Source organism: Monomorium pharaonis, chromosome 10 (assembly GCF_013373865.1).
Source record: "Monomorium pharaonis isolate MP-MQ-018 chromosome 10, ASM1337386v2, whole genome shotgun sequence".
NCBI lineage: Eukaryota > Metazoa > Arthropoda > Insecta > Hymenoptera > Formicidae > Monomorium > Monomorium pharaonis.
The window spans coordinates 8,258,543-8,509,000 of record NC_050476.1 but is presented as its reverse complement, the minus strand read 5'-3'; the positions used below and the strand labels follow the sequence as shown (position 1 = coordinate 8,509,000).

At 31.8% G+C, this 250,458-nt stretch overlaps 8 protein-coding genes and 1 long non-coding RNA gene across 15 annotated transcripts in view; 4 read left to right on the top strand and 5 right to left on the bottom strand.

Annotated features, from left to right (window-relative positions):
* The window catches only part of LOC105840132 (pyrokinin-1 receptor), a 69,756-nt gene extending 47,957 nt beyond the window's left edge, over positions 1-21,799 (bottom strand). Inside the window, exon 1 of the mRNA XM_012686925.3 lies at positions 19,975-21,799. Within this exon, the coding sequence (XP_012542379.1) occupies positions 19,975-20,812 (838 nt within the window). The 5' untranslated portion in view covers positions 20,813-21,799. The remainder of the gene's footprint in view (positions 1-19,974) is intronic.
* Positions 21,800-26,721: 4,922 nt separating this feature from the next.
* Positions 26,722-27,817, bottom strand: LOC105828265. Its single transcript, XM_012666512.2, has 2 exons — positions 27,683-27,817; positions 26,722-27,585 (listed from the first exon to the last, which is right to left on the bottom strand). The coding sequence occupies exons 1-2, from the start codon at positions 27,815-27,817 to the stop codon at positions 26,722-26,724; spliced, it is 999 nt and encodes a 332-aa protein (XP_012521966.2).
* A 272-nt stretch (positions 27,818-28,089) lies between these two features.
* On the bottom strand, positions 28,090-30,663 carry LOC105830757. Its single transcript, XM_036293176.1, has 4 exons — positions 29,925-30,663; positions 28,880-29,113; positions 28,469-28,811; positions 28,090-28,399 (listed from the first exon to the last, which is right to left on the bottom strand). Exons 1-4 carry the CDS (start codon positions 30,661-30,663, stop codon positions 28,090-28,092), a joined length of 1,626 nt encoding a protein of 541 aa, XP_036149069.1.
* Positions 30,664-45,041: 14,378 nt separating this feature from the next.
* LOC105833238 (neutral ceramidase) lies at positions 45,042-114,331 on the bottom strand. 5 transcript variants are annotated; one of them, XM_036292743.1, is made up of 16 exons: positions 114,169-114,331; positions 113,892-114,042; positions 109,413-109,589; positions 108,484-108,627; positions 106,572-106,748; positions 106,339-106,466; positions 103,258-103,456; positions 98,751-98,957; positions 59,717-59,839; positions 58,716-58,910; positions 53,810-54,037; positions 52,610-52,705; positions 52,171-52,341; positions 47,647-47,762; positions 46,702-46,870; positions 45,042-45,320 (listed from the first exon to the last, which is right to left on the bottom strand). In XM_036292743.1, exons 3-16 carry the CDS (start codon positions 109,557-109,559, stop codon positions 45,276-45,278), a joined length of 2,145 nt encoding a protein of 714 aa, XP_036148636.1. In that variant the 5' UTR covers positions 109,560-109,589; positions 113,892-114,042; positions 114,169-114,331; the 3' UTR covers positions 45,042-45,275. The 5 variants fall into 5 exon arrangements, with proteins under 5 accessions (XP_036148636.1, XP_036148637.1, XP_036148634.1 ...); XM_036292744.1 differs by lacking the exon at positions 113,892-114,042; XM_036292741.1 differs by lacking the exons at positions 113,892-114,042; positions 114,169-114,331 and adding an exon at positions 113,149-113,238.
* Positions 90,155-94,649, top strand: LOC105833239 (cuticle protein 19). Of its 2 annotated transcripts, none has more exons than XM_012674816.3 (3): positions 90,155-90,243; positions 91,701-91,967; positions 93,814-94,649. In XM_012674816.3, exons 1-3 carry the CDS (start codon positions 90,235-90,237, stop codon positions 94,093-94,095), a joined length of 558 nt encoding a protein of 185 aa, XP_012530270.1. In that variant the 5' UTR covers positions 90,155-90,234; the 3' UTR covers positions 94,096-94,649. The 2 variants fall into 2 exon arrangements, with proteins under 2 accessions (XP_012530270.1, XP_012530269.1); XM_012674815.2 differs by having other exon boundaries at positions 90,220-90,243; positions 91,668-91,967.
* Positions 114,332-114,387: 56 nt separating the features above from the next.
* On the top strand, positions 114,388-116,568 carry LOC114255321. Its single transcript, XR_003626606.2, has 2 exons — positions 114,388-114,464; positions 114,604-116,568. It is a non-coding gene; the product is annotated as an uncharacterized LOC114255321 (long non-coding RNA).
* An 8,841-nt stretch (positions 116,569-125,409) lies between these two features.
* On the top strand, positions 125,410-166,450 carry LOC105836312 (serine protease nudel). Its single transcript, XM_036293175.1, has 23 exons — positions 125,410-126,616; positions 126,751-127,872; positions 140,636-141,265; positions 141,480-141,689; positions 142,357-142,520; positions 142,764-142,960; positions 144,156-144,632; positions 145,876-146,174; positions 147,125-147,269; positions 148,353-148,492; positions 148,582-148,833; positions 148,917-149,067; positions 154,048-154,217; positions 154,279-154,395; positions 154,841-155,027; positions 157,083-157,418; positions 158,329-158,517; positions 158,597-158,744; positions 160,369-160,534; positions 160,658-160,837; positions 162,619-162,856; positions 164,198-164,311; positions 165,995-166,450. Exons 1-23 carry the CDS (start codon positions 126,430-126,432, stop codon positions 166,290-166,292), a joined length of 6,117 nt encoding a protein of 2,038 aa, XP_036149068.1. The 5' UTR covers positions 125,410-126,429; the 3' UTR covers positions 166,293-166,450.
* Positions 166,451-204,162: 37,712 nt separating this feature from the next.
* On the top strand, positions 204,163-246,521 carry LOC105834095 (sushi, von Willebrand factor type A, EGF and pentraxin domain-containing protein 1). The gene is made up of 36 exons (XM_012676326.3): positions 204,163-207,765; positions 211,604-211,637; positions 220,193-220,274; positions 221,467-221,633; positions 224,011-224,151; positions 224,293-224,522; positions 224,874-225,227; positions 225,767-226,141; positions 226,242-226,410; positions 227,147-227,509; positions 228,227-228,409; positions 228,850-229,026; positions 229,120-229,322; positions 229,424-230,047; positions 230,273-230,396; positions 231,128-232,450; positions 232,720-233,172; positions 233,277-233,494; positions 233,761-234,013; positions 234,100-234,941; positions 235,088-235,971; positions 236,045-236,292; positions 236,775-236,906; positions 236,988-237,153; positions 237,259-237,510; positions 237,635-238,176; positions 238,273-238,485; positions 238,574-238,729; positions 240,092-240,215; positions 241,078-241,140; positions 241,995-242,185; positions 242,874-243,511; positions 244,318-244,667; positions 244,847-245,049; positions 245,509-245,625; positions 245,955-246,521. The coding sequence occupies exons 1-36, from the start codon at positions 207,655-207,657 to the stop codon at positions 245,984-245,986; spliced, it is 10,737 nt and encodes a 3,578-aa protein (XP_012531780.2). The 5' UTR covers positions 204,163-207,654; the 3' UTR covers positions 245,987-246,521.
* On the bottom strand, positions 245,632-249,058 carry LOC105834097. 2 transcript variants are annotated; one of them, XM_028193631.2, is made up of 4 exons: positions 248,571-249,058; positions 248,429-248,486; positions 248,252-248,314; positions 245,632-248,176 (listed from the first exon to the last, which is right to left on the bottom strand). In XM_028193631.2, the coding sequence occupies exon 4, from the start codon at positions 247,086-247,088 to the stop codon at positions 246,138-246,140; it is 951 nt and encodes a 316-aa protein (XP_028049432.2). In that variant the 5' UTR covers positions 247,089-248,176; positions 248,252-248,314; positions 248,429-248,486; positions 248,571-249,058; the 3' UTR covers positions 245,632-246,137. The 2 variants fall into 2 exon arrangements, with proteins under 2 accessions (XP_028049432.2, XP_036149226.1); XM_036293333.1 differs by having other exon boundaries at positions 247,908-248,176; positions 248,571-248,801.
* Positions 249,059-250,458: the final 1,400 nt, after the last annotated feature.

Genomic DNA, 250,458 nt, shown 5'->3' with positions numbered 1-250,458 from the left:
TGCCATATTTCCCGTCATCGTATTGGAAGAAAGTAGATTTAGAAACTATTTCCATATGTCTTCTACTCAATTTGAAAATTTATTATGACATTGCTCGATGCTGCTTGACGCTTGAAGTTGGTATGATCTAACTTCTTCCTCTTTACACTAGCGTCAAAGTGACGTCACGTGACGACGCTCAACGCTGACGTTTCATGAATTTGCACCTTAAGGAGACATCTTCCATAGGGTGCGTTCGGAAAGACACTATTAGCGCTATCAGCATCAGTCTATCCTTGCCCAGTGAACACAGTAATATAGTAGCAATGTAACAGCAATGTAACCGAATATAACAGGTTACATTACTCTGAAATTACACTTAACTTACATGTAAGTTACAATTTCCGACTCAGCAATATAACATGTTATATAACATGTTATCTAACCGTCACGCAACAGTTACAAAGAAAAATAAAATAAAATAAAAATTTCACTTTTTTAAATTATTTTGTCAACAACACATACTAAATTTAGGATAAATTTTTATTAACTGATTAAATTTAAATTATGTTATTTTTTATTTTATTCTTACTTGCCTCTGCTAGGTTTGAACCCGGGACCTTAGGATGACGAAACTTGTACTCTACCTGCTACGCCAATTTGACTCATCGATATGGGTACTTGTTATTGTCTACATATACCTATATGTCATAAACTGACGCAACTATATTATTTTTTATAAAAGCAATTAAATTTTGCAAAATATATTAAAATTAAATAGCATTAATTTATTTACTTATTAATTTCATTGTTAAATTTATCTTTTTCCATAACCTTAATAATTTGATGGAAATTGCGATCTATTTAGCACTAATATATCTTTGAAGCGTTCAAATGATTAATTAGATGGTTAACTATATAAATCATAATTTTAAGAAAAATTGAATAGTATACATTTATTACTCTGTTTTTGTTCAGTACATGATGAATTTAGATTTTGTGCATTTTTTGTGCGCAGTAATTGTAGACAAACCGTTATTTTTGAAAACATTTATATCTATCTATTTTATTTTTTTTTATTATTAAATTGATCTGTCATTCAGGATGTTAATTATAATGTTGTCTGATTTCTAAGTCAACTACGACGCATCGTTCCGTAATAACATTGATACGAGCGTGTTATGTTATGCTTATACAATTTTTGTTAAATAATTGTAACGCCAAAACGATGTATAACAGCTATATCACTTGCGTATAACAAATGTTACGTAACAGGTTATTTCCATGTCATATAGCACCTACATGTCACAAGAATAACAATGTTAAATTACATGTAACTTCCATGTTATATTGCCGCTATAAAATGTGTTCACTAGGTGTTCTACTTTTAATGAGTAATGAAGATAGATTGATGCTGATAGCACTAATAGCGTCTTCCCGAACGCACCCATAGTGTCATATATGTAATAAGACTTTGCTAGTTGGACTCGGAAGAGGATGAAAACATTACGGTGCGACTTGATGTACCTTGACAGTTTTGCACACGTACAAAAGTTGCTCCCGGTACCGCGCGTCTCGCACGTGCCTACTAACCATGTGCCACGCTTGCGCACAACGACGCAGGTACATGATTTTCACTAGAGTTCCTATAAGGAGAGTTGTGCCAATACCGCTCTCGATTGTGATTGGCTCCGCCATTTTCCGTTAAACTTCCGGTAGTTTCAGCATAATTTGGCAATTTTGGTATAGTTATCATCACTGCATTAACATCAGTATTTTGTGTATCCATATATAAAGCTAAGTGTTTATATTGAAGGTATTTTAATTATACTATTAAAATTGCAATATAATTGTAAATAAAATTAATGTGTTTGAAAATGCTGTGGAATAAAAAAAGGATATATTTATAAATGTAATCTCAAAAATGCTAAAGTTTTTCAGCATTTTTAATTAAGGTTACATTTACAAATATATCCTTCCTTTATTCCAAAGCATTTTCAATCACATTTATTTTATTTACAATTATATATCTATTTGTACAAATATATATATATATGTATATATATGTACCCAGCAAACACAAAGTTACATGTAACGTGCTTGTTAGTTGTAATTTCCCACTGAATAATATAATTGCAATATAACACACGTGTTATATTACAATTACATTGTTGAGTGGGAAATTACAACTAACAGGTACGTTACATGTAACTTGGTGTTTGGTGGGTAATATCTTGTATTAATGTTAAAAATAAAAAATGTCGAATTGTGTAGCTTTTGGATGCTATAATACATAAAAAAAAGGTGCAATAATGTATATGTTTCCACAAGCTTTAGAACGTCGAAAAATATGGATAGAAAATGAAATAAGACTAAAATAAGACTTGAATAAGACTTGAAATTTGCCGCCTTTACATGCTATGAAACGGAAAATGGCGTGCAAATTTCAAACTCGTGTGTAATCAACAAAAAACATCGTATCGACATGTATTTTTTTTTAATTGCTTAGAAAAGAATGAACTTTAAGAATCTAGATTAATATTAGCCAGATTTTAACGAGAAACTTGTGAAAAATGATAACAAACTTTTACTTTTTTTAATTAAAAAAGACATGTTTGGTTTTCATGCGATACAAAAGGTTCGCACTTAACAAATCAAACTTTCGCCTAGGGATTCTCAAAGTAGAGTCTTTGCCCTTTAATTTAAAAAAAAGTACGTGTAATTTGGATGATTTTTCGCAAAGTTGCATTACTTTGAAGATTGCCTAAAAATCGGTCAAAATTTTTGTCTCGTTTTTTTTTGCGCCAGTGTATATATCTTTGGAAAGTCTGAAAAAATAGAAAAAACAAAAAAACTTGTCAAAGTGGGACCTGATCTTTGTATTTAATCTCCTAACGTCATAATAATTTATAAAATTGCCTTTTTAAAGTATACATCAAAACTCAATTTTTAGTCATTTTCAACGGAAATTCCAATTTCATGCTTATAATTAATAATTAGCAAAGAGCATAAAGGCAGTTGTTTTAAACAGTAAAAAAAAAAGACGTAGAACGTAAATTTCAAAAACAAAACAAATGATATAATCGAAATAGAAGTAATTTTTCTCAATTGTTCAGTATACAATATTATTAAATAAATCCATATGTCTTTAGAAAGTCTAAAAAAATTTTAAAAAACGCAAATAAAGTTATCAGTGCGGGACCTGATCTTTGTGTTTAATCTCCTAACGTCATTATAACTTATAAAATTGCCTTCTTAAGAAGATGCTAAACTGCCCATCAAACTTGATTGAGGTCGATAATGCAGAGTCATTATTTATCCTTGTTCATGAAAAAATTTGCTTTAAAATACAAGTTATATAGCTTATACTTACAAATAAATGGTGTCTCGCAGTTTGGAATAGAAGGAATAAGACTATATTTGTCAAATTACGTTTACAAGCCGTAAAAAAACATATTTATGTGATCAAAAATTTTATTCATTTAAGCGCTTTTATTTTTAAAATATCTTTTTTGTACGGCTTGTAATCGTAATTTGACGATTGTATAATCTTATTCCTCAATCTATTCCGAATCCGGGAACACTATTCATTTGTACGTATAAGCTACATAACTTGTATTTTGAAGCAAATATTTTTATGAACAAATAAACTTTAAAAAATTTTTTGCATTTTTGGCCTTTATCTAATCGTCCCTGGGTTTATTTGTGTACGTACTTTAAAAGTGTAAAAGGATTATCAATTCTGTAAATTCAATTCAAAATTAAGTGATTAAACAGAATGTCGGTAAAACACACGGCTTTAGCATCCTCTTAAGAGAGTTTCTCTGCTCAGGCCCGGCACAAAAAGTGGCCCAACCTCGCCCAACTAAAAAAAAACTCAACTATTTTGTTGCCCTTTTTTGCTATATCTAAAGTTAATAACAGTAAATATGAGAAAAAGTTTGCTTATAAAGTACTACCTTTATTACTGAAATTATTTTTTTTAATTGAGAATAAACATTCTTCATTATCATACCACCCTTAGATAACTAAATACAATAATTTTAAATATTCCGCGTTGCCACGTACATTTACCATACTCATGTGCTGTACTGTTTCGATTATTGTAGACTTTTTTAATCCTATCAATTATTTTATTCAAACGAGCAAGTGCATCGTTTCAAAAGTTTAACAGTACTTTTCTGGGTAGCTAAGATCGTTGTAAAATTTTACTAATATCTGTTTATCACTTTTACTAATACAGCGATAAAAACCGAAAAATCATAAATAATCGTCGATTCCTATAAGAGCCTATAGAATATAATATTTAATATCTAAATAACTAGCCAGCTTCTGAAATTTTGACAGTCAATTTATAGCACTAATTTGAACTTCTCTACAAAGTTTCATAAAAATCTGTTTATTCTTATTTAACAGTGGAACTCTCTTAAAGTATACATCCGGAGTATTTTGAATAATTCTCAACGGAAATTCCAGTTTCATGTTTATTCAATATTTAATAAATAGCCAAGAGCGCGAAGGCCGCCGTTTCAAACAATTTCCTTAAAAAAAATTCCTACTGTCTATTCTAATTACTCAACCAAATGGATTCAGACGTAAATAAAAAACTCTAGTAAATAAACAGTACTATAGGTACAATAGGATTTATTAACAAAGTCACTCATCGTGCAGCCAAGAATAAGTCAATTAGAAAGATATAATTCACAAAATAAAAAACAATAAATTAAAATGTATGTAAAAAATAATTGGTAAAACAGAAACAATTGTCAAACAGTAAAAGAATTATTATAAATAAAAAATAACACAATGAAGATATGAATATTAAATATGTTAACAATTAAAACGTAGAAAGTATCACAGTCATAACATAAAATTTTATGTAACCTATAAAATATATATATATATATATATATATATGTCCGAAGAACTTCTGCTTGTAACATAATTGGTAGAACTATGGGTAACAAACTTGTACCAATAGGAATTGTGTCACATAAATATTTACTGAGTTGTTTAAATAGAACGAAATAATGCTTTATAATTTTCTTCTCTCCTCTGCTGTACAGAAACACAACCGCACATTCCGCTATCATAGACCGACTACACGGTGTATTTTGTCTATAATTTTGATTGGGATAATGTAGAAATGTAAAGAGAAATTTACAAAAGTTGACTTCTAAAATGTTACACATTAAAAAACAAAAACAAAGTCTGAATTTTTAAACAAACATAGAATTTTTTAACCATGCCTATATTTCTATTATTAATGAATCATAATCCTTCCCTCTTCGTTGTTTACATTGTTTGACTTTGTTGGCTTATCTTAGCGACAACAGAGATCACTTACGTTTTTACCACAACTGTTAACATCTTTAGTTTTTATATCATTACCAAATTACTTTTAATTTATGATAATTTTTTACCGTTTGACAACTTTTTTGTTTTAATTATTATATACGACGCAATTTATTTTTTTGTTGACTTTGTTGATTCATATCTTTTTAATTGACTTATATGTTGAAACTGTTGTTAACAGGAATATGATTGTACTGCAGTACGATAAGTATCCGATCTTTGTTGGAAATTCTATTATACAATAGTATATTTATTTGCTGTTGCATTATTTTATCGCTTTGCTTACTCATCTATCAGACTAACTGGAATGGACGGGAATTTTTATTTCTATATAAAGCAAGTCATTATTTAAGACGGTCTTTGTGCTTTTATTAATCGCGCTAATTATAAATATTGAGTAAGTACAATTCTGGAATTTCCGTTGAGAATGATTTAAATGAGTCGAAGCATATCCAGATGTAATACATAATTCTCGAGAAAACAATTTTATAAATTATGATTTTATGACTTTAAGAGGTCAAATAAAGATTGCGTATCAAGTTTCACACTGACTTGCATAATTCTTTTTTGTGCCTTTTTTAACTCTAGAAAACAAATGCGAAGTGCATTATCACCTCAAACGACATTTTAACTACGCTCGTCTTCTTATACTTTTTATATTACTATTTGCTTTAAATAAGTATTTTTCAATATTTCTCTGACAAAACCAAGTTTATACACATCATTTCTATATAAAAAACTAAGAAAATGTACTACTGAAAATCCACTACTTAATTATTAATTTATTGCAGAAAGGATTAAAATACCTGAAAAATTTTGGATAACGTTTTACCCTGCTTTTGTCTTTAAAGATAGGCAAATTTAACATTGTCTTTTAGAATTAACCATTATAAGTTTTAATTTAATAATTTCTGTTTCTTTGCGAAGTCTATTAGAATAACTTCGGTATACACTGCTCAAGAGAAACTTAATTTATTAAATATTATTTATTATATTTGAACTAATTACCAATAAATACTCTATCACGTACTGTAAAAAAGATTCAAAATATAAAATATTAATTTTTTTATACATATATGATACAAAAACTTTCAGAAATTCTTGCATTTCTATCATATATTCAATATAAATAAATATACGGCTTATAAATTTTACAAATAATGTTTATAAATAAGAAAATGAATCGATACAATAATTTATAAAATTTAAGAAATATATTAGGTCATAAGTATAATAAACAAATATAAAAATCATTCTTTTGCATATTCATAATAATTATTCTTGCATTAAAGTTTTTACATCTTTATATATATGTTGATAGTGCACATTTAAGGTTAATTTATATATATCCGTAGTATATCAGTGCCATGTCAGTGCTGTATTAATATCAAGTGATCTGCTTGATAAAAAAAATTACATTATAGACATAATATTCTATTTGCATCCAAATCCACGACTTGATCCTAAAAAAGTGATTTGTTTAATACTGGATAAACCACAGATAAATACTGACTGTTGTAATCCATTCGTGAAAAAATAAAAATATCGTTGACAATGAACACAATATCACTGAACTGAGCCAATCACGGTATTGTGCCGGATATGTGTAAACATGTCCATTCAAAACAAAGGAACAGTATTTATTATCATGAATCTAAGCGGATACGGCACTGATACGTTACGGATATGTGTAAATGGATTTTTATTCTCCTCTAACGCTTTTACGTTAATCTAAAAATAAAAAAATAAATATTATAGATAAACGACAAATGCATTAAAAATATACTCAAAAAACAGTATACGTAAATATATATAAAGTTACGAACAAGTTACTCTTACTTTTTTTTCTAAATTCTGCGCCGTAAATCCCCGCGCGATGTACAGTATGTGCTGAAGTTACCCTACTTAAGGTAGGTAAAATAGCATCAATAAGTTAAACATTAAACCATTGATACGAATACATATCTCGACCCAGACAGCACACAACATTTTAAAAATGTATTAAAAATGTACGTAGTAAACGTTCCATACACATTTAAAATATTCAATAGAATATTTTAAAGAAATCCCGTGTCCCTTTTCTGGATACCTACAAAATGTCCATTTTAAATACTAAACGGATCAAAATTGGGCCTATTTCAATTATTTAAAAAAGATAGGTGTAGATAAAATGTTTTAATGCAACTTAAAGTTAAATTGTTAGCAATTTATTAATTAAACGAAATATACTAACAAATTAATAAAACCATTTTGTAACGTTTAGTAAATGTTAAAGTTCTGTATCAATATTACAATGTCATCATGCAGATATTAATTTATTACTATATTTTGTGCAATTAATAAATTGCTAACAAATTAACTTTAAATTTTATTAAAAACAAACACTCTAAAATCTACAACTATCTTTTAAAAAATTTTTTTCAATATAGGTCTAATTTGATGTGAAATTCAAATCAAATGAAATGTTTAATTCTTGAATATACAACTTATATTTTAAAAGCAATTTTTAATTCTTAAACGACCATATTAATAAAACAAATGATTGAAAAAACTCATGTCATCATTGTTTCATTATCAACTACAAGAATGTGCAATAAAAATTAGGGATTCTGTTTAAAAAATTTCAGATAATTTTAATACAATCTTTATATTACTATTTAAGGGTAAAAGGCGCATCTGTCTTTTTTGTTTATTCTTTATCTCGCTCTATCAAGGCAACAGAGAAATGATACACCACATTAACAATATCTAGATTAATTCTTAACGAAATGTTTTTCTCAAGCGTGCTATCATCTTTATTACATGTTTTAAAAAATTTACAATTATTTTACATAAAAATTTTTTTAAACAATTTTTTTCAAACGCGTGTAAAATAAAGATCTTTAAAATGTCTAAATATAAATATATATTGAACATTCAATAATATATGTCTTTAAAACATTTGTATTACGTCTATGGACATTTGGACAAAATAAAGACCAAAATCGGTCGTCCATTAGATGTTGTGTGCTGTTTGGAGAAGAGAGTTTATGGACACAATGTCGCTCGTTTAAAAGTGTAAAGGAAAATCATCAATGTTAGCACACTACTTTGTTTTTGGTTTTACATTTCTTAAACAAAATCTAAAAATAGAACTTTGAAAACATAGATACAAACTAGAAAGTGTTTTTTATCAGATGATATAGTATAGTATATTTTGTAATACTCATAATATTGTTTCATATTTTGTAATTTTTACAACATAATCCAGAAAGACCGTTTGAAAAAATAAGCTCCAAAACTGCACAGTAGGTATAATCACAAAATGTACCTCGCAATGGCTCTGTAAATTAACAATAAATTAAGCGATTTCATAAATATAAGCAGATATTACTTTGTGCCAAAATTTTTAAAATTCACTTGTACAGTTGAAAGGTTAGTATTATCTTTTTTTTGCCGATGTCCAGAGACAAATCGTCTGAACTACCACTTTGTTTTTTAATATTTTTTTAAATTCATCCGATCATATTTTTTTATATACTTGACGTCGCAACGCTACCGCGTCAGTTGACAAAAACTAAAAATAAAAGTTTGAAAACAAATACAAACTAGAAAATGTTTCCTGTCAGATAATATAGTATTTTTTAAAATAATTTTGTGTTTTTGCAGGGTTGAGTAAGTTAATATATTTTTTTAACTAAATTAAGTTAAATGGATTATAAAATTAATTCGGTTAAGTTAAAAGTTACATAAATAAAATACTAATTCAGTTAAAATTACGTCAAGATTAATTTAACTTAAGATAAAATAAAAGTTAATTTTAAGAAGCTTTATTTATAGTAAATTAAAAAGCTATATAATTTATTTAATTCAGATTACGAGATAATTATGCACAATAAGGGCAACTCACTGATTTCAATGACCTTGATATATGTAGTCAAGGTCATTATTCTGAACAACTTTTCTCTATACATGTTAGTGTCGCTCGGCCTTAGTTTTTGAGTTATACACAAAAATTTATTAACAAAAAAAGTTTAATAAATACGATACGACACTTCTCCGCTGTGGTCACACACACACATACACACGAAGCCTTTGGCCTTTCTCCTGTACCCAGCCCGTCAATAGGAGTGCTTTAAGTAAAAGTGTGCAAAAGTACGATGCGTATTTTGTTGAAAACTATGTCAGTTAAGCCATAATTTATCATCAACAAAGTACACATCGTACTTTTGCGCACTTCTACTCAGGACACCGCTATCGACGGATGGGTGCGGGAGGAGGGCCGAAGGTATCCCCCGTGCGCGCGCGCGCGTATGTATGTGTGTGTGTGTGACCACAGCTCACATTTTGTTTAAAGCGGTTTCAGTATCTAATGCACATATACAGCATATTGAACGCGCTTGGCATAAAACACGTGCAAATATTCCTCGTTACAGCATTCAAAAAGAACATTATGTAGGATATTTAGCAGAATTTCTATTTCGACGTTGTTATAATTTTCATGAACGTATTGATGCTTTCTGTGATATTATGGCAACTATGTATACATTCTCTGAAAAATAAAAATGATAAAAATTATATTCTTTTATTATTGTAAATGTTTTAGTTTTGTTTTGTGTGGAAATTCGTGAAAGTTAGGTGGAATAGAGAACATGTGAGAGAGGGAAGGGCTCCACCCCTTCCCTTGCACCCCTTCTCCATTATTTTTCTTAACATTAACCCAACCAATTTTAAGTCGCTATTTGACCACAATTTCAAATCTGACATCGCAACTTAACCTAATCTAACCCTATTAGGGCGATGTCAGATTTGAAATTGTGGCCAAATAACGACTTAAAATTGGTTGGATTAGAGTTAGGGAAAATTACAGGGAGGGAGTTCCGCCTCTCCCCCGCCCACGCGTTCTCACTTGTGGCCAAGAACTATCCCCTGTTCATGCTCATGTTACTGCATAATTACCAATAAATTTTTGTGTATAACTCAAAACTAAAGTCGAATAGCGGTAAAATGTATAGGGAAAAATTGTTCAAAATAATGACCTTGATAACATATATCAAGGTCATTGAAATCGGTGAGGTCATGACCTTATTGTGCATAATTACCTTAGTTATATGAAATAACAAAAAAATATTGTTTTTATGTAGGAATACGTACATTTTTATTTTATAATTATTTTCTTTCACCTAGATAAAATTTTTAATTAAAGAAAAAGTTAATAAGTTAAAGTTTACACGTTTTAAAAATAACTTGTTAAAGTTAAAAATTGAATTATTTAAAATTAACTAAATTAAATTAAATGTTGTTAACTCTTTAACTTTATTATTAACTTTCAACTTTTCAACTTTTTACTATTCAACACTAGTATTTTGTAATAATTAATGTTTTCGCAACCCGAAAAGAGCATCTAAGACACTAGACTACATAATTGAGCTAAACAGTAATAACAGAATTCACGACTCTGGGAATTCAGATACAGTCTCATAATAAAGGAATTACACATACACACACACACATATAATTATAAGAGAATTTGATTTATTGTGTTATACTGTGTTCTTTTATAACTGCAGTTTACTCGACGCTTCGAATTATTTCATTGACCAATCGAAACAAAGAATTTTATGAATTAACCAATCAAAAAACGCTTTAAAGTGTTTGTAGCATCAAATGGACCTTTCCCTATTATCTCTTGCTGAACATCATTTACTTTATGCCGGATGTTTCAGATTTACGTATACAGTTATTATTATAGTGTTATTTTTTGTCCATTTATATATTTTACTTTGATTTGCTGTTTTCCTAATAGCAATAAATACATTGTTTTCATTATTCTTTTGGAATATGACATAACCGCGCCATAATATTGATGTTATCTGATATTTATTTTGACGCTACGAATCTATGGTTTATACACGAAGGTAGCTTAAGATGCGGTCGACTTTACTGACCTGACGCTACAAACGCTTTGAAGCGTTTGATTAACCAATTAGAAAAAAGTTTTATAAATTCACCAATCAAAGATTGGGTAATTATTCAGTTTAGGGAAGGCAGCTTCTATGACCTTGATCTTGACATATGTTATCAAGGTCACCCTCTTGAGTGACCTTCAAAAGATTTTAGCCGTCGCTCATGATTCGTTAAAAAGTTATTAACAATAAAAGTTTTATAAATACGACACATAATTATTCAGTATAGGAGTATATCAGATGGGTTTATAACTTTTCACGTGTAGCAAGGTCCACCCCCTTTCTGCTTACAGAGCGAAACCACGCTTGTACTTTACCACAAGGGTTTGCGACTTTAGATTGGAAATTGTGGCCAAATAGCGACTTTAAAATGTTTGGGTTAGGTTAAGAAAAAATACGGGGTAAAGCGTGGACGTTGTTTCGCTCTATAAACAGGGAAGGACGTGGACCTCGCTGTACATGAAAAGTTGCAACCCCATCTGATATACTCCTATATCAGATCCTGAATAATTATGTATCGTATTTATGAAACTTTTTTGTTAATAACTTTTTAGCGAATCACAAACGATGGCTAAAATCTTTTGACATATGTTATCAAAGTCACTCAGAAGGGTGACCTTGATAACATATGTCAAGGTCAAGGTCATCGGAGCTGCCTCCCCTAAACTGAATAATTATCTTTTTATAAAATTACGTAACATTATTAAGAATATACTCATTATTATTTAAACTATGCAATTTGCAAAAGAATGTCGTGTAAATTTTATTCCCGCTTTTATATAAATAATAATAATAATTATTCTCTTCAGCAGTACAAAATTGCCAAGAAGGGGACTTGATTTACAAAGCTTTTCTAATCACTCATCCCTCCATCCATCTACACTACTAAATGTCCTAAGGTGTAAATACTATTCTATCTAATATCACATGTGCTCCCTAAATCATCTCCTAAGCGTGTAACCGACTGGACTGTACACTAACATCTGTTTAATTTAATATTCCCGCTTTTATAAATTTTGTTTTTAACAAATTTTAATATATAGAAAAAGCTATGAACGTATAAATTGTAAGGTTTTATGTTTTTAATTATCTAAGAAAATAATGTTTTTATCAGTATTTGTACATACAGTATAACGTTTAGTTTTTGTAAAATAAATATTGTTTTAAAAGATCTATTAGCAATTTTCCTGTGTGTGTGTGTGTAATACACATACATACATACATAATAAATAATAATAAGTAATGAGTATGAAAAAAAGTATGAGTTCCAATTCTCTCAGACACGATCTTTTATTAAACTTTTAAGAGAGCGAATGTCTACTGTCCTATATTTAACTCCGAAACATGTGTAATAAAAGTCGGATAAGCAAACAGTATTTTTTCTAGATGTATCGCGTTACATCAAACTCATAAAGAAAAGCATAAACTCAATAGATTTTTGACGGTCGATTAATTTATACATATATATGTTACTGCTTAAAAGTTTCAAGCATTTCTAAACTTTAAAGAGAAAATTTAATCAATTTTATTTACTAACATTGTAAATATTACAAATAAAAGTTTATATTGTTTCAATCGTAAATTTTATTTAAATAATATAAGTACATACAAAAATAAAAATAAATATTTACAAGAAAGGAATTGTATTTTCAAAGAATATCCCATAGTTTTGACTATTAGTGCAGAATACTTTTTTGCGCTTACATTATTAAACAAATAATTTTGATTTAAAAAGTAAAATTGAGTGACAATTAATTGTCCAATATGTAGTATTAATCGCGGGAAAATAACCGACGGTGCATCGAGTTTATACATTCAATACTGAAATATACTATCTGTTGAGATCTATTTGTCCAGAGAAATAACATGCAACATCGTAAATATATACGTAACGTACACACATGCATTTATGTGTTGCGCGAAATAAGTTCGGCCGATGTTTGTCCATCTATAGCATGACTATCAAAACATATAACAAAGCGATCATCCATGCACTCGTGTTTTTATTTTTCTTTTTTTAATGCATTGGTAGTCAGCGCACGTAACAATTTATATTATCGATTTGTGTCAAATTAAGAAAACAATTTGAAAAACAGATGAAAATTTTTAATTGATTTCAGTTAATATATTATGCTTACACAGATGGAAAAAAAATAACGCGCTACAAACCTGTTTGACAAAAAATTGAAAATATAATACACATACATACATAATAAATAATAAAAAGTATAAGTATGAAAAAAAGTATGATTTCCAGCTCTCTCAGACACGATCTTCATCAAACTTTTAAGAGAGCAAAAAAATGTCTACTGTCCTATATTTAACTCCCGAAACTTCAAAGTTAAAAAGATTAAAAATTTGTTTTGCATTTTTTCCATGCATCATAGACATTAAGCATTCATGTGTTCCACTTTGTTAAATATTAGTTTACACGTGTAATGAGAAAAGACAGGCCAAGTCGCAATTTATTGGGGTTTCTTTTTCACAACATTTTACTTACAATCCTAGATTAATAAAATGACTTTAAGATCAATATAATAAAAGTCGTCATTTTGTAATTCTGAAACTGAATACTAAAAAGTGTGTGTTTTAGTCCACGATTACTTCAAAACGTCTAATAGAATAATCAGGATAAAGGAATACACATTTTAAAGCATTGATAACGTCAAACAGACCGCAGACACACTGTGTCTTTAATATTTGATTTTGGAAACAAAATGATTTTCAAAACCTATGAGAGTGAAAAAGTATTATAATTAAAAAAAATATAGGTTTGAATATAACAAATAAATATGTAACATTAAAAAAAAGAAATAATAGCAATATTAATTTACTTTAAATTGAAACTTCATAAAATATAATAAAATACAAAGTCGCCTCTCTGATTAATCCAAAACTAATTTTGCTGTTGTGCTCTAGAGTTTTAAGATTCACTCAATTTCAACGTTATTCAGATCTGTTTATCCAAATAGAGAAGAGAAAGCGGTTATGGATTAGATGTGGGTTTATGAAATTATCAATATTTTATATACTTGAGTTCTGGGGAGAACTGTCCTAATTACTTCTTTACATAATGTTTAGACGTTGTAACATGGCTACTGATCATTAGTATTTGTTTTGTTGTCATAAAAGCTGCATTTCAATATTGCAAGTAACCGAAAGTTCTATATGTGTCTATTCTTTATCTTATTTTGAGATATATATCGGGTGTTAATTTTTTAACATTAGTGTAATTTGAAGGGATTAAATATAACTTTTAAATAACGTAATTGAATTTAATGTTTGACGTAATGTGTGGATACATTTGACGTGTAAATTATACTGCGTTCAGGGTTATAGATAATTATACTTTTGCAATTGCCACAAGTTTGAATCCCATAATCTCTTTCCTCGTAATATTTTTTATAATATTTTACGATACTTAGCTAATTTAATATTGTTTGTTATAATACTTTTATAGTACTTCTATAATACGCAAAGTCGCAAAAGCCAAAGATTTTTATATTTTTGAATTTTTTGTATGATACTATGTACAAGATAATACTTTTGTGATATTGATATGTAAGATCCGCCAAAGAGCATTAATTTTTTATTTTTTAGAAATAAAAATAATTTTGAGAATATTCGTTGATAATGTTTCATATCCCCCTACAGGTTCCAATCGCAATCTTTTTTCCCTTTTCAGTAAATTATTAAATATGTTCGTTATGTATATCTAAAGAATCTCTGCTTATAACGTGATTGGTAGAACTTTATACTAACATTGACAAGAATTATGTTACACATATATATTTGCTGAGTTCTTCAAATAAAACAAAATGGTGGTTCATAATCTCCTTCACTCCTCTAATAAATATCATGCCTTAACTTATTCAAATGCTATAGATTATTTGAATTTTCAAAAATAACCAAACAGTAAAAATGTCGAATCCAGTTCCGGATTCCAAATTTGCAGCAAATTTAGATTCAAAATTGAAATTGAGTTTGAGTTTGAGAAAAAAAATATAGAGGCAATTATAAAAGTGATAATAATATCAATTTTTATACGTAGAATTAATAAAACACAAATAATTAGAATAAATATATTTCATAGTTATCGTAACTAAAGTTCTTTAGTAAGAAAAACTAAAAAAAATGATATTCTATATATTGAAACTCTTGGATTTAAATCTATATCTGGATTTAAAATATAAGAATATAAGAATAAAAAAATTCCTATAGTTTTGAATCAAAATTTGCTTTAAAAAAGTAGTGATAGCAATTATGAAAGTGATAGAGACATCCAAGAGTTTTTATATGCACAATATCATTCTTTTATTTTTTGCTACTAAAGAGTTTTAATTATAATAGCTATGAAATTTATTTGACTATTTACCTTAATTGTATAAAATTTGATATAAACTTTTAACTTAAAATTACAACAAAAGACAGCTTATGTGTATTACTTTCGTTAGGCAAAAAAATTAATTACAATAAAATGCAATAAAAATTATAATAAAAAGAGGAAGCTATAAAATAGCTCGTTTGGAATTATTGATCTAACTGCTGTCGAGAATAATATTTAATCAAGAAATATCTTAGAAATCATTGAATACATCAATCTTTTCTCTACTTTCCAGATATAGATCTAATTTTAAATTTAGATTTGGATCCAAATTCAAATCCGAAATCAAGTAATTCTGATATCGAGATTATCCGAATAATCCAAATAACGCATTTTCGAGTCTTTCAATCAAAACCTATTGCAAATATTCAAATGGTTAAATGATCGTAACGCAATGAGTTATGTGTCTGTGCCGGAAATCCGGGCTCAAACCCTGATCGGAATCATCTGATTTTTATTTGATCGTTATCTCTCGAAAGGTAATGACAAAAATTAGAGAGTAAAAGGAAATCACTGAACTTTGCTTAGTAAAATCCCTCTAATTAGACCGTTGAGAACCGGTATTAAACTGTAGGTCAATGTAAATTGTAGAAAACGTACACCGCAGAAGTATTTTGAGTAATCGCCTACGATCGTTACGGTCGTGACACTATAAGAAGAAAAATATGTATTTAGAACCTATATGACGCAGTGTTTTTGTTTTACATTGCGAGTGTGATTAGAAATCGGACACACATTTGGCCAAATGTGAAGATAATTAAGTACAGAATAATGTTATTCGTTATGGAAACTTTAATATCAATTTGCCTTCGAAGAATAAAAAATGGTAACACGCATATCTTGATTTTGTGCCAATGCGTATTTCATATCGTAAACAGCTGTCGTCATAGAAATTGTACGTTGACAGTTTGACAACTGAAGATTGATAACGATGCGAGTAATTTTATTAAGGTAGAATTTGATACTGATTGATTTATGCAATAATATGCGCCGTTTTATTTACTGTTTCCTTGGTAAACATTCCGCTGCGCACTTCAGGTCTCATATCCGGAGTAACATTCGCAATTTTGATTAGATTTGAGTCTTGAATTTTTTAAAAGTAATTAAGATTTATGAGTTAACATTTAAATTTCACATTTTAATTGGTAATTGTCACTTGTAAAGTAGCAAAAAAACTTAAGAAACGAACCTAGCTACTTATAAAGCAAAAAAAAAGGAATTAGTTGCGCAATGAAAAGTAATATTAGCTGGAAATTAAGAATGATCGCTATGTTTACACGTGCATGCATTACGACCTTGAATTAGAACTCTACTTGCTAACAATTAACTATAATTACTAAAACCTGTGCAACTATTGCAACCTTGATATTTTTATGCTTTAGGACTTTAATTCCAATTAACTTTCAAATGTACAATTAAAATTTTTTATTATTTTCTATAGTAATACAATCACGTTTACAATTAATTTATTTACGTAACGTTATTACAAAAATAGAGAAACTTGAAAATGTTACACCATTAAAAAAACACATACACACACAAATGCAAAAATATATAAATTAATAAAAATTAAAAATAAGTGACATATATGTAGTATATAGAAGAAAGTCGTCAATATTGGCATAAACTTTCTAAAGCGGCATTTTCTTATTTCTCGGAAGCTAAACATTGCACTCTATTAAATATTGATAAAATATGATCTTGGATATTATAAAAATAAAAATTTATACTTCATACATTTATAGTCTTCTTCTAGAAATCTTTTATATAAAAAAACATAAACATATAAAAAATATAAACATAAACATTTTTATACAAAAAATCTGACCTAATCTAACCTTTACATATAATGACGCTATGTCTTGCGAAATGCGAAATGGCATAAAGTATGTGTATAATCAACAAAAAGTATTTTATATTAAAGTAAAACTTATAGCCACCATAATATACATTATTTGTAATTATTTAATACAGATAACTCATATTAAAAAAAATTACTACGTCAGTTTTGGAACCTAATTCTCAGACGTTTATTTTTTACATTTATGTTCCAAAAACATTAATTGCGATAAAATATGGAACAGTGTTATAAAAACTGCTATATTATCTAAAAACACGTTTTTTTTAAGACATTTACATTTGTGTTTTCAAAGTTTTATTTTTAGTTTTTATTTAATTATGAAATACTATTCAAAAACGAAGTAGTATGACAGTATTAGTGACTTATATTTATATTATATTTTTATTTATATTTTCATTAATATATGTATATGAGCCTTATATGTATAACTTAACAGGAAATATAGACTAGTTATTTCTAAATAAATTAAATTTAAAAATAAATATATTTGTATTTTAACAATATAATTTTTTAAATGTTATTTTTTCAATGAAACGAACTGCATTTTACGGAAATAAAACAATGATTAAACAGCGCGAACATAGCGAGTGCATTGTTATGTTTTCTGATATTGTCATGGATAATCTTCTTTTATACATTGTGTTACATAGAAATCGAGTATGCCCCAGGATTTTTCATATCAATTCTGCGATATTTGTTACAATCTCGAACAATTCTGAACAGAGTTTAATATTTGTCTAAATTTTTCAGTTAAAATTTTTACGGTAATTAATATAAGTATATTTAAAACATTAACTAAAGCACGATCGTAACTAAAAATTTTTGCACGTAACTTTCAGCGGTGATATTTCGGATAAAATAAAATTTGTGCTTTAAAGTATATATGTTATTTTTTAACTGTAATTTACTTAATTATATTTAAATTCATACACACTATAGAGCTTATTGGTACTTTTAAATTAAATTTTAAATTAAGTTTCTTTACTTTCAAATTTTTTTAAATTTTTATTAGGTATTATAGGAATATTCCTGTTTTTCACACATAAGTTCGTATTTATTTATTAATTTTTTTAAACAAAGTCACAGTTTTAATAAACGGTATTATTATATAGCATATTGACATTTCACATGCATCATGAAATAATAATGCATATTTATGAGAGCAATCGTGTGAACACATTATAGCATTGCGACGGCAACAGTGTGATAATTATTCGCGGTTTACTGAATCACCCAATGTATTTGCACGTTAAAAACACAATGATTCATGAAACGATTGACGCCTAAAGCTGTTACGTTTTCCTTATATAAAACATTAAGTGATTTACTTTTATTTTTATTTAAATTCGTAGTCGCCTTTACAGACGCTGTCTCAAAAAATATGATGACATGTTAATGATACCAAAAGTGTGTTTTTATGTCCGTTAATGTCAATCCACAATATACGTATTTTTTACGTGATTTTAATATCATCCTAATTACGCTTTAGTATTACATCTGTAAATTGTCTCAAATATACCATATATAGTAACGTAATTTGTATGACATAAATTACATCATAACTTATTCCTTATATATAATTACATATAAAAAAACTATTATATATAAAAGATTTCTTATATTTAATTATATTTATCAATATATACATTTAATACGTTATAATTCAAACAAGTAATAGAAAAACTATTCCGCATATGTAAAATAAAAACTGTAATTTTATGCTTACATTTATAAAAGATATTTCTTTTCCATATCTTTTTGATAATTTTATTAAACTAGTCTTTTTCATAGTGTATCCATTATTATCAAGTGTTTATTGATAATATGAGTACCATAACGAGTATCAGTTTTTGATTATAATAGTCAAGCAATATTGCTTGTAATTTTGGTTTGAATATTGGATAAGTCCAGATCGTTAGATATGAATATGGCTTGAAAAGAATGGCTATTAGAGAACACTGTAAATTTTGGGGGGTAATTTTGTTGTGTGTATTCTGAAATGTGTACTGGTAATCAATAAAATTTATTTTACTTATAATATTATATATTTTATCAAAAATAACACCTTTCAGATTTAAACGATACTATTGATATGTGACATATCGATATTATTTTTACGTTTTATTGACGTTACATTTTTGATCATAAATAACGTAATTAACGACAAAAGACTCACAATCGACGTCATTATGTTTGCTGAAGTTACAGTACTGAAATAGTGTCATATTTTAAGCAATATAATGATTTATGTTTCATTATATATTAATCTTTCTTGAGTAGAGTTTTTAAGAAAGTTTTCGAGAAAAAAACTACAAAATTTTATAAATAAATTTCTAAAGAGAGTTATTTATCTGTGATTATTTATCTCAATTATTTTGACACTCAAAGTTTTTAATATTAATAAAAGGGCGAAACACTAAATATTTCTCCTCAGCCTGTCAAAAACTCACCCAGCATCTTCAATACTCTCCTGGACGATCTGCCAGGATAATGTCTGCAGTTTCTCATCGATTCGGTTCTACCCGGGACAGTCATGTTCGATTTTCTGAGCTTGAGGCCGATCAGCACGTACAGAAATGTGATCAGGCACATCGGTATCACGAAGAATAGGAACGTGGACAGCTCAAACGAGTGACTGACGATGGTTCTTTTGACGGTGCACATCACCATGTCGGGATGTTCGTTGTGCCGGACCACGCCGAACTGCAGGGCTTGAGGTAGCGCGAACAACAATGCCACCAGCCATATAATCAAGATAAGTTTAATCGCGCGGGACAGATTCGACAGGGTCTGCGAGAGGAACGGATGGCAGATCGCCACGTATCTCTCAACAGTGAAAGCGGCGATGGTGAGTACCGACGCATTCGTGGAGGTTTCCGAAGCGAGGCCGCGCAGCACACAGAAACCCTCGCCGAAGATATAGGGGTACTTGCACCAGACCAGGTACATTTCCGCCGGTAGGCCTGACACCAGTAGCAACAGGTCAGATACGGCCAAGCTGAAGAGATAATAGTTCGTGGCAGTATGCATAGACTTGTTGCGCGCAATCACAATGCACGTGCTAACGTTACCAACGATGCCCGTGATGAAAATTGCCGCGTAAATTATGGTCACCGGTATCACTACGTATAAGGAATCCCTATACGAACTCGGTGACATATCGGAGAACTCCAGGATATCCGCGTACGTGTCATTGTAGTAATGCTCCGAGGACGACGCCAGGGTATCATCGTAGTTAGCTTTCAAGTAAGTGCCGTTTGACAGGATGGACACCACCGTTAGGGCCATCACGATCCTAATCACTTGATATGCGCGTAATCGGGAAATCCTTTAATCTTTAGCATTCTGAATCACTTTCAATAATTAATTAACGATCCCTTAACGATTCATAGTAAAATTAGTATGTTCTTTCGTTTTTGACATTTGCCGTGGATTGGTCCGATTCAAGTTGTGATCTGCTACCCGCATCGTTAATATCTTCTTCTTCTTCTTCTTCTTCTTTACTTTTCTTTAAGTTTTGTGATATGTCGCAAATAAATTGATCTCTCGTATAAAAAATGGGAAAGAGAGAAACTAATGCCTATTTAACTTAATTTGGAAATTTTAGTTTAAAAAAATCTGCTAAAATTACGTATAGTAGATCTTATTCTTGTGTACTAAAGTGACAGGTCCTTCTTTCATTCCCGAATTAATGCGGATGCTCGCTTGAAACGGAGCAATAACTCGTTATCATTTATTTTATTACTGAAGCATAACAACTTTGAGATCACAAACTTCACGAAATGTCTCACAAAGTAAATCGAAGACGAAACTATTGTCAAATTCTTGTTTTTTATTAAGTGTCAAATTGTGTTTATCCTTTTTTATTTTTATGTCAACAAAATGCTGTTTATTTAGTTTCCTTGTGTATATCGGAAATTGAGAGCACGTGTGATGGAGGTTTCACTCAGGTCAATCTCGTGACAGTCTTGTCCGCGGTTTGTTTTTCTTCGAGCGTACGTTCGCGCAAAGTTCGATACCGCCGCTACGGACGCCGGTCGAATCACGACTGCCGACGCGTCGAAGAACGCCGGCCGTCTGTCTATCCCGCAGGTTCGGCGCTGGCGCGTCGATATCTCTCTCTCGACGCCTCAACTTTGCCAGGATTCCCCGTTTCTATATAGTTTTTCGCACTGACGAATCGTAAACGATGATAATTTTTTGTGAACTCCTCGTCCTTTTTTTTACACCCGAATCTTTGAGTTATATATTTGCTTCTCAAATAAGCACGTTTAAACTTTACGGTATTTATTTATAGTTAAAATGGCACACGAGCTTTTGCGATTTTGTCCTATTCCTCTCTAAGATTAAATTATATTTATATATTTTTGTAGCAGAGAGAGAGAGAGAGAGAGAGAGAGAGAGAGAGAGAGAGAGAGAAAGAGAGAGAAAAGATGATTTTCTCAGGTTTTGCTTGGCAATTTGATTGCAAATATTTTTTATCACGCTATACACTTATACATTTATGTTAAAAGTGGGAAAAATTATATTTATTTATTGCCGATATTCTTTAAATTTCAGTTTAAATAAGATCATTAATTAAAAATAATATAACATAATTTCAATGTTATGACTGTAAACAAAGCTCGCCAATACTGACAAAAAACTTCCAAATTGGCATTTCCTTATTTTTTGGGAACATAGCACTGTATTAATACTAAATAAAAAAATTTGCTCTGCTAATTAATTAAAAATTTATAAACCATACATTTATACAGCTTTTTCTATATAAAATCTGCTAAATAAATGTTTCAAAAGAGAGAATAAAATTTGGATAATTTTTGCTTAGTTGCAAGTTTAAACAATAGTGAGTATATTATTGGTAAAATTAGAATTTATTATTTTATATGTTTGTATTCTAGTTTCCAACAACTGATTTGTTTATATTTTTCTTTTTTGTATTTTTCTCGCAATGCGATATGGAATGTAAAGTTGTAGAGCGTAAACCGATGCTGTTACTGAGCATAAATCATAGATGTGTTGTCTGTTTTTATTTTTAATACAACTTTTTGTATTCTTTTCAAGATAACTTTATCTTAAAACAATTATTTCTTAAATCAATTGTTATATTTATTTTCATATATTTTTTATAATTTTCATGTATTTTTTATAATTTTCATATATTCTTTATAATTTTTATAGAAAATATTTAAAAAATATATTTATTTTTTGTTTTAAAGCATTTATTCAACAAATTTTATCTATAAAAAAGCAATAAATATATAAATTATGGATTTCTAAATGTTCAAACTATGAATTTTTTAATCAATCAGACACTACGGACACGCGCTTTGCACGCGCTATTTAACTTTTTATTTTTTACTTTTTGAAAATAAATTACAACGATAATTGTGTGGATAACCATCTATACAAATTTGACAGCTGCCAAAATTCAATCGCAAAAAGTTATTCTCACACACGAAGTAAGCGCAGCGAGAGATCCAATTAGCATTGCGGAAAAGAGACTTCATTACATAAATAAATAGGAGGAGAGCTGCGTTCCGTTTCACGCATGATGCGCATAATGCATTGTTTATCTTTAATGTTTGTTTGATGTTAAACAAAGATGAACGATTCATTATGCGCATCATATGTGAAACGGAACGCAACCTAGCATGCAGCACAAGCTTTGCGCGCGCCTGTATTAACTGTCAATTTACAATTCTTGCAACGCAAAGTGAGTCAAGCGAAAGAATCAGCTTCAGAAACCAATCAGCATCGCGGAAAATCGGCAACAAAACCGCTCGATTACGAACAAACTTCTCCCTTTTTTATTGTGGATAGGAGAGATTAACAGACTACATTTTATACGGAATTAATATAGTGCAACGTTTTCAAAAAATATCTTTGTAAAATAAATTTTCAAAAGATTTATATTTATAATAGTTATAGAAAAAAGTTGTCAATGCCAAGATAAATCTCCGAAAACGATACTCCCTTATTTTTTAACATTGCACTCTATTGTGTCAAACATTGCACTCTATTATACTGGTAATTTGTTAAAGTAATTAAAGAAATACTAATTTTATAATTTATAATTTATATATCCATGATTTATTTCTATATAAAATTAACTAAAAACTCGGCAAATATAAAAAAATATTCCTACAATTTTCTTTTTCTGCGTAAATTGGAAAATTTAAACAGTAATAAGTATATTATTGATAACATTAAATCATTTTACATATTTGTAGTGACAAACTATTTTATATCTTTTTCTTTCTTACTTTTTTTATAATGCAATTTTAAACATAAAATTTGAGAAGGCAGAATAATTGGCACATTTGACTCTCTCTCTCTCTCTCTCTCTCTCTCTCTCTCTCTCTCTCTCTCTCTCTCTCTCTCTCTCTCTCTCTCTCTCTCTCTCTCTCTCTCTCTCTCTCTCTCTCTCTCTCAATAAATAGATCATAAGATGGTAAATATTATTCTGAATAAAAAACATAGAATATGTGATTTACCTATTAAGTCAGTAAACTAATTTAATTCTTATATCTCAATACATATTGTATTTTGCAGAAAAGTATAAAATATTTTTATGAATCAACTTAAAAATGTTTTACATTGAAGTGACAGATTTCTAGAAATTCTTATACACATATATTAATTATTATAAGATGATTCATGTGAAAAGAAAAGACAGGAAAAATGTAGTATTAATATCTACAATATCGGGAAGGCATTTCTTACAATAAATACTCATTTTTGTTTATCTATATCAAAAAAATTCATTTATTACAAAATTTTAAACAATATTATAGAAATTGCTATATTATCTGATAGAAGAGACCTTTTAGTTTATGTTTTTAAAGTTTTATTTTTAGTTAGTTTTTATTTAAGATATAACTCAAAAAAGTAAAATAGTATGTCACAGGATATCGGCGACTTTTTAAATCAATATTTTAACATTATTAGATGAATATGACTCTTAATTCTAATTTTTTTTAATTTAAATATTAATATATATAATATTATATATATTTATGAAATAATTTCCAAATTTATTTTTTAGATACTTCAACGTCTTGTATGTTTAAAAATATTCGAAAATAATTATTGTGTCAAACAGTGTATAGAATATTGTACGTGTGTGTGTGTGTGTGTGTGTGTGTGGATAATTTTGAAGAATGTGTTTAAAATATCTGTTGCGTATAGGTGTTTAAATAAAGGACTGTATTACACAATTACTGGATTTTACTTCAGCTTTATTGCCTTGCACAAAGACGCACGCTCGTTGTATGGTGTCTATCGCCATCTTGTCTCTTTTTTTTCTTCCGTCCGTTGATTGGCGCGAGCGCCACAGCGCAAACACTGCCCCCCGCGCGTAATATAACAATACGATTAAACCGCAGAGTGCCAGAAACAAACGCAAATAAAGTGGCATTCTTAACATACCCCACGACATTGAAAGGTACTTTCAATAAAATAAAAAATGGAAATAAAATCAATGGCTTTAACTATCTAACTGCGGTTGAACCAAGCTTATTCCTACATAACATCGGACATTTTATGTATATGCATTTTTTTTTCCATAATGTGAAAGAAATATCTTGTATGTTAAATGTATATACATCTCATATACATGATTCGAATATACATTATGGTATATAACGCGTATATCCATTAATGTATTTGAAATGTATATAGAGCGTACAATGTTAAATGTATATATGTACATCTCATATACATGATTAGAATATACATTATAATATATATTATAATATATTATAATATATATCCATTAATGTATTTGGAATATATATACAGCATCCAATGTTAAATATATATACATCTCATATACATTATTCAAATATACATTATGTTATATAATGTGTATATCCATTAATGTATTTGAAATGTATATACAGCGTACAATATTAAATGTATATACATCTCATATACACAATTCAAATATACATTATGGTATATAATATGTATATCCATTAATGTATCTAGTATGTATATACAGCGCACAATGTTAAATGTATGTACATTTCATATGCAAGATATTTTTCCTTTATAACGTGAACTTGCACGCCCACGCGTAAGGAGTAATTCTTGCAATCACCGCTAGGCGATGCAACTTAGCCCTTTCTCCGGAGTCAAGTGATTCTCTCTTGCATATATAAGTCACTTGCGGAGGTCACTAGCAACTCCGAAATCAGACCTCGAATCTCATTTTTATTAGCTACCGTGCCTCGAGTATGGTACCGCACGCAACACACAATCTCTCACAAATTTGTATCATGTATATTGTATGTACATGTTATATATGTATACTATAGACATATGTATAATATTATGCATGTATTACCTATTATGCATATATATATACATAATATATACATTGTATATCAAATTGTTTTGTGGGATATATTTAGGTACACGCCCGGTTTTATTTGCATATACATTTCACGTTCTTTGTATGTATATTGCATCAAGTATATACATAGAACATATATACAATGTACATACTATCTAATGTGTGTACAAATGTATATATATATATAATATATACATATTACATATAACAATGTATATACAGAATATACATACATACATTATACATATCATATACATATGTATATACTATGAATCTTCTATGTACATTAATCCGGTTTCATTTGCACATACATTTCACATCCAACATTACATTAAGAAAGTATATACCTGGAATATGTAATATACATAAATGTATGTACAATGTATGTACTAAGTATATTTTTATGTTTTGTGGGTCATCGCCTGAATCTGTTCTGTGAAAAAATTATAACTTAATATCAAGACTTACGCGAACAAGGGAGCCTCACTAATAAGGCAATATATATATAATAATAAGGCAAATAACTTATAGCCTAACGTTGTAATGAATGATATCAGTGTGACAAACGCAGCTAAATTAATATTTACGAGGCTGTCTATTCTATTGGTAATGGGCAAAGCTTCGTGGTTGCAATATGAGTTGTCCCAGTCGATGTCTTGACGGTAGCAACCCTGGGCATGTTGTCCTTTCCTGGATGGGTTGCTATGACACGTCCGAGTCTTTATTTAAGCAAAGGAAGATTATCCTCCATGATGAGTACCATCGTACCCTTGGCGATGGAATTTACAAATTTTGCTTTGATCGTACGTTGTTGTAGCTCAGAAATGTATTCTTTGCTCTACCTCTTCCAAAAATGCTGTTGGAGCTTCTGGATTAGCTGCCACCTAGACAACTTGGATGCTGGTACTTCCGTTAGCGTAGGATCCGCTGGAGATGTAAGTGGACGACCAACAAGAAAGTGAGCGGGAGTGATAGAAACATGATCGTTGGGATCTGATGACATTGGCGTTAAGGGACAAGAATTTAACACCGCCTCGATTTGGACTAATAATGTGTAAAACTCTTCATACGTCAAAATTGCGTTGCCAGCTACTCGCTTTAAGTGGTGTTTTGTGGACTTTACCTCGGCCTTCCAAACGCCACCAAAGTGCGGCGAGTGGACGGGTATAAAATGCCAATTAATGCTAATTTTATTCGCTGTTTTTTCGATAAATGCAGCGTTATTCGTTAATGATCGAGCCAATTTTTTTAATTCTCTGTTTGCTCCGATAAAATTTGTTCCATTATCGGAGTATATGTGTGCAGGTGTACCACGTCTAACTAAAAAGCGTCTAAAAGCGGCAATGAATGTCTCTGAGGTCAGATTGGATACTAATTCCAGGTGAAGTGCCTTAGTTGCGAAACAAATGAACAAACACACGAATGCCTTGCTTGTCTTGCTGCCTCTCCCTTTTCTATCCTTTACCAGGAGAGGGCCAGCATAGTCGACTCCCGTGTTATGGAAGGGCATGGTTTGAGATACACGTGCCTTAGGTAATTCTCCCATCAAAGTTTTCGAGTGCGTGGGATTGCTTCTAAAACATTTAACGCATTTGTGTATTATCTTGCGAGCTAGATTTCTGCCTCCAATCAGCCAGAATTGTTCGCGAATTGAGCTCAGAAGTAGTTGTGGTCTTGCATGCAACAAGCTTAGATACTCACCCTTGAAAAGTAGCCTTGTAAATTGGTGATCTGAGGACAAAACTATGGGGTGCCTTTTATCCGAGAAGAAATCTCGAGTTCCTCAATCTCCTATCTACACGTATGAGATTTTCCTTGTCAATGAAGGCAGGCATTGAGTGCTGCCAACTTTCCTCGTGTGATGGAACCACCTTGCTGGAGTGTTTGTTTCTCCGTCGGAAAGGATTGCCTTTGGGCCAGCCTTGCGAGTTCATGTAACGAATTCTTTAGTTCAATTGTGCTTAGACTTACTGACTCAAATCTACCTTGTCGTTTGCACCTATTTGTGTAACGCTTACAGTATGCTATTATTTGAATTAGGTGTTTAAGGCTATTACTAATTTTGAAAATAAATGATTTAGCTGGCTGAGCGTGTTTAACTGCGCAAACTGTGCGTCTCATTTCCATTGTGGGAACCTCTGGTGGGTGTGATAGGCCACTCGTTTTCTGACTTAAACAAAAATGGCAGACCATACCACCAAACTTCTCATTGTTGCAATTGTTTAGGGAATACACCCCTCGAGAGTAGATCGGCTGGGTTTTCCTCTGTTGGTACATGTCTCCAGTCACGAATGTCTGTCAGCTCTTGTATCTCTGCTATACGATTCGCTACAAATACTCGCAGTTTGCTTGGTTGCGTTTGTATCCAGTTGAGTACTATTGTAGAGTGGCTCCAATATGTAATCTTGTCGAATGATATATTCAAAAATCTTGTCACCTTATTTACCAATCGTGCAAGTGTGAGCGCTGCACAGAGCTCCAGACAAGGGATTGTTTGATGCTTGAGTGGTGCTACTCTTGTTTTTGAGCATAGCAATCGTACTTACTGTTTGTGCTGATAAATTACTGAGCAAATATATATGCACGCTCCATATGGCCCTTGTGCTGCGTCCGCAAAGCCGTGTAGTTCGATTCTGGTGTAGCTCTTGCAGATTACATGTCTAGGAATCTCAATCTGATTGAGACTATTTAGCTGATTGCGAAACGATGTCCACGTAAAATGCAAGTCAGCTGGAATTGCTTCGTCCCAGGACAGCTTGTGCATCCACAATTTCTGTAGTAGAATCTTGGCTTGCACTAAACATGGACTCAGAAGTCCTAACGGGTTAAATATCCGAGTCACTTCGGACAGTATCTGTCTTTTGGATACCTTTGAGGAAGGTAATTCCTTTATGCTGTAAAGTAATGCCTCCTGCCGAGCTTGCCATACTAATCCGAGAATTTCGTTTGCAGACCAAACTTGAAGCTTATTCTGTTGAGATTTTGATCCTCTATACATATGTCCTCTATGATTGCAGCTTTGTTCGCAATCCATTTTCGGAGCTTGAACCCTGCTGAGTTTAAAACGTGGGAGGTCCTTTGCATTAGCTGTCTAGCTTTCTCTATCGAGTCCGCACCTGTCAAGAGATCGTCTACGTAGAAATCTTGCCGAATAATTCTTGCTATGTCGGGCCATTGTTGCTCGGTTTCCCTTGCCAATTCCAATATACACTTCATTGCTAGATAAGCCGCTGAGGGAGCGTCCCAGATTCGCACAGTAATAAACGAACACAGCAGGCTGAGTGAAACGGACACAGTAACAAACGGACATAGACCAAACGGACACAGTAATAAACGGACACAGTAACAAACGGACACAGACCAAATGCGCACAGAGCAAAACGGACACAGTGCGAAACGGACACAGTAACAAACGGACACAGACCAAATGCGCACAGAGTGAAACGGACACAGTGCAAAACAGACACAGACCAAATGCGCACGGACCAAATGCACACGGATCAAATGCGCACACTGCACATGCGCACACTGCACGTGCGCACGGACCAAATGCAATCTATGTACATTGCAAGCAGAGTAAAGTCCACATAGGTTAGCGATTTGGACGGGGTGGGTGCGGGAGGGGGGCCGAAGGGCCCCCTTGCACCCCCCCGTGTGTGTGTGTGTATGTATGTGTGTGTGTGTGTGTGTGTGTGTGTGTGTGTGTGTGTGTGTGTGTGTGTGTGTGTGTGTGTGTGTGTCTGTGCGTGCAAAGCATTCACTGCATCACATGGGTTTGCGATTTTCCGTGTATGCATTTGGTCCGTGCGCATGTGCAGTGTGCGCATTTGGTCTGTGTCCGTTTCGCTCTGTGCAGTGTGCGCATTTGGTCTGTGTCGGTTTGTTACTGTGTCCGTTTCGCACTGTGTCCGTTTGTTATTGTGTCCGTTTCGCACTGTGTCCGTTTATTACTGTGTCCGTTTGGTCTGTGTCCGTTTGTTACTGTGTCCGTTTTACTCAGCTTGCTGTGTCCGTTTATTACTGTGCGCATCTGGGACTCACTCGCCGCTGAGGCAATGCCATACGTGATTGTATTTAGTTCAAACATCTCTATGGGGTTCTTAGGATCTTTACGCCATAGTATCCTTTGCAATGAACGTTGTTTGGGTGCGATAAGTACTTGTCTGTACATTTTCTCAATGTCTGATGCTACGACGTATGCGTGACTTCTGAATCTAATGAGTATTGAAAACAAATCCTCCTGTAACGTCGATCCGACCATTTGAATGTGGTTCAATAAAATGCCGTTGTCTGTGGTCGCCGATGCATCAAAGACAACTTTAGTCGAGCTGTCGTTCTTGATGACCACATGATGCGGCATATAGTAAGATGTTACTGCGTTTGAAATATTGCTCACCTTAGTCATGTGATGTAGCGCTTCTTCAAGGAAGGCCGTGTATTGTTCCTTAAGTGCTGGATTCCTGTGCAATTTGCCTTCCAGGCTGATTAACCGCCTTAATGTCTTGTTATGTGATTCACCTAGGACGCTCGGATTTTCTTTTAACGGGATGCTGATCATGAATCTGCCGCCTTCAACGCGCTTGCATGACTGCGAGAAGTGACGTTCGCACTGTCTCTCTTCCTGAGAGAGTGGCCTTTGATTCAAATATTCTTCCAGTTTCCAGAATTTGACTACTTGTTCTTCGATGTTTGTGGATCTGCTTAAATGGCAGTGAGTTGGCGATGCAGAACCACCTGTTAATGGACCTGCGGCTATCCATCCTAGTCTCGTCTTCTGCATTGTTAGTTACGTTTTATCAAGCTTGATCTGGCCTATACAGAGAAAATTCCAGAACCAGTCAACTCCTATGAAGATGTCAACCTTCGTGGGCACATGAAAATTAGGATTCGCCAATTTAATATTTGAGGGAATCTAAAGATCTTGCACGTTTATTCTGTTGTTAGGTAAATTGCCTGTTATTTCTGGTATAACAAGACACGACAACTGAAATTCATAACTTCCGTGACAGGCTGCAATCTTTATTTGAGACTTGTGCTTTACTTGACAGGACGTGCCGTTGACAGCTTCAAGATTTATGATCATCTTGTCTTTATTGAGCTGTAATTCTTTGCATAACCTATTCGTAATTAAACTGGATTGTGATTCTGAATCTAGTATTGCTCGAGCCTTATGCTTCCTGCCTTAAGTATCTTCTACGAGTACTACTGCTGTTGACAAGATAACGTGGTGGTCACTTATCTTATTGTGTAAATAAAGAATCGAAGCGGAGGGCTTCTTGTCTTCTTCAGCGCTTTCTGTCGACTCGAAGGTGGCCTTTTCGAAGTGCAGCAATGTGTTGTGCTTGGCAGCGCATTTTTGACAGATGCCGGCCTTGCAATTTTTGATGAAATGACATGGTTTCATATAGTTGAAACACAACTTAGCTGTTTTTAAGACTTCTGTTCGCTTCTGTGGAGTAAATTGTAAGAACTTAGGACAACTTGATAAATGATGCGCTTCTTTATATACCACACACTCCTGTTTTTGAACAAACAACGCCTTTGATTTTACATGATCTGATTGCTTTGATTTGTATGTACCTTTTTTGTTTAACTCTAATGTTTCCAACAGATTCGCCTTCGAACTCAAAAACCCTTTAAATTCTTCTAATGTTGGAATATCCTTATCGACTCGTTCCTTTTTCCATTCTCTGGCCGTGGTACTATCAAGTTTGCTCGATGCCAAGAATATCAGTAAGGAATCCTAATATTCTGTCCTAATGCGTTTAATGCTCGCAGGTGTTTGATTAGTGAATCAAGGATATTGCGCAATTGAACTACTGATTCTTCTTTCATTGAACTTATGCTAAAGATGGCCTTTATGTAATTGTAAGTTAACAAGCTTTTATTGTCAAAGCGCTTACAAATGGTTTCCCAAGGGATAACATAGTTAGCAGCGATAACATAGTTAGCAGCTCGAGTGACTCAATGATTTGCGAGCCCTCTAAAGCCTTTAAATAATGGAATCTTTGTATCGGATCTATTGTCTCATTGCCATGTATGAGTGATTCAAACGTATTTCGAAAGATGAAGCCGAGCTATTGCTCTGCGCCATCTTTAAATTTCGGCAATTCAATTATGGGTAGTTTGACACCCGGTGTTTTGAAAATGATATTTTGATTGCTTTGTTGCGGCAAATTAGGAATGAACTTGGCATCGTCGTTTATTGCCGTATCGAAGGGATGTTGAGCTCTGCCGCGAGCAAGTAAACCTTCTGCTTGCGCTACCACATTAAAATAGTCGTTCTCAAAGGTTTTTCGGTATTGAGTTGTGTCCCTTTTCTCATTTGTGAGCTCGTCGATATTTGCTTGTACTTCATCGTAATTCCGGTACACCTCCCGAATGACTGTGAGACGCTCTCGAAGGTCTAAACTGCGTGTTTCGTCTAATGCTTGTGTTGCATCTGGAAGACTATGTGTAATTTTAGTAACATGTGTTTTGAATGCTGTAATCCTAGCCTTGTACTGACACCGACGAGGTAGATTTGGGAGGGGGGGGGGGGCAAAGACCCCCTTGCACCCCCGTGTGTGTGTGTGTGAGAGTGTGCGTGCGTGCGTGCGTGCGTGTGTGTGTGTGTGTGGTTACACAAAGAAGTGTCTACGCTTCGTACTGTTCCACATGGATTTGCGACTTTTCATGCAAAGCGAGGTCTACCTACTTTTTTCTTTATTTTTAATATGGTATATCTCAAAAATTAAAGCAGTTAGCTATAATAAGATCTATCCCAGCAAACACAAAGTTACATGTAACGTGCTTGTTAGTTGTAATTTCTCACTCAATAATATAATTGCAATATAACACACGTGTTATATTACAATTACATTGTTGAGTGGGAAATTACAATTAACAGGTACGTTACATGTAACTTGATGTTTGGTGGAATACAATTTTTTGTTGAGCATAAAAAATACATCAAAAACTATTGCCAAATCAAGGCGCCAAGTTATTGGAATCGTGCCTTCAAAGTGTATGAGCGCAATAATATCAGGTGTGCAATGTGCGTGTGCGCAATATTGTCATGTATGCAATGTGTATAAGCGTATACACGCAATATTAATATGATGTGTGCAATGTGCATGAGCGTAATAATATCATGTGTGCAATGTGTATGTGCGCAATAATGTCATGTGTGCAATCCAAATGTGTGCAATAGTGACACATGTGCAATGTATATGAGCAAAATAATATCATGTGTGCAATATGTCTGCGCGCAATATTGTCGTGTGTGCAATGTGTATGGGCGCAATAATGTCATGTGTGCAATCCTACTCTTAATTATTTTCATGTGTGCAAACGAAGCTGTAGGCAATCGAGATTGTAGGCAATCGGGAATGTAAGCAATTGAGCAGCTCTGCTAAATTTGTGTGCAAACGAAGCTGTAGGCAATTGGGATTGTAAGCAAACGAAGCCTTCGCCAATGGTAGAATCAAAATGTCAAACTGTATATCTATCTGTCTGTATATCTAATATTATATCTGTAAAAGCAATAACCTACTTGAAAGATTTGATTGTAATTTGTTGAGCTATTTTAAAGAAAATTATTATCTTACAGTAGCGCAGATTATCAAGGTTTTCCTTTAAAATCTTGTATTCTTCAAATCAAACATAATTAACGATATTTTTATCATAAGTCCTGATACGTAAGTTATGATATATCTCCAATGTACAATTTCTTACGTTTTTACGTCGCAAATTCTTCTGATATTTTTCTTCTATTGTTGCACAAATTTTTAGATATAAGTGTTTAATTTTAAAGTAACGCGAAGAACAATCAATATGTAAAACTAATACAAAACAATCTAAGAATATAGCCACCTTACCTAGACAAAATTGATTTATAATTTAGAAATTTATATATAAATTACAAAAATATCATATGCAGTTACCTAATCAATTACGAACCATTGGCAATCACGTGCGTTTCCGTACACGTGCCGCATACTGCGCGCGCGCGCCTCATTATATAATTTGAAACTGCATAAACTCGCATTGAATTAAACCGCGTACAAAACGAGATTAACGCGTAAAAAAGTGTGTATTATTCTGCAAACAGGATAGAAATATTAATCATCTAATCTATAATCTAAAATTATTTTAATATTCTCGAACGTTTTATCGAAGTCAACTAATCGTCCGAATTAATCAAGGCACACATTTGCGTTAACGTACAATTTATCTTTTAGATTAATTTTAAAGCAATAATGAGATTATTCAAGATCGTTATTATTACGCACTAAAATAAATAATCATTCTTCTCACTTGTTCCAATAATAATGTCACGGGATTTGAATTGATTCACATTCGAGGACGATAACGTTATCGAAATAGGGTAAAGTGCCACGTCATTTGCCGCCACTCTCCCAAATTTCGATGGCCTTCGAGACCACGAACGAAAGCTGTAGTGGACATCGTAAGGCCCATGAATGTAACATGATTACTTTCATCAATTAGATTTGATGAAATACAGTCCCCCCACAATCCTGTCAATTTGCTTTGTATTACTGTACGTTTCTTTTGTTCCTACTTTTATGTCGTGTGATGTTGCGAATTATTATTTACTACAACGATTCCTATTTTATACTAGTTCCTATCAATATGGATTAACTTTAATGTTATTTTAACTTACTTATTTGTTTTCTATTTCTAAGAATTGCACAAAGATAAGTCGGGAAAAAATGTTTTATATAAAAACATATATAAATATATATAAAATATGTCCATATATGTTTATATTAGTTTCCTTTTTGTTGTAAAATTTCTGGTCGATATAAAAAAATAATAGTCACACTAAAAAGATAAAAACTAATTTAAAAAATAATTTTTGCTTTTTTTAAAAAAGCTAAGTATGAAAAATTGTTCATATATGATCATATAAGTATATTCCAAAAATATATAATTATATGTAGATAATCTGTTTATTCTTATCTTTTTTAAAAAAAGCAATGCGAAAATTATTTTTTTTAATTAGTTTCTATTTTTTCAGTATGACTATTGGTTTTTTATATTAAACAAAAATTTTACAACAGAAAGGAAACTAATATATAATAATAAAAAATTAATATATAAACATAGTTTATATATATTTATGTATGTTTTTACATGAAACATTTTTTCCCGGGAAAGATTCCACGATTTAAGTTAATTTACATTATTAATCCCCATGATTAAGAATAGACATTAATATGTCAATTGCTTACGTCAACAGCATTTATAAAGATGTACCAAAACTGTTTTGTCAGAAATTACCTTTTTTATCAGTGCTTCTAAGCGTGGTCAAATATTAATCGATAATAACGTAATGTGTATGTGTATGTTCAATTGACAATTCACAACTGTGTCAATTGATTATTTAGACAAACTGTGAAACCCACATCTCATTTGATTAATGTACTTTAGCCGCACAAAGTGTGCAGTCAACCATTTGTATCCCTTTATTGTATCCTAAAAGCGACATAAGATCTCTCTCTCTCTCTCTCTCTCTCTCTCTCTCTCTCTCTCTCTCTCTCTCTCTCTCTCTCTCTCTCTCTCTCTCTCTCTCTCTCTCTCTCTCTCTCTCTCTCTCTCTCTCTCTCTCTCTCTCTCTCTCTCTCTCTCTCTCTCTCTCTCTCTCTTGTTCTCTTTTGCTCTTATTTATTATTAGAAGATGTTATATTGTAAATGGATATTATGTGATGTTAAATATCAGTTACGCTGAATCTATGAAATGAAATCTGATAAAGAGAAACAAAATAATACATTTTTGAAAGACCACATATAAATCTATGTATATTAAGTGTCATCAAAATAAGAAATTAGAGAATTCATTTTTTACAAACTTACATTAAAATGTTCTCGCTTTTATGTTCCAAAAAATTAATTATTATTTTTGAAGTATTTCTTATTCGTTTAAACTTTAAAAGGGAAGAAGAGAGAGGGAAGAGAGAGAGAAAGAGAGGGAGCAACAGTAGATTAAATTTAACTTTGCAAAACAATTTATCTAATTTTATTCCAATTAAATCAAAATTTTAAAGAAATTTTTATATTTTTTTCTCTCGTTTGATCTACAATTAAATAAAAATTTTAACTCTAACTTTGATTTTTAAAAATTTCTTTAAAAAACAAAATTAAATTTTTTTCAAGTTTTTTGCAAAAATTAATTTTTTAATTTGATTGTAGAGAAAACGACATGAGAATTGCATGTGCATAAATTAAGATTTTTTTACTTTTTTGCTCCAAATTATTCAATTAAATTCTGCATCTTAACCCTGGTAGAACAAGATAGGAAATAATTGAAAATATTTTGCGTATGAATTGTTGTATGAATTGTTTCCTATTGGTCCTATTGGTCCAATATTGTAAAGTAGACGCTTGGTTTTATTTACCCAATAGTGGTTCAATAATATTGGACCAATATTAAGAAACAATATTTATCCAATTCCAGAACAACAAATCTAATTTAAAAATTTGAAAAAATTTGTACTTTTCCGTGGAAATACTTAAATTGACAAATCTAGTGTCGCTTAATTTTACGATAATCTTGTGTAAGCGTGATCACCCAAATCTAGTTATACGTATTCATCCATTGTTTAATTTCTATAATCAGAAAAACGGTTACCCATCCATTTGCCAGCCGTCGCCAATGACGCTTTACCTCGAAGTTCCTACGCAAACTAACATCCTGATGACCACTTGATGCTTATGAATACATATTTGTTATAGATGAATTCAATAGATATTATCAGAGAGATAAATAACATATATAGTTAAACTATATTTATATAAGTACGAAAAAAACACGCACGCATGCACACCACACACACGCGCGCGCGCGCACACGCACGCACGCACACACGCAGCTAATCTGCAAGTCGCTATAGTCTTGTCTAATGCATTTCCAAACTATAAATGTAAATTATTTACACGTACTGGTATGTGATATTGGCAATATATTAACATTTATTTTATATTTAATATTAAAATGCAATTGATGTACAATATTGGCAGTATATTTGTATTTATTGAATGACCAATATTAAAATTATATTGGGAAATCTTGATCATTACTGTCCAACATAAACCAACATTAAAATGCAATTAATGTACAATATTGGCAGTATATTTGCATATATTTTGTGACTAATATTGGCGCCACATTAGGAAAAGATTGACTAATGCATTCCCAAGAAAACCAATATTTAACGAATATTTGCCAATATTCCGCCAATGTATTGTGCTACTAGGGTATTGTAATATTGGTAATATATTTTGACTTATTCACTAGCCAATATTGGTGCTTTTATGAGGACAACAATATTGGCAATGTATTTGGAAATATTCATTAGCTAATATGGTGTCACCATGTGTACTGTAATATTGGTAATATATTTTGACTTATTCACTAGCCAATATTGGTGTCTTCATGGAAACAGCAATATTGGCAGTCCATTTGCAGTTATTTACTAGCCAATATGGGTGTTATCATGTGTACTGCAATATTGATAATATATTTTGACTTATTCACTAACCAATATGGGTGTCATCATGTTCACTGCAATATTGGCAGTATATATGAAATTATTTAGTAGCCAATATTGGTATCATTATGGATACAATATTGGTAGTGCATTAACATTTTATTAATAACCAATATTATTTTTACATTGAACAATATCGGCCAAGATTTTCCCAATATATTTAACCAACGTTGACCAATGCATTGCCAATATACTGTGCTACAAGGGAAATTATAACAATAGTGAACCTATAATCTTTTTGACATATCTCTATACAGATTTTCAAATAATTTTTAGAAAATGTCTTTTATTATTGTTACTTATTATTTAACAAAAATTGTAAAGAATGTTCAAATGTTAAAAAATGTGCCAAGTTTTAAAAACTTATAGACAGTCATAAATTTAAAAAAATTAATTTTTTTGAAAAATTTTAATCTATAATTAGAACATCTTAGAAATGTTTTCTGAAAGTTTTAAATCTGTCAATATTTACGATAATATAGATCTTTACGTTTCCGTCTATTTGACCTTGCGGAGAGCGCTCTATGAAAAAAAACTGACGCAATTAATGCGTACTAACAAAACATCGTTTACGTTGATAATTCTGTATTATTTTCTTATCTTATAAAATAAATCGTAATAAAATAACACAAAAAATAAGATCATTAAAAAATGCAAATTAAAATATGCACATTAAGGCATAAGGCTTAAAAAACATAAACAAAGTTTTAACCCAAAAATGGCACTTGAAACTTTAAACGCGTTTGTCTCATAAACTGTATTTTTTAAGTTGGTGTTCACGATATCTCAAAAATTATTGCACCAATCTTAACAATTTTGCACATTTTAAATATAAAAAACTTGTCCTGAAACGAAGGATTTTATCTTTTAATAACAAATAAAAAATAGTCAATTTTTAAAGTAAAAATTGGAATTTTGACTATAAATTGCCACCATTTTGTGAAAATGTCATATTTTTCAAAATCCTTTATCCAAGGACAAGAGAAAACAATGTACTAACAAAATCTGTTTGGTTTTTTGATTTTATATAACCTTGGCATGACTTAAAGTGAACACCGCAAGATAATTGATTTTGGAAGCGTCCCCGATATGCTACTGTTTTATACTTATTTTTTGACATTTTTTTCATAAAAAAATTATTACACATTTTACAAATGTCACTCTTTCATATGTAAGGGTTTTCAAATAACAATAAATATAATTCTTTGTTTCGCCAGTAAATATTCAAAAAAATAAGTTTTTCATAAAACGACCCAACTAGCTATACTTTATTATCTCACGACGTTTCGACCTGGAATTTAGGCCCTTCTCAAATGACAATCTACAAGCAATTCTATGATAAAGACAACGGACGACATAATAATAAATTAATTACAAATTGGCAAAACCAACGTTTTCGGGACGCTACATAAACTTTTTATCAAATCATCCATTAAAATACAAACTAAATTTCATAGACACTCTTGTCGACCAAGCAGTCTCTTTGTCGGACAGAAAATTTTATGTTGAAAACATAAAAATCGTCAGGAACATATTACATAACAATAATTATCTAAAAAACATCATTAACACACAAATAAAGAAAAGACTAAGAGAACTTAGGAACCGACAGGAAACACCAGACAACAATAGTATTTGATGTAAAAAAACACATATCAATCCTATTTTTTCAGGTTTATGTGAAAATATACGCACTATTTTAAACAAAATCAGTTTAGACGTTCTATACACGATACCAAAAAAGCTAGATACACTTATAAGAAAAGGGAAGGACCTGTTGGGAATTGAAAAAGGCACAGAATTAGTTCACAAAATAAATTGCAATAAATGTAACGCATCATATGTAGGACAAACCAAAAGGCATTTAGAGAAAAGAATATAAGAACACATAAACGATATTAAAAAACATAAAAGTAATCACTCGGTAGTAAGTAGACACTGATCATTCCACAACCATAAATTCAATTGGTCAACACCGGAAATTCTATATAAAAAAAGACATATAAGGAAAAGGGAGATTGCAGAAATGTGTTTTATTAAAAAATATAAGGCTACTATAAATATGAAAAAAGACACAGAAAATTTTAATCTGATTTATAACAGAGTTATTAAATACACATAGCTTGTTTGTTTGTTCTCTAAGTTTTTATCAGTTTATGTTACATGATTTTTATTTGATATGTGATCAGTTGTGTTTTTGCGTTTCTAAAGACCAGAAGTATATAATGTGCTAGATCGATTTTGTTTAAAATAGTGCGTATATTTTCACATAAATCTGAAACAAATAGGATTGGTATGGTGTGGGATATGTGTTTTTTGACATCAAACCCTATTGTGTCTGTATTGTTGTCTAATGTTTCCTGTCGGTTCTTGAATTCTCTTAGGCTTTTCTTTATTTGTTTGTTAATGATGTTTTTTAGATAATTGTTGTTATGTAATATGTTTCTGACGATTTTTATGTTTTTAACATAAAATCTTTTGTCCGTCTATTTAAAATTTATATTTATACTATGGCTATCTCAATTATTATTTATTAATTTATATTGTAACACTCCATTTGCAAAGAAATTTCTCCTCGATTGACACGTCTTATTAATTTTACCAACTTAACACAGGTTTTATTATACATAATAATTTCACTTTCTATTTATTGTAAACGTCGTCCGTTATCTTTATCATAGAACTGCTTGTAGATTGTCACTTGAGAAAGGCTTAAATTCCAGTTGAGTTGTTTTACAAAAAACTTGTTTTCAAATAAGTTCATTCAGTTTTTAAAAAAATTCAAAAAATCTTTTTTAGCTCTTCTGACTGTCCATAAGCCCTCATAGTGTATAACTTTTATTTATTTTTTTTTTTCAAAATAAATTTTAAAAAGATACGAAACTGGTGCAGAAAGCAAGAATATTCTTTTAAAATTTGAATTGAAGTTGTAAACGAAATCAATTATTATTTTTAAAGATATCTTTTAAATCACTTTTTACTGTGAAAGAAAAAATATTTTTTCCTATAATTTCTATTATTCGAAAGAATTCTGCGAAACATGAAAACAATGAATGTAAATTTATTATGCAATTTATACGTATTATGCGGCCAAATAAGTAAGAATTGATCAAAATCAAAGTGATCATAATTGTTTCAAATTTAAAAAAAACCGTCATATAATAGAAATACGTTTTATTCTTCTGCATGACACATGTTTATGAGTAAAAGAGACATTTAAAAATATTGCAAAAATATTTTTCATTTCTATGCACATCAATATAAAATAATATCTATGTTATATTTCAAAAATAGCACAAGAAGAGATACATTTATAGAACGCATTACATTGCTAGGGAATTATTCCGACGGTATTTCGCATTTTGCGCCTCCAACATTTGCATGCAGAATTATCCTTGATACCGGAGATTGCAAGAAAATGTCATTATTATTTCAGTGCTTCAATAACGCGAAACACTTTGCTTTCTCTGTAGTAGAAACAGGCGTCCAGATTCCTGCACAAATTGTCATACTCGAAATACCGATAATAAATGACATACAGTGTTGTAAATAATAAATTACTGAAGTTCATTAAAAATATCACATCATTAGCAAGTACATATCATGACTAATCGATTGACATGATATCAATAACGTTCGACGAACCGTAACTTTCTCAACTCAATATACCATGTAAACGTGACAATCGTAATTAAAGACGGTAATAAACCGCGAATATAGGTACTGTCTAGCATCCAATTATTGCAGATTAAATTTAATTATAGAAATTATGTTATGTTCAGAGATCAAAATATTAAATATGTCTTTTTCTCTCTTCTAATAAAAACATATTGTTTATATAATAATTAAAGAAGATAATATTCCATTTTTCTCTCTTTAATGTAAAGATATAAATATCTTAAGAAAGCATATCACGATCCGCGCTATCGATTACGGAATATCGCCTATGTGATAAAGAGAATATGTGAAGCATATGCCGATATGTGATACAAATATAATATGTCTCAAAAGCAAGCGATATCCACCGACATGAAATTTTCCCAGATTAATACGTAGAATTATGCCAGTAATATAATACCAGCAGAATAATACAATGTACTAATTGCAATGCATATGATCACATGTAAATCCAGCATTCAGTATTCTTCTTCCAATGCCAAACATATCCTCTCATTAGCCTCTTTTATTAAAAACCTTGCATGGCCTTTATTATTTTATTTCTCTCTGTAATTTTATTAAATGAGAGATTTAAAAAAAATAGCGATTTTGGTCCCTAAAAAAACTTGTAAAATTATTGTGTGGATCCTCAAATGACAGGAAATAACAATTGACAGTCCGAGCAGTAATGGAAAACGTTGATAAAAAGGTTTAAAATATAATTAAAACGACATTAACCATGTATTAAATTAATAATTAAAAAGTCAATATTTTAACCAGAATTGTGACTACATTCTTCATCATAGATTGCGGATTACTTTAGCACTATCTGGAAGCTCCATGTAGAGGTACAAGTCCGACTAGCACCTTTTGGCAGAGATAATGATACCACAATTTGTCAATTCTGTATTTAGTGACTCCAAACTGCCTCTGTCGTATGTGCCAATAATTATATATTTTGTGTTGCATTCTAATCTCTATTTAAATATACGATACATTCATTCTTTTTAGATTTTTTTACTTAGATTATTTTCATAATTGTGTGTGTGCGTGCGCACGCGCGTGTGTGTGATATAAAATAAGAAATTACACTTTATTGGCACTTTTAGCAGATTTTAATATTATTAATTCTTTTCAATTAAAATATCCATTGAAGAATTGAATAGAGATTGAGATATTTTCTTCGAATAAAGTTTTACCAAATAACTACAAAAATATTACAACGTGAGAGTAATATTTCACAATACGTTAACCTATCTTACACGAAAATATATGCCCAGTAATAGAATTAATTCTGTTTAAGTTTTTCAAATAGTACATTGTAAATGCGGAAAATTAGTTATTGCCCATGAATGCGAGAAGTGGACGCTTGAACCAAAAACGAATACATTTTATCCGCATGAGCGGTTAATAGCCAAATCATACGAATTGCATATATTATTTTTTGTTACAAGTATGTAGAAAGTGACGGAAGAAAAAGCAACTTTAAAGAGAATGCGGATTTGCGAGGTGCCCCGCTCTCCACAATTAAAAAAAACTTTAATTTTAAAATAGATAAAAAAATTTATATTTAGTAATATTTACATTTTGTTGTATATATTTAAGTACTTTTCTTTTGACTTTTGGCAAATAGTCTTGCAATTTGCAATTTGGACGATTTCTAAAGTGAATTCGCTGTCACTGTCAAATATTATAATGATATTCGAATTTTTAATTGATACTCATCTTGGAATTTTATTACTAACACTAATCGTATTACCATGTGTCGATTTCTTTTATACGACCTTGATATGACGCGATCTTTGAATGACATAAATTGACAAGTTAACTAAGGTTAGATTCACGAAAATAACGAAGCATCGGTAATTCTACAGACGTTTATATACGTTTGATTTAACAAGATATTTTTTTACATTATGGAAAAAATGGATATACATAGAATGTCCGATGTTATGTGAGTGACTTCTATAATATGATAACACTTTGTTACAAGAAATTGATTTTCTTAATCGATTTATGTTAGTGACTAATTTTGATATTTTTGCTATGCACCTTTTTTCTAGAGTTTTCACAATAGAATCTCGGAAATCGCGAAAGATATCAATCTCAAAGAAACTTCCAATATTCTTATTTTGTAGATTTTTTCTTTTAGAATACGTTGTTTAAGATGCATCGTTCTTCTTTCAGAGTATGGCGCAAAACCTTACTAATATAATTGTTTATGGATACAGTCATTATCATCGACTTAATTTAAGTTTCAGTGTTTGTGTATAGAATATATATGTATCCCGTTGAAATAAAAAAATTAGAATTTTTCTGTATAAAAATGTATATGCTATCTCATGTAATGATAATACGGTCATCTGATAGTACATGTAATCATAGTTAATTATAGCCATTGAATTCTAATGGAATATTAATTTGAAATAATTACAGATTAGTAAAAGATATTGTTGATAAAATTATTTTTTAAAAACCTGATTTTTGTTGCTTGCAATTCAATTCAAGTTTGTCGTCTGTCATATATTGATATACCAACCCTTTTTTCAGAAATGTAACTTTTAATAAAAATCCGATAAATAGGCACCAAGAGCAAACTTCATCGTAGAAATTACAATTTGTCATTATTGTTAAGATCAGTTTCAAATATTAAAATAACATCATTCATATTAAGAAATAATATTGCATAATATTTGATAGCTTATTCCTTTCTATTTTTAACAAATTTTTGTTGTTGTTTCAATAAATGCCCACAATCCCTTCTCTGCGTTAAAAAAAATACCAACCAAAATCTATAAAATTCGTTAGAACAAAAAGTTAGAATAAAAACATAGTTTTTTTCATAAGTATAACACATTTTTGTTCCATAAGAAACAAATACGCTTCTGTTTAATTTTATGTAAATTTCCATACATTTACTATACGTTCTTGACGTAAGCTCTACTTTTACAGCAATTAAATATGCATTTCTTAAGAAATAAGTTGCTTTTTGCAAATAGCACAGTTATGTCGTAAATTGTCTTTGTTATTATTACTGCTACATTGTAAGTTTAAACACTAGACGAATTAGCCTGAATTTTTCTATGTAGCATTTCGCATAATATATACTATATCATTCTTCAGTAGTATGACAAATTATCAAGAATACTCTATGCCTTGAAATCTCTATTTTTAAAACCAACATTAAATTATACATACATAACCAACATGCGCATTACAGATATACATAGAAAGAAATACTTAGAGTTGAATTGAACTGTAATACTATTGATAATGACTCATTTACAATTGTGCGCAGTCTATTTTCAAGTAATCATTAAAAGCAATATTTAGACATAAATATTTTTTTCCAATATAACCCAAGTGGGAATTGAATATCGAGGTATGGACCAAGATTTGAAATGTAGTATTATAGGATTACAATGTCATAACAGTAATGATAAGTTGCCACTACGGTATAAGTCTTCTAAAGCGGTACCTCTTTATTTTTCAGAAATTAAACATTTCATTGTATTAATACGGATAAAAACAAGATCAGGCTTCAGGCCTGCCAAAACTCAATTCGCAAGCCAAACATGCTTCCACCTCTCCGCCGTCTCGATAAAGTGAAATGGAGAATAAACAAACAGGATAAGCGTTCTAACGTCTTTTTTGTTTAATCACCGTCTCATCGAGACAGCGGAGAGGTGGAAGCATGTTCGACTCGCAAGTTGAGTTTGAAGAGACCTGTACTAAATCATTAAAGAAACAAAAACCCATTAAACATCGTTGCTTTTTTCTATGTATGTGACATTTTATGTGATATTATGTGATATTTTCTACAATAATAACATTTTAGTCAAATTCGGAAATAATATAAATAATGGAAATAATATTTTGTTTTATTATTGTAAATTTTATTATTATAATAAACAATATCATCGGACAGTATTAATTAAACAACCACGTATTTATGAGGAGAGAAAATTGTTTATTTTATGTACAAGCTTGTGTGTAATGAACGCGAGAATCTTTCAAACAGAAAGTCATTCTGTTTACACACTCGTTAAATTGTAATTTAATGGATTATCTATTTACACATATATGTCGATTTTACAACTGAATCAATTCAATTGTAAAATAAGCGTAATAATTTCCTTGACTATGAAAGCACGTAAGAAAGGACAAAAAAGATATCAAGTCATCATCCATAGTAACGTTGACGGATGTTAAGTGCAGGAACTTTCAACTGTAATCATAAAATAAATACAATTAAATATTACGCAGTACATTGTGATTTAATAGAATAATCGATATAATGATAAGAGCCATTTTACTCGGCATTAGGTAGACGTCTAAGTGACTCGACATCTATCTACGACATCAATCTAATATTTATATCCGGATATTAAATAAATTCTTATTAGTATTAATGTTTGAAATGCTTTTCATTATACTTAATATTAAAGAAAAGGATGCGTATATATAAAATAGACTTATTTATATTTTTATAGTGATATAAAAACAATACTTTTTTGTAGTTTTAAGCTTTGACTTCAATCTTTAAAAATGATTAATTTGTCAGAAAAGTATTTAAAAAATCAGTAAATTTATCATAAAGCTATTAAATATAAATACCGTAAATTTTTATCGTTGAGCTTTACGAACGTATCAATCTAAATAATAAACATATAATTTCGCTTTTTCCGGAGTAACATGGAAATGCTTTTATCTCTAATAGTTCTCTAATAGTTTATGTTTTGCTTGATAAAAAAATTTTAAAAATTATTAATACTTAAAACAAAATCATTATTGATAGAAAGTATTTTAAGCCTTAACTACAATACCTGAGAGTATTGTGTGTGTTTTGTTTATTACATTTTATTACATCTTTAAAAAACTGGATTTCTTCTTTTTTACGTATTATATTTTTCTATGTATAAAATATATAAATTTTTATTTGTTAAATATATTTTATTAACGTAGTATTTTATAAGAATAACATATTATATATACAGTATTTAATCACTAGAAACTGTAAAATTCACGCAAAATTATTTTTAAACAAAATACTCTTTAATCAAATTAAGTGTTTTCATTTATTAATTGATGTCACATATCAGTTTTTACATAATATTATTTATTTCACTGTAGTTTTACTACAATGATATAGTACAATAATATAATACACTTTCATTGATGTATTCACATTTTCATTAATATATTCCCATCTTATGTGCATAATAAATTCATAAAAATTTAAATTTTAATATTTTCCTGACAAATATTAAAATTTTTTAAACATTAAAATCAAATTAAGCAGCTCAAAAACTACAAAAAATATTATTGCTTGCACTCCAGGTCCTAAAATAGTCTATTTTATCAATTTTTTTTAATTATAATATTTAAATATATAATACTAAATACTTAAGATATATGTAATAAAATAAAATTTAAGATTTATAATAATTTTTGTGGAAAAGTCCGTATAGATACATGTTCCATATTACTGAAATGTTTGCTTCATTAAAATACAGAATTGCATAGTGTTTATACTTTGTCTGTCGTTCTTTAATATATGAATATAATGGTAAATAAATGTATCAGTGGCACCTTACGTCGAAACTTACGTGAAAATGATTGGTGACACCATAGTAAGGATACACGCCACCAAGGACATAGCGATAATAACCATTATGTCGGATGCGATATTCGCCTGGTTTAACGTCCTGAGGGATTTCCCACGTAATGGTCACCTGACTCGACCCCAGTATCATAGAAGTTCGCCTCCATTGAAATCTAAAAGCGCACATATATCCCATTGCGATTTATTATGCTATAAAGAATAAAAATAAGGTACGGCTAAAAGAAACAGCATTACGGCGTTTCGTATTTCAAATTGCACCACTTATACAATTGTATATGTTTCAGAATTAATGTTCTTAATTATTTAGAAAATTAAAATGAAAAAAAAATAGATTTTTTTTTGTTGTGATAATGTTCTTGATTTTTCGGAAAAATCAAAACTGAGGAAAATCCTTCTTTTTTTTTCGAAAAATACAGATATGTAATAATGACAACGGACTTTATCAATGAATTACTTACAAGAAAACTTTGCAAATCCAAAAATTCAGATTTTAATGAAACTTGGCACACAAATATGAAGGGGGTAAATATATTAATTTTAAAACTTTTAATTAAAAATAAAGAGACTTTTTTTTAATATATCTCATAAATTAAACAAAATATTAAAAAATGTTTTATAAAAAAATTTTACTGTAAAAAATATTTTCAAAAAAATTTCAAATTATTTTTTGTCGCAACTAAAAATTTCTAAATTCATGTACAATATTTACCCTCTCCACATTTACGTCACGTTTTATTTGAAATCTGAATTTACGGGTTTGCTAGGTTTCCTTATTAGTTATTAGAGAAAAATTCTGAATCTTAAAATCACCTACGTAGACAATAAATATGACGTTAGCTTAAAAGAAAAAAAAAGATTTAAAGAAGCGTAGCAAGAAAGTACAAAAAAACTGTTTTTTCTTTCCTAAAATTTTATTTAATACACGTACTTAGTCTCCCAATCAGCATCTGTGGCGACCGGTATCCATACTTCATCATCCTCTAATCGCTCCACCGTCAGGAACGTACTATCGGCCATTAAATTGTTACGGGGATGACCGGCGACCTGCAACAGAAATAACGGCATTACCCTGTACAACTGTGCAAATCTTTCTTTCCCTCGATTCATTATTCTTGCGCTTCAATTGTAATCGAACGCGCAAGGTATTTGCATCAATCTATTCGAAGATAAACGAGAATCTCGAGCTGTTTCCACCTTAAAATACGCTCTCTCTATTTGGAACGGAATTGCAATGCGACGACGTGTTTTCCATACCGCAACTGATACCAGAAAGCATGCTGCGTTCGTGCGCTAAGAGAAGTTTTTCCAGGCGATCAATACACAGCCGAGAGCAGCTAAAGCGGTTCTAAAGCGGCTCTCGGCCTCGCGCGTTAAGTTACGGACTATGATTCATTTGTACCGGTGCTTTCACGATGCATCCCGCGCCTCCGCCACCGGAAATTATAGCCCGAAGGTAATTTATGATTACTTAATCCGTTCGCACCGCGTCACCGAAGGCAACCTATTTTCCGAGAGCGTTACGCGAGCGCGCGGGAAAACGTCGCCGCTGCTTTTTATTGCGTGACTCAATCGCGATAAAAATTGTGGATCTGCCACGATTAACGCCGAGCGACGAGTTCCGCCCATCGAAAGATCGACGCGATGATCATTCTTGCTTTCATTCATTAGAATCAATGGAAAGCGTGTGTGCTAGAGAAATTTCTTGAAAAAAAAAACTCAACACACATTAAAATAAAGCAGATGCCACGCTGTTCATTATGTTTTAAAGTAAATATGTATGCTTGTAAATCTGTATACAGATATGCGCAAAAGTAATTAATTTAGCAAACACGGTCGATCAGCTAATATTCGTACGCAATGTACAATTAATAACTTCATTAATAATCTGTGCCTTTTATAGTAATTACTGCAATGACGTTATTTATTTTCAATTAAATTAACCGACTAATTACATTTAGCATTTGCGCAATTCTGGTTAATTTATAGCCGGAATCATAAAACAATATAAAATTGAAGTCACTTAACGTATACTCATTTATGTTGTTGTTATTTATTCATGTATAGTTATTTATTCATGTTATATAAGCCATTGTGGCCTTCGCAAGGGAAGAACGGAAGGAAGAAAAGGGGACGGATGAGCGAACAAGAAATAGCCGTGTAAGGCTCTTTTGTTCGAATTTTCGCCGTGATGTCTTAGCCACGTCAAGTTCGTAATATCGTCGTGTCGGACAGTGATTTCGTTTCCGTTACACGGAAAATTCCATCGAAGGACCATTTAGGAATTATGATTAACTTCGAAGTTCTATCTTTCTTATAGGAAAGTGATTTAACAATACGTAACGCGATCAATTTTTCCAGGCAGTAACATTAACGACACAATAGGCGAAAATATATAGACGCTGAATTTACTGAGAAATCAATTGTGTATCGTGATTCCACGAGTTTAGTCTGTATATTATTGCGAATTCACAAAGTGTTTCCTGTTGTCGCAGCAGGCGGCCTTGATCAGCGATGTTAGTCCGATTCGCAATGGGTTATGCCGCATTATTGCAGTGTTTACAGACAGCCGGTATACACAGCATAGTAATCGCTCCATTTCGCAGCAACCACCGTTCAATGGCTCGTGAAGCGAACGGCACACCGTTATACGCAAAATGGAATTGCACGTGTTTTGCTTAAGTTACCGACCCCTTTCACTCCGTCCTATCCAAATTCAATTATCGTTGCATTGCGCGTAATGTTTCCGTGTGACGCTGATATGGGTTTCATTCAATTTGCGGCATCATCAGTTGCTTTATTATTTGGAGAACGGATGATGATTTTACGAGAAAAATCCATACGATGAGACATTTTAGCTTACGCGAAGAGAAAATACTCTTACAATTAAAGTTTATTCTCAAAACGATAGGTGGGAGAACATAAACTCCGAGAAATTTTACTACACGTTTAGTAAAATTTTGTAAAATTTTAACACAATTAAACTAAACTATTTTAGACTACGTGTTGGTTTTATTATAAAATACCTTGTTTGAATTTTATTAAATTTTATTTTAATTATAATAATTGTTTATAATGTTGTTCCACAACTGTCATCATTTTGAGGGTGAATTCTAAGAGAAAATTCTCTCCGTGTGAAACACGAAAAAGTGTAACTTTTGAAGATTAAAAAAATGCTGTTGTATGTATGCTTCTACACATCTACTTGCACATATTTAGTAAACCATACCAAATCTACAAATTTTGATATAGCTATACACACACACACACACACACACACACACACACACACACATATATGTGTGTGTGTATATATATATATATATATATATATATATATATATATATACGCACATATATTATATATATTGGTTTATATGTTTCATAAATTTAAAAATAAAAGCGTTTTTTTTAGTCGGTAGTACTTTTCGAGTTATATAGAGCTTGAAAATTATAATACCGCCGACATTATCATTACTCAAGGTTTATCGCGGGGAGATTGCACGGTCGGTTATAACTTGAAAAATATTTAATGAAAAGATACTTAATTATAGTGTTGTAAGAACTCCCAAAGTAAGCTACAAGAATATGTAATGAAAAAATAAAAAGTTTTAATTTAAGAAGAATTTAAGATAATTTTCACGGGATCTTTTTAAACTTCAAATATCCAAGGTCAGACCAATGGCACAATTTTATGTCCTCCTTGAAACCATGAAACTTTTGTAAGAACCATTTTTTGTCTAAGACCTCGTAATTTTTAGTTTTCGTTTATTAATTTTCCAATTATTTATTATGTTATTATTTATTCGAAATATACACGATAAAACAATTTTATTATAAAAACATATACAACTCTGGGAAAAATAATTCTCCCAAAATACAGTTATAACTCATTTTGGGTCCTACAATTAAGTAATAAAATTATGCGGATTGCTCTGAAGTAAAAATAATTTTTGCAGAATTGAATATCGACGGAACTAATTGAAAGATTTAATTAGTATAATTTAAAAATCTTTGAAATATATGGAATAGCTAACTGCAATTTTTAGTTAATAGGGTAATTTCAAAAAATAAACATAAAATTACAGTTACGAATAATCAAAATAATTTGATAATTAATCATGGGGCCCCAAAGTAAATTATAACCGTATTTTGAGAAAACTATTTTTCCCAGAGAAATACTTACATATGAAATGTGTTCATATTTATATATACTGATGTTTTTCTTTTATAAAATTTTTGTTTGGTATAAAAAATTAATAGTTATACTGAAAAAATAGAAACTATTTAAAAAGATAATTTTCGATTTGTTTTTTACAAAAAATTCTTTGATAAAATGCGAAAAAATTGCCCATATATAATCATATCGCTACGCTTTCACTTGGCGCAAGACACTACCGTGTCTAGCGATGTATTTTTGATTTATAAAATATATATATATATATATATATATAATTATACATGGACATTTTATTTTATTTTATGATTATTATTTATTTTATATCAAATAGAAATATAAACAGAAAAAACCTATTATAAACATGTATGGACATATTTTGTATATATTTATATATAAACAATTTTTTACCGGGTATATATTTACTTTTAATAACTATAAAACTTGACATAGTTATCTTTTGTATATGTCTAATAACGCAATGACATTTATAATGATTAACATACACTTGATGAAGATTGATGGAAGATGGAAGAAGAAAAAAATTGATGAAAATGTGCACTCAGAAAGATCCAAATAATATGTACGTAATTTAGTTTAATATACATTCAATAGGTCATACAAAAACAAGACTCAGATGAACAACTTTCGAATTTAATTATTATTTTCGGTCTTCTCTTACGTAATTTACTTAATTAGTTAACCCTCCGTCTGTACACTGACCTCAAAAGGGAACAAGCGAAATTTTCCACTTATGTAGCCACAAAACTGATGATAGGCAAAACTTGGCTCTCCTCCTTAAAGAAACTTAGTAATAATAGGTACTCATACCCAAAAGGACGCTTTGATCCGACACTTGTTGTTAAAACGGCAGCATGTACAACTTTTCAAGTGTTCCAAAAAGGCCCAGTGCACAGACCGTGTTAGTATTTTGTGACAGTAAGAAATATTTGATTTTTGTATTTTTCTTAATTATTTTGTTATTTTATATTATATTTGCAATACCTATTTGTCTTAGAACATTTTATTTTAATTAAGTTGGAACTTTACATAGCATAAAAACTAATAAACATTCAGCCATACCAAAACTTAAATTCAACATGTTTACTAAATATGTTGAAGTAGATGTATAAAGTCGTAAAGAATTTGTGCGGCAATTTTCATTAAAAAGAATTTCTAAATATAGAGATTACTTTTCGCGCTCTAGAATACTCACCTTAAAACACTTTTTTCGAAACGACATAAATCATTGGTAGAGATACCAAGGGAGATACTCACAAAAATCGCCGTAACCGTGTCACCGGGCGACGCGACTTTCGGCGGCTGCTGGATGACATCCCCGAAATTGCGTCCCCATCGCGGAGTGTCGTAGAGCACGGGCGGTACAAGAGTGATCAAGTTACTTTGTAGCAACTTCGGAGCGGGTGGTCCTGGTGAAACAGGTTTACTCTGCAATAATGATAAAACGTAACGTGCGATCTCGATATAAATCCTGTACATGATTAAGTATCGGTGACTCCGCGATGACGTGCAAAAGATAAATGATATAAAGTTTCCCGTGAAAATAATAATGGATTACTAAGCCGAGAAATATTTTCCCTATTGGACTAATCCCATCTTGCTAGTAGAGAAAAAGATCTTCTCGAATTCGAAATTGATTATTTTCTCGCATACTTTACATTTACACATACCGAACACGTATGTTTTATTTACTCACTTGTATGGCCGCCTGTACTAGTTCTTGATATTGCTTCAAGTATATTGTAAGCGTATGCGGGCCGTAAATTGTCGACGCGCCTTCGTATCTCTGTATCTGAAAGTTAATAATTCAGCGAATATTATGCATTATGCATCGGGGGATGTTTTAGAAAAAAAATGGATAAGGTGCAAAGATACTCTTTAGATCTCATTTATATTTCGATGATTTTACGTGCTACTTATCTCGCTACTAAGTAAAAAATTTATCATAAAACTACATGTATGAGACAAACGAATTTTGTGTCAGTAGAAAAGTTGCTAAAAAATACTATCGTCTTAATTCGTATTTTATCACAAAGTTTTACATTTGTATATTTAGTATAAGCAATATTAAGTAAAAAATATAATAAAAATGAATAATATGGATAATATAAGTAATATGAATAATAGACGAAAATTTAACAAATCACGCATCTTATGCGTATTAATAATATTTTTCAAAAATCAGGAATACATGATTGACGTTAATTCCTAATTCTTAATTTATATAGTTGGAAATAATGTAATCATACAATTTTATACTTATATTAAATTATTGTATTTTAGAAAAAAAGCTTTTTATTGTACAACATTTTGTATACATCATGTTTTTCAAATTGTATACCACTACTAATTTATTACGATATAAAATTTAAGATTAATAAGCAATAATAGTAAAACTAATAGTTGATATAAATAAAAATATTAATTGCAAATAAATATAAACTGGTTTTGTTTCGTCATTTTTATTTTTTTATTTATTAATTATTAATTATTTATTTAAAGTATGAATATCAGTTAATAATTTTTTACATTTTCAATTTACATTTTTAGGAAACCCATATGTACGATTTAGGCGACAAGTTAACGATATACTTTTCAATATGTTACTAAAGGACTTATAATAAATTAATTTGTTTCTAGAAAGATTAAACATTGCAGTAATATCTGAAACATCAAGCCTGTAATTCACTTTATGCTCCAATATTTCACGTAAAAATCTTACGTAAAAATCAGTAAATCAAATGGGAAATAAAAAATAACTTAAATAGTATGCATTCGGCAACTTTTTCCTATTATAAATCGAGGTAGTTGATCGGACACGTTCTGTGGAAACCTCAAAGTGGATCCTCGAGCGAATATTTAAGTTTAGTAGTAATAATGAACACAGTTAATTTACTTGATATTCCTCAGGCGTTGTTATGTAATCGCTGTAAGTATTGCAGAGCCCTGCAACTATTACAGACGTTTCGTCGGATGCATCGTTCATGACTTTCTTGATAGCCTCTCGCAATCTTCTTCCGGACATTGTCGTGAATTCACCAGGCACGCCGGCGATGACGACGTTCCCGATTACGGCTACTTGTGTCGAGACGATTTTCGGCTGCCATTGATAGGGGAGTTTCATCTGAAATCAGTGATTCGTCCGACGATTTAATGCGATAACTGTCGAAACGTAATAATTTTAAAACGTTAAATTACTGCTGTGCTGCATATCATGCAGTACTGACATTTTCATCTTCTTTCCATACAAATTGCGACTCATTACTTATCTAAACACGATAATTTACATTGAGTCTTATTGTCGATATTTCTTTGTACATAATATCTATAAGAAGAATCTAACGCACAATAAAATCTTTTTAATCATATATCATAATTGCATTCTAATGGCAACATTAATTGTATAATGTGTAGATTCAAGATTGCAATGCAAAGTGAGAAAAAAGTACTTGTAGTGTTGCTTTAAAAAAATAATTTAAAATTATTTAGATAAAGATAAGATAAATTATATGTAAACATATATATCTTAGATAAGATAAAGATAATTTAATTTGAAATTTACTTAAACAAAAGATAAGATTATTTTATATAATGATGTTTTATATAATTTTAAAATAATATTGCTGTTAAGTAAAACAATTTAGGACATGAAGACATTATATTGATACTTTTCACACACACACACACACACACACACACACACACACACACACACACACACACACACACGCACGCACGCACGCACGCACGCACGCACGCACGCACGCACGCACGCACGCGCACACACACACACACACACACACACACACACACACACACACACACACACACACATATATATACATAAAACATACAATGCATATATAAGACAGTAAAGTGTAAAGTAAGATAGAAAAGGATACCATGTAAAATCAGTGAAAATTAAAATAGTTATAACTCAGCAACCGTTTAGTGGATGCGTTTTCAATTTTTTGCAGTACATTAGGGAAACTAAAAGAACAATTTCACAAATTTTTAGCAACTTTGTACCATTTTAAACTTTAGTCCGATACATCCTTAACTGCCCAAGGGATAAATTTGGAAATAATGTGAAATATTATTTTACGACTCAAGTAGACAGTTGTTCTAACTTGATAAAAAAACAACCCTATGTGTGTTAAAACTGCAGTCATTTATTTGTATTGAGTAGTAAGGTATTCTTTTTAATCTGTTTTGAAATTTTTATCTTTTTTTTAATGACAAAAGTTTTGAAAGTTATTTATCAATCTGGCGATATTATAGTATGTACTTATAAGATTGCAAAACATATATTGCTCTCCCAAACAGCACAATATCTAAAATTGGGACATAAGACTTCTAAAAATTGTTTTTAAATATTTTTTTAATAATATGTTTAAACAATATTTTTTAAATGTCTTATGTTCCTATTTTGGACATTGTACTGTCTAAACTTTTACTCATTCAATAAAATTATATTTATTGAAAAACGAGACGAGATACAGCTAGTGAGACAATTTTAGGTCTGAGACCCACTAACTATAGCACGAGTTCCTATATTTCCCCTACTACTCGCGTCAAGCGCGTGCTAGCATTAGAGCATACTAGTGCTATATAAAATAGATAAATGTTTTGTACATAAGTGTTTAGGATACATTTTACATTTTTTACAAAATCAAAATATTTTACCAAAAAAATAAAAAAAATAAAAAAGAAAAGTGTCTCACTGTAGTTCGCGCGCTCTCACCTATTCGCAATTTTATTTATAGATCTTAATTTCTTAAAAATAAAATTTTTTTATAATTTAATTTAACAAAAAATATTTCTCTTTTGATTTAGATCAATATGCAGATAAAAAATCAAAAATATAAAAAAATATATAAAGAAAATATATAACTTACATTATGTAACTAATAAAATGTTTTGTAAAAGTTTCCGAACCATTTATAGTTTTAAGGCAACTTTTACATTGCGCTACTATTTTCTAATTTATGTAAACTGTTGTTATCGTCTCAAAAAATTTTTCTGTTAAAATAAATAATAACGTAAAAGTTAAGGCTAACGACAATACATCATACTCGTTGTTCACATTAAATAATTTTAAAAAATTAGCTTTTTTTATCTAATTTATAAATGGAGACACTCTAATAATTAAGATAATTAAGACAACTTAAAGCTGTTTGTTATCTAAGTAATTATCTAGACAATTTTATATAGATAACAATAAATACTATTTGTGACTATGATTACATGTTAAAATAATTATGCTTAAACGGTTTATACTTATTATTATTATTGTTACAATATTATTAATCCTACCATCATACCGGGGTAGTTTTGTACTCCAGCGCGAATTTGCATATATCTCTTAATTTTGCATATGAAGGAATCAAGTCGAGACACCCGATCATAATTCAATTTAAACTCTTACGAATAGAAAGGGTATCAGAACGTTATTAGCTTCTAAGCAATATAAATGTAAAGTGGAAATAGGGTACTTTTATACCCCAGTCTTACGTTTGTATATACATTTCGTTCGAATACCGCCGCAAAATACTGTTTTTGTTCGACATAAAGAATGGACTAAGTATCGCGATAGATAAACGTGCACTTGCTTTAAGAAAACCATCTTATCCCGGTTTTAGATCTATCGTTTACCTTTCTAAAAATGTTTTGTTTTTTAAAAAATGGCAAAGATACGATAGATTTTTTACTCATTTTTGCGATTTTTTCAAACTTTATTTTATTTAAATTAATTGTTAAGTATAATGTTAATTAATATTATTGAGAATTATACTATCGTCTTCATCATAGAAAAACGAAAAGATTAGCACAATATTGATTTCAGTATATCTATTCAATGCAGAACGCTTCAGAAAAGATGGGGTACATTTATAACCCAGTGTGACGTTTATAAAAAAATAAGTTTACATTTCTAGATTTAATAATGACATACAATGTATTACACTAATAAAACATGAATGCATCATAATTAAACCAATTGATAATAATACAATTGATAGTTAGTATTCAAAAATATTAGGCAATTAAATAGTTTGGAGAGTTTGAGTTTTCAGAACATCAAATAGTTTGAATTGAATGTTTTCCAAACTTTTCAAACTAAAAGTATGTTTGTACTATTTAACGGGGGACCCCACCCTTGAGGGTTCAAAAAAATCGAAAATTTTTTATTGCTTTAATCATTAGTTTGAACCATTAAGAATGCAAGAAAAAAGTTCCGGAAGCGAAATTCAAAGTCAAAGTGATCGGAAAAGTAAATTTTCCGAAGCAAAAATCAAGTACGACGCAGCACGCACGAAGAAGGGAGGAAAAAGTCCCACGGAGAAGACAAAAGAGAGTAGGTCATTATTAGTGATCAGAAAAAAAGCTGATGAGGCTGATGAGTTGGCAGAAGGTCAGTTTTATAGTGCAAGCATCGCAAATTAATGATAAGATGAAAATTCATGCTGTGACACAGTATAATGTTTCAAAAACTTTAAACGCGTTTTTCTCGAAACTGCATTTTCCGAAACGGTGTGCAAGATAACTCAAAAAGTTTTCATCTGATTGACTTCAAATTTTAACGGAATATCCTTAGCAACATTCTCTATCGACTCACGTAGAATTTCTTGCAAAATATTTATTTTTATCGACAATTGAAAATAATTCTTTTCCGAAAAAATAAAAACTTTTTTTCAAACCATCGCGAATTCAAGAGAAATCAATATTTTTAAAAAATCTCTACATGACCCGATAACTATAACATAGATGGTGTCATTTTTTTACATGTACCTAGATTAAACTGTTTTGCCGAAATCATGCACATCGCTTGAGCCTGTTTTATGAAAAATGTTCCCGTAATTGGAGCAAAAAGATGCCATTCTGTGGTTCAAAGAAAATTAAAAAAATTTTTTTACATTAGAAAAGAAGCGTAATAAAATCCTTAAATTGTATTGGATAGTTTCTTATTCATTTTTCCCTCAAAAATTTACAAACTTAGAATTGATTTTTAGGTTTCAAGAATGGGATCCCCCTTACTTTACATTCACAGATCCAAAAGATCAAAATTACTATAAATAAAATTTAAATTTTCTTCATGTTATTGTAAAAAAAAGTTAATAAAAAATAAGTTTTTTGTTTCTAATGCATACTGCTTTTCTAATCTTCTTTACTATTCAAAACTGTCTAAACATATGACATAATAATTTAACATTACAGATCGATCACTACTCAAACTGTTCAAACTATTCTGAATAACTGAATGCTTAGTTTTTTTTACTTCGAACTAATAGAACAAATCAAACATACAATATGTTTAAATCTCTTGTCTACATCCTATTAATATACAAAATAATTACATTTTATAATATTTTTCGGTTACTAACTATATTTATAATAATATTGCAACCAGTTTTGTGTTATCATATTATTATCATAACAATATTATAATAACAATAATAATTTATATAAATAAAACATGTGCGTGTTGGATGCGTGCGTGCGTGCGTGCGTGCGTGCGTGCGTGCGTGCGTGCGTGCGTGCGTGCGTGCGTGCATGCGTGCGTGCGTGCGTGTGTGTGTGTGTGTGTGTGTGTGTGTGTGTGTGTGTGTGTGTGTGTGTGTGTGTGTGTGTGTGTGTGTGTGTGTGTGTGTGTGTGTAAAACAATAATTATTTTAACATTTTATTATACTTAGCAAAAATGGAAATTGACGTATAATTGAAATTAATTTGATAGGTCATTTCTTTTTAAATAGTCATATATATTAAATACTTTTTTCTCAGTGCACTTCAAAAGATTGACTCACCCGTCCGGTAGCTAATAAAATAGGTTTTGGACTTTGACAGCGAATATCGTTTTCCGTGGGAGTAGCCAAAAAGTTTCGTACAGCATTCCAAAAGGGATTTGACGTCGTTGTTCCCTGCTCGAAAACAAACGAGCCAGGTCCATCAGTTGTACCAGCTGCGAAGCTATAGCCCATTGCAGGTACACAGCCGTGCACCTAATAAAAAAATCCAAATAAATCCTTCCTTTGTCGAAAACTTGTGATACGTCAAACGTTATAAGTTCTTTTTTTTAAATTTTGGAAAAAGAGATCTTGTTTTCTTAGCATATAATGTTGGGAAAAAATATTGGGAATATTGAAATAAATTTAAAAAGTTCTAAAATGTCATACAGTATTAAATTAGCTAGTAATTGATTACTAATTTTAAGTATTAATTAAAAGCAATGATGTTAGTACTTCTAATACTTAAAATAAGTAATAATTACTGGCCAATTTAATACTGCCCAGCATTTTTATGAGAAATAATTAAAAAGTAATTAAACTGTAAAAAAATTTTTAATTAAATTTTAATTAACAATTAAATTGTGCTAAAGTAAACTGAAACTTTAAAATGTTATAAATCCAAATAAAAACAAGGCCTTTTTTTTGCACACCGTATTACACTCCATAGATATTAACATGTGATAGAACACAGCACTTATAATTTGTTTACACAATAAAATACTTGCACAATTTTTAAACTTACAACATTTTGTGATACGTTTTATGCTAGCGCCACACTATGCGCGTATTCGCGATTCGTAATTCATAATTCGCGATTTATCTGACCACTCGACCAGCGAATCAATGCGAATGACGAATCGCGCATGATGAATCAACGAATTTTTTCACCACACTATTCATGAACGTCAGATAAATCGCGAATTACGAATTACGAATTGTACGAATCGCGAATACGCGCATAGTGTAGCGCTAGCATTATTTGTTCTCAGGATTACAATCAAATGCTAATCGTTATTTACCTCTTCAAATTTGCCCGTGGTTTCGTTATAGAATTCTGTGGACTGTTCTGGCATATCCACGTATTGATGAACCGCTCGCACTGGCCCAATCACTTCCACTGATTCGTCACTTTGCCACAATCTCTGCAAGACAAAGGGAATTTTACATGAGCGTAATACTTCATAATGGAACAATAGAAATTATCATACGTACATTTAAAGTAATTTTAATTCTATTAAATCTATAAGCCACTTGCGTGATTTATATATTATAGAAGTAAAAATGCTATCTTTCATCATACGCTTTCGTCATCCTTCATCATACTTCTACGATTACGTAGATAGCTTATTTTATAACTGCAAAAATTTGATTATACTCGATTGCGAAGAAAATAGATAAACGAAGTTAGTATAAAAATTCTCTCAATGATCGTGATCTTCGATTTTCCCATACAACAAAACTGATGATGCAGAAGTATGCGAAGGCTTCGCGTATGACTCAATAGCGTACAGATAAACTGATAGACTCGGATGATATGAAGATTATTATTGTCGGAATGAAGTTGATATCCGGATGTGATTGCGATTATATATCGTGAGAGTTTAATCTAGTATCGATCATAATTATAGTTATTAGACTCCCGCATGTTTCGTAGAAATATGAAAGTAAAACGTTGCACAATCCGCAAAAGAAGCTATGAATAATTATATTGTTCTGCTCAATTTATGAATAACTTCTTTTATATTATTTTCTTTTATATTCTATATAATTTAGATGTTGTATTATTACAAAAACACGAAAAGTTAAGTATATTGGTAATTAAATAGCTCATTAAATTACGGTTTACGATTAATAATTAAATTACAGTTTTAGCTCTAAATAAATAATTTACAGTATAAAATTACAATGCATTTTCAATTAATTAATTACAATGGCTTAATTAAGCTTTTCAATGATCACTTTGATCTTTTATTTACGTGAAAAATGTGAAGCTTCAAAATTGGAGCTCGATTTTGGATGGAGCTATTGCAGATTATTATAAATTCCATGAATAACATGCGTATGCATTGCAGAGAGATGGAAAATGTACATCAAGTACATATACCTTTTAATTAAAATATCGTGTTTATATTTATTAAAGTATGCCTTTCATTTAGTTATTAAGTCTCATTATTTAATTATTAGGTTTGCAAAAAATATTACAAAAGCACAGCAAGTTTTTAACAGTTTTTATTTGTCATATTTTTTTATTTTTGTTAAAGTTAAAATATATAAATATATTTACCTGAAAAAAATAAAAGAAGAATACAGAAATCAAAATCAACTTAACAAAATATCATTAGCACAATGTAACACACACACACACACACACACACACACACACACACACACACACACACACACACCACGCGCGCGCGCAAAGAAGCAGCAATAAATAAAATTGTACATTTTTAAATAAAAATTTTATCATTGCACTTTAAAATTATGTATTATATATATAAATATATAAATTGTACAATTTTAGAAATTTTAAAACTTAAAAATGGTATTAAAATTCTATTATAAATTTAGTAAAATTTTATTAGGGATGCTACCATAAAATATTTTTTTAAATAAAATTTTATTGAAACGACTGTTACAAACTGAAACTAAAGTATTATAATAACTACTATAACTTTAATAAAATATTATTAATTTTATTTAAATTATCTTAAATTTTATATTAGCGTTATAAAAACATAGTGAAATTTTAGTTTTAGCTTAAAGAATAACAGTTTTAATAAAAAATGTATTTAAAAAACTGATAATAGCATTTAGTAAAATTTTACTAAAATTATTGAAAGTTTTATCAAAATAAAGAAAAAAATCTTTAATTTCCATGTGTATGTACGTATTGTGATTTATAAAATTATATATTTCTAATAAACTTCTACGAAGAAAAAATTCTCTTTGTTTATCAACGAAATAACGTTTCATCTCTCTAATCGAAAAATCCGCGACTGATACTCCGCAGAAGGTACCCTGCACGAGAAGACAGTAGAAAAGTAAACTGAAACGGCAAACGTGCGTGCGTACGGCGGAAGTCGGAGGATGTTTCGAAAAGTAGAAAAACACGGCTTGTATTTCCCGACGATGGCGCGATATATCGCGCGCGGAGGTGCGGAATGCACGCGAGCAAGCAAGTAAGCAAGTATACGCACGCACGCACGCAGGCACGCGTGAAACGCAGCATAGAGCTAGTGTAAAGGACCTTCTACGGCTGTAGAAACCGTTTCTCGCTCTCCTTTGTGATGCTAATACCTCTTCACGAAACTGACGATGGCTTCGCGGCCGGTCGTGCCCCCGTCACGCACAAGGAGCATGCGAATATATGTTAATTATCGCGGCAGCGAGGCTCGCCCGCGCGTCTCTCGCTTCTGTATTACGACGAAACGCTGCGAGAGCGGCGAAAGCCGAACGTTGAAACCTGAAACGCCGCTCTGTTTGGTCCGCGCTCGGAGCTGGACTCACCCGTTGGATGCGTCCGCATGAATACGCATCTGAATATACGCTTTGCCTACCCTGATATATAGCGTCCTGATTGCCCGCTTTTCCTCGGATAGCCGCGCTGTTAATCATTCGCCCCTCCTCCGTGACGCTTCGCCGCCGCGCATGATGTAATCCACGTTCTCTTATTTCGAGTTTTAATTGTAATCGCTTTATTCCTCTCTTTTACGCCTCTCGAATGTATGTACTCCATCACGTGTTCTCGCGCTACCGCCGAGCCGACGCGTTCGCGGATTTAATTTCCCTTCTTTGATTCTATAATGGATTTATATCTTCGTGCGATTTATTTAAGAATAAAACACAATTTTTTTTTATTATTTCTATTATTTTTCTACGGCTTATTAAAAGTTTCAAAGATATAGAGGACGCACCTCTGCCGCTGACAGCTGAAGTGCATTTGCGAAATTTACGTTAGAGTTACAAATGACCTGAGAAAGGGACAGACAGACAGACAGAGAGAGAGAGAGAGAGAGAATTTCATTTTTCCCCATTTTTCCAGTTTCGCCTACCTCTCCACGTTGATATTCGGAAATGCGCAAATCGAGAACCATTTATATCCGAGCACCGGCAAGTCATCCAGGTGTGTATAATGCTACGGCAGACCATAATACTACGTCTTCATAGTACGTCCGCGAACCACGTCGTCGAAGGGAAAGTAAGTGGCGGAAGGTGCCGTTGCGTGTGCGGGGAGATGTGACGCGAGATATTTCGGTGCGAGCGAGGAAACGATGACGAACGATGTCCGAGTGGATTAGACACGAGTGCCGTTGCCCGAGAGCGCATATACACAACATCCGTGACGGACGACGGTGCGCATAACTTTCCCGCCTTCGGGCATCGCCTTTTCATTTTTTTTTTCTTTTTTCTTTTTTCCTTTATCTCGCCGCGGTATGGTGTCACGAGCAGCAGATTAATGTGACACGATGATACACGCCCGAGACCGACGATCACAACCGCGGTAGCGAAATGCAAACCGTCATACCGCATCGTTAGCCGGCCACAGTGTCGATACAAATTCTTCAATGTAATGGCGTTTAATTAATATTAACATTTATCAGTGAACATTAATTAATAATGCTCAAATGATGTTGATATGTGCGCGACGATCGATACGCGGCAAATCTGATTGGAGCCAAGACAGCTGATCGATCATCGACGTCGCAGTCGTTAATCTGCTCTTGCACAAATTGCCGGTCATTATCTTCTCGAACTCTTTGGCGAATTGGAATATCGATTACACCTCGGAATTCAATATTAACGAGCCGATCAAGTCCCACGTAGTATATAGGCGGGCAGCCTTGTACCAAGACTTGCGACAACAAGGACTCGCGGCATGAGAACACTTAGACTCGGAAGCGATTCTATTGATCTTAATCAAAGGTTTTTCCTATTAGCATAAGTCGATCGTATCCGGTTGTGGCAATCCCCAGCTTGGCGAACCCTGCCATCGATCGCGGCGTTTATGGTATCTAGAACGGTGTTGTCTCTCGATACACCCTCAATTCCCTCTCGAAAAACAAACGACAAGTATTGAACAAAGAGAAAAAGAGAGAGAGAGAGAGAGAGAGAGAGAGAGAGAGACAAGGTCACTGCATCAGCCAATGACAAACAGATAAAAGCGAAAACATAATCTATAATTATTTTTTAGTAAAAAGTAATATCTTAATATTTTTATCAAATTAGATTTATAAAATATTAATTAATTTGCAATTTATTATTTTGAAGTCTTGGTGTTTTAATATTTTTCTTAAACATTAATTTTATTACTAGTAAATGTTCCAGTGACCCTACGTACAAATTTTTGTCTTACAATTTTCCTTCAAAATCGTAGTAGTCGTGGGACAACATACTATTTCTAGAAATACTTTTACTATAATTTTTATAAAATTCAACGAAATTTGATTAAACTGTCATATATTTTATTAGTAAATAATAATAAATTAGGGAAAATCATATAAAATTCTTTAAAATACTATATTGTTCCACGATTACTACAGATATCCACATAAACATTGCATAATTAATCACTAATTAAATCGTACTTAATAATAAGTAAAAACAAGATATAACCTTCAGAGGATGTAAATTTCTTATGGAACTTCATGCATATAAAAGCTGTCATATATATATAACTCTATATGTATACGTGAAATATAAATTGTTTAACAAATTCAGGAAAGTTTAATGTATAAGTATTTCTTCGTAATTTCGCCACAATTCTATTTTGATAACTTTCAGATTTATTCTTGGGGAAGCTTTTGAGGCCTTATGAGATAAATGTAACGACACACAATAAGATTGATGTTGAAAGAAAGAGGGTTACATCAGATGTGCCGAATTAGACGTAGCATTAACTTATATTATAGAAATTAAGCTATATCTGTCTCATATAAAACTAAAGCGCTTTCTGCAAAGTTTGTTCGGAAATAATTACTTTGATAAATATCGGTTTGATGGTATTAGTTTTTTATATTATAAATTTAGACACGCTTTTAACAGACGACTATAAATTATAAACATTTAAATTAATTGTAATAAAACGCATAAAGTTAATGAGTTTATAAAATTAATAACCCAGCGCAAACAGCTCGGATATAAAAAAGACGAAAAAGAAATCATATTCGATACAACAAATATATAAAATTCAATCTCAATTTGTACGTTATGTTTCATTTTATCCATTGACAATTATTAATCAACGAATATTGCAGCAATAGTTATATTTCCCTTTACAATATATGTATATTTAGGTAAATAAAAAATAAAACATTTAAAATATAATGTACCTGTTCGAAAAATGTATGATTTCATAAATAATACAAAACAGCGTCCGCTGTTCTGTACATACGGGTCTAAAAATAAAAGCGACTTACTCAGCGATTTTCAAGACGTAGCTAAGGAAATCACGAGCAAATCGATATTACACATATTAGCAACATTGGATAGTACTTTTTCGCTCAGACAACAAGTTAACGCGTGGGTGTTGTTGCGCACGTATGCAATCTCCACACATGCGGACGCAGTCAAGAATTACAGATGTGTTGGAGTTTTATCGTAAATCGAACGCTTCGAAGAGCACATTCAAATAATCCTGGCGCCACGTAATTAAATTAACGAACCTTTCAAGCAGGTTTGTGGTAGTTTACGGAAGAAAGTTATAGTTGCTGTACTAATAAGAACTTGATTGTATAGGAGAGAGATAATTAGAGATTACGTTATCGTCTATCGCATGCATATCGCTATTTACCGACGTATAATAAGCAAGCTCATATTGCATTCAATGCTTTTGTTTATTAACGCGTACATGCACGTTAATTTATAAATGCCTTGACGAAATAGTGTCGGAATTATTTAAATCGGCTTTGCAATCAGGATAGTAATCGGGAGAATCAAAGCCTCTTGAAATAACACGTTCATTATCTTCGTAAATATTGCAACATAGAGGATGTTTAATGCAAGCTACCGGCTTAACGTTATGGGTAGATAGCCTATAGACATTTTAATTAAACATCTAGCTCGTTCGAATCAGCAGTTACATTAAAGCTTGAAGGAATTTTCCCGTTTCGCAAAATTCCTCGAGGCACTAAGTACTTTATAGAAAATGCAAAGTGCTTCGGGGATACCTGTTCACCCTAAAAGCCTTAAGCTACCGATATACGAGTACATTTTTGCATGCATTTTTTGAATGACTGTGCTGTTTTATAAAATATGACATGAGCCTGCTTTTTAGCTTACAATAAAAAGTGTATGACTATTGGAGGGTTTTTTTTCGCGTGCAAGCTGTAGTTATATATAGATCGTTTTTCTTATGACGTCGGCGCGTCGCGTAGACGATAAAAAAGTTCTCGGGGATCGGAAGATTCTATTAAATTACAGGACATTGTATAGCAATATGAATATACACTGTTCTTTGTGCTTCTTCAATTAGTATAATTACCTTAATATAATTGAAATAATTAAGCGGATTTTTAATACGATTGTAATTACTAAATATAATCGAAACTTTAAACTGGTTCGAAAGTCGGTAATGTACTAAACTGATTTATAAGATATTTGAATTATTACGCATCAATTACAGCGTTTGACTCTTATTGCCCCAATACTTTAGTCCATTACAATATTTTTGTGTTTCGAATAATCAAAAGTTCCTTAATTAATCACCTTTGTTTTTTTTAAGAATTAATATATAATACTGAGCAACGCAAAACTTTCGTTGAAGTTTAATAAAGTATTTCTTATGTACTCTTGTCTACGACTGAACACACACAGAACAACAATAACAAATAATGATATTAAATTAAATATACAGATAAAAAATTTTAAACGTAACAGATCAAACATATTTCGAAAAATAAAAGATACATGAAAATGGTTTAGACAAAAATTGGTCTAAAAATGGACAAATAATAATTGATATTTTTAAGTCAATTTCTTATTTTTATTTTTTATAAAAATAATTACTATTTGTTTATAAAATTATGTATATATATATATTAAATTAACTAGTAATTTAATATTGTAATCGTTTAATCTTGTTTATCTTGTAACTGTAATTTAAAGATAGAAAAATCTATTTGGCACTCAGTTCAGTCGAAGATTATAAAATCACACAAAAAGATATCAAAAGATTCAGCGTAAGGCATATTTATATAATACATTAATACATAAGAGACATTTTGAAAATAAATATATTGTCAAAACAATAATATTCTTTTTTTCAGAATACATAATGTCTCTATTACATCAGGATTTTGAGAAATTTGTTATAACCTTTGCTAAAAATGTTTATATTCTTCAATAATTTATAACTTTAGACTTGTAAGCGCTACAAACTTTTGCAAGGTGTAAAATAAAAAGTCAAAGTAACTGCTACAAGACAAATAATAAACCAAGCAAAAGTAGTTTTAAATTTATGTACTACTAATTTCACTTAAGCTTAAATGGTGCAACAGTGGCAAGAATGGTTACAAAATCAATTTAAATAAGATTAAATATAATTTTAAAATTGTTTATTTTTTATCCTATTTTTTATCTTATATGTACTATTATACTAGATCTTCTGCTTTGTACTTTACAATAGTTTGTAGCGCATCCCTCCCAATTCAGAGTTTTTTGGTGTTAAAAAATATCAAAGTAGCGATTTTTAACTTTTTCACACCAGCTTTGTAAAAATCTAGACATTATACGCTGTAAAGACATTCTGTATCTAAACTCGTATTTAGCAGTTAAAAATCTATAAAAAATTATTTATAAAATCGTCAGATAAAAGATATAGCTTTTTGTTTGTGTATTCAGTTTGTGTAAAGTTATAGAACTCTTAAAATGATCATCAAATAAGTAATAATTCTATATCTCTTAAATATTCTCTTAAAAGAAGTTATAGTTACATCAGCGACTGATAATATCGCAGCAATTTGCATCAATAATTTGTAACGTTTTATCAGTGACTGAATATGAAAAAATTGTAACTAGTAATGCTCTTCAGTTGACATTTAGTTTGATAATCAATGACTGTTGCATACGATAATCTGCAGTTGATCAATTGATAATATTCTTCAGTTTAATGTTCAGTTTAAATGATAATAATCAAGTTATTTTTATCATTAACTGGTAAAACTGTTTCAATGTACTGATTGTTATCTATCAGTTATCTATCAATTAATACCCAATCTTCTGGAATTTTTTCTTAAAGGATATAACGTTAAAGTGTATAACACGATTAAAATGAAAAGGCCAACAATAGTCACAGCGGATCTTAATGCTCAAATAAATATTTAATATGTAATTTAATATACATTTTCTAGTTCTTTAAATTGTACCACAGTAATATAAAATTGATAATCAATTTATCATATAACGGCTTATAAAGTCAAACGAGAGTCAAACGTTGTCATTAGTACGCACAAATTGAAAAATACGAAATGCAATATTATTATTATTAACTAATTATAAGGAACAGTATGTTAAAATATTTTTCTACTTTTTCGAAGGTGCACTGCTCTACTCTCATTTGCCTTTATGATTTATGATCAAATAATTGAAGTATTTGTAATGAAATAGTTAGAAAGAATATCGTTGGTGAAGTTAACAGTATGTAACATTAATTATAATTATAAGTGACAATTTAAATCTTTGTAGCTTGATAAGCTCATTCTTTGGAATTGGTCATTGTATTTGTCTGAATAAAAGCCGCAATCTGTTATCCGTCTCTACAGTTTCCCGATCTGGAACATGCGGCTTTAAAGTTTTAATTTAATTTCCCACTTTCCCGATTAATACAAATTCAGATCGCGGCTTAGCAATCCAATCGTATACGCAAAGTACTTTAAATACCATTTTGCTCTAAAGAAGCGAGGGGGTTTTTTCGCGGCACAGGTAACTTCGTAGAAGCACATCGTTACACGTCAGAAACAAAATCGAAATAAGTCACTTTAATCAAAACGATAGAAACGAGGAAGAAATATTGAATGTGACAAAAAATACGTAAGAAATTTATCGCATTTCACAAAAGATAGCAATAATATGCAGGTTGATGTGTCTATCGTCTATAAAGATTTCGTCGATTCGCATGTTATGTAAATACCTAACACTAATAATATACGAAGCTGACTTTAACTAACTTAATTGAAATACGATAGCTTTTGAATCCCGTATATTAAATTTCCTGTATAATCCATGGTCTTACAATTCATACAATGATTACCGCGCGCTCCTAATTACTTGTCCAGCCCAGCTCTCTCAGTATACTCAAATACTATTTATAATAAAACTTGATTAAAATAAGAAATTGCGCATTACGTTTAATAAATTGCGAAACCTATAACGTGTATAAATGCCATATCTAGCATAAATGTCAATCCGTCTCTTGGAAAATTGCAATTGTTTGTTACGTGGTCGTGTTTCCGCGACAGACAGCTATCGTTTGCGAGGAGGACATGCGACAAGACTCACGACAATCGAACACGTAACTTGTTCTTCAGTAAAATGCATGCACGAGGCACGCGTGTCAGCTATAACAAAGCTATAACAAGTAAGTTTATCAGGAAATCAATATACACGCGATAACGATATTACAAAAAATGAATTCATTCAATGAATTGAATAAAATAGAAGTAATGTAGAAATCAAGAAAATATATGAAACAAGAATTTCAAATTACTCACGTATAATTTCCAAAAATATAAACGTACTCCACGTATAAAGTAAAATTGAACTTACTAGGATTTAAAATAAATAAACTTATTAAATACTTGATATAAGAGCAATATTTATTAAATTTACTTAATTCAACTAATTTATGATTTGTATTTTTCTATGTGTATACTTAAACATAAATAAAAGGTAAAAAAAATGCAGCACAAACTTGGAGCCACACTCATTTATCTAATTTATTCATAAACGTTATTTTAAAAAAGTATTCTTTGCTGATTAAAAAAAACTTATTTTCAAGAATTTTTTAGATACATGTGTCAAACCTAAAATATGAATTTTATAAAAATATTTATTAATTTTTTAGATATTTCAACAAAAAGAAATATTTCCTTCTTATAAATGTTAAATTAGGGACTAGAGATCAATTCTCTGCGAGTGACTGATTGACCTGAAATATAATAATAAAGGATTCTTTTAATTTATGTAAGGTGATGCATTGTTTACAACAAATATTGAAAACTAAAAACTGGTAAAATGACGACTTTTCAAAGATTATTTTAATTTGATTTAATCTTTCTCTCTCTCTCCCTCTCCCTCTCTCCCTCTCTCGCTCTTTCTTTCTTGCTCTCTCTCTCTCTCTCTCTCTCTCTCTCTCTCTCTGTTTTTCTTATTTTAAACTTTCAAGGCCGTTGTTTTATCAATTTTTAGTTTTTAATACTGACTGCAGTTTAAACAATGCATACACAAACTCATAAAATAGAAATTCTTTTTGTTTTATGTTAATCAAGTTTTATTGCTTTTTATTTAAAAATGTATAAAATTAACAATAACTATTGATAGGTTTGCAATCATTTGACATTCACATCATCCATTCACACATCAGTTAGATTTTCTTCTAAAAAACCGTTCTAAAATGTATTAGCAAACTATCAATGTAAAGTAAGTCAACAACAAAAGAATCAAGCGAATGATTTAGATGACACATAATAAATATCATTAAATGTCAAAGTCGCCTTCTTCCAAAACGTAATGCGATAAAAGTATTTCCATAAAAGATTTGCAGATAAATAAACAGTTATACATGTTAAATATATTTACAATATTATTTCGAAATGTAAATGTAAATCATTCGAGTGATGATGTGGCATTTTAATCGCCAGAATCATACCTTTTGATCTTCTTAAATACGATTGCTAAATACGTATGATCTATGATTTATCTGATTTATCATGCTTCGCTATACAGCCGGTAATACGTGTATTAACGATATCCGTCAAATTCCACGTCCAATCTCCACGTTGCTGTAACCCTGCTACATCGCGTAAACGTATATATGAATCTCGTTCAATAATTAACACCGTATGGCTATGCAAGCGTTAATAAACGGACGGCAATATTACTTTCAAAATTAATTAATATCAAGCGCGGTGATCAGCGACAAGTGTTTCTGGAACCAATTAAAATCACCAACATTAATATGCAGCTTGCATATAATAGCTATTAAGTTTAACATGGAAATGATTAGATTATAGTATACGTTGGTTAACTTTCTTTGGTTAAACATATGAAAAGAAAAACGTTTTAATACAATAAATTTTAGTTACTATATATAAACAATAAAAAAATTTGGTAAAAGTTGTTTAAGTTGTTTAAATTGTTTAGTAAAAGTTTTAGTTAGAAGAAAATTTAGTTAAACGAATCTAATTTATAACATGTAAAAATTAAAATAATATCGAATAATTTAAAATATCGATTATAGTAGCAAAGTTCGATCGCTTTCACTGGTTAGGTACAAATGTGCAATAACAGCGACTATTTTGCTGCGGAAGCGGAATTATTTTTCTCCGTGTGTCATTAAATTCCGATAAGAATGCGTAGAATCGACTTTAATATTCGCAATAAGACATTTTTGTTGCGGCGATAAAATTTCGTAACATTAATTGGCGTCCACAGGCTGCGGACCCTTTTTGCGCAAATATTGCAGTTATAACCAAAGAGAATGTATTTTTGACGCAATAAAGTGTTATTATTAAAATTTATGAGTACAATTTACGAGAGATCTAAAATTTCTACATTACACATTAATTACACATGTGTAATGTAATTCATCTTGTTATTACATATATATTTAAATAAAACATAATGTAATCCGATGTGTTCTGATTATAAACGAATAGTTGTTACCGCTTCCTATAAACTGTTTTCACTTTTATGCATGTATTTTCCATCGTAATCTATTAGAGCAAAATTTACACACTTACGAAAATTTCCTAAAATGTTACGTCAATGTCGACGCGAGTCTTGGCCGCGATACATTAATTAAGTAACGCGTTGCGTGTATCCATTTGTAATGAACTGGGAGAAGTTGCGCGCCTATGTTCGCACGCGCAATTATTAATGTTTTATAGTTCATTTTTATCGCTGGCGAACGGTAAATAATTCGAAAGCGAGTAAGACATTGAAGCGCCTCGACATTCTTCTCGAATTAACCATTGGTGTCCATCGGCATTCGAGCACAGCAAAAGCATTAGTGTCAAATTAAAACTAATACCTTCTATTTAACAATCTTTATTTCATATAAACAAAAATATAATTTTTCATTTATTCATGATTGCTTGACAATCTTACTTTATACATAAATTAATTTTTTTTTTAGAATTTAATTATTATATACTTTTCAACAAAATGTTATGTTTTTATTTCAGCATATTATAATAGTCATCTAAAAAGCATTACATATACATACGTGTGTGTGTATGTGGATCTGTGTGTGTATAATAACGCGACAAAAAATAAACATATATTAAACATCTATGTGACGAAACATATCGGTTTGAGAAATGGATACATCGTACGTTCTCGAAATTTTCTCTATCATGCTAATGATACAGCTGAGAGCCTTTGTGGAAATGGAATCACCTTGACACTTTTGATCGGGAAACAGTAGCGATCACACAAGAGTATACAATACGCCCTGGCCAAATCAAGAACTCACAATAAATTGAGAAAAGTGAAGCATAAAATTTGACTCGTCAATTATCTGCCTATCCGCCAGCCTATAGACGTCATCCATTATAAATAACCAGAGATTTTACCTCACATTGTGTCTCACGAAAAAAAACCGGGATTTAGATATAATATCGTAATCATTTTAAACAAATAGTATTAAAAATAATTCTACAATTCTTGAAGATATTGCTATATTTTATTCAATATTTTTTTCTCTCATTTCAATAAAAATTATTATTAAATAGTAAGAATATATTTTTTTATACCGTATAAAATTTCTTTTTATACGTTAAGGCAATTTAACAGAATATAATCTTATTTCAATATAATCCAACATTAAAAAAGATATATTCTCAATAATATATATCTACAACAAGAAAAATCAACTGAAAAAGAATAGCATCACAGTAATGGTATTTAAGAAACCAGAAAAAATGTCGGATATAATCACAAAAGAATTCTTCTCTGAAAAAAATCTTACTCTCTAAAATTATCTTAGAACAACTGAATTAAGTAAAGAGAGATGAATATTAAGGATTTAGGAAGAATCGGTCTACACTATTGCTATTTTTATTGTATGGCAAATCGTGGAAAAGATACTGAAGTACGATAGATTTATAATGTGCTTCATATATGTATATGAATTCAGATATTACAAAGATTCTTGAAATAGAGTAAAGACGACGTACTTAGAGTCCTACAAGAAGAAAAAGTTAATAGCTGCTTACGAAATGTGATTAGAAAATTAAACATTAATTCGAAAATATGTGTCAAAGTTGAAGGCTTATCAACAAGTCTAAATCTCTACAGGAATAAGGTAAGCAGACTTTCTTTCTATTTTTGTTTAGTCTAATAATGAACAAAATAATAAATGCTTTCAAATATAGTTATAGATATAAAATAGAAAACATCTATTTTAATATACTATATACGTTATGAGAATAATAATATTCATAACTGAAAACGAAAGTAACTTACGGAGGCTGCTATCTTTTAATATTACTGCTTTAATTAATTACTAACATTAAATACGTTAATAAATAGTCACAAAACGAAGTGCATAACAATAGCAAAATAGAATAGAGAATTAGTGGAAATTAAAAATTGACATGAATTCATAAAACAACTAATATCGTTCAAATATAGATGTTAAAATTACTAGTGATAGTTATTTGCACAAAGAACAGGCAATAGAAAATAGCACGTATCAAAATGGCTGAAAAATTTTATCTGGAAAAACAAGTAAAGGAGAGAAGGGGATTATAAACCAACATTTGGTTTTATTTAAATAACTTAACAAATATTTATATTAACGTAATTCTTATCAATGTTAGTATAAAATCTACCAATCATATTATAAGCAGAAGTTCTTTGGATATACGTAACAAATATAATTAACAATTTACTGAAGAAGGGATAAAAGATTGCAATTCTGGAACCTTAGGGAGATATGGAACACTACCAACAATATTCTCAATATCATTTTTATTTCTAAAAGATAAAAGATTGACGCTCTTTAATGGATTTTGCACATTAGTATCACAAAAATATCAATATATTGTACATAGCATCAAAAAAGTATTGTAAAAATACATATAAATTTTTTGCTCTTCCAACTTGTGCATTGTAGAAATCTAATAAAATGATTTTATTACAAAGAATATATTAGGTAATAATAATAAGTAAAATTAAAGTATTGTTAAAACTGCAACAGATAGACAAGCCACTGCGGTCCAGCGGAGAGTTTAGATGGCGCGGCCAATGCGGAGTTTGTTTGTTTTTTTGGAACAAGTTGTGATACGCACGTAAAAAAGTTATAGTTTTTGTATTTTAGTCAAACACCTTTTGTTATTAAACTAATTATACCAAATTCATTGTGAGTTTAATCTTCTCTCGATACATTCCGGTTGCAACAAGTATAACCAAATTACATTTAAAAGGATTATGAGACTCAGACTCGCGATACTTGCAAGTGGTTCATAACCCTGAACGCAGACAGTATAACTTTACATATCAAATGCATGTACGCATTACGTCAAACATTAAATTTAATTGTGTAATTTTGAAGCCGTACTCAAGCCCTTCAAATTACACTAAAATTAAAAACTGAATATCCGACATATATCTCAAAATGAGATAAAAATACACACCTACATAACTTTCGGTTACCTACAATACTGAAATACTTTTATGACAACGCAATAAACATTCATGACCAGTCGCCATGTTATAACGTCTGAACAATATGTAAGGAAGTAATTTAAATGGTTATCTCTAAAACACAAACTATACAAAATATTGTTAATTCTATAACCCCACATCTAGTCCATAACCGCTTTTTTTCCTCTCTGAGAGCAAAATAAAAACATACAAATGTACAAACCAACAGTAAGACCGATAATGACGTATGGAACGGAAACTCAAGCAGACACAGACTGTACTAAGACTATACAACTAATGAGAACAGTTGAATCTAAGAATGATCCATGGTAAAACTTTATTAGACAGAGTGAGAAATGAGATTATAAGGGAAAAAGTATCGTAGAAGATATTGTTTGTTATCAAACATAAAAAGAAATAAACAACGTAAATAGTAGAAAAGACGATAACAAACTGGCTAAAAAACGGAAAATAATAAACTGATTGACAAAAAACTCAAAAAAACGGTCGCCCAAAAAAATAGAGAAAACACTGGATCTCGAAAAAAACATAACTTGGTATTGAATAGATCATTTGAGCCTTATCTATTGTAAAAGAAAAAAAAGAAGAAATTCTTAAAAGAAGAATGGCTTTTCGGGTCGCAAAATTTACGAATCAAAATATTATAGTAAGAAAATTCTCGAAAAATGAAGAATATAATTATTGTAAATTTTATTGTAAATTACTTATAAATTTTAATTTGAAGCAACAGTTTTTGAGATATAGAGAGAGAAATTTAAAGTTAATAAATCTATAACTTATGAAAGATTCAAACAAAATGACTAAAAACTCTTTTCATAAGAATCATACGAGTTCTTTTTGCCGTATAAATAAATTATGTCTGCTCTCTAGATTCATTCCATGTCATGAGTAAAAATACATTGAGTTTTGGTGTTATACTTTTTAATTAGTGAAATAAACGTACTATATTTCATTGGTAATATACTAATCCTGATAGGTAGTCTAAATTACTAAAAGACAGCAAATATTCATTGATTATCACAGTTACAAGTATACCACTGCAAATCAGTGTATATAATACACTGATTTTTATTTAGAGAGTGTTGTATGTACACATAACAAATTAATCCTTACTGCAAGTAAATTTTTATTTTAAAACGCTATATGTCTTGATATGAGCATGAAATATTGTCTCCAAATAGAAATGTTAACGTACATTTATCAATAATAAATAGGTTCGTGTAAAGTAATATTTTATTTTTAAGATGGGTTTTTTATCGTTACATGATTAAAACAAACTTAACTACATAATTCGAAAGCTATTTATTCTTGAATTAAGAATAACAAGCTTAATATTAATTTGGGTGAGTTTGTTCAAGCGCTGTGGCCTGTGCGCGTGAATAAGTGCCTTTACTACACACCGTTACGTGGCGTGTTTCTCGTGAACAAAGTATATATTTTTGGCGAATAAAAAGGACTTGCCAAGAGCGCAGAAGAAAGTGAGATTTCATTGTCGACACCTAGTACTAGATTAAACTTTATTAATCTGCAAAAAAGATTGACAAAAATTATGAAGATAAAATAAAAACTTTTATTCAAGAAGAATATGTTTAAATTGTACTTAATTTTTATGTGTTAAATTGACAAAGATTCATTGAGAAAAAAATTACAGTTAATACAAGCACATTTAGTGTTGAACTACTATAATTTTATTCTTTAATTAAAGCAAATCTTGTTTTCAATTTAAAAAAATTTTAATTTTGTCTTAAATATAATTTGTTTTTAATCAAAAATATTTATACTTGACACTATTTTAATTACATATAATATTCTTGCATCAAGGCATTTTTGCATTTTCTAAGAATAGATTTTTTGCGTACATAACCTCACTTCAATAGTCAACATTTCAAAAATAAAGATATCCTCAAAAGGAGGATGTTTTTTGTGAGAAGAGCAAACATATAATTTCTGGAACATAGCATGATTATCGTCGAGTAATTATTTAAGCGATAATCACGAAACGCGGAGTCGCCCATAGGAGTCGGAAGCGCGGATCGTCCTTGCGCGCGAAACTCGCGCAAAACTCACGTCATATGTATACCGTAATATTCGTAATAGCACGATGCACGCGAGGCGTGACGCGAGGCGTTCTTGGAAGATCGCAAAACGAAGCTTGCAAGGCTCTTCAAGGCGGGCTGAGACAACCTCGTTCAGCAGTACTTTCCCACCCGGCAGCTAACGTCAACTCCGCCACCTTCTTCGATTTTGCCTTCGCTCGTAACGCGATGGTCGATACGACGACTATCATCCGGCCTACCTTGGAAACGATTCTAATACTTGGGACGAATCGCGTGACGCCGATCTAATCGCGGTCGAGCGTAATCAACGCGTGCCCACGCATCGCCGCCTCGATATCACCCCGACCTATTGCGAAAACTCATTGAAGATAAACTATTCGAAATATTGGGCGGCCGGATTAATTCAAGATCTTCGGAAATTAGATCTAGATTTTAATCAAAATTGCGTACTACTATTATTATGATCTTTAATGGATCGATGCTAATCCTCCTTCGCGATATCCTTTTCCTTCCTCCTTTATAGAAATTTAGTTCTGATACAGATTCTAATCTGACCATTTAATTATTTATTTTGAATTGCTGTGAGTAAATTTTCTCCCAGGCATTAATTCAAGAATTTAGTTCAATTCGTCTAACTAAAATTTTAATAGCTTAAAATAACCCACAATGCTGTTTCCATTAGAATAATATTAATTTAATTACTCTAACATTAGATAAAAAGGAAAATTATTCTTGCAGCATATAAAGTAAAAAATGTTAAATTTATAATTATAAAATGTGAGTAAATTTTCACGCAGGGTAGTGTTAATGTAAGAAAAATATGAGCAGAGAATTAAAGCATTAGCATTAACATTGTAATCAACGTAAGTAAATAATTGCCAATATTAGTGCTAAATTTCCGTAAGAGTTTTACTCCAGTGTTTCAACCGGCGGTAGTCGGTCGAGCAAAATTGACTGCGCCGTTCTCCGGTAATCAAGAGTATGAGTACATATGTCTGTCGATCCTTGATTCGCCGGCTTATGCAGCGCCGGGACTTTCAGCTACGGAAGCGGAGTCTGTCTCCGTCGATGTAAGATAAGCCGCATAATGAGGCTGAGATGCTGTGCGATTGCAGAGCCCCGTTTTAAGACGTGGGAACAGGAACGTGTAAACACGTGTGGATCGCAGTAGTGACTCGTTCCATTTTTTATCCCTCTCTGTTTTCTCCCCTTCTCTCTCTCTCTCACCTTTTGGAACCTCCGTCTTACTCACATAACGATGACTCTGCCCCTTCTAATCGACCCTTGCACAAGCGGTAATATCAGGGCGTGTGGAATTGTTCCGGCGTGGGATAAAATTGGCCGCGCCGCACCAGTTTTAATCGGCGCGACCATTCACGACAAAATTACCGGCTAATACATTCTTGATACGTCGCACGATTTATAAACGATGAGCTGTCACGTAGCTAATTGTAAGATATTATAATAACGCTTTTTCCAGAGTTGACACTGTTATTTTTTACCGCCAATTGCCTCTCGGTTTCATAAATTCTCCTAGCAAAGCTACTATACACAGAATAATATTATTCTATTAATGAGAAAAGCAATTATTCAATTAATTTTTCTCGTTTTAAGTAACAATTATTTTTAACGATGAATATTTTATCAATATTTAATCTTAATGTATATCCATTATTATAAAGTTTAGAAAAATTTATTATATACTCAAAAAACGGATTTGTATTCTTTCGAAAAATAGTATAAAATTTTATATATTTTGAAGAAAAATCGCAGTAATAACCTAAATAGAAATTAAATCTCGGTGAAATATTGATTTATTGTCAAATTTGGTAATTTGAGTTACCAACGCAGTATTAAATACTAATATTGGTATAATAATGGTGAAATTCTGGAATGCTCGCAATGGGTTAAGACTTAAAATATAACATTATTACGACATAGAGATTATAGTGTCATACTCATAACAGTATTAAAAATCAATACCAATTCTGTCTGTTATCTATTTTTCTTGTTACACATAACATTTATTTTAGAAAAAGTTTATTGTATATAATAATGCAAGATTTACCTTCATGTATTTTATTTTTTATGTGCCATACGTATAACATTTTATACAATAAAAATATAAATCATGTTTAACTGCATTTTATATATTTGTTTATGTTATTCATTACTATTTCTAAAATTAATCCGTATTTTATATTATATACGTTCTATTTTTTATTTATTTTATACATACATATTAATAATAATAAAAAGTACAACATTAAAGTTGAATTTTTATTTTGGAAATTTTTATTAATTAAATATTATAGCAAACATGTTATATGTGACTAACATTTTTTAAAAGTTCTGTATGAATTAAAAATAAAATCTACTATATAATATACATTTATATTAAAATATTGTTAATTTAATAAAAATGGATATTTCGTATCCTGCCTTTATTCTAATATTTACTTAGACACAGTTTACATTTTTCTGTGTCTACTCGCCGCGCTATACGGCGTTATTACGTCGAGCGATATCATGTTATCTAATTGGACATATCTAATTGACATCGAGGGATCCTTCCTTAGAATGGGATGCTTATCGATTTGTCGGCGGCCAATCGATTTCGCCAGCGTACGCCTCGCCAGTTAGATCCGCGGGGAATAATAAAGATATGCGTATTAGGAAGAATGACTCTAAACAGAAAAATCCCTGTGACTTCCTGACGTTACGACACAGTTATTCAACTGGAGGTTTCACTCTCGTTTGCCATTGAATGACTGTACGCGCGCGCGCGCGCGAAATCCGAATGCAGGAACGTTGGACTATTCTCTTACGTCGTTCTACTGCTCCAGAATAACAAGCGCGCCTCCGTCAGAGACGGCGCATTTTCTAATGATCATTCTGGAAAACATGTCGGAACACTTTTACCCTCTCTAGAAGTGTATGCACTCTCGTGCCGTAATATATGACACTTTGCCTTTCTTCGCGACAAATGCGCTGCGTAACGGTTATAAGTATTCCGCTGGCAGTATGCCATTGAATCGCGAATGATAGAAATGATGTCGTGGCACCGTCGTGGTAAGGAGAGAGAAAGAGATAGAGAGAGAGAAATTGCTGCTGATTCACTTTGTTATTTAAATAAACCCAGTCGCATCATCGTTCCACGTGACACCGTAGGTTATGTGCTCACTTGGCTACTGAAAATTATAAGTAATATTTACAAAAATTGCAATTAAATAAAAAAAAAAGTACACATTGCAAATTACTAAAATCACTGATTTATAATCATAAGTATCACATTTATTTAAAATACAACCTGTTAGCCAAAAGTATTGGGTACTTTTTTTTTTAAATACTTTTATCTGAAAAAAATTTAAACAGAAATAAAATGTCAATTATTATTTGTTTTAAGAACTTTTACGTATAATACCGGTAAACAATAAAGATAAAAGAATCCCAAATAAATGATATGGACGCCGAAAATGTTTTCAATCAAAAGTATACATTTTAGTAAGTTAAATACCTTAATCAAGAACATTATGTTAAAAAAAAATTTAATTTGTTTATCGTTAGACGATGTTTTCTTTTTAATAAAATTTTATAAAATGTTTTGAAAAAGTATTTAAATGTAAATCTTTCTTTAGTACATATACACGTATAATAATAAGTTTTTTTGAATTTGTGATGAAAATGTTTCAACAATGAAGATTAACTGTAGATTAAATGGAGAGAAAGTCTAAAGAAAGGAATGTTCTCTTTATTTGTGTTATGAAAAACTTTACAGTTTTATTTTATTTATTGGTATATCTTAAGTTTATTATCAAAAAGTATTCTTTATAAAAGTTAATAGTTATTATTTAAAGTAGAAAACAAAGTTAAGCGATCGTTTTTCTTAACAATGGAATTGATATTTTTCCGCATGCGCATTTTAATAAATGCGTATCTCCATCATGAAATTGATCTAATTTATTCATCGCAAGGAAAATACAAATTATTTTGACCCGCATTTTTCACGATGGATTTCACTCAAGCCGAGAGATGTTATTCAAATTATCGCTATTGTTGGTGAATTCCGGAGCGCAGCTAAAGCCGCTACGGATGTACGCGTACTGGGATAATTAGCCGATCGCCATCTTACATTAACCTTATCATTTTATACCATTAACAGTTTCCATTGTATCGCCTCGTGCTTAACAGCGCGGAAAATATACCGATGCTCCAATGTCATACGTTATCGGATATACGCAAATTATTGCGTTGCGCATCGCCACGTTTATGACGCGCCACATCGCCGTTTTGCATGCCGTAAAGTAAATTCATCGATTTCAAAGAAAAAAAAAACGTTCATAGCTCCAGTAACGCGAGGAAGTTTTTTATGATCAAAAAATGTCACACGCATAGAGAAAGTCTCTCTCTCTTACAATTTAGCCTTAAAATCATGATAGTCGTCAAACAATATATCCCTAATTACAATCAGTAAAACCAGTGAAAATACACTGATTGTAATTTAAAGAGGAGACATCAAAAAATTTTTCTACGCTTTTAGTTAAATTTTTTAAATGTACAATTAGGTTTAAATTTTATGGAAATTTAAACTATTTTGCAATATAAAACAGTTTAATTGTATGTAAGCTTTACAAAATAAACTTCTTAAAATCATTTAATTTTTTTTTATTTCTGAAAGAGAATTCTTTTACGTACTATTTAGGATTTCGTTGGAAGATTAAATTGATGCAAATATTTTACCAAACTTTTTTATCAAACTTTACTTTATAAGCAGATTTTAATATAAGTTTTCTTAAAAAAAAAGTACTCTGTGCAACTAACTATACGATTTAATTACTGAGAAAAGTTCTGTAAGCAAACATAGTTTTATTACGATCCATTTAAATGTTCAGGTAGAGAGTATTCTAGCCAGGATTATGTTTACCTCAAAGAGCTCCCGGGGAAATTGTGTTGAGCTGGAAGCTCGTTTAAATGCAAGAATAGTAATAAAATCAGCGTCAGCGAGAGTGGATGACGGACGGTAGTCCGTCACGTACGGGGCAAGAAGAGGACGAAACAATCCTTGGGCATTGAGACAAAAAGGCTCGCCAAATTAAGGCCGCAGAGCCGCGGCCGAAAGCGGCCTTAGGAGAGCCAGTCTAAGCCAGTTCTCGTACTACACGAATATAGTTCGGGGTGTGCCAAGGATACACGCCGAGACATTTCTTCCCCACGTTTCGTGCGCGCGTACGTTTTCCCACACGATTGTATTGAAATGCGGCTCGTAAACAATACGTTGCGTCACGTCTGCGGGGCCACACCGCCGCGCCGCGGTAGAACGTCTCGCGGATTGATACAGGCGTGACAGGAGGAGAGCAAAGGAAAAGGACGGAAGGCGCGGAACTCTCTGTGTGCGCGGCTCCTCTGTACAAACAAAGCCGCGAAGTCAAACGGGCATCTACTCCCCCACCCCACCCCTCCCTCCTATCCCTACGTCCTTCCTCCGCTCCCGCTCCTGCTCTTCGCGCGCAAATTGTCCCCGTAAATGGGAGATTAACACTTCGCTGTTTGAATAATATCTAAAATGAGATGGGGAGGCGTGATCCATTACTCGATGGCTTAGCAGATAATGGCGCATTGACCCTTCTGGTTTCACTGATAAGACCCAATTAAACGATTAATCCGAACGCGATTTATGATTTAATTTCCATTTACCTCTCTCTACATTTTCCTTTTTTTCTCTTGCTCCTCAAAGCTCCTCAAATTATAGTGCAAATTTGATATTTAAAGGATTACGATTAATCCGACAAACTGGACAAATTAGGACCTGATTTAATGAAACGTCACATTTGGACGTTCAAATTTTATAAATTCGAACATACACGCCTCAAAGAGAGTTCCTATGGGTAAAGTACAAATATTATACTTTTCTTATAAAAATTTAATAATTACTGGCAAATTTAATACCGTTCAGTATTACATTTTTATAAGAGGAGTATAATATTTTTATGTTATCTGGAACTTTTTTTGAGACACGTATCTTCGAACATACAAAATTGAAACGTCCAAACGAAACATTTTACTAAATCGAGCTCTATAAGTTGTCCTAAAGGTTTATATTTTCGATTTAGTTTTTGAAAGCTTTATATAAATACATATTCAATTTTTCTAACTATATTTACATAAAAACCCATTCTTTCTCTCTCTTCTTTTCCATTAGAATTTGTGACATGTAGTTTATTTGTTTACGGTGCACACATGCACACACATCGTCGAGCGTATTTGCCAATGCTCTTTGGCATTACAGTCACGAATGAACCTCTCACGACTTCACGGTTATTAGAATCGTAACGGGGACAGGTCGCAAGTCTCTTCCAGGTTGCGAAGTGGAGCATTAGACGTAGCTCTACCGATGACTGAAAATAAACTGGCTGAACAGCAAAAGATTCTGTCATCGAGAAATCGACGTTATACTTATATATTATAGCGTAAACTCATATCTTCTATTAATTGAATAATTAGCTATTGCTAGATAAATAATTAAGAAAATCTTTTAGCTTTTTTCTTTTTAGGCAGATATGTTTAAAATAATATTATATCTAACGAAATAGTAAAAACCTCTGTGTCAAATCTTTTTTATCATAATAAAGCAAGAACGTAAAATTCAATATTGATACATGTGGTTGAATTAAATACGAGTGCCACGTGGCTCTTTAATAAAAATGTGCCAAGAGATTGAAAAAAATATAACTATTTCATGATTTTATTCACGGTGGATGTAGATTATATTTTCCGCTCTAAAAATTTTTATTACTCCCGCGCACGTATCTCGTCGTATTTCTACAATCATATTTTACTATTCAATATTTTGCCATCGTCATGAAAGCAACAAAAATCGGATTGGACAAATAAAAAAAGAATTGATAGATTTTATCAATCTGACATTCTCTACATGACAGTAGTTATCGACAATGAATTATATTTCGTATAACCAAAAAAATGAACAAACAATAACAATATTTGTTTACTGTGTTAAAACCTTTTAGATGCATACTCTGAAAATTTAGATATAAATACAATATTATTTTCAAACATTAAAGATTTTTTTATACAATAAACCTAATACAGAAAAACTACATTTTAATTGCTACAACTCTGTTTACATACTGCATCTGTAAATAAATTTATAAAATATATAAAAAATAACTCGCTCTTTGCAAACAAATCTCGCTTTAAAGATATATTTCACATATTTTGAGAAAATTATTAAAAAATTACAAATTTTTTTATATGGGATTTAAAAGTAATATAAAAAAAAGTTGGCGGCCATATTGTACCTAGATCAAAAATTACCTCAATAAGAAATAAGTATATAACTACAAAATTATATAAGAAATTTAAATTTTTGATATAAAAATTACCAATTTTTTCATACTGGATTTAAAAGTAATATGAAAAAATTGGTGGCTATATTATACTTAAATAAAAAATTATTTTAATAAGAAATAAGTATATAACTAAAAATTTAAATTTTTATATTAACAAAAAAAACAAAAAAGTACAATTTAATTTTTAATAAAAGGTATATAAACTGCAAAAATGTGTTATTGGACCAAAATATTTACAACTTTTATATATATATGTTCATTTATAATATAATTGTAATAGATTTCTAGTTTCAATTTGCTCTGCAAGGACTATACTGATATATATTCTTAAACGATCAGTGCGTTTTACGAGCGAATAATGTCTTTAATTATATAGAGACTGTGAGAAAGGATAGTCACTGTCTATAAGTATACCTGTTATTCTTGTCGTTATGACCCTTAACGAGTGTATTGTCAACAGTCACACCTTATTTTGTCATTTAAATTTGTGTTTATACGAAAGACGTATGATTACATAATTCTTCACCTGCAATCAACGAGCTGACACGTATTACACGACCGTGAATAAATAGATTGATCTCACCGACACCTTCATCGCTTTATCCACGGTACTTTTTTGTTGTTTAAAATAAATGCAAAATGTTAATGTACAAGGTAAAATGAAAACTATTACATTGCAATTTCTGCAAAAAAAACTATAGACTGTGTTAAAAAGTATTTTCCTACTGCATACAAATTATATGCATGACAACGTATAAAAATATAGGTACTAATTAAAGAAAGAAATAAAAGAAAAGGCTTACAGAACAAATGAAGTGTTACTGTATTTAAATTCGCCACTTCCATCATATTCATAAAAGCATATTAAAATTTATCGTGACTGCTCAATAACTATTCTATAAGTAATTAAAAGCGTTATCCCATGACATAAAGATAAATTCACTTGCCACGAGATACTGCCGTGTCTCTCGATACGTTCTTCTCACAATAGAAGTCAAACGTAATAGTATTACAGCATTGCACTTGGCTGAAAAAGAAAAGATAAGAAGAAGCTATTGTGAGTGAGTTGCGACACTCAAAAGTAAATAAAATGCGTATTCTATTCTTTCTTCGAAAATAGAATGCTATTCCTCAGAGCCATATGTGTAGCGTACAACATGTTTGAAAAGATTTATATGCACAGAGGAAGATTATAATGAATATTAATGTCAAATTAGATTGTTATTAATTGTTAATATTTATACAAATTAAAAAATCTATTTGTAAAAAAATGTGATAATTTGAATTATAAATAATACTTTATTTGTTGTATTTTGGAAATTAAAATATACATATCCTTTGTTTAAAAAAAGGGGTACATACAGATACAGATTTAAATTTTATTAAAATTTTACTTTATTATAAAGTTATTTAAAAATTTATTTTAGCTATAATAGAAAAGTTACACTAAGAGAAAAAATAGTAACAGTAACTATAATATCACTATAATTTATAATTATTTTTAGATCTAATCATATTTTTATTGTTATTCAACAATATAAAATATAGTTTAAATTACATTAAAATTTTTATAATAATAATATTGATTTATCCAATTTATGATGTAATTGCTATAATCATGAGTTTAATATAGTAATAGTTATACTAAAAAGCAATCACTATCAGCGATCGCAGATCATATTAAAGAATATGTGAGTGCTCAGTATATGATTGGTTCTTGCCCTTAGTCTTCATTCCCTCCCCATGCGACCGTATGCTACCGGGGCCGCAATCTGCGATCGCTGATCACTATAAGCATATGGATTATTATTACCAATATCATTATAATAATTATTACAAAAATGATATTACTGACTATAATTATTTTACTGTGCAATTATAGTCGCAAACATCACACATTTTTTTTTAGTTTATCTATTTCTATTATTCCATAATAGAGTTTTACTTAAACAATTAAATACAAATTTAAATATGAATGTTTTTCTATGCAATTTATCGAGTTATTTAATCTGAATGATTTGATGTATATAGAAAAAGTTTTCATTTAGCACGAAGATCGATCCTGCAGTACATTATAGGTAATTTAATCTCTATCTTACATTTAACATTTTTATTGGTCGAATTTAACTTATAAAATTTAAACATTTAACTTATTGTATAAAAAAGATATAAAATTTATATATTTATGTATAATTAAAGTATTATATAATACATTAAATATATACTAAAAACATTTTTCAACAATTTCTACTAAACAGATAAATATTGATTAAAAATGATAATTAAATTATATGCTAAGTAATATAAAAAAGATAACATCGAAAAATTTATATTTATAATCTAAAAGCATTATAGAATTATGTAGATTTTTCTTATTTAATCTATTGAAGGTATTTTAAAGAATATAAGCTTTTTTTATTTTTTCATCAACTTCACACAATTTTCATCGGCTAAGATGCGAGAGGGAAATTATTTTTCTTAAAAGAGTCTCTCTCTCTCTCTCTCTTTCTCTCTTTCTCTCTTTCTCTCTCTCTATACGAATCATTCTAACCGTGATTTTACTTGGCTTATATAGATTCAAATGGCATCAAACTACTTGAGATAAATTATGGAAGAAGTCTTTCGCGAATTTTTTTATTCTTTTTTTTTTGCTGGCATTGTTGTCGCCGTCGTTGTCATTTTCATGAAAGACGCCCAAATAGACGACCGAACTTAATTCAGCGTAACACCAGATTCCTTTATGAAATCCTGTTGCCACAGTTGTCGTCAAGTAATAAACGACTGCGTAAGAAACGGTTGGCTCGCAGTTAAAAGAAAGTGGTAATACCTCGTCGGTTAACGAAATCGTCCGCGGAAGCGGGCAACCTTCAATTACACGTCCGGTAGATATAATGTCATTGGTAGAAAAAAGAAATAACAGCAAGGAAATGGGCCGCGCCGCTTATTAGCGCACTGTATACGAAAATCCGAATTTAGAGCGCGACTCCGCGGCTCACGAATTGCGAAACACGTCAACGCGAAGCGTGACGGCGATTCGGGCGATTCAGGCTCGCACAATGTTACGTAGATCCAGCCCATGCGATAAACGGAAAGCGGAGATGAAATAACAAGAGCCATTTTGCATGTTTCTGCAAAACTGCACTTCGATAATATACGAGTGAAATATAAACTGGCAGAATTGTAATTCTGATCATCCGTCCGAATTAAGGCGATCGATCGTCCACACACGCGCGCCGTGAAGCGTATGAAATTTCATCCCGTCATTATCAGGAAAAATGTATTTATTCTCGTGAAGAAAAGAAGTCCACGCAATACTGTCTCTCGTGATTAAAAAAAAAACATACTTTAAATTAAACTTCAAATGATCGATCTTTGCCAGAATCAACACGTTACGCATTTCACATACACACTGCAATTATTAAAGTAATAGATTTCGACATATCGCGCGAAAATAATGAAATTACGCAATTCTCTCTCTCTCTCTCTCTCTCTCTCTCTCTCTCTCTCTCTCTCTCTCTCAGAAACATTGAACAATAAGTCCGGCACAATATTACGTAAACGCGCAACAAAAGAATTTGGGCTGAGATCGAAAGGTTTTGTCGCTTATGATCTTGATCTAGATAGATCGCGCCAGTAATCACTCGGGCGGGACCGACCTTTTCTTTTTTTTAAAGGTGGTTGCCAGATCGCATTCACGGAACGATGATGTGTACGTTACGTGCGCAAAGAAATAGCATTACTCGTTACGCGAAGACAAACAGGCTTTGTCGAGAATTGCGTAAGAATAGAACTGAAGCTACCACGCCTTTGTCGGCTAAAACCAGAAATATATTCGAGAATTAAGTTTCTTGCATGTGAACATTGCGTATATATTTGGTAATTTATACAGTAGCGAAGAAATAAAGAAAAAAATTACGCTACAAAAACTACAAAAAGTTTTGTTTGTTCACATTATTCAACGACACAATGGACTATTTATGTGCCATAGTGTGTGTATTTTATTGGAAATATTTTAAGGAATTTTTGTAATGTACAGTTGGGCATATTTTGTGATATTTTTGAAATTATTTATTATTCAATAAATTATTTTTTACAAACAAATTAATTGCACAATAGATTTAATACTGTGATCGAAACTCACGGTAGCTCAGCTACATATTTATAATGTATTTTTAAACATAAACTTTATTTGTTAATTTAAATTTATATATATATATATATATATATATATATATATATATATATATATATTATATATGTGTGTACATAAATAAAAGTAAAATATATGAGTTTTAAACACAAATTAATTATTATAATAATTTCGTTCATTTTATATATTTTTCAATCAAATCTTCATACATATACATCGTGTGTTTTTAAATAAATACTATATTGAAAATGTGAGCAATATCTTTACTAAGAAATAAAATACTTGTAACAATTATAATGAAAAATTTTAAATTGCCCTTCTGTTCTTTTTTTATTTTTTGCTCTTTATGATACTAGGTATCTCATGTTTCATTATCATTATAAAACAAGAAGCATTACAAAATGAATTCCGCTTATCGTCCTGCTTTAAAGCTGTACAAGCTTTAAAGCTATACGAGATATCATCTGTCTGTATAAGATCGCATGGCTGTTAATTTAGTAAAAATTCATTTTTATATAAAATGATATAAAATTTCATTAAAATAAAAAGCGGGTTAGTAAGTTTTTCAACATAAGTTTGTCGTAATTAACGAATATATCCTTTCTCTTCTGAATGGTCTGTAACGCGCGATTCGGTTTTATTTCGCGAAAGAATTCGGCGTAAACTTCCCGCATTAATTATGCATTCTCTTTCTGTGTTATGTGTTCTCTATGCGGAGAAAAATGCGTAAGCGATTTCAAAAAGAAGAATAATATTAATTCAGATACGAATATGTGAAGAGCAAAAGAAGGGATGAAAGAGAGAAAGAGAAAGAGAGAGAGAGAGAGAGAGAGAGAGAGAGAGAGAGAGAGAGAGAGTGAAAGAGTGAGAGCGTTTGCTTCTATTACGCTGAGACATGACGTAACGTTTATGCGCGCAGTAACAATGATGCATAAGCAATCGACTGTTCTTTCATGTAGCCTTTACGCTATAATTTATAATTGAAGCAAGTAATAAGAGAATATAATATCAACATTGCTAACCTCGGTGAAATTAAATTATCTCCCATCTTTTACCATCAAATTTTATATTTAAATCCTCTTTCATTCAAATTTGTCCCATGCAAACTGAATTGTAGTACAAGATCTATTTGAAATATGTCACGTTACATTAATAATGAAGTATTATTTGTACCAGCGTGTTTTCACATTGGAAAAAAAACATTCCATGTTTTCAGTCAAAGAAAAAATTTTAATGCAAATACATTTCTACCTAACGTAATTAATAAATCTTCCTCTGAAAATTATTCACAAAGCATGAGGTTTGTTGCAACTAAATACAGATTTGTTTCGCCAAACCGCTGACGGAGGATGAAATAATTTTTAAAACATTTCCGTTCAATTTCACGTTCACTTGGCTACCTTCCGCCGTTTGAGACGGAATTGCGTCCAAGCTCCACGTCTTTAGTTGCGAAGCAAACAATTCGAAAAACAAGGTTTGTCCGCCGCTGATTACCTCCCGTCCTTTCGACATAATCGGCTTTGACGGCCGAATCGATCCGTTGAAATCTTTTAAATAAACGAATATAACTGCTAGACTTGCACGAGTGAGTAACACCGGCGAAGAGTAACGATACGGCAATCTATCTTACCCGTCCCGTTCGATTAAGGCGGCAAAATTTTATCCGTAACAACTTTTCCGATCGTCTCCCCCAATCGAGTCGCGAGCGTGACGGTCGATATTTGAATAGCACGAGGCGACGACGGTATAATCCCTTTCAAAGGATTTTCGCACGAGTGAGTAACGCCGACGTCGCGCGTCGTGTGCCGTCGAGAGCACGTGGCTCGTATACCGTACGTTTTCTCATACACAAAAAGATACCTCTCGCGGGGAGGTAGGGTACAACCTAAGAGACGGCCGACCAGAAAGAGTGGTGGCACCCGAGGCCGAGAGCTTTTGCCCGGAACGGAGCCATCCTGAGGTGGGAGATGGATATAAGCCCATCGTCCGGGAATAATGCTATCAGTGACTTCGCGCCCGACACAGTCTCGCATACGGTAAACGTGGCGTGAGCAGAGAAACATTGTGGAAACATCATGCTGAAGGTACGGCGGGAAAGAAAGAAGGAAGGAAGGCTCGCGGGGCCTACCAATATACGAGTGTGGTATGAACGAGAGTGGGTGGTGGGCGGCTGGGTGAGACCGCGCGAGTGTGCGACGCTTTTCTCATCGGGGCCGCGCTCGAAAGAACTTCCGGCGCCGCGCCTCGCCGCACCGCGCGCCGTGTCTATCGCGTTCGAATGAATCTCCCTTACTTACACTATAATATTATCTCCCGTCCGTTACGCGAAACCGCCGGAGTCTTATCTATTACGGATTTTTCCGTCGAGAGAGAGAGAGAACAAGAAAAGAGAGATAATTCCAAAATCGCTTTTCGTTAAGCTAATGAATACATCGGAGTTTAACACTCCTTTTCAATGTCCCCTTTTAATTAACGAGTCTTTTGTCTTCCGTATCGCGTGCCGTAAAGTTGTTTAGCTCTGCACGCGTATTATTCGGTGATGAAGCCTTCTCCATCTCTCCAATTTTTATAATCTCTTTTCTTAATTACCCCGTAAATTACTCATCTATATATCAAATTTTTATAATAAAGCTATTTATAATTTGTACGTACATATTTTCAAATATTCTTTTTTTTTTTTTCTTTAAAATTATTCAAAGTGACAATCTATTTTTTAATAACTTTTAGAATTTGCCTAATGTTAATATCACATCTTGAAAGGAATTGTAGAGAATTTTACTGTACGAGTTGAAATTCTTTCAGCTTTCGATCAGAAATCCGATTTCTCTTTCTCCCCGATCCTCCGGTTTACCTCAAAGTACCGGAATCCCAGGCTTTCTCAGGCATGAATATTCGTACCGGGGGGGTGTAATAGACCTCTTATTCGCGACGTATCATTTTCATCGCGACGGATAAGGAAGCGAAATTCTTAACCGCTTCCGCGGCGTTTCATTGACTTACGATCTATTGGCCCGCGGACAACAAGGTCGGCGTGAAAGTGAAAAGGGGGAGAGGGAGGGACGGTCCTCTCATCGGCAGGACTTCCGATTCGAGGCTTTTAACGAAACATCGAAACTCGAGAAGCGCGTCTCACCGCGCGGAGAGACTTTCTCGATAAATCAGCCCCGATGACTTTCCAAAACTAGCTTCGTCCCATGGTCTCGTCCGAGAGCTCTCGCCTCGACGGGTGACTATATAATGAAAATCGCCTACGTTGCATCGCAACGTCGATTATCCGCCGTTAACTACTACGGACGCGGTTTTGAAACATTGCACGAGCAACGGCGCTAGACGAAGGAATAACTTTTACAGGACAATCTTCGAGAAGAGGAGAAAAAAAAAGAAAGAGAGAGAGAGAGAGAGAGAGAGAGAGACAAGAGAAGACAGCAACGTTGTAGAGAAATTTGAAAGAAACTATCGAATCCTTGACACAACTTTGCGTATTAACAATCTCGTTTTTTTCCCACAGAAGAGATTTACGATCGCGAATTGTGGCTTTCAGACGATCGCTTTCCTCTGCGCCGCGCTGGCGTGCAGCCACGCGGTGGTTCTCAGCGGCTACAACGGCTACAACGGCGGCCATGGCCTGTCGGCCTACGGCGATTACGGCGATCTCGACGGATACCTCGGTTCCGCCGGATACAAAGTTTTGCCGACGGTCGCGGTTCCGGTGCACGCGGTGTCCGCCGCGCCGCTCCACGTGGACGCGTCTCTGGATCACGAATTGCACGGCTACAAACAACACATCGATCAGGACCATGACTATTACGTGAGTACCTCTTCCATATCTCCCTTTCGTATCTCCTTCTGCAAGTCTCTTTAATATTTTCTCATTTCTCAATGTAGAAAGAACGTTTTCATATGTTTTCTCGAAGCTCCTTAGAAAAATCTTGAAAATTCTCCGTTTTCGCAAATGCGGGATTTAAGATGATAGTTTACTTTATTGGAACCGATAAAAAATTTCGTTTTAAGAATTTTAAAAAGTATTGAAGAGCAATATTAAAGTATAGCTTTTATAAAAATATTTCTTCATTTTTTTAGGGATTATAATAATATTGTTGTTATCATAGCTTTTTTTGTAGATAATGTGTAGGTGGCGTTAAAAATGGGGGTAGTAGATAATTAAAACCCAATGCTTAAAATGAAAAACAAATTTTTTTATTTACACAAATTTGTACGTTGACTGATCCATAATTAATATTAAAAACTGAAAATAGATAACATTTTAAGATTTCGATCTTATTTAATATTATTTTAATTTTTAAAAGGCTCGTCAATTTTCCACTTTAAATACTGGTTGTACTTGTAGTTCAGTCGAGGCACAAATTCGTATAAATTAAAATACAAGTTTCTTACAAAGTTGCATCTTAATTGCCGTAATACTTTTATCAAAAATTCTTAAAAACAAGCTTTTTGGACCTAACAAAATAGAAAACTTTCTTAATAACATTACAGTGAATATAGTAATCGATATATTTGCACGTGGTTTTAAAGGCAAATCTACATGTTTCCCATACACCTTCAACTCCCACTTCAATTTCGTTAACAATATTTGATATAAATTTCCGCACGGTTCTGTCTGGAAACTGTCAAGATCCATCAAGACTCGTGATATTTCCAGACGCCTGAGGCATATATGTTAATTTAAATTCCTGTCTCTTTGAAAAGCGACGTCTGTGTGATGAAGGTATTTCCTCTGTCCTCGCCGTATCTTATTGTCGAGCCTCTTTCCGCAACGCTCATTGTCGTCGCTTTCTCGCGATGTTAATTGTCACTAAAAACGGCAAGTAATATCGTAAAACGAGAAAACGTCGCACTACGTGTGCGAATAATTACGATATAACGTTGCGTCTCAAAAGCGCGCGAAACTGTGCAACGCAAGTAGCTTCATTGAACGTAAGAAGTTTTATTAGGGCAGCTTTATTAGATGATAGAACAAATTTATCACAAAATTAAATTTGCAACATATAAAAAGTATCCTACCCATTTCGGTATATTAACATAAAAATTAATTTATCTTTTAAAAATACATTATGTATATTTTTAAAATAATGAAAACATTATAGAAAAATTAAAGATATAACACTTGAAAGTAATACAAGAAGTTTTGAAAGTTGGATTAAAAATTATTTCAATAAAAAAAGTGGAAATGCTTAATTCTTTACTTTTATTGACCAATTAAGTATAATGATATTTAAAGCACTATTAACAGTACTTCTAATAATTATTGTAAGTACTAATTAATACTAAAATTGATCAATTTCTTTAAGAGATGAAACGTAATGAAAAAATAAGGACAGAATCTCAATTTTTTATGTAAGTATTTAAGATGTTTAGAAATATGAAGCTTTATTGCGATGCAGAGATTAATTTTTCTTTAAATAAAAAAGAATTATATTTATTTGTTTTACACACGATTAATACGCACAAAGACGATAATTACTGCAACTACCAACAATTTTGCATAGAAGCATCAAAGCGTGTAAAACATAACGCGAGCTCGTGACATGAATATTAAGCTAAAGCTCTTAGCATTTTAACTTTAGTACGCGGACATCCGTCTCCGCAAACTTGTCAGAAATTCGCGTCATAATGACACTGTGTGCTCATTATAGTCGCACCCGAGGTACACCTTCAATTACGGCGTGCACGATCCGCATACTGGCGACGTGAAGACCCAGCACGAGGTGCGGGACGGCGACGTCGTCCACGGTTCGTACAGCGTGAACGAGCCCGACGGGAGCGTGCGTATCGTCGAGTACACGGCGGACGACCACAACGGGTTCAACGCCGTCGTGAAGAAAGTCGGACCGGCGATACATCCAAAACCGGTGCCGATCGTCAAGTACGTCTCGCCGGCGCACTTCAACAGCTACGACTACGAGAAACATTATTAACTCCGGCCATCGTGTAAATAGCATCGAATCAGGCGGGTTTCACTAAGAGGCATTTGTCGATACTTAGTCTGCTAGTCAATGTGGCAGCGAAATATGTTTTCAAGTTCGATCGGATCTTCACAAATGGATTCAGTTGATCATTGGTCGTCGACAACGGACAAAAGAATCGGGAATTATTTTTATGTACAAAGAGTTTTCATGTAAAACAATTAGATTTTAGGAGGGTTTAGGATTATTTCTTTAATATACCGTACGGTAAATATATATAGTTTACAACTGAGATTATCGAGGAATATTGATTCACATATTCCCTGATATAGCGCTTGATATTTTCTACCTACCTGAAATAAAAATATTTTTATCTTACAAGGAAACTCACGGAAGTGTTTTTCTACGATTTTGAAGAGTTTTTAATAATTTAGATTAAGATAAAGGACGTTTTTCCTATACGTATTTTTGCACTCTTTTTGGAAGTAAAACACCCTTTGAAAAAAAAATTGGCATTTTTCTTTCATAGCGAATATTGTCAAGACTATAATAAAGAAGAATATGTTTTAAATAAAAGTTGAATGGTTAAAGTACTTTATTAATAGTGGTTTAATATTTTTTTGTATTTCCCCTATTATTCTTAATTTTAAAAAAGTTTTTTTTTAATTACAAAAATTTAGTTTAATACAAATTTATAATCATATGTGATAATTGTTCCACATATTATTTTCAAGAAATAATTACAAATGCTTACATATATATATATATATATATATATATATATATATATATGTAAGCATTTGTAATTATTTCTTGAAAATAATATGTGGAACAATTATCACATATGATTATAAATTTGTATTAAACTAAATTTTTGTAATTAAAAAAAAACTTTTTTAAAATTAAGAATAATAGGGGAAATACAAAAAAATATTAAACCACTATTAATAAAGTACTTTAACCATTCAACTTTTATTTAAAACATATTCTTCTTTATTATAGTCTTGACAATATTCGCTATGAAAGAAAAATGCCAATTTTTTTTTCAAAGGGTGTTTTACTTCCAAAAAGAGTGCAAAAATACGTATAGGAAAAACGTCCTTTATCTTAATCTAAATTATTAAAAACTCTTCAAAATCGTAGAAAAACACTTCCGTGAGTTTCCTTGTAAGATAAAAATATTTTTATTTCAGGTAGGTAGAAAATATCAAGCGCTATATCAGGGAATATGTGAATCAATATTCCTCGATAATCTCAGTTGTAAACTATATATATTTACCGTACGGTATATTAAAGAAATAATCCTAAACCCTCCTAAAATCTAATTGTTTTACATGAAAACTCTTTGTACATAAAAATAATTCCCGATTCTTTTGTCCGTTGTCGACGACCAATGATCAACTGAATCCATTTGTGAAGATCCGATCGAACTTGAAAACATATTTCGCTGCCACATTGACTAGCAGACTAAGTATCGACATATATATATATATATATATATATATATATAATTCATGTATCCGTATATATGCCATCTATGCGTTCTACATACTGAAACGAATTTGTTTTATTCTGTTTAACTGCATGCGCGAAATGACGTTAAAAGTAAGTCAGATACCATTTCACCAATAGCAGAAAACATAGGAAACATAAAAGAACCCATCCACTTTTCGACGGATAAGTTTTATTGCATACATGATCTATTTCCTGCATCATTGCATCAATAAAAGATAACGTCTTGTTAATGCATTATTCGTAATATTCGTATTAACAATGTATGCGAATAGAACAATGTAAATTATTTTCCGCATAGCGTTGCGACTATACACACACAATAAGCATACTATACATATATAATCTTGATCAGTGAAATATTCGTTTAACTTTAACCACGGAGCAAATAATTGCAATGATTAATATGTACATTTATTTGAAGATAATTACATTGCAATTATTTTCTCTACGGTTAATGTTAAACTAATATTATGTAAGAATAATAATTTTATTATATTTTATTCATATAATTTGTTTTTAATTAAAGTAATTCGTATGATGCATACTTTTGTATACCACAAAAAAATATTTAATTGATTTTATTAGTTTAATAAACACATTCTAATTTTATTATTACTGTTATCATTATTGTTATCATTATTGTTATCATTATTATTTTGTATTATTATTATCTGAAGATTATTATTATTACAAAAGCTTTTATTTCCATATTTATTGTACTTTACTGATTTGTCTTCAACATTTCGCATAGCCAACACGGTATGAAATGAATTCGTTTTAACGAGCACACAGACGGCATGGAATTGTGTCCATATATATATTTATATATACGGACGTTTGTTATTTTTCGAAAGTGGTATTTCGGAAATAACTATATCACTTATAAAATTTGTATAAAAATAATGTTTAATTCTATTATTTTAAAAAATCAACATTTTTAAGGAATAAAGTGGCAAAATGTTTTTTTTTAATTTTCTAAAATTACTTATACGTACTAGTAAATATTTTTCCATTTCTATTTATGATAATTTTCTATATTTTTGACGATATTCACTTCAAGGGAAAATAACAACTTTTTCAGAAGTTTTTCATCTACTAAAAGTGTAAAAAAATATATATTAAAAAATGCGTATTTACTTAAATTTAAAGTATATTAAAAGTTCATAAAAGAAGAAAACTGTTATTGTTTACTTGTTTATCTCTTCTCTATTTTGTTTTGCTTTACTTCAAAGCATCTTATTACACAACAGCAGCAGGAAAAAATCGATTAGGTTCGCAAATAACAGGAATTATTTCATTAATTTATTTCAATTTTAGTCTAAAAATTTGCGAAATCGTACAAAAGCGAGCCCTTGAAAAAAAAGATTATTTGACGGAATTGGAATCGCGATGTAATAGCACGCGCATGTTTGAAATATCGATTTACATTTGCAGAACAACTACGTAATAACGTAAAATACTTATTCTCAAAATGCCTCTTGTGCGTTCAGTTTTAGATTTTTCATACACTCTAAATACAATGCTACAATTAATTTAGAAGAAATGCGTAAACGTTTGAACGCCTCGTGGAAAATATTATGCTCATTAAAATCTGTCCGAGAACTTTTGCAATCTATGTGCAACAGTGTGATAATATGAAATAACTTCACATTGCAGAGTTTGTTAGATTTAAACTTGTTACGGGAATGAAAAACTCAAATATCAAATATCAAATAAATGTGAAACGAATAAAAAGAATAAATATATATGTATATTTTTTTTAATGATACGTAATTGTCAAAATTATCGGCTAACAAAACAGCTAGCGTGTTTCAAAAGTACAATTGACAGAAACGTGATCTTTTGTACCCACGTGTATGTAAAATCATATGAAGAATTGATATTCACGATGTAATTATATAAAATTGGTTTATGTCAAAATAAAAGTACGATTGATTAGGTTATAAATATTCATATGTGTGTTTTACTTCATTTTACTTGATGTAAAATATAGATATCGTGTATTAAGATACTTCATTGTTAGAACTTTTTAGTTAATCTGTCGTTATTCAACTATTCAATAGAGAAGCACTTGATGATAACGAAGTAACGTATAATCTTCTGAAGAAATTGTAATAAAGTACAAGAGACTGTAATTTCTTAAATAATACCTCAATGCACCATAGTAGTTTCAATGAAAGCAAATAGTTATGTAACGGAATTAATTTTAAAAAAATTACAAAAAGAGACAATTTACTTCGTTGTTACCCTGAAATCGCTCAACTAAGAGAAAAATTTACTTTTTACAATTATAATTTTTCAGTTTTATTATAAATGTTAAATTCTTTTATTAATCTTAGTCGAAACTGTAATTAAAATTATTTTAAAAAATAAGTGATAGATATATCAAAGTAATAATTATTCAATAATCCTGGTTAAATTTTATAATCAAATCATTAGAAAATCCTTAGAAAATAAGAGAAATTATACTTATGTAACTTTTATGACAAAAAAGTTCTTTATCTCTCCTCTTACGCATGGATGTACTGTTTTTAATAAAGTAAGATTTCTGGAATTTCAGTACCAAACCAGCGATCAATGTCTCGGGATGCATAGCTCTAATTAGCGTATGCTCTTAATGAATCACACTGCGCGCGCAAAATCACCTAATTTGCCTGATAACGATCTCGACGCGTTGGCGGCTTGCACCGCTAATAAGTTTCACATATGCCACCGCGTAATTAACAATACATACATAGGGAAGCGCGCAACCAAGTCGCTGATACAAGCAGTAACACGTTCAGTTACTTATGTGCAATGTGCCGCTTTGTCCGAGCACTTGAACTTACTCGCATTACCATGACCGTAAAATCTACTTGCACGCTTTCCAATTATTTTAGTTTCACGCTACAGCGGCGTAATCTGATATTTACGTTTAATTAAAAAGTCCGTTTTTGGCGTTTATGAGAGAAATCGTTAGAATTTTTGTTTGCTTGACTTTTTAAAGTCAACGCACGGCAGACCATTTATGATATAGGAAGCGTCCAATATACAAGTACTAGTGGTGTGATTTAAAATTACAAATGATCTCTTACTGCACGCATCTTGCGCAATAAGGAAAAGGCAACACGAAATACGAGTATCATAAAAATGGCAAGAAAAGACGCACTTACCGCGGCCTCTTGGTAAATTTTGTGAGCAATAATGCTCGTGCTCTCAAACATATCCTTTCCAGGACCGGAGGCAAAGCACATTTCCTTTTTTCCGGGGCACGTATACTGATCGGAGCAGTTGCTTCCGGAGAATTCGCACTTTGGTCCACGTGTATTTGGCGAAACGTCGCCAAGATTAGTCGAGGCAAAGGTAGCTACGAACTCACCCTAATGGCAAGAAAAAAATATTATGGTATTTGCATTATAATGTGTGTATGTGTGTAAAAACCCTCACAGCAAATTAACCGTTCAATAAAGTTATGATAATCTTAAATTGTAAGATGATACCATTCCACAGAGATTAATTAACCTATTATTAATATCCCAATAACATAAAAACGTCAAATCTTAAACTCATCCCGTTACAACAACCTTGTCAATATTATGATATTAATATTAATTATACAACATTACAGGGACTTTCTGAGAATGTTATTTATCAGAAGATACCTAAGGTAGAAAGATACCTAAGGTTGAAAAAAAATTCGCATTGTTCCCCTGTGCGATTGTTGTCACTCGATCCACAGTCACATTTATTACAGCATTGCTTAAAATTTCTGCAATCAGAAAAGCGGTTACCCAATTTATCTGTCCACCCAGCCACCGTCAACGTTGCCTGACTTCAAAGATCATACGGAAACTAACACTTCATGATGATTCATGGACACTTGATGTTCATGGATATATATTTATTATAATAGATCAACTTAATAGAAGTTGTCGGAAAGAAGAGAAATATGCATATTTAAATTATATTTTTAATAAACAAGCATATATTTTTTAATTAATTTTTACGTATCCAAAATAGCATGTAAAATATGTTTTTGCTATATTCAGAAAAAAGTAAAAAATAGACGAATATTTTATACACATTTGAAGTATTAAAAACACTACTGTTGTTAGTACTTTTAATTCTCGAAATGAATAATAATTTTTGATCAATTTAATACTGTCCAGTATTACATTTCTAAGGGTACCTGTAGCATAAGCAACATTTATTATTAAAAAATGCGTGCATGTGTTTTTCGAAATCAAACTATTATATTGAGTGATTTGATTGTTAGATAAATATCATTAGCTTTTAATAGTTTTCAATATTTTTATTTATTATAAACGACTTATTTATAATATTTTATATATGTCTATATATATAATATTATGTATTATAATTATATCTCTAACAATATTTACAAAACATTGATAAAATTCATTTGTCTAAATAACAGACAAATATTTTTTTAATTTAACATTTTTTACTTATTTAATATTTAAAATTTATTACAGTTTAATATTTATTTAATATTATAATTTTAATTAAATTTAATTTTTAATAAATAAAACATTATTGAAATATAGAAATATAAACATATTAATGCGAAAAAAATGATACAATTACGCGTAAGGTTACCGAAGTGTATTAAAATAATATTTTATTAACTTTCCAACAATACTATAGTAAAAAGTTATATTTTAAAGTTAGTGAAATATGCCAATAATAGATATACTCAGAAATATGTTGTAACCCAACAATCTTACTGCAATGTTCGATGCTGTGAGGGAAATTACTCTTCCTTTAATTAATTTTGTTGTTCAGTAAATATTATTATTAAAACAAAACAAAATTTTATAATGTCCTAAAGTATCGATTTACGTGAAAGTTTAAAATTACTTTCGGGCACATTCTACGATAAATTTGAGATGTGAAACAACATTTTATAACGCTTCGTTATAATAATAAGTAAATATTAGTATATAGAACTCAATCGATGAGGTATAACTTATTTCAAGCGAGAATACAGTAATTAACTGGTAATTAAGATAAGATTTTGTCCCTCTTTTTCTGTGTGAAATTGATCCAAAATAATTTTAAAATATGCTTATAAAAATACATTAGCTATTTTTTCAATAATTCTTGTATTTTTACATTTTGTCTTGTATTTTTATATTTTTACTCACGCATACGAGACTTATTTATTCAAGCTTAGCTAATGCAGCTTGATATGTAAATGCACATTGCAATCGTGCAGCACTTAAGAAATACAGTCGAATAAAAAAAGAAAGAACAGAGGAAAGCAAACGTGCAACAGTACAAACTAACAATAGGAAGGTCAAATGGATTCATTTTGAAAAGGAAAGAGAGATAATAGTATGGACACACACGCAACCTCTTCTGAATGTAGCTCATGAAACTGCAGTTTGCACGCGATGTGTAATATTTACAAATGAAATAATTTATTTAAACTCGGGACGTAATATGTACGTAGGTGCTTTTAAGTGCAATAATGCATGCTGTCTCAATGCAGTGGATTCGTTTATCGAAATTATTCATGCTTTAAAGATTTATTCACAATTTACTTTGTTATAAATTGAATCAAGATTGTACCGCAGAATTCAAAAATACGTTTATATGCATTATTTACATACTGTGTATCTCTTAATACGAATCCTTTTTAAATAGACAGTTGATGCAATGTTAAAATTATTTCAAATTGTATTGCAATACAGAAAGAACATTTTAAGATTGTTCAAATATCCGACATTATTTTATTGATAAAGAAAAATGTGTAATATTAAACATTAAAAAACAGAATGTATTATAATTTCCATTATTTCTAATAAAATCCGAATCTCCAGTTATCAATAGATCTCATTACTCATACAGATGATTCAACATAATTTATATAATTTACATCGTACTAGATATACATTGGAAATAACTTATATTTTATTTGTAAACGTTTAAATCTGAATCGAAAATCACAGCGTAACTTTTGTGAACAAAATACTGTAAGTCTCACACTGTATGTATATTATACATTGAAAAACTTATTTGATTGAAACAAAGTTTGATTATGGTAACCATATTTTTTATTTGGATATGAGAAAGCAAATGTTTTGATTGACACAACAAAACAATTTGGTTGGGAAAGTTGATAATATTAACATAAAATATTTATTCAGTGAATAAAATTTTTTATTATACAGACCTAAATTATTGATTGGTGTCTTTTTTAAATTTTAATCACTAAATTAAAATTATAGCGTTAGAAGATTGTTTAATTAATTCTTCCAATTAAATTAATCAAAAGAATTTTGTTTTCCCTATCAAAATTCATTTATTTCATTAGATCGCTGTTTTCGTTCAGCAGTAGAGATAAAACAAAAACCTCATTTATAACAGAACGTTTCTTTTTGACAAGGAAACCTCGCAAACTTTTAAATTCTGATTTTAATAAAATTTGGCATAAATGTAGAGGGAGTAAATGCATGAATTTATAAATTTTCCGTTTGGGCCCAAAAACAGTTTAAAGGGGTGAAACCACCCTTCAAAGATAAAGATATTTTTGCCTTTTTTTGATATATTTCATAAACTAAACAAAACATCAAAAAATATTTTACACAAAAGTTTTACAGCATAATACCTCTAACTATGCTATTTATTAAAAAAAGATTTTTTTTTCGAAAAAACTATTTTTTCCAAAAAATAAAAAGCATAAATAAATAGAGATATTTATGCTGTAAACTTTTGTATAAAATATTTTTTGATATCTCGTTTGATTTACGAGATATATCGAGAAAAGACAAAAATGTCTTTACCTTTGAAGGATGGTTTTACCACTTTAAACTGTTTTTTGGGCCCTAACGGAAAATTTCTAAATTCATGTATTTATCCCGTCTATATTTATGACAAGTTTTATTAGAATCATAATTTAAGAGTTTGTGAGATTCCTTTGTGAGACAATGTGTTTAAACATGCGAATTCCACAATTATAATGTGCTACATTTATATACTTCTTACGGGAGAGCATTTAGCCACAGTCTTACTTATACTATGGTTTAATCTATTATAGCTGTGCCCATATCGTGTAACAATTGTGCGTTAACGCACTCCCGCACATGGCGGCACATATTGCGAAATAAACGCGCTTATCATCGCTATTTGCACGAAATTTTGTTAAATCATGCAAATTCATACAAATAAAATATTTAGTTGTTGTAGAATTTTCTTTTCTCATTAAAAAAATCAAAATAAGAACAATAAAAATTAATCAACAAAAAATCTAATTTTTTCAATAGAAATTGTATTTTTCTATTGTAATTATCGTTTACGTTTATATTCTAAAATTGTTTCCTATTGTTATCTAATAAAATCATATTGAATCATTGGAATACTTTATTGTTCTTTATCATTTTAATCGAAATTTATTGCGAATACTCAAGTAGAACTTTATCGAAATCAATTGTGTTAATTCATAAATACGCTTAAAAACAATTAAACACTTCTTATCATTTTCTATCGCTCTTTTCAATAGAGTCGTTTCTGATAAAATAATTCTTTGTTAATACAAATTATAAATTTAATTAAACAAAATGGTCTTATAAAAAATTTTGTTTTATTTAATTAAATAGATCCCTCAATGTATAATAAAATATATTTGTTTGATAATGTATATTTTTTTATACATACTGTGCCGACTGTGGCGTTGTTACTCATCATTTTCTCAAAGAGGATCGAAGCATAGCCCACATTATCGCTGGAGACAAGGTGATTCGTATTATTCATGCTAGTTGGATGCACGGCAAACCAATTTATGGCACCCAAAGGCTTGTTATCAGCATCAATGAATTGTATCTGTGTTAATATCTTGTCTACGTCATATTCATATCTATGGAAATAGAAAAAAATTATTAATTTTATGCAAACGTAAACTTCCTTCCGAATATTATTGACGGCGAATTTATTGTCTCGTCATCGTATTTTATATTTCGCAAAATCAATTTAAGCGACGAGTGGTCGCGCATGAATTTCTGAGAATGCACGCGTAGAGTGATAAACACGTCGACATATGTAGTATACTGTGTAATACGTAATATACATGATTGTTCTTTGTATTCAGGGAATTAATTAACCTCAGTATACACCAATATTCAGTGCCAAGTGCATTCTAGAATCCCCTTACTAAGCAATTGCAACGTAAATTGATCGACAGCATAATTTGAAAACGTTGCGTTTATAGCTTTTGATTGCACAAGGCTAAACTAGTAATATTATTAATACTGTCTTTTGTACGCTATCTGTTCTTATTATAATATTACATATTTTGTTTCGGAATTAATTTTAAATAAATCCTTTGCAACAAATGTAAATAAATAAAGTGCAGCAAAAACCGTTAAAATGAGAAAAACTTTGCTAAACAACTTTTTTAATTTAACTCCGTTTTCTTTGACATTTTTTACACTTAACTAATTTGATCATTTGCACAAGCTTCGGTAGAGCTGAACTATCTTTAAATACCTATATTGGCTAAATAAAGTTTGAAAAAGTCCATTAAATTTTTTATGTAACCTTACAAACAGACAAAATGACCTCTGGTGAAAATTTTCTCAGAATTTTTTCATATAATTTTATAAAATATTTTAAAATTGATGTATATAATGTGTGTATATATATATACTTATATATATAACTGGCGCAAAAAAACGAAACAAAAATTTTGACCGAATTTTTAGGCAATCTTCAAAGTAATGTAACTTTGCGAAAAATTATCCAAATTATATGTACTTTTTTTTAGAATCTCTAGACGAAAGTCTGATTTGTTAAGTATGAACTTTTTGTATTGCATGAAAACCAAACATGTTTTTTTTAATTAAAGAAGTAAAAGTTTGTTATCAGTTTTTTTACAAGTTTCTCGTTAAAATCTTGCTAATATTAACCCAGATTCTTAAAGTTCATTCTTTTCTAAACAATTTAAAAAAAAGCATGTCGATACGATGTTTTTTGTTTATTGCACACGAGTTTGAAATTTGCACTGCATTTTAGGGTATTTTAGCGAATAAATAGCGAATAAATCAACTATCCGCTATATTCAGATCAATAAATGCAAATTTCCACCGATGAATTTCAGAGCCACATGATGTGCAAAATCCGACCGTCGATCTCCACGTGGTGCACATTGGATCACTCTAATGACGATGGTATGATTCAGTTAAACATGAATGAAATCAATGTGCAATATCATATTGATACTCAAAATTCATGATATTCAAAAAATACCGTATTTATTCGCTAAAATGCCCTAAAATGCAGTGCAAATTTCAAACTCGTGTGCAATCAACAAAAAACATCGTACCAACATGTTTTTTTTAATTGCTTAAAAAAGAATAAACTTTAAGAATCTGGATTATGTTAACAAATTTTAACGGGAAACTTGTGAAAAATGATAACAAACTTTTACTTTTTTCAATTAAAAAAAACATGTTTGGTTTTTATGCAACACAAAAGGTTCCCACTTAACAAATCAAACTTTCGTCTAGGGATTCTCAAAGTGGAGTTTTTGTTTATTTAATTTAAAAAAAACCCTTTAATTTAAAAAAAGCACATGTAATTTGGATAATTTTTCGCAAAGTTACATTACTTTGAAGGTTACCTAAAAATTTGGTCAAAATTTTTGTCTCGTTTTTTTGCGCCAATGTATATATGTATATAAATTCTGAAAATTATTATAAAAATTATATAATATTATATAATATAAAAATTATATAATAAATATAATTTAAAAAATTATATAATAAAAATTTTGTATTATATATATAATTTCTATATAAAAAAACTTATAAAATTTAAAAGATATAAATATATGTAAAAGTCTGCACATCTATTCTTAAAATCTTTACACATGTGTAGGAACGCAATGATCAAGCTATGATCATTCTGTTGTATTTATATGATTAGCTTGACGGAATGGATACGTTTTTTCTAATATTATTATTTAAAATTTTTCAAACTCTATTTAAAATAAGAGATCGCAAAACCGAGCGGAATACCGAGACAAAAGCATAGCGAAAGCAAGAAGAACACAATAGCTCTAGCTGTATAATTATTAAATATATTCCATTATTAACATTAATGTTTAATTATTTTTTCATCATCTCGGAATTTTCCTACATATGTGAAATTCCGTCATAAAAAAAAAATCTTTAATTTTATAATTTCTAAAAAAACTTAAAAAACCTGAAAAAATCAAAAGTATTTTTTTTTTAATTCTTTCATAAATTTAAAATATAACATATTCTAAAAAAGTATGTAAAAAATTATAGAAAAAAGGTTTTACCAGGATAGGCGTACGAATAAATGGATAGTCAGACGAACATTGAAATTATGAAGTATGAGAGGCAGCCAAATGTATGAAAACTCTGCGGAAGCCGTTAAAATGAAAATATGTAGTTACACGTCCGTACTCTCCATCATTGGCAACATAATCTTTTAAAGGAATCTTTTAAAGATTCCTTTCTCATTTTAAAGGTTTCCGTCGAGTTTTATTTAATTGTCTCTCATAGCTTGCTTCTAATAAGAATGTTCTACTATACTACTTAATGATCATCATGATACAATAATTATCACGGCTTCCATATCTAATTAATAATATTAATAAGATTAAAGAAATAAATTTTTGTCAGTTTTATTTTTTTCATGAACAGAGAATACTGTAAACTATAAAGTTTATTTCCTCAGAAATTTCGAAAGAATAACTATTACTTAATCACTTACTTATCTCTTTCCGATTTCGGATTATTAAGATACGCCTGCGGACTCCTATTAATGTTAGCCCCCAAAACTTTTCCGTGAGCGATGAAGATTCTTCCGGGCACTACGGCATTGTGGGCACGTTGGATGCTCTGCGATGTCAAAATCAATATTGAGTTGTTACTCCGGCTATTATCTTCAATCAAACGAATTGTTCACAAGTTGTGCAATATCGTAATGACAGCGCGTCCACTCACCTTCGTTATGCCATTAACGATAGCGTCGAACGATTCCCTGACGAAGCCGAATGTGGTTAAATCGAAAAGCACATCTAGCATGAAGCCCCCGGGGGCTGAATGCGTGTGCGTGCCGCTAATCATCACGTTCCTCTCCGTGTACATGTCACCAAATTGGCTTTTCAGTTTGCGCAATACCTGCGGCAGGAAAAGACCACGATTAACATCGCGTGATAACGATCGTATTTTGCGGTGAATCTCACTATCTCATAAAGAGCAAATTGTACGTCTATCTACACATGTTGAACGGACATATTAATAAGTAATGTTTAAACTTTTACGCTGCACGGAGAGCGAATATTCTCATGAAAATTGATGTATAATTGCATACTAACGAAGTAACCGGTGTATTATCAAAAATTAGTATAATTATAAAAATTAGTTGTGAATATATTTTATTTTTAATTAAAAGCATATCAATTTTTAGTAATAATATTTCAGCTTTCGTGCTATTTAAAAAGTAAATTTGATATTAATATTAAGTGATAAAGGTCTTCTTGATTTTAACTTAATTTTACACCAACAATTTTAATTGATAATTAAAATATTAAAAAATTGAGAGTATTGAACATTCTGAAACTTTGTTTTTAAAGAAATTTTTTAAGAATTATATACAAAAAATTATTCTTCTACATTTTAATATAAAAAGAATAAAAAATTGAACCGTGCCCATACTAAAACATAGTGAAGTTACACTTGAAGTATTTTTTCTCCATAGTCTTTTACTCAGCAACGTGTGTGTGTGTGTGTGTGTGTGTGTGTGCGCGCGCGCGCGCGCGCAGATAAAATAAAATAAAATATAAAAGTTAAATTTCTCTTCTGAAAAAAGCAGTAGAAAATATTTTTCCCGCATATAAAAAATACGACGCAAAGAGTAACTTAAATATAAGTTAATAAACACTTAAGCTTTTTATGCTGATTACGAAATTGGACATCAAATAAACAAATGTGTTTTATCTTTTCTATATTTTGTTATACTTGCACATAATATTAAAATATGCACATGATTAAAATGTTTATACAAAGTTTCGATAGATCATTATCATATAATACTTTCTAATAAGGAATCACTTTTACAATAACCTTTATTTAAATATTTTTTTCTTAAAGCGCCTGTTCCAAGGATTTATAAATTAAATAAAAAATGATGACAGTCCTTAAATTATTATCCTAATAAAATTAAACATGAAATATAACATTTTTAGAAAATGTAAGAAAATTAAATGTAATATCACAACTGCTTGAAAATGAAAAAAACAGTTTAAAAAATAATAAAAATTATAAATGGCACAAAATTGTACATTCATTAAATAAACTCTTTTAAACGTAATATAAAAGTCGTAGGATAAAAGTTCAAAAATGTACGTCAATTTAAAGATAACGTATGAATTATGAAACTATAAAAAAAATTATTCTCCTGAAAGAGAGTGTAAAAAATATTACTTTGACTATTTTACATAATTTTTACATTGCACATGATTGCATGAAAGCCTTAAAGTTTCTATTTTATTACATTAATAATTATATTAATAATTTATCCAATTTTATTATATTTTATTATATAATATTGCTGATATGTGTTTGTGTGCGTATGCGCGTAAAAAAATTTGAACAAAACAAAAAAATAAAAAATTACTCTTAGGCTGTATCTTAACGTGCCATGCACTATGATTGATTTATAGCATTTTTTACAACATTATTTAAAACAGTTTTAAATATAAGTTTTAAATATAACTTTTATATAGCACATGAAGCATTGTACATAAAAATTTGCAACATAAATATTAAATTCTTCCTTCTTTATTTAAAATTGATGTTAAAAATATAAGTTATGTAATCATACAACTAAATAAACATATATCATAAACATTACCTCCTGTCTGATGTCATTGCCAATCATGGCACTATCCACGCTGACAAACACGAATCTTTCCATGCCGTCGTCAATTATGAAAGTTCTGGCAAAAGTGCGAAGGTGAAGACCATTTCCCTTTTGCTCCATTTTTGCATATCCCATCTGAAATTGCACGGCTATGTAAATCTATTCATTCAACGCCCATATTCACTTTTATTCTTTCAACAGGTCTGTTCTCAATTGTAAATTCATTTGTAACTTTCTAATTTTTTAATTAATTAAAGCTTAAAAATATATATTTTCTGATTTTATTTTATCTTTGGCGTGCTTGACAGATTTTCTTTAAATAATATTTTTAGCATTACTCAAAATTAATTTATCTAAATTTATAGCAATAAAAAAAATTTTTATAAAGAAATACATAAATATAAAATAGATTGTTATATTTTTTATTCTCTTATATAATAATCTAATTTAAAATAAAATTAATTTTCTGCAACTTATTACACTTGGTAAAGACTCGAACCCAGAGCCAAAACATTGTGTATTAATTCAACAATAAAAATATCTCAGTGGTTGCCAGTGATCAACTTCAAGCTAAATATTACTTTGCAAAATAGTAATGTTTATTTTATAAAAAATGAAATTTAAGAAAATATAAAAAAAATATTTATATACAATACATAAATGTAATAATTGTGTGTGTGTAAATATAGAATTATATAAACAATTTTATATATCATATGTGTACACAAGTGGACAGTGCATATATGTATAAGAGGAAAAATACATGTTTTGTATAATACATATATTTTTTATTTATCATATTTATTATTTATGTTTATTTTATTTATTACTTATTTGTATAGATTTATTATATATATTTTATGTCTAAAAATTTTTACCAAGCTCGGATTTTCTATTTCTATACAATGTAGATTACTAACAAAGACAATTTCTGCGGTCGGCCCTGTGCTGTCAGCTCTTCCGACGCCGATACTGTATGAAGCGAGAGCAGTAGGTGATAGTAACAGGAGAACCCATAACGCAGATAAACCACAACTTCTTAGAAGCGACCGTACGAAAGTATCCATTCAGTTTTGTAAGCCCCTCGGCTGTCCGGACTGAAAGCAAAGAGCAGAATGACAGATACGCCTGTAACCACGAATGATATTTCTCAGACAGTCGACTTCACCGTTTCGCGAGGTTTTGCTAGAGTTTTACAACTTTATTCCTTACCATCGGCAAAACAAACAATCATCAATTTTTTCAATCGCATTTCTGTATTCAAAAACAATCTATACGCGATAATTTAACATGATACGTCACCATCAATAAAGACCCTTATAAAAATGTAATATTGAGCAGTATTAAATTGGTCAGTGATTAATACTCATTTTAAATATTAAAATCACTGCCGTTAGTACTTTTAATACTCAAAATAAATAATAATTACTGCCCAATTTAATACTGCTCAGTATTACACTTTTATAAGGGGATCTCTCCAACAAGTGCAAAGATTATCAAATGTAACACTACTTAAGATGACATAAGAAAGGTAGCAGTTAGTTGTATCGCTAAAACGCTAAATCATTACGTAATAGAAATTCAATGTCACAAACATGAACTATAAATATCAATGTGTACCCTGACAATCTTATAGCTTGTATACTCAAACGCAGATTAAATTTTTGTTCTCAAGACACTCAAAGATAAAGCAATATTAATTCTTTTTGAAGCAGGTTTGCATATTGATGTAATTAGCGACAAATTTTAAGTCGATGCAAAATCTTTGAAAGAATTCGATATTATCGTTAATTAAACGAACAATCTTATCAATCGCTAATTAACTTAAAAGGCTCAATTATCGAGCTGAAGAGCGATTCAAGGACGGATGGCGCCGCAGAATCACTTTCACTGATATGGTGGTAGTTACGTGCGATCGACAAAAAAAAAAGAAAAATGCATAAATAAAACTTTCACGTGCGCCTCGCATTACGTGATTTCACCTTTGGAAGGCTCCTTGGTCGGAGTTATGACAAGAATGTTACGGCTTACAAGAGTTACAAGGGGATCTGCAAAGAATGCGGAGGATGCAATACTCTATCTCTTCATGATGAATGCACAGCACTATCTTCCGCTTGTCGCTTAAACGACACTGTCGCGGAAGAGGTTTTTTTCTGAAAAACCACATTATGTACAGCACACACAATGTTAACTAGAAACGATAAGATATCTATGTATTGCAACCTCGCAAACGTCGAGTATTATTATATATATATATGTATGAAATATTACAGAAATTTAAATACAATATTGCCTGGGGAAAAATATAATGAGTAATTTTCCAGTGAAATTAAAACAGCGCCACGAATATTAAATTTCAGGAAAATTTAATGCCGTTTTTTATACAGTTTGAATAAAAAGTAACAGACTGCGTGTTGTTGCTTTTTTTTTTTAATTCCGCTGTCTTTCACAGAGAGAACAGCAGTTAGTTGTATAGCATTGTTAAATTATCCGATACGAATAGCACGTGCAACATGTCAGCGCATATGGGCAAACTGCTGATGGAAAGGCATGTATGTAACGCATTTCCTGATTGACGCGTAAGTGCCCGCGTATGCACAAATCGCTGACTGGTATTCCGAGCGTCCTAACAACTGCGTTCGAGCGATACAGATACGTATACGCGTTCGAGTATGTTGGATGCGCACATCGCGAACCAACGGAGCTTTACTCACACCGATCAATTGTACGATACGCAATTGCACACGGGGCAAATGTTTGTCATCTGTTGGAATTTTCATTGTGAACATTGAGCGGTCGTCAAATTCCAATGAATATATAAGCGATACGTTAATCTTCGACAACCATCAGTTTCTCCAATTGCAATATCGTGGAGACTGCTACGTGAGACAGACAACGAAATGCAAATTCTGTTTTCCTGAAATGCTTTCATGCTCGACTTGTAACTTTTTAAATGGCTAAACTTTGAGAACTTTATGAAGAGAGAATTGATTTGGAGCATTCGTGATACTTCACCTACATTTCTCATTTGCTCTCTATTTTGTGGTTGGCTGGAATCGTGCTGAATCACCACATTTCTCTACTTGTAAAAACATGAAATGATTCCATTAAACGAAGGTGAGACAAGTATTTAGCAACAATTGCGAAGCTGATAAAATGTGAAAACAACATTATTGTTATAATAATGTACTTAACGTTATAATAAAACATAAAATATACATATATGTACAAGTGATTTAAAGCATTACAAGATATTAATCCTGAAATTATATCATATCAAAAAATGTTCTAAAAAAATAAAAATTGTATAATCTGTATATGTATGTATAAATATTAAAGTCAAATAATGAAAAAACCAATTCTCGGAAAAATTAATTTTTTTAGATCATATCTGTGTGAAAGTCATCTGCTATTTTAAAAGTTTTATGATTTTTTACATAATACATTTCTTCTCAAATCTTAATTATTTTAAATATAAAATTTAAATTATATGTGAGTATGCATGTAGAAAGATATGTAGAATTAAATAAATAATGCTTGCGTAGTATATATTTTTGTGTTGTAACCCAACTCAAAGTAAAGAGTATAAAATAAACATGAAAAAAATAAAATATTAAGAAACTAAAGACACAATAATCAGTTATTGTGCAAATATTGGATAAAAAAGTAAAACTTTTATTATGATAGCATGAAATGAAAAATTACAGTTTTTCTTTCAGGCAATATTTTCTTACCGAATGTGTAAAAACTGCGAATTAAAATGACTGGTATGAAATAGTAGAATAAAAGTACGTTAAATTAATGTAAAACAAATGCACAAATGCCGCGATAATATTTCAAAACGTCCTTCCTGTCGTCATCTTTGTAAAGTCACAACTCAATGAAATCTCTATCATACTAATGAATCTTCATCTATCATACATTTGTATGCAGATTGTATTTACAATTTAAAATTCAAGTCCTTTGCACAAAAAAGTACAGCTGGCATTGTTCGTAAATCACAAATGCTAACTAATCAAAGTTTTATTACAAAATCTATTATAAATTTTTATTAGCCAAAGATAAAATGTTTCACAACTTAACAGAGAACCAAAGTAAATTTAACTGATGTAAATTTATGCTTTTAATTTCCTTATTATTATCGATTTCCTATTCTATATTCCAGTTACAATTTAATCCTATTATTCTAGTCACGTGAATGTTATATGCGTTTCACTCCAACGAGATTCATTTTGCTCGTTTTGCTTTTAATACGATTTTAAGCTGTTTTCTCACCGCTTCTCACGTACGCGCAATGTGCATTTAAAAAATTTAATAAAATCCTTTTTTTATCCTATTATTCTTACATTATCTTTACATTCTCGTTGAATGGTTTTTAAAGCTTTTTATCTTCTGCGTTTACTTCAATTGTTGTCAATTAATTTAACAATAATTAGATGTATGGTAATTAAGAGAAGAACTTTTGGAGATAGCGATTTTTATCACAGAAACAATTATTCTTTAGAGAATATTGATTTCCGATGCTATGTTCTACTGTACCACTTTACGTCGGAATAATTGCTTACGGAATAAATGCTTGTTTTACTTATCAGATTGCAATTATTATATAAGTTTTTTATATAAAATCATAAAACTTTCAGTCGATACGCTACTTACCAAGTAATGTACTAGATTATGAGAATCACTGTCTTTTAAACTGGCAAATTATATGCGAGAGAGAAGATCGGATAAAATAAGAGCCGGATGCTGTTAAATTTCGACGGGATAAACGATTATGTCAGTTATACCGATGCCAAATGGAGAACACTTTCACTTTTTTTACAGAAATCTTTCAACGTCACTTATAACATTATTCTGTTTCTTGCATCCTAAAAAGTTATCTTTTACATTTTTTAATAAACGATTTATCTGCATTTGAACATTCTATATTGTAAAATAATATGTATTTCAAAGTAAAACATTTATTTCATAATCAGTAATTATTTCATGCTATGTTAACAATAATAACTGTGTAATAAGGTTAAACGAATACAGTACTCTTTAATCACTTTAAAATATTGTATCACATTAAATTTTATTGTAAAAGTAAGTATATTAAATACGAATTTTACTGTACATTCAACAAACTGTAATTAATTTTATTGTATGTTCAACAAACACAGACATTAATGTTTCTGTAAACACAATTTTTGAAAATAATTATATAATAAAAATTAATTTTTAAAAAACGTTAAAAGAAATTATTATTTTAAAGAAGATATGTTTTTTTGCATTATTTACATTATTTAAAGCGTCAAATAAATATGAAAGACATTGAAAATAATAATATAGAAACCGTTCGTCAAAAGGTCATCGTTTGGTGTCGTTTAATTAATAACAGCATAAATTTAATCACGCACCTGTAATTTACATTTACTCTAATGTTAATCACGTGTAACTGTTCCAGTATGTAACTGTGCCGCTTGTTTTTGTAACAAACAAATACAATCAGGCAAACAGGTTGTCACAGAACTAGCTCACTCTCGATTTCTTGTAAACGGAACGTCATCACTTCCCGTAGTCAGTAGCGGTACCAGAGAACAAAGAGAAATATATTACAGCCGGTGCATGACGAGTTTACGTGGAATTCGTGTAACTAGCATATTAACTTGAGTTATAAATTCGAGTTATCGTTACCGTCAGATATGGAAGACGCAAATTAAACGAAAGTAACGACAAGTGTTTTCGCGTGGTAAACGATCCCGATTCACTTCGCGTTGCCGCGATCGAGCTGATCCGGCTGGATCTCTCCGGAGACGAGAAAAGGGAACTTGCGGCGCCAGCTGGGACTGCAAACAGGCCACCGGCCCGTCACTACCGAGAGAGACTCTGTTCGGATACCAAACCAAACCCAACGTTGGGACTCACATGGTCGGCAGTGCGAAGAAGGGGAAACGGAAACGATTCTACGACTATTCTCACCGCACGTATATGTATGCATTCTCGCGAGCACGAACGCGCACACACACACATACTCGTTCACTCACACACTTGGTTTCTTTCTCATAATTGAGCTCCGCACCTCTCTGTGCCACTCTGCTTCTCGTTTTAACACAATGTATATATGCGTAGGTCAACAGATGAGGCTACGGAAGCGGAGCAATTGCCAGAGAAGCACAACGTCACGATTGGAATATTGACAGAAGGATGTCGATTTGAGTTTATAAACTTTAGCCAATCAACCCAATTTCGATTTGAAGGAAACAAAACAGAGTTTACATCACATATAAAAGCAAATAAACAATTCCCGCGTGTCATTCTAGATTATCGTCACTCAAGTGAATTCCGATGACGCGGTACCGAACAATTGAAATCAAATTAAATTATAGGAATTACAAAAGTTTCCGATAAGATAAATTCGAATTTTATTTACGAGGTTCAAATTAAGACCTTTATATTATGATTAATATGCTGCGTTAACAATAATATATCTAAAGTTACAATATTGTTCAATAAATACTTATTAAACTATTAATTACTACATTTATTTTTAAGTATATGCAAATGTAACAGATATTCGAATTAATACAGTAATAATTAGCATAAAAAGATATCTTTGTATTTTAAGATCAAAGGCCTTCAGATTGTATTAAATAATATTATTATTTCCTAATAACTCAAAGTAAGAGCTTAACATAAAAAGCATCTAAATCCGTGTTGATTATTTCGAGCAAATATCTTATTAAAAAAAGATAACGTAAAGATATAAATTTTAAGGGGATAAAAGTAAGAGGATAAAAATTAAATATCATATTTATAAAAAAATAGATAAAAAGTAAATATAAACATGTGTTTATAATGTACAAATGCACATACGCAATATATGTACAGTGACGTAGCAAGGGGGGGGAGGTGAAATTTTCCCCGAGAGACAGGTTTTAGGGGGTATCAAAATTCTCGATTATTTTCGTGAAAGATCCTTTAGAAGATGCTAAAAAATTAAATCAAAATTAACTTTTAAGCGTAATAATTTGGATTAATTATTATAATTGTGTGCACGTGACACTTATGACACAGAAATTATACACATAAGAAATTCATTTTTGTTAAATCTCTTGGTAAATCTTTATTAAATCATCGTGAGAATCTGTATTAAATCATTCATCGATGCGATAAATCTTTACAAAGTGTTAAATTGACGCAAAGCGACGTATTAAAAGTAACAAATGCATTGAAAAATGGAATTTTATCAATTCATAATTGTGGAATTGAGCCAATAAAAGACATAGCATTTATATGTGTACGTTACAATATTGATTCTAATTAAATTCATAGAAGTCTGTTTGAGAAAGAAAAAAACATATACTTAGTGATGAATCGGCTACTTATGAAGCTTTAGATAGAAAAAATAAAGTTTAACAAGAAATGAATTTGGCATGTTATAGATTTTTGATAGAACTGCACAATTGTTTTCTTGCGACCACAGACATAATGCATACTTCAATATTGTAAGCGATAAAATTTTAACAATGACGGATGATGACATCAATCAGAAATCAATTACTCTTGTTAAAGAAGTTCACAAAGATTTCGACACAGAAGAATTAACAGGCAAATTACTATCTTATACGTTATGCCAGAAATTATAGAAAATCTTAATAGCTTAAGTAAGAATGATAATAAAACGTCAAAGTACAATAATTAAAATTAAAAAAAAAATTTTTTTAATTGAATTTACAAAATGTATACCCTAATTTAAGCAATGCGTACAGACGTTTTTAAATTTTCTCGTAACTGTAGTAAATTGTGAAAAAAGTTTTAGGAAATTAAAAATAATTAAAAGTTTCTTACAATCGACAATGTCACAAAAGCAATTAACAAACTTGGCTATTTTAAGTATAGAATGTAATATAGCTTGTTCATGATTAATAAATTATGACAGAATAATTAACACATTTGCAGAAAGAAAATGTCGTAAAATTTATTTTTAAACGTGCACGGTAATTTTCAAACAAAAAAATATTTACTATAAAATAAAATTCAGTATTTATGCGTTTGTTTGCTATCCAAAGGCGGCATTTTTAAAAATTTCCGAGCGACATTTCTTGCTATACCACTGTATATATGTATAATACTTGTAAAAAAAATAAATAATAAAATATTAAATATAACATTTAATGACGCTTAACATGAATAATAAAACGCTTGTATTGTATATTTGTTATATCGAGTTTTCTATCCTGCTCGCATGTACACAGAAAAAAGACTCTTGGTAAACCTGTTAGACGGATTTAGTAATGATATTGTTTGAAATATTTGGTTGTTATAAATAAATATGATGATAATAACAAAATTATAATAATATTAACAAAACGTTTAATAATAATTATAAAAATTTCGTTATAATTACATTATTATTATAATTAAATTTTTATTATTATTACATCACGTTATAATTACATTATTATATATTTATTTTGTTATAATTACTTTACATTTAGTTAGAAATATTTTAATAAAACTTTTGATAAAATAGTTTCAATTAAACGTAAGTTATTATAACAAAATAATGTAATTATGACGAAATGTTATTACCAAACGTTTTGTTAACATTATTATAATTTTGCTATTATTCTTTTATTTATTTATAACAATCAAATATTTTAAAATCATTATTAAATTTATCTTACAGATTTATTTAAAAAATCTTTTTTCAATGTGTATATAATACTTGTGTAAAATATTCCTGAAGAATTATAGGAATTCTCAAATTTAGTTTTAAGCGATAAACTTATTGTTTATGGCAGGTGATATTGTCTTAGTGAAATAAAAATGCATTCAAATGAAATATCTAGTTTTATAAGCATGTCTATATTGAAACATCACTCATGGTGGAACAGTCAAGTGTAAGAGGATAAGGAAAAAATATTGTCGGTGAGTGGGAAACTTTTAAATCAATAGTACAAATGCAAATAATAGCGTAGAAAAAAGAGTAGAATGTACTCTACGTTCCAGTTTTCCTTGGTTCCGATAGAAGCGCGACCATTATTTTTCCAGCTATCTTTGTCGTGATTTTTCAAAGGATTTTTTCTTTTTTACTAGTTTAAACGCAAACGTGAGCAATCACCGATTTAAATCTAACACACACACATTTGATTAATTAATTGCGACTAAAATCTTAGTCGCGATTAATTAACCAAATGTGTGTGTGTTTGCGCGTGTGTGTGTGTGTGTGTGTGTGTGTGTGTGTGTGCGCGCGTGTGTGTGTGCGTGTGCGTGTGCGTGTGTGTAAAATTACGGCGCAAACTTTTCACACTTGTGTAAACAATTTTAAGTACAGTTTAATTTTATTTTTTTTTTAAATTTATTGCTGTTTTGTCAATTACAAAAAAAATTATTTGATTCAAATTAATAATATGGAACTTTTAATAAATATACTTACAAATGTCATTAGAGATGTTCTCTTGTATAATTTGGATCTAGTGTGATGGATGGTTGTCATTTCAAAAAAAAAAAATTTTCTCTGACCTCGTTTACTAGAGATTCTTTCCCTGTTCTTCTTAAGACTTTGTTTGAAAAATGAGCTGCTTGCGAAATTGATATCGCGATATGTTACTTCAGATTCACGAGATGACAGATGTACGAGATATCCAGATGTTATCGTGGAGACATAATTTAAAGTGGAAAAATCAACCACAATTTCTGCACATGTATGCAATTACATGTACGTAAACAAATTAAATCTGTTAATTAATACAATACAAAAGAAATTATTTATTTTAAAAGTATTAAATGGAACTCGAAACACAATCTGAAAATGTTGGACCAACATTTTCCCCATTCAATTACACAGTTTCGATTAATTTTGTGCTAAATTATTCAATAAATGTTTCATTAATATTGTTATTGTAATTAACAAAGTTGCATTGATTGAAACGTCGATGTAATTTTCAAAACGTGTGCGATCTTCGTGCAAGGCAACATGCTGTTTTCTAGCACTACTGAATTGGCAATAAATATTTATTAACAATTTATATCCTTTGTTTGATTATTGTACGATCAAACAGTCGCAAATTCCGGTCACCATCAAATAAATAAAACCGATATGTCCGAATAATCGTGTACTTGTTGTAACGTCAAAGCGTGGACTGTCACTTTCATCGATCCGCGGTGACTCGGGACACACGGGAGAAAGTAAAACGAAACGGATTGTGCAATTATCGTCTCTACAATAGCTCAAACAATTTCAGCGTAATAAAACGCTAATCCGACGAATTGATAGTATACGAACGTGTAATTGATCAACTAATTGAATTATCAAAACTGTCTCTTACTAATAATTAGACATTAAATCGCAATAACAAAAGAATTAAATAATTCTAGCTGATCATCACATCGAAAATATATCAATAAACAATAAAATATTCTTCTTTTTGCGACTTAATTTTTTATTAACAAATTTTGATTCTTGAGGAATTAGATTTAAAAACCAGATTTAAAACACCAGAGAAATTCAATAATATCAGAAAATTGCGCAAAGTAAAAAGCTATTTTTGTAATCTCATTTCGGCAAAATATCCAGACTATAAAGGTTAAAAGTTCAGAGAAAGATCAAAAGATGTTTATTTCATAAAACTGCTTTTTGAAACTCCTGTTCCAAAATTGATATTGCATTTCATGTATAATGTGATTTAGAAATTTCTAATGGTATTTAGAGAGAGGTGCCTACCAGGAAACTGGAAGTAATTAGTATGCGAGTGAGAAACAATATAGCTGTAACGATGTAATATTAAAAAAATTATTATTACTTTCAGCTTTTCTCCTTACGCAGATCTCAGGAAGTATCGCGTTTCATTTGTACCGCAGCAGAAAAGCATCGCTCTCCTGTCCCTTTCCAATGTTTCGAATATATGACAGCTTTGCACATTATATGCCAATGCGTATACGCAATAACCATAATCCGATGATGCGCAATATCGCATTACATCGAAAACACTTGTGTCTGAATGAATTGCCATTCTGATTCATAACCGACATTATTCCCATCGGTTTCCTTATTTTACATGCATCATTTCAACTTTCAACCGGTTATTGTATCCGTCTTCTGCCTTTCCTGCGTCTTCCTCTCTTTCTCTTCTCCTTCCGTATTTCAAAAATACTAATTTGCCATTAATGCTAATTTATCAGTTATTTCTGTAGAATAAGTTTTCATTTACGTGCAGTTATACAGTTATACAATCTATAGCAATTTCTTTACAAATAAAAGTTGTTGAATAAGAAGGGAAAGTGGATTTGCAAAGACTTCTAAATGCGAAAGCTTTTTTTAATAACGGCATGTTACGTGTTATTTCGCTGCAATCGATTGACAGTTGATTTATATTGTGGCGCAATATCACGACCTGTATAGATGAAAACTTATCTCATCAATACTTCAGAGCATGTTATTGCTTTATAGTCGCAATATTCATATTTGCATTGTTCTCATAGCATTTCGACTTGTTCTCTCTTCGCTTGTACAAAGATAATGAGAATAGTTCTTAATATGAGCATTAACAAAAAGAAATTATTTGAAAAATTGTTTTTTTGTTATAATTTCTTAAGAGCTCTTCTCATAAAGATATTAATGCTTTTGTTCTCGGAGAAACAATCTATAATATTGCTTAGACATAATACATTTATTATAAAGATACTATAAAAAATAATAGATATCTACAAGAATATCAAAACAATAAAAAAAAATGTATTTTTGGAAAGAAACATGTCTTATTAATAATTAATAAGGTAATAAGGTCAATGCATCGAGCCAAAAAAACCATTTTTATTACTCTATTCTTAGAAATGTATTTTTAGAAATGTATTTTCTTTTATACAGACATTCTTATACAATTTTCATTCATTTACGTTAAAAAGTTAAAATATATCAACTACGTTAAAAGAAATTGTTCCACTTGTGCTTTGTAAGTTAATTTTTCCACTTAAGAAAAGATATCATCCGACTTATATTCCATTTTTCTAGTAGACAGAAGTAACTTCGCGCAAGCTATGAAACTTTCCGCTGCGTGGAAAAATAGTTCTCATTGAAGTTCAAAGTTCTCAAGGAAAAATTTCTCTAAAAATAAGAGTCATTAATTACAAGCGTTGTATTTAAGTTTCTCTATGACGTATAATGAGAGTATAATGCGAAATGCAGGAGCTTAAATTCACAGATCTAATAAGAGCTCAATCAATTCTCGTGTTTTAGGCTTGCTATTAAAATCAACACTTAGTTCAATTTTGCAGTGAAAATCAAGAATTCCATTCATAGTTTTTTGCAAACTTCACAATAGCGACACTTGTTGAAATGCGTGTAAAAGAGTTCGTTCACACGAACGTAACAAGAGACGACATAAGCTGTCAGCAATTTTTCACTGACGCGCCGTTGCGAAGAACCGCTCTACCATCAAATCCCAGGTTAGTCGTCGCTCGTATAATCCCGTGTGAGGATCGATGAAGCCAGAAATTTCGAGTACGAAACCACAACAGACAAGATTAGAAATTAATTAGAAGTAAGTAATTAAGAAAAAATGTAACTGTAGCGCTGTATATATATTCAAGGTTTCGTGTAGCTTAATTAATTAAATTTAGTCTATCTCTAGATTAACTAACTTGTGTTAATTAATTTTTTCAACAATTAGTGCATCTCTTGGATAAATCTAATAAACTACATGTCAATAAAAGTCTGCCTTCGCAAATGGTCGACGTTCCAATCGATCCACCATGCTGCGTTGTGTTGACGGATTCGAGGACTCAAAATGCACGTAAGTACTAGTTTTGTTACTCGACAATTGATATTTGGAAAACAACAAATTTTAAAAAATACATATAGTTTCTTTTCCTTGATAAAACATTTTAAAGAATATATTCATTGCTAGTAAATTAAGTAATAATGAAATAAAAAGAGAGAATATATTGTAACATAATATTTATTTTGTATTAAAATTTGATATTTTTTTAGCAGAATAATAACTAGTTAAAGATAGTTAAAATACAAGTTGCACAATAAAGTTAAAAAATTAACAACTTTTAGCTTAGTTGTTTTTACTAATTAATTTAAATATATAAATTTTTCTCTAATAAGTTAAAATTGTTTTGTCTTTTAAAAGCGCTAATATTTCTGTTTACTATAAAATTTTAAATATTAGCCAGTAATGGATAATCGACTTTCATATAATTGGCTTCACAACTAACATGCCACGGCTACTTTGAACAGAAAAGGAAACATAAATTTTGTGAGAGTTTAAAATTTAAAAGAGCAATAAGTTTTAAAATGATAAAGTTGTATCAAACTTTAATAATTGTTTACATTCTGTATAATCATTTATATATTATTGTTACTTATAATTTCATTGTAGAAACTTTTTTTGATTTCATAAAAGCTTTATGTATAAATAAAATATTACATTTATAATAAGTTTTATATTACAATTATTCTTAAGGGGATACTAAAGTGCGCGTCAAACTTGATCGGAATCGACAATGTAGAGTCATTTTCATGCATATCACGCATTAACAAGATTTCATATACATATATTTCTTTTATAGAGTTGGAAAATTTTTTCCAGAATTAAAGTACACGTATTAATATCATCATATAAAGTGAATTTTATATCGGGAATAAACAAAATGTTTTTCAAACTGCTTTTTTTTAACTTATATCTGAATTTAAAATTATAAAAAGTTCATGTAACTAATCTTTTTTCTAGACTTTTGATCTTGGTTTGAATTGCACGATATTGTTCGTATATAATTATCCCTAGAGGAATACGGTTTCATTTTATACATATGTACATATACATATATCGTAGATTTTGTATACTAAGCAAATATTGTCATCAAGTGACAGCTCTACGTATCAAAAATAACATCTTTTTACTTTTAATATTAAATCGATCGTATTCCCCTAGATTTTGGTGCGTTTTTATTTTGTAAAAGAGTTTTGTGATTCTATAGAACCAATTAAAAAATTAGTTTAATTTAAAAATGTCGATAAAGCAGACGACTTTAGGATTCCCTTAATTCTATAATAGTAAATTCAAAGAAAAGTTAGTTATTAAACCCCCGTAACAATATTTAAAGTTTCTCTAGCGCGAATCAATAATGAACAGACGCTAATTTAGTTGACGTAATTTAAACAAGTATGTATTCCTCTATTTTATTCTTATTTATCTCAGTGATTTTACTGTGTAATTAAAAATGTGAGGAAATTGTTTGGTGCTTACACATTTTGTAACAAATTTTAAATACACTTGATAAGGGCCAGAAATCGACTGGCCCAAATGTTGTGTTATTCGTTAATTTATTAATAAATAATTGCCAGATTTGTCATTACTAATGAGTTTTATTATCATTTCTTTGATTGTTGGCAACTTAACAATTATCTATTTAGTTAAGTTATAAGAATTAAATATAATTATTTTAATTTAACAATAATAAAAAGAAATTAATATAATAAATAATTAAACAAGATTTGTGAATCAAATGTGGGAGTAGAAAGATTCATAAACTTTGATTTGTTAATACGGAAATAAATTAAATTCTTTTTGTGGGCTATTTATATTATATATTGATATAAAAAAAGCTACTGCACTCTAATCTATCGTACCGTGGTTTTTTACAAAAATTGTACGTTATCTAGTGGACATTATTAAACTGAAACCACACCATATATTTTTAAAGTGCTGGATATTATTTTTTTAGTGTATATACATATATATGCAATAGAAATAAAATTTTTTATTTACATTGCATATATATATATACTACTCGAAAAAATAGGAAACACTTTTTGTATACCAAAAACTTGGGCTATCTTCAAACCACTGGCACTTAGCAAAAAATTATCGCAGAAACAAAATCCAAAAAGCGTTTTAAAGTTTGAAACTTTACTTTCAAGAGTTATTTAACGATTTCAGTTATTATTTTTTTTACTAATATAGCACAGTAATAAAGCTTGACCCGTTAAAATAAAAATTTTTAATGCGACTTTGCTGCGCTGCATCTGGCGTAAAAGAAATCATAGAGAATTTCCGTTGCATCTTGTAGCGGAATCTTCTTCTTTTATTTGAGTAATTGCTCATTGCTGTGCGACATTTTTTAACCGAATTATTGAGATTTAAAAAAAAGGTCATTTTGACTTTCATCGCTTGTTACTCAAACAGATCAACATACAGCGCTCAGTAAAAAAGTGTTGAAAAGCTGAAAGTTTGTAGTTTCGAATGCTATTATTAACTTTTTCATAGATTTACTTTTTCTAACTATAAATTGCGTTCAAAAATTATGTAAAAAATTGCATGTTTTACTGTTTTTATTTAATTCAATATATTGTCGTGAAAAAAGACCCAATCACATCGCTAAATCAATGATTTATAGTACAATTACTCCCTAGTAATAAACACTAACGTTGTTTGATCAATTACTGCTTGTAAACGTTCTCATATGTTTATGCACTTCTCAATAATGCCCTGTGGAATTTCATGTCAAATTTGCCTAAGCGCTTCTCCCAACTTATCAATCAGCATTGGAAAGTGCAAACTTTCAGATTTCTATCACTTTTCTAGCGCAGCACCTTACGTTGATCTGTTCCCGAGTAAAAAACGATGAAAGTCACAATGATTATTTTTTCTAAAAATATCAATAACTTGGTTTAAAAAATCACATAGCGACTACTCAAAATAAAAAAAAAGCTCCCGCTACAAGATGCAAATAACAGAAATTTTTTATGATTTTTTTCACGCCAGATGCAGCACAGCAAAGTCACATTAAAACTTTTCATTTTAATGGATCAAACTTCATCATTGCCACATTGATAAAAAAAAATAACTGAAATCGCTAAAAAGCGTTTGAAAGAAGTTTCAAGTTTTAAAACGCTTTTTAGATTTTGTTTCTGGGACAATTTTTCACTAAGTTCCAGCGTGCAACGGTTTAAAAATAACCTTAAAAATAAATTTTTGGTATATGAAAAGTGTTCCCTATTTTTTTTAGTAATATATATATATGTATGTATATATATTATTTATTTTTGAGTTTTTCACAAAATCTTAGATTTATATCAGACAATGGATCAGATTACAATAATACTTTATATTAATAATTATACATTATAATTTATAAATTCTAAAAATATTGTAATTCTTTCATGTTAATATAAAACATAAATAGTATATTGAAGAATTTGATATTTATTAATATTATTTTTTTTATTAAAATAATTTCTTATGTCCATATGTATTAATGAGATTTATTCGACTTGCATCACTTGAAACTTCTCTACTCCCATAATTAAACAATAAAGGAGGATGTAAAAAAGGTTGATTTTCCGACTACAAAAGAAACCTAAAATTTGAGTTTCATGGATATCTATATATAAGCCGTATAAGAAGTGGAAATGACAGTCTTTTTTTCTGGAGATCTGTGGAAGGTGTCGAAAATCTGTCAAATTGATTGAAAATTGCGTCCGGGGACAAGTCGAGTCTATGGCATGGAAGAATTTTCAGTCAATTTAACCAGCTTCTGGTTAAATACTTATCCAATAGTTTTTGAGATTGTTAATAATGTTTCAGTATCAGGATCCTGAAATTCAAAATGGCAGATTCAATATGGCGTGGCAGAATATCAAATATTGTCACGAATACCACACTCAACCGAACCCAGAGACACGAACAAGGACGTAGTGGTTGTTGTCTCTATTTTTTTAACTTTTTTTGTAAAAAAAATTTTTTTATAATTATTATAAAAACATGTAATTATTATAAAAACAAAAAATTAAAAAAAAACAAAATAAAAATTTTTAACAAAAAAAGTTTTAAAAAAATGGAGACAACAACCATTACGTCCTTGTTCGTGTCTCTGGGTTCGGCTGAGTGTGGTATTCGTGACGATATTTGATATTCTGCCATGCCATATTGAATCTGCTATTTTGAATTTCGGGATCCCGATATTAAAACATTATTAGCGGTTTGACTAAAAATTTTTCCATGCCACAGACTCGACTTGTCTCCGGATAAATGCAATTTTCAATCAATTTGACAGATTTTCGACACTTTCCACAGGTCTCCAAAAAAAAAGACTGTCATTTCCACTTCTTATACGGCTTACAGATATCCGTGGAACTCAAATTTTAGGTTCCTTTTGTAGTCGGAAAATCGACCTTTTTTAACATCCTCCTTTACTTTAATTTTAGTTTTATTTAAATTGAATTTACAACTGTTAACTTTCACTTTAATTTACTTAAAAGAAAAACTAACTAATTGTTACAAACATGGCATCTCTCTTTTACACAATAGTTTATCCCTTATAGAAAAATACTATTAAATTTGCGAAAGAATTATTGAATTAGTGAATAATATATTGGAGACGAATGGTTTTCCAATATTTTTTAATAGTTTTTTTGCAAGTCAAATAGTATTTTTTCCATAAAAGATAACTGTTATATGCTCCAAGGACAAAAGATTTGCGTATAATGATACTGCCACGTGTATGAACCACGACTCACAATCAGATCCAAACTGTAAGCGAAACCGTCAGCACATCGGCACGCACCATTGTACAAAAAGTTAAATATATATCAGTAAAATCATTGGTTATCAAGTGTATATCATTCTAAATCCTTTCATCTCACATGAGCAGATTACCAGAATACAAAACCGACACTAATTTAATGAAACTAATGATTTTTAACCAATATATATTTCAGATTTTCTAATAAAAATGTAATACTGGACAGTATTAAATTGGCCAGTAATTATTACTTATTTTGAGTATTAAAAGTACTAACAGCAGCGATTTTAATATTTAAAATATGTCTTAATTAGTGGGCAAATTAATGCTGCTCAATATTACATTTTTATAAGGACTGTATACAAATACTTTGTTTTATTAGGTATATATTTACAAGATTTCACGCTTTTTTAAGATTAAATCATGATTTTAGGCATAACATCCGACAAATGCAAAAAGTCGGGCGGGCGCATCTATTCAAATTTTTATCCACGGCACAAACGTGTTCTTTTAACTGGGGCAATTTTAATCTTATTGATTATACTGTTCTTGACAATCATCGATCTTACGTTTTCTATAATATCTGGACGTGATGTTCGTAATGCTTCAGGTCAGTAAATATTATGTACATAGGGTAAATAAAACGCCCATTATTTTTCCCGAGAAATTTGCTTTTGATCGCCTTCGCAATCACCAATTTCCAGTCGATGTCCTCGAAGAATCATCTCTTCCACCATCTTTCAGCTCGCATTCAACCGGAAACAAACGTGGAACGAATGATCAGACTAGGTTTTCCTCTCGACAGAAGATCATTGTCGAAGTCCCGGGTGATCAATGAAGACCCATCTTTCAACGATCATACAAAGCTTACGAGCCAGATAGCACGGGTTACAGAAGGCGATGCATTCCCAACGATATATGAAAGGGATGATGACACGGCCGACCGGCGTTCCAAACGGGAAGTATCTCGCAGGAAAAGAGATTGCAATCTGAGCGCAAAGCACTGCGAGAAGCTGTTACAACTAGCGCAAGGCTATCTCGCGGCTCTCGCAAATAAGTTTTCAAATAAGAATGACGAAAAATCGTTGGACTTAACGGATATTCTGAGATGTCTCGAGTGCAAGAAATTGTTGAACGACACGCTACGATCGAAGGATCAATACTTCCCGCATGATTACACCGAGCAAAATAGCTCGAGCAATTTTGGTACCGCCGTCATCAAGTTGCTGGACGAGGATGGCAAGGCTAGCAACGATTCGAATCGGACAGAAGTTAATCGGACGGAAGTGACAAAAATCCAGCTGGTGGAGACAAACACAGTTACGAACGATCCATCACATAATTTCACGAATCAATCACCGAGAGATATCAGTGTATCGGAAACCACTACTTTATCAATTGATCATACCAATTTTAATAGAAGCCAACAGATGAACGACAGTGACGTTAACAATTCGGATGACAAACAGCCAGAAAGCAATCCTGCCGCAAACGACTCGCGTACAATAAAAGTCCAAGACGATGAAAACGTTCCTGTCACGTCGAGAGTCGATCGACAGCACGGTGTAATAAGCGAAAGCAAAGGTATCACGAACGTGACGCCGACCGAATTGAACAGCACGGGAACGCAGTACAGCCTTACTACGAAAGATAATAAACAATTCGAGACAACCACAATTACAGTTAATCTAGGAACAATCGAAACAACAATACGGACCATTGCCGATCTTACGAAGCAAATTACTAAAATCACGACGAGTGCGTCGGCGGCGCCATATAACGTGACCGGAATTGATAGGAAGACAACGATGCATCCTTCGACGCGTCCTTCGTACGAGGGAAGTCAAGCAGCTGCGGTGACAAACGGTACGTGGTCAGAAAGAATACGAGAGAGGAAATAATAAAATATTTAAGGAAGTGCTCGATTCTTTTTACGTACAACCTTGGTTAAAAGAATTAGGCATCTACTCTCGTAGAATCATTTCACCATTAATATTTTAGAGTGATTAGTCATTCCAAAAGAGAGAACTATCATTATTATTTGATTAAGTGCGGGCACTCTTAAGCTAAAAGAGAACCTTTCATTCTTTTCGGAGTGATTAACGTAATGTGACTCCGCGTAGTACGTAAGGTATTTGTACCTAATATACCCTGCCTAAGTTTTGGAGGTTTTTCTAATTTTTTGATGAATACGAAACTGAAAAATAAGGGTCAGATTTAAAATAGGAAACATTTCTGAAACTAAAAAAGTTTGTAAAATATTTTCAATTATTTATATAAGTATAGTAAAGATTTCAAAAAAAAAAAAGCACTTGGACCATGTTGATTACATATTTACCCGATGTGGCCTAGCTATGTATTTTCCTCTTTTTCGTAAATATTTTTGAAAAAATGCGAAATAACAGAATCAACATGTTTAATTAAGCACTTTTTAACATACTTATGGAAAAAATTACACACACAGCTATTTATTAAATAATAATGAAACTATGTTTATTTATTACAATGGACATTATCTTAACTTTTACCCGTCAATAAAATTCAATTAACTAAAGAAAGACAAAAAATACTAATAAAAAATTAAACATTAAATAAAAAAATAGAATCTTAACTTTCTTGTGTATTAATAAGATATATTGTGTTTTTAGAAGTGTCTCTAGTCATGGTTTCACAATACAAAGAGCTTTCTTCCTTTAATTATAAACAAGATATTTTAATGAAAACCTAAATAAATACAGTGTTGGAAAGCCTAAATAAAGAGCTACAATAGTATGAATTGTGTATATTTATCATTGTTACATGATAGTTACACAAAGTAAAAACTTACCTCTAAAACTTTAAATTCAGAAGAACACAATTTGAATAAAGTGATTACAAGCCGTAGAAAGAAGATATTGAGCAGTTAACTAGCATAAATACATCGACTTCCTAAGTGATATAGCGTTATCTGTGAGATTTATTGCATAACTATTTAAAAATGGGAGTGAGCTAAATTACATGGCCATATTGGGTACAGGTATTTTATTTCTATTTCACTCTGATTTAGAACCCAAAGATTTTTTTTTACTCTGCAGTAGATTTTTACAGGACAAACCGTTTAAACAATCCGGATGAGAGTACATGTTATCGCTATCAGACGCGACAAAGTAACATTTCTCATAAACAAAATCCACAGAATGTAATTAAAAGTGCAGGATTATAAAATTCCTCATCCACATTCTAAAATAATTTGTTAAAGATGTGCCAAGAATCTCAAAATAAAAGTAAAAATAAAGTAAATATTATAAAATATAATTGTAGAGTGTTACAGAGAAGTTTCTGTAAAAAATAAATTGGGTACAGTTCCGGAAAGCGCAAACCTCTGATCGCGTTGAAATTTTAACCAAAGCTTACCCTTGATTAGAGAAAAGTCCCTGAAAGGATTTTTGGCGACAAAGCCTCATTTGCCCCCCAGCCCCCTTCAAAGTTTTTACAGTTCTTACTAAATATCGAAAATACTGATTTTAGAAAAAAAAGTTTGAAACAAAAAATAAAGTTCATAAGAAGCTCTACAAAAAAGATTATATACATTTTTTACGTAAACCTATTATTTTGGCTGTTATGATCCAAAATAACTCGGCAAATTGATCCCGTCGAACATTTTTTTTAATTTGTTTTATGAAATATGCGAAAATTTTTTAATTTAAAGGTTATATGTATTTATTTAACGTAAAAACAGTTTAATTGCAAATTTGAAAAAAAAAGTAATTTTTTTACAGTTTAACATAAGACAAAAATATATTTCTATAATTTAAAATAAAACATAAACATTACTATAGTTTAACATATAACACAAAAGGTAATATTTATCATGTATTGTATTCATAAAACGTAAAACAAACGACATCCACGCTTGTACAATACCACATAGGTTTGCGACTTTCCACGCTGTTTGTTTTCAATGTTTTCGTATTCATCAAATATCGACTTTAAAATGTGTGAGTTAAATTAGAAAAAATTACAGCGAGCGGGTGCAGGAGAAGGGGCAAAGCCCCTCCCCAGCCCACGCGTTCCCTGTACAACCCTTTGCGAATTTCCACGCGAAACGAGATATATTTCTCGCAAAACGAAATTATAGAAAAATTTTCTGTTTTATATTAAACTGTAAAAAAATTATTTTTTTTCAAATTTATAATTAAACTTTTGTTTACGTTAAATAAATATATATAACCTTTAAATTAAAAAATTTTTGCATATTTAATAAAACAGAAATTTTAAAAAATGTTTGACGGGATCAATTTGACCTCCGCCGAGATATTTTGGGTCATAACAGCCAAAATAATAAGTTTACGTAAAAAATGTATATAATCTTTTTTGTAGAGCTATTTATGATCTTTATTTTTTGTTTCGAACTTTTTTCTCTAAAATCAATATTTTCGGAGATATTTAGTAAAAACTGTAAAAACTTTGAAGGAGGCTAGGGGGCAAACGAGGCTTTGTCGCCAAAAATCCTTTTAGAGACTTTCTTCTCTAATCAAGGGTGAGCTTTGGTTAAAATTTCAGCGCGATCGGAGGTTTGCGCTTTTCGGAACTTTATACAATAAATCTTTATTGGATATCGTTTATTCTATCATTAAAACAATCTCCAAAGCTCCATAGAATGAATCATTCTCTCTAAAATGATTTTAATAGAGTAAAGTTTTCCACTTAATATCCTATGAACATTGATCTATTGTACTAGAAAAGATTATCTTTTTATTAAAGTAAAATGTAATTTTAGTCGAACTTTTAGAGTGTTATTTAATTCTTATCTAAAATGACGAGTCACTCAAAGTGCACAGGCTCAATTTTTTTTTTTTTTATCCTTTCTTACACTTGTATCTTATTTGTTTAAAATAATATTTTATATAAAAAAGAAAGTATATTTTTTTACTTATGTGGAATTCTTTTATCTATATCTTTTGTTTCCTATTGTTTAATGTTATTAAACAGTAAGGATTCTAATTATTATTAATAAATGATAATTTATATTCTAATTTATGTTTAAATTTTGTTTGGTAAAAATATTTTTAACTATTTTTAAATACTTTTATTGGACCAGTTGCAGTAGTTAATAATTTAATAATTTATAACAATAATAATTTATAACGGCTTAATAATTTAAAGCGGTAAAAAAATTGTTACATATATTAACATAAATACAAATACCTTATATGAAAAACATTTCAAACCGTTTATTCTTGCGACGCATAACGTATTTTTCGTCTTAGCACAGTATTTTTACATTAAAATAAATGCGTAGTGCTAAAATATATATAAAATATTTAATATATCACAATTTTATATGTAAACCAAATACGAGTATTTATAGTATATCAATTAGACAACTGTGCAATTGTTTTTTATTAAAAATAATTCAATTCGACAGATCAGTATCAAAATTTTTCATAGATATTTTAGAAACATTTTGTACAAAACATAAAACGTTTTATAAATGTTACAAAACATGTTTATAAATTTTCTGAGGTAACTGTTCTAAAATAGCAATTTTTCATTTTATACCTTTTAAAAAAATGACTCAATAGCTATTTAATTAAATTTGAAAAATCTACAACTTTTCCAAAATATTACTAAAAAATCATTAAAATGATTGAAATATTGCTAGTATGCAATTATATAAATATAAAAAATTTAAAAATTTGCTTATTTATGAAGTATTTTAAATTCTTTTTTAATAGTAATAATTTAATTATTTTAGAAATACAATTTAATTTATTTAGAGGATTAAATATACAAAAACAAGTTAGAAAAAAATATTTATAAAATATAATATTCTTACAAGCGCTGTTTAAAAATTTCGCAAATTTACACATACATATATAAACAATTGGAAAGATAAATTATTAGCACAATTTGTGTCATTTTTTATAATGTTATTTAAAAAATTTTATTTATACAATTATATTATTATTGTGTATATTTATTAATAATCATTTTATCTGTGTCTAAACCATTTGTTCCTTAAGAAGTGTCGCGCTCGACCTTGTTGTTTTTGTTTTGTTTTTATATATATGAACAAAATTCTACTATTTCTTAAAACCATTTTCAGACGATATCTATTTTTACAACATATAATAACAACGCTATTTTTTTAACTTTTTTATTTTTTAAACAAAAATGTATTATTATTTTTAAAACAAAATATTTTATCTGAATAAATTGATCAAAATTCTCCGGTTATAAAAGATGGCGTAAATAAAATTTATTAAAAACAAATCTCATCTAATATATGTATATTTGCGTCATACTATTGCGTCCTACAGAACAGAATAAAATATTTGTATTATTGACAAAAAATATTTTACATTAAAGTGAAATTTCTAAGAATCCTAATACATATATATTAACTTATAAATATTTTGTATAAATGATTTATATTTAAAAAAACGAGAAAAGAAAATGCAGATTATGATATTAGTTTTAAGATTTCTCAGTTTTCATTCAATTGTATTGCAAAATCATTAATTATTACATAATATGAAACATTATGTAAAAACTACTACACCATTTGATACAATACACTTTTTAGTTGACATTAACGTTTTCAAAATTTTACTTTCAACTTTTGTTTAAGAAATATTATTCAAAAACAGTGATACTCGTATTTATATAATGTCAATATATTGATGATCTCTTTTTATGATTGATAAATCTTTTGCCTAAGCATATCTATGACATTTGACACAAAATAACAACTGCTACTTGATATAGTCTAGCCGAATTAGCTTGAAAAGGGGCCGTTTTGGGAAAAAATTGGTAAATCAAATTTGACTCTGCGTAAAGCACAATTAACGTGTGTAGATTAAAGTAGGTACCCACGTTTGCCACTCGCAAAAAGCTGGAGTACATGGTCTCAAAAATGTAAAAATTAAATTTTAGTAAAATGCGTTTTGAATAAACAATTGACATTATTCGAAAAGTTATCAATATTTTTTTATGAAATTCGGTACATCTTTTTATCATTATAAAAGCTATATTTTCCTATAACTTCAAATGCTTGAGTTAATTTTTAACAAAGTTATAAATAATTTAAGAAATGATCATTTTTTATGGGTTTTTAACTTTACAAACTAATAAACCGATCTTAATAAACCAAATTTATTATTGTAAATCTACTTAATATTTACAACTTTTATTTGAAACTTTTTTGGATTCCGTTTTTAGTCTACAAGGCGCAAGCAAAAAACTGCTTTTCCTCACTTCAACTCGTAATTTTGCAATGACCCCCAGCTTTTTGCGAGTGGCAAACGTACCAACTTTAATCTATACATGTTAATTGTGTTTTACGCATAGTCAAACCTGAGTTACCAATTTTTTTCGTATAAAATGCTAATTCGGCTAGACCAGAGATCGACAACAAATGTACTTCTCGGCCAATTTTAGCAGGCCTCGCCTCCCGTTATCTCCTTGCTCCATAGCGCCGCGCGTAGCCTACGAATTTCAGTGATTCGTTGGCTGCGCGCGGCGCTGCGGAGCAAGATGAATAGCGGGAGGCAGAGCCTACTGAAATCGGCCGAGAAATGCATTTCTTGCCGACTTCTAGACTAGACTAAACTTTAAAAACTAGTCCATAATATACTTTTCATTTTTTGTATTTTTCTTTTTGTTTTTTGTCTATCACCTTGTTATTTGCCTCTTCGCATTATGTTTTATCCAAATTGACAAAATAAGAAAAATATAAACTCCAAAAGAAACAAGAGACACGATAAAAGATGTGATAAAAGACACGATTTGATAAAATACACTAATAAAAAGGCAAAAATACGATGAGTAAAGAACAAGAAACTGAAAATAGAAAACATAGATTGGACTTAAGGAGATGCTAAACTAATCGTCAAACTTGAGAAAGGTCGACAATGTAGAGTCATTTATGCACGTCATTAACAAAATTTTGTATGTATTTCTTTTATAGATTTAAAAATCCTTTTCCAGAATTAAAGTTTATAGTATTAATATTAGCTTATGAACTGAATTTCATATCAAGAATTTAAAACAATTTTTCAGATTGCTCTTTTGAGACACGAAATGTTTACCAATGTGTATCTTTTTTATTAAGACGTCTACGCTCAATCTGAAAGCATAGTATTGTTCCTTAATGTTCACTCGTGTGCGGATCTAACTTGATTTATACGTATAAAGTGCACAACTTTTACATCAAACACATTTTGTTACGAGTCCACGCCAGACGCCGACAATTAAAAATTTTTTTTATTTTTTTGTATAAAATCATCACGTCTGCACACTGTTATTGTCTATACTTTAATTGTGGAAAAGAATTTTTAATTGTGTAAATGCAATAAAAAGTTGAACATTGGAACAAATTGTACAATTCTGTCAGTATATACGGTAAAACAGACAACTTAAAACCTTGCAAACTTGCCTATAATGCAATTCTGCAATTCGACGAGAAATATTGATATCGGCAGACTGTTGTCCAGCGTTTTTACCACACAAAATATATACACAGCGACAGTATAATGATACTGACATTTCTTATCGCGAGTTACAGAATAGCAGTATATTGGCTTCTCTCTCAAAAAAAAAAGAGCTCAAGGTTCCAGAGCTGTTACAAAAAAAATGCGGCACTAAGCATGTAAAGTCTAGCATAAATACACACTATTAATTCAGACATGTCAGATCCACATATGACTTTTTTCTATAAGTAACAATTTTGTGAATTATTATGGAAAATATTTTTAGTCAAAAACATCTCTTTAAAAGATTTTGACAAATCATTACTCTCTTATTTAATTATTATCAAAAAATGAAATACTAAAGGCCAGATAAAGTTCGTTACTTCACAGTTTATTAAAAACAAAATAATCACTAAACAATGTTTATATATTAAAATAACTAAGAAATCTTCAACTGTAATGTCAATATATGTTTCCTAATTTTTTCGTAATTCATGAATATTGACAATATCTATATTTATTTATTTATGATTTGGCACATGTTGGGATCAAATGTATCTAATGTGTACGTAAGTATACATTGATATACATTAACATTTCAGTGAACATTTTGTCACTCTTTTTCGTATGTATAAGTCATATTCATAGATATGGTTTATACATTATATCATAATTTTGGTTTTTTTATAGTTTGGTATTTGCTGGTCTAAAAAAATGTATTAAAAATTGATTGCATAATTTACATAATAAAAAATGCAGTATACTTAGTTTCGTAACAATCGTACGCATTACATTTTGTAATGAATTGTGTGTTTGTATATTATATTAAACATTACACTCAGAATAGAAGATTTTTTTATGTGGATAATATAATGGAACTGTAGAAAATATCTCGGTGTAATGTCAAAAATCAGGACCATCCATAAAACACCTGTAACATAAGTTTTTTATTAATTTTGGAGGCATATTATTTTTATTATGTAAATTATAAAATATTAGTTTAATAAACAGGTTCTAATTTTCATCGTTACGAAAAATTTGGATCGTGTATATGGCAATGTGTTGTTAAAATTTTTGAAATAACTTCTCATTCGCTTATTTTCAGTGATAAACTTGTAACTTATCAATTAGTGAAATACATAGTGATCCTTCATAGTGATAATATATTAATAATAAAATTAAAATTACTAGAAGACTGAATAATTACTAATTATTACAGTTATAATTCTGTCACTACAAATCAGTAATAATACACTAATTATTACTTAAGTAGTGTCTATCCTTTTTTACTCTTTATTTCACTCTCTCGAGATGACAGAGATGAAAGCGCGTTCGATTCGCGAACTGAGTTTGGGCCTGGTCTACATTTAAAATTTACTATTTGTAAATATAAAGAAACATATATATATTAACATAGCGTTATTTTAATGTCGATATCTGTGTGATACAAATATCACATATTCAAAAATATTTATCATAAATACAAATCTAAGAAGCTATTTCAGAAATTTTAACAACGCATTGTCATATATACGATCCAAATTTTTCAATGTAATGACGAAAACCAAGACTTGTCAATTAAACTATTATTAAATTTTATCAATATTTGTGTGCATTTCATGAGAATTCTCATTATACATAGAGTGTACATAATTATACGGATCAATGCTCATGAAGAGATACAAGAGATCGCGATGAACAAAAATGTTCCGTACCGTATTGCATAATACTCGCAATAATTCAAGTTATTAATTTATAAAGCAACCGAATTTGCTTACCGCTAAATGCAAGCGCGCGGCGAGAAAAGATCACCACCTATATGAGACACGCATTTACTATCACTAGACACGCGAGATCCGGGGAGTTGTTTACAACCTGCTTTTTTTACGCTTAACTCCCCACTTCCTACGTCTAGCAACGGCAGATGCGCATCTTATTGGACGATCCTATCTTGCCACGCGCTTGCATTTGACGATAAGCCGATAATTTGATAATGATTGCGAATATCGCAACATAGTACGGAACATTATTATTTATATCGATCTTTTATATCTTTTCATGATCATTGACGGGCATGACTATAGATACCCTGTATAAATTAAAGAGGAATTAAATATAAAGCTTTATTATATTAAGACCCGCTAACAATTATTTAAAACGATGCCTTGATCGATAGTTATTATTTTCTATACCTTTCTAATTAATGTTTTAATTTAAATAATAAAGATAATATGCCACCAAAACTAAATAAATTTTGATAAAAGTCTTGTTTTACGGGCGGTCCTGATTTTCAAAATTACGTGCAATAAAAATTGAACACGATATATGACAATACATCACAGAATAAAATTTTTTATATTTTTTATTTATGCTATATCATAATTTGCACTCGGGGACATTACAAGACAATACGCATTATATGCTCCAGCGTAGGGCGCAAAATTTAAAGGGACAAAAAATTTGGAGAATGAATCTACCAACTGGCGAGGCAACTTTTTCAAAATTAAAATTAATTTTTTCAAAACTTAATCAAAAATTATTTTAGAAGTACAATGACACAAAAACGACTATCTGATTTAGCACTTTTATTAATCAAAAGTGAAACGGTTAACAATTTTGATTAAAAAGATGTTACAGAAATATTCGCAAACGTTAAAGCTAGAAATCACATTTTGAATTGTTTTTCTTATTTTATAAGATTTCTATTATTTCTATTATTTCTATTATTCCTATTATTTTTTTGTATATTTTCTTTTAATTCTCATTTTTTACAAACTGTGTGTATTACTTAAAAATATAATATAAAATATATTAACATCTTATGTTAATGTTAAAACAAAAAATAAAATTATATATAAAATTTTAAAAATATATACAAATTATTAAAAAATATAAAAATATAAAAATACAAAATTGCAAAAACATATAAAAATGAAAAAACGGAACCATTTTCTGCTTTGTCGTGATTCTGTTGGTAACGTTAAAAACAGAAACTTTTTAGCTTCCTTTTTCTTTGTAATTTCGTACTAGAGCGTGTGAGTGATTTTCAACATAGGAGCGCATAAGCGAGTCGTGACGGCACCATTTGCACTTGCATACATTCTATGACACAGTATTTGTATTATGCACGGATAGCAATTAAAGCAGCAAACTATTCATTTACGTATCATGTTTGTGTGTATTTTGGCCTTCAAGTTTCGATAATTTTTAAAAATGTTATTTTATATGTGTTTTGTAATGTGTATTCGGCAAATAAGACCAACTATTTGTAATATACATATACATAAGTAATAAAAAGAAAACATTACACATAAATGAAGTGTGCGTGTGCGTAATGCGTGCGCGCGCGCGCGCATGTATGTGTAAGGTTTTTGTATCTTACTAAAATAAAAATTTTTAATTTATATTTAGATGATATTCTCAACTTATCTTTAAAAACCAAGAAAAATGTTTCTAAATTAAAGCAATGTGAAACAAAGGACAAAAAAAGATAGAGGGGGAGGAGGGAGGGAAAACAGATAGAGTAGAGATAGAGAGAGACAGAGAGAGCAGAGAGAGAGAAGAGAGAGAGAGAGAGAGACGGAGAGAGAGAGAGAGTAGAGCGAGACGAGAAAGAGAACTGAGAAAGAGAAATGAGAAGGAAAAGAGAATGGGAGAACGAGACAAGAGAGAATGTGAATGACCAGTAGAAGAGCAGAAAGACGCAGAGAAACCGAGAAAGCGAAAGAGCAAGAACAAGAGAAAAGCGACGAAAGAGAAACGCACGAACAAAAGAGAAAGAGTCAAGAGGGCGGAAAGATGACAGGAGAAAGAGGAAAGGGCAAAGAGAATAGAGACAAGAGAACAGGAGACCGCGAAAGAGCACGAGAAAGAAAAGGCATTTGGTAGTACAGAGCAAAGAACAGAAGAGGCGAGGAGAGACAGAGACAAAGGATCAAGTAAAAGGAAAAAGGAGAGCGAGAAAAGGAATAGAGAAAAGAGAAAGAGAAAAGAAAGCAGAAAGAGAGAAAGAAGAGAAGTGAAAGAGAAGAGAACAGAGAAAGAGAAAAATAAAAAGCGAAAGAAAGAGAAAGATTTGGTGTGAGCAAAAAGAGAAACGAGCAAGAAAAGAGAAAGGAAAAATGAGAGAGACAGAAGAAAGAGAAAAGAGGAAAAGAGAATAGAGACAAGAGAGACAAGAAAAGGGAAAAGAAAGAGAAAGATGCCGGAGAGAGAGAGACGAGAAAAGGAGCAAAGAGACGATAAGAGAAAGCGAAAGAGAAGAGGAAAGAGACAAGAGCCAAGAGAAAGATACCAGAGAAATCCCTCGACCTAGCTCCCCTCTCCCTCTAAGATCGATCCGTCCCTCTCCCCTCTCCCTCTCCTCGAGTACCTCTCCCTCTCCCTCTCCCTCTCCCTCTCCCTCTCCCTCTCCCTCTCCTCTCCCTCCTCCTCTCCCTCTCTCTCTCTCTCTCTCCTCTCTCTCTCTCTCTCTCTCTCTCTCTCTCTCTCTACTATTAATTCATTAATATGGTTATTGCAATTTTATAGTACAATATATAATTACATCAAATTGTTCCGATATCATCACAAGTCAAGTATATCAATAAATCTTAACAACCTTAAAATGACATAAAATGAATTATGATTCAGAAAAATGTGACTTTAATAATTGTTTTGGAATCATTTTACCGTCACTATAATGTCGTAATGATTTTTGATTTTGCTTATCACATACTTTTAAATTTACTGCATGTGATAGATTTTGAAAATACATTTGTTGCAGCATTTCATTTTCTTGAATTCTTTCAAAATTGTTGCATGAAATATGAAATCTCTCTGAAAATTTTCCACAACAATTGATACTGTATGTTATACAGGTTGATATTGATCAACCAACACAAATAAAAGGGATTTATGATATATTGACACGTTTGTTCTATCTGTTACAAATGCTATTTTTGATGTACGTTGCAAGCATTTTCTCGCTTCTGACGTCAATGTTCAATTACATATATCTATGTAAAAAATTGATTTTGTTTATAATATCACTTCTCCATCAAAGAAGGATGGGAAAAAGTGGTCGATTTTTGCCCCTAGCTGAAATCGATGTGTTTGCTTATAAATTTTTTGTGGTAGAATAACATGGTGATATTCATTTTGCCCGAAAATGCGGGGAAATACGTCAAAAATTAAGTTCAAGTACGATAATACAGCCACACAAAATAAAAAAGGTGATCTGTACCACGGATCAGATATCCTTTAACTGTGATATTCTCTTGTATTTTAAGCCGCTGAACACAAATCCGGTGTCACAATTGCTCCATCACCACTTCTTTTTTAATCAAAAAAGTGGTTTAAAAACCCTGAAAATGCATAAAGATATCATGGTCTGGTCCGTGGTACAGCCTACTCTTTTTATTTTGTTGTGGCTATGTTATTATACTTGAACTTAGTTTTTGAGGGGTTTTCCCGTATTTTCTGGCAAAATGAATATCGCCACGTTATTTACAAACAAAAAACTATTAAAAAAATACATATATCGATTTCACATGCCAGCTGAGAGCAAAAATCGACTACTTTTTCCCACATTCTCCTTTGTATTATAAATTTACTTTTAAACCAAGAAATTAAGTAACTTTGAAATCAGTAAAAGAATTATTCAATTATTAAATTTTACAGACCTTCAAACATAATAATAAAGCAATTAAAATAATAAATAATAAAAATATTAAAAATACATTTATAAAAAATTAATAAAATTTATAAAACGTTTTTTGAGAACAAAATAAATTTTTTCTTTGTATTATTTACATTTACAAAAGTAATGAAATGTTTACGAGTTATACAATTTTCTTTAAATAATAAATAAACGATATATTACTCATACCAGTAAAAATTGGCAACAATGTCTGTTGCTATATTTATATAATTATTATAAATAATTTTTTATCAGATTATAAAGAATACTTTATTTAGATTTATTATTTTAAAGATAACACTGCTAAAAGTTACTTTAATAAAAAATGAATGAAAAGTCAGGAGGCTCTTTTCTCTCCGAATCGAAGGCAAAGTATTAAACGTTTTTCAAAAGGCAGAATTATACTCTAATTTTCTACTTGCGTTTTTTTTAAAATACGATATGTCTTCTCAAATAATAACGATGGCATTAAGAAAGAAATACATGATACTTACAGGATCAAGATCGGTGGAAAGTAATTACCGTAATTACGAGCAGTTCATGTCGACCAATCATTTTCAAGCGAAAAACAGCAGCAAACCTCTTCCAGTAACCGCAGAAAGCACGAAATCCTATCAACAGCTGCAATCGAATCCCACTATATGGACAAGGCCACATCCAGTTTGCTTCTTTACTCCATATCCCGCCCAATCTGCCAACACACCGTTATCTCCGGCATCAGCGTTTTATCCGAGTTCTACCTCCGGACAAAGTCGCGGTTTTCCGTTCCAGAATCTACAGAGCTCCTCATCGCCCAATTATATGCAAGTGCAAGCGAATACTGTACAGTTTCTGCCGAGATTTAACTACGCCGCCAATCTAGCTCAGCCGACAGGACAAGGCGTCGGTCCCACAGGACCTGCGATGTCAAACGCACCTATCTTCCCGCTGAATCAGCAGCCAACACCCGGAATGTCCGAGCAGCCAAACATGCCGTATTTTTGCGGTTATATATCACTGCCAAGTATTCGATTCCCGCCGATCCCTGACACGTCGCAATCCGATCGTTCTGCCGACGAAACGAAAGACCTTCCGAAGGAATCACAACTTCTTCCGGAAAACAGTATTGTCGCGCAGATTAATCCGAGTGCGTAAAAGTTTGTATATTTCCTGCGAGGACCCTTCAAGTTGTCTATCATGTCTCCCTTTTTTAATGCATTTCTTTAATCTCTAATCCGTCTTAATTATCTCTATTATATTTGCCTGCTTACCCTAAAAATTTAAAATTACAATCTAAATGATATTTTCTAGGAAGGTAAATTAGAGCGTTATTTTTAACGACATAATAATTGTTTTTTTAGATTTCTCCTTGTTCAACAAATGTCCTGCAAATTATCATCAATGTAATAATCAGTACTGCATTCCGAGGGTAAAATGGTGCAACGGCCGTGTCGATTGCACCGACGCCAGCGACGAGACAAAGTGCTCCTGCAGAGATCGGATATCGCGAGATCGACTCTGCGACGGTTACTTTGATTGTCCACACGGAGAGGACGAGCTCGGTTGTTTTGGTAAAAATACACATATTTTATTTTATTTTTTACATATTAGATTGTCGTTATTTATTTTAAATAAATAAATAAGAAACAATTTATTTTCATTTTTTGTACACGTTTAAAATAAATGAAAAAAATTGATTTTGCTCGAATGATACATCGCATTTAATGTTTTTATAGTAAATACATTACACTTTTATATAATTAAAAAATTTACTACGTTAATACTGTTTTTAACATTCCATAGCTCTTAACAGAATAAAATAATAATAATATGTGTGTGACATAGCAGAAATCTAAATGATCAACTGAGCTATAACTGAGCATTTCTTTCCTTGTCGTCTCGGTTCTTGAGCAGACCAAAAATTAATTATAAATTAAGGAAGAGAATTAGGCTGTAATCGCTGTGTTAAAAAATAGTAGTTTATTATAAATATAACATCTTCTTTTAAGTATTATTGTGATTGTCCACCAGATGACGCTAAATACTGGTTAAATTTATGTAAGCTACTTTATCCACGAAACTTTTCTTCATACGAGCGGTTTGTACGAAATGTGTATAACTACACCGCTTGAAAGATAAACCACCGTATTACAATAGATTTTTGTCCTTAAAATTAACGAAAACTTACGTGAACGTAGAAAAAATGTATGCTTTTAAATTTGAATGTTTCATTTCTAGGTTGCCCAGGGGATTCTTTCAGTTGCGATGATTGGGAGAAACGTTATAATAGTAATAATTGCGTATCACTTTCTCAACGTTGCGACGGGATAAAACAATGTTCTAATGGAAAAGACGAACTTGACTGCAATATACTTCTGGAAACACATATGGGTCCAAACGACGTACGTAAAAGATAGTTATACAATTACTAGCCTGATAAAAATTCTTCTTTAAACTTTATATAATAATTTTTCATAATTTCTACAAAAAATTTTTGAATTTTTGAATTTTTTCTATATTATTATATAATTTAAAAAGATTTTTAATTCAAAAAGCCTTAGAAAGTCTGTATCTTTTAGAATTCTTTAAAAATTAATAAATATTTTCCTATCTATTTTCCTATCATTTCTTCAAAAAAATCATAGGTGGTTGGTTTTATGATTGGTTATGCTCAAGGATATTTGCATAAAAATGTTCGTGGAAAATGGTATCCCGTTTGCTCGAAAACACTTCCTTGGGCAGAGGAAGCTTGCGCATCGGAAGTTGGTTGGCCCTTACCGTATGTTATCAATAGATGTAATGACCAGGCCTGCTCATTTCAGGAGTGGAAGTATAGGCACACGTAGAAAATAACGGACGAAAACGTTGAAAAGGGACGGACGATATAAAATTTATTTCTTTCCCTCTCACATACAAGCGCATATAAGAGAAAAGGAAATATATCTTACATCGTACGTAAGCCCTACCTCCACTCCCGAAATTTGGGACAATCCTCGGTCTAGATATACTATATCTATGGCAATGACTCTTAATGACATGTATATATATATATGTGTACAAAAATTGTTCAAAAAGTAATGTCCCAAATTTATTGAAAACTGTTCATTTTACATAAATAAGAATCAACAAAGATACATGTTTTAGGTATATATGTTATTCTTTTACAAATTTTCCATTTAATTCTATGGCCTTGTGCCATTGCGATACGAGAGTTTGTATAACTTTTCTGTACTAAATGGCCTATTCTGTAATTCTTAACGACAATTTGGTATCATTAGAGTGTTGTTGTGCACATATATAGCAAGAAAGCTGTGCAACGACAATGTAACAATACCAAATTATTATTCACAGTTACAAAATAGACCTACAAGTTCTATCTTGTTCCTGTAGTCATCTCTTGACAGATCCAACAATGCTTTCGTCGTCTTCAAACCTTGTTCCGAACAAGCTTTGAAGATTTGAAAAAGGTAATTGAGAATATCAAGAGATGGCTCCGAGAATAACATAGAATCTGGTAGAGGGTTGGCATACATGCTCTCATTCCACAATGGCGCAAACCTATAGAACTGAACGAAGAAAAGTAACATACATAGTCAAAACATGTACTGGTTTTAATAAAAAAACTGTAAGACAGTACTCTCTTAAAACAATTCTTGTATACACTACTAGAGACACTACCGCTCAAAAGTATTTTACTCTTCTAATTTTTGTACATATTTTTTTTGTATATTTATTATATGCCTAAATTTTATTTTAATTCTGTTAGATACTTTTGTATATATACGTAGACTATAAAATTTTTTAACCATCAAGATGAATATTAAGTATAACATCTAGACAATTAAGAAAAAGGTTCAAATTTACTTTTTTTTTAAATTCCCACCATTTAATTAAAGAAGACAAAGCAAAAAGAGCACATACTTTTGAGCGATAGTATAAGTCATGTATTTGAGAATGACACAAAATTTTGATAATAAAATAAAATGTTTAAGCTCAGAAGGTACATTTGCAAGTTATTGTTAAATTGATTATTGCAGAATGCCACTAGAAATACAAACTGTCGATGTGCCTGAAGATGTTTTTCAAGGTCTCTATGTAATAGAAACTGAACTTAACGATATACAGACGACGACGTGTCCGGGGAAAGCAGTATTTGTCAAGTGCCCGCCGTTACCTTGCGGCACCAAAGTCCTGCCACGTCAAAATTTCTCTCCCATCTCTAACGCGACGAAGAATAGTTATGTATCCAAGAGACACGTGGAGGAACAATTGGAAATCGCGGAATACCGAGAAATGCTGGGCCTACTGAATGTGAATCAATCGGTGTCTAAGGAGAAGATACAAGAGCAGAATGATACTATCGTTGGAACGCAATCACGAGTGGTCGGCGGTCGTGCAAGTCAGCCCACAGCTTGGCCCTTCTTGGTTGCCATTTACAAGAATGGCAACTTCCATTGTGGTGGGGTTATTCTCAGTGAAATTCACATACTTACCGCGGGTCATTGCATGAATAGGTAAGAGTGTTTCCAAAGACGATTCCACAAATCGCAGTTTGTACAACTGTATAATGCATATATTATAAGCGACAACAAATAAAAGTATACTAAATCAATGTTGAATTCTGACAAAACACCGATTTTCTACCGAAAAATATTTTATACTTCAATACTGGAACTCTAGCATTAAAACAATAATATAATAATACCATAATATTATTGGACTATAATCCATTATGTTTTTTTGGTACAATTTATTTTTGGTCCATATTTATTTTTGGTACAATATTATTACCGTTACATAATAAGAGTATTTATGTTTAGTATTGTTACAATGTAAAATATTGTTATCAATTTTTTTTGTGTTATGGCACCGTAATCTCGTACCGTAATAATATTACATTTCAAGCTTTGACTCATTGCAATTATCCTAGTATTCTATCAATACACTATCAGTATTTGAATTAGTATATTCAATACTAGATACGAAAAGATGATATTGAGTTATCATCTCATCAATATTCCATTTCCACTTGAAAATTGCTAAACGCACCTATTGCGAAATATCACTGTAGTCTCGTTTAAAATAATTTCTTTCCAGGGAAATTACTTTTAAGGGAATTATAATGATATTCAACAATAATGGACGAACAATTTTGTCCCAAGAAATTCGCAAAATTATTTTTTGTTCACTTAGATGAGGTCTGGCAATAATTATGAATTTTTTATGGAAAAATAGAAAGCAATAAATATATCAAATTTATGTCATTGTAAAGATTATATATCTATACTTTTCTCTATTCGCCATAAATTTTATTAAAAAATTGTATAAAATAACGTCACCACTTATCATATTTTCAAAATACGTAACCGCTATATCTTGAAGACAGCTCGATCAATCAAATTAAAATTTTACCATTTTTGTAGACATTAAAATTAATCCTTGAAACATAGAATTTTTTATGGTGCTTAATTTTTACAGCTAAAAACAAATAAAATTTATTATAGTTAATTTATTATAGTAAAACGCTATTTAAAAACACAAACAAAATAAATATCATCTCATATATCATTTCCTATAACTTTTTCATAAAATTTAAATGTCAAATAAAGAAAAATAAGATCTTTATAATGAAATAAACATAATTTCTTTTTTTTCTTTTTATTCACAAAATTTGCAATGTTATACCTTATTTCAACATCTCTAGATATACATATATTCTTTTTTTTAAAATGTGTCTGCTAATAATAATATTTTCAGATATAAGGGATATTATTTTGAAATACAAGCCGGCATACTCAGGCAATTATCATTTTCACCGTCAACACAGCTAAGAAAGGTGAAATACGTAATTATTCATCCCGATTACATAGAACGACATATGCAAAACGACATCTCAGTAATCATGTTAGACAAACCTCTTCTTTTCAATCGATGGGTCCGCCCAGTTTGCTTGCCAGAATTAGAAACCGCGGGTCATGAATGGAAAGAAGGGCCATCGCCTGAGTCCGTGTGCGTTGCTATTGGATGGGGATCTATAATAGAACATGGACCAGAACGTAAGATGTTTTTTTAATATATTACTTAGCAACCAAAGCAGTAATTATGCAGGATGATCCTTAAGTGATACAAATATATTTTTTTTAATTTTCTAAAAGATTTAAAGAGTATTTTCTTATATTTAAGATTATAACTTCTGTAACTATTATATTTAAATTGGCTTAATTTTAAAAATGTTCAAATTAAATAAAAATTTTTATTTTTTCAAAAATCTTTTGGTAAACTTCTGTATAATTACGCGCACATAAAACATCTTACAAGGGGACACAAACCCTCCTTCGATTTTAATAAGCTTTAAATATGTTGAATTACAAACAAAAATAAGAGATATTTTTGTTTGTAATTCAAGAGAGGCACATATTTTTTATAAATGCGTTCTCGCAAATTGGGGACAAAGCATCTCTTAAAAAAAAATTACTTATTTTCTTTCGAAATAAATATCGTTGTAACTATAAAAAATAGAAAAAGTGTTTTAAATAAAAGTCAAATAGTTTTAAGGCTACTTTTTAATAATGTTACAAATTTTAAGTAAAATTTTTTTATATCTTTATTAAAAATTTTTTTTAAAACACTATTGAAAAGTACTTTTGAAATTAGTTAATTTTTATTTAAAACTTTTTTTTTCTACTGTTTACGGTTTCGACGATATTTGCTCCGAAAGAAAATAAGTATTTTTTTTTTAGCACGTTAGGTTTTCACAACCTTAACGTGCGAGAATGCACATATAAGAAATGTGTCTCTCATTTTTATTTATATTTTAACAAATCCAAAGCTTATTAAAATTGAAAGAGGACACTTGGTTGTGTTCTTTTGTTAGTCGAGTCGATTCCTACATCTTTCTGGAAAAAGTATTTCTAAAAATAAAAGACAATTCTTATAAAAATTATCTCAAAAGTTATCAATAATAAGATATAATCTGTTCTTTTTATTTAAAAATAATATTTTTTAGCGGATCATTTGCGAGAAGTAGAAGTGCCGATCTTGCCATCATGTAAATATTTAATTGATCAGAATAACTCCACGATTTGCGCCGGATATCCTGCGGGTGGTCACGATGCTTGTCAGGGCGATAGTGGTGGTCCTTTAATGTGCAGGTAACAAGCAATTTTTTTTGCTTTTAAAGAATTTGTATTTAAATTTTATATAAAAAAGACCCATATCAAACACCAGGCATACCAGGGTGTTCATTTCTTTAATTATTTATGTAAGCAAATCATATTTTTATATATATTATAGTGCAATGTTTAGTTTCCGAGAAATAAACGGATGTCGCTTAAAAAGCCTATACCAGTTTGATGACATTTTTGTATTCTATCTAAAGATGTATGTGTCACATTTCAAAATACTACCAAAATTTAAAATATTTAGAGATTGTGTTCTATTAACCTTTTAACTACCAGCGTTAAAAATCTTTATCTTTTCGGACATGTCCCCAACTGCCGAAAAATTGAGAATCTTTGACACTAAAGTTCATGGTCTGGAAATCTTTTTTTACTCCTTCAGATACATTCTAGATTTATCAGACCATGAACTTCAAAGATTCTCAATTTTTCGGCAGTTTGGGGCATGGCCGAAAAGACAAAGATCTTTAACACTGGCGGTTAAAGAGTTAATATATTTGAATACTTCTGTAAAATTAGAACACACTCTCTTATTAGTTTTAAAGTTGTTTAATTTTTTGTTTATTTAATTTTTGTAGAAATAAATATTACAAATTATGTTTCAATCGTACGTAAAATAAACATCTTTAAAACGTCCAAATATAAATATGTTTTGAATTTAATAATGTATGTCTTAAAATATTTTTATTACGTTTGGACAAAATAAAGACTAAATCGAACGGCCACTACATGTTGTATGCTGTCTGAGTAGTTTGAAGAGAGAGCTGTTGTATTTTCTATCCAATATTTCTTTTCTCTCAGTTCATAAAGATTATTATTAAACATTGAGAACATGTTTTTCTTAATGGAACTAATAACAAGTAAAATTTCTTTATATAAGTTAGTTTTGTTTGTTTAATGCTTTATGACATTTCCATTCAATATTTATATTTCGAAAATTAAGGTATTCTCTAAACAAGATGGTTTTTTATCCCAATATTGAATTATTTAAAATAATTAATATATTGCAAATTTTATTTTTTCACTGATATTATACAAAAATTTTCTTGCACACAGAAATCCAAATTTAAAATCTCAGTGGTACGCAGCTGGCCTAATCAGCCACGGTGACGGATGTGGGCGTCCAGATGAGCCTGGTGTTTACATGAAAATTAGTTACTACTTAGATTGGATTTTACAAGCGTTTCAAACTTTAGGTAAGTCCTTTAAAAGGATTAAAGATAAAAATGTTATATTTTTTTCTATTTAACATTGATTTTATTATTTGAAATGTGTTATTTTGTAGACAACTATGTGGCATCTTCTTTCGGAGATAAACCCTTGAATTCATGTCCAGGATTTACTTGCCAATCGAGCCTAGGAAAGTGTTTACCAAAACAAAATCGTTGTGATGGATTTGTAAACTGTTTAGATGCAGAAGATGAAATTGGATGCGAATTTTTGAAAATAACATCTGAGAGATATAGGGAATCAGATTCCAATGATACATTTGTGTCACTGCAAGCAAACCAGTCCAATAATACCATTGAAGAAAATAGTAAATTATATTAAATTCTTTTATGATTGCGACAAGCCTTGGATTTTTAATAGAGTGATTAACACGGAATTTTTTTGTTACAGAAGTGAGCACGGAAGCGATTCCTATTTCGACTTCCTCTTATTTCTTCTATCAGGGAGAAACATACAGTACTGATGAATCAAATACCGTAAATATTTATCCAACAACGGCTGAAGTAATGTCGAACGTTAGATTAACGTTTACCTGCAAAAAGTAAGTTGCAAAATATTGGAATTCTCCGTTTTAGAAAGATACTCTAAGGTTCATATTTACCATATTTATATTTTCAAACACTTATAAAAAGCAAAAAATCGAACTTTTAAAGCTTAATATTTCGAAAACCATTGATTTTTGGATTTTATATCCATTAAAACTTATGATCAAGAGATCACAACGAATAACATATTGCATTCTCAACAAATTTAGCCGAGAATCAAAATCCACTGGGTTGGGTGCGGGGCGGACTTCGTACCAATCTTATGGATTTTGGCTGCCGGTAAAATTGTCTGAAAATTTAATATGTTGTCCTCCTTACTGTCCTTCTGAACAAATGTCTCAATAAGCACAAAATTCAAAAATCCTTAGAGACCGAGTAATAGAGCACTAAAGTATGAAAATGCGTCTGTTTGCTCGATGATAACCAGTAAGATTATAATGTATTCACATATGTGTGTAAGACCAGGAATCGATCTAGCTAACTAAGGCGAGATTGGAAGGTAATTTGGCTAGTTAAGGCGAGACCATTAAGTTGTCAGATGCTAAAGTTGTACTGTTTTATCGATAATTTTATTTCTCACTAATCTTTTAATTGCATTTACAGAATTAAAAATCCTTCTTCAGAATTAAAGCATAGATAATAACAAAGCCGAGCCGTAACGATTTTGTAGAAAAAACGACAAAAAATTTATTAATTGTCAGCTTCTAGCGTCAACTTGTAACAAAATGTGTCTGATGTAAAAATTTTAGACCTTGCACAAATCAAGCCTGGGCCCAAGTGGAGCAAACATTTAGAAACAATACTACGCTTTCATATTAAGCGTAGGCGTTCTAATAAGTAAGTTTAATGAGTACGAAAATTTCGTATAAAAAGAGCAATCTGAAAAATTTGTTTTAATTTTTGGTATGAAATTCAATTCATAAGCTGATATTAGTACATAAACTTTAATTCTGGTAAAGGATTTCCAAATCTATAAAAGAAATACATACAAAATTTGTTAAGAATGTGCATGAATGACTCTACATTATCGAGCTCGATCAAGTTTGACCAGCAGTTTAGCATCCCTTTAAGACGAGACTGGAAGGTGGTCTGGCTGGTTAAGGCGAGACTGATAGGCGAGATCCTGAAGTTGTCCGGCTGGTTAAGGGCAAGATCAGTTTCCCTATCCTGGCCAAGAAAAACATTGTCTTTTCACTGTTTCCACACATACTCTAATGCTCAAATGTAATGAGATCATCTTAGATTTACTTATTGTGGTGTTTCCATTCTTAATAGTTTCAATAAATCTAGTTAAAGAAAAGTGAACATTTGCTCAATTCCGAGCGTGTCCCAGGAACCATAGAATACTCGTAACATATGCGCGATAATTCCAATCAATAAATGCCAAAAGTCAAGTCTTTTAAGAATTCCAAAGTAAGCACTAGGAAGTCAAGCAATTGATCAATCAAACCTATCTCTGAACATTTTTTGTATGGAAATTATTCACTTCTACTAGCGCCTGAACGGCATTCGGTTCTCTTGCCTTTTCCAGTAGGGGAAAGATAGAATAATAAAAAAACTTATAATTTTACATATTTAGTTTTATTGCCACATATTATTACATATTTAATTTTAGTTGTAAACATTTTTCATATTAAATGTTCACACAAGTTTAGGACCAAAAAACATATATAATATGTGAAATTAAAATATTAGGTGCATAACTTAATTTTCGTCTTTTTTAATAAAATATATACATAAACACTTATCCCGAAATGTCATGGGTTATCTTGCCCAAACAGCGAGAGAAAGATAATCATAGTATTTATTTAAAAAATAGAAAAGAAAATAAAAAATATAATTACACATTACAATTTACATACTTTTGTTACGTAGGTAACATTCATTGCGACAGCACAACTATAATTTATTCGACATTGTGGCAATTTCTAATGAACACGTGAAAAACTTTGCAGGCAGTCAAAAGTAAAAACGTAATGTGACATCCACAATATCATTATTTCGAATAGTATACGCACATAAACTAGAGTAAATATTAATTATCTTTGAAAATAATTACGAGAACACATTATTTAGCAATTATTGGAGAAATTATAACTATTGGCCATCTTTTCCGTATGGCCATCATACCCTAATTTACCCTAATCATTGAGCCAGTGCAGTATTAGCGTCATTCATATAATTGAGAAAATAATATTTATTGAGGATAGTTCTAACTATCCGGTAGAAATCTCCCAGATTTGGAAGATGTTGGATTTATATTACTTGTGCCCGAAATTAAAAAATGGATTTTAGGTGCCCATTTGTAGCCTCTACTACCCGTCTGTGTTTTGTCATCAATCAAGATTTGTTAGCATCTTCGTAGAAAATTAACGCTCACCAGCTTCAAGGAATGCAAACATTTTACACGTAATACCTAAACGTGCCAATAAGTTCGTAATATTCCGATAGCCTCTATCAACGATAATGTCATTTTCTTTAAACCACTCATTTATTTTAGCTGCATCATTATCAAATTTATTTTGCAACATAATAATGCATAACTGCATTATTATTGGATGCATCAATAAGACCCTCGAATTTCTAGTATATAGCCATCAGGAGTGACTATTAAAGCAGGCTTGAGTTGATAATTTCCCTTCCCTTATGAAGTTCTTTCCTTATGAAAGCTATAAGATTGGCGAAGAGCTCGCAAATTGCTATTCTTATGTATATAAGTATAAGTACCACCTATTAATAGCAATCACTTGAGGAATGTGTGGCTGTAGATTATATAGATGGTTGGCAAATTCTGTAACATGTCTTTCTACATAATAATCAAATTCAATATTATTAGGTACAAATTATAGCATTAAAGATTGTTTAACTGTAGCGAGTACTGTATGCATATAAATAGAGACATATCTGTAACTATTTTCACGAAATACTCTATCACAGTAAGTAAAAAAATCCTAAAACTGTTCTTTTGTAACTGGAGAAAAACATCCGAAATTCTTATCAGATTTACTAATTTTATTAACAATTCTCGATTAATCTTGTGCAACAACACGGAGCTCTTGCAGAAATAAATGAAGTTGCGGCCTTTTGATAACATAAGGTCGATTAACGAAACACAAGTCCAATAACAGAGGTCGTAACAAATAGCCTCGATTATTCAAATAGTGTCTGCCATTTAAATAATCCAACATTACCAGGAATATGAATGTTTCATAGAACAAAAACATTAGTTGTACATTCATCTGATAATTTAGTCAAATTAATATCAGAATTACAGATCAGGTGCTATTTTGAATCTGTGTCAGAATTTCAAACTTTATCCACAAAGGGTCCTGCTTGATTAAAGTTATTTCAATATAGATTGATTGCAGTTTAAACATATTCTGGTTTGATCAGTTATGGAATCTGGTTTGATCAGTCTATAGAATCCCTCTCGGCATCGGATGGCTATCTCACGTTTGTCAGCATTTTCTTCTCTGTCTATTCAAAACATTATTTTCAGCATGAATCGATTATCACAAACGTAACACCGTAAATAGATTTTTTTTGACCATGTTCTCTCTTGAGCTAATATACCATCAGAACAGATTTGAAAACAGCTATTGAAATAGGTAACAATACAAAAGGTTTTGATAAAGGGGATTTGGTTCTCCTCAATAACTTTTGGAAAAGAAATTGAGGAGATAGTTCCGTGAAGAAACAATTAAGAGAAGAGTTCTAACAGGACTTACAAGACTGATTTCACCGATCGATGACTTTCCTGTAAAAAGAAGTTCAGAAAAGTAGCTCTTAAAAGTACTGATTATATAGTAACTGATAAACAATGCTTTTAAGAAAATAAATGTAACAAACGTCCTAAAATAGACTGATTTAAGTTATCGACAAACTTCTCGAAAAGAAATTATTATTGTATCTGCATATAGAAATATATGGTGTGGCTGTATATTAAAATCCGCTTCCCGAATAGTGCCACTCTGAATAGTGCCGCTTCCTCTTATTCTCACTTGAATGCTACCCTTACTATAACACTGCCGTCTTCAGCGTAGAATTCCTGAAGCATAAAAACTTAACCGCAGAACAACTGCACACGCGCAGCACTATTTAGAAAGCGCGTCGCGAATTTTCACAGCAGGAACTAGTGGTGAATACTTGAGCCGGCACTATTCAGAGAGCGAACTGTAGTACATGTAAAACGTCGGAAATCATCGAGCAAATAGATGCATTTTTATACTTTAGCGCTCCATAACTCAGTTTCTAAGCATTTTTGAATTTTGTACCCGTTGAGACATTTGTTTAGGACAGTAAGACAGGATAGTAGGACAATACATTAAATTTTCGGACAATTTCACACCGGGAGCCAAAATCCATAAGGTTAGTGCGGGGTCCTTTAAACAACAAAATAAAATTTATAAGCCAATAAATCCAACCAAAATCAATCCAACGTTCCAGTCTTAAAATCTCAAATCTTATTAAAAATAACAAAAAATTCTGTTTAATTTTATCAAAACGCACTTAATCATATGTACCCTATTAATTTAATTAAATATCTTTTTTGTAATTGTATTTAATTCTTTTTCTTATAAAAAATAAAATACTGCTGTGTCTATCTATTGTGAACTATTAAGTTTTTTTAAAAATCTAGAAAGTGTTAATCAAATATTTATAGTGATCTTTGTATTTAAATGTTCTGCAGGTTGCATATTAAAATATTTGTGTAACAACTAGAAACTTTTGTTTATTTTTATTAAAATTTATTTAACCAAACGTACCTTATTAATTCAATTATGAGTGCTTTTTTCATGTATTACGTAGAAAGTTTAAAACTCTTAAATAAAGTTTTTAATATAAATATATAATATATATATATATACATACAAGTTTTTAAAAAATTAAGTAAATTTAGAAACACCCTTATTCAACTAAAATATTTTATTTAAAAACGTTAAGATTTTTAAAATCAACGAACTGTTTATTCACAGTCTGATTCAAACCATAATGATCAACAAAAGATGCAACAAATACTTAGATTGCGAAGACGGTACTGATGAAGAAGATTGTACTTGTAAAGATTATCTGTTGAATTTCCAACCCACAGCGATTTGTGACGGACATCTGGATTGTAACGACGAAACGGACGAGAAAAATTGCGGTATTCGATCGTACGTAATTTCGCCGTTGTTTTCATCTGTTCAACAAAACAATCATTTTAGGTATATGCAAGGACGACGAGTTTCATTGCAACAGAAGCAACGGAAATTGCATCCCACTGACAAAAAAATGTGACGGAATATTTGATTGTCCCCTAAGAGAGGACGAGGATGATTGCCGTAAGTATATATTTTCGCGTTCTCAATAAAGTTTGTTTAAAAAATGTTAACATTAGAGGTATCGAATAATGCACTATTAACCATGTCGATTTCTTAAAATTTAGATTAATATTCTATTTCTTGACGAAAAACAAAATCTTTTACTTTTTTAATTTTTTATTAATTATTTTCTATTATTCTGAAAAATATTGCATAAAAATAGGACTTTAAAATAATTGCAAATTAATTAATAATTTTTAAATTTAATTTTTATACAGATTTAATTAAAATAATTTTTAAATAAAAAAGTAATTATATTAAGTTGCTTTACTTGTTTATTGGTGCAATAATCCTTGGTTTTTTTATTATTGTCTTTATTTTCATAATAATTTATTTGCTTAATTCGTTTAACAAATGAAAACGTCGATGCTTCTGGTATTGAGTGAATGCTATATTCTTTTTTCAGTTGCGTTGACTGACGGAGAATACATAACTATCGATAGCGATAATCGACCAATTTTGAACACAGAAGGTTTGCTCAGTAGATATTCCAATGGAACGTGGAACGTAGAATGTCCTCAATCAAACGTATTGAATAATAACACTGCAATGTCAATAATTGGAGGGAACTTGTGCAAATATCTCGGATTCATGTATGTTTGATTTTTAAATATCCAGTGGTTCGATAAAAATCAAATGCTTTTATAAACATAATTTCCTAAATACATTAATTATTATTATTAAACAGTACTTTTTGCTGTTTTTTAGCTACTAAATTTTTCTTGCTATTTCTTTGTATTTTTCATTATATATTTCCATTTTATTTATATACATATATTTCCATAAGTACAGGTATGTGAAATCGATATTCCTGTCACGTGGATTATCTACGTGGAACTTACATTATTAATTAAATGGACAGTCCGCTTAGTAATAAAATTAGAAATCAAATTAAAATTTCTAGTTAACTTTTGTTGTGATTAATATACACCTACATAGATTTTATAATAAATAAAATTTGTATAAAAACATAAAAGTTTTAACTTTTATGTATTCTAACACTAAATATTACCTCAAAACACTATATTTAAAAACTATTGATATATATGCATAATATAAACAATCAACAATGAAACGCAAACTTTTTGAAATCGTGATTGACGAATACTGACGATTCAGAAAGATTATTAAAGTTTGACTAAGCAAATTATGTATCGAGAATATAATTTCCAGTTTTATCTAGTCAACATTTGTTAATACATTATTCTATAATATTTTGCGACATAATTTTAAATTATAATGACACATTAAGGATAAGCTAACAATAGAATTAAAACATTTATATTTTATTATTTATAAATAATATGGTATATCCAGCATGACTTATGTTTCTTATTTCAATTGTTTTTAATTTTTTGAACCTTTTAACATCGATGTTATATTTATTTTTAACACATTGTTTTAAAACGTAACAAAATACCTTGAAGAACCTAATTTTAGGCGCTTAATCTCACGAAAACTTTTCATTTCATTAGAACAGCAAAAAATTTCATAATATTGCATCTTTAATTTTGTTTCATATAACTTTTTCGCCGTTCATAAATACTATTACAATTGTGCAATATAAAAATATATGTGAATTTATTTACGTTAGCTCCTCACCTCCTATTTTTATTTACGTTACATTTTATCAACAGTTTTACATGGATCATTATTATTATCAAAATCTATATAAAACTGTTCATGTAGAATTTATATTAAAAGTTTGGGAAAAAAGAATATCGACTTAAAAATCATAACATTACATTCATGGATATCAGATCGAAAAGTGTAACCACATAGTAGTCCACGTAAAACGTACAACATATTTTTTCTTACTCATACAGCACCGATTTTTACCGAAAGTTTTTATAATACAATTCTCAAAAGATTCTATAATATGTCATATGAAATGTTAGAATAGAAATGTTTTTAAAATCTATCACATGTAAATTTTGAAATTTATTGAACATTGCAAAAAGTTTTTACATAAAATAATTTTGCAAACTTGCGAACTGTACGCGTTACTGCCATGCACTAGATCGACGCGACGGATTTCTATTACTCATAAGTGACAAATACGAAATAGAATAAAGAGAAGTGCAGCATTACAAGATCTTTTGTTTGAAAATTCTAAAAAGTTCTTGAGAAACAAAAGTATTCTTTGGATATAAATTCTCAAAATTAAACTTCAGGGTGTAAAAGTAAATAAAAGATATTTTGAAAATACATACAATTTTATTTCTTTTTGTTTAAAAATTAATTCAGTAACATAGTTCTTCTGAAAAAATTATAATTTTTGGAATAATTCAACCATTTAAGTAATGTTTCAATAATATGTCAGGAAGGTTGCAGATTTTGTCAGTAATTTAATTATTGTTTATAATTTAATTATTTTATTGACATATATATTATTATTATATTTTATGTATTATGTATTATATATTATAGCTTTTAGGTTTAATATTTAAATTATTATGCTTATTTATAAATATTTTTTTGTCCTTTTCTATTTTATTCTATTATTATAAATATAAAATATATATTATTCATAACAGTTTTTCTTTGTTATTTATATTTTTAATCATAATTTTCAATAAAGTTATATTATTATTCCTTTAACCAAAAAATATTAATTACGTTTGCGTGCATTTCTTAATTGTGAACAGCAATCTACAATCGGTGGATAAGATTGTCGTAAATGAAACGATCCTGGCCACGAGGTTCTTGCGGAGGTGGGATAACGCGACGAGTTACAGAGCTTCGCCGGAGCACGTCGCGGCGAATGCGGGAAACAAGACGTGTACAGCACTACGACTTCGCTGCAGACCGGTTTTGAGCAGCAGCGCCAACTCACATTTGATCGTCGATCCGAGAACCGGAAGCCAGACCTACTTATGGCCATGGCTGGCTGCCATCTTCGTCGAGGGCCGTTACCATTGTTCGGCCTTACTCCTGGAACCGAACTGGCTATTATCCAGTTCGAGTTGTACAGAAGCTATCAGGTGAGAGAGAAGCTAATATTCCGTTTTCATCAAAACTCCTACTTGTCTCAAAAGTACCTATTTGAGTGCATCTGTCAAGCGTAAATTGTGTAAAATTTAAAGAACAATGTTTGATTGTCCTCACAATCGTTCTTTGTTATTATTCTCGACAAATAAATCGATTATTTGAAAACCTACATAAGTCAATTGAAATTGAGACGTTAAGAGATTCACAAAATTTCCTTTGCAACTACATTAGGTGGAATTTTCTTTTAGATTCTGCATCTACAAAACTATTACTCACAGAAAGGTATCATAAGTCAGTGATTGTTTTTTTTTACATTATATTCATTGTAATAAATAAAAAATATTTAACTTTATATTTTACTGTTGAAAATATACAATTCCAAAATAATAAAATTGTAACATTTAATTTCACTGTGCTAAAGTGATTTATTGAGTGTATTTTTATAATATAATGTGTTAGATTATAAAAATACACTCAATAAATTACTTTAGCATAGTGAAATTTAATGTTACAATTTTATTATTTTGGAATTGTATATCTTCAACAATAAAATATAAAGTTAAATATTTTTCTTAAAATACAATCTTTTATTTTATAATGTCTTTAGAACCTACCATTACATTAGAGAATTTCTTAATTAAACATCCTGTTTTGTATGGCATTTTATTATGTCAAAAGTTTGAAAATTAAATAGTTGTCTTTTTTAAAGACAAGTGACATGTTTCACTTAATTTATAAAAAAGCAAGACATTTTTTGCACGTTTTTAATTACTTTTAGTATTGCAGTTGCAAAAACTAAACGGTTTTTAAATGTTACAAAAGTAAGATTTTCTGGCTATTGTTTTTCAAATAATCAATTAATATATCGATGAAAAAATACATAACTTATAATAAAAATTGCAGATTATCGGTGAATTATACAACGGCTCTTCTCGGCCCAAGTCGCTCTTTTCTCTATGTAGACGGACCCCATCAGCAGATATCGATTGTTGACGAGATAAGGAACGTAAAAAGAACAAACATTTCATTGCTTCACTTGAAAACTGCAGTGAATCTTACTCGTTATGTGCAGCCACTCTTTTTAGAGAAGAAGTGTGTATATTGATTATTTGTCTATTGTCACATAGATATTACTTTCTCTTTACATGCTAATTTTGTTGAATTTTCGTAGAATATATCCACCGACGAAAGAAGATTTATGCGTGGCAATCGGGACAGACAATGAACATGTGACACAATCAATCTTCCTGAAATCGATTCTTAAAAATTGTGACAATTGTTATCGTTGTTTCGTCGAAGTTTTAGAGACTAATTGCCCGGTGAGTAGCTTTATAAGTTTATAATAATCAAATAGCAATTTACCACTCATTTGTATTATTTAAGTAGTAATGTTTTACGCTATCTCATTGTGTTTGTCTTTATTTTAACCATGAATTTTATTTTTAATCATCTATTATTTGTTTTTAATCTTCCTTATTCTATTTTCGTCATCGTATCGTCAAATCAAGCTGTTACTTATGTTACAGTTAATTATTTTAACCATTTACCTGATGACATGCATTCATATACATCAATTTCTGCTTTCAGAACAGTTGCTTTTTTTAAATTGTTTTACAGCTTTTAAATTTAATGTAATTCTTTTCTTATTAATTGTGTTGTTTCTTTTTATATATTCATACACATTATGCTCTTATCATATATTCTATATATATAATTTTTTACTTCTTATATTATTTCTCTCATATTTAACGCATATTATACTTTATTTAATAGTAATAAATGTAGTAAAGAAAAATGACATTTTTTCCCGCCGTCCTTTTCTTTGAGAACAGTCTAACCATTAATAGACTAATTACACTGTCCGACAAAATTTGACTTTTTTTTGTAACACGAATGCGAATAGTCATTTCCGACGTATTTTTGCATACTGAACACGAATTCGTTGTCAAAAGTGGGCTATTGCGTCACAATTTTGAGAAAAACGGCGTGAAAGGAGCTAAAAATGACGATTTCGAAGGTTTTCACGCCATTTTTCTCAACATTGTAACTCGATAGCCAACTTTTGACAACGGATTCGTGTTCAGCAGACAAAAATACGTCGGAAATAACTATTCGCATTTATATTACAAAAATAGTGTCGGACAGTGTTATCAGATAACTTTTTCAATTTATTAAAAATATATTTACATATTTACAAATGACAAAGTTTTTTGCATTACAAACAGCCTTTTCTTACAGTAGCAAAGAGAAGAAGTTAGTATAAAAGTTTTATCTTAATTTTTTGTCTTTTGCCCTTTGCTCCTTTTTGGTCTTTTGCCCGAACATCTAAAATAATTCATAATTGTTTGTCCTTCGTACAAATAAATCTTTGATTTACAATTTTCACTTGTAATAAAAACGTATTTTAACGAAATGTTAGCTGATCAAAGTCAACATAACGATTTTTCACTATAAACATTACTCTTTTTTGTATTGCCACAAAGAGCTAAGCATCCCACGTCAAGTGTTCCATGGCGAGAAGTTTTTAGTGTCTAAAAAAGTTTATAAACTTACAACTTGATTGTAGTTAATGTGATGTTTGGAAAATATGATTTAAATATTTAATCTTATTTTATATAAATTAAGTCATAAAATATGTGTTAAATAAAAAATAAATGTTAAACAGAGAAAAGTATAATTTTTATAATATAATAAGCATTATTTATCAATCTTTTTTCGTCTTCCCAGTGAGAAATAGTACATCTAATCGACATCGATTCGACATCGAAATCATTATTTCGATGTCGATTCAACGTCAAATTGATGTCGAATTCATTATCGTTTCTCGCTGGGTTTTCACAAAAAAATTGCAAAGTTAAGCTTCGTCTTGATGTATATTCCTCCTTAATTAGCAAAATATGTTTCACAGTCTGATTTTGACTTTATCTTTTTGTATATGTTTAGGCTAATAAAACTTCTTCGCTTTGGAGCGGAACGGTGTTTTGTCGCAGTGACAAAGCATGGTATCCTACGGCCGTATTTCACGAAAACAACGGCCCGTGCAGCTTTCGAAACACGCGGAACTTGACAAGCATCGATTACATCCATGCTTATCTCACACAAGCTTTGGGTAAGCAGTGATTGACATGAAAATATATCAATCATTTTTAATTTTCATTAACTTATGTTGATCATTGTATTTTTACGTGAAGCAATAAGACATTCTAGCGATTTAATTTTTCTATCGCTGCAGAGGAAATATTACAACCAACGTCTGAGCCACAGTGCGACGGCATTCGATGTAACATCGGGCAATGCATTCCTTGGAATCAAGTATGCAATGGCGTGGCAGATTGTCGAGACGGCGCGGACGAGGAAAGTGAAATATGTCTACAAATGCAACAGAGCAGAACAAAAAATGGGATAAATAACAGTAAGTAATTCTATTACATAATTATTATTTCAATTAAAAACTTCTATATGTATATATATATGTTCAAGTAAAACTTACAATATAGATTAATTTAAAACTTAATAAGACTAATTATCAGATGTTAAATTAATAATTTTACATTAATACTTTATTATAAGCTTACTGCTATTTTTCAGGGTTGGGAAGTAACGCGTTACTTGTAACGCCGTTACCGTTTTCGTTACTTTTTTTCGGTAACGATCGTTACTTTTTTATGTGTGTAACGGTAACGGTAACGTTGTTACATTTTTACAGTAGCAGTAACGAATTCAGTCGTTACTTTTATCGTTACTTTAGTTCCCTATTATTTTTTATATCTTTTCAATAGATCGCGCGCTGGTCACGCGCATTATTCTTGATTGGATAAAAATATTCCGGTATAGGGGGCTAGAAATCAATTGCTGCCTTCCATTTATCTGAAAGTAAGACTGAGTCACTCAGTAATGTGAGTATTTTATACTCAGATAGTGACGTCATTATTCAGTGATTTAAAGAAACATGCAAGTGATCATGCTTATTTTAATGACAAAATTATCTTAATATACAACCTCACTTCTAAAGTGAGTATGCAAGACTCAGTAAAGCACACGGTTTTGAAATTGCTTAGATTGTAGGAAAAACTCAGTTAAATCTCACTTGTGAGACTGCAAAAGGAACGTGCATTTAACTGAGTTATGATGTCACAAGTGAGAATTATCTGAGTTTTCATGTAAATGGAAAGCAGCAAATGTCACATGAGAATGCCCTGTTCAAATATCCTGTTGATGCAATGCGTGAACCTTTTATTTTGAGATTTAAAATTCGACTCTAGATAATCGTGTTCAATACGCAAATACATACAATGTATAACCTATCTGTCACATTATAGGTTACGTAGAATAAATGCAATTATAAAATATTTATTTTCATATTTTATAATATATTGTAAATACATGTTTGAAAAATATTCCCTACCTTATGTTAGGCTGCATTCCGATAGTCACTGCTAGTACTAAAAGTCTAAAAGCCTATAGTATATGTGTGTGTGTGTATATGAAATGTGAACTATAGATTTTCAATACTGGAAATGAATATTGGAATGCTTAATGACGACATTAATTTTTATTAAACAAAGTTTAATACAAATTTTTGACAAAATGACATTTGTATATAAATTCTTGTAAAAATAAGTATACTAAAAAAATAGAGATATTAATATAAAGAATTAGAATAATTTTTTTAGTTGAGTTTAATATAAAAAAGCTTGCTATATAGAAACTAGTTTAAAGTTTTAAGTTTTAATATTGATTATTAAATAATGTAATTTTATAACATTTTATTATAACATTTCAAAAGAGTAATGAAAAAAGTAACGAATCGTTACTTTCTAAATAACGGTAACGATAACGCGTTACTTTTTAAAATAAGTAACGAGTAACGGTAACGAGTTACTTTTTACAAAAAGTAATGGTAACGGTATAGCGTTACTTTTTTAAGGTAACGTTCTCAACCTTGCTATTTTTAATAAAAATCTATTCACATAAAGAATTTTTTTATCTTAAAAATTTAAACTTTTTTTTTACCTTATAAAATGCAAAGTGTTAAAATAACTATTTAATAAATATTATTTTAATAGATAAAAATTTATTAAAATTATTTTAAGTTATCACAAAATTTTAATAATAAAATCTGTAATAAATTTGAATTAGCATTTGGATAAAAATTTATCCAGCAATATTCTAAGATTAATATACCTTTTTTAGAATGTGCAAAGTCGGAGTTACGATGCGAGAACAGCGAGTGTGTCTCGAAGAGCGCATTTTGCGACAGTAAAGTGGATTGCTCAGATGGAACGGATGAACCTGTGATATGCAACTGCGCCGAATATTTAAAATTGACTGCACCAGAAAAATTGTGTGACGGAATCCGACATTGTTTCGATAAGACAGACGAGTCGCCAGAAGCGTGCCAATGCACCGAAGACAGCTTCAAATGCAATACGTAAGATTATGAATTTTAAAGACTATAATACTTAACGTGACATAATAGTTTACGTCTCAAAAAAATTATGTAATTTTGATTTTCATGCAAACGTTAAACACAGTTGTGTATGAAACAAGCATTTAAAGTATAATTTTTACATATACTTACATCAAGATACAAACTATTATATCATATTCTGTACTATGGGGCTTATACATACATCGCAATATAAAATACATCTCTTATGTCTTGAAAATTCTAACACCAAAATCATTAGTGATGCCATTTTAATTTCGCTAATAATTTCAACTTTTTTGGATTGTACAGTAAAAATATTAAAAATAAGTACAATATAAATAATTAATTAAAGAGCAAGCTTTGTTCGGTTAATCATACTAATATTTCTTATATACAAATATTTTATATTAGCACAAAAAATACAACTATGAATAAAACTTGTTATTAGTTTTTTGTTTTTAGTTTTTAATTTTTAATACATACATATTATAATCTACATTCTCTTATTATATAAATAATTTTAATATACACAAAATAAGTTACCAACTAAAAACAAAAATATAAACTTACAAAATTGGTACCTTTAACAAAATATTATCAGCGTTCTAATATTAAAAAGTGCTACATATACATGTACAAACAATAATAGTAATAATAATAATACTAATAGTAGTAATAGTAGTGATAATCCTAATGAAAGATGGAACTATATCAGTTCTTAGACATCATCTAAATTTAAAAAACTTCTTTGACTTTTGCTAAGTTTTCCTTATAATTAATCTAAACCTTAATAGAAGCCCAACACAGCTCCTAAGTTTCTTTTAAATTAGAACAATTTCTAGTTCTTAGGTTTATATACCCTTAGTTCCTCAGGCCTTAAGTTTTAGTCGCTTAAGGCTTGTTTCTACTAATGTAGATTAACTTTAATCTCGGTTTAACTTACTCTTAATTTTTCCTAAATTTTAGAACTAGAATAAGAAAATAATTAAGTTAAACCGAGATTAAAGTTAATCAACGTTGACAGAAACAAGCCTAATTGTAAGTCCATCAGATTATTACGATTGTCGATTATAATTTTAGTCCACCATCTGCTTGTCCATCTTTCAATCGTCGACCGTAAATCGACAATCTATAGTCTGATATGGGCTTTAGGTCTGGTACAACCCTAGATCGCCAGCTTCTAACGCATCTTCAAAAAATATATAAGGTGGTGATTAGGATCAAATCCAGGACTGTTAACTATAAATCAACTGTTTTACACGAAACGACAAATAAATATCATAATAAATCTTGTAAAAACTATTTTATCAATAATTATATATAAATAAACGTTTTGTGTAGAGAAAGCAAAAATCTAACCTGCATCTCGCAAGATTTTGTGTGCGATGGCGATAATGATTGTCCAAACGGCGAAGACGAAATAGATTGCAGAAAGATACAGTTTGGAAAAAATAGGTAAGATTGGAACGAGCTGCGCTATTATTATTGTAAAATAATATACTGAGGAAAAAAATAATTGCAATTATCACAATTCATAGTTACTTTTTGCCAACTATATATTTATAATTGTTTTACCATACAAATTATAGCTATTAATTATAATTATTATTACTACATAAATACGAGTAACCAAATGTTCACGAATAAAAAAAAATGTTATCTATTCATTATTATATTTGTGCATTTAATGCAAAGCAATACTAATTTTATTTTTATTATTCATATTCTGATATATAAATTTTTAAAATTATCGTAATTTATATTAAAATTTTTTTTTATTTAATAAAACTACAAACAATGTCATTATTATTATTTTATTATAGCATTATTATTAGTAGTAATAGTAGTAGTAATTATAAAATAAAGCTCTTAATGATAATTATTTTAAACAACAATACTTAAGCAATTGAATTGAGCATTGAACCAATATATAATTAATACAATCAAGAGAGGAAAATGTCAATTCACGATCAAAGCAAATCTTAGTACTTAATAAAAAAAATTCCAGTATCAATTAAATGTATTAAATGTATAAAAGAAATATATTGCGCTCCGACAAATTAATCTAAATAAATATAATGACACAATAAAAGCTAGATTTTGGATACTTAAGATGTTAACTTATGTTTTAATTTACTATTATTCGCATACATTAATAACAATTTTAACTATTATTATTAATCGCATAATTAATGATAATTAACATGATACATAAACTACCCTATTTCAAGTTCACTTCAATATGATGTAAATAAAATAATAAATAATAATAACTTGCAAATTCTTCCCAACTTTTGTTAAATTCTTATTGAACACATAGGTTTATTAAAGAGAGATGCATAATTAAGACACGGTCGACGATTGAATCAATTTTTACAAAATTGCACAAAGATTACAATTGAATGGATACATCAACGATAAACTAGTTATTATTTATTATATTATATAATACTAATGATCAATACTACACAAAAAGTAATTTTCTAAAGCACCTCTTTAATAAATGAATACAAAATTTAAGTGGTTCAAACTCATATGCCATGAGTTTAACAACAAAGTGTTATTTGTTGTATAATTAACATAAGATTTATTGTCTTTTGACTGATAAATAGATAATAAATTAAACCCTAAGTTCCAAAGTAAAAAAAGCAATATCCGGCTTTTATTGATATTGTATAATTAATTTTTTAAATTTTTTTTTTCTTACTGATCTATCTAATCTATCAAATTAAAATGATCGTCAATTTGATTACGATACAAGCATCAAAAAATCCGCTCTTAAAAATGTAATAAATTGTATTAAATTGGCCAGTAATTAATACAGATTTTAAATATTAAAAGCACTGTTCTTAATATTATTAATACTTGGCAGCCAATTGTATAAATCTGAAAATATATATTTAATATAATTCTTTTTTAATCTTAATTTAATTATCTTACTCTAATAATAATTAAAATTTTATTAAACTCCGCCAAGATTCGCTTTGATTGGGAATTAGAATTTTGTTCTTTTGATGTTAATAATCATGCAATTATAAAGATAAATACCTCAAACACATTCTCTCGGTGTCATGTTATTAAATGCTAACGAAATAAGCAACGAACTTACGTAACTAAATTTGTGAAATTGCTTCTCAGATCCGCTGCAGGCGAAGTGGTGCAACGATCTTACGGCGTATGGCACACTCTATGTTATCCATCAGTAGTAACGTCAGGAGAAGAAGCAGTAAATGTATGCCGAAAAAGCGGCTACGCAGACGGGATTATTGATTACGAATTTCAAATTTTCGATGAACCTGTTGTTCCATCTCGCGATGATTTTTACATGATACGATTAAATTCTGACACATGGCTAACCATGCGTGATGACAAGCCGCTTATAACTCTGGTTCAGCCGGACAAACCCTGTTATCGTCTCTTCGTCAAGTGCAAATAGTAAAAAAATTATTTACAACTCTGATGCAAATTTATATTACAAATCTTTTATATTTTTTTATATTTATTTTTATAATTTCTGTATAAATTTCAACACTTTTCAGAATTCTTGTGTAATTTTACTAATTATTAGATTTAATATATTAACTTTATAGAAAATTCCCCTGATTTCTTCTACGAATCAAAATACTTTGTAAAAGTGCTAAAAAAATGTATTTTTTGGAATTCTTTATATATATATATATATATATATATAAATTCTTACATATTTTAAGATTTTTTAATTTTGAAGGAAACTTTTAAAAGTTTAAAATATTTTTTAAACATTTCTATAAATTTAAAATAGAACAAATTTTTAAAAACATCATAAGATATAATCTTTTTAACTGAAGAAATTAAACTAAATTAAATTATACAATATATTTAAAAAATAATTTTATTTCTCTCACGATATATGACAATTAAAGTAAAAGATATTTTAAAATGTATAAAACACGAAATATCATTAAGTTTTACACATTGTTAAAAATTTATTTAATTGTAGTACAAAAATTGTAAATAATATTTAAGCAAAGCGAATCAATTTAAGAAATAATTTCTTTTTAATTGAATAAATCGAATAAATACTATTTTTTCTTTGTGCCCTTTAAAACATTAAATAATTCTATGTAAGAGAGAAAAGATATTTTATAATTTACGTAGTATTATCAATTCAATTATGACCAACGTAATGTAAAACTGTCATTAACAACATTTCACATTACATGCAAATATACATATTTTATATTAATGTATTAATGAGCAAAATATGTTCGATGAGACGTACATACATCCACAGGATTTGGTATCTGACAGTAAAGGAATCAGATAACCATATAATACGAAATTTCCATGTTTGCGATAAATATGATAGCGTTGAGCGAATTTTCTAATATCGCGATACGTGATTACTTCGAGCACGTACACGTGCATCACGTAGGAGACAGCGTGGCTTAGTCACCCCGGGAATGTGAATGGATACCGTTTTCCGTCGTTCCGCGGCATTCGAAAGCAACTTGCCAGGAGGAGCCAGGGGCGCAGTCGTTTGCCTTCAACGACAGCGACCCCATTCGCTACATTCCATCTTGCCCCTTCTTCTTCCTCGTTCGAGTCGATTCCTCGTCTCTTCCATCGTTCCGGCAATTTTGCATATTGGCTTTGTTCAATGAAGCCCACCTGTGGAGCAAATTTAAACTTAATTAATAATATTATTGATTTACCTTCGTAAAGTTAATGTACTACTACATAATTAGTGTAGTAGTACATTACATAAATAACTCAAGTATTTTTGCAACAAAAAATTATATATATATTTTATTTAATAAAAAAATATATTTTAAAAAAAAGGAAAGAGGGAGAGAGAGAGAGAGAGAGAGAGAGAGAGAGAGAGAGAGAGAGAGAAGGAAAAAGAGACGAAAGAGAATTGTAAGAGTTTCTTAAAACAATTGAACAGTTTCTTATAATAACCAAACAAGTCCAAAAAAGTTAAATTAGAGAAGCTTTTCATCTTTATATTTTTTATTGTACAAGTATAGTAATTTTTTTTAGACATATAAGTATATGTCTAGTAAAGCAACAATGTTGCTTTCATAAACAATGTTGTAAGTTTTCATTAATATAACTTATTTAAAAAAAAACTCTACTTGTTTTTGCAAAAAAATTTATATTACTTATTTATAATTATATTTTTCACTTTTTGTTTGTTACCTGTTGAAACAAAATTGTTTACGATATAATCTTAGATAGAAAATAATTTCACGCAGATAATTTAACTTAGATTTTTTTAGAAACTGAAATTTATGTTGTTTTCGTAGTAAATTTTAATTTATAATTTAGGATGAGTTTTACAGAAAATTTTACATAATATTATAAAATGTGTGACTATAATTTTTGTCATTGATATCAATACACACTGTCCATACTTTTTACTGTTTACATTTCCATAGTATTCCTCTAGATTACTATACTTTACATACCGTTTTTAACTTTAAAGCTCCCGCCCGATCGCAAGTATGTTGCTGAGCATCGGTGGATTCCCTAACAATAACGCGGAAATTCCTTTCCTGGTTCTTTCGAGCGAAAACGAGGGGAATATGAAAATAATAGCTATTTTTCCTCCGCATGCGTCCATCTACTACATCCTATCGTACTCGAGCTGCATTCATCTGCAAGTTTTCCTTCTAAATGTGCCACTTTTCGTCTATTATCGTTAACATTTCCTATTTCTTGTCATAAGTTACTATTTTATATTATGTTTTCTTACATAAACTCTGTCAAGTTCAAAATTAAATAATATATTTTTGATCATTATTTTGCAGACACATGACAACTGATTTAATCGTACTCAAATTTCGCGTACTTTCGATGTACTTTCCGATATGTGCAGATTCACGCTTCAATTAATCTGTCTAATTGTCTAATTAATTTAGAAAAATTAATCAAAATAAGCAAAATAATTATATATTTTTTTAAATTGTATTACCTACGTTTATCTACAATAAACAAAAAGTTATTTCTTAGAACATATAGGAGAAGAAAAGTATTTGCGACTGTCTTGAATATTAAAATAATTATAATTAGGAATTGTTTATTTTCATAATTATTGCTGCTATTATGTTGATAATAATAACATCCAATTCTGTCTCATTAACAGAAAAATAGGAAAAAAGTTATAGTGTTATTATAACAAAAATAGAAAAATAAGTTTGAGTAGAGTAAAATACTGAATAATCTTATAATTATTTTCGATGCCAACTATACTTAAATTATGATAAATATAATTATTTTTACTAATATAATACGTGAGATATTACTATTGCAGCAGTAATAATTATAAAAATAAAGTTTGTTATCGTATTTAATTTAACATTCAATCATTACAAATATTTCTCTTTCAGAGAGAAAAATCGTTTCCAGATGATCTAATTGTAAGTTATACTATTTGACCGCGCGAAATAATAGGGGAATTATGTATTTCGTCGTAACCAACGAGTAAACTGAGTTTCTAGCGCACTCGTGGGCATTATTTAACGCGGTTAAATACCTTTAAGTCATTCACATTGCTTATTAACTCACGCAACCAAGCACGCGAGGCACGTACTTTTTACACGCCGGATGCTGTGCCTTATCGATTGCTCCATACTAACCGGGAGCTCGCGGCGGAATGTCGGCGCGATCATGAATATATGTATGAGCTCAGTGATCGTGATAAATTCACTGCATTTCTGATGTAAGAAGGCAAAACCAAGATTCACATCTATTTTTCCCCTTTTTTTTCAAATCATCCCTTCGTAAATTGATTTCAGACTTTTGCGCGTTTTCCTCAGCTTATCTCACGTGCATTTGCTTACGTGATTTTTGATACCCGATTTAGTTCTTCCCTCCTTCGCATATTGACCTGAATATATATGACGCCCTCTCTCTCTCGTTCTTCCCCTTTAAGCGGCTACGAGCGCTTGGCTGACAATGAGCAATCGAAGCTTTTTTTTCTCTCGGCAACCCGTCGCCGCGACGTTGATTATGTAATCAACACGCGGGGTACACTACGTATAATTTCATTCCGCGAAGTACCGTTGGCCGCTTCCACCGCCTAAGGTTCTTGATTCCCCGTGCCACTGTATGCGACTTTGCACATTCACGCGAAACGCAGTATGTAAGTGTACGGACAGCGTTACAATGCAACGTAAAAGGCGAAACAGGATTCAGGCTAGATTGCGGCGCAATCTTTAAAAACCGAATGGCGAATTCTCCGCGGAGAATTTTGCACGTGTCAAAACCCGTTCTCCGCATCTACGAAACGTCGAAGGAATTCAGGAAGAGAAGAATACGAGAAAATACATTCCTCATATGCATATCTCAGTCATGCAACATGTCCATGATTTATTTCGCATAATTTCACTTCAACGGGCTGAAGCAAAACTTGCGAGATCAAAGGCGTATTACGTTTTACCGGTGTAACTTTTCTGCAATTGTTAACAGATTTATTCAGCAAGAGGGTTGCGGGCAAAGTGGCGCGATGCGCGCAGGTTGTGCCCGAACTAATGATCGTCTCGGTGTGAATTACCCGCGGCCCATCTCGCGCGCTGAACCGGACTCAGCAGGCAGCACGCTGCAGGACGAAGACAGTGGAGAAAGGATGGAAGCGAGACGTACGCGAGAGCGTAGAGAAATCTCCTCCCCCCCGAGCGAGCGCGAGAGAGACGAGCAGAGAAAGCGGTCAACGTTCAGGAATGTGTAAAGTCCTCATTACGTATTACCCACATTACGTATAGCGCGCGCTGCGGCTCGCCTTCGTATCCTTGATGAGCTCACTCTGTCCCGCGTGCATTCCGAGTCATTGTATCTCCATTACGCGCGGATATGAATCATCCCAGGATCGAGGAAGTCCGTCGGAAAGCATTGATCCACAGGAAATTTATAACGCGACGACGACCTTACCCATGTGTGATGCAAGACGGGAGGCATTTCTCGTGTAATTAAGCGCTGTTTAAAGCACCATCTTCAATGTCATTACGCGTGGCTAAACTTAAAAATAAACTATACTCATAGAGTCGCGCAATAGAAGACAATTTATGTTGAAAGCATTTCTTATTGAAATTTTTGTGTTAAATTTTTAACTCCTTCTCTCTCAAATAATTATTTTTTTAATATTACTGACGTAAAAAAGAATAAAAGATCATTTTTATAAAACTTTTATATAAAACATTCTTTGATATTTTGAATAGTTTTTGTGATACGACAGGAAAAGCTGAAAACCACTTTACACATAAGAAGTGATTTCACCTCTTAAAACTGTTTGTCGGTAGCACACAACTTTCAAAACTTCTATTAAATTTTATGTTAAAATAACTTTTTTTATATTATTGATAGTAGATAATTTTATTATAAAATTAATTGTAAATGGGAAAAAAATTTTTTTTTAATTATAATAAAAAATACAAAAAAATAAATTTTTATATAAAAATAATTTTTCTAAACATATTATTTTAAATATTATATCTTAAAAACTATGCGAGAAAAAGAGAACGGCATTTTAAATAATCAATAATACATTAAAAAATAAAAAAGAATTAGATCTATTAAGGAATTTTAAAAAGTGTACCATGCTACAGAATGTGGAAATGATAGTACTTTATCTTTTTTGATACAAAAAAGACAAAAAAATAATAATGTAAACATCGACTGATATATATAAATACACAAATTTTATAATAAACCTAACTCTAGTGGTTTTCAGCTTTTTCACTATTTTTCAGAAAATATTTTAGATATTGAAAAATGTTTTATAAAAAAGTTTCAAGTTACTTCTATTTATCCACGGCTATAATATTAAAAAATAAATAAATATTAATATTTTAGGGGAAACTTTTAAAAATAATTAGTGTCGAATATGTAGGGATAATTTCACTGCTTAAAATTGTTTATTACACTTTATAAATTTATATATTTACGTAACCTGTATGTATACAAAAGTTTATTAAAACAAAAATTTGACATTTCATAAAGTTTCCTTATTAATATTAATTGTTAATGTAGACATTATACAATTTATAAATAGATAAATAGCATAAAAATAATGTAGTTTTAAAATATAAACTTTAATAAATAAATAAATAAAATATGTGTATAAGCAAATTGCAAATGTTAAGTTTATTAAAAATCCTCAACATCCCAGAATGCAATATAAGATAAGCTTTTAACTTTATATTAAATAAATATATAAAATATTTTAGTTGAAAACTAATTATATGATTACTAATTACTATTCTGTTTTACTCATTGTTACCTTAACGTTATTAATGAGGCGAACGATTGGAACATGCAAATCCAGGCGTGTGAAATAAAAACCTTCAATCGCGTTATCATCTTAAACGCTATAACTGTAACTCCCATAGAAGTCGATAAAATAGTCGCTAATGGTGAGATACTAGGAAATAGTAATCAGCCATACATGTCTTATCGCTGGATTACTAATCGTGCGATTGTCAGTGTCAACAATGGTTAACGGAACTTCGGATTCACTTTGTAGATTTATTTCGATAACATAAGCTACAAAATAGTGTTTTCCTTCTCAAAGAGGTGCTTTTCTGAATCACGAATTTGATGGACAAATATACTTTTGCTATTAAAATCAAAATAAATGTATATTAATTAAACTTTCAATTATAATATTTTTGTTTATGCATTAATACACAGTTAAAAAGTTTGTGTTAAATTTAATGTCCCAAACGATTCACAGAAATTTTTCTATTAATTTAATATATTAAGTATAACATTAAATAGCAACATTATTTATATTTTGTAAAAATAATTGTAAATTTTAAAAATTCACATACTTTTTACGTAACAATTTAATGAGAAAATTATGTTAAAGTAACACATATAACATGTTACTTTAACACTATTATAATGTTAACCTTAATCCTACACCTAGGGTAGAATAAATTCTACTGGTTTTTGGCTTTAGTTTTAGACTTAATTTTTTACTTAGCTTTATAAATTTTTTTCACTGTTTTAAAATTTAAATTATCCCAAAATAATTTTTGGACATTATTTTAGAAGTTTGAAGAATGTTAAACAATTTTTTTGAGCCAAAATATTTAATAATATACGAGTAATAACTATTTAAAGAGGCTGGGGTGTATTATACATCTTGTGTGTAGAATACCGAATTCTTTAATAGTATGTAGAACTAGGATTAATGTAACGTACATCACGAAACTATGTCAAGAAATAACAGTCATTCTTATAGAATAAACTCAACTTTTTTTCCTGTCAATTTTAACGAATAAATCCTGTCATTGATAATAAGGAACGTATTATAAAAATATGTGTACATTGTATTACTTTTTTAAGTTATTTAAATAATTCAACAGTTTACTTGAATGAACACAACACTAATAGTTAAAGTAACAAGCAAATGTGTTTTATATAAAAATTTTAATCAGAATATTTTTTAACAAAAAAACACAAATTTTCCAACTGTGTGATGATTTTAAAATATCGTGATTAAAAATTGTTTTTCCGTTACTATATGTATAACTCTATGTGACTTATTTTACAAAATCTTTTTATTAGTTTTCAATTAAACCTTTGAAAAACGGTCAAACTTTTTAGTATTATTTTGCACTGCAATGTAAACCTTCCTACGTTTTTGCTTCCCTATAATCATAATTTTTTCAAAGTTTTCAGATTTTCAACACACTTGGAAAATTTGTGTCTTTTTGTTAAGAAATATCCTAATTAAAATTTTTATATTAAAATTTAACATATTTGCTTGATACTTTAACATATTATTCTTGTGTTATTTCAAATAAATTAGAATAACTAAAAAAACTGTAAAAGTAACACATTGTACGTATTTTTAATTTTACACAATAAATACGTTCCTTATTATTAGTGACAAGATTTATCTGTTAAAATTGATAGAAAAAAATTTATTCGATAATGTACGAGTGAATGTTATTTCTCAATATAATCTCGTGATTATGAGTAATACGTTACATTAATTGCTACATGTATTATTTTGACATAATTTTCTCATTAAATTGTTAAATAAAAATTATGTTAAATTAAAATATTTACATTTTTATAACATAAAATATAACATAATGTTTATGTTGCTATTTGACACATGCTTAATACATTAAAATTAAATTAACAGAAAATTTTCAATGAACCGTTTGAAACATACAATATGTATTAAATTTAACACAAATTTTTCAACTGTGTAAACATTTTCTTTTCCCGAGATTATCTATTTAACAAATATGTCCAGTATTGCTATACAGAAGGAACTCAGGAACGTTCTGAGATTAATAAATTAATCATTAATTACAAAAACTAATCCGTAATAAATATGGAGTAATAAAATGTCGCTAAATTAAGCTAAAAAAATACTTGAACCGAAGAAACATCAATTGGAAAATCTATAATGCAGGAAATGGGCAACATTAGAAGTCTGATTTTTTTCAAAAATTGAATAAATATGTTTTCTATAAAAGTATTAAAGTGCCTTACGTAAATTACTTTATTTTAATTTTTACTTTATCTTCAATTAATTTTAAACTAATAACTTCCAAAAGCTACAAACTTTATAAGCTTTAATTAAAAATCAATGTTTTGAAATACTAATAAAAAAATTTTTTTTACTTAATTAGTAATTTCTTTCATGAATAAACTAGTTAATTTGAAATTTTTATCCTATATGATTCCAGTGTTTGACTTCAAATCCACCAATTCATGCAGCGAATATTACCGCACACCTGAATTTCGGCATGTGAGTTAATATTGACCTTGGAGAAACCTCAGTGATAATTAACTGAACGTACAGACTCAAAAGTTGCTACCGTAACGGGGTCACGGTAAATTCAATTCCGTGATACTTAACGCATTCTGAAAACGTTTAATATCGGAAATCATTAATTCTAACATCCTCTCTCGTTTTGAGAGAGATTGTGACTGTGAAGTTCGATTTTGGCTCTCTCGCTGTTTACCGTAAACCGAAAGCACGCGACTTTATCCTGCTCTCGTCCCGTTTGCCGTGTTTGCCACCATTGAGATGGTTGGCACGCCACTCGGGGAAGACCACGACGAAATCTCGACTCGTCTCTATATTTATCGACAACGTGACGACGACAACGACGACGACGACGACGATGACGATCATATCGGTGGCGCGTAGTGTCCGCGAATAAAGTAGCCACGCTTCGGTACCGTTACACCTGGCAGCTTCCTGCCGGCCGTGGACTGCGGCCTCCATCAGCCCTGACTCTCCTTCATCGGCTCTCCTTCGCATACCTGTGCCATCGTCTTTTCGACGTCATCATTGTCACCTACACCCATGGTCGTGCGTGCGCGCTACTGTACCGTAAACTCTACTTCGATCAAAAATTCAGAATGCGTCTGCTGCAAGCGACAGGAAGGAATTCGCAATCTCTCGCCTTGAGGCTACTAGTTACGGTAAACACGAAAATTCACTCCGAAATATCGTACGGTTCTATTCCCGTCGGGTGCAATTTTCATTCAATCTGAACAAAATATTTTTACCTTATTTTGTTGGTCATTGCATGTAAAAATGTTGGATTTTGAATTTCGGATTTTAAATTTTTTTATTTGAAATAATATTTTATTAGACCAATATATAATATGATTAATAAAATTATAAGAAGATAACGCCATTTTTCGATTCAAACCGACCTTGATATTTAATAAAATTTCAGTATTAATAATTAAATATATGTATATCTCCAGTAATTTCTGGTATAATTACGTATCATTACTAGTTTATATAGTAAATTGGTATGACTCGCCATCGGTACGACACGGAATAAGAAAATTCCAGAGTTTCTAACTCTAGCTAAGGTAATATTTTTCGCAATAAGTCTTTTACAATTTTTTAACATGCTTACAACATCGTAATCTTAAATTAATGATCAATTTAACTTAAGATATGGAGGATGCGTTCGGGGAAATGCTATTAACGCTATCAACGTCAGTCTATCTTCATTGCTCATTAAAAGTAGAACAGAAATAGACTAATACTGATAGCGCTAATAGCGCTAATAGCGTTTCCCCGAACGCACCCTAACTCTAGCTTTAGTCTGTGTTTGCATTTCAAGTCCGTATCTGCACGCAGTTATATAAAACTGAAAATATATATTTCATAATTCCAGATGGTACAATATTCAAAATTGTAGACGTCTAGACGTCTTTTAAACACCTTTTAAAAAAATATAATTAAAAGACATCTTAATGATGTCTTTAAGACGTTTTATGTACCAATTTTGAACATTGTACTGTCTCTGCAATAAATATTAAAATTTTATTAAGTACCAAGATCCAATTTGACCGAGAAATAACATTTTTCCATGATTGCAGTTTTAATTTTAATTTTTCTTAATTTTAATCTTTTTTTTAATTTTTAAAAAATTATTAATATTGTTATACATTAATATAATGTGATATATACAAATATTTAATAATTTAGGTTACAATTTAACACTAAAAGTGCCAACTCAGTCATTTTTTACTTAAAAGTTCAAACAAATAAACTACTATAAAAGTAAAAAATATAGTTAAAAATAAATTTTATTATAAAGAATATAATTATTAAAAATGTCAAAGAACCATATCTTTTTCACACAAAATAAAATACTGGTCTAAGTTGTTTAAAACATAGAAACGGTTAATACTCGTTTGATACTTTTAATGTTAATAGAAGAAATTAATAGTGTTAACAGGGTATTATTAATTCGTCTATATTTTATGTACACACATTAATTTATATATTTGCTGTAATTTAAATTTGTAAAGACAAACTTAAAAAGATAAATCAACTAAATTGTTTCTAAACATAATTTCCAAATAAAAAAATCTAAAAAAATTAATTTCTTCATATTTATCAAAGTAGATAAAATGCATCAAAATCAGTATTAAATCTTAATAGGATAACAAGTTTATACCAAAAAGTTTTATACTTCAATATTGGTTTCAGTATTAACTCTTAATACGTACATTTTTCGATTACGGTAAACCAGACGAATTTTCGAAGTTGCAACATTTCAACTGATCTACTTTTAGTTTTTGAAAAATATATATCTCTTGCGCTATAACTTTCTTGGTTTTTCATCTGAAATATTTTGTTTTACTTCATCCTTTGAACTGTCAATTTTTTAAAAAATAGTTAAAAATTAATGCATTTGAACCAGAGATATACGCAAATAAAGATACCGAGTTAGGAAAAGTGTGTATCGGAAATTTTTTATATGTGCGCACTAAAGGTTAAAATAACAATATTCTTTCGCTAAACTAACATTAAACATATCGAATAACAATGTTATGATAGATAGTTTAATATATGATCAATGTACTGATCTAGTATATTGTCTAAATTGATAAAGTATTAGTACTATATCTGGAATTAAAATATTGTCTTCTAGTATGAAATAGCACGAGTTCGGCACCAGAGGGATGCACGGCTAAACTTACTCCCGTAAGAACAATATCACGCAGTGCATTATAAGTATACAACCACGAAATCAACATCTCTCTCCTGTTAGAATAAGGTTCCAGGATCTCTACTATTTAAAAATTAATATCGATTTTTGGCACAATATTGTTTGTCGAGGCATTAAAAATGAGCGTTTCTATAGCTGCAATAAAAAATCAGTATATCATTATTGTATTATTGTTACAATATTAAAAATTACATAGATATTTAACTGCTGCAATGTAGAAAATCGGTATTGATTTTCGTATTCTAATTTTGATATTGTAATTTTGTACGATAATTGTGCTGTATTTCAAGTCTTAGCTTATTATTCCAATATTTCACCAGTATTGCACCAGTATAATTAGATCAATATTAGACCAGTATTAATATGTAGTATCACGAATTTAATACTAAAAATTGGTGTTATGTCGTTACCTCATCGGTATTCAATTTTTAATTCAATTTCTTAGATGTAATATTTAATTGTTAATTAACCTTTTAATAAATGTACTCGATAATTAATGCCGCAATTTTTTAGGATATTAATTGAGCTTAGAGAAGAGAGAGGGAGGAAAAGGGAAAAGTAAAGTTATACGATTGACTGCGGGAACTCGCGAAATCGTGTCTACCGAATGAATATTCATTGCGTGCAATATCGAAACGCTAATTAACGCGGGTACGAGCGCGGGTAGAATACCGGCAATTCTCTTGACAGCTGCAAAAGCCGTTCTACGCGATAAAAATAATCACGGGGTAATAAAATAGCGATTATCGGCGGCACGATTTTAACGTGAACTCTGCGTTCCGGATAGTACGTGTTGCTGCGGCTGTAAAATCGTGTCAGCGAGCATTCCAGATGGACGCGAAAAACGGTTTTATAAGAATACACGAATCGAAGGAGGAAGCGCACAGGTACGATCGCTCGCTATAATGTTCAAGTTCAAGGCAGAGGGAATGCATATAATACATGCGCCGCGAGCACGCCCGTTCACTGTAACCGTCGACTTAGCACATTTCTCCATTTCCTTGCGCTTCACAGAATTTTTCGTTCCTCCTCGTCGGACTTTTTCTCGTCTGCTGGTTGAACAATTTCATACAATAGATAAAACGTGGAAAAATACTCTCAAGAAATCTTTTCGTAAGAAATACATTCCTTTCTGTAAAAAGAAAATTTTATTCGGTTCTCCCACACAGAAAAACGTTCTTTCAAAATTTATCCTTAAAATGACAACGCAATAAAATTTTAATAAATTAAAGTAAAATCTTTCGGTATCCACAATGACCACGATTTCAAGAGTAAATTTTAAGAAAAACTTACTTCTCTGTGCACAGACAGATATAATTAAAAACTTTGCGCGAAATCGATTTCAAAAGACTTGAAGTAGCCGCAGCAGCAAGCTCGACTCGCGATTTCAGAAATACCGTTCCGGACGTTCTCTACGTAATCGAACACTCGAAGAAAGAGAGTGATACACTTAGTGGCGCGGCGATGTTCCGTAATGATCGGCCGGCGATCGGACCGAGCGCAACCGCGTGCGGAATGCAGCTATGCATCTCATTCGCCGTTCGACGTCCCTCGACGGGAACCGGCAGCGTGTACGACGCGCGGGTATATACGTGTACTAGCGGATAAAGAGGTCGTCGTAAATGCCTCGACGTTAATTCGCCACGAGTTTTGTAGGACACGCCGTGCGAGGCGAGCCACGAGGAGATCGAGTCACGCTCGAGCACAGCGTCGAGCCGAAGCGAGCGTTTAACGCGACTATACGTCTGAGCGTCAGCCTGGACACACGTCGAACGGTTTCTCGCGCGCGAGGGTCAACGCCCTGCCCAAACTTCCTAATCGTCTCTTACACCGTATCACGTCCGAGATTGTCTCTCCTCGATATATTTTAATTACATAAATCCAGTTCCAATTAATCCATTTAAAAACACGACAAAGGTGATCTCTGCTGAGATAGAGATACCAATATTTTGAAAATTAATTATGTAACTTCTTTGATTTGTTAATTCAATCTTACTTTGCCTGTAGCTGTCCTTGTTAAAGTAATCTTTGGAGTCACGCTAATTCAAGATTAACATAAAGTCTGGGTTAAATTAGTGAGAAGTTTGTTCAGCTATTCTGCTAAGGTCCTTATATTTAACATTTAAGACAAATTAGCGTGTTTTACTGAAACGCACATTTTAATCTATTTTATATTACAGAAATGCCAAACGTATTTCGTATTCTTTGTTATACCACAAGAAGAACGAACCATGGCCTTTCAGAAGGACTGTCTGTGAAGTTAATTTTACCTATATAGTCGAATGTAATCGAACGGTTCTTTGCCCGGGTCAACGTCTTGTCATGAGCGCTTGACAGTACTTTGCTCGGTATAGCGATACGGCTAATGCCTCATACTTGATAATACACCCTATGGTTTAAATGCACATCACATTGTGAGCTTCCGCTGATGTAACGTTATAAGACGAACGATCGGAATTATTACTTACCGACATTGAACCGACGCTGAACTTCAATGGTAGACGTTACTCCGTTTGCGAATAAAATCGCGCAATCTCTTCTTGCACTCTCGCAACATATCGACGCATATCATTCAAAATGGAAGAAAGTCGGGAAAGTGTTTAATTGAATAGTGGCGCGTATATCGAAAGTCGCTGATAACCGAATGAAAGCGGTGCTTTCCAAACCAATCCTGATATCGGCACAGAAATTACTTATTTTAGCTCTTATTGCCAAGAATGAATCTGGAATATTTCTTAACCACACGCAATCGATTTCCAAACTTAATGACTAATTAAAATATATTATTTAAAAGAAAATTACCAATAGGAGCAAGTTTGCCAACTTTTTAGAATTTTAGTTAAGATAAAATAATTTTAAACATTTAATTTTGCAATTGACTATGTAGCAATGATAGAGAAAACCTTGCTCTACATTTTCGACGATGCTATAATAGTTTTATTCGTACCAATTAAAATATCAACGCGTAGCATGACTGCGTACCTGCCCAAGTACCGGGTTAGGTATGCTAGAAGCTCGGGGCAAGTCAGAATAAAATATATATAACTATGTATTGTGAAGAACGTTAAACCAACAAATTATAAAATAAAATACCATATACAATTTTTAAGTACTTAACATTTTATTTAAATTTTAAAACAGGAAAATGGTATTTTATGTAGCATACTTGATATACGCAAACCAAACTAAAAATACAAAATAAACGTAAATATATTATTATAAATTAAAGTAAATTAACGCGCAACAAACGGAAAGTGCACTAATTTATCAGTACTAACAGAGAAAAATTAGCGAATTTACTTAATCTGTTCATTTCTGCAATTTTAATAATTTTAATAAAAATAAAATTTGCTTTTATTCATAGAATAATGTATCGCATATCTGCAGGAAACTAACTAATATATGCAATATTGCATTACTAAGTTTATTCATTTACAACAGAAAATGTTAGGAAAAATTTTAAAACGTGTAAAACTTTACTCGACTGTCCTTAAATAAGTTTTTTCTTCCTTTGACATTTGTCCGATTTTAATAAAAATTAAAAATAAATATTTTTATACTAAAAGGTTTTATAAAAGTAGAAAAGTTAATTATAAAACAAAGAAATAAATTAAAACAACTTTGTTATTAAATATTTCTATGTTAACTATTCTTATATTTCTATTTCTTTTTAATATTTCTATTTCTATTTCTTGTTTTTTTTACAACAAAATTGATAAAAATAAAAAACTGAGCATTTTAAAATTAAAAACATTTTAAGGACACACTAAAAATGAAGGTTAACAATTTATTTAAGAAACAGACAATTTATTTTAAAAGAAATTATGTTGTGGAAAAAACAGATCACGTATCTATGATCTAATTCCAGTAACAAAGAAATGTACCGGTTTATATTCGCTTCATGACGATATTATGTTTATCACATAATGCATCTGTTACATATTGCATTATAAGAAAAATACGAGAAAGAAAAAAATATAAACAAAACAAATATAGAAAACAAGTAAAATAATCTAATATTATTAATTTATAACATACTCACTATTGTTTAAACTGTAACGCAATTTACAAAAGAAAAATTGCATCATATCCATGTAAACATTCTCGCTTTTAAAGAATTCATGTTTAGCACATATTTTATATAAAAAAGAGTTATAAACTATACATGGTTTTTATTTCTTCAATTATCTAAAATCTAAGCAAATCAATACATTGTAATATTTATTTTTCGAAAAATAAAAAGGTACTACTTTAAAAAGTCTATGCCATTATTAGAGACCATTCTTTAACATAACTCTGCTTCCATACAATTTTTTCTTGTTTTATCTTATCTAACTTATATAACTTTATCTTAATATTATGTTATCTAATTTTTTACATTTTTTAAATTATGTTACATTTTTTTATCACATTGTTACAATATTACCAATGGTTTCTTGTCTAACGCATCCTTATCTCCTTTCTTCAACTCGTCTCTCTCTCTTTCCACCATTTCTTTCTCCTTCCACGATTTCCTTAGTACATTACTTTTTATTATGTTTAAATCCGTAATTCACTATTCAAATGGGAATTAAGTACCAATAATACATTGACTCAGTGTTAACTTTTAGTGTTGAATATTAAGGCAACAAATCTTTTAATTTTAGTAGAAGATGTGGTACCAAAAATCTATTAACAGTATAACGTAATGCTATTGAACATCAATCCACATATTGGACTGGTATCATAACAAGGTTATTTTAATTAATAATGCTAATCTAATATAAGACCAATACTAAAGTTTGACGCTCATTTTTTAGTATAAAATCCGTACTTTGGCAGAATTTAATTCTATTAAATATATTCTATTCTTACCTGTATATATTTCTTTCATATCTTTACCTTTTTTAAATCAGTTCTTTGTCCTCTGATATCCTTTTACACAGTGATTCATACAATCCATTCAGCCTTCACAAAATATGCATCCCTAACTCCTATCTAATCAATATTTATTCGCTTCCTTCATGTTGTTGCTATCTTAATTTAATTAGCATCTTCTTTTTTCTTTATTCTCTTTTTTCAAATATCTGCGCCCTCTCTGCTCTTATCTTATCGGACTAAATTGAGTTTAAAAGTTCTCTGTGCAGATGTGTGTGTGTGTGTGTGTGTGTTTCTTGAAGAAGAAAAAAAGAGAGAAAAAGAGGCAGAGAGAGAGAGAGAGAGAGAGAGAAATAAAGAAAATAATATTACAATTTTATAATTGGTAATTATTCAGTTTAAGGGAGACAGCTCCGATAACCTTGACCTTGACATATTTTATCACCCTCCTGAGTGACCTTCGAAAGATTTTAGCCGTCGCTCGTGATTCGTTAAAAAGTTATTAACAAAAAAAGTTTCATAAATACGATACATAATTATTCAGTATAGGAGTACATCACATGGTTTTGCGACTTTTCACGCGTAGCAAGGTCCATCCCCCCCTGCTTACAGAGCAAAACGACGTCCACGCCAGTACTTTACCACAAGGGTTTGCGACTTTAGATTTAAAATTGTGGCCAAAAAGCGAATTAAAAATGTTTGGGTTAGGTTAGAAAAAAATATGGGAAAGGGATACAAGGGGAGAGGCAGAGCCCCTCCCCCACCCACACGTTCTCTGCACCACACTTTGCATATGGATCAGCAAACATGCGAATCACCATTCATATTTCATATATTATTAAATGATATAAAATATATATATTTTGGAAATTAAGATAGATAACAGTGATTGTGCAATTTAATTCTTTCTACATCAATAATAAAAACTTAAGAATTATAAATTTCTTACTTGTACTGTACTATAGGTTTGTGACTTTATCTGACACCATATAAATAAAATTGTAGTATATACATCAATCTCAAATATCTCAATACATACTCAAAATATTGAACGTCTGTGGCGGGATATTCAAACTGAAATACAACGATGTTTTGCCGATTAAGCAATAATAAAATAAGATTTTGTATGTATTTCTTTCATAAATTTGGATGTTTTTTCGTTCTTGATATTAAGGCTACTTTTACAGACTGATAATAATACGTATACTTCAACTCTGGAAAAAGATTTTCAAATCTATAAAAGAAATACATATCGTGCTGCAAAAGTTTTGTAACGCAATTTTGTATGTATTTTGTTTAGATTTGGAAATTTTCCAAAATTGAAGTATATGTATTTCTATCAGTCTGTCAAACTGGACTTTATATTAACCCTCAATCCCTCCTTATGAGTCGTTTGCGTCCTGCTTAAAACTACTATTGTTAATTTCTTGTACAACCGCGATGCTAGCGCCATCAAAGTTATACTAAAAAAAACTTTGGGGGAAAAGAGTCTTCAGTGCAAAAGGCCAGCCCAATCCGTTTGTTCTACTCCAAACGCCAGCTAGATAAAATTCAAATAGGATGTTTTTGACCCATAGGGAGGGATTACGTAAGTAAAAATAACTTTTTAAAAAAAAAATTTTTTGTAAATTAAGTATTTTTGGACACGTACATGCATTTTAGAACATAATTATGTATATATTTTAAGTTGAACATCTACAATGAAAATTAGAAATCCAAAATACTTTGAACAAACTAATAAAATTCAGCATTCGGCAAATATTGGGAAGATTGGACATTAACTAATAAATTAAAAAAAAGAAAAAGATGTTTTTATTGTTTATACAAAAATGATAAAAAGACCAATCAATGTTGTGCTCGATGCAACAAACCCGTTTGCGATAATCATCGTTTAAATTGCTGTCGCGACTGTTTTTAAACTGTTCTTTTTCTATTTTTATAATAAAATTTTGTATTTTTACTATGTATTAAATATTAATTTGTTAAAACTTTAAGCAGAAAAAATAATTGTAGATTGATGTTTCCCTATTTTACAACACTATTTATCATCCTCAAAAGATACCAATTTTTATACGCTGAAATTGGATATCTGCTTTCATTCTACGTTGATTAGACATTTTTTTCGTAAAGAAAAATTTTTTCCTTCCAGAAACTGATTTAAACAAATTTTTTTTCAAAATTTTTACCATCGCTATATATATTTTTTTTAATTAAGTTTTTTATTAATTTTTCTCATCGTTTATTAAAAAATACATATTAAATTTGGGAGAGGAGGATAATATAATGAGTTTCTTAAAGAAAAATGTTTAAAGAGTATACACAATTTTTTTCAAATTTTTTAAATCATTATTTATATGGTTATAAGGGCGAGGACAAAAACGACTCATAGGGAGGGATAGAAGGTGCCGAAAAACACGGAAGGGATTGAGGGTTAAAAACGAAAAAATACATACAAAACCTTATTAATGATGTGCATGATGTGAATGATTCTACATTATCGACTCCGATTAAATTTGACGGTCAGTCTAGCATCTAGCTCCTTAAAAAAATAAAAACTTTGAGAAAGAAGTTTTATTGAGAATCTTGTTAAGACATCAATGCTTAAGGGATTATATTATCAAAATCTCTGAGATATATTTCGTACATGCAATGATTTAAAAATATCCTACAGATCTTTGTTGCAGTTTGGTAATTATCTCTTTTTCTATATTATTCATTGCGTTTTAATTTTTCCAGTAATACGAAATTAAATTAGTTGTAAGAAGAGTGCGTTTGCAACTAATATAAAATGTTTTTCATTTCGTTTACGGTACTATAAATTATACTCGCATCCATGTAACACTACGAAGTATATACAAAGTATATTTCTACCGAGAGTAAAATTGCGCAATAATGATTTTCTTTGAATTTAATGTTGATGTCTATACATAATGATCTTAATCAACAGCAAATCATTTTGCCAAAAATTTTTTTAATAAATTGTAACATGTATTTAAAACAGAACTTATTTGTTTCAACTTTTAGTCTAACAATATAACATTATAATCACTTTATTAAACATAAATCTACATCACAATTTTACTTTTAAAGAGTTAGAAAGCCAATTGAGATATATAGAATACTTTACCATTGTGTGTAAAACTTTAAAAAAAAAATATATATATATATATATAATGTGTTCCCGTTTTTAAAATATGTTTAAAAATATAAAATACTAAATTACATTGAAGAAGTATTGTTATATTTTAAACGCATTTTTTTAAACATTACTTTTCAAAACAATAACCATGACAATTTAAATGTGTTTATCCGGTCAATTTAAAATTTTTTAGTTCAAAATAATATTTTTAATAATATTTAGTAGCCGATTACTGTGAGAGTATATATATTTACAACTTTTAATTTTTTTAAATAAAAATAATAAAAATAAAAAAATTTGCAAAAAACACAAATTCAAATATGTGCATTCTTCGAAAATGATAAGTAAAAAAATTGCTTACTTTTTAACTTTTGATAATTTATTAAGGTTGAATAATAGCTACATGCATGTTTGCGCATTTATCTCGAACGCTATTATTATTTACTTATTATATTTTTTATATATTCTGTATAATTTTGTCATTTTTTTTAAATAAAGATATGTATATTTAAAGCAGAAACATTTTTGATTTTATTATTTATTTACCCCCTCCAAATAAAATATTTTATATATACCCACTATATAATACCCTCTAAATAAAAAGTTTTAAATATTGTTTGGAAAATATTTTTTGCAATTTGCTAGAGGAATCTGTAACTCTTTAATTTAATGGTTAGATAATATTTATCGTGATCTAGTTTTTTCCATACTCTTTATATATTCTATTAACATTTTACCTAACGTAATCCAAACATATCTATATTTTAAAAGTGTAAAAAATTTGTAAAAAATTAAACCTATTATACAAGGTAATTTTGAGACCCACTCTAAATGTAAATTTTCGAATGTTTATAATTTTGAATATAAGTTTTGTAATAATTCCTTAATTTGTTTTTTCACACTTGTGTATACACTATAAACAAATTTATTACAAGTTAAATAATTTTTACTTGTGTAATAAATTATAAACACGCACAAATTTACACTTATTATAGTGGGTCTCAAAATTACCCACTATAATAGGTGTAATTTTACACAAATTTTTTACAGTGTGTACACATTTTCTTATTACTCTGTTACATTATTACCTGTTGCATTATTAAAGACTTCTTATCCTTCCATCTTTATCTTTTTTCTTCTCTCCCTCAACTTTTTTCTTTTCTTCTCCCTTTTCATAACATATTCACCTTTACTACATCTAAATTTCTCATTCCATAGTTTACTAAATACTCTCTCTTTCTTTCTATTCTAACTTTATTTTCTCAAACCAATCACTTACAAGTAATTTCTGTATAAAAATTAATCATATTTAATAATATACGTGCGCCAATATTAAGTATTAAGTGCCTTGACTCATTGCAATTTATCAAAGATCCTGCGTATCTCCGCGCGTCAACATCTAAACAAACAGATTCGTAGAATTGGAAACGCTCGAGCAAATAATGATCGAGCATATTGAAATAAAAGCAGCGGCTTGCGCAGGCCGGTGCCAGCACCCTTTGATTGCGTTTTCTGGTTTGGTAAGCAACTTAAGGATGATGGTTCCGTTTTATTTATAAACAGCCGCGCGCAGCGCTCAAAGGCTCGCTCGCTCGCTCGCGTGCGCTCGCGGCGAGTTGCCGGGTTGAACGCCTCGAAGTGCAGCAGACCCGATAAAACGCTAACGGAGCACACGCGCGCGCGCGCGCGCACGCGCTTTACGCGCTTTTTCTCCCTCTGTCGCGAAATTATTCGCGTCCGACTTTTCGTTCGATCGTCGTCGCCGCGGCGCACAGTGGATCGAAACCACCAATTTTGTGGACATCAACCAAAAATCTCTTTGGAGAGATTTCATAGAATTTTGTTCAGAAATAGGTTTCAATGAAATGAATTCTAATAAAAACTTGTTTTTTTTTTTTTTTCTAAAAAATTTGTAAAATAACAATAATACTTTTCTAATGAATATAATAAAAAAGTCCTTTTCGGTTTCAACAGCTAACACCAAGTGTAGGTAAAGAACAAGCTAGCCTTGGGCAAGTTTTGATAAAGAAGATGCCCTCGCCTACTCCTGAAATAAAACAATTTAAATAATTATAAGAAAACTATGTTAAAAAACGAAAATAATAGAAGACTTTGTGATTATGTTAATGTCAATAACAAACGCAAGAAATAAACTTTATTGAATAACATGATAACGTATTTAACATTTATTATTATATATGTATATGGAAATTTTATATGTTATATAAAATAAGAGGAAGAGCATTATGGAATCTTACGGCAGAAAATGATGTACAGGAGAAAAGATGAGATCGCAGCTGAAACCTATGCGAATTTTTATTACACAAAAGGATCTTCAAAACCCCATATACAAGATTTTGGACAAGTACGGACTTTCTTTTAAATCACTCAATAAACATGTATAAATTGAGTTAAAATTTCGTTGTGACCCATCATAGAAAAAAATGCATAAAGAATAGTGAAATCTGACAACAAATATGATAAAAACATTCGAAAAGAACCGTGGAATTTTGGGATTATACAATATACAAGGGTAAATAATCTTTTATGCAGAATACAGCGAACACAAGTATGCGAATTCTACTTTACAAATTTTATTTATCACAGAAATTTAGGAATTTGTATACTTATAGCATCTATACTACTCATTAATTTATACTTCCCGCTTTTGGATCATGCATTAAGGGCCATTCTACACTATAATAGTCGCAAGTCGCCAGGTGCCTTTTGCAATCGCCAATGAACATTGAGTTTTACATATGGAGCTCGATGATCATTGATTGTCATAGAAAGCAACTGGCGACTTACGACTATTGTAGAATGGCCCTAAGAGTACTCTACAACACATTCGAGTGGGTAAAATTGTTAAATTAAAACTTTTATTTTTGGCTCAATGTCCAGCTATTTCCTTATTTCGATCCACTGTGCGGCGGTTCTTATCTCCGAATGCGTCCTTTTCACGTTACGTTGGGCGTTAATTAAAAATTGAAAAATATATAATTGCGACGGATCGCGGTGGCGGCGGCGCGGCGATGCGCTCGCCTCTCTTGCGTAACTCCGGCGCCGCAGTCACGCTTGGTAAAAAGTGTTACGTCCGTTGCAATTAGAACGAGTGGAAGGAAAAAGGCGACACCTGAACCTCGACGGAGGCAATTAGGCGATGGTGCCTCGATGAAAATATAGACGTTGCGTTAACTTTTATTATCGTGTGCAATTCTCCTTTTCGTGAATAAAAGAAGAGAATATTATTTGCACATGAAAAGATGCTTTTCACTTTTGTGCCTAGAAACATTAATTTTTATTTCTGTATCTTTTCCAGTCTAAAACTCACTCACAAGTAAACAAGTGAAATACATAAACAGTCTTCTCTCTTTAAATAAAATTCAGTTTTTGCATCAAACGTCGCGCGGTCGAGCTTCCTTTTGACGGTGCAGGATGCGACAAATGACGCGCGTCTGATGTGGACGTGATTTCTAATCGACGATCTAAAGAGCGAATCTCTCCGAATTAGCGGCGCGCGTAAGCGCGGAACGTTAATGCGTCGGTTCGCGCGCGCGCGCGCGCGCGCGTCGTCGGCCTCAGCTTCTCGCTCAATTACAACTTTCATTCAGGTGCGCGCAGGAAAAAGAAATCCGCGCCGGGCGGCCCGCGCGCGGTCGTCGTACCCGCGTGGCGTGACTCCGCGTCGACGATCTCGCTCGACGACCTCTCCTGCGCGAGCATCGATGTCTCTTTTCGCAAAACACCTACTTGCTGCAATCGCACGCCTACTTAACCCGTTAGCGTGCCAAGTCAACCTCGGCGCTCTCTCTCTCTCTCTCTCTCTCTCTTAAAATTTTATGATCCATGTTACTTTAGCAAATTGAACTGTTACCAAAAAAGAAGAAGGGGAAAAGTTGACAAAAGTGTCTGTCTCAGAAAGAGTGAAAACACATTTACCTCGATGTTAATCTTTGTCTGGTAGATTTTTACTAAATTTATGTATATTATTATTATTATTATTATTATTACTATATTAAAAACAAACAAATATAAAGAGCTCGTTAATGCTAAGCAAAAATAATACGATAAACAGGTCAATATATCGAGCCAAGACAAATTATCCTAATGCAATATAATTTATTAAATAAAAAATATATAATTATAAACGCGACTACAAAACAACTGTGTTAAAAAATTTTAAACAAATTTCGAAACGTTTCAAAATTTGTTTTACATTTTTTAACACAGTTGTTTTGTAGTCGCGTTTATAATTATATATTTTTTATTTAATAAATTATATTGCATTAGGATAACTTGTCTTGGCTCCATATATTGACCTGTTTATCGTATTATTTTTTATTACTATATTACTTAAAATTATACATGTTGTTAATTTTTACGCGGACTTAATGAAACTTTATTGAAAAATAAAATTTTTCAAGAACAGTCGAATCGATTGAATTAAATTAGAAGATAATTCTTGACAATGGGCAAACAATCACAGCGAAACGTCGTAAACTCATAGTCCCTTCACGACATTTCTTCGACCGTTTGCAACAATTCTGGAGGCATACCTACTCTCGGTAACAGTGCGAATGTCTAACATGGCAACGAGATCGGGCTCAAGTTCTACCGGCTAAACTGCCTTCGCGCTACGTTCACGGCCGTTTTCACGTATGGAAAGGCCGTTCCTTCGATTGCCTTCCTACGAGTACGAGATTAGAATCGGTATACGGGGAGAAAATGTCCACTAGAATAAGATATTATCCCTCAATGAGCGCGTGTCTATGCACTCGTGCAAACCGGTTTCAAACTAGGATGCTATTTCCAAACGGTGCAGAAGTGTTTGACAATATTACGGCTCGAAGTGACTCGTTAGTAAACGAAAAAGAAGCATCTCCACACCCCTTGAGAAATTCGCGTTTAATGTAAACAACATAATTTATTTCCCCAGTCCTGTTACTTTTCTTACTTGTTTCATTGTAAAATATAACATTGTTTCTGCAATTATGTTTTATTTCTTTGAAGAAGATTACTTGAAAGTAGAAGATTGCCGGACTGAAATTCGGACGACGGGACGATTTTCGGGGTCTCTGAGAAGATTCACGCCGCCGCGCCATTACGATTGCCCCGAACGGATTCCTGAAGGAAGTGCGACGCGCGTTTCTCCTCGCGTCTTGACGTCATTTTGCAGCAATCCGGCCGCCACGTGACGGGTATTTAAATGTACCGTACAGAGAGCTCACCCCGTGCCGTGCGACAAGCAAGAGCGATGCCTCCGATGCGCTCGGCCTTCTCCGGCGGCGTCGCGACTCGTTCTCGAATGTCTCCTCCACCTTTCCTGCGCCTACGTTCACGGCTGCCTGCCTTTTCTCTCTCTTTCTCTTTCTCTCCTCTCTCTCTCTTCCTCTCTCACCTGTGCTCCGCGCCACGGGGGAGAGAAGAAGGCACTCTTTCTCAGGTAAACGGCGCACCGTTCACCTGGGCGTAGAGAGAGAGAGAGAGTCCGGTTCTTCAGTCTCGTAGCGGCGGGCCGGAGGGAAGGAGCTCCGTGACCCTGAGGAGTCGATTCCCAGATCCTTTACTCCGTTCTCTTTCTCTTCCTCGCCGCGAATTCACGTCTCTGGCACTGGCATCAGAACGTCTCGCGCGCGCTTCCTTCCTCCCTTCGTCGTCTTCCGGCTCGTGCTGCTGCCGGCTCGTGAGTCGCGCTATCGCTATCAGCGGCCCGTGTCCGTCCAGCCAGCCACGCGCGCGCGCGCGCGCGTTAGTTCAGTTCTGTGAAGTGAATTGTCTTCGGCGGATTCGTGGACGGACCTTCAGTGGTGTGTACATGTACCCTGGGACTAGAATCTCACCGTAGAACGTAGGGAAAACCAACGTAAGTCTGTGGGAAAATGTCGTTTGCGTGGCTATCGGGGCTCGGAGTCGCGAGGGCGTGATTTTGCATGAGCATGCCATTCGTCCGACAGACGCCGCCGCAAGGTTACTCACACTGACGAAAGAATTCGGTACCCCAAATGGGTACGAGGTCAAACTCGACCGGTCCCGCGCGATTCATGAACAAGAAATTCCGACCGTAGGTGTATGATTGCACTTCTCCGGTTCTTCGATTCTTCGGTTCTTCTTAAATAAGATCACGTTAAAATCGTTTTTTTTTTTTTCAATCATCTTTTGACAGTCAATTATAAAAAAAGCTTGTTTAACATTTTAGTGTAGAGAGAATCATTCTTAAACATTTGTTATTCAAAATTACGTATATTTATGACGAATGCAAACTGCAAAACACGGACGTGCGATTTCTACACGTATAGAAATCGTTTAGAGCTGCACAGGTGTTGAAATTTACGGAGCGCGATCGTTTGTTTGCGATCTTAAAATATCAGTTGCCGGTCTGTAAATCGGTTTCAATTAGGGGCGACAATACGAAACAAAAAGTTATTTTCATGCAAGATCTTGATAAATAAACAATTTAAAAAATCATAAATTACGGTCAAAATAGGGATAATCAGTCATTGCACTCTAATAAGAAAACTACAACAAAGCATAATTTCTTTATAATTTATTTTTAGTAACATAAACTTTAAAAGATCCGAGTTAAACAAAGTCTAATTAATTCATTTCAAGTTTTTTTATATTAAATAAAGTTTTTTTAATATCTCTTCTTTTAAATTCTATTAAATAATTAATAAATACATAAAAATAAAATTAATTAAACAAATACAGGTATCTTATGATTGATCTTATGATTGATTCTCGCCAGTTTTTATTTGTATTTTTTATGAAATATCTAAATAAAAGATGTAAAATCAATGTAAAATTGTACTAATCCTCCATTAAGAAATGTTTTCTATAAAGAATTTCATCTTGGAAAATTTATTTGCGTGAACAGAATGAGAACAACTACTTTATACAATTTGCTAAATCGCGTAATTAACCAACGTCTCACATTAATTTAACACTAAATCGTATGGCATTGTCTACTTTTACAATCTCAAATAATTAAAAATTTATGTTTACTCGCATTATTCACAACGTAATAACAGTGCAAGGTAAGAAGCTCTTTTTACAGAGATGTATCATAAAAATATTTTTTTCCCCTTTACCTTTTCTGATGTCTCGAATACTCGCTCAACTTCAGTTTTTTGCGCAACGATTCGCGGATTTTCCTTAACCGACAAATCGCTACCGGTTCGATCTTGCGCATAGGGGCTACGTGTAGCACAAATTCGTGTCATAAAAACGCGCGTAAATACATAAGAGAAAGTTTCTTGCACGTTGAATTTACATCACGTACCCTTTACCCCTCGCGTTGCCTCTGCAAAATGCTAATGGAGCATTGAGACGAGCGAAATTATGAGTTGTCTGCGTTTGCGAGTCAGGGCTTGGCGACGAATGATTTAAAAATACGCGCTCGCTCGGTACCGTGCGATAATTCCGTGTGCATCGCGAGTGCAAATTTCATCCATATGCCCCGCGAAGAAGAAAAGAGCGATCACCTTTCGGATTTTTTCGTGTCTTCTCCTTCCCGTAATTCCTTCACAAGTCGTTGGACTCAACATTGAAGTCAATCTATACAAATATATTTGATCAATTCGTCAAATATGATACACGTATTATTATAAAATAATAAAAAAAGGTATGATGCGTTATATCATGGATATCTTCGCTATGAAATTGCGATTTGCTATTGGATTATCTCACTTGCTGCTCACGGAATGTTGTGAAATTGTCTTAATGCATTCATCAAGATTTGTAAATAATTAGGTAAAATATTTGATTTAACAAATTTCACAACTTACATTAGCAAATTCTTTTTCAAAATACATTACAATTTTTCGGATATAACTTATAATGTTAAAGGGTTTTTTATGATGGTCTAAAACCCTTTTTTATATCTCCATTACGGCGAGAAAAAACACGGGCCAGTCTTGGGGCTTTCAATGTTGATAGGTAGGCAGGTAGATAGGTAGGTAGCTAGGTAGGTAGGTAGAAAGATAGGCAGGTACATGACTTGTAGATGCTGGCGTGTAGGCAGATAAGTGCTCGCACATGGCGTAGCAGACATTCTGACCGTATCTAGCATATTAAGGGCACTACCCTATGTCCTTCAACTCTTGCATTATTTTAAACGGTATAAATACTTGCGTTTGCAAGTTGTAACATTTCTACATGCACAGTTTATGTTGATTCCATTCCGCCCACTTATTATACCACAATTAAAATATGTCTCCGCTTTTTATTTAAAAAAAAACCCCAAGTGCATCAATTAATGCTTCTGCAGAAGATATCACAGAGCTCGAAGCAAGATCATCTAAAAAGAACGATGTGGCAAGTACTTAGACGAGCAACGTAATTAAATTTGTACCTCCTACGCAACCAATATTTAATTTTTAACTATGTAAATGATTGTCGCAATCAAGTTCTCGCCACGCTTCGCTTGGCTCCGTAAGGACAAATTCGCCGAAGCTATGACGCTACCTGGTTGGAATACCGTTAGTCGCCAACGGCTAGAGCATATCATTGCCGTGAGAAATTCCAGTCACGTAATCGCGCGCGACAACAATCGCCGAACGAAAGTCCCGAAAAAAAAGTCAGGCCGATCGAAGCGTTCCCGCATCCAGAATCGTCAGGCGTTAATCTTCGTCGTTGTGCCGTATAAAGGGACAAATTCAAAGTTGAGAAAAGTCGTCGGAGTACCCGATTCGTATTATGTAAAACGTCAAATGTCTCTTACTTTCGCAGCGCATCGAATTCGTCGAATTCGCGCGGGTAAGCGCGCGCCGCGCCGCAAATTTCCCGCGGCGTTTTCGCGCTCGCGGCTTCCTCGTTGCGACAGGCATTCCGCGCTCGGCATTCCCGGGGGGGGGGAGGGGGGCCATTTTTCGCGCGCGGCGTTCGGTTCGGTTGCCGCGCGGCATAACCGCGGCGCACGAACTGCATCTGATGCACGCGGCCACGCCCTGCACGCTACCATCGCGCATCGCCGCGCCGCGCGCCTTCGCGGTATCCGCGCGACCGAGCGCCTCGGCGAGTCCGACTGCGAGCCTCTCATTTTCATCGTCGTCGCAGCCTGCGCGCGGGATGAAAATCGCACGCAATTGCGTTTCGCGTTTCGAAACGCACGGGGATTACGGGGAACCACCGCGTCCCACTCCACGTGGCCGCGTCAGCGCGGCGCCCGCCGCCGCCGGCGCCGCGCCGACCGCGCTTTTATCGGTCGACGAACCGGGAGAAATCGCACGGCGGACCTTGCCGGATTCGGACTTCTATTAATAATGTATGGACAATTTGAATTCGAATCGAATCCAATCACAGTGGATTTAATTCAATTCGTGATTTCTGAAGTTGACAGATTCAAATTTAATGATTAGGGATTTTCGAGGCATCGATGATTCGATTTAAAAGCAAATAATTTGTTCTGGTCGTTTATATCTTTTTTACTCTTCTATCTCCAAAACTTTTCTCAAGTTTCAAAATCTTATGAACGCGCGCGATAAACGGCCGTCTTCGTAAATTTATTTCAACATTTTATAAGTATCGTGATTTTATAGAACTTTAAAATTAAATTTAAAAAAATTGTTTCATTATATTATCTTAACAAAGTACATTAAAGAGCTATCACTTTGACAAGAACGTTATAATTTGATTACAATACAATATGATTTAATGCTCATTTACTTTGTATGATATCTACGCACTTATTGTCTGTACTACCTATTACAAATTTTTTCTTAGCACACTATTTGTAATTTTGTATTTTTTATTAAAAAATATCAGCGTGTCATTGCAAATAACTTACTATCTTTAAATTAACATGTAAAAAATTTGATTTGTATTTGAATCAGAGAACGATTGAATTCAATTTGACGTGGGAATGACAGATTCGATTCAATTCGATTTCTAACATATTATCAAAGATTCAATTTGACTCGATCTCACAAATGCTTGATTTACACATCTAGTTTTATCTTATGAAGAGGTTTAATAAATTTTCTTGTACGAAAGAAATACGGAAGTAATTCGTCTTTTATAAATTTTTGGATTTAATAAGTAATATTATTTTTAGATCGAAAAAGTGATTAAATGATTTTGGATCTTGCAGAATGGATTTTACTTTACATAAAAGATTATTTATTCCAAAAATGTTTTAACCCAAAATTGTTTTTAATTCTTAGACGGGAAGGAGATGAGAATGTCGTTTAATTTCATTGAAGACGGACCATTCCTCTTAAAATCGTCCCTTTTTATTTTACAAAAATAAATAAGGACGATTGCTTAATCTTTATCAAACTTAGCCTGTAGAGTAAATTGATAATACTTTATTTGAATCTAAGGTCAAAAATTAAAAAAAAATAAAAATGGTTGATCTAATACGATGGACAGAATTTGTAAAAACAATCTTATTAAAAAAACTTGCTTTTAAGGATTAATTTTCAACAATGTTAAGTAACACTGAGAATTATATTTTTAAAGCTCATGCTAACTCTATGATGTAAATTTTTCCTTCAATGAAGGTTATCTTTATGAATTTTGATACTTCCAGGTTACTTCAAATTTAGTAATCGTAAAAACTTTTTAAAATCAAATTACATAATAATCAGATTATTTTTCTAAATTTTGTTATTGAATTTTGAATTCTAAATTCTGATACTTCAGAATTAAGGGTGTATCGAACATACAATCTTAGACAAAAGTGCATGAAATTTGAAATACTTAAATATCTACGCCTAACGCATAGTAAATCTAGATGTAAGAAACTTGAACGATAGTTGGAGTCTTATATTTTACTTTTACAAAGGTATTTTTTACGTATTTGCGATTTTTTTCACTTATGAATTTAAACTTTTGACAGTGAAAATGCACAATTATCTCAAGTTATATTTTGGCAGATATTTTTATCTCTTCATATACTAGATGTACAAAAAAATTCAAAACATTGGTACTATTTCTTCTATATTTTTTTAGCTGTTTCATCCGTCAAGATCGTCCTTTTCCATAAGATAGAAAAGGATATCACATAAAATCAGTGAAAATTAAAATAGTTATAACTCAGCAACCGTTTAGTGGATGCGTTTTCAATTTTTTGCAGTACATTAGAGAAACTAAGAGAACAATTTCACAAATGTTTAGCAACTTTGTACCACTTTAAACTTCAGTCCGATACATCCTTAAGTTTAGTGACCCCAAAAACTCGTAGAAAACAATATTCTTCCATAAGCTACTTTATGAGAAAGCTACCATCCTCAAAGGGTTAAATATAGATATTTTGCGGCTAAAAAAGAGAAATGTAAGATAAATTTAGATATCACTTTTGATCGCAGTGGCAAATCAACGAGGCAGTTAAACGATGAGTTAAACGATGCCAATTCCTCTCTGAAAACGAATGTCATGCTTCCTCGACATTCACTCGTCGCGTGACATTGTCATTTGTCTGCGGTTGCAAGCAGCTTTATCGGTCAGCGAACCGTGAGAACCGTGCAAGAGATAACAAACGTTAGGTCATTTCGCGAGAAAACGCAATGCGACTTCGTGTCTCGAACCTCGACCCTGAATTTCCATTGGCCGCCACGTGCATCCCGCATTCAGGAAAAGGAAACAAACGGTAAAATCAAGCCGGCTTTAATGAGGGCGATACGACAAAAGTCACGCTTGCAAAAACGAGGATGATGGTCGGCATTTAATGGCGCTCGTGTCCTTCACGAAAGAAAAAAAATAGAGCAAGTGTTGTGAAAGATTAAGTTTAGAACCGTATAAAACCATGTGATATTCATTCCTTTCAAGATGTGTATGAATATTTTGTTGACAATTTTACAATATAATATACATAATTTATAATAAAAATTACATATTAAGAAAAAAATAATTATGCATTTATCGTATCAACTGATTTCATTATTTTGTGCATAAAGTATTATTAGTATAATTATTAACACACAAATTCATAATTTTCAAATTATATTATTTTAGATTTAATGTCAAAATATACCAGAATAAAATATAACATATATCGTAAACTGTAAGTTTTTCGACTCTCCTTTGATTTCAATATTCAAAATATTAAAAAAATCTTAGTATGTAAAAAAGTATCAATTTAAAATACAAAAAGAATACAATTTTATTTTTTTAAAAGTGACAATTAAAAACTTTTTTTCAAAAATTGATTTTTCAAGGCTATATATACATGGGTCATGTTTTTTAATGGAATAAATCTTTTTACAAGATTTTTTCAAATATTGATTTTACTATTACTTGTCGCTCTCCACAAACTACGTTAACTTTTGTTTGGAACTGTACTTCTTTCAAATATATCTTGTTTATAAGTTTATTTCGCCAATCCGATACTTTTTCTCCATCCCGTATCTAACTTTCCAAATTGTGTATACTTTCTAATATACATATAATTGAAGAACTTCCTATAAATTAAAATTAATATAAAATTTCAAGTTAAAGTAATCAACGCGGTAATTGACAAGTATGATACGTTTTTTTTCCCTAAATTGTTTTATTCCCGATATTATTTCATGTATCAATTGCTAACAGTAACAGTCGAGTTACTCGTTATACATCGAGCCGGCGGACTTAATAGAATACATCTGAATAACTTAACGGTAGCCCTCGCTAATTGGCCCACGTGTACGAAGCGAAAAGCGAATGAATGGTCCGTGAATATGTAAGGCGGACTTGACCGGAATTAGGTTAAAATTCGTAGAATATCGCTCGTCGCATCGAACCGTGTCGATGGACCTCTTTATCAAATGCGTAGGAAGTAAATCGTACTCGCATTTGAGCATTCGCTTAATTAATAGACTACGTAGGATTTCCTGCAGAGTTGCGGCAACGCTGCAAGGAGGCACGCCACATGCTACATCACCGTCGGGTGACAGACTCGTAACCGCAGGTGGCTCGAAGGAGGCGAGCAGCAGGACGCGGAATGCGCTTACACAATTGCCAATCGAGCCGCGCGAAAGAAACGTCGTACTGACTAGGCGTTTTGTGATCCGCTGTTGGATACCACTTTCAACTATTGTACGATCGAGTAGATTGCCGCGAAAACAGTTTCAATGATCGTACGACGTGCGCTAACATAGAACGCTTGTAAACCGCCATCTCAACACGGAAAGGAAAAAATTAACTAAATACAGATCCGAATTTTTGTTGAACTATTAAAACAGCATCGCTGCACCAGTTAATAAACGTATAAAAAATTGAATTAGTACAATTAGTGAACAAATAAAAGTTCAATATACATACATTTTCAAAGAAAAAAATATCGTTTTAATTAAACCAATGAAAATTTGATCTATAAAAAAACATATAAAAAGAGAGAGAGAGAGAAAGATGGTTTTTTGAAAGTAAAAATTTAGTTGGATACAGATCTAAAAATAATTTTGATAGATCAAAATAATTATGTAAGAAGTTCGAGTCAATTGAAAGAATGTCAAAATTTTTTGCAACATTGCTTATTATACTTATATCCTACATAATTATTTTGATAGCGTAATAAAATTATTTTTTGATTAAATTTTTAGACATTTTTAGCAAAATCGAAAGTTTTTTTTTTTTTTTCGGAATTCTTAGCGCATGAATACAGCATAGTTTTTAGAGAACAAATTGAACGTGCTAGAGAAAAAATTAAGGGCTCTCTTCAAGACAAAGATAACGAAGGATGATGATGAAGGAGAAGGAGGAGGTTCGACCCTTCGTACAAAAGCGAGTCTTTCTTCACGAACACACAATTCCCACAAGGGAGCCTAAAAACCTATCTAAAAGGTACACTCACATTCAAAAATACATCTCTTTGGTTCTAACAAATTCTTCGTTGCGCCTAAAAACTCTCGTTCCAGTAAAATCGAGGATGTCAGCAGGTTTTCTCCGAGCGTTAATGTGATTCCATATTAAACAATTGAATATGAATAAAAGAAATTATAACGGCAAATTTGCGTTTAACACGTTGTCAAATAACGAATACCGTTGCGTAAAAAATAAGAAAAAAAAACTGAGGAGACAAAGAAACGTTTATTTCGAAGTTTCTGTCGATGTCAACCGGAAATTATATCACGCCTTGTTACGTCGCGAATTGAATCCGCGCTTGCCAATTCATCCAAGACGTAGACGCGATTACGGTAATACTAAGATAATCAGGCCATGTAGTTCCATTCACTAAGAAGCACAACGGCGTGTAAAATTCTCACGGAGCTACAGCCAGGTGCGTTATTAGGCTTTACGTAAAGGGTAACGACAGAGATGTCTTTCCGCGATTCTTTAATTCAATTCTCTCTCTATCTCGCCTGACAATCAATTTCGAAATCGCAACGACTCCGTAGCTCCCAATCTCTCCGTGATGACACGTACTCATTTTGTTAGGAATTATACATTAGATTACGTATTATATTAGGTAACATTAACATTATAAGTACTAAAGTTTTTACTCACTAAAAGAACAAACAAAATTACTATAAAAATAAAAAAGATGATTATAACATAAATATTTTATCAATACACCCTTTAAAAAAGGGTGTTAAATTTCAAAATTTTAAAATATTTGATTTTTACCTCCGTTCTTTAAATACTTCAAAATATTTTAGTTTAGTTTTAAGCGATATTTAGATTTAAAGCGCTACAATGTTTGAAATTTTGTTTCAAAGAAACATTTTTAACAGGTTAGACACGTTGTAAATGTAAATATTAAAATATTTTTAAGTATTTAAGTATTTAAAAGTATATAAAACTGTCTAAAATCTTAAATTAAATATTTCTCTTTTTTAAGTATCTAAAAGACAACTGTTACATTTAATGAACTGTAAATTTAATGAACTGTAGCATTTGATAATTTATACAAGAGATAATGTTAAGAAAGAAAGAAACAATGAAAACGAGAAAAACTCAATAATAATCTCTCTTTTAATATTTCTAAACTTAAATACACACAATGATTTTTACATTATTTGAAAAGAAGTAATTATGTGAGTTGCGTGATTATAAGTACTAACAATGTGTCATGTATGTTTCTTCATACTACGCACAATGTGTTGCGCGACGATTGCGTGAAGGACTTATCGAATGTCGCGTAGGTTGCATTCAAGTTAGGACATCACGATGTATCGTTTACCAATTTTGTCATCCGTCGAACGGATGTGGCGGAGCTTATCGAGGAAGCCGGAAATGGTCGGCGGACAATACGCAGCGGTACTTCACTCGTAATACCGCATTTGGCTAATCTATTCAGTTGTCCCCCCTCTCTCTCTCTCTCTCTCTCTCTCTCTTCCCTCCTCCAGTCGATGAACTCAACCGAAGAAAAGGACCTTCGTTTGTCGTAAAAAGAGTCTATAAATATCAATTGTTGTCAAAGTTCTTCAAAGTGCAAGCTCCTGAAAACACAGCAGGTACGTTCTTTCGAAAAAAATTATCTCGAAATTGGATAGCCATCATGAAATAAACACGATACCAGATACCAACAAATAGATATCTTTTAGATTTTTGAAACATCTGATAGATATCTTTTAAGATATACTTTAGATGTTTTAAAATATCTATTAAAAACCCTATAAAAATATATTAATGAAATCTTTTAGACATCTAGCAAGATCTTAAAGATATGAGATATCTTATCTTTAATGAGAAATCTTTAGATATTTTTATCTAAATAAGATTTCAATATTTTTTAATTATTTACGTTCCATAAAATTTGCTATTTTACAATTTTGCGTACAATAATCCGATTTAATTAATCTTGCCATTGTATAAATCTAATTGATGATAAACTGTTAAAACATTTCCATGTTAACACACTTACATTCTTAAACACTATAATTCTTAAGTAAATTAATTCTTAAGAATTCTAATTCCAGTACCGAGAAAAAACACGTGAGAACAAATACAACAGACGAGAAAGGAACACGCCTTGCAGAATAAACGATTGATAACGGTAAATAACGGTGATTGCGCGCAAATCGACATATCAGCGATACCACAACGGGTTATTAGACGTCGATAGAGAAATTATAAAACACACGTTTTCTTGGGAAATTCGTCATAATCGGGTACGTTCAGGTATAGCTGCAAAAAACGTGAGCACGCTGGGAAACGAGACTCTTTTGCGAAATCCATCCGACGGAAGTGTATACGGGAACAAAAAAAAAGGTTCAATTAAACGGGTTGACGTTGATCCGTCGTTACCATGCGTAAATTATACTCCAGATGCGCGAATTAACTTGCGAATCGGAGAAATATCGCAGTCATTATCGTAATTAAAGACGCGCGGCCCGTACAATCTTCGCGCGCGCACAGGAATCTCCTTTATTATAGAAATAATTGATCGCGGCGTAAGGATCAAGATAAGAGCCGGGCTCAGGATCCAGTTAGAAAGTATGTTTGCAGTGCTATCGCAATTATGACGATGCGAACGTTTCCTGGTAACACAGGGGAGACCGTTATCCGGCACACTGCGCGAGAAAATAAATAAATTTGTCCACAAGTGATACCCTGCTGCCTGAGCGCGCGCGGAAAACGCGTGTAGCGAGGAAAAAAAGTTGTCGACTTAACAGTTTTAACGTGTTTTAAATCTGAACACTTTAAAATTAAAACATTTGTAGGTTGCTATTTAGAAAACGGTAACAGAAATATTTTTTGCATCTTAAAATTAAACACTCCTTTGTTCAATGCACTGACAAAAAAATGTTGTTAATTTGACTAAATTTTCCAACTGAATATAATTTTGTCTATTCAAGTATTCATATATTTCAATTAACTATATAAATGTCTAAATTGAAATTTGTGCATTGAAGTTAAACGCATAAATTCTTGGACTGACAAAATTTTAATTTAGTTGGGAAATTTTGTCACATCAACAATATTTTTTTCTCAGTGTGTTATGAATATACATATAAACTCACGAAATATTTAAAACAAATAATATTTATTTAAATACCGGTATATATTTAATAGAATATATTTAATAGAATATTTTCCTATGCATACGCGATTATCAAAATTTATTATAATCGCAAAATGGTTATGACCTTTCTGTTTCCAAACGGGTCAAAGTGTACCGAGAACACGAGAGTTTTCGAGAGGTTACGTAAGGTCCTTAATCCAGGCTTATCCGACTAAAAGTGGCGCAATCCGCCGTTCCCCAGCGCCGAATTATTCGCGTTCCTTCACGCTCGGCTTCACCCCGCGAAAAGTCCGCGTTCGAGCGCGCCCAAGAGTCATTGCTCGCTTTTTACACGCACCGTTTCGTGCTGCTTAACAGGAAACCCGAATACTTTCTAGCGCTGACCTAGGATTCAGTCCAGTTCTAGCCAACACTCGGGATCCAGCACCAACCTGCGATCTCCCAGTTCTCCTGCGCCGGTCTGTTCTGATCTGCGAACAATCATCCCCTTCCATTTACGCAAGCCGCGAACAGCCGATCGTTCAGTTCGGTCTAAAACTATGCGGATATCTGCATTTATCGACTTAACGAGACGATTAGCATTGTAAATGCCAGGCGTTAACGCGTATCTTTGCTTTTCGCAAACTATCGCTAAAATTGTACATTTCTTGTTCATCTACATAATCATAAATAGATACGCAACAGCACGCATCTTTTCTCTCCGCTCAAAAATTCACGTGATTGACATTTAAATTCTGAATGAGCGTGAGGGACCATTCGATTTCAACGTATCGACGGGTACCGCCCGTCTGACCTTGCGCCGAGGAATTTGATGCATTTTAACAGTATATAACGTTTCATAAAATATCCCTCGCGTTATTCTCGATACACACGTGAAGCCTCCCCCCTCGGAGGAGGAGCGGCACGTATACACATTCGCGCGTTCTCGAGAAATAAATATATGCCGCAGGAAGCGAACAGGTTTAACTTCATCGATTACTATCGACCCACGAATCTTTTCGAGAGCGGCTGCTCGAAGGACACCGGCTCGATTCCATTTTACCGGTTTTGTGTCACGACTGCGGAGGAAGGCGGGAGCAGGACGACCGACGACGTTCGCGCATCCAATACACACAGGTGCGCCGTTGATGATGTTTTCTCCCGTGGGGAGACGCCTCGTACTCGCATGCATTTATATACACAGGCATGCGGCCGTGACGTCCACGCGCGTCCGGATTCCCTGATAAACCGTTATAATCGTCGGGGATCGACTATCTCGAACGGGCGGGTGAGAAGAGGGAGGGGGGAGAGGGGGGAAGGGGCATACCACAGACATTTAGCTCACCGCAAGTAAATTTTCTGCCGGCGACGATGTCGATAATCGCGAATAATCGTAATCTCGTCGCGGTTGGTCCTGCAGCCGATAGGATACTTCCTGCCAATCGCAAGTCTAACGGGTCTCGCGTTCGGCGATGACGGCCGTGTTTACGCAAGAACATTCGAACGAAGCTTATTTTACGCGAATTAGCTTCTTCTGCTCGGCAACGGTTGCAGAGGTATGACACAAATCGAAAAGCAGCGGGGAAGCGATCCGTTATCTACGAAAAAAAATTTATTAAGCAATGCGCCTGAACACTGAAAAAAAACGGAGTAGTAAATCGAGCCATAGATGACAGACAGTTACCTCCGGTGAGATAATTTCAATCGAGTGTTTGATTAATATAATTAAAATTAATAATTACTAGTAATTACTGACCGCAGAATACATTTTAATCATGACTTTGATTGTGGACAATGTGAAAGTTAAAAGATTAAAAAGAATTTTATGTATTATATATAAGAATTGTATTTTAAAAAACAAGATAGAAAAAAGAATTATATACATTATATATAAAAATTATATATTAAAAAAACAAGACAATAAAGTATTAAACTTTAAACAGATACTAAACTTTTGAATTATGTACACATGCCACTTATTAAACATAAACAATGATTGCGTCTCTAATTGTTTTCATATTATATCATATACGTTGTAAGATCTTATTTTAAATCTATACGTTTATGGACATGTCTTATTTCTCGATTACCGACATTAAAGCTTTGACGTTTCGGACTTATTAAGAAGTTTTTTTATTTTTTTAACTTTTGTTCTTAATACCGATTCCTGTTTGTAATATGTTTTAACAAATCCGAGATTTTACCAGTGGTATATTTTTCTAAATTAATTGTTCGGTTTATAAGTTTTTATCACTTTATTTACACATAACTTTTACTATCCGGCTTGCCAACTGGACTTTTGATGGACAATATTTCTTCTTTGGATCATAACCGATAGACTATTTTGATCGAGACAGTTTTTAGTTAATCATACTTTATGTCTGAATTTTTTGGATGCGGTGTGACAATTTCGTTAATTACTTTACTTTTTTTTTTCGTGGAAGGGAAATTTTATAGATGCTTGTTAGCTTTGAATTGTTTGTCAATTTAATTTGTGAAATTATTATTCTGACTATATGTAAGAATTAAGTTTCAAGATCGTCGAGTGTGTAACGCGCAGTTTATATGAGCTGAAGATTGTAAAAGTACACACAGAAATTATTAGACATCAAGAATTTATACTTTTATCGAAAAATCGCATTTCTCTTATTTCTTGTAAAATAATAAATTAAACGATTTAACCATAGAAATGATTGGACGAGATTGTTTTTCAACCACATATTCTGCGGTTAAATTCTGTGGTTCTTGAAATAATAACTTTCGATACATATAGATATATAAAATATAAAAATAACAAAATGTTATTTAATTCATAGTATTGATTTAACTTTGATTCTTTATCATACACAATGTGTCTGACTGTTAAAAGATTAATAGCTTCTTAAAAATCGTCATTTATCTTCTTCGATTGTCATTTTTCTTTGACAAGTACATTACGAGCAAAATCTTGAGGGGCCATGATCGCCTGCGCGATTAAGGAAGAGCTCTCGCACGTGTTCCCACGACGCAATCGGCATCTCTGAATCCGAGGAGTCCTAATTACCCGACCTCGCTAATTAAACGCGGGTACTCGCGGCAGATCGCACGGCCGCTTGCTCCAGTTAAGCGTAAGGTGCAATTGTGAGGCGCCTCGCGTGGACGGACAATGGCGGTCTGGTTACATAAAAGCGACTGTACACAACGGCGCGAACCGCAAAATATAATAAACTTTCGCGATCCGTATGCGCCACGCCGGACGACGGTGTATCGCGAGGCGCGCGGGATCGCTTTCCAGCGCCTTCCCACGAGTTCGCTCATCCGCGATGCCGCCTCGCGACCGTTGCGTCACGCGTCTACTCGCGTCTACTGTTTGCGACTCTCAACTACGGCAAACGCAATTGTGATAATATACACATGTTCTACTTTAATTATCGCACTAACAGAAGAGTATCTGGTACTTGTGACTGTAATTGTATATTAAAATAATTAGGATTAAATCTCCATTTTTATGATTTTATAATTCCATTCTCAGAGAGAAATGTGTTAATGCTGTAATATCGGCACTGAAATTGACTGTAAGAATTTTCTGTCAACTTTATTTAATCCTTTCGTGCCTAGTGAGACATATATGTTCTAATCCTTCAAAAATTTATATTTTTAAAAACGAAATAAGAATATAGCGATTTCTTTCTGAGCACATTTTAAAGGTAAAGGACGAAATGTTAGATCAAGAGATAAAATTTACAGGAATGTTACTTTTTTTCGCAGAAAACTAACATTCTTGTGAGTTTTTATCCCTTGATCTAAATCTCTCGTCAAATATTTATAAAATTGAGTAAAAATATGTACATATAACTTCTGCAAAAAATAAGATACCAATTTTTAAAAATTTATTCTAAAGTTCAATGTATTAAGAACTATATAAAAAAAAATCGCTTTTAAAATTAAAAATAGTGTATTTAATATGGACAAATGTTGAATTTGAAATGAGTGAAGCTTGTTTTTCACGGATTTTTCACAGATTACAATTCTAAAGTCAAAATTTTTTAATTTTAGATGTAACGTACTTGACAAATAAAAATAAAAAAGGTATACATTAATTCTATTTATCTATTACAAAACAACAATGCCAAAAACTTTTGCGTCTCATTCAAATCCAAGAAAATTTTATACATATTATTTTAGTTCACGCTATTAAAAAACCGCCATCTTGTATTTTGAACTACAAATTCATCATTAGCCCTAAGCTTTATAAGATATAATTTAGATGTTATTTATTAAAAAAGAATCAAGTCAAAAAGGTAAAATATGATAATTGCAAACATTTTTGTCAACGTAACACATTGCATATTATTTTTATTATTATAGTAATAACAACTGTGAAAACAAAGTTTCCAACTATATTATTTTAACATTCAATTATAGTCACAAATATTAAATATTTTTCTATCTATTTCTTTCTTCCTTTTTGGTCAGATTTCGAATCTGACCAAAGGATTGCTATTTTCACTGTAATCTTTTATTTAACCCTTAGCTCCATTCGTTAAATCCAGTTATCTCAATTACATTCGTGCGGTTATTTTTGACCCCAAAATTTAAAGTAGATTTTTTTTTTATATTATTATGTAACTTACAGAGGAAATGATATAATAATTTAAGATATAAATAATTAAACTGTTAGACGTGTAAACAAATAGTATTTATTAAAATTTTTATTTTAAAATAACTTTATTAAAGAATAACAATAATTTCTACTCTTCCCACTAAATAATTTGCATGGGGTCAAAAATGATCACACAGACATGCTTAAGGGTAAATACATCCTAGGCACATTTGCGAAACGTGACGAATGCGGAAAAGCAGCGCGATGCTCGGATGACCCCACGCTGTGTGGGGTTGGCGCGACAAAAAATAAAGTCTGGTAGTCCGGGGTTAATAGACACAGGTGCGCGGTGCAGCGTAACGTCATCAATAATAATCCTAGCGGCCGGCGACGGTTATCGCGGCGGCACTCGGTTACGCAGGGTGAAACATGCAGTCGCGCTCTGTGCCACAATTCAGCTACAGAAACCGTAAGGAATTTTATGGGAACGGGTGTGTATTTGACGGCGTGCAGAAACGACGGTGTACCTTCCGCGTTCTTTCGCGATTATGACGAACGTCTGACGGAGGCAAAAAAAAAAGAAGAAGAAGAAGAAAAGAGAAACGTCGTTGATTCCTCGCGAACGATCATGCTTCACTGACGCGACTCACTACTTATTGTTAGATTTTATAATACAATCGGCAATCCTACACCGTGACGAAACGTACGCTGCATCGCTAAATGCGCCGGTGACGAAAGGCGCCTAGTCATCGATGAGAAATTCCTAAGAAAAATCGAGAGGTTTCAAAAAAAAATAAAAAATCAGCGCCTACCTCCGTTACATCGTCCGACGATATGATCGTTTAATTATAGCTGTGCAACGTAAGATCGATGCCGACTCACGTAGAACTTGTTGTCTGTTGCAGGAATATGCTGATAAGAGAATTGGCGACCGTTTGGGTCGCCGTCCTCTTGTGCCATCTTCAGCTAACGGAGTCTCAGGTGAGCATTCCAGTATATGTTATTGAGCTAAAGTTTTAGCGTCATTAAAGCATATCATGTTCACATTAACTGTTAGAAGTTGAACCCGTCCACTAACTCCCAACTACTAATCAATATTTACGATTATTTCGTGTATTCACGTATCTGTAAAAAATATTTATATAATCACTTGTCCTATTTACCACCTTCTTTTCCTGCGACCTAGAAGCAGTCAGTTGCTCTTTTATAAAATAATATTAATTTTAAAATATTTATTGTCTTACATAACCAAGAATGTAATCTGTTATATTCTAAAAAGTTTTATTAAATTTCGTAAATTTCAACAAAATATTTGTATTTGTATTTTATATTTTAATATTGTAATAATTATATTTTTAAAAAAGCACAACATATAATTGTTTTAATAATAATAGTATTTAACAAATTTAAATTTTTAAAGATATTGTTATTTTATTTCAAATATTATTTCAATATTTTCTCCTTTAAATAAAAATTTTTATTAAATAAAGATGAACGCATTTTTCTTGAAGCTATACAAAATTTATTCGTGTAAGTAAATTATGTTTGTCAAGATTATTAAATTCTTTAATTTTTTTGTGTCTGCCTTTAAATAATTATATAATTCATGTCTTATTTAAAGATATAAAATTTATATTCAGATTTTTAGAAATGATTATGTATCTTGAATTAAAATTTAGAATGGATTAAATATAGACTAAAATGTAAAAGTTCCTCAGATTTTAATAAAACCTATATTCCAGAGGTTTTAAGATTGTTAACTTGAAATATTAGTTGTTTCCAGATATTTTTCATTATTAAATTTTTCAATTTTAGGTATATAATGAAAGAATCGAAAAATTTCTTGAAAATTTTTAGCAATATTATTTGCCACATTAAATCTACGTCTTTTATACAACTTACGTATATTGACCTTCAAAATGAGCTTAAAGAGAACTTTTTACTTTAAGTTTGTGGAAAATGGACATTTTTTTCTCATTAACTCTATTTCATCAGTATATAACGAGATATGTAGCTGAAGTGACAAAACTCATAAGGGTGTTGATTTTTTTTGTGAAAAGTCATATTTTTTATCTTTAAAATGAGAAAGTTGTTCAAAAAGAAAAGTTGTTATTTTTATATTTTGAACAATATGAATTTTTAAATAACTGGGACATATGTTTAACACAGACACACGAAAGGGTAACGGAATTCATATCCTTGCTTATATGTATTGAGAAAAAATGTTAATTTGACTAAATGTTTCAAATTGATTATATTTTTTTAGCTCAACTGTTTGTATATTGTAAATTTCACTTAAGTATATAAATATATAATAAATATATAAATACTTGATTTATTTATCTTATGTATTTAAGTTAAATGCACATAATAATGCTTGAACTCAAGAAATTCAATTAAATAGAAATTCAAACTAACATTTCTTTTTCAGTGTGAGACGATGATTCTCGATTCGATACGAATTTTTTTTTCCGCGTTCCTCTCTTATCCTCTCTCACCATATGAATCGAAACATCCCAACCAGTTTTTAGCTTAATAACGCCGGTTGAACGCGAAGAACCCAAGTACACTTGGCGATGGTAATTTTGTCTGTGATGAAGAAAAAAGATTGTACGCGCGGCCCTGCCCCGGCAGGCGAGAGGCGGCCAGGAAGAAAACACGCGAGGGCGAGCTCGCGATACGAGCCCCCTACGTTGGGATTCCTGCGAGTTTGATACGCGGGCTATGAAGTAATTGGTATGTCGGCGGCGAGCCTCGGACTCCGTAGCGAGTTAGCGGGTGCCGGGGCTCGTTTCCACAAGATGTGGCATATGTGAGGTGAAAGTGAATTTCAGCGCGCGCGCGTGCGCGCGCGCCCGCACACGCGTGTAATGTAACGCCGCGCCAAGGTGCCGCGCGATCGCACACAAATATATACAGCATTTTAACTGATGCAGAAACTGGTAGTCCCCGCGTTGCGCGGGAGAGGAGGGAACGTAGGCAAGAATGCGGGTCTCCGAGGCGAGCGTTTCTGCGTGACGAACGTCTCTCTCTCTCTCTCTCTCTCTCTCCCCGCGGGAGAGGCGAAACGTTCCTCTCTAAAACTCGGCAATCTGTCCGACAATTACCGCTGCAGAAAATTGAAATTTCCGTAGAAATTCAGAGCGAGGGCAAACAAAACTTTGAAATTCCTCTTGCGCAAAGTAGATTTTAATTTTGCTACGCTCCGTATTACATTTACGTGTACTTTCCATTAGTTAAAAATTTAACGGATATCACTTTTGTCGCGCAAATTTCTTATTGCATTGGATTGCATAACTATCTGATACGCGAATTTTATGCTACCGTATAAGATACTTCCGTTATCGAAATACATTAAGGGGATGCTAAAGTTGTCCTATTTTACCGATTTGATTACTTCTAATTCACTAATCTTTTAATCTGCATTTACAGAATTAAAAATCCTCTTCCACAATTAAAGCACAGACGATAACACAATGCGCACGCAAGGATTTCATATACAAAGAACGAAACAATTTTGATTTGTAAATTTTTTAATTTTTTGTATGAAATCATTACGAGCGCATTGTGTTACCGTCTGTACTTTAATTATGGAAAATGATTCTTAATTCTGTAAAGGCAATTAAAAGATTAATGAATTGGAAATAATTACATTGATCGGTAAAACGGGGTAACTTTACCATCCCCTTAAATGAGTTTGATGGCCGAATTGCATGGAGATTCGATTTTCGAACGTGCTCACGCACGGGAATGCAGGAGGGTGCAGCCTTTCTCTTCAGCTGGCGGTAGAGGCTCGCACCTCTCGCCGGAATGTAGTCACCGTTATATCACTGATACGCACGCGTAGCAACGTCGAAATGCAGACGAGAACGCGTCCGAGTCGAGTTGCCAAGTAGCGGATACTTTCCGCGCTCTTGAGAGACGGATGCGAGAAACGAAGATCGTTGGACAGATTGCATCTTCACTTTCTCCCGCCGGATAACAATGCGCCTAGCATGTCTGGCGCTCTAACCGGCGCCTTTCCACACTTGAATCCGACACGCGAAAACTGTGACTTCCAAGTGTGAAGTAACCATATGGACGATTCAAGATTTACGATCTCACTTGTCTTTTTTTAACAAGGTCTCATTGATTTACTTATCGATATAGTTAATACAATTATCATTTTTTTGTTACTCTAAATATTGTATAAAACTGCTATAATTTGTCTTACTATAATAGTTTAAAAAAGCTTCTTCAGTCAATCAATCGCGATTCAATTCAATCTTCATCCAACATTATGACAAACTGTTAAAAAAGTAAAGTATGATATAAAATAATGCACTCTCTTTTAGCTAAAAGTATGAAACATCCATCTTCTTTATTTTGAATTTTTATCTAAAATTCTTTTACCTTTATTATTTCTTATTGGTTATCAGCATTATACATACGTTTAATGACTTTTTGAAACAAAGAATATAATCAATATATAAAGATAACAAAGAATTTTTGTATAGGAAATAATACAGATAAAAGAAATAAACGTTTAATCTAATTATTGTACAGCCTTTTTGCTGTGTAAAAAATAATATAAAGTAACAATATTAATATTTTAATGATATCTCGATATTCTTGTTATTTGTTAAATTCGATTGATAGCGACAATTTGTTCCACTGATTGACCAATAATTTAAGAAATACGTTTCAATCTGTGTTACGCCAACTCGACTTGCCTTTAATGTTTTGATTGCGATTTAGTAGTGGGTAACTAATTGTCACTCAATTTATGATCCGATGTTAAGTATCAGTATTAAATGAACGCGCTTCCTTTCTGTTGCAGGTTCCTACTACAAATGTCTTCACCTGTCCAAACGGTGAGTAATGACAGTCGCTTATACACTGGTATAAACGTCAACAGTAAATAAGTAGCACTTAAAGCGAAATCTCCCCTTCCTTTCCAAAAGGTTGCATTCGCACCTGTTTGCGTGCCTGTTTAAACAAATTCGCAAATAATTCGGTATAATTTCAACTTTCGTGAAAGAAAACGAGAAATTGCTTTTACGCGTTGAAACGCGCTTTTAAATAACACTTAAAAATTCAAATGCGATAAATATGCAATATGAATGATCAGACTTTGCCCAATTCACAAGTAAATCTCGCGAATCGATCTCGCGGGGCGACGCGAGATAATGTGAAAGTTGTTCTGCAATTATTTTTTCGAAACGGTCCTCCCAAGTTAATACGGAGACATCGTAGAAATCGCGCCATCCACGGGGGGCGATCAGTTTAGATATTAGGCGACTCTTACTTTCGCGACCGGCCTGCGCTGAATATTCGTGGGTTACGAGCGAACAACCGGTCAATAAAAAATCAGCACAGAGTGATTTTCGAGATTATTGAGAAACCATAAAAGTTATTACGGCTAATGTCGCTCAGCCCGCTATTTGGACGATTGCGTAGTAAAAAGGGAGAAAGAGAGAGAGAGAGAGAGAGAGAGAAATGACACTTTGGCATACTGAAAAAATCTCGCGGAAGTGAAATATGTTTCATTAAGTGATAATTCAAGCGTAAAAAAGCGGATCTTATTTGCTTACAAGGGAACCTCGCGAACTCGAAAATTTAGATTTTAATGAAACTTGACATAAATGTAGAGGGGGTGAATACATGAATTTAGAAATTTTTAGTTGGTGCCCAAAAACGGTTTGAAGGGGTGAAACCACCTTTCAAAGTTGAGACGATTTTTGCGGTTTTTTGATATATCTCGTAAATTAAACAAAATATAAAAAAATGTTTTATACGAAAGTTTTACAGTATAAATATCTTTATTTAACTATGTTATTTATTAAATTTTTTTTTCTCGAAAAATGAATAACGTAGTTAAATGAAGGTTTTATGCTGTAAAACTTTTGTATGAAACATTTTTTAATATTTTGTTTAGTTTACGAGATATATCAAAAAACCGCAAACCGTTTTTGGGCACCAACTAAAAATTTCTAAATTCATGTATTCACCCCCTCTACACTTATGCCAAGTTTCATTAAAATCTGAATTACGGGAGGTTCCCTTGTTAGTCGGACTCGATGTTTCCCACTCGCGAATCAATATTTTCATTGGCAAACGGCAAGTGGTTTTTAATTACGGGATTAATTCCGCGAACCGTACGTGAGAGAGAACTTCTTTTGCGCGTAATGCGAGTCACAATTGTAAATGAGAGAAATCCCAACGCGGAAAATTCCTCCTTTTTTTTTTTACTAGGACGCGTCGCCGCTTACATTTCAATCGCGCGGAGACGCCTCGAATCGCAAATTGCGGCGCGGCGGCACGGGAATTTCGAAAATGAGACTAGCACGCGCGTCCACGCATGTTTCACTCCCGCGAGGTCCCGATAAATAAATCACGTGTGCGAGACAATGAGGATAAGAGTTCGGCCATTCGTAACGCTGCTCCACTTTTCCTCGTTACTTGCCGATGCAATTAAGTAGGTTGCACGTACCATATGGGGGCCGGTTGGTAGCTAGCCATGAATCGCGTCGTCGCGTGCGCCTGAAAAATTGCAAGTGCTATTTTCTTCCGTGTGTTTTCTATTTTCTCGTTCTTCCCCTTAGTATACTTCAATTAATCCACGCTTCGTTTGATCTCACGGTGGCCACACATCGCGATCGAAACGATTTCATCGAGAGACCGGGAAATTGTTTTCAACGAATATCATTAACCTCACCGTTCTATTTATATACGTATTTTTTTTATTTTCTTACTAATATTTTATTTAAAAACTTTTTTCGTATATTTTGCGGGACTTTGTTTGTTTGTACGAGACCTCTTTTCCGTGCAAATTTTTTGTTTTTATTTCTTAGAACCTTTTTGTCGTAATCAAAAAATCTGACAGGGATTCAAATATAGAACTGCAGAATTAAACGATGGCTGTTAAAGATTTTGCGATTATATATATAGCGAAACGAAATGTTTAATTTAATATCAATGGCCATATAAAAAGTGGAATTTCAGGATTAAATAGATCAAAGTAGAATTTTTATCTCAGAAAGTAAGTCTTGTGTGCTAATCATTAATATATTAATATGTTACGTTGGTTCGGTAATCGAAATAAAATCTACGTTCTGAAGACATAACTTCCTATTTGCATAAATATTACTCTATTAACATTTTAAGTGGCAACTCTCCGAAGGATTTCAATCCGATACGTGTGAGTCTCTTTCTCTCTCTCTCATTATGTATTCAATATTTTCACATTCCACATGCTACGTGAAGGCTCGAAATATCACAGTTTGGAATGCGAGAAAATTTTAAATTTAGAATTAAAATGGAAAAAATAAAACTTTTCAACCCTGACATTCGGCCAGAAGATCGGCCTCCATCTTGATGTACGGTGTCTAATGGGTAGCGAGGGTCTAATTCGGGTTGAGCCTTGGACCACTATTTGGCCCGAAATTTTCGACCCACGACGCATATAAACGTCGAATCATCAAGTGGATCCAGAGGTGGAAGAATACAAAGAATAGGACGGCATTCCTAAACCATGAATCCCTCCGCCGCACCTCTCCGTCTTCTCTCACTTCTACTCCCTCCTCGTTCGCCCTTGTACCACCGAAACATCTCCCGCCTCGTTTCGAATAACGACCCTAAAAATACACGGTTTCTCGAATCGCGTTTATGCCACCACGATTATATACCTCGGAGGAAACTCGACCGAATGCACTGTCGAACGGGATTCCAAAAAGTAGAACATCCGGCAACTTGCTCGCTCATCTTACGCGATCATCCGTCGTGACTCCGTACGCGTGTATGTACACATACATCGCAACAAGGTTCTTGCCCGGAAAAAAAAAAGAGAAACGGAGGCAGAGACTGCCTTTCCGAGTAATCGCGTGCCAACCGAGTCCAAGGATTATATCATCCGTTTGCTATCTCCCCAGCGAGTGAACTCTTTTGATTGTTTCCAGTCCCTTTGATCCAGTTTCTTTCGCGCGCATACCCTGCTAAACGCTAAATTTTGATGATTTACATTTAGGTAACTAGGCAACTTTGCATATTTTCCGATTCGGAATTTGAAAAACTTTAGTAAACAATTGAAAAGCTTATAATAGATTCAATCTGTTGGAAACAAGTCAAATTTCTTGGAATTGTCAAATTTCTGAATTAATTTTTTGTACAAAATTTAAGACTGTATTGTTAAGACACATCTCTCATTTGCTTTAGTCTTCAAACCCAGTTTTTGTGAGACGCATTAAAATATCGGTGGGAAATTTCATAATGCTGCGTCTTTCATTCTATTAAGGTGGTTTTCTTCTTACGAGAAATAGAACGCCACGTTTATCTGATGCCGCTATTATATTCCAGAAATTTTACAAAGCCCTCCCCTCCAACCAGAAAATGTTAACAAAATCTTTATGGTTCAAATCATATCTAGCGTATTTATAATAACCAAAAATTTTGTATATTTTGACCAAAATTTGCTTAACCAAATACGTCTCGTTAATTTAAACTTTTTTTATTTTTTTATACATAAATATGGTATATTTCAAAATGCATTTTGTAACAAACAAGATGTCACGGTTTCCTCCTTTTTTTTTTTAAACCAATCTATCATTAATATTACGCGCTCGTTGGTTGAAGCATCATGCGTCCTCGTCGAGAGAAAATAATATTTCGCACACGTTCTTCTCGCACGAGAAATGCTAATGGACGTCGGGAGAGCCGCATACGCGCATGGCCGTTTGACCTTTTGAAAGAAAGGAAGGTCGTCATCGATTCTCTCCCAGCGAATACAGCCAACTGCATCAGCAATATGACTGAGTGATGCTGTATCTCGTTTCTCTTCCACGCAACTCGCGTGTTCCAACCAAATGCAAATATTTAATAGCATTTCACGTGGGATCTTCAGTTTCATCCACCAGCGAAGCAGCGCGAGAAAATAAACGTGTTCATAATACCTGTCAAAAATAACAGAAGAATGGAAAAACCCGCTAAATTTTATTTTGTTTTAAAAAATAACTTAATATATATCTGACTATACATATATAACTATGAATGTATAAAATAGATTAGCTTTAACAAAATTACATTCTTTATTGTCTATTAGATTAAATTAAAAACTGTTAATTGTTATTACTTGTAATATTTTTCTTGGTGATAATGAATAATAGAACTATTTTAGGTAATGTTTTAAGATTCTTTAATATTTTAAAATCTTGTAATTATTTTAAAAATTTGAGACAGTGTTACTAAGACTTGGTGTAATTATCCAATATTTAAAGGTCCAATATTTTATAAATTTGAAAGAAATACATTTCTTAAATCAATACATTATAACAAAAAGTACTTAAATTATTAATAATGCATAAATATATGATAATTTAGAAATTCAAAACTAGAAATATGTACAAAAGCAAATGCTCAAGAAAGAAAACTTTACTTATGATACAATTACAATTATATTAAAAGAAATAAAAATCAATTTCGAAATTCTTAAAGAAAAAATTGATTCTTTCTAGAAACCAATTTAAGATTCTTAATAAATATTTAAGAGTAAATGATTGGCATTATTATAAAAAAAAACAGAAACAGAAACAATCAAAGAACAAAAAAATCCAACAAAAAATTGAGAATAATTTAAAATTATCAATACATTAATCATACAAACCCAGATAGCACATGGACATCCATAGGATGTCCGATGGATGTCCACATCTGGACATTTGGACGTCCAGTTACCGTCCGTCGGATATGGACGTTTAGGGGATGTTCATTATGCACAATTTTGGACATCCCTAGGACGTCCAATGCAGTGCATAACGGACGTCCATATAACGGATCATTTTTTGACAATTGTGTACTTATAATTTGGACAGGATTTTTAATAATAAAGTAAGTAAAAACAATTAATTTTTGTTATACTTATTTTATTTACTTATATTGTTATATTATTTATATAAACCTATATTTTACTGTATTAATATTTTTTTATAATTTTATATATATATTATATCGTATATAGAGAGTTTATAAAGTTTGTAATTTATATAAAATCATAAAATTAAAGTCCAAACGTGGACAAAAATTGGATGACAAAAATAAGATGTCCGAAAAAGGACATCCATTTAATGTACAACAACGGACGTCAATTAAATGTTTATTTTGCATCCACGGACGTTCGGACGCAAATTGGACTTAAACTGAATGTCCATAAGATATCCTGTGCTATCTGGAAAAAATTGTAATTTAAAATTATTTAATCATATAATACTCAACAGATTTTATAAGATAATAGAAAATTAATTTTATATATTAATTAAGTCTACTATAAGTCTTTAAATAGAAAAAAAGTATTAAGTATAATGTCAAGTATAAAACTATTAAAATTTAGAAACTTTGAAGATGATTCAAAATCTAAAGTTATAAGGTCACAATATTGTCATTGTTGTTAGCATAATTTATTATCAACAAGATGTTATTTTTCACAACAAATTCTTTACAGTATTTGGAACAGAGAGAATAACATTTGCACATATCAGTCTATAGTTTTTTATTACTTACAAATTTTTATAATTTTTTACATTCTATTTGTTTATGCGTGAACTATAAGTAAGTTATAATAATTTGTAACTATATATATACACTATTGCTAGCTATATTTTTTAGATCAAAATTAATTAAATTGAACAATTTACTAAACAAAAGTATAAGGAAAAAGCATTTCCAAAATGTGAGCCAATGTTATCTCATTTTATATGAGAAAAAGTACTTAATTTGGTTAAATTTTTTCAGTCCGAGTATTTTATATATTAAAACAAAATACACTTGAAAACTAGAGAAATTTAATAAAGTTAAAAAATTTTATTAATTAAAGTTAATTTTTTCAGTATAGTTGTCTAGAAATGTGACAACATAACTCGAGTAGAAAGTATTCAGCTTGAAGAATACGCCACTTACCATTTAGATTTACGACAGTGTGTGTCATCAAGTGATTGTGAAATGATGAGAATGATCGGTAGAATAATTTACTTTGATCGAACATTGACACTATTCGATAGAAATCGCCAACAAACGCTCATGAATTGGATACTTCGAAGACGTGACTATTTCTAATCATCTACTTGAAATGAGAGAACAGATACAATATAAAGCTCAGAGAATATCTGTCAATTCTACCTCATTTTACATTAGTACTTTATGAACAATGAAACATGCTATTAGGCTGTTCGCTATTGTTTTCCTCAGAGATAACTGTGAAATATTATACTCTCCCGGATCGAAATTTCAGTACCGTATCGTTTGCATATTCCGTAACATCAGACATTCTGTGAAATGCAATATTGCTTGTTATACGACAAGACTTTGACTGGAACGAGGTGGTTTACTTTGATCGAACCACTGACACGAATTGAGTTCGCGGAAACTCGAGAGCATCCGCAGAACGGTGTATACGAGATGCCGTGGAATAAAAGCTCCCGCCGCCGGGAGCAATCTGGAGTTCTACAAGCGTCTTACGCACGTCAGCGCGGGAAATTATTTTGATGCAATTTCTCAGTTGAACGAGCGATCGCATTAAATTATTCTATTAATCAGATTCGAAGAAACCTTGCTAATCAGATGAACGTAAATTGCATGCCATAAATTGTATCGATGTGAACAAATCAAATATATCGTAACCGCCACCAAGAGAGCAAATGTCCTTAATATAAATTAAATTCGATAGAAACTGAATTGAAATATTGAGATGACCGAGTGAATATAGGCAAATTGGTAACACAATCTGTTAAATTAAATATATTAATAATAAATATTATTTGATATTTTAAGGATTTTTTTATATTATTGTTACTTATTTTATATTGACTTTGTTCCAATTTTAAAGATGATGTTATATATGGTATCTGTACCTAATTTGGCTCACCCCTTATTTATTACAATTTTAAATAGTTACACAATGAATTTCATAGATAACGCTAATACATAGTTCAGGAAGTCAATATGATGTATTTATGCTAGTTAACTGCTCAATATCTCCTTTCTACGGGTTATCATACTTTTTTCAAATTGTGTTCTTCTGAATCTAAAATTTCAGAAGTTTTTGCTTTGTGTAACTATGACGTAACAATTATAAATATCCACAATTACAATTACAAATATATTATTGTAGCTTTTTATTTATACTTTTTAACACTGTTATTTTAGGTTTTTACTAAAACATTTTGTTTTATAATTAAAGAAAGATAGCTCTTTGTATTGTAAAACCATTATAACCAGGGACACTACTAAAAACACAATATATCTTATTAATATACAAGAAAGTTAAGATTCTTTTTTTATTTAATGTTTAATTTTTTATTAGTATTTCTTGTCTTTGTCTAATTAATTGAAGCTTTTTGACAGGTAAAAGATAACGCTCCTTGTAATAAATAAACACAGTTTTATTATTTAATGAATAGCTGTATGTGTAATTTTTTCTATACTTACGTATGTTAATAAGTGCTTAATTGAACATGTTGATTCTGTTATTTCACATTTTTTCAAAAATATTTACGAAAAAGAGGCAAATACATAGTTGGGCCACATTGGATATATATATAATGAACATAGCCCAAGTGCTACCTTTTTGATAAATCTTTACTATGCTTATATAAATAATTAAAAATATTTTATGTATTTTCTTTAATTTAAGAAATGTTTATTTTAAATCTGACCCTTATTTTTCAATTTTATATTTATCAAAAAATTATAAAAATCTCCAAAGCCTACTTAATAATGTAATTCACTTGAAGAAGACTTAAATCGAAATATAATTTCGTAATTTCTTTGTAATATATGTAAAATATATATAATTTTGATTGTCATTTAATATTTTCTTGTTTTACTGGTTTTCTAGTTAATGATTTGTCATTACTCATTTATTTGATGATCTGTCAAACTCGTTGAAATTGCCATCATTTGAGTTTCACTCTTTTGTGAAATTTCTTCCGACTTGCTATCAACCCTTTAAGGCATACGCACTAAAAACAATTGAGGCCGTTGTGTCCGTTGCTGTCGGTGCGGGTCACCGATTAACCGCCTTTTCCTGTCTTCTGTATTCCCCGGCAAAAGATGGTTAAAGTATCCGGTTGCACGGAAGCGCTCGTCGATTAAAATAAGGCTTCCTGCACTCGTACTTGCGTCAGTGTTTCCAACATTTTTGCAACGAAAATTTCACGACAATGCTAAATTGAGACGTATAAAAATTTATAAGCATATTATAAAGTCTTTATTATCATTTCAAAAAAAAAATTAATCAGTTAGTGTAATCGGTACAACATGGTATTCCGATAATTCTCTTAGCAATGTTGCGTGCTTGAAACGCATTATTACAACTTTGCGCTCAGACAATCTCTACATCTATTGTAAGGCAGACAATTTAATGTAATGTTTCCTTGCGCAGGATGGGAGCTGCGAGGCATACACTGTTATAAATTCTTCAACATCAGGCATTCCTGGGAAAAAGCGGCGGAATTATGCAGGAGGTAAGACACGCACTTTATCTGTTTTTCCCTTTCATTAGTTTTTTGATCTTGATTTGGAACTTGATACGACGAAATACGATCGATCTCTTTTCATTGGAAAAATTAATACGCATCCGAAGAGAATTTTTTTGTAGATTTTTTCCTCAAAATCATAATGGTTGTGAAACATGGGCTCCAAAAAATTTTAATACATTTTAATAAAATTTGATGAAATTTTACCGAAATTTTAATATATTTACAATGAATAGTCTCCAACTCAATTCAAATTTTTAAAAAATTAAAAAAACTTGGACAATACAGACATAGAGAATAAGTAATAAATAAAAAAGCAGTAAATAAGAAAGTAAAAATTAACCCCTAAAAAATATATAACTAAATTTTTGTTTTTGTTTTACTTACCAAAAAAATATTATACAAAATTGTAAAAAAAAAATATTTTTTTAATGAGATTTATTGACTATTAAAAAACTTATCAGTTGTTTAAAAGATTACAAAAAATGTATAATAAATTAATTTCCAAAGGTTGAGTTTGCCCTTTGAGGACTAATTCAAACAATCAGAGATATAATTAATTACATAGAATATGTAATATACACGAGAATATACAAAAAAAATTTTTAATTTTTTAAATTTTTGAGTAATAAATATTTCCAGGTTAATAAAATAGGATACATAATTTCGTTAATAATACCGTTGAGAACACTTTGGACAACTAATAATTTTTTGTCCTTAAACAATTTGAAAATTAATAAAAATTTGATTAAAACTTTGCGATTTTTAATATAAACAGTGACATCACCAATTATAACACTGTTTCTTTTTATTACGTGACTAAAAACAGCGTTATAATTACAAAATTTTAACTAAACTTTTGTTAATATTCAAATTGTTTAAGGACAAAAATTATTTATTTATTAAAAATATAACGTTTACTATTACATTGGAAGTGTTATCTTAATAATATTGTTAACTAAGTTATGTATCCTCTATTTTGCCAAATTTTAATATATATAGATTAAAATCAAATTTTATTGTAAATAAAAGTCCGTATTGTCTCATCATGACTCTACCACGATTTTGAAGATAAATTTTAAGAGAATCCAAGACGAAAGATAAAAACATATTCCGTTTCTCGTTCTTCTGGACTATGTTAGAAGACGAGTCACTAATGATTTCTGACTGTCCGTTGCAGATATGGGAGCGAGCTGATGGTAGTGGAATCGTACAGCGAGAACAACATGTCGGCGAACATGATCGGTCGGCATTTGGATCGTTACTGGCTGGGTCTTGCCTCGCTCGACGATTTACGTACCAATACACTCGAATCCGCCGCGGGAATGCTCGTCTCGCAATACGCTGGTTCGTATGCAATTCCGCTTCATTCGATTTACAGATTACCGCCGCGCGCATTCTGCACGAGCAGATCCCGTAATCGAACGCATCCTGTGCAGCTTTTGCTGGCTTCTTTCCTTTTCTTTTATCTGTCTCTTGAGCGCGACTCGCACTCTTCGCCATTAAACGATCGACTGCTTAACCTTGACCGATATTTCGCGCGCGATACAGTTAGCAAATGCGATTCTAAAAGTAAAGGGATAAAAATTTTGAAAAATGATAAAGGGTGTTTAAGGATGTTTTGGCTTTACTAACTAAAAGCTATCAAAATTTTCAAACTCTTCTCAGACTTTTTAGATTTCTTTTTTTAGTCATGAAATCGACTGCAGAAAACAATGAAAAATTTGCATTATGCAGTAAACAATATTTGCTGCAGTTTTAACCTTTAATAAGTAAGTAAATTCTAATGAATTTTTTTACAAATGTTGTCAGACTTTTAGTATACTTGAAAATTTTGATTTAACTTGTAATGTTATACTTCTTCATCTTTGCGAATAAAATGCGAGTTTACAACTTTTTAAATCAATTGAACCTAAATTTTACACAGATATTTAAACGTAATAATATAACAGTTTATATAATTTTTATATTTTTAATAATATTTTGAGTTGCGACACATACATTCTTAATATTAAAATCCATTTAATACCGTTTCAAAAATACAATTTGTCTTTGTTCTTCTTTTCTTTTAAAACTCAACTCCCCTCTCATTTGCAATTATTAATTATTTGAAAACTGAATGCTAATCTTTATTAGCTTGTGCAAAAGTTAAGCCGATTACAAGGTCTGTGGTGTAAAATGGGTTTCTGTACTTTTTGAAGGCACTGAGAATTAATACGAATTAAGAATTGTAAATTTTCCTAAAAATACGGAAGTGTAGGTAAGTGCAGAAAATAAGATAGACGCTTTCTCTGCCCCGGTAAGAATCTCCGAACACATGTGTTACGAACGTATTACGAAATTATAACTGGTTAATAATCGTGACGCGCTCGTTTCGCACAAAGCTCCGACCTCGCATACACGCGGGGCCAGTTTCTATCAGGGTCACGGAAACACGGAACTCGCGTACACGCGGGCAAAGGCACACTTTTCCCACAACAATGCCCAGAGACGTTGTCGTTTCGTGTCCGTTTGCTGCAAGCTGCAATTTCCCCGTCTAATGCATTTGCACACTGTCTTAACCGCAGCTAAGCCGTACTATTAATTATGCGTGGAGTTCGTGGTTATAACTATGTATCGCTAGCAACAGATGTAATTACTCAAGTAAGGATACATATGATGAAGTAAACGCAGTGTCTTGCTGCAAGCATCATGCATTAGTTGAAATATTCGTATTGTCAAGCCGCACTGTTATTAAGATTTAATTATTCGTATTAGATATATGAAGAATTTTCTCAACGAAATCAAGCAAGTCATTTTTTTAAATCTAGAGTATGGTACCTAAATTATTTTTTAATGGTAGTTAAAAATTTACGCTAAAGAACCTCTAGATTTGTTTGGATCTTGCGGAAATTTTACATTTACTACCGATTTTTATATTTTGTATTTTCTGTTTTGATTTTTACTGGAACAAAAGTCACCAATGACGTGCGTTTCACTTAACGCTCTTAGAATTAGTTTATTTTAGGATATTAATTTTGGAGATTAAAGGTACATGATACTTTGGTTTTTTTTTTTATTTTATTTTTAAATGGTAGTTTATTCTTATTGTTTATCAAATATTAAACAAGGATAAATAATACTCGCGGGCGTTTCGAGAGTTAGGTGGAACGAGCTCTATGCGAACAATTTTGTTCCGGCAAGAATCAAGCAGAAAACAAGAAATATAAATATATAATAAAATATAAAATTTCCGTTAGAATCAAAGATTTTTTAGTAACCTTAAAATGTTAATAAAAGCCTAAAACTTCCTATACAACAAAATATATCACAAAGATATCTTAAAGATATCTATAGCTGGTATTCATAGTCGAATCTTATTTAAAGATCGTCTCAAGCAATGTCTTAAGATGCTAATACGGCTCTGATTGGTTGATGGCATCTTAAGACAGTACTTAAGATGATCTTAAGTATAAGATTCGACTATGAATACCGGCCTTTATGTCAGAATATTTATTGCATAGACTGTCAAGATATCTTAAGAATGTTTCTGAGATATCTCGAAAATACAAAAAAGCCATGATACACACACACACACATACGCGCGCGCGTACACACGCACATATGCAGATATAGCTTTAATGAGCTCTATCCGTGTTATTTCAAATAATCACGTCAAAGGAAAAGAATGCCGTGCGCCGACATTGGCAAAGGCAGCGTTTTCACATTGTTGTTAAAAATGTAGGTTTCTGGGCGCCTAGGCAGCCGAATCCGCACTCAGGTGAATGCGTGGACGTCGCCTTGACGGACGACCGGCAAACGTGGGAACTGACCACGTGCGAGTCGCTTCTTCCTTTCATGTGTCGCGCCGACGCCTGTCCTTCCGGTAAGTTCTTCGCGCTCGCGCGCGCGCGAATCGCGGGCGCGCGACACGATGCAAGCGGTCGCGTAACGGCCGGCGGGCCGTTCTCCATATTTCACCCGTGGAACGGGATGATAATCCGCCGTGACGGGTATAACACCGTAGGTTCGTTCCACTGCTCGAACGGCAAGTGCATTAACGCGGCGTTCAAATGCGACAAGCAGGACGACTGCGGCGATTACTCCGACGAATTGGACTGCCCGGCTAACTGTCAATACTACATGGCGAGCAGCGGCGACGTCGTGGAGAGCCCAAATTACCCGCATAAATATGCGCCCCTCAACAATTGTAAGTGGACGCTGGAGGGCCCTCAAGGACACAATATTCTGTTGCAGGTGAGTTATTCATCCTATAGACGTCCTCCCTCCCTCTCTCCTCCCCCATTCAATAAGTTAATGACAAGTTAAGTTAAATTCTGTACATAATGTGCAGTGGAAACCTTTTTCGTGCTAGTTGCACTGAGAAAAATATCTGGTGAGATAATCAGAATTCTGGTTAGTCTCACCAGATATTTTTTCAGTTTATCCAAAATTTTAGATAATCTCATCAGAATCCAGATTCAGTGTACTAAACCGTATGATGAATAATCGTATAAAACAGAATTCTCGTTAATCTCACCAGATATATTTCTTAGTGTGACGTTTCAAACGAAATTGCAAAGTGAGTCGCGACGATTTGTGTTGCAGTTTCAAGAATTCGAGACCGAGAAGAGCTTCGACATAGTGCAAATCCTCGTGGGCGGCAGAACCGAGGAGAAGTCTGTAAATCTCGCGACCCTCTCCGGCAAACAGGATCTCAGCAGCAAACTCTTCGTCTCAGCTTCCAACTTCATGATTATAAAATTCAGCACCGACTCCTCGGTGGAGAGAAAAGGCTTCCGCGCCTCGTGGAAGACCGAACCGCAGGCTTGCGGCGGAATTCTCAGAGCGACGCCGCAAGGACAAGTGCTCACGTCCCCGGGATATCCACAGAATTATCCCGGAGGGTTGGAGTGTCTGTATATCCTGCAGGCTCAGCCGGGACGTATAATGTCTCTGGAAGTACGTTGAGACCTTACACGTCTGTTTCATTCAACCGCAACACTTTACTACAGCATTAAAGTTCTTTTAAACGACCGCGTTTCTTTCTTTTTTTTTTCCAAAAAAAAAATGATTACAATTGCCATAATTCAATTATAATTTATAGTCGATTTTGACATCTGTGCTATATTTATAACTTTCTAATTATGTATAAATTATAGTTATTAGATATTATTACTATGTAAATAGTACAAGAAAATGGTAAAAAGTTATATTTACAATAATTACGATTACACTTTACTACATACGTGTAAAAATGTTTATTCTATTTTTACCAATCATATCTTATTATTTTGCTACATTAATATGTAAAATTATTATAATTTATAGTAAAATTTTTTATAGTTAGTACAACTATGCATATAAGATTATTATTACTAATATTATAGCAGTAATAATTACAACAAAATAAAGCTATTATTTACTATAATTATTTTATTACGCAATTGTAGTAACAAACACTTCTTTTTCATAAATGTGCTATATTGTCACATTTCTAGATCGAGGACTTGGATCTCGAAATGAATCGGGATTACATTCTCGTGAGGGACGGGGATTCGCCTATGAGCCGGCCGATCGCGCGTCTCACCGGGAAATCGGAAGATAATCCGACAGTGATCATGTCCACCGGAAGCAATTTGTACCTGTACCTCAAAACAAGCCTCGGCGATTCCAGGCGCGGTTTCAGCATTCGCTTCACGCAGGGCTGCAAAGCCACGATTATCGCAAAAAACGGAACGGTCCAGTCGCCGTCCTACGGTCTCAACGATTATCCCAATAATCAGGAATGTCTGTATAGAATAAAAAATCCGGACCGAGGGCCGCTGTCTCTGAAATTCGTCAATTTCAACGTTCACAAAACTGACTACGTGCAGGTAAGTTTGATTGCGTACGTCATAAAACGTGAATAAAGTTTCGTTACCCCACACGCACTTTCGGATCATCAACTTTCGCTCTTTCCCGGGAAATCGACAGATATACGACGGTTCCAATACGAATGGTCTGCGCTTGCATCCCGGAAGTGGTTTCACCTCTAATACTCGACCTAAGATCACGCTCACCGCGGAAAGCGGAGAAATGCTCGTTAGGTTTGTCTCTGATGCTCTGCACAGCAACGCGGGCTGGCAGGCTGAGTTTTCTGCCGGTAAGTTATATTGCATTTTATTTTTTAACATCTAGTATTCCATAATGTAACGTGTAAATACGTAATTAAGTAAAATATTTATTAATTGTGCAATATCGTTTATAAAGATATAAAAAATTGTCTCAATAAAAAAATTAGAAAAGTTTAAAAATGCATTTTAAAGAGAAAAAAATAGAAGTAAACATTTTTTTTGATTTTTATTTTTATAATATTTTATTCCTAAATAAAAATTTTTAACTTATATTTTTTCAATGTGTGTGTGTGTGTGTGTGTGTGTGTGTGTGTGTGTGTGTGTGTGTGTGTGTGTGTGTGTGTGTGTGTGTGTGTTTGTGTGTGTGTGCGTGATTTTGAAGAGCTGTAGTTTAAAATACACAAATATAAATTAATAAAAAGTATTTTATAAAACAGGTTTTTAAAAATAAGCTTTAAAACAATTTTTTTAATAGCGAGACACTTTTTGCAATAATACCAAATTTTTTTTATAAAAACTCAATTTTTTACAAAAAGGTTTTTAATTTTAAAATTAAAAATGTTTACTATAATTTTGATTTGCATGTATTCTTTTCAAAATTTTCTAGAAATTTACTTTTTCTAAATTAATTCTTTCAAAAAATGAGAGGAAATTGCAAGTGTTTATAAGTTTATATAAATGTATATGTATATCTTTTTTAACGCGTTATTATTTTGTGCGCGTTACACAGTTATGCTAGTATTGAAAAAATAAAATTAATTTTAGACTGTCCCCCGTTGCAACCCGGCGAGGGAGCATTGGCATCGAGTAGGGACACTGCTTTCGGTACAATAGTTACATTTTCCTGCCCGTTGGGACAAGAGTTCGCCACAGGCAAATCAAGGATTTCCACGGAATGTCTTCCCGGAGGCAACTGGTCTGTTACATATATTCCTAAATGCCAAGAGGTGTATTGCGGCCCTGTACCTCAAATCGATAACGGATTTTCGATTGGCTCTTCAAACGTTACTTATCGAGGACTGGCAACCTATCAATGTTACGCGGGATTCGCATTTCCTTCTGGAAGACCAACGGAAAAGATTTCTTGTTTAGCTGACGGAAGATGGGAAAAGAAGCCATCCTGCTTAGGTTTGTTAAATTTCACAATTAACACTGAACTGGATACAATATTAACTATAAATGCTATAAGTAATGCTATAAGTAAATGCTATAAGTAAATTTTACTTAAACACTATTTCCAGTTTAGTACAATTTTTGTTATTAAAATTTTGATAATTTAAAATAATATTTAAATTTTTTTACATTAAAATAATGTTAATTTAATTATCTTCAGTTATCTTGCAACTTGTAAGAAAAAAAAATATATAAACATATAAAATGGGTAAAGGAATTCTTAGATATGTAAAGTTTTATTCAGAGTAGTGTTCTTTAAGAAAAAATGTGAATAGCAGTCTAAAGTTAAATGAAATAGAGTTAAAGAAATTACAGCATTATCTTATAGGTAATGCTGTACCTAAAGAAGACATAATTTATGAAATACTTATATAAGAAAAATGAACTGCGCCAATAAAAACTTTTACTTTTTACTATAAAAAATTATTAAATATAAAATATTTTTATTCAAGTCACAATATTAATTTTAACAGTAAAGAACTAAAATTATAATATGGTACTAATATGAAAGAATATAACAAATGGTTACAAAGTTTTAAAAATGTAATTATTTTCATTTCTCCTATTTTTTTTCTAACTTTTGCGGTGTAAATCTCTTCACGGCATAAATACAGAGTTATTTTACATGCACTTATCCTATATTAAAAACTATGCGTACCATTTTGTTTTCAGCATCTCAGTGCGCTCCGCTACCAGAGGCACCTCACTCCAACATAACTATTTTGAACGGAGGTGGTCGAAGTTACGGCACGATTGTCAGGTTTGAGTGTGAACCTGGCTACGTTAGAAGCGGACATCCCGTCATTCTTTGTATGAGCAATGGTACCTGGTCCGATGAAGTACCAACGTGTTCACGTAAGTAAACGGCTCAATAATAATAAATAACAAATAGTAATAAATATAGAGGAAATTGACTAAAACTTTACAAACAGATATTGTTCACATTTTGAAGATAAATATACATTTCTTTACAACACGCTTTTCAATTATCCAAAATTGTATTATAATGTTTTAAATTCATGTTAAATTATTTATTAACATATTTCGCCAGAATAGGATTTTTACAGTATAATTCCAAGTGATATATTTTAAGTAACTAAACTCACAAATCACATAATATATTAAATTCTGTTTATATTTATTATTTGTAAATATCAACTATTTAACATAAATAATGCAAGTGATATTATTTTTACTTAAAAGATTCGTTTTATCGTATCTTCCTCTGTTAATTAATTTAACATTGATGTAAAATTAAGCAATTAACACAATAATTTTTTTCTTTTTTTTTATAGGTGCTAAATGTCCGCTGCTACCTACAATAAAAAATGGATTTGTCGTTGATATCGGCAAAGATTATTACTTCGGTGATGAAGTTAGAGTGCAATGCAACAGAGGCTACAAACTAACTGGGCCAAATATCATACAATGCGGTCCTTACCAACGATTTGATAATGTGCCGACTTGCGAAGGTAGATTTCATAACATAAATTATTTATTATGAATAAAAATTTGTTATAAATTAGAAATGAATGATTGCCTTGTATTCCTCCATCTATCTGTAGATATAAATGAATGCACAACGAGCCAATGCGATCTGGCATCCACTGAGTGCACAAACAATCCCGGTGCGTTTACCTGCAAGTGCAAGCCAGGCTTTGCACCGACTATGGACTGTCGACCTGTCGGCGATCTTGGTCTTATCAACGGCGGCATTCCTGACGAGTCGATTACAGTTTCAAGCTCAGAAATTGGATACACAAAAACTGTACGACACATTGACATTACCGATTCATTCATCTCATATTTTCTTTTCTCTTCTTATAATAATATTTTCTTATAATATTCTTATACTTTCTTCCGTCACAGGGTATTCGTTTGAACAACGGCGACGGATGGTGTGGCAACAGCCTCGAGCCGGGCACGAACTGGGTGACAATCGACATGAAAGCACCGACGATCATTCGCGGTTTCCGCACGCAAGTCGTAACCAGAATCAACGGGAACATCGCGTACGCGTCAGCCGTGCGGATTCAGTACACGAACGACTTGACAGATGTTTTCAGAGATTACAAAAATCCAGATGGTACACCAGTGGAGTTCAGAGTATTGGAACCAGGACTCTCTATCCTCAATCTACCGATGCCAATCGAGACGCGCTACGTGAGATTCAGGATACAAGATTTCTTCAGTGCGCCGTGTATGAAACTGGAGATAACGGGTTGTACCAGGTTGGAGTGCGCGGACATTAATGAATGCGCTATAAGGAACGGTGGCTGCCACCAAAAGTGCATTAACAATCCCGGCAGCTATTCCTGCATGTGCAACACAGGCTTTGAGCTGTACAAAGGCAACGGCACGGCTGGATTCAATCTATTGAAATCTGAAACTGGCGAAAGGGATGGCGATATATATCAGAGAAATAAAACGTGCGTGCCAGTGATGTGTCCGTCGTTAACAGCACCGGAGAATGGAAAATTATTGTCAACCAAGGTAAAATCAAAATTAAGCAACACAATCCCTTTGTTTCCCTATGAAATATTAATGTAATGAAAAGAATGTTCTTGTTTTGAGAATATCTTTATTTCAATATTAACAAACATAATCTACTTACGTGATCATTATATAAAATATATTAGTTTTAATTTGATACTAATATTTTGTACGTATGTGTGTAAATATTTTCTGAAACGAACTAAGAATTCGTTCGTTTTGCAGGAGCAACATCACTTTGGCGACGTTGTCAGATTCCAGTGTAATTTTGGTTACGTATTAGCTGGATCATCGGCTGTAATTTGCACCTCTTCCGGAATTTGGAACGGAACCATTCCCGAATGTCAATGTGAGTAATGTACACAGATCATCCTAAAATTATTGCACATAATTTTTTGTCGCATTTCCGGCATATGATATAGCAAAATTAAAGATTTAAGTTAGGTTAAACCACATAAGTTCTATATAAGTTTTTGACTTTTCACGGAAAGCAAATTCCATCTTACACCACTCTTTGCTTATGGTTATATACGAAACAAAGTCTACAATTGAAAGTTGAAAACCCATGTGAAATCAAAAAATTGGAAATCTTATTTCGTATTGTAAACGAGAAGAAGGGGGCAAGTGGATCTCAATTTACATGAAAACACATTTATTCCATTTATAAAGCATTTTTGTTGATAATTTTTTAAAGAATAGTGAACAATAGTTAATTTTGGAAGATTCCTTAGAAGTCAAGGTTGTAACCTTGACAACATATGTTAAAATGAAAGTTATCAAAAGTGGCGACTTTCCTACTAAATAATTACCAAATGACATTCTCGGGATACATTTTAAACATCCAGTTTTTAAACGAGTCTTTTCGCACACATACTTTGAACATTAAAGTTTATGGGACATTAAATTATTGTTTGGGTACAATGGCAAATCACTAGAATAATTAGTTATTTTATAATAACGTTTCATTCTATGAGATTTAGAGAGTACTGAAACTTTTAAGTATAATATAATGCATATTTTTTATGTCCATACATATTCCTATTCTGCAAAATATTCAAATATGTTATTCACTTTTTGTAGACGCCAAATGTGTATCGCTGCCGGACGATAAAAACGAAGGTCTTGCCGTAATCCGAAATGATGAGACTAGTGTCCTGGTACCCTTCAAACACAACGTTACTATGAAGTGCGGCAGCAATGGTCGCTACTTGCGCAACACCGCAACAGCCGATTTCCGACAGTGCGTGTATGATCCTAAGCCTGGCTTCCCCGATTACTGGCTGTCTGGTTTGCAGCCTGCTTGCCCTCGCGTGGATTGCGGCAAGCCGCTTCCCACGCCTGGCGCTGAATATGGCAAGTACCTGGACACCAAGTACCAATCCTCTTTCTTCTTCGGCTGTCAAGACACCTTCAAATTAGCTGGTCAGACCAACCGCAATGACAACGTTGTGCGTTGTCAAGCAAACGGTGTTTGGGACTTTGGCAATTTGCGATGTGAAGGTCCGGTCTGTGAGGATCCTGGTAGGCCGAGTGACGGTTATCAAGTAGCACGTAGTTACGAGCAGAGTTCAGAAGTGCACTTTGGTTGTAACAGACCTGGTTACATTCTCATTAATCCACGACCGATTACCTGCATTCGCGAACCTGAATGCAAGGTTATCAGACCTCTCGGTCTAGCTTCCGGACGTATTCCGGACTCAGCGATAAACGCCACCTCTGAAAGACCGAACTATGAGGCCAGGAACATCCGACTGAACTCGGTGACCGGCTGGTGCGGCAAGCAGGAAGCCTTTACTTATGTCAGCGTCGATCTCGGTCGCGTCTATCGAGTGAAGGCAATTCTCGTGAAGGGCGTGATCACCAACGACATCGTTGGCAGACCTACGGAGATCCGTTTCTTCTACAAACAGGCGGAGAACGAGAATTATGTTGTTTATTTCCCGAATTTCAATCTGACAATGCGCGACCCCGGAAATTATGGTGAACTGGCGATGATCACCTTGCCCAAATACGTACAGGCTCGTTTCGTGATCCTCGGTATCGTCAGCTACATGGACAATGCCTGTCTGAAGTTCGAGCTTATGGGATGCGAAGAGTCGGGGCCCGAACCGTTGTTAGGTTATGACAACGGATTCTCACCCTGCGTGGACAACGAAGCACCGGTCTTCCAAAACTGTCCGCAACAGCCGATAGTCGTGCAGAAGGGGCCCAACGGGGAATTGTTGCCGGTGAACTTTACAGTGCCAACCGCTGTCGACAACAGCGGCAGTATCGCTCGAGTAGAAGTAAAGCCTCAGAGCTTCAAAACCCCCATTCGAATCTTCGAAGACACGTTCGTGAAATACATAGCTTTCGATTATGATGGCAACGTAGCTATTTGCGAAATCAACATTACAGTTCCGGGTTAGTAATAATTTTCAACTTTATCTGACGATTAATCCAATATAGATTTGACTTGCGTGTTCTAATAAAATTTAAATGTAGTAATCTTACGTTTTAACAACGCACGTTTAAAAGTACTAGTTATTCTGCGCAATACTATATAAATTTTAATTAATCTTAATTACATTATAAATATTATTTATTTAAATAGTAAATTAATATTAATATAATTAAGGTTATTTACTAATTATTTAATTAAATCAAAATTAACTGGCATTCTGATATCACAGATATAACTCCACCGAAACTGAGCTGTCCCCAGAGCTATGTTATCGAACTGGTCGATCGACAAGAGAGTTATTCCATCAATTTCAATGAGACACGAAAACGCATCAACGCCACAGACGCGTCCGGCCCAGTAAAGATCACTTTCGTGCCAGAACGCGCAATGATACAAATCGGTGACTTTGAAAACGTCACGGTATACGCAACGGATTCCAGTGGTAATAGGGCAACCTGCCACTTCCAAGTTTCTGTCCAGGCGACACCCTGCGTCGATTGGGAATTAAAACCGCCGGCTAACGGTGGTCTAAAGTGCGTTCCCGGAGACAAGGGGCTACAATGCATAGCAACCTGCAAATCGGGATACAGATTCACCGACGGTGCACCCGTAAAAACGTTTGGATGTGACGTCAACAAACGATGGGTACCCTCATCAGTGGTACCCGACTGTGTTTCCGAAAGTAAGTTTCTTATTTTAAGATTAACTTTACTTTATATTCGTTATTACTATTTTATATACTAACCCTCATATAATTTATTAATAATAAAATATTGTCGTCTGCAGACACGCAACAGGCCGATTATCATGTAATTGCCTCGGTAACTTATCGTGCGAATGGCGCCGTTTCTCGATCCTGCCTGCCGATGTATCAGGATCTCATGGCTCAGCATTACACAGTTCTCAACAATATTTTGACTCAACGTTGTTCTGCTATTAATGTGAATATGAACGTATCTTTTGTCAGATCGATGCCTTTCCTGATCGAAGAAAATGTTGTCAAGGTATGAACATAGATTTCAATTATATGATATTTTAACTCACATTAGATTTTTATTTTTGTTTCTTTAATTTTTAAGATCCTAACAATTTTGAAAAAAATATTACATATTTAAAAATTGTAAAGAGGCTGTCATGTTGTAAGTCATATAAATAGAATAATAAAAGAGATGCTAAGAAGAGATGTTGAAAGTGTAGATTCAATTTAATTAAATTGGAATATTATTGGAATTATTATTGATTAGAAATATGATTAATACAAATTTTCCAGATGGACTTCATTTTGGTAATTGTTCCGGCACAACGTCAACCGCAATTGTACGATTTTTGTGGTTCTACATTGAATCTGATCTTTGATTTGTCGGTTCCTTATGCGAGCGCAGTTATCGAGCCTCTGTTGAACGTTTCTGCGATCGGCAATCAATGTCCGCCTCTCCGTGCTCTCAAGTCATCCATTAACAGGGGCTTCACGTGCAGCATTGGTGAAGTATTGAACATGGATACCAACGATGTTCCTCGTTGTCGTAAGTAGATATTTTAATTCATACTGTATAACTTGACCCATACCATTTTCTTAATAAGTTCTATTTTAAAACCTACACATTTTTAGTGCATTGTCCTGCCGGAACCTTCGCCGGAGAGAAGCAGAAGCAATGCACAGCCTGTCCGAAGGGCTTCTATCAGAACAGCGATCGTCAAGGTTCCTGCTTGCGCTGTCCGTTCGGCACGTATACAAAAGAGGAAGGTTCAAAGAGCATAGATGATTGCGTACCAGTTTGCGGTTACGGCACATATTCGCCCACCGGTCTTGTACCCTGCCTCGAGTGTCCGAGAAACAGCTATACTGGCGAGCCGCCGATTGGAGGCTATAAAGATTGCCAGACCTGTCCAGCTGGAACATTCACTTACCAACCGGCCGCGCCCGGTCGCGATCGTTGCCGCGCCAAGTGTTCACCGGGCATGTACTCGGATACGGGACTCGCTCCTTGCGCTCAGTGCCCCAAGAATTTCTTCCAGCCTCAGCACGGCGCGACCACGTGCGTCGAATGTCCCACAAACATGTACACAGACGGACCGGGGTCGGTTGGTCGCGAGGAGTGCAAGCCTGTCCAGTGCACCGACAGCATGTGTCAGCACGGCGGTCTATGCGTGCCATTGGGACACGGTATACACTGTTACTGTCCGGCCGGCTTCTCAGGAAGACGCTGCGAGATCGACATCGACGAGTGTGCGTCCCAGCCGTGCTACAACGGTGCTACTTGCATAGATCTGCCGCAAGGCTACAGATGTCAGTGTGCCAACGGCTATTCCGGCATCAATTGCCAAGAGGAGAAATCGGATTGTACAAACGACACGTGCCCGGAAAGAGCCATGTGCAAAGACGAGCCTGGATTTAACAATTACACGTGTCTCTGTCGATCCGGATACACCGGAGTCGATTGCGACATCACTGTGAGTGTTTTGCTCCTTTTTATGATTTTTTTTCTAAGGATTGTTTATATAGTTGTAAAATTTATATAAAAATGCTGAAAAAAAATCTGAGAAAAATTTTCATCTCGACATATCTAATTTTATCTTACTTTTACATCTTTATACAGATAAATCCTTGCACGGCCAGCGGAAATCCTTGCAATAACGGCGCGACTTGCGTAGCTCTTCAGCAAGGCCGCTACAAATGCGACTGTCTGCCAGGATGGGAAGGTCAGAGCTGTGAGATCAATACCAACGATTGCGCTGAACGCCCTTGTCTACTTGGCGCCAACTGTACCGATCTGATCGCCGATTTCTCATGCGACTGTCCGCCTGGATTCACCGGCAAACGCTGTCATGAGAAAATTGATCTCTGCTCGGGCAATCCTTGCCTAAACGGAATTTGCGTGGACAAGCTCTTCAGCCACGAATGCATCTGCCATCCGGGATGGACCGGGGCGGCTTGCGAGACGAACATCAATGAATGCGGGTCCAGACCGTGTAGAAACAACGGCCAATGCATCGACCAGGTCGCCGATTATACCTGTACCTGCGAGCCCGGTTACACGGGCAAGCAATGCCAGCATACGATCGACGACTGCGCGTCAGATCCTTGTCAGAACGGAGCCACGTGCATAGACCAGCTGCAGGGCTTTGTCTGCAAGTGCAGACCCGGCTTCGTCGGGCTGCAGTGCGAGGCGGAAATCGACGAATGTCAGAGCGATCCTTGCAATCCGATCGGCACCGATCGCTGCGTAGATCTCGACAACACTTTCGTCTGCCATTGCCGTGAAGGCTACACCGGGCCGTCTTGCGAGATCGACATAGACGACTGCGCATCCGATCCGTGCCTGAACGGCGCGACGTGTAGAGACGAGGTCGGTGGCTTCAAGTGCGTATGCCTGGAGGGATGGAGCGGAGTGTACTGCCAAATAGATGTTGGCATGTGCCAAAATCGACCTTGCCAGAACGATGCCACCTGCGTAGATCTATTTATGGACTACTTCTGCGTGTAAGTACAGTTCTCTGCAATGTTTCATGCAAATGACAAACTCAGTTGACTTATATAAGTTTTCAACCGACAGTTGTCCATCTGGAACCGACGGCAAACAATGTGAAACGGCGCCGGAACGCTGTATCGGAAACCCCTGCATGCACAACGGCCGCTGTCAAGATTTCGGTTCTGGTTTAAATTGTACTTGCCCTAGCGATTACACCGGCATCGGTTGTCAATACGAGTATGACGCTTGTCAAGCGGGCGCTTGCAAAAATGGCGCCACTTGCATCGATGAGGGTCCCGGATTCACTTGCATATGCCCTCCAGGATATACCGGTATATTTTTTATTCATATATCCATGTCAACGTTTATCTAATCAAACATACATTTTCTCTGACAAAAATTTTAATAAATTTGAATAAATTGTGATGACAATTTTATCAAGAATTTATTCAAATTTATTAAAATTTTTGTCAGAGAAACAACTTTGTTAAATTTTATATTTCTGTAACATTCTAATCAATAATTTTATCATAATTTCTACAAAATTTCACGAAAAAATCGACAAACTTAAAATAATTAATTTTGCTTTTAAAAATCTGTCATTTTTTATTGCAGTTTTATGAAAATTTTATCGCATTTTTATTGATTTCTCATTAAAATGTCATGTTTTTTATTAAACATAAAAATTAAATCTAATTAAATTGTTGTTCTATTTTTAATAAAATTTTAACAAAAATTAATCAAAAATTTTATTAAAATTTGTTGTGTTCTCTAGAGTTATTTATAAAAATGATTCTTTAATTATCTGTATTAGGTCAAACTTGCGAAGAAGACATAATAGATTGCAAAGAAAATTCTTGCCCACCATCTGCGACTTGTATTGATCTCACAGGCAAATTCTTCTGCCAATGTCCATTCAATTTGACTGGCGACGATTGCAGGAAATGTATGTTTCTATTTATTAAAATATTATATTAAGAAGAAGATTAGTATTTGTCATTTATTCTTGTTTTTGAATTTTTTACAGCTATCCAAGTGGACTACGACTTGTACTTTAGCGATCCAGGACGTAGCAGCGCTTCTCAAGTCATTCCATTCTTCACGGGCTCCACAAAGAGCCTAACTGTCGCTATGTGGGTGCAGTTTACGCAGAGAGACGAAGCTGGAATTTTCTTCACTCTTTATGGCGTCAGGTACAGATGTATACTTTTGTTTTGTTTGAAACGTATAACTTAAAATTCACTGTCTCTTCTTTTCAAGTAAAACGTATGTGTACATATGTAATATTTGTCTTGCAGTTCGCCGCATGTTCCAACGAACCGAAGACTTATGATCCAAGCACACAGTAATGGTGTCCAGGTATCTCTCTTCCACGATCTGCAAGACGTCTATTTGCCATTCAGAGAATACGCGACGATAAATGACGGACAATGGCATCACGTCGCTGTTGTATGGAACGGTGAGAATGGCGGAGAGCTCATTTTAATCACAGAAGGCCTTATTGCTAGCAAGACTGAAGGCTACGGCAGCGGCAGATCGCTTCCAGCATAGTAAGTGTCTTTTCAGAAGAGAAAAACATTAAAAATCATAAGACATTTTCTTCAACGTTTCTCGACGATTCTTTTCTATGACATTTAAAAATTAATATTCATTAATTGTTAAAATGTTCTACAGCGCATGGACAGTGTTAGGAAAACCGCAGAGCGAAAATACGAAAGGTTACACGGAGTCGGGTTTCCAAGGTCATCTAACCAAGGTGCAAGTCTGGGCCCGCGCGTTGCACGTGACAAACGAGATTCAGAAGCAAGTTCGTGACTGCCGTACAGAACCGGTTCTCTACCAGGGTCTGGTGCTGACGTGGGCGGGCTACGATGAAACCGTGGGTGGTGTCGAGAGAGTCGTGCCATCACATTGTGGACAGCGAGTGTGTCCGCTCGGTTACGGTGGCAGCAAATGCCAGCAACTCGAAGCCGATAAGATTCCACCTAGAGTGGAGCACTGCCCGGGTGATCTTTGGGTGATTACGAAGAATGGATCGTCGATCGTCACTTGGGACGAGCCGCATTTCAGCGACAACGTGGGCATCGTTAGACTCCAAGAGAAGAATGGACATCGATCTGGACAGACTTTGATGTGGGGCACCTATGATATCAGCTACGTGGCTTACGATCAGGCTGGAAACTCGGCTACCTGCAACTTCAAAGTTTACGTATTAGGTAAGCAATCTCTTCAGCCAATATTTAAACAATGAAATACTCGTTTTAATTATTGCGTGCGCATGAATTTTCAAAATTTATGAATCCTTATTACAGCCGACTTTTGTCCAACACTGGAGGATCCTGTCGGTGGCGCGCAACAATGCAAAGATTGGGGTTCGGGAGGCCAATTCAAGGTCTGCGAAATTTCCTGCAATACCGGACTTCGGTTCTCACAGGAGGTCCCTAAATTCTACACTTGCGGTGCAGAAGGCTTCTGGAGACCCACCAGTGATCCTAGTCTACCTCTAATATACCCAGCTTGTACGAGTAAGCATCTCATATGCATTTGATCCGTTTCCTCTTCTCCTCTCATTTTCTAAATAAATTAAATAAATTAACGTATACTTTATTTTAGGCGCTACGTCAGCTCAAAGAGTCTTCAGAATTAAAATGAACTTCCCCACATCGGTGCTCTGCAACGAAGCCGGTCAAGGTGTACTTAAACAGAAGGTTCGAAATGCCGTGAACTCTTTGAACAGAGACTGGAATTTCTGTTCGTATTCTTACGAAGGTAATACGCAATTTACAATTTACGGATTATCATTTGTACACGAACGAAAGAGTGATGATCGCAAAACGCAGATTTTTTTCATTTAAGTATTCATTGGTTCTCAAAATTCAAATTGAATCATATACCAAACGATACTATATGATAGGATATTAACTCGCAAAAATATTAAGTTGTGTACAAGTAGTCTTGGAGATATAGGGAGTCTATCTTCTTTTGATAACTTTATCTATTTAAAAAAAGGCAATAGTGATGGAAAAGTTGAATTTTTAATACAATGGTTGGAGAATTATTTTAACTCATTCTAATCAAAATACCATTATTATCAAAGAAGTTTCAACTTTCTTTTTAGGTCTAATGTTCTTTGACAATATTGAAAATTTAGTTGCTTTAACATTTCGTATTTCCAAGATTGACTTTCTCTATAGTCAATTAAAAATTTTTGTGATTAATATCCCATTATTGTTTGATATTTCAATTTAATTGAAGTGAATTAAATTCCAATTTTGAAGGCCACAAAATAAACGAAATTTGCAGTCATTTCTTATTATCTTTTTATAGTGCCATGTTCGTAATGATCGGAAGCGTATTTTTCTAGTGTGCGCTTTCTACAATTTATACAGATATACGGGATCTACAGTTTAACACAAGTTTCGAATGATTTAATTAAAGGGATTTTCCTAGGCGAAATATTCTCGGTAGTTTGTCATTCTCTTCCAAACTCTTTATTATGTCTTAGTACAAATACTTCGTTTTAAAAAATATATCAATGATACTTAGAAAATAGGGTTTAAACCTCTCTTATTGTATGATGAGTGTCATATCAATCGACGCATAATTTTTATATTACAACGTGTAATAACCAGTTCGAATCACAGCTGGAATAATATTTTTCGCAATAAGTTTTTTACAGTTTTACATTAAGATGTTTATAGCATTATCGTTATTAAATCTGACGATGAAATTAATTTGAAATATTATTTCTAGCTTCTAGTTTATGATTGCGTTTTACGTCCGACAAATCATATCAGCAGTTTATAGAATTAAAAAATATATTTAATAATTGATATAAAAATTATTATTAGCTAACCAACATCCACTTTATCGAGAAATGGCAATTCTCCCAATTTCTTGTATAAAATAATTAGGCTAATTACTTTTAACAACATAGTTGTCTGGAAAGAAATAATAACTCTTTTGGTTCAAGAAGATATTTTTATTTATGATAATATTTCTTTCTTGACTTAAATTATTTACTTTAAAAATAATATTGTTTTATTGCTACTAAAAAAATTGTGAAAATTATTGCGTACTTTGTTTATTGAACTTTTTTTCTTTAAACACATTTACTTATAATTTTTTTAGGAACTCGCGAATGCAAGGATCTTGATATCGATGTAAATTGCGATCATCGCATACGCACAACCAGGGAAACAAGTGAGGAGGACGGTGGAACATACGTCGTTTCTGCTGCCGTACCCGCAGAACCGTAAGTGTGCTCAAATTCTTCCAATTATCGTCTTAGAAATATCGTTGAAACATTTACAGATGCGTAATTCTTTCCTGGTATAAAAATTTTTATAAAATTTCAATACTTGACATTTGAAAAAATTCAATAAATATGCAACAAAGTTTATATATTATTTTATTTTGCTGAAAAGATTTTCTATGCTTAATAAAAAATATATGACATTTTAATGTTATATTTTTAATAAAATTTTTTTAAAAATAATATTACTATTTAATAAAAAAAAGGAAAATTTATTGTAATAAATTTTTGATAAAATTACAACAAAAAATTATAGATATTTTATATTGAATTAATGATATTGATTTACATATTAATATAAATTCAAAAATTTTAATACATTGTTGACGGAAGACGTGAATTGAAATATTTATATTAAGTAAGTGCGTGCATATTTGATATATTTTTAAACAATGTGCGGGAGATAAAACCTATTTCACAGTATTTCACCATCAACAATGTGTTAAAAATTTATCATTACTGTTTCATTACAGGTTTGACTTTTTCATGAAATTTTGCTGAAATTGATTAAAATCATAAATTAGAATAAAATTATTGGTCAAAATTTTTTAAAAAATAAAATTCAATAAAATAACATTGAAATTTTATAAAAATTTTGTTAAAACTTTATTAAAAATTGTCCACCAGGATTTAAACAGTCAATTCACTCGTTACTCTAAATGCACATTTCTCTTTTATTTAAAATAATTTATAGTATATATATATGAATCACGGCTTGCTTTTGTATCTCTGTCCGCGCCACGCGTTTCGCTTACAGTGAACCTTCGTACTGAGTATTTTTGTTACTTGTGTTGCATCATAGAACGAGAAAGGGTCGCCAAGGCAGTGACACCTACGAGGTGGAGATCTCGTTCCCGGCGATAAAGTAAGGACAGCTCGATTCACGTCAGCGCGATTCAATTCATTTAAATTGTCTTACCCGCTATCAGTTACCATCTCTAATATCATTCATACATCGTGCAGTTTGTCATAATTTTTCGCGTAAACCACATTTCAGCATTCTCCTACGGTAATGGCGCATAACTCTCAGATTTGTATAATAAGCATCGAAAAATCATCGAACGAATCATACTAACGACTAATCCTATAGCTAGAAAAGTATCAGGAATCAAGTCTTACAGCTGTACGATAGCTGCACGTTTTTACTAACTGATCACGACCGATCACCATACATACAGGTGGGACGTCATCGTAACGAGCTGCAACAGATGTCCGCATATTTTCTGACAGTGATAACAATGTAATAAAATCAAAATTGATAACCAAATTGTGAGGTCGCTTAATCTACTTTTATTCTGTTTTATTCAAAAGAAAAATTTATTGTTCTATTAAAAGACTGATTCACCAGAATTGGAAACTCAAGCATGTGTAATTCGATAATTCATTTTGTTATTTTAAGTTCTGTAACACGCGCTCGCTTAACAACGATCCAACAGCTTTGATTTACAATTTCAATATACATTTTGACAACGTACGTGATCAACACGATAACGAATGAATACAAAAATTTGTGTGTATAATTAAATTTGCTAATGGTAGTGTGGTTTTAACTTGCGTACACGTTAGAGTCTCTACTGAGGATCCTGGTCCAAAGACAAGGCTGCCTTAACTCACCTCAAGATAACGGCTGTATATATTTGCGCAAACCTTCCCACGCCTGCCACCACGCGAGCATTTCATCGATTTACAAAAACGCTAACTTTCAATTATGTTTCGCAGCGATCCGATTCTGAACGCTAATTCGAACGAGCGGTCTACCGTACAAACGTTACTCGAAAGACTGATCCTTGAAGAAGACCAATTCGACGTTCACGACATTCTGCCGAATACCGTGCCAGATCCTGCATCTCTTGTCCTGGAATCCGATTACGCCTGTCCTATTGGTCAAGTTGTTATGGCACCTGATTGTGGTAAGAGAGAAAGACACACTATATGTTATAAGTTATTATTAAAAATAATTTCTTTAAAATAATAAAACCCAGCCTCTATCTGCGAAATAAAAGTATATTATATATTTGTTTAATTTTAGGGAACAGAGTGGTTTTTAATTATTCTAAAAGATATTAAAAAGTGTAATTTAATATACTTTATATACTTTTAAAAAACTAAGCTCAATATTATAATATGGTTTTCGTCTTAAATTAATTAATTAAACATACATTTTAAAAGTCTTTAAGAGATTAGCTGTTCTGTTTTATCGATTATTTTGATTATTTTTAATTCAATAATCTTTTAATCGTATTTAGAGAATTAAAAATCCTTTTCCACAATTAAAGTACAGATAGTAACATAATACGCACGTAAGAATTTTATACAAAAAACGAAAAAAAAATTTATTATAATTTATAAATTAAAATTTTTTTTTTGTTTTTTATATAAAATTTTTACGTGCATATTATGTTACCATCTGTACTTTAATTGTGGAAAAGGATTGTTAATTTTGTAAACACAATTAAAAGATTATTGAATTGAAAATAAGCAAAATAATCGATAAAACAGGGGACCATCTATATTTCACAAACTTTATAATGTACATTTTGGCGACAGAATGTCGATAAAAAATAATTTAAGTGAAGCTGATTATCAATTCTCTTGCAGTACCGTGTGCGGTGGGCACTTTCTACGACGAAGAGACGAAACAATGCGTGTCCTGTCCCGTGGGTACTTACCAGAGCGAGTCCGGGCAATTAAAATGCAGGTCTTGCCCGATAATCGCCGGCCGTCCCAGCGTAACGATAGGTCCTGGAGCGCGTACCGCGGCGAATTGCAAGGAACGTTGTCCTGCCGGCAAGTATTACGACGACGTGGCCGGTCTCTGCCGTAACTGCGGCCACGGATTCTACCAGCCGAATGAGGGCAGCTTCTCCTGCCAGCTGTGTGGCCTCGGAAAGACTACGAGAACGGCCGAAGCGGTCTCGCGGGAGGAATGCCGGGACGAGTGCGGATCCGGACAACAATTGGCCGTCGAAGGAAAATGCGAACCTTGCCCGCGCGGCACGTATCGAACCCAAGGGGTACAAGCGTCCTGTCAGCCCTGTCCGCTCGGCAGAACCACCCCGAACATGGGCTCGGCCGCGATCGAGGAATGTTCACTTCCGGTCTGTACTCCCGGAACTTTCCTCAACGGCACCCTCAACGAGTGCATAGAGTGTAAGAAGGGAACTTACCAATCGGAGCCGCAGCAAACGTTCTGCATCCCGTGCCCGCCGAACACCAGCACCAAAGGATCTGCTTCTGTGAGTTTTTCTTTTCTAAATTATTATATAATCCCTCTCCCCCCACACAGACTAAAAAACAAATTGTTAACTTGTCCAAATGTTTCAATTGAATTACATTTCTACACGGTAAAAAACATTTTGTATTTACGTTAACATCGGTCTTTGTTAAAATTTTTATGTTAAAATTTAACACATTTACTTGTTACTTTAACATATTACTGTTGTGTTAATTCAAGTAAAGTGTTAAATTATTATAATTATTGAAAAAAAGTGTAAAAGTAACACATTGAGCACGTATTTTTAATTTTACACAATAAATATGTTCCTTATTATCAGTGACAGAAGTTATCTGTTGAAATTGACAAAAAAATGTTGAATTTATTCTATAATATAAAAACGACTATTATTTATCGATGTGATCTCGCAATATATTACATTAATATTATAATAGTGTTAAATATGTTATATGTGTTACTTTGACATAATTTTCTCATTAAATTGTTACATAAAAATTATATCAAATTATAAAATTTACATTTATATTTATGTTAAAGTATAACATAATATTTATGTTGCTATTTAACATATGCTTTTTTTGTGGACCGTTTGGAACAAGCGACATCTGTTAAATTTAATACAAATTTTTTTACTGTATACAGTGTCAAAAGAATATTTCTATATTTAATTTAAATACTTGAACTTCAGTTCAAGTGCATTTAAATGCACAAATTTCTTATATCGAATATAAATATAAAGTTTAAGATAAACTAACTTATTGGTACAGAAAATTAAGCTAATATGAGCAACTCCTACGTTTGTAACAGACAAACAAAGCAGAATGCACAAACCCTTGCGAGACCAGCGGCGAGGAAATGCATTGCGACGCAAACGCGTACTGTCTGCTTATACCCGAGACGAGTGACTTCAAATGTGAATGCAAACCCGGGTACAACGGCACCGGAACCGTATGCACGGACGTGTGTCTGGGCTACTGCGACAACGAGGGCGTCTGCCTGAAGGATTCGCGCGGACAACCCTCGTGCAGGTGCAGCGGCAGCTTCACGGGCAAACACTGCACGGAAAAGTCCGAGTTCTTCTACATCACCGGCGGCATAGCGGGTGGTGTTATCTTGATAATTATTGTGGTGCTGCTCGTCTGGATGATTTGCGTCAGGTTGGTAAAGGAATTCGATTAATCTGTACACGCGATAACGATCGTATTTGCACGCGCCGATGTCAAAAGATAGCATCTGTCCCATTCGAATATCACAAGAAATCTTTTAAGAATATTATTTAGATATAAATCGTATCGTAAAGCTTATCAGTGACCGAAGATATCTTTCTTTTCCACAGAGCCTCTAGAAAAAAGGAGCCGAAGAAGATGCTCACTCCGGCGACCGACCAAAATGGCTCCCAAGTAAATTTCTATTATGGTGCGCCAACACCGTACGCCGAGTCAATAGCGCCGTCACATCACAGCACGTATGCTCATTATTACGACGACGAGGAGGACGGCTGGGAGATGCCCAATTTCTATAACGAAACTTATATGAAAGGTAAGCATCGTATGAGATATTCCAAGCACGGAGTCAAAGCTTTTCAAGTTTCAACGACGTATATCGATGCGGATTATTTATTCTTACAATAACTATGTTGACATTTTATGATTTCTAAAAATATTTTCCAAACTTTTTTTTTTTTTTAACTAAAACACTTTTCTTAGAAGTCTACGCTTTTTCTAGAATTCTTAATTTATATATGTAAATTCTGAAATTTCTAAAATTTCTTGTTTTATAATTTTTGAAGAAAATATAAAATTAAATGAAGTTAAAGAACTTTTTTTAAAAAAATCTCATAAATTTAAAATTATAAACATTTTTTTTAAGATATTATGAGACAATATGAGAATTTTTTTACCATCGCAAGAATAAATACTTCGCAGTGAGAGACTCTACATATAATTTATTTTAAATTGCAATACACTGAGAGTGCTCATTAATTTATTTCTTATACAGAGAGTCTGCACAACGGAGGCAAGATGAACAGTCTTGCTCGATCGAACGCCAGTATTTACGGCACGAAAGACGATCTTTACGACAGACTGAAGCGTCACGCGTATACTGGTAAAAAAGGTACATTCCCGCAACTATCCTCGTAGTCATACTACTAATCAACGTACCGGCTCATCATACGTGCGGCCGTCGTCCGAAAATTACTACAACAAGGATCGGATGCGACACGCCTCGCGCACGATCGGCTATTATTTATTTATTAGTTTAACTTAAGTTTCCACGTATGCTACGTCTTTTTACTATCATTAGAACACGTAACAAATTTCCGCTCTACTTGATTACATACCTATATATATATAACGGCAGATTGGAAACATCAGCGCGCTATCTCAGAAACGTTTCCGAGCGTGCGGCGCAGCAAATAACATTACGAAATATCCATTTTGCAGATAAGAGCGACAGCGACAGCGAAGGCCAGTGACCGGGTAGAACAATGACTTTCACGCCAACGTAGAATACAAAAAAAAAAGCGGGAGATATCAGTGTAATCAGACGGGACGACGACGGTATCTCATCCTTCGAGCGATGTCGTCGTCGTTGCTCCTCGACCGATCGACGGATCTTGTTATTTATTACATTACCATTCTGTACGGCCGGCGTCGCGCGCGAGATCCAGCGATCGTTCCGATCGCACGACCGGATGTGGGAAAGAGGGAAAACCGGGAGAGACGCCCGACCGATCGGAATCGCGAGATCTCGCGTCGCGCCGACGCAAGAGATGCACTTCGTCGATCGACAGCTGGCGAGTGATAATGCAAGAGTCCTGGAACGACGATCGGCAGATCGATGTGATGCCCACCGATCGTCGCTTCGGCACGCGTCGGCAGCGGATTCGAGGCGCGCTGGAGAAAAAGAGCCGCAAAAAGAGAAAAAGAGAAAGAAATAGAGAGCCCGTCCGCCCGGTCCTTCGAAGTGAAATTCGATGCGTGTTCAATTATATTAAAGAGACTTGTGCGCGAGGTTGTACTTTTTTTTTTTTTGTAATTTAATAGAACGTTAAGGACCAGTCCGACACCACCCGACATCATCACTCCTCCCCCTTCCGTCTCCTCAGTCCCTCCCCTTTTCTTTTTTATTAACTCATACGGTGCGTACGTGAGAGAAACTGTGTGCTTGTATGTTAATATAACTATACGCGCGTACGTGGATTTATATTTTGTTACTCGGAAGGTATACGCATCAAGTTGTAATATAATAGTGTGCGGCCGCGCGATAAGCGCAACGGGGAAGTTTGACGAGATTTCGAGTTTGACTTCAGTGACTGGAGAAGAAGTGAAAAAGAGGGAGAAGGGAAGTCTCGTGGAAAATCCCGCGCGACGCCGAGAAGACCGATTCATTCGCGATGACCGAAATAAAAAGCATTGGGGACATTCACAGCGAAATATTATTTCACGCGACGATAATCTCTCTGTAAAAAGATAAGAAAAATGGGAACGTGTAGAGTCGCCGAGTGTGACAAACAATGACCTCTGTGCCTGTGCGGCGAGCGTGCACCAAACGATGCCTACCACGCTGTTTTCCATTTATGTTGTAAAAACTTTAACAAATAGTTGTTTTTTTTTTTTTTTTATTAATAAAATGTATTTCAGTAAAAAGACGTATATCTTCATTTCCTTATTTCTTATAATGAAAGGGGCGCGTCAGGCTGACGCTTCGTTTCCTTCCTCTCCGACGTGCAGCTGACAGTCGAGGCTTGATGCAATGGGCCATATTACAACGATTTAAACACTTCTCTCAACGCGCTCTTACTCGTATAATTTTAAAAATTAAATATCTCGGTTATTATTGCGAATATCGCAAAATGATATTGGACTTTCGTGCATATTTCAATTCCTTTTACATTTCCCTGAGTAGTAGTAGATATTATGTACGACGTACATCCTGTTTATGCTTCTCATGAGACTGCACAATCTTTACTCTTGTTTACTACGTATGCGCAGTATTGCTTAAACAAAGATAAAAATACCATCTTATACGCTTTCTCTCTCTCGCGCGCGCGCGCGCAGATCACTTCTTACAAAAAGATTATATGGCATCCGCGCGAGTTTCAGTATTACTACATTTTAGTGAGATCAACATAGTCTTTCTTAAGAGTTTTGCTTAAATTTTATATTATAAAATTATAGTTTTATTAAATTTTACTATAATGTTACTAAAATTACAAAATTTTAATATTAAAAAATGCTTTGATAAAATTTTATTGAAATCACAATACTTCGAAATGCCATTTTCCATTCAACTGGACTGAAATTAATATATTTAAGGGTAAATTCTAAGAGAAAATTTTTTCTTTGCAGCATATTGTTTACTTAGGTATACTTAGCAAGTAACGATTTTCAATGTTTCATTAAATCTTTTATTTATTAAACTTTTTTATTTGCATTTATCGATATTACTCTATACATATTTCGCTTAAAATCAAGACGAGTCTTGGCTTTATTATTGAATCGAGACGTGTCGCGCGACGCAATTTTACTTGCCATTTTTGATGGATCGATAGAAATAACTGCATCGTTGCCTATAAAATCGATATCGTCGCCATCGGTCACGTCACTTCCTCTACATTTACTGTCAGATTCAATTAAATTTGACCTTCCGCATTCTTTGTGTTCTGCAAACAGAAAGTAGGACAACATGGAATATTTGAATGAAATGGAATACGAAATGAGAAAAATTCCAGACTGACTTTTATGCTTCAGAATATTAAGAGCTCGGGCAACATACACGTCGTTGCGGTTCCGTTTTAACACTGTTAATAATAAAATTTATATTTTAATGATCTATCTCATCTATATAATTTATTTTTTTATTGAGTCTTAATTTATTTATAAAAACTGTTACAATAAAATTGATTAATCCTTACATCGATCTCCAATGTCGTGAGTCTTCTCGTAATCTTTTGTCATTAAAGCGATTATAAACTAAAAACACACAAAGTTTGGTTATGATCATCTCTTAATATTCGGCAAAATTAAATTTTAAAATTTTGTTATAAATATTAATACCTCAATGCGATCTTCAAGATAGTTCGTACTGTATTCTTGATTCATCGTTACTTGCTACTTTTGCACTTCACCAATAACCATTTTGTAGTCAGAGATAAGGATTTCAATTGATTATCGCAGATTATAGAGCGAAATATAATATTCAATAACAGTATCTTTAAATCTTCTGATCTGCATTCTTATTTGTACAAAAATTTACATACTTTATAAAAGATGTATCAGAAAGCAATTTTATTTTATATTAAATGCAATTTTAAATGTCTGAATTAATAAAAAAACAACTGATGCGTGCCTTCACGCATGTTATGCATGTGTATTTATTTATTAATAACTTCAAAGAAATGTCAAAATCAAATTTTATAGATATATCTCCTTTTTTAATATTGTTATATCAATCTTTAATATTTACAAGGTTCAGTAAGTTAATATAGTTGTTTAACTAAATTAAATTAAAGTTAATGAATTATAAAATTAATTCAGCTAAAAGTTAAAAGTTACGTAAATAAAAAACTAATTCATTTAAAGTTACGTTAAAATTAATTTAATTCAAGTTAAAGTAAAAGTTAAGTTTTATCTATATTAAATTAAAAAGCCATATAATTTATTTGAGCCAGATTACCAACATAATTACTGTATCAATCATCAAATATATTTAATATTTTATTTGTAAATTAAATTATAATATTAATTATATAAAATAACAAAAAATATTGTTTTCACGCAGGTATGTATTTTTATTTTATAACTTTTTCTTTCGCCCAGATAAAATTTTTAATTTAAGAAAAAAGTTAATAAGTTAAAGTTTTATACGTTTCAAAAATAACTAGTTAAAGTTAAAAATTGAATTATTTAAAATCAACTAAATTAAATTATAAGTTATTAACTTTTTAACTTTATTATTAACTTTCAACTTTTCAACCAGTTACTACTATGAATATTTAATATCAAAGTTGTGAAAACAAGTTGTTCCACAACTCACTGAACTATCATAAAAAGCTATTTGATGTCATATAGGAAATCTTATTTTGCAGAAGATTGTAGTAGTTCGCGAGACGCTATGATAATTACATACGTGGGCGAAAAAAGAAAGGTCGTTGGTATGCGGAATGCGTCACTGCCGAGACCCTTCAGTTTCCTTATACGAATTCGAGGAAAAAACAGTCTTCAGAGAGCATCGCGTAATCATAAATTATCCCTGAAGCTTCTTTTAAGCGTAAGAAAAAAAACGAATCCCTATCTTATTTTTAAATAAGTTTGCTCATATAAATTCAGCTTACGCTTCGACAAAATGTATACGTCGTGTCGGATAAAAATAAATGTAAAAGACATTAGCGATTATCTGCCGTTCAAATCGATCGATCTGAAAATGTATGTTTCGCGATCGTTAATCGCCCAACAGTCTTTTCGAGCATGTTATAGGTGTAGTAGCAAACTGTAGCTTGAGCTTGCACTTGCAACTCCATCTAGCCATCGAGTCGACTGTGCTTATCGCAACTCAGCTGCACCGAGGAACGATAACGAATCAAGCGATTCTGAAACAGCAGTTTTGCAATCGTCATGTACGCTATCATGTACATACATGTTTCAAAAAGAATTTAATCTAAATTATCATTGTAACATTTTTTTATATTTTCTTTTAATATATTTTTTATAATTAACAAAATAATTTAATAGTACGTTATATAATTGTAGAGAAAAAAATTGCAAAAAGGAGCAACATTTGAAGGTCTCATTGCTTCAATCGCTTTCACTACAGCATAACTCGCACTGTTTTTTGCATTCGTCACGAGTCAATTACTCTTATATCCGGTCAACGTACGCGCTTTCACTCGCCGAAAGAATATTCGGAACTCATGAGTTCACTTGGATTGAGTTCTTTACACATACA

Bases quoted from the DNA above. Each gene is read 5' to 3' on its own strand.
- LOC105828265 (XM_012666512.2), bottom strand. From the start codon at position 27,817: ATGAACTCGCAAGGCTGGCCCAAAGGCAATCCTTTCCGACGGAGAAAC. The intron at 27,586-27,682 runs GTAGATAGGAGA...CTACTTTTCAAG, and splicing joins ACAAGGAAAATCTCATACGT to GGTGAGTATCTAAGCTTGTT.
- LOC105830757 (XM_036293176.1), bottom strand. From the start codon at position 30,663: ATGCAGAAGACGAGACTAGGATGGATAGCCGCAGGTCCATTAACAGGT. The intron at 29,114-29,924 runs GTGAGTCCCAGA...ACGCTCCCTCAG, and splicing joins TGGCATTGCCTCAGCGGCGA to CGGCTTATCTAGCAATGAAG. The intron at 28,400-28,468 runs GTGCATATATAT...CTCAAAAACAAG, and splicing joins GCACAAGGGCCATATGGAGC to AGTAGCACCACTCAAGCATC.
- LOC105833239 (XM_012674815.2), top strand. The intron at 91,968-93,813 runs GTGAGTACCTCT...TGCTCATTATAG, and splicing joins ATCAGGACCATGACTATTAC to TCGCACCCGAGGTACACCTT.
- LOC105833238 (XM_036292743.1), bottom strand. From the start codon at position 109,559: ATGGATACTTTCGTACGGTCGCTTCTAAGAAGTTGTGGTTTATCTGCG. The intron at 108,628-109,412 runs GTTAGTAATCTA...GTGCAATTTCAG, and splicing joins CGACCGCAGAAATTGTCTTT to ATGGGATATGCAAAAATGGA. The intron at 106,467-106,571 runs GTGAGTGGACGC...TTGACATCGCAG, and splicing joins TCGTTAATGGCATAACGAAG to AGCATCCAACGTGCCCACAA.
- LOC105836312 (XM_036293175.1), top strand. From the start codon at position 126,430: ATGATTTTAGGCATAACATCCGACAAATGCAAAAAGTCGGGCGGGCGC. The intron at 148,493-148,581 runs GTAAGTCCTTTA...GTTATTTTGTAG, and splicing joins ACAAGCGTTTCAAACTTTAG to ACAACTATGTGGCATCTTCT. The intron at 158,745-160,368 runs GTGAGTAGCTTT...GTATATGTTTAG, and splicing joins TTTTAGAGACTAATTGCCCG to GCTAATAAAACTTCTTCGCT.
- LOC105834095 (XM_012676326.3), top strand. From the start codon at position 207,655: ATGCCGACTCACGTAGAACTTGTTGTCTGTTGCAGGAATATGCTGATA. The intron at 225,228-225,766 runs GTACGTTGAGAC...TCACATTTCTAG, and splicing joins GACGTATAATGTCTCTGGAA to ATCGAGGACTTGGATCTCGA. The intron at 230,397-231,127 runs GTGAGTAATGTA...CACTTTTTGTAG, and splicing joins AACCATTCCCGAATGTCAAT to ACGCCAAATGTGTATCGCTG.
- LOC105834097 (XM_028193631.2), bottom strand. From the start codon at position 247,088: ATGGAAAACAGCGTGGTAGGCATCGTTTGGTGCACGCTCGCCGCACAG.